The sequence below is a fragment of the Mus caroli genome, unplaced genomic scaffold (genome assembly GCF_978045245.1).
Source record: "Mus caroli unplaced genomic scaffold, Mus_caroli_1 scaffold_9, whole genome shotgun sequence".
Taxonomy (NCBI): domain Eukaryota; kingdom Metazoa; phylum Chordata; class Mammalia; order Rodentia; family Muridae; genus Mus; species Mus caroli.
The window spans coordinates 45,674,406-45,962,763 of NW_028227264.1; the positions used below are offsets into that span (position 1 = coordinate 45,674,406).

At 37.0% G+C, this 288,358-nt stretch overlaps 1 protein-coding gene across 1 annotated transcript; it reads right to left on the reverse strand.

The window, feature by feature from the left end:
- Positions 1 to 51,523: 51,523 nt before the first annotated feature.
- On the reverse strand, positions 51,524 to 52,273 carry LOC110302791 (pre-mRNA-splicing regulator WTAP-like). The gene is made up of 2 exons (XM_021173526.1): positions 51,822 to 52,273; positions 51,524 to 51,584 (listed from the first exon to the last, which is right to left on the reverse strand). Exons 1-2 carry the CDS (start codon positions 52,271 to 52,273, stop codon positions 51,524 to 51,526), a joined length of 513 nt encoding a protein of 170 aa, XP_021029185.1.
- Between the last annotated feature and the right edge of the window lie 236,085 nt (positions 52,274 to 288,358).

Sequence of the window (288,358 nt, forward strand, 5' to 3'; positions counted from 1 at the left end):
TCAGCGTTTGGAAGCTGATTATGGGATGGATCCCTGGATATGGCAGTCTTTAGATGGTCCATCCTTTCTTCACAGCTCCAAACTTTATCTCTGTAACTCTTTCAATGGGTGTTTTGTTTCCAATTCCAAGAAGGGGCACAGTGTCCACACTTTGGTCTTTGTTCTTCTTGAGTTTCATGCGTTTAACAAATTGAATCTTGTATCTTGGGTATCCTAAGTTTTTGGGCTAATATCCACTTATCAGTGAGTACATATTGTGTGAGTTCCTTTGTGAATATGTTACCTCACTCAGAATGATGCCCTCCAGATCCATCCATTTGCCTAGAAATTTCATAAATTCATTCCTTTTCATAGCTGAGTAGTACTCCATTGTGTAAATGTATCACAATTTCTGTATCCATTCCTCTGTTGAGGGGCATCTGGGTTCTTTCCAGCTTCTGGCTATTATAAATAAGGCTGCTATAAACATAGTGGAGCATGTGTCCTTCTTACCGGTTGGGACATTTTCCGGATATATGCCCAGGAGAGGTATTGCTGGATCCTCTGGTATTATTATGTCCAATTTTCTGAGGAACCGCCAAACTGATTTCCAGAGTGGTTGTACCAGCTTGCAATCCCACCAACAATGAAGGAGTGTTCCTCTTTCTCCACATCCTCGCCAGCATCTGCTGTCACCTGCACTTTTGATCTTAGCCATTCTGACTGGTGTGAGGTGGAATCTCAGGGTTGTTTTAATTTGCATTTCCCTGATGATTAAGGATGTTGAACATTTTTTCAGGTGCTTCTCTGCCATTCGGTATTCCTCAGGTGAGAATTCTTTGTTCAGTTCTGAGCCCCATTTTTTAACGGGGTTATTTGATTTTCTGGAGTCCACCTTCTTGAGTTCCTTATATATATTGGATATTAGTCCCCTATCTGATTTAGGATAGATAAAGATCCTTTCCCAATCTGTTGGTGGTCTTTTTGTCTTATTGACGGTGTCTTTTGCCTTGCAGAAGCTTTGCAACTTTATGAGGTCCCATTTATCGATTCTCAATCTTACAGCACAAGCCTTTGATGTTCTATTCAGGAATTTGTCCCCTGTACCCATATCTTCGAGGCTTTTCCCTACTTTCTCCTCTATAAGTTTCAGTGTCTCTGGTTTTATGTGGAGTTCCTTAATCCACTTAGATTTGACCTTGGTACAAGGAGATAGGAATGGATCCATTCCAATTTTTCTACATGATAACCGCCAGTTGTGCCAGCACCATTTGTTGAAAATGCTGTCTTTTTTCCACTGGATGGTTTTTGCTCCCTTTTCAAAGATCAAGTGACCATAGGTATGTGGGTTGATCTCAGGGTCTTCAATTCTGTTCCATTGGTCTACTTGTCTGTCGTTATACCAGTACCATGCAGTTTTTATCACAATTGCTCTGTAGTACAGCTTTAGGTCAGGCATGGTGATTCCTCCAGAGGTTCTTTTATCCTTGAGAAGAGTTTTTGCTATCCTAGGTTTTTTGTTGTTCCAGATGAATTTGCAGATCACCCTTTCCAATTCGTTGAAGAATTGAGTTGGAATTTTGATGGGGATTGCATTGAATCTGTAGATTGCTTTTGGCAAGATAGCCATTTTTACAATGTTGATCCTGCCAATCCATGAGCATGGGAGGTTTTTCCATCTTCTGAGATCTTCTTTAATTTCTTTCTTCAGGGACTTGAAGTTCTTGTCATACAGATATTTCACTTCCTTAGTTATAGTCACGCCAAGGTATTTTATATTGTTTGTGACTATTGAGAAGGGTGTTGTTTCCCTAATTTCCTTCTCTGCTTGTTTATCCTTTGTGTACAGAAAGGCCATTGACTTGCTTGAGTTAATTTTATATCCAGCTACTTCACCGAAGCTATTTATCAGGCTTAGGAGTTCTCTGGTGGAATTTTTAGGGTCACTTATGTATACTATCATATCATCTGCAAAAAGCGATATTTGACTTCTTCTTTTCCGATTTGTATCCCCTTGATCTCCTTTTGTTGTCTAATTGCTCTGGCTAGGACTTCAAGTACAATGTTGAATAGGTAGGGAGAGAGTGGGCAGCCTTGTCTAGTCCCTGATTTTAGTGGGATTGCTTCCAGCTTCTCACCATTTACATTGATGTTGGCTACTGGTTTGCTGTATATTGCTTTTATCATGGTTAGGTATGGGCCTTGAATTCCTGATCTTTCCAAGAATTTTATCATAAATGGGTGTTGGATTTTGTCAAATGCTTTTTCAGCATCTAACGAGATGATCATGTGGTTGTTCTCTTTGAGTTTGTTTATATAATGGATTACATTGATGGATTTTCGTATATTGAACCATCCTTGCATCACTGGGATGAATCCTACTTGGTCAGGATAGATGATTGTTTTGATGTGTTCTTGAATTCGGTTAGCTAGAACTTTATTGAGGATTTTTGCATCAAAATTCAGAAGGGAAATTGGTCTGAAGTTCTCTATTTTTGTTGGGTCTTTATGTGGTTTAGGTATTAGAGTAATTGTGGCTTCATAGAATGAGTTGGGTAGAGTACCTTCTGATTGTATTTTGTGGAATAGTTTGTGAAGAACTGGGATTAGTTCTTCTTTGAAGGTTTGATAGAACTCTGCACTAAACCCATCTGGTCCTGGGCTTTTCTTGGTTGGGAGACTATTAATGACTGCTTCTATTTCTTTAGGGGATATGGGACTGTTTAGATCATTAACCTGATCTTGATTTAACTTTGGTACCTGGTATCTGTCTAGAAACTTGTCCATTTTCTCCAGGATGTCCAATTTTGTTGAGTATAGCCTTTTGTAGAATGATCTGATGGTGTTTTAGATTTCTTCAGGGTCTGTTGTTATGTCTCCCTTTTCATTTCTGATTTTGTTAATTAGAGTACTTTCCCTATGCTCTCTAGTGAGTCTGGCTAAGGGTTTATCTATCTTGTTGATTTTCTCAAAGAACCAGCTCCTCGATTGGTTGATTCTTTGAATTGTTCTTCTTGTTTCCACTTGGTTGATTTCACCCTTGAGTTTGATTATTTCTTGCCATCTACTCCTCTTGGGTGAATTTACTTCCTTTCGTTCTAGAGCTTTTAGGTGTGTTGTCAAGCTGCTACTGTGTGCTCTCTCTAGTTTCTTTTTGGAGGCACTCAGAGCTATGAGTTTTCCTCTTAGAAATGCTTTCAGTGTGTCCCATAAGTTTGGGTATGTTGTGGCTTCATTTTCATTAAACTCCAGAAAGTCCTTAATTTCTTTCTTGATTCCTTTCTAGACCAAGGTATCATTGAGAAGAGTGTTGTTTAGTTTCCACGTGTGTGTTGGCTTTCTATTATTTATTTTGTTATTGAAGATCAGTCTTAGTCCATGGTGATCTGATAGGGTGCATGGGACAATTTCAATATTTTTGTATATATTGAGGCTTGTTTTGTGACCAATTATGTGGTCAATTTTGGAGAAGTTACCGTGAGGTGCTGAGAAGAAGGTATATCCTTTCGTTTTAGGATAAAATGTTTTGTAGATATCTGTCAGATCCATTTGTTTCATAACCTCTGTTAGTTTCACTGTGTCCCTGTTTAGTTTCTTTTTCCATGATCTGTCCATTGGTGAAAGTGGTGTGTTGAAGTCTCCCACTATTATTGTGTGAGGTGCAATGTGTGCTTTGAGCTTTACTAAAGTATCTTTAATGAATGAGGCTGCCCTTGTATTTGTCACATAGATATTCAGAATTGATAGTTCCTCTTGGTGGATTTTACCTTTGATGAGAATGAACTGCCCTTCCTTGTCTTTTTTGATGACTTTGGGTTGGAAGTCAATCTTATCAGATATTATAATGGCTACTCCAGCTTGTTTCTTCCTACCATTTGCTTGGAAAATTGTTTTCCAGCCTTTCATTCTGAGGTAGTGTCTATCTTTTTCTCTGAGATGAGTTTCCTGTAAGCAGCAAAATGTTGGGTCCTGTTTCTATAGCCAGCATGTTAGTCTATGTCTTTTTATTGGGGAGTTGAGTCCATTGATATTAAGAGATATTAGGGAGAAGTAATTGTTGCTTCCTTTTATTTTTGTTGTTAGAGTTGGTGTTCTGTTTTTGTGGCTGTCTTCTTTTAGGTTTGTTGAGGGATTACCTTCTTGCTTTTTCTATGACGTGGTTTCCGTCCTTGTATTGGTTTTTTTCTGTTATTATCCTTTGAAGTGCTGAATTCATGTAAAGATAATGTGTGAATTTGGTTTTATCGTGGAATACTTTGGTTTCTCCATCTATGGTAATTGAGAGTTTGGCTGGGTATAGTAGCCTGAGCTGGAAATTGTGTTCTCTTAGTTTCTGTATAACATCTGTCCAGGCCCTTCTGGCTTTCATAGTCTCTGGTGAAAAATCTGGTGTAATTCTGATAGGCTTGCCTTTATATGTTACTTGACCTTTTTCCCTTACTGCTTTTAGTATTCTATCTTTATTTAGTGCATTTGTTGTTCTGATTATTATGTGTCGGAAGGAATTGCTTTTCTGGTCCAGTTTATTTGGAGTTCTGTAAGCTTCTTGTATGTTCATGGGCATCTCTTTCTTTAGGTTTGGGAAGTTTTCTTCTATAATTTTGTTGAATATATTTGCTGGTCCTTTGAGTTGAAAATCTTCATTCTCATCTACTCCTATTATCCGTAGGTTTGATCTTCTCATTGTGTCCTGGATTTCCTGGATATTTTGAGTTAGGATCTTTTTGGATTTTGGATTTTCTTTGATTGTCGTGCCTATGTTCTCTATGGAGTCTTCTGCACCTGAGATTCTCTCTTCCATCTCTTGTATTCTGTTGCTGATGCTCGTATCTATGGTTCCAGATTTCTTTCCTAGTGTTTCTATCTCCAGTGTTGCCTCAATTTGGGTTTTCTTCATTGTTTCAACTTCCCTTTTTAGCTCTTGGATTGTTTTATTCAATTCCATCACCTGTTTGGTCTGGTTTTCCTGCAATTCTTTAATGGATTTTTGTGCTTCCTCTTTAATGTCTTCTACCTGTTTAGCAGTGTTCTCCTGCAATTCTTTAAGGGATTTTTGTGCTTCCTCTTTAATGTCTTCTACCTGTTTAGCAGTGTTCTCCTGCAATTCTTTAAGGGATTTTTGTGCTTCCTCTTTAATGTCTTCTACCTGTTTACCAGTGTTCTTTTGTATTTCTTTAAGTGTGTTATTAAAGTCCTTCTTGATGTCCTCTACCATCATCATGAGATATGCTTTTAGAACCGGGTCTAGCTTTTCCGGTGTGTTTGGGTGCCCTGGACTGGGCGAAGTTGGAGTGCTGGGTTCTGATGATGGTGAGTGGTCTTGGTTTCTGTTAGTAAGATTCTTACGTTTACCTTTCGCCATCTGGTAATCTCTGGGATTAGTTTTTATTGTTGTCACTGTTTAAAGATTGGAGCAGATTCTGTGTTCCACTCACCAGAAGTCCCAAAATCCTGTGGCGGGTGTCCTGGGTAGCCGGCGGGTGTCAGCAGACCCTGTGCTCTAGCTACCCTGGTGCTGTTCAGACCGGAAGAGGCTTGTGGCCCTACTCAGGCAGGATTTCTGCCTCCCCAACCAAAGCAGTCTCAGGTCCCGAGGGATTGGACTGGAGCAGAAGCTGTGTTCCACTCACCAGAAGTCTTAAGATCCTGTGGTGGGAATTTTTGAGATAGTCCCATCCCCTGTTCCAGTTGTTCAGGACCCACATGAGGACCAAGCTGCACATCTTCTATATATGTCCGGGAAGGCTTAGGTCCGGGCCCTGTATGTTATTTTGTTGGCAGTTCAGTCTCTCAGAGCCCCAAGGGTCCAGGATAGTTGACTATTGATCTTCCTGTGGAGTTCCTGTCTCCTTTGGGGCCCACAATCCTTCCTCCTATTCTTCCATGAAAGTCCCCTAGCTTCATCCACTGTTCAGTTGTGGCTGTCTATGTCTGTCTGAGTCAGTTGCTGGGTGGAGCCTCTCAGAGGACAGTTATGCTAGGCTCCTTTCTGCAAGCATAACAAAGTATCATTAATAGTGTTAGGGTTTGGTGAGCTGTGTGTCCCCAGGATTGGAACAGCAAATTGGAGCCTGCTGGGCTCACAACTGGGTACACAACTGATGAAAATCAGTATGTTTTCTCGAGAATTTATCTGGAGGAAATCTTCGATGATGGAAAGGCTCCATAAATATTTCCCTAATCCATGATTAACTGTTGATAGGCAAGGTATATGCAGGCCCAGTACAGGTAATCTCAGCAGCTGTGAGATAATGGTTGGAGTGTCTATGTCATGCTCGCAGCTCTTACATTCTTTCCACTCCCTTTTGCATAACATTTGCTTAATATTACAGGATGTGGAATAAATGACTAATTTAGTGCAGAACACTCATCCTTCACTGATTTCCAGCTACTTGAATAGCCATGAGTGTCTGCACTTGACAATGTTCTCTTCAAGGATAAGTTTTTTTTTTTCTGATTAACAGTGACAGTAGCATTTGTTTATGGATATAAACATAACTATTTAGAAGACATCCTGATGCTAATTAACAAAATAACAGTAGTGCATTACCTCTGCGGCTGTCTTATTCATGGTTTCTATTCCTGCACAAACATCATGACCAAGAAGCACTTGGGGAGGAAAGGGTTTATTCAGCTTACACTTCCATACTGCTGTTCATCACCAAGGAAGTCAGGACTGGAACTCAAGCAGGTCTGAAAGCAGGAGCTGATGCAGAGGCCATGGAGGGATGTTCTTCCCCTGGCTTGCTCAGCCTGCTCTCTTGTAGAACCAAGACTACCAGCACAGAGATGGCACCACCCACAAGGGGAACTCCCCCCTTGATCACTAATTGAGAAAATGCCTTACAGCTGGATCTCATGGAGGCATTTCCTCAACTGAAGCTCCTTTCTTTGTGATAACTCCGACCTGTGTCAAGTTGACACACAAAACTAGTCAGTACAATGGCCTTTGTCTTTCCAAGCTACAAGTTCTTCATAGAATTACAGTAGCAGTTTCATGTATCACTGTCCAGGTACAGAGGGTATGCATACCCTATGGGTCAGGATTTTACTCTAGCCTTGCCCCCTAGAATCTCTGCCTTTGAACACTCATAAATGTGGGGATATTTACAAAGGTTTGGTGTTTCTGGAAAAAGTTTGTCAGTGGGGATAGGTTTTTAGAGTTGAGAAATTTAAATTATTTCATTCACTCTCTGTTTTGTGCTTGCAGTTCAAGATGTATACTCTAATCTTGCTTCTTGAGGTGCCATGTCTACCACTATGTTTTCTGCTTCTCTGACATGATGCACTTACCCCTATGAAAACGTAAGCACAGATAAAGTTTTAAAGAAAGATACATAAATTGCCTTGGTTGTGGATTTTTTTTATCACTGTTATAGAGAAGTAATTAAGCATGTGGGTTGCAGGTATCTTGGCTTCCCTAAACAACGAGCATATACAAGTATAAGAATGCATGCTCCAGGTGAGAAATCTGGCTGCATACTTTTGGCTTAAATAACTAAGATGTATACATTGTAGAGCTTCAGAGGAGAGAGGCTCAGAGACGTCTCTCATGCTCATCCATGGTTAGCATGCTGAACATTAGGAGTGAGCTACAGAGGCATAAAGATCAGGAAGCTCTAACTTGTCCACACAATGTGTGCAAGAGTAAAGGAAGTGTGTGCAGGACATAGAAAGTCCAGGAATATTTAACCTGTCTCACTGGGATTCCGGTACAAAGCAGAATTATGTGTGAGAAGGACAGAGTTCTATCCTGATTTGGCCAGGTATGAGGAAGTAGATAGAAGTATAGTTGGGACGAGGCAGGTTCAGGATTGTAACCTTTCCTGGTGGAAAGCAAGTAGAGTAGGACAACTGTAGACTGAATATGGAAATTTTGAAGACCCCTGTGAAGGATGCACACAGGGTAGGTGAAGTGTTTTCAGTAATTTCTAAAGGCCACAAATGGGAGTGTTAGAGAAAAACTGTATAATTAGTTTATATTTTAAAACTGTGGTTCTTACGTACACGGTTCACAGGAAAGAGAAAAAGATGGATTTGAACAATTACTGACTTCTTTCTTTAGAGAATGAGCATATGGTTTTCTATAGACCTTTACAATAGTTAGGTTTCCATTTAATCTCTTTGTATTACAGTCTTTGATACAGTGTCCTCTAAGATTTGAAGCATCCAGAAAGCAAGAAAAATAAAGAAAAAAAAAGGAAGAAAGAAACTAAGAGGAGGCAGGGAGGAAGGAATAAAGACAGAAGAGAAAGAAGGAAGTATTGTTGAAAAGAAAGATATAAAAGGGGGTAAGAGAAAGAAACAGAGGAAGAAAGGAGAACATAACAAATTACAGACAAACACAACTACACAAAGTAGAGTTTAAGTAGAAAACTATGAAGAGAAAACAAATTCTCACCTTTCATATCTGATACCGACAGTTAGAACATTAAAATGGTCATAAAATTAGAAACAGTTGTTTCTTTCCTCCCTGTGATTGAAAATGACACCATATCATAATGTACCCAGGCAAGGGCTCAACTACTTAGATAAAAACCCATCCTTGTCATTCAGTAATATTATAAATTCAAAGTTATGAAATTGATTACTGATTGGTGCTGTTTGTTGTCTTCATTTATAAGATTTGGAATGACAGAGTCATTCCAGTTTTCTGAACTCTTGAGCAGGAACAAAAAAAAATTTAATAGGGAAATATTGTAGAAAAAAGTATTTTCATTACAAATATAATTTCAAAGTTTTGTTGCAAATTTTTAGATTTCTGTGTGTTATGTAAGATTTCTGGAATGTATATCTGTGTAGCTGATGCATTCCTAGTGCCCACATTGTCAGGAAAGTGTGTGCAAACTCCTGGAATGATGTTACAGTTATAAGGATGAGGATGCTGGGAATCAAACCTGGGTCTGCTATTGGAACAACAAGAATTCTTAACCACTGACCTATCTTGTGATCTATCTTATATTCTCATTTATGATCTCAGGTATATTGTAAACTTTTTAAACATTATTGTTAATTTTTGTTTTCAACCTCACACTTGTAATTTTATCTCATCTTTCATAAAACATGTTTTCTTTTCATTTTCTTTTCTATAGTAATTGATCCTAACAGTGTTTGATTGTCCATATAAAGTATACAGTGTATATTCACTGTATAATACAAGTTATATACACATATAATACATAGGCCAACATGGAAATATTGTTTTTAATATAAATTCAAATAATTCTTGAACCTGTCTTGTATACACCAAATAAACATATTTCCTTAGCTGGCTATTTTAGGTAGAGTAAAAAATAAGATAAGTACAATACTGTAAAAACAAAAGTTGACTACTTTATTTTAAATTGTACTTGGCTGTATGTCAACTTCAGGTGAATGATAATCATGTGTTGAAAATGTAAAGAAGAAAACAGTCCATAAGGACATTTGCAGGATAATTAACTAAGATTTTTTTTGAATTTATATTAGCTCATATAATTTGTCTTATATCTCATGAATATACAGAATATTGAACTCTATTCTTAGACCAGCACTTACTTTGATTTTATATTTTCAGGCTCTAGATGCATTGATTTTATAGTTCTAAAAAATGATAACAAGGATGTGCCAAAACAATACTTAGGAAGCTTTTGGCTATTGCTGCAAAAATTGAAACATTATTTTATTTTATATTCTTATTAGATTTTCTAATGCCCAAGGGAAAAAATGTTTCAACTTCCAGACTATCTAGGTCAAGGTCATAGCAGTTTCAGAGACTTTTCTGCTTATATCAACATTTTTAAATTTCCAAATTCAACAACAGATTTCCCTCATTACAGGAAAAAATATATCTTGCTCTTCCCTTCACATTTACATGATGACAGAATTTAATATAACCTATCTGCAGGGTTGTCATATTTCCTATAAGATCTCTTTGATTTTTTCATGCCAGAATGTCAGTTGGTGATTCCCAACTGCTACTCTTGGCTTACAGTTTTTAAAATATCACTTGATTGTAGAGTTCTTTTTAACTCACTACCGTCAGTCTTCATGAAAATTTTAAATGAAATACTGACAGTTTTCATATTCATTTAGAATATATGCACCCTCTGCAGTTCTTCATATTTCTGCATGAAATAGTTTTTAAGCATGGGGATACAAACTGTTGCAGATAATTCTGATGAGTATTAACTATCCCTATCAACCTATTAATTTTTGAAATATTTTATTCAATACTATGATATACTATCATAGAAGAAATGGAATTTCAATTTATTAGGGCCAAAATAGAGCATTATCATATTAAAATACTCAAGTTGTTCACAAATACTGCCCAGGTGAACTCCAGTTGGGTCATCACAAAAAAATTAACCCCTAGAGTATCCAAGGCTCTGAATCCATTCATCAGACTTAGGTAGAGATCAATATATTGTTCCAGCTTCATGTTAGCAATTATATGCATCAAAACTTTACCTACTTAAGTCTTTAAAAATTGTTTTACAAAGAAGTACAGAAATATTGACAAGTTAAATGTGTAGCTATGGCATTATTTATGGATACTTTAAGTATATAATGCATTAAAAATGATTTAATTATTTTGTCCATAATTTTAATTTCATTGAGAATATCTATAAGTTGATTGATGCATTGTTGAATTGCATGAATATAATAGGAACATTTTAATTTGTTTCTCTTTTATACTCCAAGCACAGAGAATGGTTTATATGGAAGAACAATACATACATAGTCAGTAAAATTTTGACTACATGCAATTGTTTCATCTTAATTACAATGTTTTGACCAAATTTTCAAATATTTTGTTCCATGATATTCATAGATAATCAAGCTTTTCCTGGACTTTAATGTCCCTTATCACAGTAACTAGAATGACTTTTATATAAGTTTCCATGACATCACATAAAGTATTCATTCATTTGATAATGAATAGATTCTATCAAGATTAATACTAATAATCTTAATTTCAACTATAACTTATTTTTTCTTTCTATGATTTTTTTAAATCTTACTCCCTTATTCATTTAAGCAAAAGTTTAGTAATAGAACTCTATTTTTTGTTTGTTTGTTTGTTTTGAATAAATTTTCAAACAGTAGTTGTGGACATATGCCTATCTATTCATTCCTGAGCACTGAATGATACAATTAACAGATAAACTTATGTATGAACAAAACAGAGAAATTAGATGACCAAAGCATATAGTAGGGATAGACAAAATAGAGAGCTCTTAATACAGAGGGTAAATTTAGAAGCCTTTGAAATAAAATTTCACATCATGACTTCAGGAACAAACCTTAAAGTTCAAGTGACAAAACAAAAATGGACAGTTGGGATTATACCAACTCAAAGTATTTCTCTGTGGGAAAGAATATAATCAAAATAAAAATAGCTTAAAGAATAAAAAGAAAGTATTTCCAGCTATACATCTAATAGGAGAGCAATTGAGCAAATATGTGAGGAAATGAAATAGTCAAATAACATTAAAAAATTAGTAAAAGAGCAAAGTCATATGACTTTTATACTTATTAGATATAATGATGGTCAACAGATTTTTAAAAAGAAAATGATCAAAATCACTCTGTAAACAAATGCATGTTACTCTGCAATGAATATCTCTTTACATGTGTTAAAACCTCTGTTATCCAAAGGATGAACAATAAAATTGAAAGAGTCATAGTTGGATTAGTCCCTGGGAGCTGTAGGGGTACTGGTTGGTTCATATTGTTGATTCACTCTATGGGGTTTCAAACCCCTTCAGATCCTTGTGGCCTTCCTGTAAGTCCTCCATTGGGGACCCTGTGCTCAGTCTATTGATTGGCTGTGAGCATCCATTTCTGTATTTGTCAGGCACTGGCAGAGGGTCTCAGGAGACAGCTATATCAGGTCCCTATCAGGAAGCACTTTTTGGCATCCACAATAGTGTCTGGGTTTGGTAACTGTATATGGGATGGATCCCCAGGTAGCGCAGTCTCTAAATGGCCTTTCCTTCAGCCTCTGCTCCACACTTTGTCTCTGCATATCCTCCCATGGGGATTTTGATACCCTTTTTAGAAGAACTGAAGTATCCACACTTTGGTCTTCCTTCTTCTTGAGTTTCACGTGGTCTGTGAATTGTATCTTGAGTATTCTGAGCTTCTGGGCTAATATCCACTTATGAGTGAGTGCATACCATGTGTGTTTTTTTGTGATTGGGTTACCTCGCTCAGGATGATATTTTCTAGTTCCATCCATTTGCCTAAGAATTTCATGAATTCATTGGTTTTATTAGATGAGTAGTACTCCATTGTGTAAATCTATCACATTTTCTGTATCCATTCTTCTATTGAAGGACATCTGGATTCTTTTCAGCTTCTGGTTATTATAAATAAGGCTGCTATGAACATAGTGGGGCATGTGTCATTATTACATGTTGGTGCGTCTCCTGAATATATGTCCAGGAATCTTATAGCTGGATCCTCAGGTAGTACTATGTCCAATTTTCTGAGGAACCGCCAAACTGATTTGGTAGAGTGGTTGTACCAGCTTGCAATCCCAACAGCAATGAATGAGTGTTCTTTTTTGTTGTTGTAATATATGTAAAAAATGTGATGAAGTGCTATTTAACTATAAAACAGAGAGAAACTTGGCAACTCAAGGAAAAAAATAATACTAATGAATTTTTTTGAAATACATGAATAAATCCAAAACACAGAAAGTACTACCATATATCAAATGTACATGGAAACTAAAAGGACATTCTTACATGTGTCTTAGAACTATAATGTTAAGAGATTGGGAAAATGATTAGAGAGATGTTCAACAAAGATTTGTGACAAATGAATAAGTTCAACTGATATATATCATGATGACTGTGTTATTGAAAAGTTTGAAGATAATGTATGTTCTTACATTAAAATGGTAACTGTCTAGTGTTATGTGTGAGTTAGCAGGATGTAAGAATTTTACAGGATTAATATTCTTTTGAAGAAACATATTATACATTTTATGAGCACCAAATTTTGTTTGTTGGTTTAAAAATAATAAGCAAGTTCAATGAGATGGCTTAGTATGTGCCATCTTGATGAAAAAGATTACTACTATGAATTTACCCCTAGACTAATTTTAAATTGGAAGGAACTAGTGAGTCCACAACCCTGACCTTTAATCTACAGATATGCCCCATAGCATGTATACTCATACAGTTGATTAAATTATAATATAATATATTAATATAATTAGATGAAACACAATATAGTTTAATAAGCTTTGGTAAATGTTTTCAGTAGCTATTAAAAGTTAAATGCATGTAATACTAAATCTTAAAGAACTAAATGATATGGTCTATATTTATTTTCTTACTCTACTAACATTAATATGTTAAGTTTAACAATTTTCACATTTAAAAATTAAAATATAATAACACTATTCTTTTCCTTTTCACTCTTCATTACATCCTATGTACTACTCCTTTCTCTCTCTCAAATTTTCCCTCCCCCTTTTTATTTTTATTTTCCATATGCACTCACCCAGTGGCTAAATAACTTTTTAAAATTGCTTACTTTATTTTCTGAATATGTGTGAATATGTATGTCCACCTTGTGCATGAATGTCCGAAGAAATATTGGATCATCCTGAGCTAGAATATATTGCATATGTTCCTGAGCCCCTACGTGGGTGAAGGAACAGAACCCACATCCTCTGGATGAGTAGTCAGTTCTCTAAATGCCTAGCTGTCACACTAAACCCACTGGCTTTAACTTTTATTTAAAAGTACAAACACAAAATAATCATTAAATGTGAGCCCATTTCTTTTTTATACTAAAATTCATTTATTTTAAGAGGTTATTAGTTGGATGTGCTTACTTTATGATTTATCAGAGTTATACATATACTTAAAACATGTAAAAGGTAGAAAAATAAGCCTTTACATGTATACTTAGTTATTAGTGTATATGTTCACACAGAAATATGAGAACTAGGCTAAACTTATTATACTTATTCCCTCTCCTAACACAATATTTCTATTCATTCATTTAATTAGTTCTTTGATAATTTCATACATGTATCTAGTGTATTCTGAATATGTTCATTCATCTCTTATTTGTTCTCATACATACCACCCATTTCCTATCTCTAAAAGTCTAATAGTTTGATTTCAAGATTCTTGTCTTTCGTTTTGTTTTTTGATCCATTTAGATTAACTGGGACCATCTATATTGCCATTGTGCTGGGAATACCCATTAGAACCTGGTGGGATTAGCAGTGGATATCAAATTGAAGACTATGATTCTCACCTCCACAAATTCATTAATAGCAATAGTTCTGTATTGGTGTTGGAGCTTTTGAGCCATTCCTCCACCTATATATGCTTGTTTGCTTGCTGATGATCCCATTCTTGCAAAGATCCAGTCTAAGAATTCACAATATCTATGAGTTTCTGATTGCAATAACATTGCTTGTCTAGGAAGATTGTATTTTACAGTCCTCCCTATCTTCTACTTCTCACATTCTTTCTTTCCCACGTCAGTCAATCTTCCCTGATTCTTGGAAGTAATGGTATAAGTTACCTATTTAGAGCAGAACACTTACTCTAAAGTTATCACTTATTCTCAACAGGTTGAATATCAATGCATCTCTGTGTTCAGTGGAGAGAGTTTTCTCTAATTTGAGTAGCATTTGTCCATTAGTATAAACAAACATTGTTAGAAGAAAGTTTGATGGTATGTCAATTTAGACAAATAATAGTAGTAATTTCATAGCTAGAGCCAATCTTTCCCCCAAGTCATGTGCTTTTTAACAGTTTACAATTTTGGGTCTTTTCTTGAACCAGGACACACTATCAATGTGATAGTTGTTAGTTAAACCCTTAACTGTTGCATCAGTATTCCACAGTGAGACTATCTTGTCTGGCAAGCTTAGGGTCAGTGTTACATATAACTATTTATGACTTTTTTTCCCCCAGTAGCCTGAAATAGACATTCTGTTAATGAATGAAATCACATATGTATACATACCACATTTTCATTATCCATTCATGATTGATGGACATATAGGGTAATTCCATTTCTTTCCTAATTAAATGGAATGCCAAAATTACATGGATTGGTAGCAAGAATTCAATAATTGAATTATTTCTGTTCTCTTTAAGTTCATTCTAATGTTTATTTATGGTTTTTGGAGAAATGTTTTTGTTATTATTCATTGAAATTATTGTACATATTTATAATTGTTCTTTTCAATTCTTGGAAACCATTTCTATGAGATTGGTGACTTTGGGGATGGGAGTCAGGCATATGTTTTCTCGAAGTTTTGGTCTTGCTTGGTAATGAGACCAGGGCATTTATAGTTAGATTGTTAGTTCCTTGTTTTTCAGTTTTGTTTTGATTTGTTTTTCTTTGCTCATTTGTTTATAACAAATTCTACCAGTAATACTATCTGGCCTGGAATTTTCTCTTCAGAACAGGCTGTACTCAAGTTCACAGAGATCAATCTGTCTCAACCTCCCAAGTACTGAGATTATAAGCATGCCTGGATCTGTTTTGTCTTTTGATCACTTTTAATGCATAGTGCCAGAACCCTGGAGAGCTGGCATGTTGAAAAGCTTGATAAGTACCTATGGAATGCCAATGTTATGTTCTAGTCTCTTACTAGATCCATTTGTGCCACTAATGTATCCTAAGCCATAATGATGTACTAATGAGGCTATAACTTTTATAATCTCTAGCAGGTACAGCTAGGTAAACCTTTCTCTTGTTACTGCCATATTATTTCAATAATTGTAGAAAAGTTAGGGTCCAGGAAGTACCAGACTGAAATTCAAGACACAGGCAAGGGATGGATACACTACAAGATATAAGGAAGAGGAGGATACAGATGAATAAGCTTTCTGGGTAATAACTTCATGGGCTGAGTTTCTATAGGATATATTGAAGTCTGGCTCTAGTATATGATATGTGGCCTCATTATCTAGGAAGGGTCCTAGGGCTGAGGAGTAAGTCAAGAGAGAGGAAATGGTCACTGCAGTATAAAAACTCTTCATGAACTATATGCATAGAGAGGGTCAGATTTATATTCTTTGTTAAAAATAGCATAAGCAATGATACATTAGGATCTTTTAAATTAATTGAAAACCTTAATAATGATTTGATTTTATAAAAGAACATGTTAAGCTAAATGTATTTCATAATTTTTGATGAAATTACAAAATAAGATGGAAATATTTATCTTTAATAAACTTTACTAATTTATAACAATTAAAATTATCTTTCAAAGAAATTGACTTTCACAGACTTCAAATTAAGAGAAACTTCATTTAAAACTATTATTAAATGCATAAACTGTCGTGATTATAGGTTTTTAAAATGACATACCTAAGCACAAACAGTTAGGTACTACATTTAGCCATTGATTATATATTCTGGTAATGTCCTTTAGATTGTACACTTTTAAAAAGTTAATAGCCATTGACTTTTTATATTCCTCACTGGTAGAACATTTGTCTACATTATATACAGCATTGTGTTACAACAAACAAGAAACATTAGAATAACCTGTAGTCATGACAATAGTCTGTGTTGTTTGGGAATTCTTTTCAGGGTTTTTTGAACAGCAACAAAACTGTAACCCCAAACCAGAACTGCATGTTTTGTTTGGTGACAAGAGATATCCAGTTGAGTCTCTTTATCCTTTTTATTTGGAAGTTTCGTTCAGATTAGGAAATTTCTATGGTATTAGGTTTCCATGCTACCCTCTCAAATGCTCTTTGGTTTTAGCTGTCTCTTTTCATATACCCTCCTAGTAAGCCTTTCCCTTTTCTGTGCCTACTTAAACCTATATGTCCTACTTAAACCACCAGGGGGCATTAGAAGGGGAAGATCTATGGAATCAGCTGAATATAGAGAGCAACAGGGCAGGTTGTGTAGTAGGTGTTCTCTTACAGAACTGGATGTAAATGACTGATTTTATTTGGAGAAGCAGAAGAGGTGAAGGTTTGAAATCAGCCTACCTGTTTCCACTGCCAGGGTGGCCCAAGTGTTCACAGGCAATTCTATCATCTTTTCTTAAAATTCTCATAACTATTCTTCATTTATTAAAAGCAATTCAAATAGATTTATAAGACTACTTTGCTGTATCATCTTTAGCATTTCATTATTGGAAGTGTTACTTTTTTATGTGTGTTGCAGTCATTTATCTTTAGAAACTTCCCTGTTCAGATTCTTTCCCATTCTATTTGGATTATTTGTCCACATGATATTCGTATTACCATAACATAACTTGAATTGTGATAACAATTACAATAATTCTATACATACTTCGGAACTTATAATAATATCTTCGGTTTAGTGCTGGACAGATGGCTCAGTGGTTAATTGTACTTTCAGAGTACCTGAGTTCTTTCAGGATGTTCTTTCAGAGAACCTGAGTTCAATTCCCAGCACCCACATTGCCCCTTATAATTATCTACAGCTATAGTCTCATAGGCTCAGATGAGCTTTTCAGGTGTGCAGACAAGATATATCCATATAAAATAAATAAACATTGAAAATAAAAGTTACAAAGTTTAGTTTCTGTAGTCATAACAACAGGATAATTTCATTTAGCTTTTCATTTAGCTTTGTTCTGCCTCTATTTCTTTTTTATAGGTTTTATAGGGTTTTTTTTTTTTGGTATAAGTGACCTAATTAACTTCATTCATAATTACTTTGTTTCTAGCATAATCAGTATTATCTTAAATATTTGATAGCATATTTTGGTATATTGAAATAATTCTTATGTTTAGATTCTAAAATATTTCTATGTTGCTGGTAGATTTTGTTCTTAAATTATATAAGATTGTATTGTTAGTATTTTGCCCTTTTTCCAACATGAAGCCTTGGCTAACAGTATTGGTCTGCAAATGAGGCCATTGGTAGCCAGCTTTGTACAAGAGCAATTCTGAAAACTGTAACTGTTGAATGGTAACACTAAAGACCAAATGATTCAGACAACTGGATGCAATTTGTTAGGAGTCTGTGACCATGGTGTCCTGCCTGGTTTATATATATAGTGATGCATGTTAGAGATGATCATTTCCTATCTTTCACCTAAGTAGATACTATATTTGTCTAAAATATACAGCCCAGGTTTGGATGATAATGTCAGTGTACATATATCTTTTCTACATTTGTCAACCTTTTTTGTCTCAACTCTGTACTATACACATATGCTATAACTGTTATGTGGATTATTTAGTGCTTGGGATAGTGTTTTCATGTTTACATTGTTACTTGTCTTCTTTCTGTAAAAGAACAAGCTGCTGAGATTCCCAGTCTCCATCATTCTGTAGTAACTCTGTTTTCCACATAAATTTTTAAATATTATTTTCTTTAACTTTGATGTGACTTTTCCTCAAAATTTATCTGTACTTTAGCATAAAAGTTAAATATTTAACTTTATAATCATATAGCTTCAACATAAGAAAAAATACAACCAGAAAAGATAACTAAAAACATCAGAAGAATACATGTACTAACAGTATATTAATATTTATCCACATTTTTTATTATGACAATGTACATCATACAAAGCAAGAATATTTTAAAATATCAACATATACACATTAAAATAATCTTAAGTATATGTGCCAATATGAGTGATTATGTCAGTTTTGTAAAAATAAATTTATCAACAGTGTACAAATGATGGGTAAAACTGTTTAATGAATATGTTAGTAGCCAGTAGATGTCTTGTAGAGAAGGAAGCACATCGTGTATTCAGTGAAGATTTGTCAGGAAGAAACAGAAAGTTGGTGAAACATGACAATCATTTTGTGATGAGCCTGATTAATTTAAAAGGTAATAATTTTCAGTTAGCACACACAAATCTGAGTTTTAGCTATCTTATATGAGGTGGACATGAATCAAGTAAATTTTTAGATATTGAAAGCAAAAGAATGAATTAAACTGAAAGAAATCAATAAATAAATGAAACTTATGAGGGCTCAGATCACCATAGGATATAAGGCTTATTTTATATACCTAAAAACATGCCAAAAACTACTAGAAAACAAGCACAACAGATTTTCTGGAATGCACAGAGACACAATGAAAATATGATGATTTAATATTCATCTGTTGGGTTCCATAGCTGAATTTTGAATTATGTATAATGATAATATTAAATGCCCTTTTCCAGTGCCAATGACATAAAAATGCATAATATGTCTAATGATTTAAAAATTGTATCTTTTTGAAACAAAAATGTAAAGAGCTCTTATATTAGTGTGATAGAGTGAATGACTACAAGAAAAACAAAAAGCAGAATTATTAATTTTTAATATTTTCAGTAGAAATAGAATTCAGGAAATATGTACACATGAATGTATGCATGCACAAAGGATATTCTTATGTTACTGCTTTTTAAGTTTGTGTCACAAAGACAAAGGTGACATATCAAAAGAGACAGACAATAAAAAAGAGATTTATTTATAAACCTTTACATAGAACACTTTGTTTCTTTGCTTGAGAATTAAATATGTAGTAAGCATTTTCTCCTTTTATCTTGACAATATGGTTCTCAAGTGTGTACAATTCACCTTCCTTTAAACAAACAAAATGAAAGAAAGTCACTTTATCTGAAAAAATATAAAATAAATGTATTTTCTATCTCTATTTTACATTTGAATATCTTGCTCTTTTGCACAGTGAGATTATTCCAGTAGTGTGAATATCACTAGACTAGTTCTGGCATTTGGTTGATAAGATTTGCATTAAAATATATTTACAGAACTACTGTGTAGCAAGAATATAGATCTTCACAACCTTTAGTATTTTAAAACACAGTTGCTTCATAAATAAATCTTGTTGAAATGCCTGCCAAAAGAAGCAACTCTAAATAGGAGGAAAAATCAGTAAGGAATACTGTAAATAACTGATTTCATAGAGCTGAGATAAAACAAAGAATCAGAGATGTCATAAAAATTCATGTTTTTAACATATTTACTTTGCATGAAGTGTCATATGCAAATATCAGCCATTAATATCATCTTATTTGATAACTATTGTTTTTGTATTTTGCAGACAAATAAGTCATTGATTTTCCATAATTTTAACATGTAAGTTCACAAGAACTGGCTATAAGAGCATTTCCCCCCTCTGAGTTGTACTACATCTTAATTTTGAAAAGTGGTGAGGCACACAGAAATCATTTATTATGACAGTGTGTTCTTTCATCTGTTGACACTTCTGAAATACGATATTTCATGCTAAAAACGAATCAAGTTCTAGCTTATTTGAAAGGGTTAAATGAGAAATCAGATGACATCCATTACACTCCTACGCATTAATATTTTATAAGATTTGGCTTCAAGGTAAGCTGTAAGACAACTTTTAGGAGTTGAGCTGATGGTTTTGTTACTTTTGCAGGACTGGGAATTTAATACCTCAGTAAATCCTGTTAGGCAGTGCCTCCACATATATACTGTGTCCTCTGCCCTATGATTGCTTTATTTTGATACTGAATTAATTGTCCATAATGTCTTTCAAATCACTATTTAGCCCATGTTTTCCATTCATCCAATGTATTTATGATCTTCTTGTCACATCTTTCCAGGATACCACCAATTCTAGCTTATAGTTTGAAATAACAATTAACCATTTCTACTAATAAATATGTTCATATTTCAACATTTGAATTATATTATATTAATAGGAAAATTTGTTATGAAATGTTTAAATAAGTCCAACTAATTTAAATTGATTTTGCAATGAAGGCTTGTGTTAATAGAAACAGTGAACCTTAACTTGTCAATATTGTGTTGTACTTACTAAAACTTTGAAGTTAAGTGGAAAAATAAATGAACTCCTTTTTTAAAAGAAATATACTTTGATGATAGAACTATTTTCTATGTGTGAAAACATATTTTTGCCAATAGCAAGTTTCAGCATTTAACACATGAAATTCACAAAGTTAAAAACTCTGGGAGTAGAGCAAGGTATATGAGTGTAATCCTGTACCAATAATCTCCATAGATGCATGCATTTAAATACCATTTTACACAGCATTAAATTTACTTCATAAAAGCCTAAGAAGAAGGAAGACAGACTACCGTGTCAGCATAATATGATAAAAGACAGATTGCAGAAGACAGGGAAAGAATGAATTAACCTTTACTCCACTTTTTCCATTCAAGAAAGTTTGTAATTACTCCATTGTGGAACAAAATCCAGACCTTAGCCTTGTAATCATGTTCAGAAAATTTGCCTTTCAGGTAGAAAGCTGCAGGGTGAGCCACTGATGCAGCTATGAGGCAATTGTTCTTTCTTCAACTATGATTAGGAGAACAGAAATGCATATTCTTCTCACTGGGAAGCATAAGATAAAGGCTGTACAATACCATCTCAGACCTCAGCATGTGCCAGCACTTGATTCATAATCAGAGAAAATTACATCAATACCAACACCAAACTCAGAGAGAAAACCTCTAACTTCTGTGAGGGAGGGACAAACAAGTTATAACCTGAGTCATTGCCACCCTCTGTTTAAGCCTAGATTATCACTCCAGTCAAAATTACACAGGTCCTTGCAAATGTGAAATGAAGATACATGACATGTTGTTACTTTGTACATGTTTATGTTTTTAAAGACTTAAGAAAATGCATGAAAACCAAAAGTAATAATAAAAGAAAGTACACTGAATAGTGAAAGTTTGAGACAGGAAGCAATTCTTTATATCTATATACTTCAAAATCAGCGCATTAAAATATACAAAGATATGAGTAAAATACCTAAAGAGAGATATAAGTTACAATCATTTTAAACAAATTTGAAGTGTCACTTTTCCAAAATGATGTTTTATTTAAATACAAAATCAAAGTAAGAGTGTTAAATCACACTTTGGACCTGATATAGCTAAGAAAAACATAGAAAATAATGAAGAGCTATGGGAAACACATTGTGTTCAAAACACTTGGAATGAATGCTAGTTTGTGTCATTTGCTAGTCCATGAAACAGGCCACCAAAAATTTAGGTATTAAAATTACCATGTATTGTTTTCAACCGATGTTCAATAAAAGAAGAAATCAATGGCAGCAGGAGAAAACTCAACAACCCAGAAAGTCATACATATGCAAATCAAACAATTTGCTCTGGAACTACCAAAAAAATTAAGATGTGTTTAAGTGTATTGAACTGGGATATAGCTGTTTAATCCCACATTCATCCCCTGACAGCATATCTGTAACCATTTTGTTCCAGGCTTTCCAACTATTTCATATTGTTGCTACCTGTCAGTCATTGACACAAAAAAATAACTTGATTCAGATATTTTCTTTATTTACGTTTTCCTCCCTATCAGAAACATTCTGTCACATCCTTCCTTCCTCTGCTTCCATGAAGGTGTTCCTTAAACTACCCACCCACTTCCACCTCCCCACCCTCGATTCCCCTACAAATGAGGAATCCATCAAGCCTTCAAAGGACCAAGGACCTCTCCTACCATTGATGCATGACAAGGCTATCCTCTGCTATATATGCAGCTGGAACCATGTGTACTCTCCTTTGTTGATGGCTTAGTCCCTGGGAGTTCTGGGAGTCTGATTTGTTGATATTGTTGTTCTTACCTTGGGTTTTCAAACCCCTTCAACTCCTTCAGACCTTTCTCTAACTCCTCTATTGGAGACCATGCACTCAGTTCAATGATTGACTGGGAACATCTGCCTCTGTATTTCTAAGTCTCTAGAAGGGCCTCTCAGGAGACACCCATGTCAGGCTCCTTTCAGCATGCACTTCTTGGCATCCACAATAATGTCTGGTTCTGGAAACTGTATATGGGATGAATGCCCACATTGGACAGTCTCTTGGTAGCCTTTCCTTCAGTCCCTGCTCAACACTTTATCTACATATTTTCTCCAGTGCATATGTTGTTCTTCTAAGGACTGAAGCACCCACACTTCGGTCTTCCTTCTTCTTGAGCTTCATGTTGTCTGTGAATTGAATCTTGGGTATTCCGAACTTCTGGGCTAATATCCACTTATCAGTGAGTGCATACCATGTGTTTTCCTTTGCGATTGTTTAACCTCACTCAGGATGATACTTTCTAGTTCTATCCATTTGCCTAAGAATTTCATGAATTAATTTTTTAAGAGCTGAATAGTACTCCATTGTGAAAATGTATCATATTTTCTGTATCCATTCCTCTGTTGAAAGACATCTGGGATATTTCCAGTTCTGGCAATTGTAAATAGGGCTGCTGTGAACATAGTGGAACATGTGTCCTTATTACATGATGGAACATCTTCTGGGTATATGCCCAGTTTTGTCTAATGTTAGGGTGCCATATGTAGCAAAAAATATTTTAAAAATCCTGATGGAGAATTACTAACTGCCTTTGACAATTTATATTCCCTGGTGAAAGACACACAGACAGCTTTTATATTTAAATATGCTTTAAGTAGCACAATAGTTGAATAAGTGCCCATCAATGCTGATGGAATACACTTTCCTACTGATAACTCTGAGTTACTACTTACTATTCTCTGTGTTCCATTTGGGCTGTTCTTAACTCAAATGGGACAGCCCTTTGGGTCATGTTCTCTTGGCTCTTAGCCCAGAATGACTCTCCTTTTCCCTCCTGTACATTCTTCCCTATCCCATGGCAGCTTCCCCTCTGCCCCCCTCCCCTCCCCTCCTCTCCCCTCTCTCCCTCCCCTCTCTCTTTTTCTTCTCCTTGTGGTCCAAAGCCCAGAAAACCTAAACCCCACTTATGTCTCTTTTCCTCAGTCCTTGACTACTATCATCTTTATTTACCAATCTGAATTAACTGGGACAAGGTCCTTCAATATTTTATTGTGCACTCCCTCATCTCTGGGAAAGTTCTTGGAAACCCAATTCACATTGCAATATAATATAATATAATATAATATAATATAATATAATATAATATAATATAAAGGTCAACCCACTAAAGCTAGTGATCAGACAGTCCTTCCTGCCCCTGAATATGGGCACGTTGTGGGTTTTGTCATCATTGTCAGCCATTATAAGCTGACAGAGAAAGATGTTAAGGATTGGAGCCTCAGGTAATGAATTCTGAACTACAGGCACAATCAATTATACTTAGGGTGTGTAGTAAATGGACCATCCTTATTTGACTGAGATGGTGTTGTGTGGTCTGTGGGGCAACTCCTGGACCCCAATAATAGCAAAATCAGAAGTATTCTTGATGTTTGACTGTAAATGACACTTTTACTTCCTCAGATGATAGGATGAGATGAAAGCTGTATCCAAGATATACAAATACACGGCTTATACTGAGCCCAGGAAGTCACTATCTCTAGACCAAGACCTGGAAACTTCTAGCCTCCATACAATCTAATATTCCAAGGTGATGATTCAGTCTGGCTTCTGACTAAATTGCTCTGGTTGGTATAACACTAACTTTGGTGATATGTTATAATCTTTTGGCTTCTTATTCTCTGGCTTATTCTTTCATTATCTGTCTCTAGCTTGTTCTCTCTGCAACATGTCTCTTTAAAACTGTCCTCATTAAAACTGCCATAGACACATACCACATAACATTTTCTCTCTCTTTTGCTTCATTTTTAAAAGTATAGAATAGAGTTTATCTAGGGCATGAGGAGGGGTGTCAAGAGGGTAGTAGAGGCAGAGAAAGAGAGAGAGAGAAAGAGAGAGAGAGAGAGAGAGAGAGAGAGAGAGAGAGAGAGAGAGAGAGAGAGAGAGATATGCTGGCCATTTACACATGGGGGAAAATGTAGGAGGGAAATGGGGAGAGATCAGGAGCAGGAAGGCAAGAGCAAAATAGGATCAAGAGCCCCTTTGCTGCTCTTAAATAATCTCTTTCTTCTGCTGTTCTTGGGTGAATTGAGCATATCCTATCTCTGCCTCATTCTGTCAAATCATTCTCTGATTCACCACTTTGTCTGTACCTTAGATGTCACTTTAAAACATTGCTGCTTCCTTTTACAATCTAATCATACCTTCATTTTTAGGGATTAATGTTATACACTAAGAATGTATCTGTATGCCATCCAGATCATACTATAATCCAGAGCGAGTCCGCATTCCATCTAGATGATATAGAAGGTCTTCAGAAATATCCTTTGCCAGAACTGTCATGTTACTTGATTAAAATTCAGTGTTTGATGCCTAACATAACAAAGCAGAAAGACCAGGATCAACACATATTTTACTGTCAGAGAGGCAGACCAAATTGAGTGGTAGAAAAAGATAAAGATGTGAGCAGAAGTAAATTAAATGAAGATAAAATACAAAGAAATCTATGCAATAAAACATTTGTTTTTCAAAATGAGAAGCATTCTACTTCTACCCATTGGCAGACTAAAATTAGAAAAAAAGAAAGAGAGAGAGAGAGAGAGAGAGAGAGAGAGAGAGAGAGAGAGAGAGAGAGAGAGATGATCCAAATAAACAGAATTGGAAATAATCACACTGAAATGAAAGGAGGCATGAGAGATTGTTATGAACAGCTGCACATTAATAAAATTGATATTTTAGAAAATATGGAAAATACATGTATGCAAATAATTTAGAAAATGAATCATAGAAAAATGTAAAGGAGGAAAAAGACTAATAATGAGTAAATTGGCTAAAGAAGTAGAGAGACTCTCATTGCTGCAAGATCTACTATCAGGTTGATATGCAGCTGAACTCTACAAATGATTGAAAGATATTTTACTAAGTTTTATATTATTTAAATACCTTGAAAAAAAGAATTATTTTGAACTCCTTCTTTGAAGCCAGGGATATCTCAGTACAAATCAAAGTCCTTAATCAATACTGATCCTGAACTTGTCAATTGAATATGAACAAACAAAATCCAACATCATAATAAGAGTTTTCCCTATAGCTGTTGTAAGCAATTTGATATAATTCTACTAATTAAATTAAGTCAGTCTTCATTTGTGGGAACTAAAAGGGGGTCCAGGGGAAAGAGTGGGGAGGGAGGACACCTCATTTCAGGCCAGAGTTCCACTTATGCTCTGGGCAGGCAGATGTGGGAGGGCTGCCAGACACTTTCCACTTGGCCCCGGGTGGGCATCTAAGACTCTGACCCCATTCGACTTGGGGGTGAACAAGCGGCAGCCCCCGACCAGAGGCCCAGGGCAACACCCTGTCACCCAGAATTATGGAAAAGAGGGCTAAGGGAGAGAGGTTCTCACACAATGAGAGTCTGCGCAGTGAGCTGTGATGAGCAGAGACTGTCTATGGTTTTAGAGCTTTATTATAGAAAGGAAGGGGGAAAGAGGGAAGTTAGAAGAGAGAGAGAGAGAAAGAGAGAGAGAGAGAGAGAGAGAGAGACTGGCCATGGCCAAGAGGAAAGAAGGGAGAAAGGAGAGAGAGAGAAGATAGGCTTGAGAGTAAGAGGGAGGGAGAGGAAGAGAGAGGAGAGGAGAAGACAAAGAGAGAGGAGTAAGAGCAAGAGTGTGAGGTGGGACCAAGTAGCCCTTCTTATGGTCTTTACTGTTGCTAGGTAACTGGGGAGGACTTTAGTCTGAAGATCAGAAGTTTGAGGCATTGCCTACAGGACTACTAACCATGCTTCTCTTTTGGGGGCTGTAGGGGGGTGGTAACTTTGACAGGAGCATGAGGCAACACCTACTGTGTTATGTAGGTGAATTATCATCACTCCGGGGGGTTCAGACCTCAGATCCACTGGCAACCAGACTGTCTGTGTATAGCCCAATGCCCTAAATCAATCTGTTATTTTTAGGTTTTATAGAGCCATAAATCCCTAAGGACATATCACATGAACATAGAAGTAACACAGCCTGGGGAACAAGTTCTCTAATAGAAAAGAAGAGAGTGGATGGAGTGTGGGAGGGATACACTCAAAGTGGGTCACTTCTGGGAGATATAAGAAAGTTTGAAACTGAGCCTGTAAAGCAAGCCAGTAAGCAGGATTCCTCATGACCTGTTTCAGTTCTGGCCTCTAGGTACCTGCGTTGAATTCCTGCCCTCACTTCCTTTCTTGTTGGTCTATAAATCATAAAATGAAATAAATCCCTTTTTTCTCTACCTGGATGTTGTTCATGGTGACAGCAACAGACAGGAAACTAGAAGATCAATGTTGTATTTTTACTATTATTAATGTTTAAGATAATTTAAAATATAAAAGAGGAAAAAATTGAGATAGTTATTCAATGTTTTGACACATTCAGGAGCTGGCATTAGTTAGAACACTTGAAACTCTTAGTAGGGACCAGTGTTTTACCTACAGTACCCATATGGTGGCTTATAAACACTCAAAACTGCTGTTCCAGGGAGTCTAATGCCCTCTTCTGGTCTCTGCACTGCACTGCACTGCCCTGAACTGCACTGCACTGCACTGAACTGCACTGCACAGTTGTTTTACAAAGACCTTACAGCAGGCAAAATACCCTTACATATGAAATCAACTCTGAAGTTCTTCTATTAATTTACTAGCTGGATAAAATGTCTATGAAATGGCTTCCTGCCATATATATATATAGAAATTGAATTCCAGAGAGACGAAAAGTATATTGAAGGATGCAGAACATGGAATTTTAATGAATTGTAATTTGGAATTAATAAAATCTAGTTTTGAGCTCTGCTCTTAAAAGTACTAAATTTGTAGTTAGTTAACAGTTTAGTTAGCCTATTTTAATCTCAACCTCATTGTCTACAAAGTGTATGATATCTTTTGATAACCTGCTTTAAGATGCAGTCTCACCAGGAGGTAGTGACACATGACTTTATTCTCTGAACTCAGGAAACAGAAGCAGGTGAATCTCTGTGAGTTTGAGGCCAACCTGAACTACAAAAGTTACCATCCAGGCACCAAGTACTACAGGAAGAAATCCTATCTCAAAAATGACAATACAACAACAACATGGGCAACATGTGATATGTAGTTGACATGTTTAGGTGAGGAGACATTCATGAAATTCCTGAATGCACATATGACCCAGAAACTCAAATTCCTAATGCACCAGTTTCACAAAGTATTTTTGACAATATCTGTTCCTCAAACTGATTTTCATTTCATAATAGATGTTATTATGAAGGTATATAAACATGCTTGGGTATATCAAATACAAAGCTAGTCACAAAATAGTTATTGGTGAGATGCCTGGTGTCAGGCCTTACTGAGGGTATCATGAACATATCTGTATATATTCTGTTATTTCATATTAGGTGTCTTAATCTGCCCATTAATGTTTGGCTGAAGTGCTCACACTGATGTTAACACTGAGCGATCAATACACATGACAATACATATTGCAATCCTCTCCTGGAAAAGTACTGAGATTTATTAAAAGGGGAAACTGTCATCCCTGCTTTGCAGCTTCTCCAATAGTCTTGAAATGCCAACTTTTAGTCATAACTCATGGCGACAGTGGTAACTTTTAAGAAAGACACAAAACCTAATTTCTATGTTAGGAAGATTTATTATAATCCCAATTAACTATTTTTTCTGAATTTTTAAGAATGAGTTCTCCTTTTCTGTACTTTCTTATATTCAGATTATAGTTCAGGAACAATTTTCGTTTCATATTCACTGTCATACAAAAACTAAAAATTTTTCCTACTTTCTTAAAGCACAGAAATTCTTACTGACAGATTCTTCTGGGAATTTCCCTGGAAATGGGTTGCCTGACACATCTCTGTAGATTGGATTAGACCACCAAATGCTACTAATTTTTTTCTTGCAAAGTTTTGAAAGATTCTCTTTTAAATATTTTATGTTTCCCTGATGTACCATGCCAAATAAATGGCAATAATGTTAATGTACTAACCTCTTAATTTACCAAATATTTATAGAGAAAACCCTATGAAGTCAGATAATATAAAATGTAATGCTTTTAAATACTTAAATGATTTTCCCCGGAAGCCTGCAACACTATTTTGTGAAATGGTGTTTCTTTCAAATTTGTCAGCTATTAGAGTGCAGGACTTCATAGTTTATTAGTAATACAAATGTTATGACTGAATTAGAGAAGCTTCTAATCACTGAAAGGTCTTTGAAAGCTCCAAAGTAATTATACCTTGTAATTATCAGAAAGTAAAGTTCTCCAATCATTTCCACAGTCAAGCATTTACTGGTTCTCAGCCTGCAGCTATGTGTGGATAAGATTAGCTTCTAATTATAGGAAAGAAAAATAATTAAGGTGAAATAAAATTTTCATTTTAACTTTCATATGCTATTTGAAACAAGGAACTTTTCTGCTTTTATGAAATGTTTCAGAAGTCTTGAAGATCAAATTGTTATTGTAATTAAATAACCAATGGAAAGAGATGTGAATAGCTTTATTTCATTTATTTTGCAAAACAAGTAAACATGCAGAATAGTTATACTCTAATGAGTGGTTTAGTTTTATTACACTAATTTGAGTTCATTGAATTAAAAAAGTGCATAGAAAACTGTCAAATAAACAAATGCTTAGTTTTAATGAATAATTTTTAAATGAAGGCTGACTTATATAATATTTTTTATTTTGAATTATCCACTTGTATATTCTAATATCAAGAAAGCAATAATCCACACAAAGGTTTGCAAAAATACCTTTAATGAAATACAAGCTGAACTAATAAAATTCAATATTGCATCTCTTTAAAGTATGTGTATTTTGAAAACACCATCACAATTACCAAACTATGACTTAAAATATATCTTGTCTGCAAGATATAATATCACAGTGATGGCACAGAAGTTGTTGGAGTACCAAATGCATGATTTGACTAAAGGCCCATTCCATGAAACAGAACCTACACCTGACTCTATTTGGGTGATAAAGAAACAGAGACCTCCCAGGGACTAAACCACCAACCAAAGAGTGTACATTGAAGGACCCATGGCTCCACTGCATATGTAGCAGAGGATGGTCTTAACTGGCATCAATGGGAGGAGAGGCCTTTGGTGCTGTGAAGGCTCGATGTCTCAGTGTAGCAGAATGCCAGGGTGGTGAAGCAGAAGCAGGGGGATGGGATAGGGGGTTTGCAGAGGGTACCTTGGAAAAGGAATAACATTTGAAATGTAAATAAATAAAATATTCAATAAAAAGTAAGAAACTGGAAAGAAAGAAAGGAAGGAAGGAAGGAAGGAAGGAAGGAAGAAAGAAAGAAAGAAAGAAAGAAAGAAAGAAAGAAAGAAAGAAAGAAAGAAAGAAAGAAAGAAAGAAAGAAAGAAAGAAAGAGACTAGAAAACCCAAACACCTCAGTTACAACCAAACACAACTGGTCTTTAAAAAAAATCTTTCAATAAGACAACTCCTACAGATAATCTACTATACTTATAAATAAGTGGCTTATCCAGTTATCATCAGAGAACCCTCCTCCTGCAGCAGATGGGAACTGATGTAGAGACCCACCGCTGTTCATTACACAGAGAGAGTCCTTTGAACACACAGCTCTAAATGGAATAGCTCCATCAAATCCCACCCTCAGAAGCTCTGAGAAACTAACAGAAGAGAGGGCAAAAAGAGTGTAAAAATTTGAGTGAAGATAGAATATCAAGAGAATGAGGCCCACTGAATCAGCCAACCCAGGCTCATACAAACTCACAGACACCGAAGAAGCAAGTGCAGGGCATAGATATACAGGGTCTGCATTAGAGCCTCTGAGTATTTACTATAGCTTAAAGTACAGTATATTTATGGGACACCTGAGTGAGAAAACAAGCAGCCCTCTGAATCTTATGCATGTTATTGGGACATATTTTCTTCTGTTGGGATATCTTGTTCAGCCTTGATGTGATAACTTTTACTTTATATTATTATATTGTATTTTTTTAATGTTTGGTTGTTATCTCTTACAAAGCTGTTCTTTTTAAATGAGAGAAAGAAATGGGTTGAATTTACTAGGGATATGAGGTGAAGATGAACAGGGAAGAGTAGAGGAAGTGTTAACTCTAATCAGAATATATTGCATGAGAATATTTCTGTTAATGAAAATAAATAAAAGATAAATGCTCTATAAAAAAGCAAAAGAGTTGGCTACAGAAATTTATATTTATTAATGGAAAAATCTGTCATAAAGGAACAATCTTTCATATCATTATGTGTTTTAACTCTTGTGGTTTTGTTGTTATACATTACAGAATTTCATGTTTATTTGTTCAGAAAACTAGGATTTTCTTGGGAACATTTTAAATCAGTTAGGTGCTTTTTTGGTTAAGCAAACATAATTCAGTTTTTTAAAATTTCATACCCATTCAAGGTAAGGCATATTCAAATTTTTATTTGTGTTCTTCACAGCAGTATTTCTCAATTAAGACAGGTGGTTTTTCTTTACCTCTCTACATAAAAAAGTATCTTATTTTTTTTTAAACAGCCTTGTTTAAGAATAAAAACAAATAAAAACAAAACAACAAATTGACAATATACTGTAATTATTCCTAATGTCAGATGTGGGCAGGGATTTTCAAACCTTTATACACAGAAGAAGAAAGAAGGAACAAGAAAGAAATCAGTAGATATTGGCATAGGCAGTGAGGTTAGACAAGGATAGTCAGTGCTGCTGAGGAAGCTATTTTGAAGTTATACAGAAGACACTGTTCAGCATGAGCTTTCTCTCATCTACTTCTGTTATGTGAGATGCTTCATTACCCTCAAGCAGAGACATCTTGTCAGAGATAGCTGTACTGTACTCTTCCAATGTCACTTTATAATAGATGTAAAGGCCTAGAGTAGAGTGGATATAGGGATTGTCAACTGAGAGGACTAAAAAGAGTAGAGCAATTTCAAATATTGCTACCAGGGCCTTGTCAACTTTTCACTTTCAACCAATTCAGACTTTTTTTGCATAGTCTCCACAGTGGGCTAGTCTGTGTTATTCTTCAACTGTTTTGTGGCTACTGTAGAGTCTGTAGCAAAGTTGTTTCAAAGTACCTTGCTCTCCATGATCTACCCTAATGTTCACTGTCCATCTTTAGGTACTTATAAAAATTCAATCAGGCCAAGACACACTCAACTAGGATTAGATATATTCAATTTCCCAATTTCTTATTTTTTTCAATACCTCAATGATTTCTAGCACTCTGCCTGCTCTTCTCCATTTTCTTGTGCTCCTTATTATTGGGTATAATTTAAAATGGGTACTTCATCTTCTCAGAACCATGCTTTCAGCTTGGTTCTGAGAATAAGCCTCCACTGATACTGTTTCTATCCCACCCATTCCTCCTGGCTGAATGTCTGTAACTGTCATCTAACCCTATTTCTCATGTCTGGCTTGCTAAGCTGCCCAAACTTGTCCTTCCATTGAACACCTGGAGTTACGACTCCAATTCCACAGGCCATCCACCCCCATGGCTGGATTTCAGAGCATCAATGCCTGCCTAAATTATTCCAAATGGAAAACACCAGACAGCCTTAATATTTAATAACTGCTAGATTTGTGTTGGTAAATCTCCAACCCTAATATGCCCTGCAAAGAACATACAACTCGGTTAAAATATTTATAAGCTGCACATCTGGATTGGGCAGATATACCACTATACTACTCTATTTCCTAGCTATGATATCCCATGCTACTTGCAGCTCTTCCAGGCCATATGGTTCTGCTCCATCATCCACCTCCTCTTCCTCCATCTTCTTATCTCTGTCCCTCTGTCTCACTTACTCTCATTTTCTTCCTCTGTCTCCATCCCTAAAACTTCCAGCCCCATGTTTCTCATCTACTGACCAATCACAGGCTCTAGCCTTTATTTGACCAGTTGAAATGGAGAGCAGGTTCCTACGGAATTGCCTGAGTATGTGATCCACTCTTCATCGGAGGTTTATCATCAAAATACAAAGAACACCAAGGCAATCCATAACACCTCACCTTTTGAGAGCTCCAGCCTTTGTCAGTCTTGTGACCAGGCTTTTCTCATTAAAGCCCTTGAGCTGCTAGTTCCAGTAATTGCCAGTAGACTCAGTCATAGAAATGAGCATAAAGTCCTGAATATGCATACACTCCAAAAATTTTTGACCGCCTGCCTTGTGCTCTCAGTAATAAAGTGATGATAAACTCCTTCATAATATAGTGCATATCTCTTTTCTGCCAAATACAAACGTGGACAGAGAAAAGATCTCATCTCCAGACTGACAGGTGTGGCTTCACAGCAGTTCACAGAAACATCACTAGATAGTAGACTCTTCCAAGCTTTAGATTTATAGAGAATTATGAATAAAACTTTATCAGTTTATTTTGTCTAATGCCAGCACAAAGACCCTAATGTATTCCCTTATGCTTCTGTGTATGACTTCCAAAGTTTTGCTTCCTGGAGCATTTAATTACTCAGGAAATATTTAAGAGCAGAAATTTAGAGTTAACGATATCAGAGATTATACTGAATTAGTGGGGGAGCAAGTCTGTCACATCTGCCAGTGATGAACAGGTAACAGACAAAAATGGATATTTTTCCTCCTGTTGTCAAAGAAGCCAAAGAGAGCTTGCTGAGGATTGTTTTTATCATGTTTAGTTATGAGCATGAATTCCTGATCTTTCCAAGACTTTTATCATCAATGGGTGTTGGATTTTGTCAAATGCTTTCTCCGCATCTAAAGAGTATGATCATGTGGTTTTTGTCTTTGAGTTTGTTTATATAGTGGATTACATTGATGAATTTCCATATATTAAAACCATCCCTGCATCCCTGGAATGAAATGTACTAGGTCAGAATGGATGATTGTTTTGATATGTTCTTGGATTCGGATAGCGAGAAATTTATTGACTATTTTTGCATAGATATTCATAAGGGAAATTGGTCTGAAGATCTCTATCTTTGTTGGATCTTTCTGTGGTTTAGGTATCAGAGTAATTGTGGCTTCATAGAATGAGTTGGGTAGAGTACCTTCTACTTCTATTTTGTGGAATCATTTGTGCAGAACTGGAATTAGATCTTCTTTGAAGGTCTGATAGAACTCTGCACTTAACCCATCTGGTCCTGGGCTTTTTTTGGTTGGAAGAATATTAATGACTGCTTCTATTTCTTTAGGGGATATAGAACTGTTTAGATCATTTACCTGATCCTGATTTAACTTTGGTGCCTGGTATCGGTCTAGAAATGTGTCCATTTCATCCAGGTTTTCCAGTTTTGTTGAGTATATACTTTTGTAGAAGGATCTGATTGGGTTTCTTCAGGATCTGTTGTTATGTCTCCCTTTTCATTTCTGATTTTGTTAATTCGGATGCTGTCTCTGTGCTCTCTAGTGAGTCTGGCTAAGGATTTAGCTATCTTGTTGATTTTCTCAAAGAACTATTTCCTCATTTGGTTGATTCTTTGAATGGTTCTTTTTTCCACTTGGTTGATTTCACCCGAGTTTGATTATTTCCTGCCACCTACTACTTGGGTGAATTTTCTTCCTTTTGTTCTAGAGCTTTTAGGTGTGCTGTCAAACAGGTAGTGTGTGCTCTCCCTAGTTTCTTTTTAGAGGCACTCAGGGTTATGAGATTTCCTCTTAGAAATGCTTTCATTGTGTCCGATAAGTTTGGGTATGTAGTGGCTTCATTTTCATTAAACTCTAAAAAGTCTTTAATTTCTTTCTTTATTCCTTCCTTGACCAAGGTATCATTGAGAAGACTGTTGTTCAGTTTCCACATGAATGTTGGCTTTCTGTTATTTATGTTGTTATTGAATATCACCCTTAGTCCATGGTGATCTGATAGGATACATGGGACAATTTCAATATTTTTTTATCTGCTGTGGCTTGTTTTGTGACAGTAGCCAACATCACTTTAACTGGTGAGAAGCTGGAAGGATTTCCACTAAAATCAGGGACTAGACAAGGCTGCCCACTTTCTCCCTACCTATTCCACATTGTATTTGAAGTCCTAGTCAGAGCAATTAGACAACAAAAGGAGATCAAGGGGATACAAATTGGAAAGGAAGAAGTCAAAATATCACTTTTTGCAGATGATAGGATAGTATATATAAGTGACCCTAAAAATTCAACTAGAGAACTCCTAAACATGATAAACAGCTTCAGTGCAGTAGCTAGATATAAAACTAACTCAAACAAATCAATGGCCTTTCTCTACACAAAGGATAAACAGGCTGAGAAAGAAATTAGTGAAACAACACCCCTCTCAATAGTCACAAATAATATAAAATAACTTGGCCTGACTATAAATAACCAAGGAAGTGAAAGAACTGTATGATAGGAACTTCAAGTCTCTGAAGAAAGAAATTAAAGAAGATCTCAGAAGATGGAAAGATCTCCCATGCTCATGGATTTGAAGGAACAATACAGTAAAGATGGCTGTCTTGCCAAAAGCAATCTACAGATTCAAGGCAATTCCCATCAAAATTACAACTCAATTCTTCAAGGAATTAGAAAGGGCAATCTGCAAATTCATCTGGAATAACAAAAAACCTAGGATACCAAAAACTCTTCTTAAGGATGAAAGAACCTCTGGTGGAATCACCATGCCTGACCTAAAGAAATTGTGATAAAAACTGCATGGTACAGGTATAGCGACAGACAAGTAGACCAATGGAATAGAATTGAAGACCCATAAATGAACCCACACACCTATGATCACTTGATCTTTGACAAGGGAGCTAAAACCATCCAGTGGAAAAAAGACAGCATTTTCAACAAATGGTGCTGGCACAACTGGTGATTAACATGTAGAAGAATACGAATTGATCCATCCCTATCTCCTTGTACTAAGGTCAAATCTAAGTGCATCAAGGAACTCCACATAAAACCAGAGACTGTGAAACTTATAGAGGAGCAAGTGGGGAAAAGCCTCAAAGATATGGGCAGAGGGGAAAAATTCCTGAATAGAACAGCAATGGCTTGTGCTGTCAAATCGAGAATTGACAAATTGCACCTCATAAAATTGCAAAGCTTCTGTAAGACAAAAGACACTGTTAATAAGACAAAAAGGTCATCAACAGATTAGGAAAGGATCTTTACCTATCCTAAATCAGATAGGGGACTAATATCCAATATATATAAAGAACTCAAGAAGGTGGACTCCAGAAAATCAAATAACCCCATTAAAAAATGTGGCTCAGAGCTAAACAAAGAATTGTCATCAGAGGAATACCAAATGGCTGAGAAGCACCTGCAAAAATGTTCAGCATCCTTAATCATCAGGGAAATGCAAATCAAAACAACCCTGAGATTCTACCTCACACCAGTCAGAATGGCTAAGTTTAAAAATTCAGGTGACAGTAGATGCTGGTGAAGATGTGGAGAAAGGGGAACAATCCTCCATTTTTGGATGGGATTGCAAGCTTGCACAACCACTCTGGAAATCAGCCTGGCGATTCCTCAGAAAATTGGACATAGTACCACCAGAGGATCCGGCCAATACCTATCCTAGGCATATATCCAGAAGATGTTCCAAACTGTAAGAAGGACACATGCTCCATTATGTTCATAGCAGCCTTATTTATAATAGCCAGAAGCTGGAAAGCACCCAGATGCCCCTCAACAGAAAAATGGATACAGAAATTGTGGTACATTTACACAACAGAGTACTACTCAGCTACTAAAAAGAATGAATTTATTAAATTCCTAGGTAAATGGATGGATCTGGAGGGCATCATCCTGAGTGAGATAACCCAATCACAAAAGAACTCACACAATATGTACTCACTGATAAGTGGATATTAGCCCAGAAACTTAGAATACCCAAGATAAAAGATACAATTTATGAAACTCAAGAAGAACGAAGACCATAGTATTGAAACTTTGCACCTTCTTAGAATTGGGAACAAAACACCCATGGAAGAAATTACAGAGACAAATTTTCCAGCTGAGATGAAAGGATGGACCATCTAGAGATGGCCATATTCAGGAATCCATCCCACAGTCAGCCTCCAAACGCTGACACCATTGCATACACTAGCAAGATTTTGCTGAAAGAACCCTGATATAGCTGTCTCTTGTGAGACTATGCCGGGACCTAGCAAACACAGAAGTGGATGCTCACAGTCAGCTATTGGATGGATCACAGGGCCCCCAATGGAGGAGCTAGAGAAAGTACCCAAGGAGCTAAAGGAATCTGCAGCCCTATAGGTGGAACAACAATATGATTTACCTAGTACCCCCCGGGAGCTTGTGTCTCTAGCTGCATATGTATCAGATGTCCTAGTTGGACATCAGTGGAAAGAGAGGCCCATTGTTTGTGCAAACTTTATATGCCTCGTACAGGGGAACACCAGGGCCAAGAAGTGGGAGTGGGTGGGTAGAGGAGTGTGTGGGGGGTTTGGGGGACTTGAAATGTAAATGAAGAAAATACATAATTTAAAAAAGAGAGAGAGAGAGAGAGAGAGAGCTTGCTGAGGTATGAGGATCAATACCCTGAGTTTTGAGAAGTGCTTGATTGCCAATTTATTTTCTCCTAAATCCTGAGCCTATTCCAAATTCTCCATACATTTCTTCAATGATTTCATTGGGTTTCCTAGTCCAAATTGCCATAATGTTGTCTAATTTTTCTATTCACTGTATTACTTTCTTCTCTTATTTTTCTTTTTTATCAATTTTTTTCTTTGTATTTCTTTTTTTAGATTAGATTTTTCTGTATTTACATTTCAAATGTTATCCACTTTCCTGGTTCCCCTCTGAAAACTCTCTATTCCTTCCTTACTCCCCCTGCTTTCTAACCCACCCACTCGTGCTTCCTGGCTCTGGCACTCCCCTACCCTGGGGCATAGAGCCTTCCAAGGACCAAGAGCCTCTCCTTTTATTGACGACCAACTAGGCCGTCCTCTGCTACATATGCATCTGGAAACATGAGTCTCAATCCCTGTAGTCTTTTGTTGGTGGTTTAGTCCCTGGGAACTCTAGGAGTACTTGTTACTTCATATTGTTATTCCTCCTCTGGAGATGCAAACATCTTCAGCTCATTGGGTCTTTTCTCTAGTTCCTTCATTGCATACTCTATACTCAGTCCAATGGATGGCTGTGAGCATCTACTTCTGTATTTGTCAGGTACTGTCAGAGCCTGTATGTCATCAATAATGTCATTCAGAATTCTAACAAATATGTCAGATAGTTTGGAGTAATCAGCAAACACTTGGACTCACATATTATGGTAGGGCTTCATTGTGAATATGTTGGTGTCTCTAGCAGACTCAGAGCTGAGATATTACCAGCATTTAGAAGTTGGAAATTTGTATCTTTCCATTTTGCAGTCAAGAACATCATTTCCCAACTGTTATTTGTTGGGGGGGGAGATGGTTTGTGAAAATAACTTCATTAATATCTAGAGATATCAGACCGATTTAAAAATATATTTTTGGGATCAATTCCCAACTTAGTGAGGACACAATAATGTATTCAAGTAAATGTGTTAATTATCTATGCAGTCTTAGTTCTACCTCCTAAAGAACCTATGTTTTTGTTTTCATCAGGAATGTGAATTATTACCTATTTTTTCAGGTACATATTCATGACAGCAGCACTGGGATTTGCTATTCAACAGACAGTTGAAATTATGTAATTCAATTTAGTTACACTATCAGATCATTTTTTTTAAGGAATAGGAAATTTCCTATGAACAAACCACATTTTTTCAGAATGGTATGAAGATGCATATTTGCTGATCAAGAATACATTAAAACTCTTTTAAAACTAATGAAGATCTGTGTCTAGAACTGACCACACTTCTGTGCCACACTTTTCCATACATGTGTTCTGCCAGGAGAGAGCTGGCCACACAGGAGTGCTGACACACATGTGAGCACAGGTAGGACCATCACTTCTGCTCTGAGGGACCCTCCCAGAGCCCTCAAAACACAGGAACTAAGGAGCATCCTGGGACAGGATTCTTCTGATTTCCATCTGTGCCTGCAGCAAGCCCTGTACTAAAGCTCTCCTTACCCAGATCTGACCAGAAAAGAACTGGTCTGCCAAGAGTGCTGACACACACTGGAGAGCATAGGGGAGACCGCCACTTGTGCTCAAATTTCTGGCCAATAGAGACCATGCAAGAACCATCAGGACACAAGAACCAAGGAATGGACAGGGACAGGATCCTGCTGGTTTCCATCTGCACCCCAGAGCTGACCCTGTTGTGCCAGAGCTCTCCATACCCCAATTCCTCTCCAAGAGAACTGGTCTTCCAGGAATGCTGACACACAAGCTTCTAGGAGGTACAAGCCACAATCAGAGACAATAACAACAGCTAATACCAAAGATAACCAGATGGTGAGATTCAAGGGCAAAAACATAAACAGCAGAAATGAAGCAATTTGGCACCATCAGAAACCAGTTCCCCACCAAAGCAAGCCTAGTACACCCCAAGACACTGGAAAAGCAAGACTCATTTAAAATAGCATCTCATGATGATGATGTTAGGGGATTTAAAGAATCACATAAATACCTCCCTTTAAGAAACACAGGAGAACACAGGCAAATAGGTAGAAGTGCTTATGGGGAAACACAAAAGTCCCTTAAAGAATTACATGAAAACACAATCAAACAGGGGGAGGAATTGAACTAAACCATGCAAGATCTAAAGATGGAAATAGAAACAATAAAGAAATCACAAAGGGAGACAACCCTGGAGATAGAAAACCTAGGAGCAATCAGGAGTCATAGATGGAAGCATCACCAACAGAATACAAGAGATAGAAGAGAGAATCTGCAGAAGATACCATAAAAAACATTGACACAACTGTGAGTGAAAATGCATAATGCAAAATGAACCTAACATAAAACATCCAGAAAATACATGACACAATGAGAAAATCAAACCTAAGGATAATAGGTATAGAAAAGAGTGAAGATTTCCAACTTAAGGAGCCAGAAATCTTCAACAAAATTATGGGAAAAAAATTTCCTAACCTAAAGAAAGAGATGCCCACAAACATACAAGAAGGCTACAGAACTCCAAATAGATTAGACCAGAAAAGAAATTCCTCCAGTCACATAATAGTCAAAACACCAAATTCACAAAACAAAAAAGAATATTAAAAGCAGTAAGGGGAAAAGGTCAAGTAACATATAAAGGTAGACCTATGAGAATTACACCAGACTTCTCCCTAGAGACTATGACAACTAGAGGATTGTGGGATGATGTCATAAAAAAACCTAAGGGAACACAAATGCTATCCCAGGCTATTATACACAGCAAAAAAAATCTCAGTTACCATAGATGTAGAAACCAGAATATTTCAGGAAAAAACAAAATTCACACAGTACCTTTCCACATATCCATCCCTACAAAGGGTAATAGATGGAAAACTTCAATACCAGAGGATAGCCACAAAAACATAATTCCACCTCTAACAGCAAAAATCACTAGTCATTAATAAATCTTAACATCAGTGGACTTGAATCCCTGATAAAAATCATAAACTAACAGACTGGATAAGTAAACAGGACCAAACATTTTGCTGCATACAGGAAACACACTTCTTTGACAAAAACAGAAACTTCCTCATATTAAAAAGCTAGAAATTGTTTTCTAAGTAAGTGGTCCCAGGAAATAAGCTAGAGTAGTAATTCTATTATTGAATAAAATCGATCTTCCAGCAACAGTTATCAAAAAAGATGAGGAAGGACAGGCACTTCATACTCATCAAAGGACAAATCTACCAAGAAGAAGTCTCAATCCTGTACATCTATGCTCCAAATGCAAGGGCATCCACATACATAAAAGAAACTTTACTAAAGCTCAAAGTACATATTGCAACTCATACAGTAATAGTGGAAGATTTCAACACCCCACTGTCAGCAATTGACAGATCATTGTAACAGAAATTAAACAGGGACACAGTAAAGCTTATAGAAGTTTTGAAACACATAACTACAGAACATTTCATCCTAAAACAAAATAATATACCATCTTGTCAGAACCTCATGGTACCTTCTCCAAAACTGACCATAAAATCAGTCACAAAACAAGACTCAAGAAGGTTTAAATAATCCCATGCATCCTAGCAGATCTCCACTGACTAAGGCTGGTCTTCAATAACAGTAGGAACAATAAAAAGCCCACATACACATGGAAACAGAACAATACTCTATGCAATGATAACTTGTTCAAGAAAGAAAGAAAGAAAGAAAGAAAGAAAGAAAGAAAGAAAGAAAGAAAGAAAGAAAGAAAGGAAGGAAGGAAGGAAGGAAGGAAGGAAGGAAGGAAGGAAGGAAGGAAGAAATTAAAGATGTTTTAGAATTCAATGAAAATGAAGGCATAACATACCAAACCTTATGGGACTCAGTAAAAGCAGTGCTAAAAGGAAAACTCTTGACTGAGTGCCTTCAAAAAGAATCTGGAGAGAGCACACACTAACAGCTTAACAGCACACCTGAAAGCTCTAGAACAAAAAAAAAAAAAAAAAAAAAAACAAAGAACAAAAAACAAAAAAAAAACAAATAAAGCCAAGAGGAGTAGATGGTAGGAAATAATCAATCTTGGGTCTAAAATTAACCACATAGAAACAAAAAGAACTATACAAAGAATCAAGAAAACGAGGAGCTGATTCTTTGGGCAAAATCAACAAGTTAGATAACCTCTCAGCCAGACTAACCAGAGGGCACAGAGACCATATCCAAATTAACAAAATCAAAAAGGAAAAGGGAGATATAACAACAGAAACCGAGGAAATTAAAAACAAATCATCAGATCCTACTACAAAACCTGGAAACAAAAACTGGAAAATCAGGAAGAAATGGACAATTTTCTAGACAGACACCAGATACCAAAGCCAAATAAAAATCAGTTAATCCACATTAACAGTCCCATAACCCCGAAAGAAATAGAAGTAGTCATTAAAAGTCTCAACCAAAACCAGACCAGAACCAGACGAGTTTAGTGCAGAATTCTATCATACCTTCAAAGAAGAACTAATAGCAACACTTTTCAAAGTATTCACAAATTAGAAACAGAAGGAAGACTACCCAATTCAATCTATGAAGCCACAGTCATGCTGATACCAAAACCACACAAAGACCCAATAAAGATCAAGAACTTCAGACCAATTACCCTTATGATTATCAATCCAACAATACTCAATGTAATTCTTTCAAACTGATCCATGAACACACCAAAATGATCTTTATCAAGATCAACAATGTTTCATTCCAGGGATGCAGGGAAGGTTCAATATATGGAAATCCATCAACATAATCTACTTCATTAATAAACTCAAAGCAAAAACCACTTGAACATTTCATTAGATGCTGAAAAATTATTTGACGAAATCCAACTACCCTTCATGATCAAATTCAAGGAAAGATCAGGAATCAAGGCCCATACCTAAGCACTGAAAAAGTAATATACAACAAATGAGTAGCCAACATCAAACTAAATGGAGAGAAACTTGAAGCAATCAAACTAAAATCAGGGAGAAGACAAGGCTGCCCACTCTCTCCTAATCTATTCAATATAGTACTTGAAGCTCTAGCTAGAGCAATTAGATAACTAAAGGAGGGAAAAGGAATAAAAATTGGAAAGGAAGAAGTCAAAATATCACTATTTTCGGATGATATGATAGTATACTTAAGTGACCCCAAAAATTCCACTGGAGAACTCCTAAACCTGGTAAACAACTTTAGCTAAGTGGCTGGATATAAAATAAACTCAAACAAATCAGTAGCAATCCTATACTCAAAGGATGAATGAGCTCAGAATGAAATTAAGGAAATGACACCCTTCACAATAGTCACAAACAATATAAAATATCTTGGTGTGACTTTAATCAAATGAGTGAAAGATCTGTACAAGAAGGTCAAGTCTCTGAAGAAAGAAATCAAAAAGACCTCAGCTATTCCACTTCTGGGCACATACCCAGAAGATGCTCCAACATGAAATAAGGACACATGCTCCACTATGTTCATAGCAGCCATATTTATAATAGCCAGAGGCTAGAAAGAACCCAGATGTCCCTCAATAGAGGAATGGATACAGAAATTGTGTAACATTTACACAATGGAACACTACTCAGCTATTAAAAACAATGAATTCATGAAATTTGTCAGCAAGTAATTGGATCTAGAAAATATCATCCTGAGTGAGATAACTTAGTCACAAAAGATCACAGGTAATATGTACTTACTTTTAAGTGGCTATTAGGCAAAGAGCTCGGAATACCCAAGATACAACTTGTGGATCACATGAAGATCAAGAGGAAGGAAGACCAAAGTTTGGATGCTTGAGTCCTACATAGAAAGGGAAATGAAATAATCAAGGGAAATAGAGGGTAAGAGGGAGAAAGAGAAGAGTGGAAGGGGAGAAAGAGGTGAAGAATCACGTATGTGATGAGATTGAAGAGATGTACAAAGCCTCAGGAAAATAAACATAGGTGTGTACTAATGGGTGTTGGGCAAGTGGGTTTAGAAACCAGAAAGTGTCAGATGCCAGGAAAGCAAGAGCCTCCCAGGACTCCATGGGCATGACATTAGCTTAAATATCCCACAGAGGGGAGGGAATACCTGCCGAGACCATATCCAGAAGTTAGGCATAGTTCCCTGGTTGAGAGATGGGGCCACTCACCCATCTTCAAAATTTGACCCGAATTGTTCTTGTCTAAGGAAAATACAGGGAGAAATTGTGGAACGGAGACTGAAGGAAAGGCCATCTAGAGACTGCGCCACCTCCGGATCCATCCCACATGCAGACAACTAACCCAGACACTATTGCTAATACCAAGAAGTGCTTGCTGACAGGAGCCTGAGAGGCTTTGCCAGATCCTGATGAATGAAGATGCAGAATCTCATAGCCAGCCATCTGACTGAGCACAGGAACCTCTTTGGAGGAGTTAAGGGAAGGACTGAAGGAGCTGAAAGGGCCTTCCTTACATCAACCTGAGGGGAGGCCCTTAGTCCTGTGAAGGCTTGATGCTCCAGAGTAGAAGAATGTTAAGGAGTGGATAGGTGGGTTGGGGAGCACCCTCGTAGATATGGGGAGATGGGATAGGGTGCTTGCAGAGGGTCAAACAGGAAAGAGGATAATTTTTGAAATGTAAATTTTGAAAAAATAACTACTGAAGAACAAGTGCACTGTACGTTCACACATTTTAAAAACTATGTACAAGTATTTTAATTCATATAAAGTTTTATCATGTGCAAATTATTTTGCTGTAACACACACACTTGAAGCATAATCAGAAATATGTATTCCAGTTATGATAAGATCTATAATATAATCAATACCTGCTAAAATTGTTATTTTTAATATGCATTAGAGTGTGTTTTTTAATCAGCTAGCTTTTTTCCATGTAAATTAATTAAATGAGTGAAACAGAATATTAAATATTTAGAAACAGAAGGAATGGCATGTTAGTGGATGGTATGATGTCCAGAGTGATTTATTAATTTTGACATACACTGTGAGAGAGTCACTCCTGATGAAATTTTAGACAAAAGTAATTCCTCTTTTTCCAATCATAATGATTTTCAGTAAACTTATGTGTGGTTTTTATAATTACAAATCCAATTGTGACTTCTTTCAGTTTTTCCTGTCATGTTTTAACAATGTTCAGGAATAAATTTTGTTTATTTCTCCAAATTATCTATCTTTACTAATTTATTTTATAAAATACTTTGAGAATGCTATTTTTAATAGCTCTTTAATTTCTCAGATACTTTGTTTTGCAAACAAAATAGAAGTAGGCCACAATTATAGTTCAAATTGTCAATGCTTGCCTAATAAAGAGAAGCTCAATCCCTATCACAGAAATAAGGAAAGGAGGACAACATTATACTTCAAAACTGCAAGGAGAAAGAAAACTAAAACCAAAATTGTCTAATTTCTGCAAGCTTTATTATGAGATGCACCCAGAACTGGCTAGCCAGCTCTCTTACACTGAGTCAGGATTTTAGAACACAGCCCAGAATATGTGGAAGGTAGGTTTTCATGTAGCATAGGAGTAGGGGTTTTCCAAATGGGGAAATTGTCACGCAAAATAGTTGGGAGTACAGGAGCAGAACATACTTAAGGAGTTAATTGTAACAACTCCTGAAACAAACATATAAATACATTCCTGGAACAGGCAGTGCAGAACCATTTGCATTTAAGGTGATAGGTGGGCATAGTACCATCTTTCAGGTACAGAAGTTCAATCATAAACAGAAATGAACCTAGTTTGTCTTTACTATACTATGACTCTCAAACCAAAGATGAAGGCGGGCTACTTCTTTAACAGAAATTCACAGACAGATGAGTGGGTGATTTCCTGGTTTTATGTTTCTATGTTGATACCACATAACAATGGAGAGAGTTTTCATTTTGAATTATCATATTTTACTTTGGATACCAAAGTTTCTGCATTTTCTGAAGTGATGCTGTATTTCTTGGATTATGTTTTCAGCCACTCCCATACTTTTTCTTCATTGAATTTTCAAATAATAATGGTGGCACCAGCCTCTGTTTTTTTCCTTGCTATTCCCATGTTTTTGACAGAATTTTCCTGAAGAGATGCAAAACTCAAACATATTCCCTACCCAACCCACCCCTACACATCTATTTAGTACCCACACAGAGCAAAGTAACAATTGTACCAATGGTAAACTTTGGTGAACCAAGGGGGTTTATTGAAATTTCTAGCTGGAGTATAAGTGAAGGATTACTTACAAGAACAGAGGTAATTCAAAGAAGCAGCTGCATCATGAGAAAGTCTACTACAACATGGTGACAACTCATGAAAGCTGCGCCCTAACATTTCTGAACAGAACTGATAAAGCATCAGATTCTCTGCTGCTTGGCTTGGTGGATTCTCTTCACCAGCAGCTGTTTGCTCCTTTTAACCTGCTGTAAGAGGTCCTAGAAAATCATCCAAGTTTCTCTTCTCCTAGACCTGTAACCTTAATTCTTGAGTCACAAGAGTCTCCTCCTCCATACCAGAGAAGTTACTTCAACTGTCATGAAACAACTCCAGAACTATTATGTTTATTTTTCTCATCTGATCTTACCTCAACAGAATTCATTATGAGTTATTGTTTTGTCAAGGACATCTGCTGGGTACAGTTCAGGGGAAAGTAGTGTATGGAGAAGAGGGGACTGGGGGAAGGGAACAAGATAAGCAGAGAGACAGCAAGAGAAATTGGAGTCTTCATTTCTTCTTGAATTTCTGGAACAATCTGCGTGTCTGGGTCCCTGGGTATATACTAATGGACCCTGTTGTATTACTTCTACCCACAGAAAGCTTCCCTGATGTTTTCCTAATGTTTTTCTCTGCTCCCTAGGTTGCCACCTGCTTTCTGACAAAAATAGCACTTGAATGTTTTGTTCTCCCTTTCATTTTAGATGTACAACTCTCACAGAGTAGAGCTTTCCACCTTGTCTGCAGCTTCATGTTCTGAGATTTCAGCTAACGATGTTCAACTGCAACCAGAAAATAGTTTACAGAAAATTCCAGAAATACATTTTGCATTTGAATATCATTTCTCATAAAATGTGACGATGTTCAGTAGTTGTCTTCAGTAGCAAATCATCTATTGCATACTGACAATGAAGAGTTCAAGTAACATCTATTTTTCTTCAGAGTGGATCCTGAACACAAGAATATTAACTTTGGCAACTTGACTGGGCCAAGGAGAATCCAAAATACTTTCTTTAAGTGAAAGTTACTGAAATAATCAAAAAAGGGAAAGAGTATGTTAAAGTTGCTAAGAATTAGCTTAAGAACACATTTTGTAACATAAAATGTGGGGAAAAAAGAACTGCTAATTAGCAATCAAACTAAACTGTGGCTATGCCTTTTTTATGCTTATAGCCACAGTACAAAATTAGTATTCATTGAAATAAAAAAGACATCTATGAGATACAAAAAGAGAACAGAATGTCAATGTTTCACATCGGAGAGTGTATAAAAATCTATGCAAAAATTTTAGAATGGTACATTTGTTGCTTTTTCCATAACTGCAACAAAATACCATGTAAAAGCTGTGTTTTCCAAAGATGGGAGGAAAAAGACTACTGACCCAAAGCATCATGGCCAAATTATTTAAAACAGACAATTAATGAATGCAAGCATGTCATTCATTTTCAAATGTGTTGGGGCCAAAAAGCCTGTAGAATCTCAGTCTCCATCCTGTCCCTCGGCCATCATCTATTAACTAACATTCTTTGTTTCTTCTATCTTATTCCTGTACACTCAGGACACTTTATGGTAGGGAACTCTCCGGACATTTTACAATGGGGATTTTCCTTTGGCCTGTGCACCTGAGCAAATATGGTTTTCAGCTTTATAAACCCTCCATTTCCCAAGAGTAAATGAGACTTGAACAGGATTTTGTCTTGTCTCCCTCCTTCTCGTTCCCTGACCCCAAATATGTAGTTGCAACTCCCTTTTCTCGTGAACCCTGTTGTTTAAGTCCTGCAGGTCAGGGCACAAAGTCTACATCCTCCCTAAGGTGGAGTTTATGAGGTCTATGGGTTAAGAAAGATCAAGAGTAGGAAGTTTGCTAATGAGGGAAGTAGATGGAGTTACAGCAGTGACCATTACAGGTGATTAAAATGAAGTAATAATCACAATAGGTAGTTATGTGGTAGGCATAGGTAATCATATGTCTTTTTGAAACACTGACTAGAGTTGCAAGATGACTATAAACAATTCTTTGAGACAAGGCATGGCTGTTATTCATGGAACAGGCTGTACAAAATCATTTGTAGTTATGGTTCCAGGTGGGGGTTAGCCCTCTTCTTGAGAAACAGATTTAATCATAAACAAAATAAACCTTGTCTTACCTCTACTATGAAATTCTTTTTTAACCCTAAGGAGGAGTCAGTCCATTTCTTTATTCCTCCCCTGTCTTAAGTGTCCCCATCAAGTCCTTGATAGTATTCTTTATCTGGGGAAAAACAAAACTTGTTATGTGTCAAAAGTTGCACGGTTCATTTATAAATGATACCTGATTGGATAGAATGGATAGAACAAAACTTTTTCTTGGCATGCCAATAGGTACTATAGGCATCCAGTTTGTACTCTTTGACAGGAAGTTTTCTTGGACCTTGGACATAATACTGTAGCCCTTTGCTGAGGACAAGGGGCTAGATATTCTCCTCTGCAACTACTTCCTGTTGCTTTTAGGAAAGTTTGTCAGGGCCCAGGGTTACCTGGGCTTGGATGAAAGGATAACCATGAGGAGAAGAAGAAGATATAGATGGAGAAAGGAGAAGCAGCCATGTTTTAGGTGATCCATAAAAACATGTCCTTAAGGATTGGCCAATGGGAAGTAAGAGCAGCTCATATATATGAAATTTTTTTACATATAATTTCTCAAATATAAATCAATTTATTCAATAATAAACATGATTTTCTTCTTAAGAAACATTAATATTCTTATTTATGAAGATAGTATTTAATTTTACCTGTATATTTTTACTTTTTAACTGCCAGTGGAATAGAGTATGTTCATCATCAGTTATTGTTGCACAGTAACAATGAATTCCTAATTATGCTTAAAAATAAATGACATTGTGTTTACTCACCTTTGGCTTGTGTACAGAATGGAATCATGTTACTATCTTAGGTTTCCTAAATACATTATAAAATAATAATAACGATTTTTCTCACATAATTATGGAACTGGAAAGTCTAAATCAAGTTATCAGCAAAGACGCTCACCTTCAAAGTGATCCCAGAAATTCTGGTTCCTCTGGCCTCTCTCTGAGTCTTCAATTCTCTTTAATCCATGACTCCGGACTCTAATTTCTTCCTATCATCATATGGCTATATGTATATGTATAATACCATTGTCTGTTTTTCTTAAAATAAGCCCTTTGATTTAGGTACCAGCTTAAATGTGACACGATCTTTCATTTAATTGTAACTTTAAAGATCTGTTTATCATAGATCACCCAAGTCCAGTGTTTGGGCATACATAACCTCTTTGGAAGATATCATTTCATTATGGAAATGTCTGTGCTCCCAATACAAATAAATAAGTGTGTTTTGTGTCTATGTCTTGGTAGGCTCGGGCATGGTATGAAAGGCCCCCCAGTTTTTACAGTAAAAGAACTGCATGTCAGCTATGAGAGTTTCTAGAACAGGCATCTTAGTTTCTTCATTTTCTTCTGGTACAATAGAAGTTGCCTTGCTTTACATGCATTCTTCCCAATATTGAAGCTTCTCATTATGTATTCCTTGCAAAGGAACTTGCTATCATTTTGCTTCTTTAACTTAAGAAATTTCGGATTTTGACTGCAATAAATATCATCAAAATGCAGGTGTTTTATCTTGAAGTTACAAATTTTCCTTTCTCACTTCTCTATTCAAATATATAATGGAGAAGATAAACCATCATATTCCAGATTGTTCCCTTCACAACTCCTCAATCTTTTGTCATGCATGTTTCATGAAATAGTTTTTTACAACTTGGAGCTTTTTGAAAGAAAAGTCAAAATTCATAACAATTTATGCTTTGTTTTATATAAGAATTCTATGAAAGACTAGAAAAATGTTCTCCAAAGAACTTAATTTGAAAATTAAATTGGTGGGTTTTTTTTCAAGTTGTTTCATTCTTTGAATATACAATTCAAAATAGTTCCCAAAATGCTTTCATATATCTTTACAATTTTTTCAATCCTGCTTCATATGAATTGATCAATCACTTGATTTTAAAATGCAATTGTTATTTATCAGTTACTAGTTCTAAATGAAGAAGTATGTTTTATTATCTATATTTACATCTTGTTTTCATTTGTACCAAAAACTCTTTATACAACAACCATTTTTTGCAATGCACACCATCATTGTTTAAAGTTCAGTAGATGTCTTTGATGCCTCCCTAGTTTCTTGACTTTAAAATCTTCTTATCATTTCACTATTTCTTTAATTTTGAAGTATTTTTATCATTCTTTTTCTATTCTTCTAAAATTTTGTAAGAGCTATTACTTTCTCTTATGTGAAAGTATATTTATTCTTCCCAAGGAATTAAAAATGAAAAGTAGAATTATTCAAATGTAAGCATGGTGCTTTAAAACTCAAATTTGGGATTGTTTTCTCGTTATTCATTGTTATAAAGGACAGCGATTCATAAGAAAAATGAAGAAACATATCAAATTAAAATTATTCAAAATTTATTTTCCATTGTTATTGATGTTTAAATTGCATTTATATCTAAAATTCAGAGCTGTGCCCAGTAATAGTAATCAGATGAATTTCCTATGCCATGTCTATGATACATTAGTTACAGGAATAAAGCTAGACATCAGCAAAGCTTTCATACTGTGGGCCATCTCTTTGTTTACAGAAAATGTAACAAGAAGAAAGCAAGCTATCATGAGCAATTAAATAGAGAGAGAATTAAAAAACGTTTGCCTATATATGTGTGTACTTGTATAACACCACATGTATGACCATAGTAGCTTTATATATGCAATCCAATCAGATTTACAAGCTGTGAATAAATTCTATAATAAAGGAGATTTGTGAGCAATAAAATATATTCATTGAGAAAAAAAAAAACACAAAATCCGGTCGTGGTGGCGAACGCCTTTAATTTCAGCACTCGGGAGGCAGAGGCAGGTAGATTTCTGAGTTCGAGGCCAGCCTGGTCTACAGAGTGAGTTCCAGGACAACCAGAGCTATACAGAGAAACCCTGTCTAGAAAAACCATTAAAAAACACACATATATATATATATATATATTGATATATTAAATATAAATTATAAATATAATATACTAAAACTTTTATTTACTGAGTGGTTATTCTATATTTATCTAGAAACTTTGAGTGAACATTTCATTGAGATAAAGGAGAAAAAGGAGATTGACATTGTGGCTTCTAGATTATTTTATCTTAGAAAAATACAAATCGTAATATATTGATTTAAGAAATTATATGAGACACAATTATGTTAAAATATGATATTTATAATAGATTGGTCTATTATGTTCTGTTCCAAATTATTTTTTCTACCTTACCAAATATGCTAAGACCTTGTACTGATTATATTTATACTTCCTTTTTTTTCAATGCACATTTAATTTAATATTAAGAATTTGATACAAAAGGCCCAATACAATGAAGGAACACATTCCTCCATTTCATACCAACGACAATGCTGTTTAATATGTGCCTACTGAATGAGATGAGGGTTTACTGAATAATGGGAGTCTCATCATAACCAAAAACCATATACAATGCAGTTATGAAATGAATGCTTATAGTGCTTCAAACAGTTTAAACCTGAAGTGTGAGACCACACCTTCACATTTGTACAGTCCTCGGTTAAGGTTATGTACAGTTTCCACAACCATTCAAAAAACAAACCATTGATAAAAACCACATAGATTTGAGGCTCCATTATATAATATAGAGCTCAGATCTAAGTGGATAAATAGATGCTCTACTTGTACTGGTAGCTATGAAGTGATTGTCTCATGGCTATTAGTTGGTTCTTAGCAAGTAAATCCTTTAAAGGCAAATTCACCTCATTTGAGTTTTGACCCAGTACTTCAACAATCATGAAGTCGACAGCCTTATTGGCATTACTGATGTACAGTGTCTCTAAGTCACTTTGCTCGTGGTTAAGAGCAATGCATATTCCATTTTTACATTTTACATGTTCAGTTCATGATTTAAAACCTCTAGGATTTTAGTCCTCCAAACTGTCTGAAGACACAGTATTCCACAGACTTAAGACTTCTGTTTTTCCCTCTATTTTCTTCCAAAAGAAACACTTCTCTAAGTGTCTACATGGCCTAGAAGGGGAATTTTTCGGAGTTGGCCTCGTCTTCAGAATAGTCCAACGGCATCAGGCCTCTGATACAAGTGGAAGGGAAAGAGAAAGAAGCTGAAACACAAGGTTCATCCTGTAAGCATTACATTAACCATTACAAGCTGGACAGTATAAGAATGTGGCTTTTTTTTTTTTTTTTTTTTTTTTTTGCTCAAAAAGTCTGAGTCTTGGTGTACAAACGAGTAGTGGGCTGTCCCACAACAGCTTTCTTGAGCTGGGACTCTCAGAGAAGTCATGACTGGGGAATATGATTTGTTTACCTATCAGGCGTAAACTTCCAGGCACTCAGTTCATTTTGGGCTTGTTCCAGTTTGTCTTTAGTCTGTTCCAGTTCAGCTTTCATGTTTAGGAAAAACAAGTTGATCGCTGGGTCTACCATTGTTGGTCTCAGTTGGGCCACACTCGGCTGCTGAACTTGCTTGAGGTACTGGATTTGAGTAGTGCACTCTTGCATCTTCTGCTCCTTGGTTGCTAGCCACATGACAAGAATGTTCCCCCTGCGTGCAGACTCCTGCTGTTGCTGCTTTAGTTTTGCTTCAGATTCTCTTAAACCAGACACATCGTTTGAATTAAGATCTGTGTACTTTCCCTCCAAAGCTTGAACATAAGCTTCATATTGTTTCCATCTGAGAATTAACTCATCCAGTGCCATAATGTTGAAATCTGTTTCACTCAGTCGGACCTTTTTAGGAAGAGGTTCTTCGTTGGTCATCTTCCACCCTGAGACTTCTGACGCCTCCTTGGTCACCACGCTGGGTACCTCCGGAGAGAAAAGGCAAGGGCAGGCCGGCTTGTCCCACTGGGGACCTCGGGACTCGTAGAGAGAGTGGCATACCACTCCTGCCGCACCGAGACAGTCTGTGGAAGCCCGCACCTGCCCCATCAGGGCTCCTATATTTATATTTTCAATATCATTTTATGTTACATGCCTAAAAGTCAATTATAGCAATATACTAACTATTGCTTTGTAATGAAAAAATAAATACAATTCTAGTAAAAAGTGATATGATAATCTGTTAGCATATAAATTATGTAGAAATTAGTGAAGCAGCTAAGAATAAAATAATTACCACTGGCTTGAGTTGGGAGTGAAGACAAAGACCTAGAAGGTATCTAATTCAACAAACTTCAACTCTGTCACTTTCTGGTAGATAATATCAGTGGAACAGCTGAATATTACCTGCAGGGATTTTCAAAATTAAACCAAAACTCTTAACTACTTGAATGTGGGTTAAAAATACAATACATTAATAATTAATGTAAGGCTTGAACTGAGGACATTAAATATTTGACAGTCATCACATGAGCATAGTAAGGATACTTCTTTTTTCAATTTGATATGTTATTTTCCTCTTTGTTAATTCTTTCCTCTTATATTATATCCTGACTGCAGTTTCTCCTCTTTCACCTGTTATTTCTTAAGTACACAATATTTTCCAGTTTTCAACATGTCTTGTTAAGTAAATATATCCCAATTTCTGACATAAGGTACTTAACGGATCCATGTTAAAATAAAGAAAAAAATTAAAATGAATTAAGACATTCTTATTTTGTGTGCTTAGTTATATTTACTTGTCCTGTTAAAATTTGTACCTTATTTATTAAGATTACTTTAGCTTTCACAGAGAGGTAAAATAAATAAATGTTTCTGGTTTGAAGGAATGGTTATTATAGTATGAGATGAACTATCATTGATATTATGGTATAGAGCTGAAATGAAAAAAAATAACAAAATATTGATGATGACAATCTTTACTGGACCGAAAAGTAAAAAATAGTTATAAGAACACACACCTAGTTCTTATGTACAATTCTCATGTTCCTATAAAATATATAATACTCCTAATGTCAAAATTCAAGAGGTCTTTGATGCTGTGTAGGCTTATTTTTTTTAAACCCTAACTTCAATAAGGTTTCTTAAATACTTTAACCTCTTTTCTAGCCCACCACCCTCCAGAAGTAATATAAAAGAAAAGCTATTAGGATAGTGGGGAAATAGGGCTGCTTAGAAATAGTTCTTTGGAGCAAATCAAACCTGCTTAGTCAGGATATCAGCAGTTCAGTCTCCACGAATCAGCAGTGGCAGCTCAATCTCCTCACAAGCACCATTCATGAATCAGCAATGGAGGTCAATCGAGAAGAAGCCATGAGGGTCTGCTGTATGATGTTTAGAAGGAGCTCCTTGGGGCAATTTCAATCTGCAATTGACAGGATACCAACAATAGTGTAAGAATAGCAAACACAAATCAGCAGCAGTGGCACAACCCAGTAGAAACATCCAGGCCTCTGCTGAATTGGTACAATTCAGCAGGAGCAACCACAGTTCTCTGCTATATCTCTTTCAACAAAGTGAAGATCAACAAAGGTGCAAGACCGAAGAATACTTGCAAAGCTAGCTATGCCAGCTAGTCGTCACTGTCCACTGAGTACTATTTATACTCCCTCTAAAGATCTGTTGGCCCATGAGCCATGCCTCAGCAAAGTCCACATGAGTCTGTATCAACTGATATATCCAGAGTCTTTGACTTCACTGTGCTAATTGGCCCAAGTATGAAGAAGCAGTAAGAAGCCACCAGAACACCATCAGAAGTTCTTTTTTGGTGCATTGCCTTTTATGAGGTCATGATCAACAATGACCAGCAAGGAATGATAGGGCATACCAAGACTATCCAGTGTCTACTGGGTTATATTTGTATTCCTTCTTAACATCATGCATTCTTTCACATGTTCGCTTTAGGGAAACATTTTTTTTTCATGTACATTTGTTTCAGGAGACCATGTCTTCATATGGGACAGTGGACTGTGCCACCAGATAGAAAACTTGGTAAGGTCTAGCAGATTCAGAAACCCTGGCATTTCTCATAATTGAGAACGGTATGTATTTAAATCTACTCTCAACCAGATTACTGTCCTCTGACACTTTACCAGGACACCCCATGGAGATGATTGTAACAATCAGTTATGTATGGTCATCACCTCCACATGTAGATGAGGCATTCCTAACATCTCAGGCTAAGCCAAGAGAAAACATTTGCCTTTAGACCTGAAGCATCCCAAAATGTATATATCTACAAGGAATAAAGTTAATGAGTTATTTCACCAAAGAATGTCTGAGAGTACCTGTTTTATGGAGCTGTAACACTCTTAGGAAAAAGTATTCTCTCAAGATTTAGTCTCTGAATTTTTCTTGAGCCTACCACAGCCACTTCCAGCTCAATGGCTCAGACATTGGCTACTAGGTGCCCACAGCATCCCTCCTCCTACCACTGACTCCAGGGCAGTGACTTTAACACCTTGCCTCCTTCTGCATCCTGCTGCCTGCCACAGACTCTACGTAGTGGAAGCCACACAAGCTTTACTCCAGCTCTGAATTGGAGAGGTGCAACTCTTTGGCCACTCCACCTGGGCCAGATCTCCACAGAACACTCTGGATAGTGTCCAGTACACAGACTGGCACCTACATGTGTCTGCTTTAGCAAAACATCCTTTCACATGTCTGCTTTAGAAAAACATCCTGCCACCTGTGTGCCCACAAAATATTTTTTGACATAAGTGACTTTCCAAAGAAACCAGAAGCATCCACTTCAATTATGTTTTCACTTGATAAAAATTTAGATAAAGAATAATTTGCATATAAAAGTGATTTTGGAATTAGGGATTTATTAGGAAATATTAAAGAATTGTTTTATTGTGATACTTGCAATAATATAAAGACAAGAAATGGTATTTATAAAATGTTAAATTAAAATCAGAATCACAAATATTCTGATAGGGGATGAGGTGGAGTGGGGCATCCTTGTGGAGACAACAGGGCCGGGAGAAGGTATAGGATGTGAAACAGTCAGAGGATGGATCAGAAAGGGAAAAAAAATCTGGCATTTAAAATAAATAAATAAATAATAAAAAAGGAAATGGACTGATTTCTCTAGTGGATTCTGATTAGTGGATGAGTTTTCATCCCTTACAAGTATAATGCATGGGAGACTGAATCCTTTTAATCCTTCTTGATTTCAATTTGATAGATGTATTACCAACATACCTTCCTTTTGTCACAATATGTGTTAGGACTTGTTTAATCTTTTTTTTTTTTTAGTTCAATTATTTTTCACTGAAATATTGGTTTTATTCCGTCCTCTTTTTAATGGGGAAAATATTCTCATGTAATTGGCAATGAAACTGAAAAAGAAAGTATGTTAAATTTCTCAACTTCAAAAATATGTATGCATATTTTTTACACAATGAATTAATTAGGACAAAAGAGTTTTACTGTCTAAAATGCTTTTTTTAAAAAATATTTTCTTTTTATTATGTATTTTCCTCAATTACATTTCCAATGCTATCCCAAAAGTCCCCCATACCCTCCCCCCACTTTCCTACCCACCCATTACCACTTTTTGGCCCTGGCGTTCCCCTGCACTGGGGCATATAAAGTTTGCATGTCCAATGGGCCTCTCTTTCCAGTGATGTCAGACTAGGCCATCTTTTGATACATATGCAGGTAGAGTCAAGAGCTCCTGGGTAGTGATTAGTTCATAATGTTGTTGCACCTACAGGGTTGCAGATCTCTTTAGCTCCTTGGATACTTTCTCTAGCTCCTCCATTGGGGGCCCTATGATCCATCCAATAGCTGACTGTGAGCATCCACTTCTCTGTTTGCTAGGCCCCAGCCTAGACTCACAAGAGACAGCTGTATCAGGGTCCTTTCAGCAAATGCTTGCTAGTGTATGCAATGGTGTCATCGTTTGGAGGCAAATTGTGGGATGGATCCCTGGATATGGCAGTCTCTAGATAGTCCATCCTTTTGTCTCAGCTCCAAACTTTGTCTCTGTAACTCCTTCCATGGGTGATTGTTTCCAATTCTAAGAAGGGGCAAAGTGTCCACACTTTGGTCTTCGTTCTTCTTCAGTATCATGTGTTTTACAAATTGTATCTTATATCTCCAGTATACTAAGTTTCTGGGCTAATATCCACTTATAAGTGAATATATATCATTTGAGTTCTTTTCTGATTGTGTTACCTCACTCAGGTTGATGCCCTCCAGGTCCAATCATTTGACTAGGAATTTTATAAATTCATTCCTTTAAATAGCTGAGTGGTACTCCATTGTGTAAATGTACCACATTTTTTGTATCCATTCCTCTGTTGAGGGGCATCTGGGTTATTTCCAGCTTCTGGCTATTATAAATAAGGCTGCTATGAACATAGTGGAGCATATGTCCTTATTACCGGTTGGGACATCTTCTGGATATATACCTAGGAGAGGTATTGTGTGATTCTCCAGTAGTACTATGTCCAATTTTCTGAGGAACCTCCAGACTGATTTCTAGAGATGTTGTACAATCTTGCAATTCCCCACCAACATTGAAGGAGTTTTCCTCTTTCTCCACATCCTTGCCAGCATCTGTTGTCAATGGAATTTTTGATCTTAGACATTCTGACTGGTGTGAGATGGAATCTCAGAGTTGTTTAGATTTGCAATTCTCTGATGATTAAGGATGTTGAACATTTTTTCAGGTGCTTCTCAGCCATTCTGTATTCCTCAGGTGAGAAATCTTTGTTTAGCTCTGAGCCCGATTTTTTAATGGGGTTATTTGATTTTCTGGAGTCCACTCTCTTGAGTTCTTTATATATATTGGATATTAGACCCCTTTCTGATTTAGGATGGGTAAAGATCCTTTCACAATCTGTTGGTGGTCTCTTTTTTTCTTATTGATGGTGTCTTCTATCTTGCAGAAGCTTTGCAGTTTCATGAGGTCCCATTTGTCAATTCTCGATCTTACAGCACAAGCCATTGCTGTTCTATTCAAGAATTTTTCCCCTGTGCCCACCATATCTTCGAGGCTTTTCCCCACTTTCTCCTCTATAAGTTTCAGTGTCTCTGGTTTTATGTGGAGTTCCTTGATCCACTTAGATTTGACCTTAGTACAAGGAGATAGGAATGGATCGATTCACATTCTTCTACATGATAAACACCAGTTGTGCCAGCATCATTTGTTGAAAATGCTGTCTCTCTTCCACTGGATGGTTTTATCTCCCTTGTCCAACAACAAGTGGTCATAGGTGTGTGAGTTCATTTCTAGGTCTTCAATTCTATTCCATTGGTCTACTTGTCTGTCACTATACAAGTACCATGCAGTTTTTATCACATTTGCTCTGTAATAAAGCTTTAGGTCAGGCATGGTGATTCCACCAGAGGTTCTTTTATCCTTGAGAAGAGTTATTGCTATCCTAGATTTTTTGTTATTCCCGATGAATTTGCAGATTGCTCTTTCTAATTCGTTGAAGAATTGAGTTGGAATTTTGATGGGGATTGCATTGAATCTGTAGATTGCTTTTGGCAAGATAGCCATTTTTACAAGGTTGATCCTGCCAATTCATGAGCATGGGAGATTTTTCCATCTTCTGAGATCTTCTTGAATAGGTATGGGGAGAGTGGACAGCCTTGTCTAGTCCCTGATTTTAGTGGGATTGCTTCCAGCTTATCACCATTTACTTTGATGTTGGCTACTGGTTTGCTGTAGATTGCTTTTATCATGTTTAGGTATGGGCCTTGAATTTCTGACTTTTCCAAGACTTTTATCATGAATGGGTGTTGAATCTTGTAGAAGGATCTGATGGTGTTTTGGATTTCTTCAGGATCTGTTGTTATGTCTCCCTTTTCATTTCTTATTTTGTTAATTAGGATGCTGTCCCTGTGCCCTCTAGTGAATCTAGTAAGGGTTTATCTATCTTGTTGATTTTCTCAAAGAACCAACTCCTTGTTTGGTTAATTCTTTGAGTAGTTCTTGTTTCCACTTGGTTGATTTCACCCTTGAGTTTGATTATTTCCTGCCGTCTACTCCTCTTGGGTGAATTATCTTAATTTTTTTCTAGAGCTTTTAGATGTGTTGTCAAGCTGCTAGTGTGTGCTCTCTCTAGTTTCTTTTTGGAGGCACTCAGAGCTATGAGTTTTCCTCTTACAAATGTTTTCATTGTGTCCCATAGGTTTGGGTATGTTGTGGCTTCATTTTCATTAAACTCTAAAAAGTCCTTAATTTCTTTCTTTATTCCTTCCTTGACCAAGGTATCATTAAGAAGAGTGTTTTTCAGTTTCCACGTGAATGTTGGCTTTCCATTATTTATGTTGTTATTGAAGATCAGCCTTAGTCCATGGTGGTCTGATAGGATGCATGGGACAATTTCAAAATTTTTGTATCTGTTGAGGCCTGTTTTGTGACCAATTATATGGTCAGTTTTGGAGAAGGTCCCATGAGGTGCTCAGAAGAAGGTATATCCTTTTGTTTTAGGATAAAATATTCTGTAGATATCTGTTAAGTCCATTTGTTTCAAAACTAACTTCTGTTAGTTTCACTGTGTTCCTGTTTAGTTTCTGTTTCCACGATCTGTCCATTGATGAAAGTGGTGTGTTGAATTCTCCCACTATTATTGTGTGAGATGCAATGTGTGCTTTGAGCTTTACTAAAATGTCTTTAATGAATGTGGCTGCCCTTGCATTTGGAGCATAGATATTCAGAATTGAGAGTACCTCTTGGAGGATCTTACCTTTGATGAGTATGAAGTGTCCCTGCATGTCTTTTTTGATAACTTTGGGTTGGAAGTCGATTTTATTCTATATTAGAATGGCTACTCCAACTTGTTTCTTCAGACCATTTACTTGGAAAATTGTTTTCCAGCCTTTCACTCTGAGGTAGTGTTTGTCTTTTTCCCTGAGATGGGTTTCTTGTAGGAAGCAGAATGTTGGGTCCTGTTTGTTTAGCCAGTCTGTTAGTCTATGTCGTTTTAGTCCATTGATATTAAGAGATATTAAGGAAAAGTAATTGTTGCTTCCTTTTATTTTTGTTGTTAGAGTTGTCATTTTGTTCTTGTGGCTGTCTTCTTTTTGGTTTGTTTAGGGATTACTTTCTTGCTTTTTCAATGGCATGGTTTCTGTCCTTATATATATTTTCTTTTTCTGGTATTCTTTGAAGGGCTGGATTCCTGAAAAGATAATGTGTGAATTTGGTTTTGTCGTGGAATACTTTGGTTTCTCCTTCTATGGTAATTGAGAGTTTGACTGGGTATAGTAGCCTGGGCTGGCATTTGTGTTCTCTTAGTGTCTGTATAATATCTGTCCAGGCTCTTCTGGCTTTCATAGTCTCTGGTGAAAAGTCTGGTGTAATTCTGATAGGCCTTCCTTTATATGTTACTTGAACTTTATCTCTTACTGCTTTTAGTATTCTCTCTTTGTTTAGTGAATTTGTTGTTCTGATTATTATGTATTATGTGTCGGAAGGAATTTCTTTTCTGGTCCAGTCTATTTGGAGTTCTGTAGGCTTCTTGTATGTTCAAGGGCATGTCATTCTTTAGGTTTTGGATGTTTTCTTCTATAATTTTGTTGAAGATATTTGCTGGCCCTTTAAGTTGAAAATCTTCATTCTCATCAACTCCTATTATCCATAGGTTTGGTCTTCTCATTGTACCTTGGATTTCCTGGATGTTTTGAGTTAGGATCCTTTTGTGTTTTGTATTTTCTTTGATTGTTGTACAGATGTTCTCTATGGAATCTTCTGCACCTGAGATTCTCTCTTCCATGTCTTGTATTCTGTTGCTGATGCTCACATCTATGGTTCCAGATTTCTTTCCTAGGGTTTCTATCTCTAGTGTTGTCTCACTTTGGGTTTTCTTTATTTTGTCTACTTCCCTTTTTAGGTCTTAGATGGTTTTATTCAATTCCATCACCTGTTTGGTCATGTTTTCCTGCAATTCTTTAAGGTATTTTTGTGTTTACTCTTTAAGGTCTTCTAACTGTTCAACTGTTTCCTCCTGTATTTCTTTAAGTGAGTTATTAAAGTCCTTCTTGATGTCCTCTACCATCATCATGAGATATGCTTTTAAATCCGGGTCTAGCTTTTCGGGTATGTTGGGGTGCCCAGGACTAGGTGGGGATGGAATGCTGTATTCTGATTATGGTGAGTGGTCTTGATTTCTGTTAGTAGGATTCTTACTTTTGCCTTTCGCCATCTGGTAATCTCTGGAGCTAGTTGTTATAGTTGTCTCTGGTTAGACCTTGTTCCTCAGGTGATTGTGTTAGCCTCTATCAGCAGACATGGGAGAATAGTCTCTCCTTAGTTTCAGTGGTCAGAGTACTCTCTGCAGGCAAGCTCTCCTCTTGCAGGGAAGGTGCCCAGATATTTGGTGTTCGAACCTACCTCCTGGCAGAAGTTGTGTTCAACTCACCAGAGATCTTAAGATCCTGTGGATGGTCCTGTGAGGACCTTGGGGGTTTCCAGAAACTCCATGCACAAGGAACCCCGGTGCTGGAGTGGACAGGTACTTGTGCCCCTGATCAGGCCGGGTTATCTGCTTCCCTAGTCAATGCAGTCTCAGGTCCCGTGCGATTGGATTGGAGCAGATGCTGTGTTCCACTCAACAGATGTCTTAAGATCCCGTGGGGGATCCTGAGTGGGTCCTTGTGGGTGTCCAGAGACTCTGTGGGCAAGGAACCTGGTGCTGGAGTGGACCAGAAGGGACTTGTGCCGACTTGTTTAACTTTAAGCTCAATAAATATAAATTGAAAAATATATGTAGGTCACTAACTTCAGATGTAAAAATACATATAATTTTTTCATAGAATTATACATAAACAACGTTGTTATAATACGTTTTTTTCTATAATTGTTACTTTTAATCTACTTTTCTTTTTCCCATCATCATTCTCTCACTAAACATTTAAAACATGTGATCTGCCTTAAGGAATGTTCTCTTATTTGGAACCTCTCTTCTACTAGTGATTTTAGGATTCTACTCCTAATTTGGTAGAACATTATTCCTCTTTCTCTAGCCCACTTGGACCTCATTTTTTAAATTATATTTATGAATATTTTTGCAAGGAAGGGATTTCAAGTTCTTACACATACCATCTGAGCCACACACACAAACTTCAATTTTACATTTTGACAAATTTCTAACAAATGAGAGAGAGGAGATAGGCTTAATGGCTTCTAAAAAAATGTGTTGCTAAATTATGGAATATTAATGCAAATTAAGAGCCTCTATGGCTAATCTTTCTAGTTACATTTTTATTGTAAAGTTTTGATGCCTAAGGCTTTCACATAATATAAAACCTAAAAGTCATAATTTGAAAATATTAACTTATGAAATCAGAAAGCACTAAGGTATTTAAAATCATTTCTGGTTGAGGTTAGGTAGCCTCTTTTTGCATTTGTGTTTATGAAATTTGTTAGTGCGTCTAGTTTAAGCCACTATATTCCAGTATTCTTTTAGTTGTAATTGATAGGATTCCCAGTGTATTAAATATTGGTTTTTGTGAGTAGTATATATCTGTATATTTATCCATAGTTCTTTTGAGACACTGAAATTTATAGTCAGACCACAGGGTTGGTGTAGTAACTTGCAGTGTATCATGAGGGTATAAGAGTTACCATTTTATATTTTATATCATTGTAAGTGTTTCATTCAAATATGTGTGTGTGTGTGTGTGTGTATGTGTGTGTATGTGTGTGTGTCTGCTTCCCTGCTTCTCCCTCTCCCTCTCCCTCTCCCTCTCCCTCTCCCTCTCCCTCTCCCTCTCCCTCTCTCTCTCTCTCACTCATCTGTCATCTATCACCTATCTCTTTATCCATCATCTAGCTGGCTGTATGAAAATCAGCAATTATTCCTCATCAACCATTAATAGATTTCTCCCTTTATTGTAATGCACAACTGTTTCTTAATAAAAATCAGATTGTACAGTAATAGCTGTGTGATTTGTGCAAGCATCAGTGTAGAACAAACTTAGAAAAACTAAAAAACAGGGAAAGAAAAACAAAACAAAAAAACTTTTACTGGCAAGATTGACATTGCCAAAATGGAGGGGTTACTAAAATCCCTAGAATGAAAAATAAATAATCACTTTCTAACTAGATATTCCCTGATAGTCATTATTACTAAATATATTTCAGAAGATGGAAAGCATATATGACACCTGTTTCCTTTAGACGAAGAGAAAGTCTCTAATAGTAAGAGGTAAGGTATAAACTAATATCAAAGCAACTGTAGTACAATCTAATCATGATAGAGTCTTGGCATCACTTTTGTCATATTTTGATCAAAGAAATCAGCCATCATGTCAATGGCAAATAAAGTCATGAGCCTGACAGGTCTGGGCACTGGGAGCCATTGGAGAAACTGCTAGGTACAATTTTAATGTTACCATGACTAATTTTACAAATGGAAACATGATCATTACAGAAGATCCTGGCAGGGTATTTTTGGCTAGTGGGTAATTAATAAATGGGTACATATAATAAAAAGTAAAAGATTATATGAGGAAAGTTTGATCTTGGAGTCAAATATTTGACTTAGAAATCACTGAAATTTTTCTATATAGCATGCTATCTCTAACCACAGTCTATTAAAGCATCTTAATTATTGTCATCAAAAATATCTATTTTATACATTAAAAATATATTTTCATATAAAATGGGTGCTAAGAGGCAAAAGTAAAAATGAAGTCAGTTTAGGATGGTTATTTAATGAACTCCTATTAGACAAACTTGCTGGGTATACTATAATGATCATAAATAGGATAAACGGGTAGATTTAAATAGACATTTTATACAGACAGATTTTTCTGGATAAACATTTAGTATAGAAGAATAAGACAAAACAAAATAAATCAGTACTACCCCCATAGCGTTGGTCAAAGTACATAGGTGGAATTAATAGGCTATTTGGTTAAACAAGGAAGGCAGGAATGAGAAGATATTTGCTCTAAGCCCTTTTCCTGTCAATGGTTTTCAGTGTGATAAATTATAAGGCATTGATTCGAGCTATGGAGTTAGCTGGAAGATTTCTGTTTAATAGCATTCATGTGAAGTACAGATGACCACAAAAGATTGGGGGAGGGGAGATGACTAAATTGTAGCAGTGCAAATACATCTTGTAAAAATCAAAACAAAACAAAAAACAAAACAAAACAAAACAAAACAAAACAAAACAACAAAAAAAAAACTATCAGGGAAACTATAGAGACTGTTACCAGCTATAATTGACTGCCCACACCCTTCTGTTGCCAACTGGAAAACTTGTTCTTTCTAAACATCTTCTTTCAGGTTTAAGTGACTTCAACACTGGCTTGGCATTCTCTTTAAGTGTGAGTAAATAAATGATTACTTCAAATGACTTGATAATCCAAAGAAGACATCTACATCAAGAACAAATTAGTTTTCCTCTTCTTTTGTGACAATATTGTTGGTTCCATTGATGTGAAAATTTGTAGTTTCTAGAGGTTAACTTACAGAAATATGCTTATTTAATTTTAATTTAGAATAGCTTATTGAATTTAGGAATACACATTGTTACTTGACATTAGATTGTGATTTTTAAACAACAAATTGTAAGCCATAAATATATGAGAACAAAGTTTGTACAATGTAATTTTAATAACAGTATAGGCCAGAAAGTAGTAATTAAAAATTGTATATAATAAAATATAAAAGAAAACTCACACTGATGCCATAGGGTTAAAATTCCATGTACAGGAGAGGCTAAGACAAGAAAATCATGAATTCTAGGTCAGCATGAGATTCATAGTATATTCAAAGCCACTCTGGGAAGTTTACTTGAGCCCTATCCCATAATTTTATTTTAAAGGAGGGACTTGGCTGTAAATGCAGTTCAATGGTAAAACAGAGCATTTGCTTACATAAATATAATCCTAGTGAGGATAAAACCATAAAAACAATTTTACAAAATATTAGTAGAAAGGAGATCATATTTCAAATAGTGAACAATTCTATCTAGACCTAAATAGCAGTCAAATTACTAAATTACTTTTAATCAATGAGTAATTATTTAAGTATTTACTCAATGTAAAATGATAACTAAACTCCGCTGAGCCCCAAGGAACAACAGCAAAAGTAGCAGCAAAGAGTTGTGCTTCAAGATGTGTCTATACAATATGAAGCCATGTACTACTCTTAGTGTTGATTTTCAAAATAACAGGATCCAGAATAACCTTAATGAAATGTCATAGTTTTAGGAGATAAGGAACACATTTATTTTTCCACAATCCCAGGTCCTGAAAGAATATGATGAATGCACCAACAGATTTGGTTTCTAGATGTACCCTCTAGCTTGCAGACTCACACCTCTGGCTATGGGTTCAGATGAGCTTTTCCTTTTCCTGATGTGGTAAAGTAATAATTTGTTATTGCTCTTCATCTTTCACTTGTGTATTGGTCCTACACATAGAGCTGGAGTTCGGTTAAATATATGTGGCTCCTGAAACTTCACATGTTGAAACCTAATTACCAATCTGATTGATAACAGAATAGAGGAGAGCTTTTAAAAGTGATTAGGTCATACGAGCAGAGACTTCGTGCGTGGGATTAGCACCCTTACTACAAGGTGCTTAAAAATTCTGGCTTGTCCTTTACTTGCAAGTGTTGATAACCAGGAAGCATCATTCCTAAAGCAGAAGACATTTCTTCATTTGAAACTTGAGTCTATCTTTGGTCTATTATGGATTTTCAAATTCCCAAACAAATGTACATATTATGTCCATGTTATACAGTCTATGCTGATTTTTACAACAGCACCCACAATGTAAGGCAATCCATATCCTTATGATCACACCTAACATAAAAATGGATAGAAATGCCATTTTTAAATACAGTCACATCATGGTAGATTCTCAGATATGGAGCTGTATGATGTTCAATAATTTAGTCCATGGCAGCAAATGAAATAATCCACCAGAAAATGAAAAAAGGCAAAACAAAACAAAAACAAACAAATAAACAAAATAACAAACATGTGGTATAGTTCTCAGTTTAAAAATTGCACTGAGTAGAGCCAAAATTACATTAAAATTGCCTACAAGTTTCTAAATATTTACTTTACATTTCTTTATGTGGTATTGGCCTCATAACAGTTTTAGATCATTATTAATTCAGATAATATATTTTGGAAATATATTTTATGGTTTAATCTACTTGTGGTTATATAGATTTAAAAAAGTAAAAAACTGCATCCATCTGGTGTGATGGGAGAAAATGGGCCCTGGGGTGTTTTGTCAAATCTGCACAAGCAGGAGTGTCTCCATATGTGCACATCTGTGTAAAGAGGGAGAGAATATTGGAGAATATTGACATGGGTTATATGAGCATTATATTGTATAAACAGCGACAATTTAGAAGTAGTTGTTGATAAAGATATCAGACTTTAGCATACATATTTTAATTAAAAACAGTCTACTACAGGTCTGATTTTGTTTGTCTATTGACAGTGATATTTTTATTTTTTTTTAGTCATAATATAGGCACTTCAAAATGTATAATGTAAAGATTTATCACTAAATGGAATTTTTTTTCTTGTTATCACTTCTTACAAGAATGAAAGGCAAAATTAGTAAGGGTACAACGTAAGGAAAATGAGAATTGCTGCTATCAATAGTCTTTGAGAAGTATGAATTATCCTCAGACCTGATGAATGGCTATTTGATATATCCGTAGAGACTCATACTATATGAATGGCTACTTTTTTCATTTATTTCCTCCAGCACCAATTAGATTTGATAAAGCATAAAAAACTGAATGTCACATTTGGTATATTTCTGGATGACTGCATTGATTTTTTGGCTTGTGGATAAATTCAATTACATGCAGCATTTAGAGATTCCTGTAATTGTAATTTTGTTGGATCTCTTCACTCAATAACTTCCCAATTTCCTAATCTCCTGTAAGGTCAAAGGTGTTAGAATGTAGAGTAATTTTTTAAAGCTGTACATGAGGAAAATCCAATATCTAATAACAGGCAAAGCAAATGCCATTATGCACACAGCATCCGTCCTTTAAAACTCACATTAAATGCAATGTACCATCTGCTCATGTTCCATGGCTCAGTGGTACCTGAAACACTGGGCTTGTCATCTAGGAAATCAAAGCTACAAGTTTACCCAGATGAATGATTTGAAATTTATTACACTAAAACATTCAGTAGATTATTATTAATTCTTATAAGTTAAGTTTAAATGATCAAATTTAGAAGTATTATGATGATATATAATTTAGAACATTCCAGATATCATATATACACTCAAAGTTGAGCAATAAAGGTGTTCATTCTGGTTTTGGGGTTGGGCAGGAAGGAGAAAAGAAGACAGTAACAAAAGAATATTAAGATCTAGAGATTGGGGAAGAGAGAAGAAGAGGAGAGGAGAGGAGAGGAGAGAAGGAGAGGAGAGGAGAGGAGAGGAGAGGAGAGGAGAGGAGAGGAGAGGAGAGGAGAGGAGAGGAGAGGAGAGAAGGAGAGGAGAGGAGAGGAGAGGAGAGGAGAGAAGGAGAGGAGAGGAGAGGAGAGGAGAGGAGAGGAGAGGAGAGGAGAGGAGAGGAGAGGAGAGGAGAGGAGAGGAGAGGAGGAGAGGAGAGGAGAGAAATAGAAATAGACAGACAGTGACAGAGATATAGAAGAGGCAGAAAGAGGTTATCAGGAATAGACACATACATATCCCTATTATTTAAGGTTCTATAACTGCTTAACTAATGTGCCCTTATTAACTGTAATATATTGCAATGCTGAGATTTTATGCTTAGTTGTCATTTCATATCTGTGTCAATAATACTATTCTTTTGAATATATTAATAAGAACATAATTTTCAGCTTGTTAATGTGTGGGATAAAAGAGGCAGAAGAAAGATCACATTCATTAAAAGCAGGCACAGATATTTATAGAACACATTACAGCTATGTAAGAATTGAGCCAGAACAACATACAGGGATCAAGAATATGTACAGGTGGTAGACTTCAATTAGAAGGCATTATGTTACAATGTCCTAGAGGAGATGGAGACTACCAAAAAAGCCTTAGAATTGACATTCATTCTCTTTTAATTGGTTTTGTAATGTAGCATCCATTTGCTTGTTACAAGCATTATAACTACATTGCTGACATGGTCTGGGAAAGGTAATAACAGAAGCCTTGGCAATGACAGTGAAAATACTGGCTTGTGTAATGAGACAAAAGACTAGGTCCCTCTGATGATGGGGTCTAGAAACTACACAGTGCTGAGGGGATGTTCATAATGATACTCAACAAAACAGTAATTTCAGGAGTCAATGAATAGCAAAAAGCAGCAGTGTTGTTATGGAGATCTTGGTGTGTAGTTCACACACATTTTTTTCAGGTCAGGTACACATCCATTTCTGATATGGGCCCTTTGTATATTCTTGAGGACTCACTTGTTATGTTTCATACATTTCCACAGTTCATATCCAAGGTTGTATGTCTTCAGCATGCAATTCCTAATTGTCAAAGACTAGTAATGTGAATCAACATTTAATGGTTTATCAGATTTCAAAGACTTGGAGAGATGTTGCTTGTTGTGGGGCAATTGGACAGTGCATCCAAAAGGGAGAACTGGTAAGGTTGAATGAGCTCTGACCCTGTGAATCTCAAATGTAAGAAAAGTAGTGTAGCCATGTCCTGCCTACCTTGTCCTGCTCTAGATCACTGTAACCATTACACCTCACTGACAGGGGAACATGATAATCAGTCTTGTATTGAAAACACCTGAAGTCTTTCCCTATTCAAATAGAGAATCACTAACAACTCAAACTGAGCCAAGAGGAAGCATCTAACCCTAAATCCCACCCTACTTCTCAATATTTGTATAGTCACTGCTCACATGAAATATAGTGCACAATTTATTTCACCAAGGATAGTCTTAGAGTTGCTGTTTTTACTGAGCAGAATACTTGGGGAAGTACTTTTCCTCCTGAAGCATTCATGGGTGAACATTGGACTCACCTGGCAAGCCAAGCTCATGCCACTGCTACTCCCACTACCATCGCTGGCACTGGCACTGATGCTGGAACTGCCCTGGTAGTGGGACCTTGGCTGTAGAAGTCTTCTCATTTCTCTTCTGTAGCTGTAGTAGTTCTGCCTTAGTCACCTCACTAGACCCATGGAACCTATTAATCCCAGTTCTCCTTCACCCTTTAGGTGGATAGAGGATGACTGCTAGTAAGTGTTTAGACATTTCTGTGATGATCAATGAATGAATTAATACATAAGTTCCTGGGGGGGGGAGCTGAGGCTTGTATGATTAGAATAGCTAATGTTAAGGAAATGCTTTGGTTCTCTTGTGTTTTGTAATAGTTTGCTCCTATGAACTTGAACGTCTCCTGGTGATCTTGTGTAATGTAAGTGTCCAAAAACAAGATGGTGAGCTCCAATTGTCCTCCAGGAAACTCTTCTCAAACTTTTTGTGTGCTGGATGTTTAGTATCATTAACTGTTCAATGCAGAATAAATTTTATGTAAGTATTAAAGTCTGTAAAAGAGTGCTCGCTTCGGCAGCACATATACTAAAGTCTGTAAAAGAGTAAAACTAAACAAATTTCAAAACTTACTTGAAAAGTGATTCAAAAATAAAAAAATTCTATTAGAAGTTGTGAAAATTTTATAAATATACATATTTCAAAACTGAAAAGAAAATTGGTATTATATCAGTTTTTAAGTACTAGTGTATTCAACTTAATATAAATGATATATATTTATTTTGCCTCTTCATTTATCTGATGAATTTTATGTGAAGTAAATAATCTGACTCATCAATTTGTTAATTTACAAGTAGTAGCAAATATGGCATGTATTCTAGAGGAAATTCCATAATACATGCATAAAAGGACAAAAATAGGTAAGACAAATACATCAGTAATAGGTAAGACAAGGCTAACATCAGTGTTAGCCTTCTGGTCTTTTCTTAAGCAATTCTGTAAAATCCCCTTTGTATTGAGTAACTTTAATACACATGCATGTACATGTACAAATACTCATACTCATATACATCATGGATATAACAATGAGATATTAAATAGTTTAGCAGAGGAGGACATGACCGATTAGAACCTCACATTACATTTATAGAGTTGGCTTAAGATGCTAGTAAGAAGTATATTTAGTATATTTGTTAGAACATGTGAAGGTTGTAGATGAATAAATGTTCAAATGTTATGAATGTGCACATTCAGAGTTCAAAAATATCCAGCTGGGTGTGGTGGTGCACGCCTTTAATCCCAGCACTCGGGAGGCAGAGGCAGGCGGATTTCTGTGTTCGAGGCCAGCCTGGTCTACAAAGTGAGTTCCAGGACAGCCAGGGCCATACAGAGAAATCCTGTCTCCAAAAAACAAAACAAAACAAAACAAAACAAAACAAAACAAAACAAAACAAAACAAATCCAACCCAAGTAATTGATTGTTTTCTACAAGATAGTCTCCACATTAAGAATAGCATAAATTCTGAGAGCAATAATCAGAAGACTTGCCTACACAGTTGTTCTTTTCCACCTACCTTTCTTTTGGCATGATCATTATAGCCTGTATATTTCTATCATCCTTACCAGTCAATCATTCTTGCTAACTACATATTTGGATATCCCATCTACATATCTGGATAGAGCAGAATTATCACACTAAGGTACACTCAACTTGGCTTCAATGTTTTCTTATGAAACATGATCTTCCCAAATAGGAAAGAAAAAACAAACTCCTCCATAATGATAGGAAAAACTCTTTGTTTGTTTGTTTGTTTGTTTTGAGACAAGGTTTCTCTGTGTAGCCCTGGCTGTCCTGGAACTCACTATGTAGACCAGGCTGGCCTTGAACTCAGAAATTCTCCTGTCTCTGCCTCCCAAGTGCTGGGATTAAAGACATGCACCACCATGCTGTACAAAACTCTTTATATGAATAAGTTTTGACTTAGATTACAGGTAAAAACTGAAATATATGCATAAATTCTTCACAGGCTTTTAACCTAATTTGCCTCCTCGCGTATAGGAATGAACTCTGATGAGGAACAGTTTCAGAGGGGAGTACATGAGAGAGGGAGTAAGGCAGCTTCTTAACCTCAAAAATCTCAAGAACATAAATAGGTGGGTACTATTATACATATATTGATGATTTGTTTGGCATTATTAAGTAACTTGTGAAAACTCTGTTACCTGATGAGACCACAGACCTTTTTGAGGCCAGCACACACATTTTTTTCTATCCTAATTTCCTTTCTCAAAAGTAATAAATTAAAAAAATCCTTTGTCTGTTTGCTAACATATGAGTATTGTTTCTGAAAACAGTATTGTACCTTCATTATCAGCAATTTTGATTTAAAAGTAAAGGTTGACCCTACATGAGCAAAACAGGATTAATATCAGTGGAGTTGGCAGACTATGAGTTCTGGGTCTGATCAAAGTTCAGCATATTTCTGCTGACAACTTATTTTGCCTAATCAACATCTTAATAACAGGTGAATAGATTAAGAGCAATAAGTAGGCTAAGTTTCTTATTGCTGATTGCTGTGATATTTAAAAGATTTGAATCAATAATTAAGATAATTAAGTCATTCAATGTCATCCACCTAAGCAGACATTTGAAACTATTTTAAAAATAACTGGCATGCATTCATGTGACATTTAGGTTATGCTTACAGTCTTTGCCTTAAACATGAACAGTGGCAAAGACGATGAGAAGGAACATTTACAAATGCACTGAGGTCAAAATAATGCTCAGTAGAAGTTATCAGAGTTAACCTCTAAAGAGATGAAAATGTGTTGTTTCATGTGGCTGCACACAGCTTCAATGCTGCCATTTTCCCAAAGCATTTTCACCCATATTACCTTCTTCCGTATCCACCATCATTCAGAGAATTGTACATAGCTGATAGGACACCCAGTGGGCTACTAGGTCCATCTGTTCATTCATCAACCTTATGGTAAATGTGCAAAATGAGATGTTAGCCTAGGTCACAAACCATAGGCAAAATTTAGTTATGATAGTTTTTCATTAAAACAAAACATTCTTTTCTTGGGGGCAGAATTACATGATGTTGCCTGTGTGTTTTATAAAAAATAATAATCATATAAATATCTTATAAATATATCATATAAATAACAGAACTGCATGAAACATTGTTTGATAGTTTATTTAATTCACATGAAACTTCAACCCACAAGAAAATGTATATGTTTTCTTGTATGATACAAATGTGAATGAAAAACATACTAATATCTTTTAATTATGCCTAATTCATAATGTAAGTATTACTCACACCATAAGATTTAGATATACATTTGGTGTGTATACTGTATGGCTATTTAAGTCAACCAGGCAGAATACACCTGGTACTTCCTTACAACAGTGAACATCATTATCATGTTCCTTTTCAGCATTTAGCATCATATATTATAAATAAATTTGCAGTTTACTTCCTATCTAATTTTGTAATAAAATCTATTAGTTATTACATTCATTTTGTAAAAGTTATGTGTATATCAGCATAGATAAATAGATAGATAGATAGATAGATAGATAGATAGATAGATAGATAGATAGATAGATAGATAGATAATAGGTACAGTGAGGGAGGGAGGGAAAGGGAATGAGAGAGGAGAGAAATGAAGATAGGGTGATAGAGGGGGAGAGAGAGTAAAAGAGAAATAGAGTATGGTAATGAAGAAGTAGGAAAGGAGACAGAGAGAGAGAGAGAGAGAGAGAGAGAGAGAGAGAGAGAGAGAGAGAGAGAGAAGGGAGATGAGAGAGACAGAGTTAGAGTGAGTTGTGTTTTGTAGTCTAGGACACAAGGCAGGATTCTTCTATTGGCTTCAGCTTCTGAGATCATGGACCTGTGACAGGATCCCTATCTGCAAGGATTACTTTTTAACATTGATAATTCTACAATAAATAAGATAGCTTGGGGTAGCTATTTTCCATGGTATCTTATTTGTATATATACAAAATTGGAAAATCTCATTATAGACAGAAAAGTTTAACCTAAATGTAGAGAATGCAGAGATATTGCCAATGCCTCATCACACAACAGAAATTTTCTATGATTGTAGATGAAGAAGAGCTTCTGAAAACAAGGAAGCCAGATCCAGTTATAATCTAGTTATCTACCAAACTTTATGAAAAATTAAATTGAAGGAGCACATTGAGCTGGTGAGGTAACTGTACAAATTATTGGGTATATTACCAAAACTGAAGACTGTTTCTCCTTCCCTCAAGTAAGCTCCATAATGCAAAGCAGGTCTTCAGTTTTGGTAACATACTCAATAATTTGTACAGCTACCTCACCAGCTCAATGTGCTCCTTCAATTTAATTTTTCATAAAGTTTGGTTGATAACTAGATTATAACTGGATCTGGCTTCCTTGTTTTCAAGATCTGCTTTCTATTATTGGAGTTCACTTGAGATAAGGAGAGACAGACTTCTGCCAAGTTGTCCTCTGACCTGTACATATATATGTCCCAGTCATCTGGGTGGTAACACATGTGAACATAAAATAAAGAAAACATTTAAAGCTGTTTTAAATATGTGTTTTGTCAATTATTCATTAATAAACTACCAATAGTGAGGGTGGGTGTATGTTGAGGAATGAGTGACATAAAATCTACAACACAATGAAGTTCTCAGAGAAAGAGAAAATCTCATAGACAAAATATTTAGGATATCTATCCAGACAAATGTTTGGTCGATGCTTCTGCCTGAGTCTGTGTTGTGTTCTCACAAGTGTGGGCAATTGAAGAAGAGATAGCTCCCAAGAAAGAAAGTAAGGAGCTGCCTTCATGCTCTATTATCCAAGGAACTGAGAGATTGAATCTGTTTGTTCAGTGAGATGATATTTTCAATTCTCTGTTAAGGAACTGGAAGAGCTGGCAGCTGTAGAGCGAAGAAACACTTTGTGAACTATTTAAGAAACAGATCCTTTGTTCACAGAAAATTTCAAAACCTGGTATGACATGAGAAAATAATTGTTGTGCACACCAGTGACCAGGCAGTTCAAAAAGGGACTATGAGAAAGACATTTTAACATCTAATAACTTGAGTGAACCCAGTAAAAATGGGAGGAAACAAAATATTTGTTATTATATATCTGCTGAAGTAGGGTAACTCATGCTCCTCTTTGAAAAAGAAGAATGAGAAATTAATGTATATAATATATGATGTTTTGTTTATATTTTTTTCTAATGTATTGTTTAAGGAATAAATGACATGAATAAAAAAAGAATGATTTTAAGTTTTTGTTTGGTTTCGTTTTTTTTTTTGTTTTTTTTTGTTTTTGTTTTTGTTTGTTTTTGATAGCATGACCTCAGTTAATTCTGAGGCTGTAGGCAGGTTTATTTTTCCCAATTCACTTTTACACCATTTAAATTACATGCACATATTAAGGGCACACAGTACAATAGGGAACTAGCAGGCAGTAAGCAAAGTCCTGTGATTTCTCCTGTGACAGTTATTTCCAAGGGCTTGTCAGAATGACCAAATTACCTGAGCCTACGTTCTTGTTCAAGCCCAAAATCTTGCATGAAGCTTACTTCTTTGTTTCACCCTAATATTAAAATACCTGCCTTAACCTACATAAACTTAACCTACATAACTTTATAGCATAAAGTTAGATTTTTGCCTGAACTTCCTTATCATGACCTGATGTCAGATTCTTACCTGAGATTACTTCCTTATCATGGCCAATATTAGATTCCTGCCAGAAGTCCATTTCCTTGTCCTTGGCCAGTGTCAGATTCCTGCCAAGTGGAATCTCCAAAATGCTCTCCACATCTCCTCTTTTAAATCAATAAACAAGGCTGAGCCTATCTGAGGTTGTTCTGACAAGAATGCCTTGCTTACCCGTCTTCAAGACATACGCAGATTGTTTATGTTATATGAACAAACACCCCCTTTTAGTGTTTGTTATAACCAAACATGACCTTTCTTAGGTTGGTAAGGTTCTGTGCAGAATCTTACCCGTCCCTGACTTGCGAGCCTGTTAATTAATAACACTGTTTGGTGGTTCATTTTTTGTCTCAAGCCATGTACTTAGGCTACCAACATGTTGATGTTGTTAAAGGCAAGCTTTAACACGATGGGCGGGAATAAACGTATTTCCAGGACAAGAAGGGCTAGCATAATCCAGCTATATATGCCATTCTTGAAGCTTAACCAAGATGGAAATACTGACTTCATAACATAGATAATTTTACCAGCAATAACAGAAGCATCAAGGCTCAGCAGATCAGCAATTTTAAAATTCATAGTGTCACTATGCGAAGTTAAAACATGCAGAGAGGTGTTGAAATTATGCCAAATACACTGCAAGTGTCTTTGAACCTTTTCTAAATTATAGTGACTATCATTGTAAATTTTAGTAGTAACACAAATCCATTGGTATCTTAGCATGACACTGGAGATGGCTTCTGACTCTTAAACTCTAAACTTCTTCTCTAATAATTTGAACATCAATAAAGAGCAATTCATTGTTTCAAATATCTAAATCCTCTTGAATACTCAAAATATTAGTAACATTTTTTCTAAGTGATTAACAGAAGTAGATCTCTTAACTTCTATTTTTTGTGAAATCTATTATTTTTTATTTAAACAATTTTTATTAGATATTTTCTTTATTTACAATTCAAATGCTATCCCAAAAGTCCCTTATACCCTCCCCCCGCCCTACCCCCCAACCCACCCACTCCTGCTTCCTGGCCCTGACATTCCCCTGTATTGGGGCATATAATCTTTGCAAGACCAAGGGCCTCTCCTCCCAATGTCCTGTTGTACTTGTTTAACAAGAGTAGGTTGGTACCCATGAAGTGCCCTCCCCTTCTCTGAGGAAAGGGTATGGGAAAATTGTGGAAAGAATTTCTAAGTGTGGGACTGGGAGGAGTGGAGAGAAGGGGACTGTGTTCAATCTGAAAAGACAAATCTAAGTAAAATAAATCCTTGGAATTTGTACAATAAATTAGAGAGAAAATAATACCACATGACTTTCTGCTTTGACATTACTAGAATGAGTCCCATCCTATTGAAAAAACTAGTCAGGGGTTAGCTTTACCTTGGATAAAGTTCATGTACTGTTTGACATAGGAGATATATAAGTGTTTCTGAGCTTTATCACAATATTGCATTAATCTATAATTTCTAATTGTTGAGTTTAATTGTTCTAGCTTATGAGTATGGGAAACTTTCCTCACTATTTATTATTGTTGAGTGCTAGTATTCTTTTCAATATTTGATACTTTTGATACCCATCCATAATTGTACCATTTTGGTCTGACATTTATAATTATGTGACTGTTCTTTCTAACTGGTCCATTTCCTCACAGTTTGATTTTATATTTTGAAGAACTTATTTCACTGAGCCTTACTATAACATTGCAAGTTTTTAAAGACAGGATTATCACTATATTTTCATTTTTGAAATTTTTTTGTCCTAATTGACATATTAAATCTAAAAGTTTTAAGTATAAATTTAATTAAATTTTTAGTTATTTTATTTTTGTTTTAGCTTTTCCAGACTGGGTTTCTCTATGTGGGCCTACCTGTGCTGAAATTTGCTCTTTGGAACAGGCTGGCCTTGATCTGTTTCCAAATCCTTGTATTCAATCTGTGTGCCACCACTGCCCAGATAAGTATAATTTTGATACTGGAATTGGAATAAAGACAATGAGCATATCCATTTCTACAGTGTTTTTTTCCCTATTTATAATTTCTCACTAAGTCCTAGCCTGCATATTCTAAAGCAGTCACCAATCAAAATGAGTTTAATCATCCACAATTCTATTCCAATAAAAATCATTTCGTTTTTGAGTTATTTTTCTCATGTTTTTTAACTTTCGTCTGTGGTATTGTGATCATTAATGGCTCATTTGTTTTCATTATTGACAGCTTTCCATTGTATGAATGCATCACTTTATTCCAGGTTCTACAATCATTACAACATAATTTGCTGGTTTATGGCATTTCATGTCTATATCAATGTATTTTTAACTATATGTACCACAGTCACATTAATCATGACTTTTTCTACTAATTTAAAAGTCACTTGAATTTAACTTATATGTTCTGTTTATCTCCTTTATGTGACAGGGTTCTCCTTAATTTCACACTTGCAGTGCAGATGAATATAGTCCTGTAAACATCCTTGATCTGTGTTCAAAGGTTCTCTATAGTTAAATATATATATATATATATATATATATATATATATATATATATGTGTGTGTGTGTGTGTATATATATATACATATATATATACTTATATATATATATACTTATATATATATATATATATATATATATATATATATATATATATAATTTGCTTTGCTGCAATTAGATAGCACCTATAGAGGAATCATTCCTGGAGAAACCTGAATATCCCTTTTTAAGTAGTCACTAACTCTTCTTTAGATATGTATACACACATATATAATAATAATTGAATGAGGGTTAATAAATTTGAGAGTGACTAAAGGACACAGGAGTAGTAAATGGGAGAAGGGGTGAGAAAATGTTGTAATTTTTGTAATGATATAAGAATTTTCAAAAAAATTAAAAAAAAAACAGTTACTTAGATATATTATCTTCAGGTAGATTTTTTTCCCCAGGACTACTGCTGAGATATGTTTAGCTCCAGTTCTTGAAATAGGAACTTCTAATTCTTCAGATATGGAACACAGTGTCTTATAAACAGTGAAGTTTTATAGAGTTGGTGGTGGAAATAAATATTCCTGCTGATCTTAAGTGGATGTTGAATAATTTTAAGGTCCTTCTTGTGACAACCTTCGGTGTCACTGTCATGCGCTCACTCCTTCCTTTATGGCAGTGTGTCTTATAAAAGCTGTTCATCTTTTATTTCTTGAGTCCTCATCTCTATCTGCTGAATTTAGAGGATTATTGCTCTTCTCATGGCTTCAAGTGAGTTGGTTTGTAAACTTCTCCAGGAAATAAATGGGTTTATCTAATTTGTTCGCTGGTGTCTTAGGAATTGTGTTTTATTTCACATTAGTAGTTTCATAAGATTATTTTCTTTCAAGGAAACCTTCTAAGCATTAATCAGTTCAATCCTCATGCATCAGAATATTGGTTAAAGATTTCTGGGGATAGGAGTACCATTTTCCTTAGTGTTGTGGCCATTGATTGACAGCCTTTATTTAAAAGAAACCTATTCCAACAGTGCTCAGACAGAGAACTCTAATGGAACTCTGAGTTGCACAAAAAATGAATATCAAAAGTGAAAGTTACTGAAAGAAAGGGCCTTCTGCAAGTGTGAGGGATGAGAAAGCAGAAGTTGTGTGTGTGTGTGTGTCTTTTTATCTGTGTGTCTAAGTGTGTGTCTGTGTGTGTCTGTGTGTGTGTGTCTAACTGTAATTAAAAAAAAATGATTATTTAAAAAAAAAACAAAACCTCATTCCTTGATACTGACTCTCAAATACTAGGCAAATCATGAATTCATTTTGTCTGTTTAAAATTGTTTATTTATTGGCATTGAGTTTGATAAACTGTTTTATACTTAAGTGGCTTCTCACTTAGCATAAAGTTAGAAAATTTCATCACTATTCATGGCCATTGTCAGGTAATATTTCATTGTGTTGGTACACACCCCATTTATTGATAGTATGTTCCTCAGCTGATACCGTTTGGATTGTTTCCACTCCTAAGAGTATGACTAATACTTTTTAAAAACATTTGTGTACATCTGGTGCTCCTTGTTGGTTGAGAAAACATTTAGAAAATATTACTAATAGTTTCTTTATTTTGATTAGAATATACCAGTGATGCTTCTGCATCTCAACATTTTCTTGTGGGAAGTTTTCAAAAAATTAAATCAATCCTTAAAGTTACTAACACATATATGGACTAGCTATTGGTCCTGTTGCATTCAAAAGATCCTTGTCCTTCTTGACTTCTGGCTCTAGACAGTTTCTCTCTACTATCCTTCTTATTTTTATGTAACACTCTATCATAATTAAGATTTTATTGCTGTGAAGAGACACTGTGATCACAGGAACTCATGAAGGAAAACATCTAAATGGATTCAGTTAGCTACATTTCACATGATAAATCCATTATTATCATGTGAAAAAGCATGGCAGCATGCAGGCAGGCATGTTGCTGGAGGAGTCAAGAATTTTATGACTTGATCCCAAGGCAGACAACTGTCCCACTGGGCATCGCTTGAGCATAGGTGAGACATCAAACTGCCTCCACAGTGATATACCTCCTCAAACAAAGCCTCACCTTTGAATAATGCCACTCTCTATGACCAAGCATTCAAATGCATGAGTCTATGAAAGCCATTCCTATCCAACCACCACATTCCACTCTCTTGCCCCCATTGCATTGTAGATATATTGGAGAAATGGATTCAGTTTGATGTCAAATGTCGCCATAGTCTATAACAGTCTCAAACTTATTTAACTTCCAAAGTTCAAAGTCTCTTTTGGGAAACATATAATCTCTTAACTGTAACATCCTATACAATCAAAATTAAAAATCAGAATACAGATACTTCCAACCTATAATGACACAGAATATACATTGCTCTTTCAAAATGGAGGTAAGGGATGATAGTGAGAAAATACTGGACCAAAACAAGACCTTTTTAGTAGAAATTAATATATATTGGACAGTCTCTTACTACTTTTCCTCTTTCTCCAGTCTGTCCTTGTCATTTTTAAACTTTAATGACATCAACTTTCTTAGCTTTGGGATAAATATGAAACCATATGATACTTGTTAGAGACTGACATAATCTTTTAAGGGCAATCTCCAGTTCTATTCCTATTGTTCCAATGTCAATTTCATTAATTTTATGAATGGATTGCCTTATGATGAGCCTACATACTCTCCTAGATTGGTATTTTGTGTTCCTCCCACCCCAATTTCTTGCTGTCTGGATAGGGCTTCATTGTAGATTCCATCAAATGAAAATTTTCTGTTTAACAAAGGAAGCAATCATCAGAGAGCTTAAGCAACTTAAAAATTTGTAAAAGTATGGATTATATATTTAATGAAAAGTTAGGAATCAGAAAACTGAGGATCTCCAGAAGCTCAATAGTAAATGCACTTTTAAAACAGAGCTGTAGACATTAGTCAGACATGATGACACATACCTATATACCAAGAATTCAGGAGACAGAGGGAAACAGGGAACAAGATCTGGGCTAGAAAGCAAATCTCATTAAAACTAGAAAAAGACATCCAGGTGTGGTGGTGCACGCCTTTATTCCCAGAACTTGGGAGGCAGAGGCAGGCAGATTTCTGAGTTCGAGGCCAGCCTGGTCTACAAAGTGAGTTCTAGGACAGCCAGGGCTATACAGAGAAACCCTGTCTCCAAAAACAAACAAAAAAACCTAGAAAAACAAAACAAAAGACTAAAACATTTTATAGTGTTCCCGACTATTTATCTTCTCAAAAAAACTCACAAAAATTGGCATAACTGAATATTATACTCCCAGATGGAGCCCAGAAACAACAAATATAAATTTGCTTAGATATACCATTTGTTATCATTTATATGCTTCAGACTCTTTATAAATTTACTGAAAAGAACCTCTGATTAGATAACATTTGAGTAAAGTTCTCAGCTCAGAGCTCAACTCAGACACCTCTTATATTGTTACTTATAGTAAGAAAGTTGCTTTCATACAATTTAGCTTTTCTAATTGTGAAAGGTGGTAGAAGGGCTAAAGTTAACATGGAAACCACACTTACCCAAGGATAAATATGTCCTGAAATGTTAGATGCTTTTGTTTATGGGAAATAACAAGATACATGCTTCCTCTCCCGTGAACTATTGTGTTTTTACTGGATGTGCTTGACAGAATGTGGGCAGGAAATACAACAGGAACGTATGTTTTCTCCTGACTGGACTTCATGGGAAATTTGGTGGTCTTGTGGTTTTGCCTTTTTTAAGCCTCCCAAAATATGGTTTGTGGCCAATTTCTGGGGACTCAGGAATGGATCATACTGGCCAGTATTTAATTTAAGCTTGCTTCAATTTTGTCATTTTGTATCAAAATTCTAGAACTGTATTTTTCTCCTATGCTTCTCAGGTTTAATATTTGGAGCTCATCAGTGAGGGGAAATGATATATATAACTTTTAAACAATGTTGAGTGTGTGAAGGACTATGAAGTCTTTTCAGGTTAGATTGAATGCACTTTGCATTATGATATGGTTACAAGTCCATGGTGTGGTCAGAGTACAATGTGGTGGATATATATATATATATATATATATATATATATATATATATACACATATATATTGTAGTATATTTAATATTTAATATAATGTAATATATTATATTGTAATATATTTTAATAATTTAAAATTCCAAACTCCACCTCCAAAATTCTCTTGAAGCTAGGCTTTTCATTTCCAGACCCTTGAGAGGCCATTAAGCCACCCCAAAATATAGGATAGGTAACCACTCTATGAATGGTAGACACAAATTGCTATACTTAAAATAAAAACGGCAAACAGTATTTCTTTCATTCTTTAGAGGTTTCTAGATTTCAAATGGGGAAATCCTGATCTGGGGATATAGAGAGCTTGATGATGTTCAGGGGAAAGGAAAACTTCCCAAAACTCAAACAAAGCAATTAGTTAAACAACTGATTACTTTTTTCTATCCATTCTGGCTTACCTTGGCTTCTCTCGGAATTTGTGACATCCAAGGCTAGGTCTCTACAAAACTTTCAGTTGGCTTCTAGTATTGTATGACATCTGCCTTCCTCACATTTGTTGTACAGGTTAGGGATTGAAGCCCTGTTGATGGACATCCAGGTTCCAGGCCTCTTTGATTTTCATGACCCCTGTTGTCACCAGAGTCTAGGCACATATTTACAGGCCATCTCCAAATTCTTCAGTCCCTGGTGTCAAGAAGGATTCCTCAGCACTTGTAGGAAACTCTGTGTTGTGAGATTCAAGGATAAACTCTTTGAAAAATTAAAAAGCTAATTATGTATTTCTAACATACAATAGCACAAAATATACAGTATCTTTCAAAAGTGAAGAATAGAGACGTAGAGAGGAAATTCTGAACCAAAGAAAGACTGAAACCCACCAGTGCAAACTCCAAATGCTGTAAATTCCTGTCTCCTGTCAAACAGTTTAGACAGCCCTTCAGATCACTTGCTGCTTAAAGCTTTACTGTCTGCAGTACACTTGTCTTGCTTGGATTGTTTCTACTTCATGTTTACAGGTCTTCTAGGCACACATTACACGGTTCTGCCATCTCCAACATTTTGGAGTCACAAACCAACAAACAAACAGAAAAAAAAAACAAAAAACATTTAACACCTACAAACTATGTCCTCATCTTCATTAATAACCTCATGAGTACTCCACTCAGGTACTCCTTTGCCACATGCCTGGCCTCAGGGCTTTTCCTTATTTAAGAAGGATGATTTCACAGTTCCTTATTTCCTGTGTTGTTCTTGATCAAACCAGAACTAAATGGCCAAAGCTGCCAAGTTCTTCTGCCTGCTATGGATTGAATTGGCCCTACTCCTTGAATTACATTTGCATATTCTTTTCCTTGTTAATGTTAATGCTTTTCAGGATGAAGAAATCCCCTAGGCCTGTTGTGCTTTCACCACTTGCCTGAATGGCTGGGCCAAGTTTAGCACTGAAGGCACCAAAGGCACCATGTCCTTTATGCCATTTAGCCTCAGGCTTTTCTTTAAAATTTTCATCTCCTGAGCACAAGACTTGGCCCCATTGTTACATTTCCTGATGCCCCTCTTCTACTCAAACTGTTCATTTGTATTTCTTTTTTGCCCCACTTGCTTGTCTTCATTATAGATTTTCATTAATAGTAATAAATGATGTAAAATAGTCTAATTTAGGTTAACTTTAAATCACTTCTGCTAATGAAATTAGCAAAAAAAAAAAAAAAAACCTCTTCAATTTATATGCTAGGGTTTGGAGGAAATGAATGGAAGAAAAAAAATAAATGATGCAATTATAATATCATCTAGAAAATACAAGGAAACTACACACACACACACACACAATTAAAATTGTGAAAGAAATAAACCACTAAGGCAAAATTATAGAAAGAAATTATAGCAAATAATAATAATAATAATACAAATGTGCAAAAGGAAAAGAAAAGAAAAAAAGAAGAGAAGAGAAGAGAAGAGAAGAGAAGAGAAGAGAAGAGAAGAGAAGAGAAGAGAAGAGAAGAGAAGAGAAGAGAAGAGAAGAGAAGAGAAGAGAAGAGAAAATAGAAGAAGAAAATGAAGTTTGTTTGTGTTGGCATAGTACTCCTGGGGATGGAGCCTTCCTTGGTTTGTGGTTAATATACTCAAGTGATACTTCATAGAAAAATAACCTAACAAATGGATTTTCTGGTTTAATCAGGCATCAGCTGTAAGTAGCTTCTACCTAAGAATGGTATCTTATGTTTACTTCTACTTCTCAATACTCAATACTACAATAAGATGACTTACAGTCATCTACTCCCTTGACTCATCACTTTTCTGTTTCCTCTTCTTTACAGATCACTACACCTTGAGGAGAGGAGTTTGATGCTACCACATATAGGGCTGAGTGAGTGCTCCCACCTCATTTTTTCTAACCACTCTGTTCAAACAGTATATCTTCTGACTCCTTACTTTAACAGCACCTATTTTTCTTCTCTTTGTTACTATGATTCTCAGAGGCTACTTTTACTTACAAATTTATTTACATGACTTTTTAACATTGTTAAATTTATAATGTTCAATTGTTTTTGAATATTTTAATGAAAACTGGAATCTAGTTTTAAGTAGTAGTATTTATTTTTTATAACATCATTTATTTTGCATGCTGTAACTTGATGCTTTTTCTGTTCCAAACAACTTGGTTGTTACTAGTAGCCACTCCAGGTTTTAATTCCTGTTCTGATGACACTGTTCATGGATCTGTTTCAAATGCCTGGGCTCTGGGAGCTCCATTCTCAGAGCCTTCTATTTTAAATAACTTGTATTTGTAAATCCTTTCTCTATTTCTTTGAGATGTAAATCTTTCTAATAGCCTTTTGTCAGTTTTACAATCCACAAACATTCCTTTTCAAGATCCAGCAGACTATTATCTTTAAAATGTAATAATGAAAGAGGATAAAGTCCTATTTCCTAGCTTGGGTGAAAATGTAAGAACTTAAGATCTGCTAAAACTTTATTTCACATTGTAAAATTGCCAATAAAATGTTTATTTTTCCACTGAGCATGGTGATTAGTAAACACCTGGGAAACTGAACTTCTCCAGCCCAGGATTTCCCTAACATTTTCCCTGGGCGCCTATTGCCCAGTATGGCAGGTACAATAGACTCTGGTTAGTCCTTCTTGTATCAAATGTATTTTTTTTTGAACTAGTTTGATTTTTTCCCAGTGTTTTAAAATCCTAAATTCAGAGATTGAAACAACTATACTTTGAAATGTCCACATAAATGCAAACAGGTAGGCTTTGATTTGGTCATTAATTTTTTTTTTTTTTTTGAGACACAGTTTCTCTATATATCCCCAGCTGTCCTGGAATTACTCTGTAGACCAGGCTGGTCTCGAAGTCAGAGATCCACCTGCCTGTGCCTCCCAAGTGCTGAGATTAAAGGCATGCACCACCACTGCCCAGCACGGTCATCAATTTTTAATATCTGTATTCCAATAGTTCCGTGTAGCAAGCATATCTTTCAGTTCTCATAAGTAACCTAGAGAGAATTTACTTTGTTTTTGAGGATCTTGTGTTGTATGGAAAGACTATAATACACATGGGACTTCAGTATACATGCAACTTGAAATCTGTAAGTAATCCTGAAACCAGTGCACTAAAGATATATCAGGTAAGATCTACATAAAAGACTGAACCCACAATCAAACGATGCAGCAAATTGCTACAGTAGACAGCTGTATTTTCAAATGAATTTGGTGTATTGAAGAGCATTTTAACACTAAGAATATACTTAAATATTGTCTTAGAGTCAAGATGCTGAGAAGTTGTAGATTATACTACAATAAAATTCTGATATAAAACATTTATATTAGAATTATCTTGGCCTCCTAAGCACCTCAGTATTCTGACCTTTAGATACTTCACAAAGAACTGGTATAAGACTCTGGCAAGACTTAGCTTACTTACTTAGTTTACTCCCCGAGTAAACAATACAGAGCCTAGAAATGATGAAAAGTATAAGAGGAATTTACTGGGGTCATCCTACAACTGAAAGAGAAGTGCTACCATCCTAGCAGCTCATTTGGCAAGTATTTATACCATTTTCAGAGCAGTAGTCATTAGGCACAATGTGATTGGCAGAACAGTGTGACTTTTAAACTGGTTGGTCTTTAGGGAATGAGTTGGCAAGGACTTCCCTTGTCTCTAGGTGGCCAATGTTCTGGATGCTCTGAGCCTTCCCCACCAGTAGGTGGTCAATGGTTGGTCCAACCCTCAGTAATCTGAGGAATGTAAATAAGCCTCTCCCTTTTGGAGGGAAGGGGTGCTAAAGGGCTTCATGACCTTTCTCTTCCAGGACTGGAGGGGTTTGGTGGAACTTTCCAAATGCCCTGAGCTGACCTCTTCACTGGGACCATATGGACTTAAACTTAACCAAAGGCTATTTGGTTCAATGCTTTTATTTTTGAGATTTTTCTATTTAGATAGTGTATTTGAACATATTGTACCTGTTTCATAGTTTATATACATCAAAACTTTTAAAATGATTTTTAAAACTTATTTATTTTATGTACATATCCATTTTGTTTCCATTTACATCTGTGTACCATGTGTGTGTTTGGTACTACAAAAGGCCAGAAGAGGATATAGGATCCCATAAAATAGGAGTTATAGACTTTTTTTTTTGAATTGGGTATTTATTTCATTTACATTTTCAATGCTATCCCAAAAGTCCCCCACCCAATCCCCCACCAACCCACTCCCACTTCTTGGCACTGGCTTTCCCCTGTACTGAGGCATATAAAGTTTGCACTACCAATGGGCCTCTCTTTCCACTGATGGCCGACTAGGCCATCTTCTGATTCATATGCAGCTAGAGACAAGAGCTCTGACTGTACTGGTTAGTTCATATTGTTCCACCTATAGGATTACAGATCCCTTTAACTCCTTGGGTACTTTCTCTAGCTCCTCCAATGGGGGCCCTATGATCCATCCAATAGCTGTCTGTGAGCATCCACTTTTGTGTTTGCTAGGCCCCTGCATAGTCTCACAAGAGACAGCTATATCTGGGTCCATTCAGCAAAATCTGGCTAGTATATGCAATGGTGTCAGCGTTTGGAGGCTGATTATGGGATGGATCCCCGGATATGGCAGTCTCTAGATGGTCCATCCTTTCATCTCAGCTCCAAACTGTGTCTCTGAAACTCCTTCCATGGGAGTTTTGTTCCCAATTCTAAGAAGGGGCAAAGTGTCCACACTTTGGTCTTCGTTCTTCTTCAGTTTCATGTGTTTAGCAAATTGTATCTTATATCTTGGGTATTCTAAGTTTCTGGGCTAATATCCACTTATCAGTGAGTACATATTGTGTGAGTTATTTTGTGATTGGGTTACTTCACTCAGGATGATGCCCTCCAGGTCCATCCATTTCCTAGAAATTTCATAAATTCATTCTTTTTAATAGCTGAGTAGTACTCCATTATGGAAATTTACAACAATTTCTGTCTCCATTCCTCTGTTGAGGAGTACCTGGGTTCTTTCCAGCTTCTGGCTATTATAAATAAGGCTGCTATGAACATACAAGGGCATGTGTCCTTCTTACCGGTTGGAACATCTTCTAGATATATGCCTAGGAGAGGTATTGCAGGACCCTCCAGTATTACAATGTCCAATTTTCTGAGGGACTGATTTCCAGAGTGGCTGTACAAGCTTGCAATTGCACCACAATGGAGGAGTGTTCCTCTTTCTCCACATTCTGGCCAGCATTTGCTATCACCTAAACTTTTGACCTTAGTCATTGTGACTGGTGTGAGGTGGAATCTCAGGGTTGTTTTGATTTGCATTTCCCTGATGATTAAGGATGTTGAACATTTTTTCAGGTGCTTCTCAGCCATTGAGTATTCCTCAGGTGATAATTCTTTGTTTAGCTCTGAGCCCCATTTTAATGGGGCTATTTGATTTTCTGGAGTCCACCTTCTTGAGTTCTTTGTATATATTGGATATTAGTCCCCTATCTGATTATAGGATAGGTAAAGATCCTTTCCCAATCTGTTGGTGGCCTTTTTGTCTTGTTGACAGTGTCTTTTGCCTTGCAGAAACTTTGCAGTTTTATGAGGTCCCATTTGTTGATTCTTGATCTTGCAGGACAAGCCATTGCTGTTCTATTTAGGAATTTTTCCCCTGTTACCATATCTTCAAGGCTTTTCCCTACTTTCTCCTCTATAAGTTTCAGTGTTTCTGGTTTAATGTAGAGTTCCTTAATCCACTTAGATTTGACCTCAGTACAAGGAGATAGGAATGGATCAATTTGCATTCTTCTACATGATAACCACCAGTTGTGCCAGCACCATTTGTTGAAAATGCTGTCTTTTTTCCACTGTATGTTTTTTACTCCCTTGTAAAGATCAAGTGATCATAGGTGTGTGGGTTCATTTCTGGATCTTCAATTCTATTCCATTGGTTTACTTGTCTGTTGCTATACCAGTACCATGCAGTTTTTATCACAATTGCTCTGTAGTAAAGCTTTAGTTCAGGCATGGTGATTGCACCAGAGGTTCTTTTATCCTTGAGAAGAGTTTTTGCTATCCTAGGTTTTTTTTTTTTTTTTTATTCCAGATGAATTTGCAGATTGCTCTTTCTAATTCAATGAAGAATTGAGTTTGAATTTTGATGGGGATTGCATTGAATCAGTAGATTGCTTTTGGCAAGATAGCTATTTTTACTATATTGATCCTGCCAATCCATGAGCATGGGAGATCTTTCCATCTTCTGAGATCTTCTTGAATTTCTTTCTTCAGAGACTTGAAGTTCTTATCATAAAGATCTTTCACTTCCTTAGAGTCACGCCAAGGTATTTTATATTATTTGTGACTATTGAGAAGGGTGTTGTTTTCTTAATTTCTTTCTCAGCCTGTTTATCTTTTATGTACAGAAAGGTCATTGACTTGTTTGAGTTAATTTTATATCCAGCTACTTCATTGAAGCTGTTTATCAGGCTTAGGAGTTCTCCGGTGGAAGTTTTAGTGTCACTTATATATACTATCATATCATCTGCAAAAAGTGATATTTTGACTTTTTCCTTTTCAATTTGTATCCCCTTGATCTCCTTTTGTTGTTGAATTGCTCTGGCTAGGACTTCAAGAACGATGTTGAATAGGTAGGGAGAAAGTTGGCAGCCTTGTCTAGTCCCTGATTTTAGTGGGATTGCTTACAGCTTTTCACCATTTACTTTGATGTTGGCTACTGGTTTGCTGTAGATTGCTTTTATCATGTTTAGGTATGGACTTTGAATTCCTGATCTTTCCAAGACCTTTATCATCCATGGGTGTTGGATTTTGTCAAATGCTTTCTCCGCTTCTAAGGAGATGATCATGTGGTTTTTGTCTTTGAGTTTGTTCATATAATGGATTACATTGATGGATTTCTGTATATTGAAACATCCCTGCATCACTGGGATGAAACTTATTTGGTCAGGATGGATGATTGTTTTGATGTGATCTTGGATTCGGTTAGCGAGAGCTTTATTGAGTATTTTTGCATCGATATTCATGGGAAATTGGTCTGAAGCTCTCTATCTTTGTTGGGTCTTTTTTCTGGTTTAGGTATCAGAGTAATTGTGGCTTCATAGAATGAGTGGGGTAGAGTACCTTAGGTTTCTATTTTGTGGAATAGTTTGTGAAGAACTGGGATTAGATCTTCTTTGAAGGACTGATAGAACTCTGCACTAAACCCATCTGGTCTTGGGCTTTTTTTGGTTGGGAGACTATTAATGACTGCTTCTATTTCTTTAGGGGATATAGGACTGTTTAGGTCATTAACCTGATCTTGATTTAACTTTGGTACCTGTTATCTGTCTAGAAACTTGTCCATTTCATCCAGGTTCTCCAGTTTATTTGAGTATAGCCTTTTGTAGAAGGATTTGATTGTTTTTTGGATTTCTTCAGGATCTGTTGTTATGTCTCCCTTTTCATTTCTGATTTTGTTAATTAGGATGCTTTCCCTGTGCCCTCTACTGAGTCTGGCTAAGTGTTTATCTATCTTGTTGATTTTCTCAAAGAACCAGCTCCTTGTTTGTTCGATTCTTTGAATAGTTCTTCTTGTTTCCACTTGGTTGATTTCGCTCCTGTGTTTGATTATTTTCTGCCGTCCACTCTTCTTGGGTGAATTTGCTTCCTTTTTTTCTAGAGCTTTTAGGTGTGTTGTCAAGCTGCTAGTGTGTGCTCTGTCTAGTTTCTTTTTGGAGCACTCAGAGCTATGAGTTTTCCTCTTAGAAATGCTCTCATTGTGTCCCATAAGTTTAGGTATGTTGTGGCTTCATTTTCATTAAACTCCAAAAAGTCTTTAATTTCTTTCTTTATTCCTTCCTTGACCAAGGTATCATTGAGAAGAGTGTTGTTTAGTTTCCACGTGAATGTTGGCTTTCTCTTATTTATGTTGTTATTGAAGATCAGCCTTAGTCCATGTTGATCTGATAGGATGCATGGGACAATTTAAATATTTTTGTATTTGTTGAGGCCTGTTTTGTTTCCAATTATATGGTCAATTTTGGAGAAGGTACCATGAGGTGAGAGAAGAAGATATATCCTTTTGTTTTAGGATAAAATGTTCTGTAGATATCTGTTAGATCCATTTGTTTCATAACTTCTGTTAGTTTCACTGTGTCTCTGTTTGGTTTCTGTTTCCATGATCTGTCCATTGGTAAAAGTGGTGTGTTAAAGTCTCCCACTATTATTATGTGAGGTACAATGTGTGCTTTGAGCTTTACTAAAGTTTCTTTAATGAATGTGGCTGCCCTTGTATTTGGAGCATAGATATTCAGTATTAAGAGTTCCTCTTGAAAGATTTTACCTTTGATGAGTATGAAGTGCCCCTCCTTGTCTTTTTTGATGACCTTGGGTTGGAAGTCAATTTTATTAGATATTAGAATGGCTATTCCAGCTTGTTTCTTCAGACCATTTGCTTGGAAAATTGTTTTCCAGCCTTTCATTCTGAGATTGTGTCTATCTTTTTCCCTGAGATGAGTTTCCTGTAAGCAGCAAAACGTTGGGTCCTGTTTGTTTTGCCAGTCTGTTAGTCTATGTCATTTTATTGGGGTGTATAGACTGTTTTAAATTGACATAGATGTGTGAGAAACTAAACATGAATCCTCAGGAAAAGCAGTATAGGCTCTTAACCACTGAGCCATCTTCAAGCCCACATCACTGCTTTTAAATTAAAAATTAATAATGACATTAAATGGGTGAAAAAATAATGTTGATGATAATCACTAATCCACTTTTTCCTCCTTATTTTATAATGTAATGTCACTTATTTATTTGTTTGTTTATTATTATTTTTAATTTTTTCAAAACCTCATTTAATTCTTTTTTCATGAATAAGCACAAGTTCCTCTTTTAATAATAACAATTTAAGTCCAAATACGTGCTGATCATTTCTAAAGGTCAGGCTTACAGTATGAATTAGCCAAAGTTCTATGCAAAGTTAAAAGTTGGGGTCCTTTGTTGGTCCCTGCGTAAATTGTTTTATATTCCCTTTAATCAAACAGGAAGCCTGACTTTGTTTCCCTGTTCCTACTGTTACATTCATACCTCTATACTTTCACATAATTATCCTATATTTTTTCCTTTTACTATTTTATATTATTTTACATCCCAAATCCTGTCTTCCCTCTCAGTCTCTCTATCTCACAGTCCCTCCCCCTCTCCCTCCTCCTCTTCTCCTCTGAGAGTATGGAGGCATACTTGGATATCCTCCAACCCTAGCACATCAAGTCTCGGCCTGCATGGCTAGATAATTCTCCCACTGAAGCCAAAAAAGGCTGCAGGGTTAGGGGAGTGGATTCCATATACAAGCCTCATCTTTAGGGATAGTCCTCCACTCCAGTTATTTGGGACCTACTTAAAGAATCAGCTGTACATCTACTACATATGTGTATTCAGGCCTAGTTCCATCCCAGGTATACTCTTTGGTTGGTGGTTCAGTCACTTAGAGTACTGAGGGATGCCAGTTAGTTGACTGTGGAGTTCTTCCTGTGGAGTTTCTATCTTCTTCAGGGACTTTAGTCTTACCCCAACTGCTCCCACATTTATTCTTAAAGTATTTTACAAAACCAAAAGCCATATCAACAATAAAACTTGAGCAATGAAATGAACAACTCAGGACAATTCAGTAGTTGGCTGCTAGTAACATTCTCCACAATTTTGGCATATTGTGCCTCAGAAAACTATCACTGAGTATTGGCATTGATTATTAAAGTTTAATAGAAAAATTTGATTGGTTTTACTACATTGCCATGAACAAATATAGAAGATTTGACCTGAGACTCACTTGTAGTGCAAAACCAAGGATGAGTAAGATGTCATTGGAAGATATATTTTATCTGTCTGTTTGATCTGTCTTTCTTTCTGTGTATTTGATTGTCTACCTCTCTCTCTCAGCCTCTATATGTCTTTTTGACTATCTATTCCTTTTTGTTTCTGTCAGCATGTCTCAGAATCTGTGTCTCTTTCTGTTTCTATGTTTGTGTATGTGTGTGTGTGTGGATGTGTTGGATATTGAATCCAGATCATTAAATATATCAAATTTCTCCCAAACTTCTGACTTTGTCTATCAATTCTAACAGGTTTTTTTGATGAAGTAGGTATGCATTTGTATGTATAAAGCTATGTCATCTGGGAGTACAAATAAGCTGACATGTTCCTTTCCAATTTGGATACCTTTCATTCATTTTCTTGCCTAATTATTTCTGTTCATGTCAAATATGATATTAGATATGTATGCTGATGGACATTCTTGTCTTGTTTAAGGTATTTAAGGAAACACAACTAGCATTTCCTTCTTATAAATGTTATTGGACATGAAAATTTTAGGATATCATTTTGAAGAATGTTCTTTCCATGACTAAAATTCTTTATTATTGGTTGTTTTATTTATTTATATTTCAAATGTTATTCTACTTCCATATTACCCTCCAAAAACCCCTTTCCCATTCCCCTTTCCCCTGCTTCTATGAGGGTGCTTTCCCACCCACCTACCCATTCCCACCAGATCTCTTTAACATTCCCCTATGCTGGGGCATCAAGTCTTCACAGGACCAAAGGCCTTCCCTCCCATTGATGCCAGACAAGGCAGTCCTCTTCTATGTATGCAGATGGAGCCATGGGTCTCTCCATGTGTACACTTTGATGGGTGGTTTAGTCCCTATAAGCTCTGGAGGAGTCTGGAGAGTTGATACTGTTATTCTTCCTATGTGATTGCAATTCACTTCAGCTCTTTCAATCCTTCCCCTAACTCTTCCATTGGTGTTCCATGGTTCAATGCAAAGGTTAGCTGGGGGCATCCACATCTATATTGGTCAGGCTCTAGCAGAGCATCTCAGGGAATAGCTATACCAGGCTCCTGTCAGAAAGATCTTCTTGGCATCAGCAATATTGTCTGGGTTTGGTGTCTACATATGGGTTGGATTTCCAGGTAGGGCAGTCTCTGGATGGCCTTTCCTTCAGTCTCTGCTCTACTCATTGTCCCTGCATTTCCCTTAGACAGGGACAATTCTGGGTTAAACTTTTTAAGTTGGGTGGGTGGCCTCATCTTTTAATAATTTTTAATTCTAAAGGTATGTTGAATTGAATGATTGTGAAGATTATAATTTTGAATTTTTTATATTTATATGAGTAATTATAATTTGAACCAACTTTGTTCCCATAGGATGAGTTACATTGCATCATAATTATATTTATATATCTGAATCAGTTTTACTGATAATGTCTAGGTCTATTTTTATTAGTATGGTGGGATAAATTTGTATTTTTATTATATTTCTTTGTTGGATCGAGATAATTCTTGCCTCATAATCATTGGCAGAATTTCTTCTTTCAAATCTACTGGTGTGGGAGAAAATTATTTGTAAGAATTTGGATTCTGTATGGTTGTGTGTCCAATGTCCTCTCAGCCACAGGGCACAGCCACTCTGCATGAAGTTGACTGTACTTACACCACACTGTCACAAGTAGGTGTTGGGCTGTACAGAAGCTCTGGGACACTGCTCTGTGGGTGACAAAGCATAGTTTTAGCTACATGACAGCTGGAGCTAGTTTGAGTGTCCCCAGGTCTGGGATGAAGCTGAGGCCATGTGTTTCTGAGGCTCTTGGACATTCAGGCACTGTTTGGAGCCACGGAAGAGTTGAGAATGGAGTGGGGGCCCTCAGGATGGATATAGCCCAGGCCCTGGCTGTGAGTGTAGACAGACCTTCTATGGGTTACTATACATTGTCTCTGTAAGCAAAGGCTTTCTCCATGGCTCCTCACAGTGGATCCTGATGAAAAGAGGCAGTCCATAGTTTTAAGGCATTCATTGTCATGATGGAAAGTGGATGTGTAAAAACATACCCCACTTCTCAGAATGGCCATGAGGTTATATACCTTTTGCAAAAAGGAATGTCTGGGAAGGAAAGCTTATTGGCTAAACCCTCCTGACATCTATGTACCTCATTAGTACAGAGATCTGTCTTGAGGCTGCATGACCACAGGTCATATCCTTTACATGTGGAGGGGTTGGGGTGTTTCCCTAATGTAACTGATGGCTACAAATCTATGGGGGGGGGGGATGATACGGCTAGTGACAGGGGCTTGATACTCAGGTATAGGCAAAGCTCCTACCATCCCTCCAGGGTCTCTGGGTCTTCTAGCTGTAGCTCAATGGGGGGACCATACTATCTTTCATAGTCCTACAGAATTAGTTCAAATACATATGGATAATTCAGTTATGAAGTCATCAATTCACTGACTTTTTATAAATATAGTATAAAGGTTAATAAATAACAAAAGATTTCATTTTTAAATATTTGCAAGATTCCATCTTAGAATATTTTATGTATCTAGAAACTTATCTAAATTTGCATATGTCCATTTTTAGAAGTTAATAGTTAATAATAATTTAATGTGATTGTTTGTTTTCCTGCAATACCAATTGTAATTTTTTTCACTCTTTAAACATTTTTTTCTGAGTTCTGTTTATCTTGGTTATTCAAGCTAATTTTTTTCTATGTTATCACTTCAAGTATCACACAACAAAGAACATTTCCTGCCAAAACAAAACAAAACAAAACAAACTAATATGCCTTCTTCTCAATACCTCATGGACATTTCTCCCAAACTAACCACATACTAAGACATAAAACAAATCTTGATAGAGGTAAGAAAGTTGAAGTAACACTATTACTGAAGTAACAGTAAATTATATATGGCCACTACCAAGTAAAACTTGATATCAATGACCAAAAAAACAAGAAAGTCTAAAAACTCATGAGAACAGGACAACAAACTAAGTAAAAATATAAATCAAGGCATAAATTTAAAAATTAAAAACTTTCTATAGTTGAACAAAAATGGTTACACAACCTAATAACTCTAATGAGACACAAGGAAATTGGTTCTAAGGGGCAAGTTCAAGTTCATAGCATTAAATGCCTACTGTGTGTGTGTGTGTGTGTGTGTGTGTGTGTGTGTGTGTGTGTGAGAGAGAGAGAGAGAGAGAGAGAGAGAGAGAGAGAGAGAGAGAGAGAGATTTCATTCTACTAACAATACCTTTTATATAGGCTAGCTAAAATAAATAATTCATCTACAGATGTGATCCACCACTGGGCACATAATCCATGATTAGGACACTAGATTTAGTCTTTCAGGACAAGAGATCTGGACCTTAAATTTTGGTATGGCTTCTTTGAGAACTGTGGTGATGGCAGGCTGTGCACTTGAGCAGAGGCCTATAAGCAGTGGGTAGAATGGGGAAGTGGATCTAAATTCCTTCTAGTAGGAGCTAGGATGCTCATGGGAAGGCAGCACACCAATTCTGGTCAATGCTGCAGAGCATGTAGTCATGGAGACCAAGTTAACTGCCATAGACTCATCCTGGTCTGAGGAACTACAGGCAAAAGGAACTTTTTCCTTTGCAATGGGATGAAAAAGCCCCCAAACATCTATCTAGTTAGGGATTAAGTTTTAAAGCAATAAAAGATAAAAGAAAAGAGAATAAGTATAAAACATCACAGATGCCGGTAGTTTATAATAATATGTTAAAAATAGAAAAACAAAAACAAACAAGCAACAAAACCAAACCTCCTGAGTTAAACCAGTCTCTTATTTAAAGGATGGTCTAGCTTTAGAATAGAAGACAGGAAATGTGTTACTCTGGGGAAGAGGTTATATCTACATCTACACAAGAAAACAGAAAAGAGAAGGAATGAATTCCATCCATGTTGTTTATAAAAATCAGATATTACTGAGGGGGACCCTCTAAACATTCATTACATGCAGGAAGACAGAAACAAAAGATCCAGACAGGTAATTTATGAGCTAATTCCTCTATATGATAACAGCTCTGAAACTGGCTGGGACATGAATATCAATATTGACTACAAAAGCCTTAGGATTTGTCATGCCATTCTTTTGAATGGGGTAGATAAAAATTCATAATATAGTTTGGTTAGAGTCCATGCTAACTTATCAGAAACACAGATGTCTTTCATTTGTTCAAAGAGGGAAGAATCTTCATTAACTGATCTATCACATCCCATACATATGTTAATGCAGAACTGTATATGACTTGTGAGACCTTATGTTCACAGGAAATAACAACCAGACAAACAGCCCTAACAAAAGCAACCCAGCAGATGCTGAGATGCTGCTGTTTCCTCCAAAGATTAGCTTCCAGGACAGCTTCAGAGAAAGCTGCTGATCCCAGATAACTTAATCCACCTACCTTTACAGACTGATCAAGTCAGGTCTTCATCTAAGCCTAAATTTTCTCAGTATACAGAGACATGGCCAAAGATTAACCATTATCCAATTTGGGGAGAGGGGGAGGCAAAATGAAATATTATGACTCAAAACAGCAGGAAGAAATTTTAAGAGAATGACATCCCATTCCCATGAGGTAGGGTGGGTAAGTTTTAAATGAAGGATGCTTGTAATTATAAAAAGATGGCTGACGAGTTATTAAACTGTCTTGATCTTGGAAAAAATGAGGTGTAGGAGGTTAGACTCAGGGATTTCTTGTTTTCTCTTCCTCTTTTTTCTCTCTCTCTTTCTCTCTCTCTTCCTCTCTTCCTCTCTTTCTTTCTTTCTTTCTTTCTTTCTTTCTTTCTTTCTTTCTTTCTTTCTTTCTTTCTTTCTTTCTTTCCTTCTTTCTTTCTTTCTTTCTTTCTTTCTTTTTTCTTTCTTTCTTTCTTTCTTTCTTTCTTTCTTTCTTTCTTCCTTTTCTCTGTCTCTCTGTCTCTTTCTGTCTCTCTGTCTCTGTCTCTGTCTCTGTCTCTGTCTCTCTCTCTCTCTCTTCCGTAATAAAAGAGAGGTTGAAAAGAAAAAGAGGGGCCTGGAGCCAATCGTCTGCCATAGGGTCCATACCTAAATAATCCTGGGAGAGAGCAAGCCTAGCAGGAATGCAAGCAGACCTGTGAGCACAGGTAGGACCACCACTGCTGCTCAGAGGAACACACCTGGAACTCTCAGGACACAGAAACTGAGGAGCTGACTTGGACAGGGAGCTTCCAGTTTCCATTTGCTCCCAAACCTGATTCTGTGCCATAGAACTACATACAAAAAAAAAAAAAAAAAAAACACCTGGAGAGAGCTGGTCTCCCAGGGGTGCCTACACACCTATAAGCACAGGTAGGACCACCACTTCTCTTCAAATTCATGGCCCAAGAGGGACCCTCCCAGATCCATAAGGACACAGTAACTAAGGATCAGTTGGGGACAGGATCCTTCTGGTTTCTTGTTGGGGACCAGAAGCCCCAAGCATTCCAGTCTTGTCCTTAGGCCATCACCTAAGACTCATTTGCTTCTTCCACTATTTTGCTTACATTTTGTAATTGAGCTGAGGAATTTTACAATTAAGGCATTCCTTTTCCTTTACAATGAGGGCACTTATTTCCAGATCTTTCACAATGAGAATATTCCTTTCCAGACATTTTTACAATGGGGACATTCTTTTGACATTAATGTGTTATCTAGCCCCACAGATTTGTCCTGTGTACCTGAGCAAATACCTTTTGCAGTTTTCATCCTTAAAAGCCATCCATTTTCCAAGAATAAACAAGGCTTGAACAGGATTGTCTTGTCTCTTTCCTTCGTGTCTTCTGATCACAAAATTTGTCATTGCAGCTCCCTTCTCTCCAGAACCCTGTTGATTAGGCCCTGCAGGTTGGGGCAGTTTCTGTCTACACCCCAGAGCTGACACTGTACCAAAGATCTCCATACCTAAATTTCTCCTGGAGAGAATGGTCTCCCAGGAGTACTGAAAAACAGGCTTGCAGAATGGACCAGCCACAGTCAGAGACAGAAAGAACAGCTAGCACCAGATATAACCAGATGGTGAAAGGCAAGCAGAACATGAGGAACAGAAACTAATACTACTTGGCATCATCAGAACCCAGTTCTCCCACCACAGTGAACCCTGGTTACTCAAACACACCAGAAAAGCAAGACTCTCACTTAAAATCACACCTCATGATGATGATAGAGGAATGTAAGAGGGACATAAGAACTCCTTTAAAGACATACCAGAGAAAACACAGGTAAAAAGGTAAAAGACCTTAAAGAGGAAACACAAAAAAATCCCTTAAAGAATTACAGGAAAACACCACAAAATGGGTGAAGGAATGGAACAAAATCATCCAGGATCTAAAAATGGAAATATAAACAATGAAGAAATAACAAAGAGGGACAGCATTGGAGATAGAAAACATAGGAAAGAGATCAGGAATTATAGAAGCAAGCATCACCAACGGAATACCAGAGAAAGAAGAGACAATTTCAGATGCAGAAGATACCATAGAAAACATTGACTCAATAGTCAAAGAAAATGGAAAATGCAAAAAGATCCTAACACAAAGCATCCAGGAAATCCAGGAAACAATGAGAAGGCCAAACCTAAGGTTAATATGTATAGAAGAGAGTGAACAAACCAAATTAAAGGGCCAGTAAATATCTTCAACAAAATTATCGAAGAAAACTTTCCTAACCTAAAGAAAGAAATGTGCATGAACATACAAGAAGCTTACAGAACTCCAAATAAATTTGCCCAGAAAAGAAATTCTTCCTGTCACATTATAATCAAAACACCAAATGCATTAAACAAAGAATATTAAAAACAGTAACAAAGAAGTCAAGTAACATGTAAAGGAAGACCTATAAGAGTTATACCAGATTTCTCACCAGAGACTATGAAAGCCAGAAGATGGGAAGATCTCATACAGACCCTAAGAGAACACAAATGCCAGCCCAAATTACTATACCCAACAAAATTCTCAATTAGCATAGATGGAGAAACCAAGTTACTCCATGACAAAACCAAATTTACACAATTATCTTTCCACAAATCCAGCCCTACAAAGGAAAATAGATAGAAAACTCCAAAACAAGGAGGTAAAGTACACCCTAGAAAAAGCAAGAAAGTTATCTTCTTTCAACAAACCCAAAAGAAGATAACCACACAAATATATAAATAACATCAAAAATAACAGAAAGAAACAATCACTATTCCTTAATGTCTCTTAACATCAGTGGACTTATTTCCCCTTTAAAAAGATAGATAACAGACTGGATACATAAATAGGAGCAAGCATTTTGCTGCATACAGGAAATACACCTCAGGGTCATAAACAAACTTTACCTCAGAATAAAGGACTGAAAAACAATTTTCCAAGCAAATGGTCCCAAGAAACAAGCTAGATTAGCCATTCTAATACCAGATAAAATAGACTTCTAATCAAAAGTCATCAAAAAAGATAAGAAAGGACACTTCATAGGAAAAATCTACCATGAAAAATTATCAATTCTGAACAATGCCCTCCAAGGGCACCCACATTCTAAAGGGAAATTTAGTAAAGCTAAAACCACACATTGTATCTCACACAAAGATTGTGGGGAACTTGAATACCCCACTCTCATCAATGGACAGATCTAAACTGCACACAAATAAAAGAAGACACAGTGAAACTAATAGAAATTATGGACCAAGTTGATGTAAAAGATATCTGTAGAACATATCACCCTAAATTGAAAGAATATACCTTCTTCTCAGTACCTCATGGTACCTTCTCCAAAATTGACCATATAATTGGACACAAAATAGATGCCAACATACATATAAGAAGATTGAAATAACCCCATGCCTTCTATCAGATCACTACAAATTAAGGCTGATCTCCAATAGCAAGAAATCAATAACAACTGAAAGTCCACATACATATGGAAGCTGAACAATGCTCTCCTCAATGATAACTTGGTCAAGGAAGAAATAGACAAAGAAATTAAAGACTTTGTAGAATTCAATGAAAATGAAGGTACAACATAACCAAACTTATGGGACACAATGAAAGCAGTGCTGAGAGGAAAACTCATAGCTCTGAATGCCTCCAAAAGAAACTGGAGAGAACATACACTAGCAGATTAACAGCACTCCAGAAAACTTTAGAACAAAATGAAGCAAATACATACACTCAAGAGGAGTAGACTGCAGGAAATGACCAAACTCAGGCCTGAAATCAACCAAGTAGAAACAAAAAGAACTACACAGAGAATCAAGAAAACCAGGAGCTTGTAGTTCTTGAGAATCAGCAATATAGATAAACACTTAGCCAGACTAACTAGAGGGCACAGAAACAGTATTCAAATTAAGAAAATCAGAAATGTAAAGGGAGATATAACAACAGAAACAGAAGAAATTTAAAAAATCATCAGATGCTCCTCCAAGAGCCTATACTCAAGACAACAGAAAAATCTGGATAAAATGGATAATTTTCTAGACAGATACAAAACACCAAAGTTAAATCTGAATCACATAAACCATCTAAACAGTCTTATAACCCTAAAGAAATAGAAGAAGTCATTAAAATTCTCCCAACGGAAAAAAAAAAAAAAAAGCCTAGGACCGGATGGTTTTTAAGCAGAATTCTATCAGACCTTCAAAGAAGACTTAATACCAATACTCTTCAAACTATTCCGCAAAATGGAAACAGTAGGAACACTACCAAATTCATTCTATGAAACCACAATTATGCCGATACCAAAGCCACACAAAGACCCAACAAAGAAAGAGAACTTCAGACCAGTTTCCCTTAGGAATATTGGTGCAATATTACTCAATAAAATTCTTGGCAACTGAATCCAAGAACACATCAACATGATCATTCACCAAGATCAAGTAGGCTTCATCCGAGGGATGCAGGGATAGTTCAATATATAGAAATCCATCAGTGTAATCCACTATATAATTTAAATCAAAGGAAAAAACACACACATACACATGATCATTTCTTTAGATGCTACAGAAGTATTTGACAAAATTCAACATCCCTTCATGTTAAAAGTCTTAAAAAAATCCAGAATTCAACATTGTATAGGCAATATATAAAGCAAAACAGTAGCCAATATGTACATAAATCAAGAGAAACTTGAAGCAATCCCATTAAAATTAGGGACTAGACAAGTCTGCCGTCTCTCTCCCTATCAATAGTCTTCCTATACTCAAAGGATAAACAGCCTGAGAAATAAATTAGGGAAACAACACCCTTCACAAAAAATATAAAGTATCTTGATTTGACTCTAATCAAACAAGTGAATAATCTGTATGACAAGAACGTCAAATCACTGAAGAAGGAAATCGAAGAAGACTTCAAAAAATAGATCTCACATGCTCATGGATTGGCAGGATTAATATATTAAAAACACCTATCTTGCTAAAAGCAATCTACAGATTCAATGCAATTCCCATCAAAGTTCTAATCATTTCTTTATAGAGTTGAAAGAGCAATTCTCAAATTCATCTAGAATAACAAAATATAATATAAACAAAAAACAAAACAAAACAAAAAACCCAGCATAGGGAAAACTGTTCTCAACAAGAAAAGAACTTCTAGGGGAATTAACATCTCTGACCTCAAGCTGTACTACAGAGAAATTGTGATAAAAACTACATGGTATTTGTACAGTGACATGCAGGGAAATCAACAGAGTAGTATTGAAGACCTAAAAATGAACCCACATACCTATGGTCACTTGATCTTTGACAAAGGAGTGAAAACCATCCAGTGGAAAAAAAGACAGCAATTTCAACAACTGGTTCTGTTCCAACTGGTGGTTAGCATGTAGAAGAATGCAAATTGATCCATTCTTATTTCCTTGTACAAAGCTCAAGTCCAAGTGGATCAAAGAACTCCACCTAAAACCATATACACTAAAACTAATAGAAAAGAAAGTGGGGAATAGTCTTGAGCACATGGGCACATAGGAAATTTTCCTGAACAGAATACCAATAGCTTATTCTCTAAGATCAAGAATTGACAATTGGAACGTCATAAAATAACAAAGCTTTTGTAAGGCAAAGGGCACTGTCAGTAGGAAAAGACAGCAACCAGCAGATTGGGAAAAGATCATTGCCTACATCCAATAGATCATTGCTAATGTCCAATATATACAAAGAAATCAAGAAGTTATACTCCAGAGAACCAAATAATCGTATTTAAAATGGGGAACAGCGACAAACAGAATTCTCAAGTGAAGAATTCCAAATAGCTGAGAAGCACCTGAAGAAATGTTTGACATCCTTTGTGGTGCGGTGAGCTGTGCACAGACAGCCAGGTCCCAGGTCAAGCACAGGCCTTGGACCCCAGTGACCTTGTAGGTAGTGACTTTTGCCTGCATGGACAGCAGCTCTTCAGCCATGCCCCCTGTGTTCCTGGCTCCCCTGCAGAGAGGTATGTGGCCGACCATCTGTTATGTAGGCAGTGCCCCAAGCTTCTGGTATTCTGTCTGGACTCCTCCCCAAAAGTTATCTGGAAACAGCCAGGCATTCTCCTCCCCACAGTTACCTGGCAACACCTTCTATTAAAGGTTCTTCTTGCCTCCTCCTCATTCTCTTACCCTCTTATTATCTTGCTCTTACTCTTGCTGCCCCTTTCTCAGTCTTCCCTTCCCTCCTCTCTCCATCTGACCACAGAGGTCCTCTACTTCCCCACTCTCTCCCTCTCTTTGCCTTTCTACAATAAATGCCTTAAAAACATGGACTGCCACTTCTAATCGGGATCCACCAGGGTGGAGCATTGAGCAGGTCTTCCCCTAATAAGCCATGTGTCTAAGCTCTCTCAGGAAGGCCTCCATGTACTCCAGCCATGGCTACCAACCAACACAAGCCACCTGGCCAAACAAGCTAAGAACTCTCCTCACCGTGGTAACCAGCTTGAGTTTTCTCCTCTTGCCCTTTTCCCTTCGGCCCCAGGCCAGAATACGCCTGCAGGCCTCCACCCATTCTCAGTTCTTCCTCAACATTCAGCAGCATCTATGGTGTCAAAGACTGAGAACCTGAGCCCAGGGACCCCAGACAGGCTCTTCTGTGGTACCCACTGGTGCCTGACTCCGGCAAGTCTGTTGGAACCTCAGACTGCACTTTCCCCACCTCTGTAGCTGGGTCCTGCAACTCACAGCCCAAAGTTTTCCCAGTGATAGCTTGGGGATGCACACAACCAAATTCCCTGTGTCTGCTTCACCCAGTAGCTGGAGCCCTAGCCTGGAGACTGGACACCATTTTGACCTACAATCGTTAGTCATCAGGAAAATACAAATTAAAACAACCTTGATATTCCACATAACAATAATCAGAATGGCTAAGATCAAAAACTCAGGTGAAAGCGGATGCTGGTGAGGATTTGGAAAAATATGAACACTCCTCTGTAGCTAGAGTGATTGCAAGCTGATACAATAACTCTGGAAATCAATTTGATGGTTCCACAGAAAATTGAACATAGTACTACTGTAGGACTCAGCTATACCACTCCCGGGAATATACCCAGAAGATGCTCCAACATGTAATTAGGTAACATGCTCCACTATGTACATAGAAGCCGTCTTTATAATAGCCAGAAGCTGGAAAGAACCCAGATATCCCTCAACAGAGGAATGGATACAGAAAATATGGTACATTTACACAATGGAATACTGCTCAGCTATTAAAAATGAATTAATTAAATTCTTGGTAAATGGATTGATCTAGAAAATATCATCCTAAGTGAGGTAACCCAATCACAAAAGAACACACATGGTATGCACTCACTGATAAGTGGATATCAGCCCAGAAGCTCAGAATCCCCAAGGTACAATTCACAGACCACACGGAGGGACCCATGACTCCAGTTGCATATGTAGCAGAGGATGGCCTTGTTGGACATCAATGGGAGGAAAGGTCCTTTGTAACAAGGCTCAATGACCCAGTGTAGGGGAATGCTAGGATAGGGAAACAGAAGTGGAAGGGTTGGGGATGAGGAAGAGGTGGGATGGGAGAGGAAACTAGAAAGGGCATAACATAAAATGTAAATAAAGAAAACATCTAATTGAATAAAAGAAAGGAACAAAAAGGAGGGAATGTTGGAACATTATCTGAATACTAGAAAAGAGAGGTAGATTATTGAATCTACTCTTAAACCACAGTACATTTTACTGCTAATAATTCTACATTAATTTAGTGCTTTACACAGTAATATATATTAAGCTTATATTTATAACACTGGTAGAGATCTTTGTTTATTGATGCAAAAATTAAAGGCTATTTTTGGTACAATACACTATGTATATTAGTCTTCATTTTCACTTGAAGTATTGCTCCTAAATGATTCTTAATAACTTAATATGAATTTCTAGTTCTTTTAAAAGCTGCTATTACAGATTGTTGAGGATAATTAAGCAATATGAATTAATACTTAGCCAATGAAACTCATGATCATATTAGATACTAGAGTTTTGTTTTGTTTTTAACAAAATAATTGCCAAGGTTAAGAGGATAGCAACAAGCTAAAAACAAAACAACAAAACAAAACAAAAATGCCGGTTGGGATAAACTATACACAGATTGATGTGTCTCAGAAACTACACAGACTTATAGAATATGGCATCTATGGATGCTTTCATCATTTTATTCCTTGTTTAGACAGTGATACAGGTCTGCTCCTGGCACTATACCCATTTCTACTTCAAGGAATATGATGAGCATCAGCAAACCTCTTATGTAGTTTGATTTAAATGTGGCAAGTTGCTACTGGGCAAAAAATGCCTTTGCTTCAATTCTAGCTAAAATGTTGTCTGAAATGGAAAAAACAGACTGCAGTGAAGTCAACTGCTAAACATTTCAAGAATTGTAATTGCAAGCACTATTTGACAATTTCTTCCTAATTTCTGCTTCACAAAACATCTATCAAATATTCTTTTCCAGAAGGCTAAAAAAAGATGTTCCAAATATTTAGAGAAACTCTGGAGGACTGTTTCAGGCAAATAACTGTCTCTGGCATTTCTAAAGTTTTACAGGCTACCTGTTTTTCCCTCCTGAATAATTAGGTAATATTTATTCCTTCTTAAGTCTCTGATAGATTTGAAGATTATGTTTTTAAGTCTAAGAAGATGATTTTATATTGGTAATGCAAATTATGAAAGAAAATAATTTATGAAAAAATAATTTGAATTAATCAAGATAGGATAGATAATAGAATACTTTCTTCTACATTGCCAAATACATATGGACTGGACATTATGAGTGTAAATCTTACCTAATAGTTTTCATCATTACTTCATAATTCTTATTATTGGAAGAAATAAGAGCCTTTAATTACAAAAAAAAGAGGAAAATGTTGGAGATTGATCTGGTACTATGTATACAAATGCTCAATTCTGTACCCAAAGATCTAGTTATGTGCAGAAGAGCATTCTCAAGTACACTGGCCTTTGTTGCATAAACCTTGCTCCCCAACTTAAAGTTAATTGGTTAAAAAAGGCTAGAGTCTTTGATTGGGCAGTAGATGGAGAATGGGGAAACTTGAAGGTGAAATGAGGGTAGAACATGGAGAGAAGGAGAAAGGAGACAGAGAGAGGAGCAGGCCATAATGAAAAGGATAATCAGCCCAATCTATGCCTATGGCTTATGAATAAAGTATCAGGATTTTGTGTCTCTTATATGGATTAGCTAGAAAAAATAATTTACTTACAATATCTGATACAATAAAACTGAAAATTAACAGAGCAGACTGTTCACCTTAACTGAACTTTTATGTCAGGCAATTAAACATTCAGTAGCAGGATCAGCTTACATTTAATTGAATTATTGTCAAAAGGGTTCATTGAAACCCCCAACACCCCAGACTATTACAAACACCACAGTTTGCACTCTACAAAATGATAGCAAGGCCACAGTGGTGAAAACAGAATCTACATAACTCACTCTACATTGGGAAATCGAGGTGGTGCCTACATAAACCCTTTACCCTGCATGTAGTGTCTTTGGTACAGGAAGGTACTTTTCCCCCTACCAAAGGAGAACTGTAAATATGAACCCAGCTACAAACCATTTGATTCACAATGATGTCCCATCTTCAAGTTATGCTAGTGTAATAATGTCACAGAATTTGTAAATATCCAACAAATATCTAATATGACCGAAGGTTCACATTGCTTGGCATGACCAAAAGCCTGAGACTAGATAAGCCAAGGAAGTAGGACAAAACTAAATACTATTGTTACTTTTTTAAAGCCATAATCAAATAACTCTTAATGACATTCTACCTCTGATATATTCATACATCATTGCCTTGCTTAGACATCATCAGAGAAGCTTCCTTCTGCAACAAATAGGAACACATTTAGAGAATCACACTAGACAATGTAAAGAGTAAGAGACTGTGGAACACTAAGCCTTAAATGAGTTATATCCATCAAATCCTTACCCTCAGAGTTCAGAGACAGCTGCAAAAGGGGTGACATAAGAAGTCTAAAAGCCAGAATCGATGGAGTGCAACTAAAAAATAAGGCCCTCTAAGTCACCAGGGTCATCACATATATAACCTCATAGAGACAGTGGCATCATGCATAGATCCTGCACATATCTTCACCAGATGGGGTCCTACAGGAGAAAAGAATAGTGGACACATGCAGTGCAGTGGACCATGAGAAAAAGTATGGTAAGGTTAAGCTAAGGCTAGAAGCCCTGGAGACCCTGAAGGGATGGTAGGAGCTTTGCCTGCTCCCTGCACCAGGCCAGTGTCACATAGCTACACCTCCCACCCTGTATCTCAGTAGAGAGATTTGTCGCCATCAGTCATGTAGTGGTAACACTCCAAACCCTTCCACATGTAAATTAGGCATCCCTAACCTCTCAGATCAAGCCAATAGGAAGCACCTGCCATCAGACCCCAACCCACCCCAAGACTGTATATAAAGGTCCTATCCAGAAGGAATAGATCTCATAAGAGCTATAACATCGTCACCAGGGAAGAGAACTGCTTTCTCAAAAGACCACCAGGAGCTCCTCTGCACCCTCTCCCTGGCTTCTCACCCTCCCTGCTAGAGGGTCAGCACAGCACAGCCACAGTGGCATCTCAGAGCAACAGCAGCAAGTGCAGCAATGGATGCTGCACCAGCAGTGGAAGCAGCAGGGGCTATTCCCCCTCTCTGTTGGTGTCCTCTCACCTTAGCTTGAACCCTCCCACCTGGCCTGACCAGAGATCTCCATGGAAAGCCTCTGGTACACAGGCCCATGGACACATGTCCTCATCTTCATGATAGTAGGTATTTCTTATTAATATCCACTTGAAAATGAAAAACATGCAATTTACCCTTAAGAATAGTTTCTCCAGAGAGAAGGATATGGAAATTTCAGTTGCAAATAGATCTCAATTTTACCATTGTCTTTTAGTAGCCCAGTTCATTTCTAATGAGAGAGACAGAAGTTATAGATCTGGCTGGGAAGCGATGGGGGAAGAAACTAGGACAACTTGAAGGAAGAGGTTCATAATCAGGATTTATTATGTGAGAGAGAAAAAAGTTATTTTCAGTAAAAGAAAAATAAACAAAAATGTTGCTAAATTCTGTTAACTTCAGCTCATTAAATGAGATGGTATGAATTTGAAAGAGACTAAAGACAGATATATGGACAGATTTTGAGAGAGGAAAGAGACATAGAAATGATTTACTTGTATTTTAGACTCAAAATCCAAGGTAAGTAAATAGTTCTTTTAGCTTTTACTTTAGATGCTAATTTAATTCAAGAATATGAAAAGATTTGAGAGTTTTTATATTTCTTATTCATGTGATGATTCCTTCAAATCAAACTATTAATACAGTATTTTCAATATTCTACATATTTCACTAAGGTTTATTTTACTTCCATATGATTCTACTAATGTCAATATGTCTTTTAGTATATCCAATTCTAGGCTGATCATGCTGAAGCATCTTGTTTATGTACTCATGGATTTTTTTCTTGATTTCTAATTTAAATCTTTTGTGTTCTGAGAAGATATTTGTCATTATTGGAATTATTTAAAATTTAGTCAGTGTTTATTCATGTCTCATATATTTGCTCCATACAGTAATGAAAAAACTGTATTTTAGAGCTGCTGAATGAAATATGCTATAATTATGTGTTACATTCATCACATCAGTGTGGATTTGCAGATTAGATGTATTTTCATTGATTCATGTGGTCGGTTTGCAGTTCAATTATTTAATTAGATTCACAGTCATGGATATATTCAATAATATTTACTTTATACATTTGTTTATTCTAATTTTAGGGGCACATTTCATTAAAATTTTATATTATCTCCACGAACTTATGTGTTTTCCCTCTGTCTATCTTAGCATCAATTTCCCTCATTTCAGTGTTTTATTTAGTCTCATTTTTGTGAAGTGAAAAAATATTTGTGCTCAAATATTTTTTCCCAATGACTTGGAACATCCTTTTAAGCCTTTCATTATTATTTCTTTCATATTTCAAAATATTTTTTAAAAAAGTTAAACAATTTGTGTTTGTACAAGGTTATTGTGATATGGTGGTAAGAAGTTTATTATTGAGTTGTTAAAAGTTCAGATTTAGCTTGTCTTGAGTGTACCGGAAAGGAAGAAACAAAAAGCAAGGTCCAAAAATATTAGTTGGGATTATCATTTTAAAATGAAATAGGAGCCTTCCAGTTGGAGCCAGCTCTGGGCCACCTTCGGCCGAACTCAGAAGTCAGTTTTAAGGTCATCAGAGAACTTTCGGTAACCCGGGTGCCCTAGCATGCCCAGGATCTTAGGATCACTGGTGAGTGGATCACAACATCTGTTCCAAAACAATTGTGAGGGGCTGGACCCAGTGAGAGCAGGGACACAGGAAACCTTCCCTATCAGATGCTCAGGTTCCTTGATTTTGAACACAGTGGACAGTGCCACAGTCCCCAGTAGAGGTACCACTTTCAGGCACTTTAACACACCTAGGATCTTAGGATTCCAGGATCCCAGGATTTTGGACACACCAGGATCTCAGGGTCTCAGAGGAAGCTTGACTGCCAAGGACTCTGATACTTCCAGAATCTCAAGGTCACAGAGAATGCTGGACACTGAGGAGTTCTGACTCAACTGGGATTATAGGAAGGACAGGCTTCAATCAGATATATTGAGAGCAGAGAGCACTTGAGATAATCAGATGACAGAAGGCAAGCATAAGAACAGAAGCAACAGATACTGAGGTTAATTGACATCATCAGAACCAAACTCTCCCACCATAGCAATTCCTTGATACACCACCACATCAGAAAAGCAAGATATGGATCTAAACAAACTTCTCATGATGATGATGGAGGACTATAAGAAGTAAATAATTGCTTTAAAGAATTACAGGAGAACACATCCAAACAGTGAAAGAATTGAAGACCATCCTGGACCTAAAAATGGAAATAGAAATAATAAAGAAATCACAAAAGGATACCACTCTGGAAATAAAAAACTAGGAAAGAAGACAGGAGCCTTTGATGCAAGGATAACCAACAGAATATCAGAGAGAAGAGTCTCAGGTACAAAAGATACCATAGAAAACATTGACACCCCAATCAAAGAAAGTGTGAAATGCAAAAAGACCCTAACCTAAAATATCTAAGAAATCCAGGGCACATTAAGAAGACCAAACCTAAGGATAATTGATATAGATGAGAAGGAAGATTTCCAACTTAAAGGACGATTAAATATATTCAACAAAATTATAGATGAAAACTTCCCTAACCTAAAGAAAGAGATGCCCATGAACAAACAAGGAGCCTACAGAACTCCAAATAGACTGGACCAGAAAAGAAATTCCTCCTGACACATAATAATCAGATCAGCAAATGCACTAAATAAAGGAAGAATATTAAAAGCAGTAAGGGAAAAAGGTCAAGTAACATATAAAGGCAGACCTATTAGAATTATACCTGACTTCTTCCCGGAGACTATGAAAGCCAGAAGATCCTGGGCAGATGTCATACAGACCCTAAGAAAACACAAATGCCAGCCCAGGCTACTATACCGAACAAAACTCCCAATTACCTTAGATGGAGAAACCAAGGTAATCTAAGACAAAACCAAATTTACACAATATCTTTCCACAAATCCAACCCTTAAAAGGATAATAAAGGGAAAACTCTAATAAAAAGGAGGAAACTAAGAAAGAGAAAAAGCAAGAAAGTAATCTTTCAACAAACCTAAAGAAGATAGCCACATGAACAGAATTCCAACACTAATAAAAAAAAATATCAGGAGGTAACAATTACTTTTCCTTAATAACTCTTAATATCAATGGACTCAATTCCCTAATAAAGAGACATAGATTAACAGACTGGTTAAATAAACAGGACCTAATTTTGCTACATACAGGAAACCCTCCTCAGGGAAAAAGACAGACACTACCTTAGAGTAAAAATATGGAAAACAACTTTCCAAGCAAATGGTCCCCAAAAAACAAGCTGGAGTAGTGATTCTAATATCGAATAAAATCGAAGTTCAACTTAAGTTCTGAAAAAAAAAATAGGGGGGGGGCACTTCTTATTGATCAAATGTAAAATTTACCAAGATGAACTCTCAATTCTAAACATCTCTGCTCTAAATGCAAGGGCATCCACATTAATGAAAGAAACTTTGCTAAAACACAAAACATATATTACACCTCACAAAATAATAGTGGGAGACTTCAAAACCCCACTCTCATCAATGGACTGATGCTGGAAACAGAAACTAAACAGAGACACATTGAAACTCACAGAAGTTATGAAACAAATGGATTTAACAGAAATCTATAGAACATTTCATCTTAAAAAAAAGGACATACATTCTTCTCAGCACCTCATGGTACCTTAACAAAATTGACCATATAATTGATCACCAAACAGGCTTCAACAAATACAAAAATATTGAAATTGTCCAATGCACCCTATCAGATCACCTAGGACTAAGGCTGATTTTCAATAACAACATAAATAACAGAGAGCCCACATACACATGGAAGCTGAACAACACTCTACTCAATCATAACTTGGTCAAGGATGAAATAAATAAATAAATTACTTTTTAGAGTTTAATGAAAATGAAGCCATAACATATCCAAACTTATGCAACACAATGAAAGCAATCCTAAGAGGAAAACTCATAGGTCTGAGTGCCTCCAAAAATAAACTGGAGAGAGAATACAATAGCAGCTTGACCATACTCCTAAAATTTCTAGAACAAAAGGAAGCAAATTCACCAAAGAGGAATAGAGGGCTGGAAATAATTAAACACAGGGCCAATATCAACGGAGTGGAAACAAAAAGAACTATACTAAGAACCAACCAAACCAGGAGCTGGTTCTTTGAGAAAATCAACACAAGATAAACCTTTGACCAGACTAACTAGGGGGCACAAGGACAGTATCCTAATTAACAAAATCAGAAATGAAAAGGGAGATATAACAACAGAATCTGAGGAAATCCAAAAAAATCATCAGATCCTACTACAAAAGGCTATACTCAACAAAACTGGAAAACCTGGATGAAAAGTTCAATTTTCTAGACAGATACCAGGTACCAAAGTTATACCAGGATCAGATTAATGATCTAAACAGTCCCATAGCCTCCAAAGAAATAGAAACACTCATTAATAGTCTCCCAACCAAAAAAAGTCCAGGACAGGTGGGTTTAGTACAGAGTATGATCAGACTTTCAAAAAATACCAAATTCCAATACTCCTCAAACTATTCCACAAAGTAGAAACAGAAGACACTCTACCCAATTTGTTTTATAAAGCCACAATTACTCTGATACCTAAACCACACAAAGACCCAGGAAAGAAAGAGAACTTCAGCCCAGTTTCCCTTATATGTATCGATGCAAAAATACTCAATGAAATTTTCACAAACCAAATCCAAGAACACATCAAAATGATCATCTATCATTATCAAGTAGGCTTCATCTCAGTGAGGCAAGGATGGTTCAATATATGGAAATCCATCAACTTAATCTACTATATAAACAAAGTCAAAGACAAAAAACTCATGATCATGATGGAAAGATCTCTCATTTGATGCTAAGAAAGCATTGGACAAAGTCCAACACCCATTCATAATAAAAGTCTTCGAAAGATCAGGAATTCAGTGCCCATATATAAACAAAATAAAAGCAATATACAGCAAACCAGTAGCCAACATCAAACTAAATGGACAGAAACTTGAAGCAATCCAACTAAAATCAGGGACTAGACAAGTCTGCCCACTCTCTCCCTAGCTATTCAAAATAGAACTTGAAGTCTTAGCCAGAGGAATTAGACAACAAAAGGAGATCAAAGGAATACAAATTGGAAAGGAAGTAGTCAAAATATCACTATTTGCAGATGATAGCATAGTATATATAAGTGACCACAAAAATTTTACCAGAGAACTCCTAAACCTGATAAACAACTTCAGTGAAACAGTTATATCTAAAATCAACTCAAACAAGTCAATGGCCTTTCTCTACAAAAAGGATAAACAGGATGAGAAGGAAATTAGTGGAATAATAACCACCAAAATAGTCACAAATAATATAAAATACCTTGGTGTGACTCTAACTAAGGAAGTGATAGATCTGTATTATAAGAACTTCAAGTCTCTGAAGAAAGAAATCAAAGAAGATCTCAGAAGATGGAAAGATCTCTCATGCTCATGGATTGGCAGGATTAATGAAGTCAAAATGGCAATCTTGCTGAAAGCAATCCACAGATTCGATGCATTTCCCATCAAATTTTCAACTTAATTCTTCACAAAAATAGAAAGGGCAATTTGCAAATTCCTCTGGAATAACAAAAATCCTAGGATAGCAAAAACTATTCTCAACAATAAAAGAACCTCTGGTAGAATTAGCATCCCTGACCTCAAGCTGTTATACAGAGCAATTGTGATAAAAAATGAATGATACTGGTATAGTGACAGACAGGAGGATCATTGGAATAGAAATGAAGACCCAAAAATGAACCCATATACCTACAGTCACTTGATCTTTTACAAAGGAGCTAAAACCATCCATTGGAAAGAAGACAGCATATTCAAAAAAAGGTGCTGCCTCAATGGGCAATTAGCATGTAGAAGAATGTGAATAGATATATTCTTATTTCCTTATACTATGCTCAAGTTTAGGTGGATCAAGGAACTCCACATAAAACCAGAAACACTGAACCTGATGTAGGAGGAAGTGGGGAAGACCCTGGAAGATATAGGCACATGGAAAGATTCTTGAACAGAACACCAATGGCTTGTGTGGCTTGTGCTGTAAGATAAAGAATCGACAAATGGGACATTATAAAATTGCAAAGCTTCTGTAAGGGAAAGGACACTGTCAATAAGACAAAAAAGCAACCAACACATTGGAAGCGATCTTTACCAATCCTAAATCTGATAGGGGTCTAAATAACCCTGAGATTCTACCTCACACCATTCAGAATGTCTAAGATCAAAAACTCAAGTGACAGCAAATGTTGGTGAGGTCGTGGAGAAAGAGGAACACTCCTCCATTGCTGTTGGTACTGCAAACTGGCATAACCACTCTGCAAATCAGTTTTGCCGTTCCTCAGGAAATTGGACAAGTTCTATCCAGATGATCCAACAATACCACTCCTGGGAACATCCAGAAGATATTCCAACATGTAAAAACAATGCATATTCCACTATTTTCATAGCAGCCTTATTTATAATAGCCAGAAGCTGGAAAGAACCCAGATGTCTCTCAACAGAGGAAGGGATACAGAAAATGTGGTATATTTACACAATGGAGTTCTACACAGCTATTACGAACAATGAATTTATGAAATTCTTAGACAAATGCAGGGATCTGGAGGATATCATTCTAAGTGTGGTAACCCAATCACAGAAGAACACACATGATACGCATTCACCGATAAGTGGATATTAGCCCAGAAGCTCAGAATCCTTTTTAATAGGGGAAGAAAATACACATGGAAGGAATTACAGAGTCAAAGTTTGGAGCAGAGACTGAAGGAACAACAATTCGGATACTGCCCCACTTGTGGATACATCCCATAAACAACCACCAAACCCAGACACTATGGCAGATGTCTGTAGGCAGCTGATGCCTAAAAGATGGCGCCAGTTTCTGGTACACCATGACCTTAAACAACACCACTGCGCTGGCGCTAGCTGGAATCTGACGCCAACCCCTCCTGAGCAGGTGCATGCTAATGAAGTGTCCACAGGCCTACCAATCTCAGGAGGACACATAGCCCTCCCCAGTGCTGGGGTGTATATAAGCAGTCTTCTCTGGGTGCCCGTGGTTCCCGTAGCAGCTGTTCCTGCAATAAAGGCTGTTGAGAAGAATCCGACCGTGTTATGTCTTCCTTGCTGGACGAGGTGGGCGCAACACCCAAGGATTGCGTGGATTCAGAACTCTTCAGCTGAGGAAAGGCAGTATCAGTAAGTCTCCCAAATTGATCCCCTGTTAAAAAGGGGGATATGTTTTTCTCACCCGTGGACCCAGTGTGAGTAGTTCTTATCCTTGTTGTTTCTTTTTTGTTGTTTTGTTTTTTGTTTTTTTGTTTTTTGTTTTTTTGTAATTTCTGGCCTCTGCTTTTGTTTGATAGAAGCAGTTAAGGCAGGTGAGAAAATTCTCACAAACAACAAGAAAGTATGTCAGAGGAAGATAGGAAATGCATAAGCAAAAGAAAGAAAAGGGGCGAAAAAGAGAGAGAAAAGGAGAAGGGAGAAAAGGCAAATTCAAAAGGAAAAGGAAATAATGAGAAAGAAAAGGAAATAACAAAAATATATCCCTCATTAAAAGACTTAACAATAAGTTCAGCAAGTTCTGACTCCAGTTACTCAGAGCTTGATAAAGATGAGGAAGTTGACCTAGAAGAAGAGGCAGCTCGGTATGAGAGGGATAGGTATGATCGGGATTGGCCATATAGAACCAACCCAGTGAAAAAGGGAGTGTTGGTTAACAAAAGGTCGAAATCGAAAGTACCAACAGCTCCACCTTTTAATCCTGATTACACTGGAAAAGAGGAGTCCGCTAGGGCTGTTAGACCAGGTACCTCCTTCTGCCCAGAGGTGTGGAAAGAAATAGGATTAACCTTTCCAGTTTTTGGTGATGGACAAGGGCAGCGGTATCAGGAGCCAGTGGATTTTAAAACTATTAAGCAACTGGCTGAGTCAGTCCGTACCTATGGGGTGAGTGCAGCCTTTGTAGTTGCACAGGTCGAGCCGCTTGCTAGTTATTGCCTCAACCCAGGGGACTGGAATAATATTACTTGGGCTTGTTTGTCGTCCAGACAGTATTTAGACTGGATGTCCTTGTCCTATGAATATGCAAACAGTCAGGCAGCAGCAAATTTAGCTACAGGACAAGATCCTCAGAGACATTGGGATGCAGACATGCTTCTGGGTTTAGGACATTTTGCTTTAGATCAAACAAATTATCCTGAAGCAGTCTGTGCCCAAATAAATGAGGTAGCTACCAAAGCCTGGAAGGCATTGCCGAACAAAGGCGCAGTCTCAGGCAATCTTACGAAAATTTTGCAGGACTCCACAGAACCATTTTCAGATTTTGTAGCACGCCTCGTTGAAGCAGCCACTCGAATTTTTGAAGACCCTGATACACCTATGACTTTGGTGAAGCAGCTAGTATATGAGCAATGTACTAAAGAATGCAAGCAATGTACTAAAGAATGCAGTGCGTGCATTAGAAATTGCAGGACCCATTAGACCCACCAGCCCTGTGTGCACCATCTTTTTAGAGTTACAAAAATTGATTTGGAAAAGAACACATACATTCTTTATTCAACATATTCGAGCTCACTCTACCTTGCCAGGCCCTGTGGCTGAAAGAAATGCCTTAGTGGACGCTAGTACTTGTATAGAATTTATTTTCCATGCCACCCCACTTGAGCTTGCAAAAGATTTTCATCAATTGTATCATGTTCCTGCTGCCACACTTCAGCAGAAATTTGATATCTCTTGAGCCTCAGCACGAGATGTGAGATGTGGTGTTACAATGCCCACAGTGTGTGCAATTTCACCACCCTCCTCATGTTTGTATTAACCCTCGTGGATTGCTTCCTCTAAAACTGCCAAATGGATGTTACTCATGTCTCAGCATTTGGAAAATTAAAATATGTTCATGTTTCAATTGATACCTGTTCAGGTGTCATTTTTGCCTCCCCCATGTCTGGTGAGAAATCCTGCAACGTGGTTGGCCATTGCCTAGAAGCCTGCACAGCTTGGGGAAAGCCAGATAGTTTAAAAATTGATAATCATTATATAAAAATATATAATGATGTATATACATCAAAATCATCCTAAACCTTTTGTGAAATAATGCAGGTTAGTCACTCTACTGGCCTTCCCTACAATCCACAGGGCCAAGGCATTGTGGAAAGAGCACGTCGAACCTTAAAAGAACTCTTATAAAAACAAAAGGGGGAATCACCGATGACCAGCCACCCAAAGAACAATTATCTTTAGCCCTCTTTACTTTAATTTTTTTAATTCTAGATGAACATGGCCATTCAGCTGCAGATAGGCATGCCATGACCTCCCCTATCCTTAAACAGGATGTCAAATGGAAAGATGTCTTAACTGGAAAATGGTATGGCCCAGATCCCATTATTTCGAGATCCAGGGGAGCTGTTTGTGTTTTTCCAATGGGTCAAGAACACCCGATTCGGGTACCAGAGAGGCTAACACGAAAATTGCTCCCCCCGACAGAGATATAGATTGTAATAGTTCCAGAAGGACATGTTTTTTAGCAGAGTGTTGGCAGGGTATACTGCTGTGGTTGTGAAACTTCCCACCTTTGTGCCTATAGTAGATTTTGAAATATTTGCCACCTATGCCCATTGGTGCTAATCACTGAGTGGTCCAATTTGAACCTCTTTTCCTCAAATATTTGCTTCTGTTTGAGAATGAGTTCATTCACCAAGAAATTAGGATGGAGATGGTCGATATTGTCCATAACATAATTCCACTTGGGACATCTATTATTGTCCTCCAAACTCTGATGAATACACTTGTAGCAAAAGCTGTGGCCACATTTTGTCCTGTATGCCTCTTCAATCATATCAAAGCAGATGGGACTTTCTCTTATTTCTCATTGCAACCTTGAGGAATTCCATAGGAATAGACTTAGTTCAAGAACAGGTTGAAGAATTGTATAAAGTTGTCCAAATGTCCTGTGTCTTGTCTACCCCTCTACAAGCTAATTTCTCTCAGTCTCTTGAACAGAGTCACCTCTTATCTGAGTACCTTAAAGGAAATTGGTCAGCTAAAGTGGAGCAGTTGTCCAGGAAGCTCCTCCTCCAGGTTGCCAAACTCAACAGCACTTGACTGGACCCCGTCACCGTGGGGGACTTCACCTCCTGGATCACCAATGCCCTCTCATTCTTTAAGGAATAGGCAGGAATGTTGGCCTGGGGGGCAGTGGTCCTCCTGGGTTATGTCTTTTGTATCTGGCTATTGTGTCGACTCAAGCGAGAGCACGCTCAGTATATGGCAGTGGTGTACCAAGCATTGATGGCGATTAAAGATGGCGCATCTCCCAATGTTTGGCTGGCCTCTTTAAAAAATTAAGAGTTTGCCCTAGGTCATCTGGCAGTTGTCGTCACACAGATCCACGGTATCCAGTGACGGGCAACTTTCCTTATGCATAGACGAACCTAAGACACGGGGCCTGGAGGCAATAGGGTAACCCTATGACGGGTAAGGCTGTGACATGAAAGGATGGACCTAAGACAGGAGCCATGGCCGATGGACAGACTTGCACAGACCTAGTTCAGCATCATATTATTAAACAAAAAAGGGGGAGATATAGGCAGCTGACGCCTAAAAGATGGCGCCAGTTTCTGGTACACCGTGGCCGTAAACAACACCACTGCACAGGTGCTAGCCTGAATCTGATGCCAACCCCTCCCGAGCGGGTGCATACTAATGAAGTGTCGACAGGCTGACCAATCCCAGGAGGACACATAGCCCTCCCCAGTGCTAGGGTGTATATAAGCAGTCCTCCCTGGGTTCCTGGAGTTCCTGTAGCAGCATCGAGACATTCCTGCAATAAAGGCTGTTGAGAAGAATCCGACCGTGTTGTGTCTTCCTTGCTGGACGAGGTGGGCACAATAGATGCCAACAAAATCTTGCTGACAGTAGCTTGATATAGCTGTCTCCTTTGAGGGTTGCCCAGTGCCTGGGAAATACAGAAGTGGATGCACACAATCATACACTGGATGGAGCACAAGGTCCAATGTTTAGAGAAAGTACCCAAGGAGTTGAAGTGATTTTAAGCCCCATAGGAAGAACATCAATATGAACCCATAGAGCTCCTTGGAACTAAACCACCAACCAACAAAACACATGATGGAACTTGTGGCTCTAGCTATATATGTAGAAAAGGAATGGGAGTAGGTGTGTTGGGAAGCAGGAGGAGGAGGATAGGGGACTTTTGAATGGGAAACTAAGAAAGGGGATAACATTTGACATGTAAATAAAGAAAATAACTAATAAAAAAGAAATGGGAGTAAAAGCAATTAAAGGAAGAAAAACATGCTCTATTTTATAGTGTTTGGCATATTTAGATACCATATAAATGATACATGATATGCTATGTGACTTTGTCACATGAACTGAATTTGTGGTTACAAAAGTAGTCCAACCTTCTTCTATTCTACTGGAATTCTTATTTTATTGATGGTTCATTTAGTGGTATAGGAAAATTCATTGTCATATGTTCATCAATTTATTAATGCTTCTTTTTCCTCAGCTCAATATGCAGATTCATCTATTATGGTTATAATGGGACAGCTGGCTCTTGCTCTACGTCTCCTCTGACTTCAGTTGAGATGAGGACAGAGAATCCCAGGTCTATGTCCTTGCAGCCACCCTGACCTGAGGGACAGTCATGCAGACTTCTCTTCCTTGTCTTCAGGGACTATACACCACTGTTAGTTTTCATTATGTTCTGAATGCCAACTCCAGACAATCCTTACTTGCCAAATGGCTTACCCTTCAAATATAGGTCAAGTTCAGATGGGTTCAGAAGGCTTATAAATCATGTATAATTGTTCCATCTTAAAAATGGAATTCACAGCCAGGTGTGGTGGCCCATGCTTTTAATCCCAGCACTCGGGAGGCAGAGGCAGGCAGATTTCTGAGTACGAGGCCAGCCTGGTCTACAATGTGAGTTCCAGGACAGCCAGGGCTATACAAAGAAACTCTGTCTGAAAAACAAACAAACAAACAAACAAACAAACAAGCAAACAAACAAACAAAAAATGGGATTCACATATTACTTCATCTTACTGTTCTCTGATTCAAGTTGATAAATTTAAGATGCTTCTATATATAAGTTGATGTGTTTGATATGCTTAGAAGTATTTTCTCAACAAACCAATCATATTTATTAAACATTTACAAGGTTGTCTCCAAAAAACATGCACAAACAACTCCATTTTTAATATTTTTAAAATATATTTTTTAGGTGACAATACTAATTTCACCCCTTACTAAATTTCATATTTACTGTCCTTATTAAATGATTTTGCCCATCTAGTTTATTGTATTGGAAGATTGATTAATATACTTCAGTGACTTAAGAGCAATTTTTGACAACTAATTCATGAGAAAGTTCAGAAAGCATAAATGGCATAATATCCTCTTGGTTAAAGTGTTCTAAACTGAAAGGAAAGTGATTATAGGTATGGCTTATTCTAAACAACAGAAGAAGCACTGAGAGAGCATAAGTGTTAGGTGAAATGAACCTTCAGAGACTAAAATATGATTATAGTTAAAGTTCATCTTCATACATACGGCCTGAACACAATGATTATGGTTCAAAAGATTACAACAGGAAATTTCATTAGGGATTCTTTTAATTTAAGTTCAATCTCAGGGAAAAGATTAGAGAAAGCAATGGGAAACTATTGATTTGTTGACTGAATGCTTTTTGGTGATGGTTGCTGAGAAAGGGGGCTGTGTAATAACTACTTGAACAACACTATAGAAAGATCCTCCTTGAACTTCTAGGCCAGTATATGGAAGGACTTACCTCCAAATCCTAGGCAGAATATCAAGTTTAAAATAATAAAATGGGCCAAGGTCCCCAGAGGACTCTCCACTCTGCAGGCACCCTAGCATACCTGCGATCTTGAGATCACTGGTGAGTGGAACTCAACATCAATTCCAAAAAACCCAGAGGGTCTTGTGCTAACAGGGACAGGGACAAAGGATATCTGCCCGACCAGTGGCTGGGGTACATTCTTGTCGGTGCCACCCCAGTGCCATCTTCGGCACAATCTTGGTGGAGGGTCCCAAGGTCCCTAGAGGACTCTCCACACTGCAGCTACACTAGCACACCTGCGATCTTGAGATTGCTGATGAGTGGAACACAACATGAGTTCCAAAAAACCCGGAGGATCTTGTGCTAGCAGCAACAGGCTCAAAGGACAAAATGAGGAGTAGAAGGCAGGAAATAATCAAACTCAGGGCTGAAATTAACAAAGTGGAATCAAAAAGAACTATTCAAAGAATCAACCAAACCAGGAGCTGGTTCTTTGAGAAAATGAACAAGATAGATAAACCCTTAGCCAGACTCACTAGTGGGCACAGGAACAGTATCCTAATTAACAGATTCAGAAATGAAAAGGGAGACATAACAACAGAGCCTGAGGAAATCTGAAACACCATCAGATCCTACAACAAAAGGCTATACTCAACAAAACTGGAAAACTTGTATGAAATGGACAAATTTCTAGACAGTTACCAGGTACCAAATATAAATCAGGATCAGATTAATGACCTAAACACTCTCATATCCCCTAAAGAAATAGTAGCAGTCTTTAATAGTCTCCCAACCTGAAAAAAGTCCAAGACCAGATGGGTTTAGTGCAGAATTCTATCAGACCTTCAACGAAGACCGAATTCCAGTTCTCCTCAAACTATTCGACAAAATGGTAACAGAAGGTACTCTACCCAATTCATTCTATGAAGCCACAATTACTCTGATACCTAAAACCACATAAAGAACCAACAAAGATAGAGAACTTCAGAACAATATCCCTTAAGAATATTAATGCAAAAATACTGAATAAAAGTCTTATTGTATGCCAGCCTGCGGCCTACATGAACTGGGTACACCTGGGAGGCAGGCTGGGCCTGAAAGAGACTAGACTGTGAGAAAAGATAATGAAGCCAAGACAAAAATTTCTCTGATCAAGGCCTGAGAGTTTACTAAGAGAGTGTGCTTATAAGAGTTTACTAAGAGAGTGTGCTTATAAGAGGGAAGGCCCATCCCCCCTCCCCAGTCCATTCTTGGTGTCTGGAGCCAGCCTGTAGGTGACATGCAGAATAGGATGTGCCTCCCAAATATCTCAGGGGCCTCTCAGCAGGTACTAGTGTCTTGGCAGTAGCAGGTGACAGAACAATAGAGCCATCTAGGTCGGAAGGCTCCACCCTAGGTAATCTCCTCCTTAGTGGCAGCAAGGTCAAAGTCTGGATCATCCTGCTTCAAGGCTGAGGGAGGCTACAAAGTCTCACTAACCGAATCCACGAACACATCAAAATGATCATCCATCATGATCAAGAAGGTTTCATTCCAGGAGTGCAAGGATGGTTTAATATATGAAAACCCTTCAACATAATCCACTATATAAACAAACGCAAAGAAAGAAACTACATGATCATTTCATTAGATGCTGAGAAAGCATTTGACAAAAATCAACACCCATTCATGATAAAAGTCGTGGAAAGATCAGGTATTCAAAGGTCACACCCAAGTATAATAAAAACAATATACAACAAACCAGTAGACAGCATCAAACTAAATGGAGAGAAGGTAGAAGCAATCCCATTATAATCAGGGACTAGACAAGGCTGCCCACTTTCTCCCTACTTATTCAGTATAGTACTTGAAGTCCTAGCCAGAGGAATTAGACAACAAAAGGAGGTCAAGGGGATACAAACTGGAAAGGAAGAAGTCAAAATATCACTATTTGCAGATGATATGAGAGTATATATAAGTGATCTTAAAAATACCACCAGAAAACTCTTAAACCTTATAAACAGCTTCAGTGAAGTAGCTGTATATAAAATCAACTCAAACAAATCAATGGCCTTTGTCTACACAAAGGATGAACAGGATAAGAAAAAAATTAGGGAAACAACACCCTTCACAATAGTCACAAATAATATAAAATACCTTTGTGTGACTCTAACTAAGGAAGTGAAAGATCTGTATGGAAAAGAGCTTCAAGTCTCTGAAGAAAGAAATCAAAGAAGATCTCAGAAGATGGAAAGATCTCCCATGCTCATGGATTGGCAGAATCAATATAGGAAAAATGGCTATTTTGCTGAAAGCAATCTACAGATTCAATGCAATCCCCATCAAAATCTAACTCAATTCTTCAACGAATTAGAAAGGGCAATTTGCAAATTCATCTGGAATAACAAAAAAGCTAGGATAGCAAAAATCTATTCTTAATGATAAAAGAACCTCTTGTGGAATCACCATGCCAGACTTAAAGCTGTCTAACAGAGCAATTGTGAAAAAAAAAACTAGATTGCACTGGTACAGTGACAGACAGATAGATCAATGTAATAGAATTGAAGACCCAGAAATGAACCCACACATCTCTGGTCACTTGATCTTTGACAAGGGAGCTAAAACCATCTAGTGGAAAAAAACATTTTCAACAAATGGTGCTGGCACAACTGGCACTTATCATGTAGAAGAATGCGAATTGATCCATTCTAATCTCCTTGTATTAAGCTCAAGTCTGAGTGGATCAAGAAAATCCACATAAAACCAAAGACAATGAAACTTATAGAGGAGAAAGTGGGGAAAAGCCTTGAAGATATGGGCACAAGGGAAATATTCCTGGATAGAACAGCAATGGATTGTGATGTAAGATCAAGAATTAAAAAATGGGACATCATAAAATTGCAAAGCTTCTGTAAAGCAAAAGTCACTGTCAATAAGACAAAAAGGCCATCAACAGGTTGGGAAAGGATCTTTACCAATTTTAAATCAGGTAGCGGACTAATATCCAATATATAAAATGAACTCAAGAAGATGGACTCCAGAAAAGCAAATAACCCTATTAAAAATGGGGAACAGAGCTAAACAAAAAAATCTCTACTGAGGAATACCAGATGGCTGAGAATCACCTGAAAAAAATGTTCAACACCCTTAATCATCAGGGAAATGCAAATAAAAACCACCCTGAGATTCCACCTCACACCAATCAGAATGGCTAAGATCAAAATTCAGGTGACAGCAGATGCTGGCAAGGATGTGGAGAAAGAGGGACACTCCTCCATTTTTGTTGGGATGGTAAGCTGGTAAAACCACTCTGGAAATCAGTCTGGCTCTTCCTCAGAAAACTGAACATAATACTACTCGAAGATCCAGCAATTCCTCTCCTGGGCATATTTTATTATGTTCAAACATGTAATAAGGACATATGCTCCACTATGTTCATAGCAGCCTTATTTATAATAGCTAGAAGTTAGAAAGAACACAGATGTCCCTCAACAGAAGAATGGATGTAGAAAATGTGGTACATTTACACAATAAAGTACTAGTCAGCAATTAAAACCATGAATTCATGAAATTCTTAGGAAAATGGATGGATTTGGACGATAGTATCCTGAGTGAGGTAACTGCATCACAAAAAAACACACATGGTATGTACTCACTGATAAGAGGATATTGGCCCAGAAATTGAGAATATCCAAGATACAATTTGCAAAACACATGAAACTCGAGAAGGAGGAAGATCAATGTGTGGATAGTTCGCTCCTTCTTAGAATGGGGAACAAATACTTATGGAAGGAGTTACAGAGTCAAAATTCCAGAGATAAGATGGAATGAAAGACCATCCAGAGACAGCCCCAACCAGGAATCCATCCTATATACAACCACCACTCCCAGACACTATTGCATATGCCATCAAGATTTTGCTGGTAGGACCTGACATAGCTCTCTCTTGTGAGTCTATGCCAATGCCTGGCAAATACAGAAGTGGATGCTCACAGTCAACTACTGGCCACAGGGCACCTAATCAAGGAGTTAGAGAAAGTACCCAAGGAGCTAAAGGGGTCTGCAACCCTATAGAAGGAAGAATGATATGAACTAACCAGTAACACCCCAACCCTCCCAGAGCTGTGTTTCTAGTTGCATATGTAGCAAAGGATGGCCTAGTCGGCCATCAATGGGAGGAGAAGCCCTTGGTCTTGTGAAGATCATATGCCCCAGTACAGGGGAATGCTAGGGCCTGGAAACAAGTGTGGGTGGATTGGGGAGCAGGGCAGGGGGAGGGTATAGGGTGCTTTGGGAATAGCATTTGAAATGTAAATGAAGAAAATATCTAATAAAAAATAATAAAATGGTAAAGAAGGAAAAACATTAGTATTCATAGAAAACATTAAACATAAAATTTGAATGGAAATTTATGGCCTGGAAATGGAAAGCTCATTCTATTTCTTAGATAACTTTTGGTTTAGACACTAGCAATAAGGAATCATCAAAGCTTTGTTAAAATGACCTATTTTGGGGGGAGACTCGGAAATGAGTAATTAAGAAAACCTGTCATTAGGTATAGTAAAAATGAGCACTATGTGTAGAAATACATGCTTTTATTTAAAAAGATAACTATTCACTCAATCCCAATTAAATACTGAATAATTTTCAGGATGACTACCGCCAGGCTTTTATAGTATGTAGAAAAATTTGTATAGAAAAGGAAAGATTCATAAAGACTTTTCAGAAAACTGTAATTTCGAAAAACTAAAAAATAATACTTCGTTCGGGTAATGTGGCTTAGTATTAAGCTGTATTACTCAAACGATTTGACATTGGCATAGGAATATATCAATGAATCAATAAAATATTGGCCAGAAACTGTACATAATAAAGTGTTCTGGGCAGTTTAGTGACTCAAGGTCAGGTAATTGCAAATGTTAGTACGAGCTACTTGTACAGAAATAATAAAGTAACACACCAGCCCGTGGAACTCACAAACATTGCATCTTGAATACATAATATAATGATGTAAAAATATTTTGTTTTGATCACCTGCTCCTAGCTTTGGCTTGCATGCTGGACTATATGAGTCAATTGAGATTTCTTTGTGGTGAGTGAACTTTGAGGCTGGTCTGATGACAAAGGTGAACCTTTTCAATGGACATTAGGAGCAAAGGCTGAAAGCAGAGTCACACAGCTGGAATTTCAAAACTGAAGAGGCAGAAGGTAGAAGGATATTAAGTTAAAGATCAGTATGTGCTAGAGTATCAGCAAAGTCTGTGTACTCATGTAAGTATGCTCATTTGCAAGTGTTGTCTAGATTTCTTTTTCTTTTCATGAGCATGTTTTCTTATTGATAATAATATTTAAATTTAATACATTTGAAATAAAGCATATCAATTTAATGGTTTTCATTGAAACTAATTCAGAAATATTGGTATAGATTTCACAAAGGCATTTTCATGATAATTATTTTTAATTACAATAAAACCATATCAATACAAATAATATGTCTTTTAAATATATATTCTAAATGAGTTATTGGATTGAAGATGTAACTTAGATTTTCATTTACTATATATTCTCATTGTTTCATGGGATAATTATTTCATTTATAATTTTATTTCTAAATTACCTTAGTGATTCATCATTAAATCATAATAAAGTCTAAATTTATGGAAATAACCAAACTAATATGTGACTTATAGTTTATTTTCCTAAACCTTATCTAAAGGAATATGCTGAAAGTTAAGTGCTAAAATAAAGAAAAAAATTATTTAGATAAAATGCTAATTACATTAAAATATTGACAAATATTGACTAAATTTGTAGGAACAAATAAGAAAGTGGCAATATAGTTTCACTTAAATATTCTCTTAGAACTACAGCAAAATAATAGATGTGCTCAATTTGATTTTTCTACTTCCATAATTTTGCTTTAATTATGAATTATTTTTCACAGTAATAATAGTGAATTTTATTTTTACTTGGAAATATCCTTAATCAATTAATATAGTTCAACAACTGTTTATGTAGCATTCTGCTAAATCCTAAAGACAATGAGCTGCATATAGTAACAAAGAAGGAAGAAATACTATATTTTGAATACTAATCAGAAAACAGATCAGTGGAGAGGAGAAAATAAAGTTGTTACCAAAATCTGACAAGTGTACTGTGTATATCATTAGGAAATCCTCAAGGCAAAAGACAGATTCAAAGACTCTGAGTGGAAGATAAGTAGAGCTAGCTGAGGATGAAAAATAGTGGCCAGATTAGAACCCTGCAAACCTGAGATACTTCACCACACTTTATATTCATTAATTAAAGACATAATTGTGGAGAAACATTGGACAATTAGAAATCAGAGACAAAGGAAGGAGAAAGAGAAGAGACAGAGGGGAAGGAAGAAAAGGAAGTTGCAGAAGAAGAAGGAAAGGAGGTAGTAAGAGGAAAAGAAGAAACTAAGGAACTTCTGCATTTTGGAAACTGACTTGTTTTTTAAATGTTTTCATTCCTTATCACCACGTGTTTACACATGATCATCATCATGTGTGCCCATGATCATTATTATGTATACAGACATTATTCTCTGTGTACATATGATGATCATTATATGTGTACACTGCCATTATTATGTGTGTACAAATGATCATTCTTATATGGGCACAAAATTATTTACATGTGTGCACACATGGCAGTGAGCATTCATGCTACTGTGCACAAGGAGAAATCAGAGAACAGCTTTTGGGAATTGTTTCTCTGGATGGCATCCAGTAATTGAATTCAGGTTGCCAAGCTCACACATGTCTTCTGATCTGCTGCACTATACCCCGGCCCTGCCTTGATATTACTCTAATGAAGATAATCAACATTAAAAATACAACCCTAAATGAGTAATGCTTATTTTTTCTCCAGAAAAAGCCATAAACAAAATGGGGGAAAAAAAAGGAATTAGAAGTAAATTTCCTCTTTTCCGCCCAAGCTATTTTGCTAATTTTATGGTGGCTTCACATCATCTTCAAACATTTGTTGTATCTGCAGTCTTTCATATTCTCCGGCATTCATTGCTTTCAATTTGTTCATTGTTTTCATATATTACTAGACATGAAGCTATTCATATAAAAATGGAAGTGTGTTTACTAGAGTTGAGATATTTATAGATGAAATTGTGTTACAACACACATGTGACAATGATTCCACAAGGAGCGATGGACTATAAAAATATCTGAGTCAGACTTTGGATTATTCCCCTTTGAGTCAGTTATAGGTGTCCAATCAACTCCTCATATACTATATAGAGTGTTGCTATTGCTCTTGGTTGTCTCTCAGAACATGAAAGTAAAACCTGTTTTGCTGCATACATCACAAGTAGACAAGTGACCTGGAAGCCTCCTCTCTCAGAACTGGCTGCCAAAGTATATGAAGGTATTATGCAAGATGCCAGAGAAGAAAGGGACCAAAAATGTATCCAGCTGTAAAGGCTAGAAAATACAGCACTAACAAAAGTTCTCCAAGTTTGAATAGTGTTATACATTTGACTAATCAACAGCTCTCAGAGTTGGACTTAAGGCTAACTCAATAGGCAGGAACTCATGCTTCATAGTGTCTCCTCAGCCAAGAGCCCATTTCGGAAGAGGTCACAGAATTTATATAGAAGAACCTACTACTGTCACATTCCTAAACCAATATAATTCCTAACTATGTCTTGTTGTTCTTATTATTCATTACATTTCAACTTTTAGCATTCATTAAATAATATTTTCCTGAATTACAATTGATGCTAAAGATTATTACCTATCTAGAATAAACGACATGAATTAAGAAACCAAGAGCAACAGTATATAAAGAAAATTGTGCTTTCATTTAACTCCACTTTCTTTCAATGTCAAGGGAAAAGGTTTTAGTTAAGCTTCAATTTTCTTTAGTTTCTGCAAAATGTTGTCTTAGAACACTTAAATTTTAAATAAATTTATATATTTAATAGATATGTTGCTCCTTTAGACTCTAGTAGATAAAATGGGTTGAATAAAATGTATAAATACTGGCTCTTCTGTTGTTGTTTTTACTGCTATGGCTTTCTCTTAATATCAGATTTTATTGTAAAGTTTTACATGTCACAATTAACAGAGAATATTTTTCATTTCCACTCCATGATGCTGGTTGGAATAGCCCTCCTAATCAGTCAGCAAATATGAGCAGGTCCAGTCATGCTCTACTCCCAAGCATTCTCTGCTTAACTCCTTTTTTCTTTACAATACTCATGTCTCCTCACATTGGTCACATTAGTGCAGGTTTCATCTGCTTCTCTCTTAATAACATATGTTCTGTTTGTAAATTCATTTCTTTTATTAAGAGAGTCAATTTATTATCACTAATGTGAATAATCACTTCAATAATGTGGCATAATTGTTTTTTAAAAAGTGTCAAATAATTTGAAAAGCTACAATTATATTTCTTGTTTAATTCAAGCAGGCACTACAATATATGCACAAGTAGTTTAAACATCCTCAAGTATACTGAGTACCAGGTACACACTTGAGTAATCCTCTGTCTTTTCTATGTACGTGCACCTGCCACATCCCTACAGTTCTCCCTTTCCACACCTCTCAGGACTCATGGATTAGATAAATTAGCCAAGGTCACCTTATAAGCAGTACTTATTATTTTTTAGTCTTTCACATTATGATAGTACGGTACTGTATTATTTCTGTAAATGTGAATGATATAATATCTATTAAATTATTGGAATAAATGTTGGGTATATTATTCTATCCATTTTAGAAGTATGCTATGCTTCATAATATGAAAAGCTCCTTTTCTTTCTTTCCATTATTACCCTCAACAACAGGATTAAAAATTATAAACATATTTTTGATGTGTGTTAGTTGTCTATTGAGGTGATAAAATACTTCTGAAAAAGCACTTATTTAGATTTATAGTCCACAGGTCATAATATAATATGGCATAATGTACACATGGCAATAGTAACAGCTGAAAGTTCACATGTTGGTTAATATTTAGAAGGCAGAGAGTATCCTGAGAATAGCATCCGTCTTTTGAAAACTCACAGCCTTGACCCTAGTGATATACTTCCTTGAGGGAGGCCACACTGATTAATCCTTCCCAAACATACACCAAATGCGGATGAAGTAGTCAAAGCCTTAAGATTTTGGTGGAACATATCATTCAAAGCACCACATTCAGCTTTAAATTTAAGCTTTGAAATTAAATACTTATTTCTAAAGTGTTGATGTTAATTTGGAAGCTTTTTTTTTTCTCCTCTTTTAGGAAAAGGTCTCAGAGTCTTTATCTTGCTATTATTTATTTATTTATTGAAAATTGATTCTTCCCTCATACAAAATACTCCAACCACAATTTCCTTGATACTGATTGCTACTTCCCCTCTCCCCAGATTTATACCTATTCCATTTCCTATTCAGAAAGGGGCAGGCCTCCAAGAGACAACAGAGACGAATATACAATATGACAAAGCAAAATCTTTCTTATTGAGGCTATACAAAGCAACTCAATGAGAAAAAAGTCTTAAGAGCAGGGAAAGAGGCAATTACACACCTGATCACTCTATTAAAAGTCTTACAAGTCTTAAAAGACTTCCATGCTAACAGCCATTATATATTCACAGAAGGCCTGGTGTAGACCTATGCAAGTTTCATGCTTGCTGTTTTGATTTTTATGAGCTTAAGTGAGTCCTGCTTAGTTCATTTGGTGGGCCATGTTTTTCTGGTGTCCTTCACCCTCTCTGACTCTAAATCTTTTCTCTCCACTTTTACAGCCTTCTCCAAACTCCAAGAGGACAGACCTAATGGAGAAGGCTCTCCAACCACAACTGGACAAGGCACAAAATATTAGTATAGTAGAATATCATTGGGAATCATTTCTTGACTTTTTTGTGCCAGTTGTGTTTGGTTCTACTGTAGATCTTGGCCATCCAATTAGTAGAAGGCATGTAGTTACCTGATTTAGGCCTCAAGTTAAACAAAATGTGGGTTGATAACTCCCACATGTTCTGTGACACCATTGCCCCAGCACATCTTTTATGAAGGATATGTTGTAGATAGAGATTTTTGTGTTTGTTTTCATGTTTAGGTTTTTCATTTCATAGCCTGCAGAATACATTCTTGTCCCTAATTAACATATAATATATACATGAAGCCTCCATGCCCACAACAATTTGACCTCTATATGTTCAATGAGTTAAGTGGAAATTGTCCTTAGCAATGGGGGCCCATTGCCAGTTTTCAGAGTCAAGCAACCCTCTTGGATCAGTCTTGGTTGTTGAGGACCTCCACAGGATGTCCTTCACCAACAACTCAATCAAATGTTACCCAGCTCCACCACTAGATCCCTTTCCTGACTACAAAACATGATCAGTTAAGATCTTATATTATCCATTACTAAGAGTCCACATAGAGTCATCCTCATAGATTCCAGAAAATGTCCCACTGCACTAGGTTTCTACAGGGTTCCCTAATTCCTCCCCAAATCCAGCTATCTTCTCTTCCTATAGAATTCTCCCTATAGTCTCTTCCTCCATACCACCTGCTGCTGCCTGGTCCTGTTCCATCCTGTCTTTAGTCTACCCACAGAAACTACTCAATTTCTTTCTCCTTTCCAGAGAGATCCATGTCCCCCAACCCCATAGCCTCCATTCTTTACCTCAACTCTTTGAGACTGAAAGAAGGTAACTTGATTATCATTTGCTTAACAGCTAGATCTTTAGATCCTATGGCCTTTTGATTATTTGTTTATTTTTTTAAAGGTTCATTCAGGTATTTTATGTATAAATTATCAACTTCTCCATTCTCTAAGAGGACAGACCTAATGGAGAAGGCTCTCCAACCACAACTGGACAAGGCACAAAATATTAGTATAGTAGAATACCATTGGGAATCATTTCTTGACTTTTTTGTGCCAGTTGTATTTGGTTCTACTGTAGATCTTGGCCATCCTATGGCCTTTTGATTATTTGTTTATTTTTTAAAAGGTTCATTCAGGTATTTTATGTGTAAATTATCAACACTAGGAATGCTAAGGATTTCTCAAACTTGCATTTCAAAACTGAAATCATGAATGTTTATTAAAATTCATTTTCTTGACTCATGTCTGCAATCCATTCCCTGGACAGGATAAGGCAGAGTTGACTTAATGGCAGTGTTCATGGCAAAAGCCAGGCAACAAACTATCCAAACAAATGAGCAACCAAAACCAACCATCCCAATAAAGACAGACAAAAACAATAATAACAAGAAAAATATGAAAATTCCAAAGAAGCAACATAAATTTTTTAAATTAAAAAATAATCCCACACAGTAGACAGACAGACAGACAGACAGACAGACAGACAGACAGACACACACACACACACACACACACACACAAGTATATTTGAGACACAAGAAAACAATGAAAAACTTTCAATATTTGTTTTAAGACTCTGTTTTTGATCTGGAATTTAACTGCTATGAACTATTTCAGACAGAGCAGAGATTGATGGATCTGCAAAAAGTTCTCACTGTCTACACTTATTTGTAGTTATGTAAAAACCAATATCTGAAGTATTCATGCAATGTTTCCATAACACCATCTTTTAAATGACAAGCCTACACTGATGAGAAAATTGACCAATGACAGATATATGTGGAATCCCTACAGCAGATGATAAAGTGTTAGAAAAACCAGTCATAAATTAGCTAGATAAATTATATAATTATGTATATTAGATTAATCACAAATGCAAGCCTTTCAATATAATGCAGATTTATAGTTAGGGTATATATTATCCTAACACCAGTGACATGTTTTATTTATTTTACTTTATTGGGGGTTATTCAGAGAGAGTCAGAAGATGTACAGTGCTCATGGACAAGAAAGAAAAATTTAACATACAGTGAAACATGAATATTTAATAATAATAGCATGTCTTGACAATTTAATGTAAGTAGATTGTCTCAGTTTTTCAAAATGTACGTCTATTAACTGTCATTATTGTTTTCCATTGTTTGATATATGAAGAGCAACTGTTAGATGTCTTTATTCTTTAATATCAGAACTCCATATTGTTTATTATTAATTTTATTGAGAGAGGATTTCTACAAATGAGACATGTTAGCTGCATGTATTTAGCCTTGGGTTAATAGATCTGGTGATATTTAAGACAAAAAGAAACTTCATCTAGAGAATATCTTTCCATACTTAAATAAAATGGCATAAGATTAGCTCTGTTCACTATAAGTGCTGATGTTTCCAAAGGCACAATTGCTCTAAATTTCATAAATTCTACTTGAGACTTTCTAATACAAATAATAATGGTATTGTACACATAAAGCTTATTAAAGTATGTCTTGTATTATTTTTCTTCCCCAAGAATGTCAGCACACATACATTATTCACAGGAAGCACAGTGAACTTTAGGGAGATTATAGTAGAGGGAAACAAGAAAGCCTCATTCTCCATTCTAACCTATGCTGTTATTAAAGGCTATTGTGAACACTTTCTATACTTTCTCCTTAAAGTTTTTTTCCTTTTTATTCCTTCTATCTTATTCCTTTTCAACTCAAAAATATTCATCGAATTCTATTTGTTTTCTATAGGATGTGAAGACACCGGCTGAGTTACTGTAAATGATTTGCCATCTTCATATTGTGAGCAGGACCTTTAAATAACTTATGATGAAAAAAAGGCATTGTTTGCCAAATCAGTTCCTATTTCTCATTGTCTAGAATATTACTGGGGTGAATTTAACTCAGTAAATAGGACTACATTTGCCGAAGAATTCAAACCTAAAGAAGCATGCCAGTGTAAATTAGTTCATTAAATAATGCCAATTATACTGAAAAGGTTAGCAGAGTTTAAAAGTCAATCACAAAATTTCACACACATATGTATTTGTTACCAGCATGTTTCTGACTGTACATATACAAGAGAGGACTGTATCTCACTACCCACAAATGGAAGCTATAAAATTATTCTTATTTAAACATTAGTTATTACTTGTGAGGAAATTATGGAAATGAGTTTTTAAAATTACAATAATGTGGGAAATTGCTGCTTTAAATTTGGGCAATAAGCATAAAAGGTTTCAATGTAATCAAGAACCATTATTAATTGTTCACATACATTAAGCAATCAATATTATTAGTGATTTCTACATTTATTTGTCCTTGACAATATTTATTATTTTTCTCATAGCTGGACACAGAGAAAAATAAGGAAAAAGGTTTGCAAAGTCAATTGCTGCAGTATGTTTTTTTTTTTGAAACTTAATGTTGAAGAAGGCAGTATGTGTTAGAAAATGGAATAAAAGTTATTGCATAGTTTCTTCCCTCTGTGTTAGCTGAGCAAGTTGTTCACCCCAAAGTTCAGCTTTATTATTAATATAACAAAAAATAACAACTTGTCTTTTTCTCTGACAAAGGAATAAGAGTGGAAACGTAAATTTTTATCCCTGAATCTCACAACTTTCCTAGGAAATTTTCTCAATACAACTACTTATGTTCTTCCTAGTCCTAACATGACATTTTGAATTAATTTCATATAGAATGACTTTGCTAAAGTTGTTTATCAGCTGTCAGAGTTCTCTGGTGGAATTTTTGAGGTCACTTAATTACAATCTCATCTTCAAATAGTGATATTTTGACTTATTCTTTTCCAATTTGTATTCCTTTGACCTCCTTTTGTTGTCTAATTGCTCTGGCTAAGACTTTGAGTACTACATTGATTAGGTAGGGAGACAGTGGGTAGCCTTGTCTAGTCCCTGATTTAAGTGGGATTGCTTCAAGTTTCTCTCTATTTACTTTGATGTTGGCTACTGGTTTGCTGTATATTGCTTTTACTATGTTTAAGTATGGGCTTGGAATTACTGATTTCATCAAGACTTTTAACACGAGGGGCTGTTGAATATTGTCAAATGATTTTTCAGCATCTAATGAAATATGTGGGTTTTTTTCCCTTTGAGTTTGTTTATGTAGCAGATTACGTTGATGGATTTCCATATATTGAATCATTCCTGCATCCCAGGGATAAAGCCTACTTGATAGTGGTGAATGATCATTTCGATGTGTTCTTGGATTTGGATGGCAAAATTTTTATTGAATATTTTTGAATGGATATTCATAAGGTAATATGGTTTGAAGTTCTCTTTCTTTGTTGAGTCTTTGTGTGGTTTAGATATCAGTGTAATTATGGCTTCATAGAACAAATTGGGTAGTGTTCCCTCTGATTCCATTTTGTGGAATAATTTGAGGAGTATTGGAATTAGGTCATCTTTGTAGGACAGATAGAACTCTAAACACATCTGGTCCTGTTTTGTTTTTTTGTTTTTGTTCTTGTTTTTGTTTTGTTTTTTTTAGGGGGGGGTTGTTGTTGTTGTTTTTGGTAGGGAAATAATTAATGACTAATTAATGACTGCTTCCATTTCTTTAGGGGTTTATTTAGATGGATTATCTGTTCCTGACTTAACTTTGGTGTTTGGTATCTGTCTAGAAAATTATCCATTTCATCCAGATTTTCCAGTTTTATTGATTATAGGCTTGTGTAGTAGGGCCTGATGGTTTTTTAAATTTTCTCAGTTTCTGTTGTTATGTCTCCATTTTCACTTCTGATTTTATTACTTTGGATACTGTCTCTCTGCCCTCTTGTTAATCTGGCTAAGGGTATATCAATCTTGTTGACTTTCTCAAAGAACCAGCTTTTTTGTTGTTGTTGACTCTTTGTATAGTTCTTTTTGTTTCTACTTGGTTGATTTCAGCCCTGAGTTTGACTATTACATGTGGTCTATTCCTCTTAGCAGTGTTTTTTTGTTTTTGTTTTTGTTTTTTGTTTTTTTTTCATTTTGTTTCAGAGATGTGCTGTTAAACTGCTAGTGTAAGCTCTCTCCAGCTTCTTTTTGGAATACTCAGTGCTATGAATTTTGCCCATGGCACTGCTTTCATTGTGTCCTATAAGTTTGGGTATGTTGTGCCTTTATTTTCATTGAATCCTAAAGTCTTTAACTTTCTTCTTTCTTTCTTTCTTTCTTTCTTTCTTTCTTTCTTTCTTTCTTTCTTTCTTTCTTTCTTTCTTTCTTTCTTTCTTCCTTCCTTCCTTCCTTCCTTCCTTCCTTCCTTCCTTCCTTCCTTCCTTCCTTTCTTCCTTTCTTTCTTTCTTTCTTTCTTTCTTTTTCTTCCTTTCTTTCTTCTTTCTTCCTTCCTTCCTTCCTTCCATTCTTCCTTTCTTCCTTCCTTTCTTTCTTCCTTCCTTCCTTTCTTTCTTTCTTTCTTTCTTTCTTTCTTTCTTTCTTTCTTTCTTTCTTTCTTTCTTTTTCTTTCTTTCTCTCTCTCTCTCTCTCTCTCTCTCTCTCTCTCTCTCTCTCTCTCTCTCTCTCTTTCTTTCTTTCTTTTCTTTCTTTCTTCCTTTCCTATCAAAGTTACCAGTGAGTAGAGCATTGTTTAGGTTCCAAATGTGTGTGGTCTTTCTATTTTTTTTTTTTTTTGGTTGTTATTGAAGACCAGCCTTAGTCCATGGTAATCTGATAGGATGCATGGGATTATTTCTGTCTTCATGTATCTATTGAGGCCTATTTTGTGTCTGATTATATGGTCAATTTTGGAGAAGGTGCCATGAGGTGCTGAGAAGAACATATATTCTTTTGTTTAATGATGAAATATTCTTTAGATATCTGTTAAATCCATTTGTTCCATAACTTCTGCTAGTTTCACTCTATCTCTCTTAGTTTCTATTTCCTTAATCTGTCCATTAATGAGAATGGGGTATTGAAATCTCCCACCATTGTTGTGTGATGTACAGTGTGTGCTTTGAGCTTTAGTAAAGTTTCTCTTATGAATGTGGGTGCCCTTGCACTTGAGGCATAGATGCTCAGAATTGAGAATAAATCTTGGTAGATTTTTCAATTGATGAGTGTAAAATGTCCTTATCTTTTTTGATAACTTTTGGTTGAAGTAGATTTTATTCTATATTAGAATAGCTACTCCAGCATGTTTATTGGGATAATTTGATTGGAAATGTTTTCCCAGTCTTTAACTCTGAGGTAGTATATGTTTTTGTCACTGAGGTATGTTTCCTGTATGTAGAAAAAGGTTGGGTCCTGTTTACATATCCAGTCTGTTAGTGTATATCTTTTACTTGGGAGTTGAGTCCATTTATATTGATATATTAATGAAAAGTAATTGTTGCTTCTTGTTATTTTTGTTGTTTGAGGTAGAATTATATTTATGTGGCTATCTTCTTTTTGGTTTGTTAAAAGAACATTATTTTCTTGATTTTTCTAGGGTGTAGTTTCCTTCCTTGTGTTGGAGTTTTCTGTATTTTATCCTTGGTTGTCCTGGATTTGTGGGAAGATAATGTATAAATTTAGTTTTGTCATGGAATATCTTGGTTTCTCAATCTATAGTAATTGAGAGTTTTGCTGGGTATAGTAGCCCGTGCTAGCTTTTATATTCTCTTAGGGTCTGTATGATATCTGCCCAGGATCTTCTGGCTTTGATAGTCTCTGGTGAGAAGTCACGTATTATTCTTGTAGGTCTGCCTTTATATGTTACTTTACATTTTCCCCTTACTGCTTTTAATATTCTTTCTTTATTTTGTGCATTTGATATTTTTACTGTTATGTGACTGGAGGAAATCCTTTTCTGGTCCAATATATTTGTAGTTCTGTAGGTTTATTTTATTTTATGTTCCTTGGTATCTTTCTTAGGTTAGGGAAATTTTCTTCTATAATTTTGTTGAAGATATTTACTGGCCCTTTAAGTTGGGAATCTTCACTCTCATTTGTTCTTCTCTTTGTGTCTTGGATTTCCTGGATGTTTGAGATTAGATTTTTTAATTTTTTAATTTTTTTTTTTTGGCATTTTGCATTTTGCATTTTCTTTGACTGTTGTGTCAATGTTTTCTATGGTATCTTCTGCACCGGAGATTCTCTCTTTTATCTCTCTTATTCTGTTGGTGATGCTCGCATCTATGACTCCTGGTCTCTTTCCTAGGTTTACTACCTCCAGGGTTGTCTCCCTTTGAGATTTCTTTATTTGTTTGCATTTCCATTCTTAGATCCTGGATCATTTTGTTGAATTCCTTCAGTTGTTTGTTTGTATTTTCCTGTCACTCTTTAAGGGATTTTTGTGTGTCCTCTTTAAGGGCTTTTTCCTTTTTACCTGTGTTCTTCTGTATTTCTTTAAGGGAGTTATTTATGTTGTTCTTAATGCCCTCTATCATCATCATGAGATAGTATTTTAAATGAGAGTGTTGCTTTTCTCATGTGTTGTTGTATTTTGGACTTGCTGTTGTGGGAGGACTAGCTTCTGATGATGCCAAGTAGCTTTGGTTTCTTGGTCAGGTCCTAGAGCTTGCCTCTTGCCATCTAGCTATCTCTGGTGTTAGTTGTCCTTTTTGTCTCTGACTGGAGCTGTAAGCCTGTGTTAGCACTCCTGAGGAGGCCACCTCTTTCCTGGGCAGGGTTTGGGTATGGAGTGCTGTGGGACAGCCTTAGCTCACAGGTGCAGAAGGAGACTGGAAGGATTCTGCCCCTAGCTTTTCCACTGTCCCTGCGTCCTATGTACTTCAGGCTGGTCCCACTTTGGACAGTTATTGGATTAAAAGTCATGATCTTACCTCTGGGCTTAAGAGCGTAAGTACTCCTTGGAGACCTGCCTTCTCTTGGGGTGATTTGTGTGCAGGTATGGAGTCCAAGGGGAGAACTTTGTGACAGGCTTAGCTCCTGGGTGCAGATGGAGACTGGAAGGATTCTGCCCCCAGTTGCTCCACTACTACTGTGTCCTGTGCGCTCATGGCTGGTCTCACTTTGGACAGTTATTGGAGTCTAAGTGGTGAATGTACCTCTGAGCTTAGGAGTGAGAGCACTCCTAGGAGACTACCTTTCTCCTGTCAGGATTTGTGTGGGGAGGACTGTGAAACCACCTTAGATCCTTGGTGCATATGGAGACAGGAAGGCGAAATCATGCTGTCTTATAGGCGGTAAAGAACTATAATCCTTCACAACCAGGGCAGTGGAAATGAAGACTTCTTTACAAATCACGCTGTATGTGGAGAAATGTGATGAATATACTAAGGACAAATAATAGCATTCCTGTAAACTAATGACTTGGTTAATAGTTTATCCTCTTGATTCTGTGTGATGTAAGATCCTGTTACTCAGTAATCTCTCCAAAATACACTCCTCTAGTCTAATTATAAAGAAAATGTAAGCAAACACAGTCTTATATAAAGGTATTCTATAAACTATCAAGGTGGCCAAGGAAGGAAAGACTTCAAATCTTCCCAAACCAGAAGTTCTTGTAAGACATGATGACTAATTGTTATCTTAGGAAGATTTTGGGAAAGAGAAAAGAGACATCAACTAATCACTAACTCTGCTCCTTACTTAGTTCTTATTGCTATGGAAAACAAGTGTCATAAAACATTATATCCAAGTACAATGTTTTTATCCAATAGCTCATTTGAGCTTGTATTTTGTTGCTGATTTTGCAGTCAGCATTTGTAACGTTTTGTTTATTTATTTGTGTCCATACTATATTTGTGGGTGAGGAGAATTTGGCATTTATTTGACTTATTACCCTAGGATATTGTTCTTGTCAATATAACTAGACTGCTATACTCTAGAGATATTTAATGTATTTGAATTTTTTTTCATTTAAAATAATTGCTTGGAATTTTCACTGTTTATGTACAGAAAGAATATTTTAAAATACTAGTCATATGATCATAAGTTAAACTTTTCTAAAATTGTAATAGTTATTCCATCTATTAAACATGTAAAACTCTCTGGGAGGTTACATCTGGTGCCGTAGGCTGGCCTTTCAACCCACAGGAGAAATCAGGGTCCTGGCACTCTGGTGGGCAAGGAGTCAGTGAGTGACAAACAGACACAAGCACCAAAGTGTTTGATCTGAGTATAATTTCTCAAAGAAAGCATCAGACTTATAGAAAAACAAACAAACAAACACAACAAAACAAAACAAAACAAAACAAAACAAACAAGGAAGTTAGGTGACACATCAGTCAAGGTACAATGAGGTTACCCAATGCATACACAAAACAGAAAAAATGCATACATAAAGACTAGCAGGAATCAGGCAGTGTAACAACTTAGACAAAGTCAGCCCTATCTAAGGTCAGCTTATTCTTAGAAGCCAGGTGTGAGGTCTTTATGCCCCAGGAGCAAAGGCTTTCACATCCAAACCATAGTTCTATTCTAATTTATTGTTAACCCCCCACCATCCAGCTCTTAGTAAACACTTAACTATGCTATTCTTCTGGGCTAGTGAAAGTATTACTAGGGAGGGTCCCTAATTGCTGACCTGTCCATGAGCAACACAATGCTCTAATTCCTTCTTAAATCACAGCCAAATCTTCTTCCTAAACCATTGTAAATTCCTGTATATGTGAGTGACTCGGCTGTTATTCAGTATTTTGTGGGGAGCCTCCATTTACCAGAGGAGACCACAAACTTTCCTCTATTAGGTAATGTAGTCTGCCATACATGACTATAATAAGAATTATAAACTTACTTTGTTAAACTTGTCCTGAAATTTCCAACTCTATCTAACAGATTGTAGTGCCTGATTTCTTTCACCATCTCTCTTTCAATACTGGAGACACTTTGTCAGAATAAGTAATATTCTTACTAAATTTCAAGCCCAGGGTCAGTTCAAGGACTGCTAAGGACATTGGGACACTGGTGATGGTGAGGAAGCAATGTTCAATCAACTAGCTATTTGTCAAATCATTCCTTGGAGATACCTATAAGAAAACAATACTGAAGGAAAGCACACAGAACCTTTCACCAACTATAGCAAGGACAAATCTGGAGCATCTGAGCTATGGGATACCAAAGACTCTCCAGGAGACCAGTTTCCTTGAGGCTTTTGCCTCAAGACTTCGGCCAAGCTTTTGGTCTTGTCACACAGACTCCACTGGAGTAGGTGTGGCAATCTGGGACACTGATTCTCAGCCTGTTTTCCTCTCTACCTTGGCTTCATTGCTGTGTTTATATTCTCTGAACACACAAGGATCAAGAACCCATTAGAACTATATTTACCTGATTTAAATAGTGATCTTAGCCAAATGTTTGTATATATAGAGAAGGAGAAGAGAAAGACTTGAAGGCAAGTTTTGGGGTCAAGCTGTAATATAGACTGAAAAATTGTAGTGCTCAGACTTCTCCTGAGCACTTGTGAATAAACAACTGCTCACTTCAGGAAAGAAAGGAAGGACACATAGACAAACAAACAAACAAAACCAAAGCAAAACCAAACAAAACTGAAGAAAAAGAAAGATATTCCAATAATGTCTTATAAAATGCCTACCTATATTGGTGGCCTAAAAGATTCTTGAACTTTCTGCTCCCCGTAAGCTAGCTTGTTTCCTGAGACTCATATTCCTCTGGTATATCTACATTACACAAGCTTCAAGTCAAAAAATATTACTCAAAATGTGAAAAAATTAAATACATTTCTATTACTGATTTTCTCCAGAAGTTATAGAATATGTTGGGAATATATAGATGTTTTATCAATTATGATTCTGATGTTTGCAAACAAGAACAGAAATGAAAAGATGAATAGCTAATTTAGCTCCAGAAGAAGGGATAAGTCTTATGAAATATGACTTATGTAATATAGCTGAATATAGAGAATCTTATATTAGAAAATACTACAAATACTGTAATAATTTCTTTTCTTGTGCACTGATAAAACACCCTTGCAAAAGACAACATCTAGAAGGAAGAGTCATTTTGGTTTGTAATTACAGAGAAAGTAATCATATGCTAGGGCAGTCATGGCTTCAGGCAGCCAGAAAAAATAAGTGATCATATCCTCAAGCAAGCACAAACCAGACAGAATGTACTAGAAGTAGGCTGATGCTATGAACTCTCAAACCCACCCCAGTGACTAACGTCCTCTATAAAGGCTACCTTTTCCTTCCAATCATTCACTAACCAGAAACCAAGTTTTTAAATAACCAAGCCTACTGAGACCATTGCTCATGTTAAACTACTACAAGTCTGTACACATTTGTCATATATTTTGGCTTAGAAAATATAAAACTTTGCATACTACCTATTATTAAGTCAGAAATAAAAAGCAAATTATAAATTATAAAAATTCTGTTTCTTTACTTATTGTGTGATAAAGTTAGATACTATAAATAACTGTATGATCCCTGTTATTAAATTTGTGTGGAACTTCTTTTGGCACTTTTTAAATGTTGGATTGTGTGTCATTTATTGCCATTATTACAATGGAATGCCAAGCATTTTTGCCATGTTCTCAACTTAGTTATAAATGTTTTTCAAAGTGATGGTCAGACATTAAAAGATGACCTTATTAATTACAATGAAGATTATATTCCATATTTTATGTCTGAGTTTTATAGTCCATTACAGAGAGCATGTGTTTGCTTGTATTTGCTGTAAAAGTTTGCAAAGAAATTAGTATTCTTCCATTTGGAACTTTTTTCTACCCTAATTTATTTCTAAAGTTTTGAACATCCACTGGATTAATTTTGTCATTATGTTACATTAGCACTAATTGAGCAAACTCAGATTTAGAGCCTTGTTGTTCTAAATGGAACATATTTTAAGTTCCAAGAAACACAGACTGTCATTGCTCCTTGTGTTAAATAAAATTGCTTAGAACTTGTATTGCTATGTCTAAAAGTAACTGGAATTTATAGCTAAAACTTTTCTGAAACTTTTAAAAGAAATTACAATTATAAACAAAATATTAAGTGCCTGATGCACTTGAAATTGCTCTTGGGCACAAAAGAGAATACTAGTATAATAATTAGGCTTCCAGATAAATTGTACTTTAGACTTAAACTCTGAGATTATGAAATTGAAGGATACCTGAGTAGCTTAAATGTAACTAGCAACCTCTAAAAAAAACAAAACCTTGAGACTGTAAAGATGGTTGTGCAATTAAGAGTGCCATTCCTTCTGAAGAACATATATATGAATTATCGGGATCTATTTTGGGTGGCTTGTAACCATATATAACTTCAGCTTCAAAGAACACTATGACCTATGGAAAGCACATTAAGGTGCACAAACACATATTCACTCACAAACACATTCACATAGTAAAACTAACCTTGTTAACATTATTTTATAAATTGAAATAATTTCTCACCATGTAATCCCAGCTGGTTTCTCTAGATTGACCAGATTGGCCTCCAACTGGCAGATATCTGCATGCTTCTATCCCTTAAGCATTGGAATTAAAGACATGTACCACCTCACAGGAAAAAGAGTTTTTTTTAAAAATAGAATATGGAATCCATGGTATACATATATCATTTGCTAAAGTGTTCTTTAATCTGATTTTTTTTTAAAGATTTATTTATTATTATATCTAAGTACACTGTAGCTGTCTTCAGATGCACCAGAAGAGGGCATCAGATCTCATTACAGATGGCTGTGAGCCACCATGTGGTTGCTGGGATTTGAACTCTGGACCTTCGGAAGAACAGTCGGGTGCTCTTACCCACTGAGCCATCTCACCAGCCCTAATCTGATTATTTTTAACATTTCAATAAATTGTTTTAGGAAAATGTAGGTATGCCTGAAGGAACCATTAGAGAATTCAACTTTACTGATGCTGTATTTATGAACTAGATTACCTCAAAGAGTGTTATCTAGGGTTGTGGGCATGTTTACATATCAATTACTATCACATAATATTTACTCTTAAATATAACTAGATACAAGAACCAGTAATTACAAGAAACATTGCAGATGACATAATAATATCTGAGAATTTAAACACCTTTATATTCAACTAATATATGATGAAAATGTCTTAAAAAAACTAAGCTTATTCTCTATTTTGTTGTTGTTGTTGTTATTGTTGCTACCCAGGTATAGATTATTATCAACAGATCAGTGATGTACTGAACTTATGGTCAAACAAATATTACATTTTTACTACTCATGGCTTATAGCATGTGTGTTAGCAGAAATATTAGATGCAGCAGTAATTACTGGGATTTGGTTTACCATTATGTTAAAAGCATAAGAAAGCTAAAACAGTTTTGCTTAAAATTTTTATAACATTAAAATTTTTTTTTCATCCCAACATTGATGACTTTATTAACCTGGTTTTAAAAGCATTTACATAACAGATTTATTTACCAGAACACAAAATAGCATTATATATTAAATTTTATTGGATTTGAAAGAATTAGCATTTTTGTATTGCTATAATAAGACCATTGTTGATAATATTATAAAGTCAGCATCATTTGAAATTTACTTAAAATTATAATCCACAGAACTCCATGAACTTGATTTATTTCATGTTCTCCTAAGGTTTTTTTAAACTGCAAGCATATTGTCATTATTTTAGAAAAATATGTAAATGATTTAATTTTCTGAGAATTAAAAATACTTTGTTAAAATAAGTAGTAATTTGCAATTTTAACTATACAGTGTTAAGACTTTCAGTTATTCTATCTAACCAAGGGTAAAAAGGAACTCACACAATATGTACTCACTGATAAGTGGATATTAGCCCAGAAACTTAGGATACCCAAGATATAAGATACAATTTGCTAAATGCATGAAACTCAAGAAGAACGAAGACCAAAGTGTGGACACTTTGCCCCTTCTTAGAATTGGGAACAAAAGACCCATAGAAGGAGTTACAGAGACAAAGTTTGGAGCTGAGACAAGAGGATGGACCATCTAGAGACTTCCATATCCGGGGATCCATCCCATAATCAGCTTCCAAATGCTGACACCATTGCATACACTAGCAAGATTTTGCTGAAAGGACCCAGATATAGCTGTCTCTTGTGAGACTATGCCGGGGCCTAGCAAACACTTAAGTGGATGCTCACAGTCAGCTATTGGATGGATCACAGGGTCCCCAATGGAGGTGTTAGAGAAAGTACCCAAGGAGCTAAAGGGATTTGCAACCCTATAGGTGGAACAACATTATGAACTAACCAATACCCCAGAGCTCTTGACTCCAGCTGCATATGTATCAAAAGATGGCCTAATAGGCCATCACTGGAAAGAGAGGTCCATTGGACTTGCAACGTTTATATGCCCCAGTACAGGCGAACACCAGGGCCAAAAAGTGGGAGTGGGTGGGTAGGGGAGTTGTGGGGAGGGTATGGGGGACTTTTGGAATAACATTGGAAATGTAAATGAGGAAAATACCTAATAAAAATATTTAAAAAAATTCTGAGAAGGAAGAGCATGAAAAACAAAACAAAACAAAAACACCAGAATTTAGTAAATTGGGACAGTTATGGATTCTCAAAACATAAGAATGGAAATTTTGAGTTTGAGTTAAGCTTTTGTGAAGGTAAAATGAATTGGTGACATGGGCATGAAAATTTTGATGTTAATATTTCACAAGAAAGGAATTTGAAATGTGAGCAAATGTGAGGAACAAAATAACCAATAATATCTGTGATCCTTCTTAATTTCTAAGAATATTGAAGATAGATCATGTTTCATACCCTAAATAATTTTCTGAAGAGGTAAAACTGTTTTACTTTCTACAACCTTGAACATGCTGCCCAAAGCAGCTTTGTGTTGTACTGTAAACTTTTACTGTGTTGTCAAAGGTGTTGTGATAATGAAATTGGTATTGTTGTGCAAAAGTAATTCATGTGTGTGGCTACACTTGAAGTCCCCTGGTTTCCTACTTTAGTTCTGACATTAATTAGGAGAGGCTACTCAGCCAAACCCTCACAGAATTAATGTGAAGTATAGTAATTTTACTATTATGTATAGATAGGAAATTAGTGTTTCTAAAAAGTAAGTTCTCGACAACCCACCTACAAAATTTTTGAGCCAAAATTTCTCATCTAAAATATATACAGGGACAAAACTGGATCAGAAACTGAATGACTGGCTGACCCGTGACAGACCATATTTGGGATATATCCCATGGGCTGGCACCAATCCTTGAAACTATTACTGATACTATGTTGTACTTACAGTCAGGAGCCTAGCATGGCTATCCTTAGATAGGCTCTTATAGTAGCTAACTAAAACAGATGCAGACATTTATAGCCAAACGTTGGACTGAAATTGAGGGCCCCTAGGACAGAGTTAGAGGATTGAAGGAACTAAAGTAAATGGAAACCCCACGGGTGCCACACCCACTCCAGTGAAGACTGTGTGGCAGGCCTAAAAGCTTGGACACATTCCGGAGGCAAAAATGTTTTACGGAAACTTAGCCTGTTGGAGCCCTGGCATTCCCATAGCACAAATCCTCCAAATTTGTCCCTGTAGTAGTGTGGAGGGTCTTGCATGCTTTCTTGCAGTATTTTACTGAATAGGAGCTAGAAATCTCAGAACAAGCTTAGCAAAGTATACTTAGAGTTAACATTACAGACATGAATGGCAGCCTACATTTTAGGAGGAACTGAAGTATTGTATTATTCATGAAAGGGTTAGTATTATGAATCTCCCCTGGTACATGGTTTTCACTAGGCCCAGTGGAATAGCATAAGTAGGTACTTATGAAGGGACCCTGGTGGTGAGTTTAACAATAGACTAGCATTGCATCAGACCTTTCACCTGGCTCCTATGAATACCTGATTTTAGATAGGGTGTTTCCTATCTGAATTGGAAACTTTGCCTGGTTCCTGCCAGTCTTTTTGTATGCGTGTTTTGTTTTGTGTCAGATAACTTCAATGTACCTTGACTGATGTGTCACCTGAGGTCTTTGTTTTCTTCTGTAATATATATAACTCTGATGCTTACTTTGAGAAATTACATTCACATACAACACTCCCTTTTGTTCGCATCTGTTTGTCACTTTTCGCTGACTCCTTGCCCACCCGTACCCGGGACCCTGATTCTCCCACAGGTTGAGGGGCCGACTGAGGCCAGTCCGTGGCACATAGTGCTGAAAGACTCTAAGACTCCCAAAGGGAGACACCCACTCAAGCCTCGGGACAGCCGCGCACCCAAGAAGACACTGAGACCGAACTTAAGATGTATAGAGAGTAAGATTTAATACAGCAACGACAAGAAAGCACATAAAAAAGCACATATACCAGATATCTGGGGTCAAAACTCATGCAGCCAGCAAGGTGCAGAGGAGATTCGACAATTAGCCCAAATTTTCACAGGCTTTTATAGGAAATAGCCAGGGGAAAAGTACAAGTTTTACGTCACCAAGGGGCTTTGCCAAGGGGCTTTACATAACCAAGGGGTCGTCGTGTCCTATATTTTGGCAATGTACTCGATCTATTGGAACATTCTGGGGTAGTACCAGGAGGCCCCTATCTCAAAAATGTTCTTGGAACAGTCTTCAGTTAGGAGGGGTAGGACTAGGTTTGTTCCAGGAGACCCCTTATCTAAAAAATGTTCCCGGAGCAGTTTCCAATTGGGAGGGGGTACCTTGGGGTAAAAAGTTCAGGTGTGTTCCGGGAACAATCTCCAGATGGGAGGGGTAAAAGAGGACCCTGAGCTGAAGAGTTCATGGAGAGTTCAGCTTTTCTTCTTTCATTCCCCCCTTCTTTTAGTAAATAATTCTAATCTTAGAATTTCAGAAGTCTATATTTTTATGCGGAGAATACTGCATTTACCCTATTTTAACATGGGAACAAAAACAGAACAAGAAGCATTAGTAAACAGAACTAGGCAGGGGCCCTTTTAGCGAGGCTTGAGGGTCTGGGCATGATGCAGGTGCACGTAGATCAGATCTCTGGCTGGAACTGGTGAGATGTCCTTGGGGCACCCAGCTCATTCACTGTCTCGGCTGTTGGGATCCCTGGCGCGATGTCGTCCGTGTACTCAGTCCAATCCTTTTCAGTTGTGACCAGACCACCTGCAAGCCTTTTAACTTAACATACAGAGCATTATTATCACAACATAGGTTTAAACACATCATTTGAGACTATGATGGGCATAGGAGTCTCATAAAAGATCTTAAAAAGAGTAAAACTGAATCAAGAAATAGGGCATAGGGAAGGAACACTAAGTCCATGCCAGTCTCCACGATTAATTTTGTCAAGGTCTGTCTTAGAGTTTTAAACTAATTTTTATTTATCCTGAGCTCTGAGGTCTATACACACAATGTAATTTTTGACCTCTGAATACTTGGCCACACCCTGACTTACCTGGGCAACTATTGCTTTTGGCACTCTGAACCTTGGAAAAATTTTCTTTAATAATCTTCTTGATGACTATGTGAGCAGTCTCATTTATCCATTTTGAGAACGTCTTTTTCTGCAGATGTCAACAGCTTTCTTTGTTTGTATTGTTCCATACAGTGGCAAAAGCATACCTGCTGTCAGTGTAGACTTTTCTTGTTGTCAACTTTCTGGGCTGAAGTCCCTTTAGGGAGGCTGCTGGCCTAGATCACTTGCTTTTTGTCCACTGCTGCACTGCTGTCCCCGCCTTCCGCTTACCTTTAACCATGAGGCTACTGCCATCCGTGTACCAGTTCGAACTTTCAAAACCCCACGGGCTACTCCAGCCCGCTCATCAGCATATAGGGTAAAAGGCTTAGTCAGATCTGGCAAAGCCAGAGCGGGGGCTGCAAGCAAGGCTGCCTTTATGCTGTCAAAGGCTTTTTGGTGTTCCTCAGTCCAGGTGAATGGGACTTTTTCTTTAGTCCAGAGTCTGCAAAAGCCCACCGTTCCCAGAAACTTACGTACTTGGTGCGGGGTGGTGGGGGTTGGGGTCAGCATCACAGTCTTTTTCTTGGCTTCGGTGAGCCACCGCTTTCCTTTCCGGAGGGTGTACCCTAGGTAGGTCACCTCGGTGCGACATAGCTGAGCTTTCTTAGCCGATACCCGGTACCCCAACTCACCCGGCTCATTCAGGAGCTTCTAGGAGGGCCAGAATTCTTTCTTTGTTTTAATGTCTCTGCCTTCAGCCAACCGCAGGGCTTGGGTTAGCGCCAAGAGTTCAGCCTTCTGAGCCAAAGTTTCTTCTGCCAGAATGTCAGAGCAGTGATGAGTAGGTGAAGACTCAGCAGGTTAGCAGGGGAAGCGAAGGTCACTTGTTCTGTCAACAAAAAGCTCTAATAATGTGTCCATCAGTCAGGGAAACAATTGGATCATGTGTCCTTGACCAAAAGCCATTATGTGCAGACAAGCAGGCCATCCCTCAGTCACCAGGTCTAATTTTTCAAGTGCCACTGGTCTTTTAGGGTCCCAATTTCTGAGTAAGAACCTCTTTGGCAATACTTTTGTTCTCAGTCACATTTAGGAGTCCCAAAGTTGGGGACAACATTAGGGCAGTCTCAATAGCATCTAAGGCCATCCAAGGTTGTTCTTTATTTCTTATACGAAGGGCTGTTTATCTTTTTAATTCAGCAAAACCTGGAATCCACAGTTTGCAAAGACCTGTAGTGTCCAGGGACCTTTTAAACTTGCTTTGCATTGGTCAGTGGAGGAATATGAAAACACAGTCTCTTTTTAGCTGCTTCAACAGGTAGGCTACCGGTCTCTTTTAAGGACTCAGCTTCTGTGTTAGCACCCCTTCTGCTATTTTTTTACTTTTAGCCACGAGCAGGTGAAGGGTTTGGTCATGAGGGGGGGGGCTCCTCTTCTTTTTGTTAGGACAGTAAACACTTTGATCTTTAGCCAAAGGCTTGCTTTTGTTGCCAGGTACTAAGTTTTCTAGTCTCCCTGACGTTTGTGACCAGCATTTTATTTCTTAACTGCAATGGAGATCTCATATAATGTCTCTCTTTCTATCTATATATATCTCTTTCTTGTCTTTGCTTACTTTGAATGTTATCTAATTATTACATCTATATTCTGTCACTTAACTTTTTTCATAGTTTACCTCTTTTTACTGTTAACCTATTTCTTTTGAGTCTGCTGAAGCTTTGCTCTCAGTTCTTCTTTGCAGACCTCTATCCTTCATCAGAGCCTGGCAGTTAGACTCGCAGGTGTTCCCTACCTTGGACAGAAGAAGCCCCAAGTGAGTGGTCTCCCTCACCGGAGCTTAGAACAAACTCACGCAGCTCAGGGCGGTGCCTGAGAAGAGAAAACACATGGGGCAGAGAAGGGAGTGCAGCTCTCACATCTGGCTGCACCAGACCACTGATATCTCAAAATGAACACAATTTTTTTGTTAGCAAAAGACAGGATACAGGGGACAGGAGAATGAGCCTTTCTCCCACCCAGGAGGCAGGCAAAGGCTGAAAACAGATCCTTTGATGTGAAGAGCCCAGCGCGCAGCAGCAGCAGCAGCGCGGGGGGGGGGGGGGAATGTGGCGTAAACTCCTGGGAGTGGCAAACAAACACTGGCAGGCAGAGGCAGCAATTTAACTATTTAACTACCTGATAGACACCCGGTGCTCTCTGCACTGTCTTTGGGGAGGAAGCACGCAGCCAGGCAGGCACAAGGGAGTGCGGGTAGACTCTGGGGGGGGGGCAAAGGAGGGACGGCGGCTGTAGTCGGCCCCTCCCCAGCTGTGGCAGGCTTCACGGCCACTCCGGGACTGGCAGGCGGGGCCGGCAGGCCGCCGCACTCACCACCAGCTTCTCACAACTCGCTCGCAGGGCACAGACAGCCTCTGCTGCTGAATTTTTAGCCCCGCTCTGCAATCTCAGAGCTCTTCTGAGCAGCCTGGGGAGGACCGGCCTGGTGGTTTTTTTTTTTCTCTTTTTTTTTTCCTTTTTTAAAACCATTGCTGACAAATTCTGTCCTGACGTCAGTCCAAGTCTACAGTCGACAAAGGGTTAACACACACACACACACACACACACACACACACACAGTCTTGTCACGTGACCAAAACACAACCAGCCAAACGCCACTTTCTGACGGGATCGGATTCCACATTGACTCTTTTTCCTGATAGGGGTGGGATTCCACATCCACTCCCGCTCTGGCAGAGAGAACACTCTCTCTCTCTTTCACTCTGCCAGGCAACAGCCAGGTCTTTTTGACTGTTCTGTACCCTGGGCACTCCTTCCAGGGTCTCCCTTGGAACATCTTTTTGGGGTGCAGACTGTGAGGCCATAGACAGTCGTCCTCTCACAGCCACTAGGGTCCTTACGGTCCACAGTGGCAGCTGCCAGAATAAACCCACAATCTCAGAATACACAAATGCAGCAGTTCCACACCTACACACCCAGCAGATTGTCCCATTTCTAGAATAATAGCAGACACAACAAGAGCAGACACGAGACTGAGACACCACAGGCAACTTACAGAATCAGATGGCCTCTCCAAGGCCGACAGATTGAGACCTTCCTGGTCTCCAGGGGGGTCCACCAAGCGTCCTTGGTCCTCCCCTATCTCACCTGGGACGTCTCCCAGGGGCAGATCGGACGGTGGACACCTGAGCACGTCTGCTCTTATCCACTCCGCACTCCCTCCCGGAGTGCGGTCTCTGGTGCTCTTACTGAGCACAGAGCGTCACGCAAAACCAGAACTGCGATCGCACCAGATACAGATTCAGATGGCCTCTCCAAGGCCCACAGATTGAGACCTTCCTGGTCTCCAGAAACAGAACACAGACACTAGACCAAGGCAGAACAGAAAATCCTACCTCTGAGTGGGTCCAGGACTTCTGGGTAGATGAGCTGATTCCCGGCCAATGCACCAAATGAAAGACTCTAAGACTCCCAAAGGAAGACACCCACTCAAGCCTCGGGACAGCCGCGCACCCAAGAAGACACTGAGACCGAACTTAAGATGTATAGAGAGTAAGATTTAATACAGCAACGACAAGAAAGCACATAAAAAATCACATATACCAGATATCTGGGGTCAAAACTCATGCAGCCAGCAAGGTGCAGAGGAGATTCGACAATTAGCCCAAATTTTCACAGGCTTTTATAGGAAATAGCCAGGGGAAAAGTACAAGTTTTACGTCACCAAGGGGCTTTGCCAAGGGGCTTTACATAACCAAGGGGTCATCGTGTCCTATATTTTGGCAATGTACTCGATCTATTGGAACATTCTGGGGTAGTACCAGGAGGCCCCTATCTCAAAAATGTTCTTGGAACAGTCTTCAGTTAGGAGGGGTAGGACTAGGTTTGTTCCAGGAGACCCCTTATCTAAAAAATGTTCCCGGAGCAGTTTCCAATTGGGAGGGGGTACCTTGGGGTAAAAAGTTCAGGTGTGTTCCGGGAACAATCTCCAGATGGGAGGGGTAAGAGGACCCTGAGCTGAAGAGTTCATGGAGAGTTCAGCTTTTCTTCTTTCAGTGCCAACAGTATCAGCTAACCTGAACTCTTGAGAGCTCCCATAGACTAAATCACCAACCAAAGACCATACAGGGTGTGCTCCAAGTCCCTTGCCTCATAAGTAGCAGAGGGTTGCCTTGTCTGGCCTCAGTGGGCAAGGATGTTTTTAATCCTATAGAGACTTGATTGCCCAGGATTGGAGGATAGGGAGGGGCAAAGGGAAGGGAGAGAAGAACTCTCCAAGGGGGAAACATTTGGGATATAAATAAATAAAATAATAAAAAAGTAATCTGTACTCTTATTTCACACTAATTAGTTGGTGTAAATGTCAATGGGAAAATGTAAAAAGAACATGGTTGCGTGTGTGTGTGTGTGTTTGTAAATAAATAGAAAATTATGTCATAAAATTTAAAAAAAAAAAACCCTCCGGTCATCTCTGTTAGAACGGATGAGTTTGGAGTTTATTTTAAGTGAAATATACCATAGGCAGAAAGCTAGACACCACAGTATCTCGGGATGATAAATATAAGACAGTTGATGTCTTGCTATTGAAAGTAGAATACTGTTAACAAGAGTTAAATAGTTAAATATGATTAGTGTTCCTTTTCTTAAAAGCATGGATGTTGTTCAAAATAAAACATTTTCTAACAAGTTGTGAAAGAGTACCTTATGTGAGCCCCATAAAAAAAAAAAAAAATGATAAAAGTTCAAGGTAAAGATCTGATCGTTGTCTGACAAATGAAAAATTTCACACCCTACTCCCTAAGTTTCCTCCTGTTCAATCTTCATGTTTTATTTTATGTAATTCTTTTCCTACTTTTGCCACCACACCCTCAATTTAATAGCCATTTCTGTTATCCAGAATTTTACTATGCTATCTACTCAATTCTGTTCAGGGGTCCTTAATCTTGTCCTGTCTCAGGCAATTTTTCATTTTGTTTCATTTTCCCACAGGTGCTGAGAATTCAACCTAGGTCTTACCCAAAGGAGGTGAGTGTTCCATCACTGAATTACAAATGAGACTGTACCATTCTGTTCTCCAAAATCATTTTGCTTTCCAGGAACTAAGACACAGTTTAAATCATATTATTCTAACACATGAAATACCGGCCATCATCATCTTCTGCTCTGTCTTCCCACAAGTCACTGTCAGGTGCCTCAGAATTGTGTTGCCTCCCTGTGGGTGCCAGAGGTCACCCCAATCTTAAATTAACCTGCCTCATTTTAATTTCTTATGGTTCAGTAATAACTCAATGAAATACAATAATTCAAGGATACAATTGTCTATAGAATACATTTACAGAAAATCAGTTGATAAATGAGTAATCCAAAGCCTGGCAGTGTTGGTATACTCTTTTAATCCCAGTACTCAGAGGCAAAGGCAGGTGTATCTTAGTTCGAGGCCAGCCTTGTCTGTTAGGATTCTGTCTAAGCTTCACCCCACAGTTACCTGGCAATAGCCAGGCATGCCCCACCCCACAGTTACCTAGCAACAGCCAGGTAGTCCTGGTCCACTATAAGAGGAGTTGTTTGTCCCCTCCTCTCTCTCTTGTTCTCTTAACCTCTTGCTTCTTGGCACTTGTTCTTTCTTTCTCTCCATCCCCCTTTCCCTTCTCTATGTAGGTATGGCTAGCTTCCACTTCTCTACTCTCTCCTTCTCTCTGCCTTTCTCTGCCTCTACTACCCTTTTAACTCCCCTCAACATCCCCAAAATAAACTCTATTTACTATATCATCATGTGGCTGGTCTGTCAGGGGGAAGAGATGACTTGGCATGTGCCTGCTGAAACATCCTCTTTCTCCATACCTCACCACACCCTCCTAGAACATATCGTAATATTCCTTTATCTTTTCATAATCACAGAATTGTCTACAGAATGAGGTTCCAGATTCCAAAGCAATAATGTTTGTCTCACTTAAAGATGCTTTAAAAAATTGCCTTACACAGAGTAAGAGGAAGTCAGATGGACAGATAAAGAGACACATAGGAAGTAGAACAAGGGATATTCAAGTGGAGTGGTTTTTGGAGCAAGAAGGAGAACTTACTTTTGAAATGTAGACTGAAAAGTAAAGTAAGCTGGATGCTTTCTCTACCTTTCTGAGGTAGCAGACTTTCACCCAAGCATCTGGCTCCCAACTCTTTATTAATAAAAACAAATGTTTGAGATATTGTTTAAAAAACAACAACAGCAACAATAACAACAGATTGCTGTGGTCTGTGGTCCATAACTGTACTTGGAAAACATATAAAACTCCATGGTCAAAACAAAACAAATCAAAGAAAAAAAAAAAACAACAAAAAAGAGAAGATCAAAAGACAGGTAGAAAGGAGAGAGAGAGAGAGAGAGAGAGAGAGAGAGAGAGAGAGAGAGAGAGAGAGAGAGAGAGAGAGAGAGGAAGAAAGGAAGGAAGGAAGGAAGAAAGAAAGAAAGAAAGAAAGAGAAAGAAAGAAAGAAAGAAAGAAAGAAAGAAAGAAAGAAAGAAAGAAAGAAAGAAAGAAAGAAAAAGAAAAGAAAGAAAGGAAGGAAGAAAGAAGAAAAAGAAACAGTCCAGACAGGAGTCTATAAGACAGTCCTATTCACAGACTACATGAAGCTCAAGAAAAAGGAAGACCAAAGTGTAGGTGCTTCAGTCCTTCTTAGAAAGAGGAGCAAAATACTCTTGGGAAATATGGAGACAAAATGTGGAATAGACACTGAAGGTAAGGTCACCCAGAGACTGCCTCACTTGAAGATCCATCCCATATACAGTCACCAAACCCAGACATTATTGTGGATGCCTATGTTCCTCCCCACAGCCACTCTGCAAGATAGCCCAGTTTACTACAAAAGGGGCTGCTTGGCCCCTCCTCTCTCCTTTAAGCTCTCACATTTCTTACTCTCATTTCTAGCCCTGCTTCTCTCTCTCTCCCCTCCCCCCTCTCTCCACATGGCCATGGCTGGCCTCTCTCTTTCTTTTACATTCTCTCTTTCCCCCTGCCTTTGTACAATAAAGCTCTAAAACCATAGACTCTCTGTGCACCAAGGCCCACTTTGCTTAAAAGATGGAATAGGCTTTCCCCTAAAGAGGTAAATCTAACCTCTCGCTGGAAGGCCTTCCTGCACTCCAGTCGTGGAAGGAACCAAAGATTCTTGCCCACGAGGGAACCACCCAGCACCCCTCTCTCTCTGCCCTCTACTCTCTTAGGCCTGGGGATGACCGAGCCACTCTGTTCTCAGCTCTTCTGTGGTGTCCAGTAGTGTTTGGGATGCCCGAGACTGAGAACCTGTTATCTCTGGCCTCCATGAGGCCCAGAAACCTCAGACTGCCTCTTGTCCACCCCCCATGGGCTGGGTTCATAGCTTCCGACAGCCAGACACCCACCCAGGGCCATGAGGAAAGCTTGTGGCACTCCTCTCCATCTGCCACCCAGAGCACCTAGACTCTGGCTGAATGCGTTTTGTTTTGTTTTGTTTTGTTTTGTTTTGTTTTGTTTTGTTTTGTTTTGTTTTGTTTTGTTTTGTTTTTTCCCACTACCTTTATTCTCCCATACCTGCTGCCAAGAATTACTAGCTGACAGGAACCTGATATAGCTGTCTCCTGAGAGGCTCTGCTAGAGCCTGACAAGTGTAGAGGCAGATACTTGCAGTCAACCATTGGACTGGGCACTGGGTTCCCAATGGAGGAGTTAGAGAATAGATTGAAGGAGCTGAAGGGGTTTGCAACCCCATAGGAAGAACAACAATGTTAACCAACCCAAACCCCCAGAACTCCCAGGGACTAAACCCCTAACCAAAGAGTACATATGGAGGGACCCATGGCTCCAGCCACATATGTAGCAGAGAATGGTCTTGTTGGGCATCAATGGGAGAAAAGGCCCTTGGTCCTGTGCTGGCTCAATGTAACAATGTAGGTAAATGTGAAGGAGGGGAGGCAGGAGTGGGTGGGTGGGTGTGGTTATACCCTCATAAAAGCAGTGGGAGGAGGATGTAATAGGGGGTGTGTGGGGATGGGGCAGAAAGGATAGCATATGAAATGTAAACAAAGAAAATATCCGATTAAAAAAATTAACTCAAAATGGATCATTGTCTTAGATGTAAAACTATTTTATGAACTCTGAAATATCCAGAATAAAACTTAAAAATCTTGCTAGTGTATGCAATGGTGTTAGCGTTTGGAAGCTGATCATGGGATGGATCCCTGGATATGGCAATCACTAGATGGTCCTTCCTTTCGTCACAGCTCCAAATTTTGTCTCTGTAACTCCTTCCATGGGTGTTTTGTTCCCAATTCTAAGATGGGGCAAAGTGTCCACACTTTGGTCTTCGTCCTTCTTGAGTTTCATGCGTTTAGCAAATTGTATCTTATAACTTGGGTATCCTAAGTTTCTGGGCTAATATCCACTTATCAGTGAGTACATATTGTGTGAGTTCCTTTGTGATTGTGTTACCTCACTCAGGATGATGCCCTCCAGGTCCATCCATTTGTCTAGGAATTTCATAAATTCATTCTTTTTAATAGCTGAGTAGTACTCCATTGTGTAAATGTACCACATTTTCTGTATCCATTCCTCTGTTGAGGGGCATCTGGGCTCTTTCCAGCTTCTGGCTATTATAAATAAGGCTGCTATGAACATAGTGGAGCATGTGTCCTTCTTACTGGTTGGGACATCTTCTGGATATATGCCCAGGAGAGGTGTTGCTGGATCCTCCGGTAGTACTATGTCCAATTTTCTGAGAAACCGCCAGACTGATTTCCAGAGTGGTTGTACAAGCTTGCAATCCCACCAACAATGGAGGGCCTAGCAAACACAGAAGTGGATGCTCACAGTCAGCTATTGGATGGATCACAGGGCCCCCAATGGAGGAGCTAGAGAAAGCACTCAAGGAACTAAAGGGATCTGAAACCCTATAGGTGGAACAACAATATGAACTAACCAGTATCCCGGAGCTCTTGTCTCTAGCTGCATATGTATCAAAAGATGGCCTAGTAGGCCATCACTGGAAAGAGAGGCCCATTGGACTTGCAAACTTTATATTCCCCAGTACAGGGGAACGCCAGGGCCAAAAAGGGGAGTGTGTGGGTAGGGGAGTGGGGGGGGGTGGGTATGCGGGACTTTTGGGATAGCATTGGAAATGTAAATGAGGAAAATACCTAATAAAAAATGTAAAAAAAAAAGAATAAAATTTAAAGTAAAAAGATAAAAAGAATTGTGACAGAGAAGCTGAGGTATGGGTTTTCCAGATTGAAGGCTTCTGAAAAGGGATTGGGTGGGACTGAGTTATTGTCATTGGTTTGGTTATTTGGAGTTTGGCTATTTTGCAGTAAGTGTATGGGTATAAGAAATTGGTCATGGTGTATTTTTACTTTCTTTTTAGGAGAAGGATACAAGAGTTGCTGTGGACCTGAGAGGGATGAGAAGTATCTATGATCATGATGTATGGTATAAAATTCCAAATAAACAATAAAAATATGTTGGGAAAAGAGAAATAAAAATGAATAAAATTTGTATTCATCAATATTTTTATTCATCAATTTTAACATAATGAATACCTGTAGAATCCTTAATTAAACAGATAATTAAGATTTTTCTATGCTACCCACATATCCTGTGCCTCTCAATCACCCGCCTTTCCCACATCCCATGTTTCCAATGATGTTTCTTCCGATATTTAGAATAAATATAAAATATCCTCATATTTGTGGATGTGTTTTATTAGTTTTGAGGTTATTTGTACATATTCATGAATGTACACACCTAAACATACATATTTATAATTACTTTCTTTTTTTTTGTTTGGCTATCTATCTCACTCTCTTAAAAATGTTTAGAGAAAGGATGGACCATTTAGAGACTGCCGTATCCAGGGATCCATCCCATAATCAGCTTCTAAACGCTGACACCATTGCATACACTAGCAAGATTTTGCTGAAAGGACCAAAATATAGCTGTCTCTTGTGAGACGATGCCGGGGCCTAGCAAACACAGGAGTGGATGTTCACAGTCAGCTATTGGATGTATCACAGGGCTCCCAATCGAGAAGCTAGAGAAAGTACCCAAGGAGCTAAAGGGATCTGCAACCCTATTGTTGGAACTACATGATGTACTAACCAGAACCCCGGAGCTCTTGTCTCTAGCTGCATATGTATCGAAAGATGGCCTAGTTGGCCATCAATGGAAAGAGAGGCCCATTGGACTTGCAAACTTTATATGCCCCAATATAGGGGAATGCCAGGGCCAAAAGAATGGGAATGGGTGGGTAGGGAAGTGGGGGGCGCTATGGGGGACTTTTGGGATAGCATTGGAAATGTAATTGAGGAAAATATGTAATAAAAATATTAAAAATCAAAAAAAAATGTTTAGAGTTTCATCATTTAGTTCTTGCTGGCCTTGATCATCATGTGATAATACTGAGTTAGCTACCCAAGTACTGGGAAGACAGCTGTGTACTGCTATGTTTGGCTTATAGAGTACATTACCATCTTTTAAAAAATCTCTTCTGATTGATTTAAGCATGAAATTTATTTTGTCATTTATTAGGATTACAATATTTTCTTGCTTCTTTGACAGAGTTGATCTGAGTGTTTCTTTTCCATTTTTTCACTATAAAGTATTTCCTAACTTCAAAGCTGAGTTTCATGTATTTAACATATTTCGTGTCTTAAAACATTCAGTTATCATATGTCTTTTGAGTGGAGTATTGGAGGACATTAATATTTAAAGATGCTATTGGAAGGTGTACATTGATTGCAATCATTATTATTAGCTTTGTTGTTTATATTCTCAGTCATATTTTGTGTGTTGGTAATTACATCTTTATTTCCTCTTTTTCTATAGTTCCTTGGCTATGCTAATTTCTCTCTTCTTTCTAAGGCATTGCTTTCTGAATTCTTTTTAGTGGTGGTATGCTGTAGATGAGTTCTTTTAATTTTTTTTGAATTATGGGAAATTTTCTTTCTCTTTCAATTCTGTCAGATTATTTTGTTAGGCATAGTTGTCTAGGTTGTTAGTCATTGAATTCAAACAATGACCCAGGGACACTTTATTATTTATTAAAGATTAAGCCTAATGACTTAGGCTTGTTTTCAACTATTTCCTATAATTTAATAACTCGTTTATACTAATCCATATTTGCCATATGGCCTGTTATCTCTCTGTCAATTCCCATATACTCAACTTCCTCCATGTAGGTGGGCAGGGAGGAATTCTAGTGCCTGATCATTTTCCAGAGTTCCTATCTCTTCTGGGAAGTTTTGCCACTCTTCTCCAGTCATATTTTATCCTTCAATCCTGTCAGATTATTTTGCTAGGCATAGTAGTCTAGGTTGGTAGTTATTGCATTTTAAAGTGGATTTCTCTAGGCATTTCTGAAGGTCTATGTTTTCACTGTTCTTTATTAAACCAATGAAAAGATGATGGAGAAGAATGTTTATAAAATACTTAGGCAAGTGATGATCCAATGAAAATAATACCAAGATCTGGTCTAAACTAAACTCTGTGCTAGTACATAAGTCAATGTTTGAATAATACAAAGACAACCTTTACTAACAGAAAAAAAAATGATCCCAATGTTTTCCCAGACTTAACATTTGGGATTGTGTTCTTTCTATATCTATATCAGTATGTCTTTTCTTAGTTAGGGGAAGTTTAATCCAATGATCTTATTAGAAATCCTGTCTCTTCCATTTATGTTCTTTTAGTTCAAAGTTTATTTCAGTCTGAGTTCTCTTTAATATTTCTCTTTCTTTATTGAACATTTAGAAAGGGGTGACTTAATTATTTACTATAATAAATAAAAAACTATGGAATTAAATACCTCTCAGACTTTTTCTTTAACTCCATTTAGTCAAATTTCCTTTAAAAATGCCATAAACAATGTGATTATCACAACTCTGTTTTAATCATTTAAAGGAGAAAAGGAAAAGAACTGGAAGCAAGAAGGCAATTTTTGCTTAATCTTAGTATTTATGTGTAACCACACTGTGGGCTGAAGGGATGAAGACTCCAAAGTTGTTTACTTTATTCATTTGTAAAATGAAGTAAAGTTAATTTCCAAGATATCTCTTTTAGAATCTCCTCAAACAATTGTAAATATACCAAATCCATTTTCAAAGCTTCTGGGTGTGATATATAGACTTTACCTGGGGATTCTGTGATAATGTTCGGTGACGATTTCTAGAACATTACTAATTCCGCCAAAAACATTTCTTCACTTGACACATTACTTTAGAGTAACAAAACTTATGTAACAAATCTCTATCTGTGTATATTTATTTCTATATAAATATTTCATATCGCTCTCTATATAGTCAAATTTCTATATATTTCTACAAATATTTTAATAAATGCCATACACACACATACATATACATACACATATACATACATATATATATATATATATATATATATATATATATATATATATAAAATGACTTTTAGGCTGTGTTCCAGCTAATCAAACAATGACTACCTCTGAACAGTAGGTCCAAGAATCTAGTATTGTTTATTGCTTATAACCGAAGGTCTCAACTGGCCTTCAATATATGCTATAATTCCAAAGAAGTAGACTCTAATGCTAGCTAGGGAATGGACTTACTGTTGAAGGCAAGAAGGCAAAGAGAAAGTCTTCCTACTTCCATGCTTGCAGAACATGTGGCCAAGATTAGGCACATACCTTCCCACCTTAAAAGTCCAGATTAGAAGTAAACCTCCCACCCCTAGTCATTTAATTTAGCAAATAATCCCTCATGGTGTTACCTACCTATTCTGGGGCTTTAGTTAATTCCAGATGTAATCAATTTAGTTATCACCAAATTATTTAGAACCCTGATCTTCTGAAAGCAAGTATTATGTTTTAGAAATATGTAACAAAACATCTTTCACATAAAGCAATTTTGGGATATTTTAATGAGTTGAATTTTTATGCATTACATTCATCATTCTGAAAACTCCTTACTACAGTATTATAACTTTAAAAAATATTTATATTTCTTCTGTTCCTTATTTTTTAAAAAACACGTTTTGAGCTCATCCGGCCAGATCAGCGCCGGGGTAGCTGGAGCGCAGGGTTGCCTGACACCCGCCAGCTACCCACGACCCCCGCTACAGGATTTTGGGACTGCTGGTGAGTGGAACACAGCTTCTGCTCCAGTCCAATCACGCGGGACCTGAGACTGCTCTGGTTGGGGAGAGAGAAATCTGGCCTACATAGGGCCACAAGCTTCTTCCGGTCAGAAAAGCACCGGGGCAACTGGGGCGCAGGGTCAGCTGACACTTGCCAGCTACCCACAACACCCACCACAAGATCTTAAGACTTCTGGTAAGTGGAACACAGCTTCTGCTCCAATCCAATTGCACGCGGGACCAGAGACTGCATTAGTTATGGAAGCAGAAAACCGGCCTGAGTAGGACCACAGGCCTCTTCCAGCTGGACCAGCACTGGGGTACAGTCAGCTACCCACGACCCCCGCCTCAGGATTTTGAGACTGCTGGTGAGTGGAACACAGCTTCTGCTCCAATCTTTAAACAGTGACAACGATAACAACTAACCCCAGAGATTACCAGATGGCGAAAGGTAAACGTAATAATCTTACTAACAGAAACCAAGACCACTCACCATCATCAGAACCCAGCACCCCCACTTCGCCCAATCCAGGGCACCCCAACACACCGGAAATGCTAGACACGGATCTAAAAGCATATCTCCTGATGATGGTAGAGGAGTTCAAGAAGGACTTTAATAACACACTTAAAGAAATACAGGAGAACAATGCTAAACAGGCAGAAGACACTAAAGAGGAAGCACAAAAATCCCTTAAAGAATTGCAGGAGAACACTGCTAAAGAGTTACAAATCCTTAAATAAAAACAGGATAACATAATCAAACAGGTAGAAGTCCGTACAGAAAAACAGGAAAACACATCCAAACAGATGATGGAAATGAACAAAACCATACTAGACCTAAAAAGGGAAGTAGACACAATAAAGAAAACCCAAAATGAGGCAACACTGGAGATAGAAACCCTAGGAAAGAAATCTGGAACCATAGATACGAGCATCAGCAACAGAATACAAGAGATGGAAGAGAGAATCTCAGGTGCAGAAGATTCCATAGAGAACATCGACACAATAATCAAGGAAAATGGAAAATGCAAAAAGATCCTAACTCAAAACATCCAAGAAATACAGGACACAATGAGAAGACCAAACCTACGGATAATAGGAGTGGATGAGAATGAAGATTTTCAACTCAAAGGACCAGCAAACATCTTCAACAAAATTATAGAAGAAAACTTCCCAAATCTAAAGAAAGAGATGCCCATGAACATACAAGAAGCCTACAGAACTCCAAATAGACTGGACCAGAAAAGAAATACCCCCCGACACATAATAATCAGAACAACAAATGCTCTAAATAAAGATAGAATACTAAAAACAGTAAGAGAAAAAGGCCAAGTAACATATAAATGCAAGCCTATCAGAATTACACCAGATTTTTCACCAGAGACTATGAAAGCCAGAAGATCCTGGACGGATGTTATACAGACACTAAAAGAACACGAATTCCAGCCCAGGCTACTATACCCAGCCAAACTCTCAATTATCATAGATGGAGAAACCAAAGTATTCCACGACAAAACCAAATTCACACATTATCTCTCCACGAATCCAGCCCTTCAAAGGATAATAACAGAAAAAAACCAATACAAGGACAGGAACCACACCCTAGAAACAACAAGAAAGTAATCCCTCAACAAACCTAAAAGAAGACAGCCACAAGAACAGAATGCCAACTTTAACAACAAAAATAACAGGAAACAACAATTACTTTTCCTTAATATCTCTTAATATCAATGGACTCAACTCCCCGATAAAAAGACATAGACTAACAAACTGGCTACACAAACAAGACCCAACATTTTGCTGCTTACAGGAAACTCATCTCAGAGAAAAGGATAAACACTACCTCAGAATGAAAGGCTGGAAAACAATTTTCCAAGCAAATGGCATGAAGAAACAAGCTGGAGTAGCCATTCTAATATCTGATAAGATTGACTTCCAACCCAAAGTCATTAAAAAAGACAGGGAGGGACACTTCATACTCATCAAAGGTAAAATCCTCCAAGAGGAACTATCAATCCTGAATATCTATGCTCCAAATACAAAGGCAGCCACATTCATTAAGGAAACTTTAGTAAATCTCAAAGCACACATTGTACCTCATACAATAATAGTGGGAGACTTCAACACACCACTTTCACCAATGGACAGATCATGGAAACAGAAACTAAACAGGGACACAGAGAAACTAAGAGAAATTATGAATCAAATGGATCTGGCAGATATCTACAGAACATTCTATCCTAAAACAAAAGGATATACCTTCTTCTCAGCACCTCATGGTACCTTCTCCAAAATTGACCACATAATTGGTCACAAAACAGGCCTCAACAGATACAAAAATATTGAAATTGTCCCATGCATCCTATCAGATCACCATGGACTAAGGCTGATCTTCAATAAAAAAATAAATAATAGAAAGCCAACCTTCACGTGGAAACTGAACAACACTCTTCTCAATGATACCTTGGTCAAGGAAGGAATAAAGAAAGAAATTAAGGACTTTTTAGAGTTCAATGAAAATGAAGCCACAACATACCCAAACTTATGGGATGCAATGAAAGCATTTCTAAGAGGAAAACTCATAGCTCTGAGTGCCTCCAAAAGGAAACTAGAGAGAGCACACATTAGCAGCTTGACAACACACCTAAAAGCACTAGAACAAAAGGAAGCAAATTCACCCAAGAGGAGTAGACAGCAGGAAATAACCAAACTCAGAGGTGAAATCAACCAAGTGGAAACAAGAAAAACCAATCATATTCAAAGAATCAACCAATCAAGGAGCTGGTTCTTTGAGAAAATCAACAAGATAGATAAACCCTTAGCCAGACTCACTAGAGGGCACAGGGAAAGCATCCTAATTAACAAAATCAGAAATGAAAAAGGAGACATAACAACAGATCCTGAAGACATCCAAAACACCATCAGATCCTTCTACCAAAGGCTATACTCAACAAAACTGGAGAACCTGGATGAAATGGAGAAGTTCCTAGACAGATACCAGGTACCAAAGTTGAATCAAGATCAGGTTAATGATTTAAACAGCCCTATATCCTCCAAAGAAATAGAAGCAGTCATTAATAGTCTCTCAACTAAAAAAAGCCCAGGACCAGATGGGTTTAGTGCAGAGTTCTATCAGACCTTCAAAGAAGATCTAATCCCAGTTCTTCACAAACTATTCCACAAAATAGAAACAGAAGGTACTCTACCCAACTCATTCTATGAAGCCACAATTACTCTGATACCTAAACCACAAAAAGACCCAACAAAGATAGAAAACTTCAGACCAATATCCCTTATGAATATTGATGCAAAAATCCTCAATAAAGTTCTTGCTAACCGAATCCAAGAACACATCAAAACAATCATCCATCCTGACCAAGTAGGTTTCATCCCAGGGATGCAGGGATGGTTATATATATGGAAATCAATCAACGTAATCCAGTATATAAACAAACTCAAAGACAAAAACCACATGGTCATCTCGTTAGATGTGGAAAAAGCATTTGACAAGATCCAACACCCATTCATGATAAAAGTCTTGGAAAGATCAGGAATTCAAGGCCCATACCTAAACATGATAAAAGCAATCTACAGCAAACCAGTAGCCAACATCAAAGTAAATGGTGAGAAGCTTGAAGCAATCCCTCTAAAATCAGGGACTAGACAAGGCTGTCCACTTTCTTCATACCTATTCAACATTGTACTTGAAGTCCTAGCCAGAGCAATTCCACAACAAAAGGAGATCAAAGGGATACAAATTGGAAAAGATGAAGTCAAAATATCACTTTTTGCAGATGATATGATAGTATATATAAGTGACCCTAAAAATTCCACCAGAGAACTCCTAAGCCTGATAAACAGCTTCGGTGAAGTAGCTGGATATAAAATTAACTCAAACAAATCAATGGCCTTTCTCTACACAAAGAATAAACAGGCTGAGAAAGAAATTAGGGAAACAACACCTTTCTCAATAGTCACAAATAATATAAAATATCTTGGCGTGACTCTAACTAAGGAAGTGAAAGATCTGTATAATAAAAACTTCAAGTCTCTGAAGAAAGAAATTATAGAAGATCTCAGAAGATGGAAAGATCTCCCATGCTCATGGATTGGCAGGATCAACATTGTAAAAATGGCTATCTTGCCAAAAGCAATCTACAGATTCAATGCAATCCCCATCAAAATTCCAAATCAATTCTTCAACGAATTAGAAAGTGCAATCTGCAAATTCATCTGGAATAACAAAAAACCTAGGATAGCAAAAACTCTTCTCAAGGATAAAAGAACCTCTGGTGGAATCACCATGCCGGACCTAAAGCTCTACTACAGAGCAATTGTGATAAAAACTGCATGGTACTGGTATAGTGACAGACAAATAGACCAATGGAATAGAATTGAAGACCCAGAAATGAACCCACACACCTATGGTCACTTGATCTTCGACAAGGGAGCTAAAACCATCCAGTGGAAGAAAGACAGCATTTTCAACAAATGGTGCTGGTACAACTGGTTGTTAACATGTAGAAGAATGCGAATCGATCCATTCCTATCTCCTTGTACTAAGGTCAAGTCTAAGTGGATCAAGGAACTTCACATAAAACCAGAGACACTGAAACTTATAGAGGAGAAAGTGGGGAAAAGCCTTGAAGATATGGGCACAGGGGAAAAATTCCTGAATAGAACAGTAATGGCTTGTGCTGTAAGATCGAGAATTGACAAGTGGGACCCCATGAAACTACAAAGCTTCTGCAAGGCTAAAGACACCATCAATAAGACAAAAAAAACCACCAACAGATTGGGAAAGGATCTTCACCTATCCTAAATCAGATAAGGGACTAATATCCAATATATATAAAGAGCTCAAGAAGGTGGACTCCAGAAAGTCAAATAACCCCATTAAAAAAATGGGGCTCAGAACTGAACAAAGAATTCTCACCTGAGGAATACCGAATTGCAGAGAAACACCTGAAAAAATGTTCAACATCCTTAATCATCAGGGAAATGCAAATCAAAACAACCCTGAGATTCCACCTCACACCAGTCAGAATGGCTAAGATCAAAAATTCAGGTGACAGCAGATGCTGGCGAGGATGTGGAGAAAGAGGAACACTCCTCCATTGTTGGTGGGATTGCAAGCTTGTACAACCACTCTGGAAATCAGTTTGGCGGTTCCTCAGAAAATTGGACATAGTACTACCGGTGGATCCAGCAATACCTCTCCTGGGCATATATCCAGAAGATGTCCCAACCGGTAAAAAGGACACATGCTCCACTATGTTCATAGCAGCCCTATTTATAATAGCCAGAAGCTGGAAAGAACCCAGATGTCCCTCAACAGAGGAATGGATAAAGAAATTATGGTACATTTACACAATGGAGTACTACTCAGCTATTAAAAAGAATGAATTTATGAAATTCCTAGCCAAATGGATGGACCTGGAGGGCATCATCTTGAGTGAAATAACACAATCACAAAAGAACTCACACAATATGTATTCACTGATAAGTGGATATTAGCCCAAAACTTAGGATACCCAAGATATAAGATACAATTTGATAAACGCATGAAACTCAAGAAGAATGAAGACCAAAGTGTGGACACTGTGCACCTTCTTAGAATTGGGAACAAAACACCCAGGGAAGGAGTTACAGAGACAAAGTTCGTAGCTGTGATGAAAGGATGGACCATTTAGAGACTGCCGTATCCAGGGATCCATCCCATAATCAGCTTCTAAACGCTGACACCATTGCATACACTAGCAAGATTTTGCTGAAAGGACCAAAATATAGCTGTCTCTTGTGAGACGATGCCGGGGCCTAGCAAACACAGGAGTGGATGTTCACAGTCAGCTATTGGATGTATCACAGGGCTCCCAATCGAGAAGCTAGAGAAAGTACCCAAGGAGCTAAAGGGATCTGCAACCCTATTGTTGGAACTACATGATGTACTAACCAGAACCCCGGAGCTCTTGTCTCTAGCTGCATATGTATCGAAAGATGGCCTAGTTGGCCATCAATGGAAAGAGAGGCCCATTGGACTTGCAAACTTTATATGCCCCAATATAGGGGAATGCCAGGGCCAAAAGAATGGGAATGGGTGGGTAGGGAAGTGGGGGGCGCTATGGGGGACTTTTGGGATAGCATTGGAAATGTAATTGAGGAAAATATGTAATAAAAATATTAAAAATAAAAAAAACACGTTTTGAAAAATAAATGACTGTAAATGTTGTCCTATTTACTTCTTTTGTCTATCTAACTTGAAATTTTTGAAAGACATGCTACTAGATTTTTTTCCCAAGAATTATTTTCAAGTGTGCCATTTATAGTGGCTGAATTTTCTATAATTTCTGGTAAATGGCTACAAAGATTTCACAGGAACAGTCCTGAAAGCCATATCTCCAGACTTTTAAGCAAAAATATTTTGTTGGTGTGTTATATCTCTGTATTTTAAGAACAGAATAAAGCAGACTTTGAACTTTGTATCTCATGAAACTGTATTTCACTTGTGAAATCTCAATAGACTAGATTCTTTATTGATCCAAACAAACCTAAATGAAACATAAGAAGCCTGCTAAATTTGTAGAATGTCTAGAGATTCTGACTACATATTATTTAATAATTTTATCCTTCTAATTACAGTCAGTCAGTTTTGTGGACAATTTCTATTTCTTCTATGTTTAGTTAGTTCATGCAGTTTTTTCTAAGTTTCTTTAAACACATTCAAGATGCAGTGAGTGCTTACTTGTGAGATGGTTACTAGGCTTGTGTATAATAAAATTAGCAATTATGTTATTTGCCATTGTGAAAGTTCTTGTTAAATAAGTGGCATACAACACATGCTTTATAAATATCCTAATTAGTGAGAGTATTCAGAATATATGAAATGAAAGTTTCACCCTCACTTAAAGAAAAAGTTAGATAAAAAGAAAATTCTTGTTGTCCTTGAGACCTCTACTAATATGTTATACATTAACTTCTTTTAAATTAATGTATAATCATTTTTAATATTTGATTGAAATATTTTACTTTAGCTATGTTTATTTTAGTCCTCATAAGTTGAAATGAAAGATCCTAAAATGAATAGATAATATTTGAGTATTAACTATGTTTCATGGATTTTTGAATGAGAGACATTGTACTAAATCATCAAAATGTATACCATAATAAATAATATCTCACGTACTATATTGAGTAGATAGGGAAAGATTGGGCAGCCTTGTGTAGTCCCTGGTTTTAGTGGGATTGCTTCAAGTTTCTCTCCATTTAGTTTGATATTGCCTACTGGTATGCTTTTATTATGTCTAAGTATGGGCCTTGAACTCCTGATCTTTCCAAGATTTTTAACATGAAAGGTTGTTGCATTTTGTCAATGCCTTTTCAGCATCTGGCATCAAGGGGAGATGATATCCTGGGCCCTGAGGAGGCTTAATACCCCAGTGTAGAGGAATGCTAGAGCTATGTATAAGGCAGGAATGGATGGGTGGAAGGGGGAGCACCCTTAAAGAAGCAGGGGCAGGGAGATGGGATAAGGGGTTTGCAGAAAGAAAACTGGGAAGGGGGATATCATTTGTATAGTAATAAAAAAACAAAATAAAAAAAAAGTTCTCACTTGTGACAGCAAAAAACAAATTTCTTGTGTGGTATTCTTTCTTAAAATAGATATTAGATCAGTTTCTTCTGAGTTTGTGGTAATGTTTTTCCCTTCCAAGTGTAACTCAGAAAAATCTTATAGTGTTTGCAGAATTAACATCTAGTATACGTCACAAAGGCTGTTTATGATTTCAGGATTGTCTCTCAGCATGCTAATGATTCCTCTAAGAAATGCAAAGCAATTTAAATATAATAAAGAAAATGCTTATCATAGAAACAGCAGTGAAAACCCACAGTTTAATCCTTCTGCAATTTTATGTTTTATGTTGTAATTTTAAAGAGACTTGATTGGATTCAAGTGGGGACAGTCTTACTGAAATGAAGATAACGACTCATGTGGAATAATTTGCTTTCCTCCAAATAAGCCAGAGTAATTGAAAATTGTGGCTTTAGGGGTTAAGTTTAACTGCCTTTAAAATTATCCTTTCATTGTTGACTAACTATTCAAATGAGTTCTGACTTAAAGCAGTCACCCTTTACAAAGGCTTTTGACCAATGTCACCAGATGCCAGGTGTTCTCATCTATGTTTGTGCCCAGCATCTGATTGATTGAATGACATGAACACATTATGAGTGGATCAAGAAGTTATTATCAAATCCCTTTGAATCTGACTTACACATGTAATGTCCCTGACCTTTGAAAAATATCTTACTATTCCAAATATCAGAAACAAATCTGACACTATCAACTTTTCTCACTAAACAACATTCATATATATTTAATATTAAAGGATCTAATGAAGATTAAGAATATGAATCTCAAAATAATGGCTAGTTTCTGGGAACCTGTTATGGCAGAAAGCACTCATTAACCCCAAAAGACAAACAAGGAACAGATTCTGATGAAATTGCATTAGGGTCTTTATTTAGAAACTGGAGCTTGGGTCAAACTGCTATCTCTGACAGCTGAATGAGAGGGTGCATCTCTGATCTCTTAGGGTTTATAAAAAATAATGAGCCAGTGAGGGAAGTTTAGCCTGGCAAGTATCTAATTGAATAACTATTGTATGCTCACAGGTTGGTGCTCTGAAATAAGACTGTATACAGTCATAAAATGTCTGAAAGTACAACTGAAACAAGCAGACTAATATTCAATTAACTGTTGCTGGGAAGTAGCTAGAGGGTAACCCTGACTAGGGTCAAGCTTTGGAGTCCTTTCTGGTACATGGGTATAGCTTGGGTTCTGCTACAGGTCAAGTTCTCTCTCTCTCTCTCTCTCTCTCTCTCTCTCTCTCTCTCTCTCTCTCTCTCTCTCTCTCTCTCTCCTCTCTTTCTTTTCTTTAAGATGGAAGCTGTTTCCAAGATGGAGTAGGTTTGGCCTCAGAGCTAGAGAAGACCTACATTGCTGAAAGCCTGTGTTCCTTTCAGGATGATGTTCTTCTGAGAAAGAGGTCCAAGACCATCAGCACCGTGCAGCTTTATTACATTTACATTTTTAGATCCTGTATGGTTTTGTTCAATTCCTTCAACTCTTTGGTTGTGGTTTGTTTATAATTCTTTAAGAGTTTTGTGTGTGTTTGTATGTTTCCTCTTTAAGTGCTTTTACCTGTTTACCTGTGTTCTCCTGTATTTCTTTAAGGAAGCTATTTATGTGATTTAAATTAGAGTTTTGCTTTTCTGGTGAGTTGGGGTATCCAGGGCTCACTGTGGTGGGAGAACTGGGTTCTGATGATGCCAAGTATCCTTTGTTTATTTTGCTTACGTTCTTGCCTTAGCCTCTTGCCATCTGTTTATCTCTGGTTTTAGCTGATCTTGCTGACTCTGACTGTGGCTTTTACCTCCTATAAGCTTCTGTGTCTGCACTCCGTGGAGGCCATTTTTTTTTCTGAGAGTAATTTGGTTATGGAGAGCTGTTGCACAGGATCAGCTCTGGGATTCAGACAGAACCTGGAAGAATCCTGGTCCCGGCTGTCCCTTGGTTTCTGTGTTCTGAGGAATATGGGCAGTTTTCTCTCTCTTTTTTTTTTAATATTTTTATTACATATTTTCCTCAATTACATTTCCAATGCTATCCCAAGGCAGTTTTCTCTTGGGCCAGGAATTTGAGCAGAAGTGGTGGTCTTTGCTGTGCTCTCAGATGTGTCAGTGCTCTGGGGAGAGCAGGTCTCTCCTGGCAGGAGTTGGGTATGGAGATGTGGCACACCGGGTCAGCTCCAGGGTGTAGACAGAAATTAGAAAGATTGAGATGATCTTTTAATTGGAATTGTAATCAATAATGATTTCATGATTGTGACAAGATTTAGTTTCTTATTTTTTTTCTGGGGATTAACATAGGGATATGGGCAAATAGAAAAGTGTAGTGGGAAGGTTGATTCACATCAAGGATACATGACAATGTCTTCTGAAAACACATTATTTACAAACCAATTCATGATACAATTTTAAAAAATGATTTGAAAACAGATACCCCACATGAGTGGTCAATGCTGATTAAAGGCAATGATTACCTTTCTTTAAGTTATCATTCATGAAGAACTCAGAGGCACACAAGGTGGTACAAGCTCTTACTGTTCTCTATGTTACCCAAAATCCAGGGATGGTACCTACTGTTGAAGATAACAAACAACTTGGTTCCACATATAAATAAATGAATCTTAAGTTGGAAAGAAGAATTTCTTTCATGCTAATTTTTATATAATGTGTTACTCGGGCTAACCAAGCATGACCAAATAAAGTATAAGAGGATAAAGCAAAAACCATCATGTTGAAATGAGACTAGGAAGGCCATAAAAGGAAATGATTCTGAAGTTCAGGCATAAGAATCAGAGATCACCTTGTTCTCACACAGGGGAGTCCCATGAAAATACTAAACTATGCTACACAGCAAAACATGTGGAGACTCATGCAGGCACAATACTTGCTGCTTCAGTCTCTGTGAAGTCACATGTGCCTTGATTAGTTAACTCATAGTGTCTTGCTTTGCTGATGTCAACCATATCCTTTGACTCTTACTTTCATCTTCCTCTTGTGTTGGGTTTCCTGATCTCTAAGGGGCACTATTTTATGGAGATGTCCCATTTAGAGATTTTTGTTCTAAGGACTCTGTTTTGGTGGAGTGTCTGGCTGTGGCTCTCTGTATTTTTCCCCATCTGCTACTGGAGGAAGCTTCACTGTTGATGACTATATAAGGTACTGACCTATTCAGTAGGGTTTAGTTGTACCCAGAACTGCTGTGTTATTTAATCTCTGGTCCTTGTTTATACAAAGGCTTTTACTTATGGAGTGGACCTTACTTCACATCGGACATTGGTTTGCTACTCCCACAAACTTAACAACACCATTGCCTTGGTATATCTTGCAGGCAGCACATATTGTAGGTCAAAGTTTCTTAGGTGGAGTTTGTAGGTGGAGTGGGGTTTATGTTTCATTTTTGGTAGCCTGCAGTGTAAATTTCTGAACCAAGGACACTAGAACATAGATATGCATACTCCATGTAGGTGCCAGTAGAACTTCTTCATGTTCAATAATTTGTGCAAGTGCTGTCCTCAGAAGTAGGCCCCTATACTTCAGTTTGTAGAGAGGAAAAAGTATCTGAACAACATCATAGGTTGTTTGGGCATTTTTCATGTGGCATACTTGGGAAATAACTCAGTTAAATATAACCCAGTGCTGCTACTGAAAGCCTCATTTGGTACCAAGAGATAACCAGTTAAGACACCAAATCCCCCGTTATTAGAAGATCTCATTAGAATTACCTTAGTATATTTTATCAAGTTTCCTCTGCAGATTTATGTATCATTCATCCCTCAAGTATTTAACTCCAGTTGTCTTTCCTCTCTACTCTATTTCCTGTTCCAATCCCCACCTGACCCTCCTGTTCCAGTAATCAGTAGGATTAGGGAGATCTTTCCTTCTTTCAACATTTTCTAAGATCAATAGTGCAAGTGATAGGACATGCTGGCAATGATGTGGAATAACATGAACACTCATTCATTGCCTGCCTGTAAGGAGCCGCCCTCACATTGGCCATTACAAGATGGCGCTGATGGCACTGGCACCTGTGTAAACAAACCATCTGCACATGTGCTGGGGTAGTTTCCCACCCCATGTGCTCTGCCTTCCCCGTGACGACAACTCCGGCCGATGGGCTGCAGCCAATCAGGGAGCGACACGTCCGAGGCGGAGGACAGTCCTCCATAAAAGGGACGGGTTTTCACCATTCAGAGGATCTCTCTATCAATCTCTCTCTCTCTCTGGCCAGCTCTCTCTCTCTCTGGCTCCCTCTCCGGCTCTCTTCGCCACTGGCTCCTGATGGGGTAAGCAATAAAGCTTGTGCTGCAGAAGATTCCGGTTGCCCTGAGCATGTTCTTACCAGGGGGACACAAAAGCGCGGGCAATACCTGCCTTCAGATTATCTATAAAATCTGTTTTTCCCCTTGAGGAAAATCCATATGTCCATGTTAGACATTCCTCTATACACAGCCTCTTTGAGTTTATAGACAGTAGCTTGTTTATCATTTATTTAATGTCTAATATAAAATCCACATAGAAGTGAACATAAAACATATTTGGGGGTTCTTAATTATTTCATTAGAAATAATATTTTGTAATTCTATCCCTTTGTAGTAAATTTCCTAATGTCTTTAATGTCTTTTTTTTTAATCACTGAACAATTACTTCATTGTTATCTTCATCCATTCTTCTGATCTACATTGTATCCAGTTTCCAGATATTGTGAACCATGCAGCACATACATCAATCAACATAGATGAGCCACTGATTTTGTGGCAGGATGGAACATCCTTTGACTATCTGCACAGGAGAGGTATAGTGAGATTTTTAGGTATAATGATTACTGAACTTCTGGTAAAACACTGCATTGATTTCTATAGTGGTAGTACAAGTTAACACTTCCATCAGCAATGGATGGATGTTCACCTTATTCCACATCATTGCTGGCATGTCCAATTACTTGTGCTATTGATCTAAGCAAATGTTAGAAGAAGGAAATATTTCACCTGCTCATGGATCAGTAGGATTCACAGTAATAATGGCTATATTATCAAAATCAATCTGCATATTCAATGCATTCCTCCCTCAGTATTCCAACATGATAATTTACAGACACTGAAAGAAAAAAATTCAATGTCATATAAAACAACAAACATATAAAACCCAGGATAGCTAAAATAATCCTGAACAATAAAGAACAGCTAGAGCTTTCTTCATTCTTTATTTCATAATTTACTACAGAAACATAGTAATAAAAATCACAGGTATTGGCATAAAATTAGAAATATTGAGCAATAAAATTGTATTGAAGATTTAGACAAAAATTTATATATCTACAAACATGTGACTTTGTTCCAGAAGCTAGAAAAACATGATGAAGGAAAAAGCAATTTTAATAAATCTGTTGGCCATACTAGTTTTCTGAATGGAGAAGAATGTCAATAAATTCATAATCACCACCCTTTACAAAACTTAAGTCCAAGTAGATCAAATACCGCAAAACAAACCAAAGGAAATGAAACCAATCCATACCAAATGAAACCAAACAAAATTAAAACAGATGCATTGAACCTGATATATAAGGAAGTGGTGAATAGCCTTGAACTTCTTGGCACAGAAGACTTTCTGAACAGAATACCAATAGTACAGGCCTTAAGATCAACAATTAATAAATGAGATCTCCTGAAATCAAAAAGCTTTTATAGGGCAAAGATCATCATCAGTTAGACAAAATGGAAGACTACACAATAGGAAAAGATTTTTTTAAAAACTCCATAACTAATAGAGGACTAACACACAAAATATAAAAAGAACTCAAAAATTAGATATAAAAAACTCAAGTAATAACTCGCGCTCACTGACAAGCAGATATTAGCCCAGAAACTTAGAATACCCAAGATACAATTTCCAAAACACACGAAACTTAAGAAGAACTCAAGATACTTCATTCCTTCTTAGAATGGGGAACAAAATACACATGTAAGGAGTTACAGAGACAAAGTTCAGAGCTGAGACAGAAGGAAGGACCATCCAGAGATTGCCCTACTTGGGGATCCATCACATATACAACCACCAAATCTAAACACTATTACACATGCCAGCAAGATTTTGCTGACAGGACCCTGATATAGCTCTTTCTTATGAGGCTATGCCAGTGCCTGGCAAATACAGAAGTGGATGCTCACAGTCATCTATTGGATGGAACACACAGATCCCCCAATGAAGGAGCTAAAGAAAGTACCCAAGGAGCTAAAGGGGTCTGCAACCCTATAGGAGGAACAACATTATGAACTAACCAGTACACCCCCCACCCCCCTAGCTGTGCCTCTAGTTGAGTATGTAGCAGAGGGTGGCCTAGTCAGCCATCAATGGAAGGAGAGGCCCTTGTTCTTGCGAAGATCATATGCCCCAGTACAGGAGAATGCTAGGGCCAGGAAGCAGGAGTGGGTGGGTTGGGGAGCAGGGTAGGGGGAGTTTATAGAGGACTTTGGGGATAGCATTTAAAAATGTAAATGAAGAAAATATCTAATAAAAATAGTTTACAAATCTAAACAAAATTCTCAACAGAGCAAATTCAAATGACAGACAAACAGTAAAAGAAATGTTCAATATTTGTATCCCTCAGGGAAATGCAAATTAAAATTATTTTGAAATATCTTCCTATGTTTATTATGAATTTACTTTAAATATACACCAAGTCAGAATTCTAACAGGCAATTACTTTAGTTAGGTTTAAAATGTTAATGTATAGCCAAGTGTCCTAGTTAGGGTTTTATTGCTATGAACAGACACCATGACCAGTGCATGTCTTATTAAAGTCAAAATTTAATTGGTGCTAGCTTACAGGTTCAGAGGTTCAGAATATTATTATCAAGGCAATTACATGGTGGCATCCAGCAAGGCATGGTGTAGGAGAAACTGAGAGATCTACATAATCATCTGAAAGCTGCTAGCAGAATACTGGCTTCCAGGCAGCTAGGATGAGGGTCTTAAACCCCATGCCAACAGTGATACACCATCTATAACAAGGGCATACCTTTTAACAGTGCCATTCTCTGGGTCAAGCATAAACAAACCATCACACCCAGTCTGGTATTAAATTTGTGAAACTCTTGCTTCTGATTTTTTGTTTGTTTGTTTGTTTGTTTTTTGGCCTAGTCATGTATGTCATCACAACCTACACTGGGAAGAAAATAAGATAACAATAGGGATGCTTGAAATGGCATGATATTAACTATCTATCTTTTAACATGTATACTATGTGTAATGCTAAATATAAATGTAGGCATACAATTTTAATGTTCTATTCTTGTTTGGACTATTAATGCTCTCTCTAAGAGCCAAAAACTCCAACAAATCCCCAATATCATACATGAGACATCTTCTTTTGAGTTTGTGACCAGAATTGTCTAAGAGATTTCCAAAACATAGAGCCTATAGCAGTTGCCCTCAGAGTAAGTTCCCGTTGCTAAAGACACTGTACCTCAGAAACACAGCTAAGAGACTCCTGAAATAGAATTGATGATGTCTCATTCAGGATTTATTTTCCCACACAAAACATGACGACCAAGAATCAAGTTGGGTAGGAAAAGGTTTATTCAGCTTAAAATTATACATTGGTGTGCATCACCAAAGGAAATCAGGACAGGTAGTTACACAGGGCAGGGACTTGGAGGAAGGAGCTGATGAAGAGGCCATGAAGGGGTGCTGTTTACTGGATTGCTTCCACTGGCTTACTCAGCTGGCTTTCTTCTAGAACACAGGTCTACCAGCCCAGGGATGGCACTACCTACAATGAGCTAGACCTTCCCACCCTTTATCACTAATTGAGAAAATGCCTTTCTGCTGGTTCTCATGGAGGCAATTCATCAAGGGAGGCTCCTTTCTCTGTGATAACTCCAGCTTGTGTTACATTGACATACAAAACCGTCCAGTAAACATACAAAACACCAAAAAGATTAGACCATAAAGGAAAGTCTTCTTCTACATAACAATTAAAACACTAAATACAGAGAACAAGCAGTAATATTGAAAGCTGCAAGAAAAGAAGGCCATGATACATATAAATGTATATTAGAATTATACCTGATTTCTCAATGGAGACTCTAAAATCTAAAATGTCCTAGACAGATGTCCTGCAGACTCTAAGAAACCATAAATGTCAGTGCAGATTAATAAATACTACAAATCTTTCAATTAGAATAGATGGAGAAAACAACATATACCATGATAATATCAAATTTAAAAGCTTCTATCTACAAATACTGCCATACAGAAGGTGGTAGAAGGAAAACTCTAAGGATGTTAAATACACCCATCGAAATATAAAAAAATAAATAATTTCTCTCCAGAAAACTAAAAAAAAGGACACTACACACACACACACACACACACACACACACACACACACACACCAGAGAGAGAGAGCAAGAGTGAGAGAGTGATAGGGACAGAGACAGAGAGAGAGAGACAGAGAGAGACAGTGACAGAGAGAAAGACAGAGAGAGACAGAGACAGAAAGAGAGAAAAAAAGAGGGAGATGGAAACCACACCAACACCAACATCAATAAAGTAATAAGAATCAAAAATTATTGGTCATTGATATCAATCAAATCAATGTAATGAAGATCACACTAAAAGACACAGACTAAAGAATGGAAGCAAAAACAGAATCTATCCTTATGAGGCATACATGAACTAAACTTCAACATCAAAGATAGTCATTTTCTCAGAGTAAAAGATTGGAAAAAGTTTTTCCAAGCAAATTGTCGTAAGTAGCAAGGTGGTGTAGCCATTCTAATATCCAACAAAATGTACTTCAAACTAAAATTAATCAAGGGAATGACACTTCATTTTTATTGAGGAAAAAGTCAACCAAGATGAGTTTTCAGATTTTAAAATTATGCCTTAATTACAAGACCATCCACATTTGCAAAGAAAAACGATATGAAAGCTCAGGTTACTGGTGGACCCTCACACATTGGAAGTGGTAGATTTCAATACCCTATTCTCACCATCAGATAGGTTATTCAAACAAAAACTAAACAGAGAAATACTGGATAGAAATACTGGAGCTAACAGAAACTATAAAGTAACTGGACATAACAGATATCCACAGAACATTTAACCCAAACACAAGTAACATGCTTCCTTCTCAGCACCTCACAGGATGTTTTCCAAAATTGACCACATACTCAGCCACAAAGCAACTCTCAACAGATTCAAGAAAACAGAAATACCCTGGGCATCCTTCCAGATCACCCCAGATTAAAGCTAGATTCCAACAACAACAGCAATCTTACACAGTCAAGGAAGATTAACAACTCTCTACTGAATTATAAATGGGCCAAGACAGAAAAAGTAAAGAAAGAAATTAAAGAATTTCTATTATTTGAGAGGGAATACACAATATACCCAAACATATGAAGCACAATGAAAGTGGTAGTAAGAGGAAATTTCATAGCACTAAGTACATACATTAATTTAACAAAACAAAACAAAACAAAACACAAACAACTCCTCTCAGCAAATTAACAGCACACCTTAAAGCTTTAGAACAAAAAGCACAAGTAGACCCAAGAGGAGTAGAGGACAGTTAATCAAAAGGAGTAGTGAAATGAATAAAATAGCAATAATGAGAACAATTCAAAGAATTAGTGAAGTCAGGAGGGTTTTCTTTGTTTGTTTTTACATCAACTAAAGGAAAAATCTAATTGCACCTAACTAAAAGATGTGGAAAGAATATCCAATTTAACAATATCAGATACAAAATGGGAACACAACAAGGACAACAAAGAAAGCAAAAAAAATCATAATCTTATACTTAAAGGAAAAAATGAAAAATCTGAAGAAATGAAAATGTCTTGGGATTTCTCTAACCAATCAAGTGAAAGACTTAAATGACAGAAACTTCAAGTCTGTAAAGAAAGACATTTAAGAAGATATTTGAAGATGGAACAATCTTACATGCTCATGGTTCAGTAGGATTAACATAGTAAACATGGCTTCAAATGGCCAAATTCAAAACTCAGGATAGCTAAAATAAACTGAATAATAACCAAACTTCCAGAGGTATCACCGTCCCTGATTTCAAGTTGTATGACTGAACAATATTAGTAGTAGTAGTAATAGTAGTAGTAGTAGTAGCCACATGACATTATAATAAATCAAGCAGGTTGTTTAAAAGAATAAAACTAAAGACTGAGACTTCAATCTACAAACTTATGGACAGCTGATTATACACAATAGAGAAAAGAAAGCATCTTCAACAATGTTTCTGGGTCTAACTGTATGTCTGCATATAGAAGAATGAAATAAATCTATATATGTCATCCTGCTCAAAGTACAAGTCCAAATGGATTAATGAACTCAAAATAAAGTTAGATATACTAAATATGTTAGAAGAGTGGAATATTCCTGAACACATTAGCATGTGACAAATGTCCCTCAACAGAACACTGATAGCCCAAATACTAAGATCAACAATAAATGAGAATGCAGAAACTGAAAAGCTTCTCTAAGCAAAGGACCCTGCCAATAGTACAAAATAACAGCCTACAGAATGGGAATAGTTATTTACAAAAATATCTATAGAGGAATAATATCAAAAATATTCAAAACTTGAACTGGATACTATAAACCAAATAATATAATTAAAAACTGGAATATAGTTCTAAACAGAGTTCTCAACAAAGTAATCTGAAATGACTGAGAAATACTTAAAGAAATTTTCAACATCCTTAACAAGCAGGGAAATGTAAATCATAGTGACTGTGGGATTTCATCTTACACCTATTAGAATAGCTAAGACCAAAATCACAAGTGACAGCTCCTGTTGGCAAGGATGTGGGACAAGGGAAACATTCCTTCCTCCATGGCTGGTAAGAAAACAAATTTGGTACTGATACTATGGAAACCAATGTAACACTTCTTTAAAAAAATTGGGAATGAATCTACCTCAAGATACAGCTATGACACTCCTGGTCATATACCCAAAGAATGCTTCCTCCTACTATAAGAACACTTGTTCAACTATGTCCACAACATCTTTGTTCATAATAGTCACACAACTTAAGAAACTTTGATGTTACTCAACAGAAGTATGGATAAAGAAAATATGGTACATTCATACAATGGAGTATTACTCAGTCTTTTAATAAAATATCATAGCATGAAATTTTCAGGCAATTGGAAAGAACTAGAAAAAATGCTTTTGAGTAAAGTAAGCAAAATCCATAAAGACAACCATTAGTGGAGATGAAAACTCCTGGAAAGTTTCACCCCTAAATGAAGAGCTAGAATTATGATTTTCTGATTTTTGAAATGATACTATACATTCTGTTCATTTGAGAGGAAGCTGGACATAAGATGTTAAAGAGAGGAGAGAAAGGATAAATTATATAAATACAGCAAATATATATGAAATTTAATTTAAAATCTTTAGAAAAGTCAGGAGACAATTTATCTTATTTTTTTCAAAGTAGTAAGTAACATATCTCAAGTTTATATTTGAAAAAAATATTATATGCAATTCTTTATAATGCACACAGTAATTTATCCCCCAATACACAATATCATGTGTTCTAATGTAGTATTAATAATAATAATAATAACTAATACATGTTCTGAAAACATTAAAATTCAGAAACATATGATTGACACCTAAGAGCAACATGAATGGGAAGAGGGAACTTTGCTGAGGGAAACCATCAGGAGGTGAACTACAAGGTCTATATAGGAGGCTAACAGAAGCACAATAAAGACAGGAATCAAAACCAGTAGAGAAGTAAAATAAATCCACATGGAACTTACAGAAGTATTAATGCTAAATACTAAGTCAAATAAATTGCAATTTAGTTAACTAAATGTTCATGCTCATTCAAATTTTAACACATAGAAAAGAATCTTAGAAATATAGATAAAACATTTCACATAAAAAACTTTAATTTCCTCCAGTCATGACAGGTGCTTTTGTTTTTGTTTTTGCTTGTTTTGTTTTTGGTTTTGTTTTTATGATAAAAACTATTAATCAAATACACACAAAGCTAATGCTGTGAACTGTAGAAAAGAAAAACCCAACACTGTAAATATCAGAAAACAAGTTTAAAAAACGAATCCATTCTTTAGAGTATTTAATAGAAATAGTCTGGGAAAGAGTTCAAGTCATAATTCAAGAGGGTATTCAAAAAGACATGTGCAGAGTAGAGAATAAAATGGGATATGGTTGAAGCATTCGAATTGTGAAAATAATGGGGGAAAAAAGCCCAAATGAAAGGAAATGTAAATACAGTATATTTTCTCATGTGCACATTCTTACAAATCCTTATAAATAAAATAGATCTCGAGGTCAGATATACAGCTCAGTGACAGAGGACATGCTTGCCTGGGTAGAATCATGAAAGAATTTCATACACACAAACACACACATACACACACACACACACACACACACACACACACACACACACACATGCAAATGCACACACACACACACACAATGGTTGCACTCTAAGACCAATATGGCCAAAAGCTTTACTAGAAACTTACCATTTTATTTTTCCATCATCAGTACATAAGATTTTGATACCACTTATATTTAATTGGAGGTATATTTGCTTTAATTAATAGATTATTGATATTTTTATTCATTAGACTGTATTCATATTTCCATTTTACCTACTTTTTAAAACCTTCCTAACTTTTAAAATTATCCTTAATCTTTTTTAACAGTCCAGACATTATCCCCCTACAGATCATCATCCCATTCTACCTCCCTCCACCCTTTCCAAGAGAATGTCTCTCCCCAACCCTCACCATGCCAAGTTTCCTCACTCCCTGGGGCTTCAAGTCTCTCCAGGGTTAGGTGTGTCATCTCTCACTGAGTCCAAACCAGGCAGTACTCTGCTGTATATGTGTCAGGGGCCTCAAAACAGCTAGTGTATGCTGCCTGGTTGGTGATCAGTGTCTGTGAGATTTCTTGAGTCCAGGTTAGTTGAGACTGGTGGTCTTCCTATGGAGTTGCCCCCTCGTCAACTTCTTCCAATCCTTTCCCTAATTCAAGCACAAGTGTCTAACTTCAGTCCATTGGTTGAGTGTAAGTTTCTTCATCTGTCTCAGTCAGCTGCTTGTTGGGCCTCTCAGAGGACAGCCATGCTAGGCTCATGTCTGGAAGCAAACCACAGCATCAGTAGTAGTGTCAGGCCTTGGAGGCTCCCTTTGAGCTGGAACCCAATATGAGCAGGTCACCCGACCTCCTTTTTTTCAGTCTCTTCTCCATTTTTGTCCCTGTAGTTCTCTAGGCAGGAACAATTCTTAGTCATAGTTTTTGATTGTGGATGGCAACCCTATCCCTACACCTGATGTCCTGTCTTCAACTGGAGGTGGACTCTACAAGTTCCATCTTCCCATTGTTAGGCACTTCATCTAAGGTCCCTCCCTTTGAGTCCTGAGAGTATTTCACCGCCCAGGTTTCTGGTATATTCTAGAGTATTCTCCCCAACCCCCAAGGTAGCATATTTCCATTCATTCAGCTAGCCCACGAGGCTTCTCTCCTGTTTCCTACCCTCTAATACCTGATTATGTTCCCCTTTTCTCCTGCTCCTCTTCTCTCCCACCCAGGTCCCTCCCTCCCTCTGGTCCCTCCCCCCACTCTTTGTTATTGCTTTCTTCTCCCTCCCAAGTGAGATTGAAGCATTCACATTTGGGCCCTTCAGCTTGTTAAATTTAAGTTCTGTAGAATGTATCCTAGGTATTCTATACTGTTTTGGCTAATAACCTCTTATTAATGAATACATACTATGCATTTTCAGGCAATTGGATGGAACTAGAAAATATTATCCTGATTGAGGAAAACCTTTCTGGTTTTTATCCTCTGCATCACACAGTGATTTTTCTCATCCAGCCTCCTTGCCAGTTCTTGGTTTGCAATAGGTTCTAAGATGTTGAAGTTTTTGACAAATTTGAGAAATAATGAATGGGCAAGTATTTTGTAGATTGATCTGTAAAGAACGACTCATTTTTTTCCAAGTTAAACGAATACCATCAAATTTTGGAAGTTGAACAAGGACATGAGAATTTTTACCTTATCATTTCAAAAGTTTCTACTGTCACCATGATTCTCCAACTTTGAACACACATTGGTCAACAGGCTGTGTAATTTCTTTTCAGGTTTAAAATTACTCTTTTGACCTTTCCTTTTCATGATTTGAGCTTTGGGGAAAATCCTAATACATGAGAAATCATAAGAGGTGGGAAGTTGTGTTTCCCTCCTGTCAAGGTCAAACTAAAGAACTAACTTTCAGCTGTTCTGAAATACAGGAATGTCTTCCATGGGCTTGTCCAATCAGTGACAACATAATTAATTTTTATCTTACCAGACATTAATTTTAATATAAAATATTTCTCTACTCTATAGCAGTCCATTCATTTTCTACTTATCTCCTTCCTCCTATATTTAATTAGAAGCAACTAAAATGAACTAGTAAGCACTTTGATAATCTGTCCAGTGATCCTAGATCTCAAGTCTACATGTTTATTTAGTACACTTGCTTGTGTTATCCCAGAGAAGATATTGCCAATACAATATCCAACCTTCCTTTTGTCTGGTCTCTGGTAAATTCATTGCTGCTTCCTAGTATTCACTAATAGTCCAATTTTAAAACCTTTTCTCTATTCTACTCTCCCTGATCTCAAAGGGCCATTTTCTATGGGAGTCCTTTGGTTTTGATGGCAATTTTAAATTTGTTAAATATTAATTTCTAACAAATTAAAAAAAAACTTGTTGCCTTTATCAAAGTGATCTTTCTGTGTTTCTCTGGAGTTTCTGGTTCTCTCTGTGCTCAACACTAGTTCATATGTTTTACTCATGGTTATGCAAATAGATGTATTTAGATGGGGAACTGTCCATAATCTTGGTTCAGTTGGTACTGGAAGGCTACTACATTGCTTGGTTTTTGTTGTTATTGTTGTTGTTGTTTTTGTTTGTTTGTTTGTCCCCCCCCCCCTTCAAGTGGTTTTGATGTTACCACCACCTTCACTTTGTACTCAGGAAATCTGTAAGGACAGCTTACCTTGTTAGCATATAGGCAAGGTATTAACACAAAAATGTCATATATAAAAGTTTTGGGGGTGAAGAAAACAGAGGGATTTGAGGGTGTGTATTTCACTGTAGGTAACAACTGTGGTAGACTTAAATGGCACCATAAGAGCCACTAATGGTAAAGTCTAGAGTAGACTTACAATGACATCTGAAAACAATCAAATATTTTTTTTGGTATTTAGATTGTGATAGTATTTGGTACACATGTAGTAATTATATACCACAAGTTATGCACAAGTTAAAGTGTTTTTGCTGCACATCACATAATTTTTTACTAAAGTGTTTTAAATAATAAGACTTCTGCATTTACCTCTACAAATCACTTGTAAGATTTGGCAGTTACTTTCACAACACAACTACATTAGATGACAAACAATAATTTAGTGTTGGTTTTGTTTTTCTTATATTGCTCTAATTTGAACAGTTGTGAACTAAAAGAGAGAGAGAGAGAGAAGAAAACAAATTAAAATGGATTAGTAAATATAACTGAGATAATTCACTGAGTAAATCCACAAGAAATAATCAAGTCATGAATTTGACCTTGAAGATGTCAGAAGAAGAAATGCAATCAAAACAAGCCGTGAACATGTTAAATAAACACATTAGTGGCTTGCCTTAGAATCAATAGGAGCAGGAAAAATGAATGGTGCCACCTGATTATGCAGTTAAAATAGAACCATCCTGTAGTGGTATTTAAAGGAGTGAATTATTCCCATTTCACAATGTTTTCAAAGGACTCACACTGAGTATAAAATAATTTCATAATTTTCCATCCTGATTGCATGCTGTGACAAACATGTAGGATAATGGAAATTAGGGGAGACAACACCCCATAAAAACCAAAATACATGAATAAAATTACATAACGTTCCTAGTTATCTTTTTAAGGTATCAAAGTTTCATTTTTTTGTATCAGATTGGGTTGTCAGACACACATCATGTGGATATTTCACTCAGCTTTTTTTTTTTAAATGATCACAATTACAATATTCAAATACATTGACTCCAAAAACTATGGAATAATTTTCATATAGCCATTTTAGCATTTACCTATGTTATATGTCCTAAAATGAATTTAATTGTAGTGAATATCATGACAAATAATCAACTAATATCTATTTGAGCAAAATGGAAATTTTACTTAAAAATAAGACAATAATACTTAAAGTTAAATTCTTACTCCCTTTTGAAAGGAAAAATATTTTCTCATTTATATTTTAAGGTCAAAATAAAACATCCCTAATATATATGCTTGATAAGAAATATCTGAAAGTTATGAAATAAGTATTTCTGCTTAGTAGAGGGATGGGAAATTCTAAGGATTGAATTGGGCTGGTTTTGAATCACATTTAAATACAACATTTACATCATACACATAAAACTAAAAGCAGAAAGATAAAATTAGCTGATAATAGTTTAAGCATATCCATGATTAATGGCTTTTTTCTCAGGTACCTCCTGTTATCTCCTGAGCAGGGTTAAGCACTCTTCACTCCATGAAATTTCTGTAATTTCATATAAAATAAATAAGCTTGACATAGTCCTCCTAAATCTTCTTCTTAATGTCAAACACCATCTTCCCACTATGTTTCTCACCATTCTGATGTGATGTGAATATACCTGCTTATATATAATCACACCAAACTCACAAAGTTGCAACCTAATTAGGAAGAACCCAAGTTTTGGGATGAAATACATTCTACTGAAGTTCATCTTCTACTTCTGTAGTTAATATTACTGACCTGATTCTGGTATCTTCATACTTCTTCAGAAAATCACTTTAATTTTAGGTCCAAAGTGGTGTAAATTTCTATATTTTACATGTGATTTGACACACATTAAGTTCATTAATTCTTCTGTGAAAAGATAAACTAATGTTTATACATGCCACTCTCAGGATGACATCCAAACAAGATAAAAAAAAATTTGTTCTGTGATTGTCCACCTAAAACTTTCCTGGGATGTTAATGTGGTGCCTTGTGTTGAAAAAAGTCATTCTAGAATGAAGTGGATATATAAAGAGAAAAAAAAACTGGGAAAAGCTGATTAAGCTATCATTATTCCATCCAATCTGGTTATAACATGAATAATTATGTATCAATGAATATAAAGACATAAACATGCCATAAAATAACTTGAGTTTTACTGTTTTCAGGATGGGAATAAAGGACAATATTACAGATAATCAAAATGAGACTGTCAGTCATTGACCCAAAGGAATGCTGGGAAGAACAAGAGCAAGGTCTTCTAACCCTCAATGTTAATATTACCACTTTAGACCTAGAAGTTAACATTCATCAAAGATTGTGTGGTACATGGCTGTGAGAAGGGACAGCATCCACCAAAATTAGATAGACATGTATTAAAATAATAATCACAAGAGATTATGAAATAAATATGTTACCTAAGTTATCATACAAATTATATCTTCTTGGTGTAACAAGATATCTCACTGGATGAAAGTGCTTGTGGCATAAGCCAGGTGACTAGGATTTGATTCCGGAAACTCACAGTGAAAACAATCACTTTCAGCAATTGTTTTCTGAAAGTCACGCTTACACTGTTGCACTTGTGTATACCCATACACACATATCATAAACACTAATGACTTAAACAAATATATATACATGTATACATATATGCATATACATATATATGTATATGTACATGTATATGTATGGGTCATGTATATATATATGTGTGTGTGTGTATATATATATATATGTGTGTGTGTATTTAGATCATCATCGTGGGGCCAAGATCCATTATATACTGAGCCATCAAACCAACTTCAGCTTATATCTTTGCAAATATTCTTTGAACTGATTTCGTCTCATATGCATTGTGGCCTATTATGTGACCCCAATTTTTATGACTGACAAAGTAGGAAATACTACCGTACAAAATAGACTCCTTAAAATATCCTTATTATTGGTGTTTTCTTGCTTTTTATACATTTCACACACCAAATGTAAATTGAATCAGAATTTTTAAAGTTAAAAAAATGTAGTCAAGGCTCATAAAGTATGACTATTTCAGATAGTTTTATTAAATCACTTGAGGGAAAATCAAATAGGATAAAAATCTGTATCAAATAATTTGCTGTTGCAATTCAAATACCTTACTGATATTGTTAGTGAACAACTGTTTGTGCTGACATTTCATTACATTTTCATATGACTGTGAAAGTAAACATGACAGGAATTTCTTTTCAGTTTGTTTTTCACATCCAAGGTCAGATAAAGAATACAGAATCTTTATAATATGGATACATATTATTAAATAAAATCTTGTAGAATAGCTGTTTATTAATAATACTCTCTATATAATTTTATCATATTCAATACTTAAACAATATGAATTATAGATTTAAGGGAAAATATGCTTATAGAAAATATCATGTGTAATAAGACAATAGATTATGTATTAATAAGTGTTGTGATAAATAATATCATTTAGAATTTATTTATGCATTGGTATACATATTAATAGGCATTTACTTTAAGTAATACCTACAACTCTCATACTTAATTTGACAAAAGAGATAGCATATAGTATTTCTAGAAGAAAAGGTAATTAGATACAGTACAATTATCCTCAAAAATATATGAAAATTATTGATGGTTCAAAATGGCAGTTTTTCTTTTATTCATATTTACATTCTGATTCTCATTGAAATAACCATGGTTAATATCAGGGAGTTGGAGTGGTAATACCATGTGCAAAGTATGTCAACAAACAAAAATTAAATGAAAATGTGTTAAAAATAAACATTTACAACATATTGATGATCTAGTTTTCTTTCTGTTGCTGCAATAAAACAATGATCAAAACTAACTTGAAGATGAAACAGTTTTTTTGGCTTATAATTTTATCATATCCTTGCTAGGAATCATCCTCATGATAGGAATTCCATCATCAAAGTGAATAAGTGTAGGAACCTGGAGTGAGGAAGTGATGCAGACTGGACATGAATACTACTTGCTGGCCTGCTTTCCATGGCCTGCTCAGATAACTTTTTCATACTATTCAGGCTAGATGCTCAGGGATGCTACTTCATGTCATGGGCTGGAGTTTCCTACATTACAAAACAAGAAAAGGTCTTAGAGATATGCTCACAAGTCAATCTGTTAGCTTCACTTAGGGTTTGGTCTTCCTAGACGACTTTAGTTAATGCCAAGTTGTCAAGACTAACTTGTAAAATAATGCTGTATAATTACTTTGGGAAAAAATGGTCATGCTAATATTTCTGATCATGAAGTTACTCAAGTGTTTGCATGCACTATATTTTATTTTGCATGTATTTACTATAAGTATTTTCTTCTCATTATTATTTGTATAGTATAGCCATATTATTATATGTAAGATCAAATGATGTTCTTTACAGAAGAAAAATTGAAGAAGCACTATCAAATCTTTCATGAGTGTCAAGAAGCGCTGTTGAGATACTTTTGGTTCCTATAGTCTCCCACCCTTCCTGTCAAAAAGATACAGAGATAAACAACTACAAAAAGCATAGACAATATAGTCAAATTTGGCTTATAGTAATTACTACATTAACTGAAAACACCAACTTGGTCGTTTCCCAAATACAATAATTTAGGAACTATTATTTATTTTATTTTGAGAGCTGGCATGACTGGATAATGAGTGGAATTCAAGATCACACAGGAACTACATATCACAACAGAAATACAACAGGGATAAACAAAAGATATGTGTACTACTCCCTGACTAGATGAAGCAATGCCAGAAAGTAACTGGTTGACTGTTTGAATATATTTTTCCAAGATAAGCTTGTTAGCTAAAATTTTTGTATTGGATTCCTATTTACAGGCTTGTCCAGTCAACTTTTAACAAGATGATTTTGGAACCCACATTTAATATTTGTTCTACTTAATCTCATTCTTAGTCACAACAATTTTCTAGAAGGGGGTGGTCATGTTTCCAAGTCTCAGAATTTTACTCAGTATCATCAACTGAAAGTAAATCTACAAATACATTTATCCTACCAAGATAAGATGGTTTCTTACCTAGGTACATAAGGCAACTAATGAAGTGTTCAGGAGGATATGATGAAGGAGTGAGTTGCAAGGAGGTTGTTCCTAGACTATTTGCACATGTCCACTTAATTTTGACTTTCTTCTGTCTTGATATTGCTTGTGTAAACATTGACAAACAAAGGCATTTTTAGCAAATTTAGTTTTACCTTTGTGTCCATAAAAAAATCTTTTCATCAACTCATTTAAATATTTTGCTCTCTCATTTCTTTCCTTTTTTGGTATTGTTTTGCTTCTTTTCATTTGATGTCTGTTAATATTTAACCCTCAAACACACAGCTTTTCTAAGTTCTGCCTTTGATGCAAACCCCTTATCATTTTCTGTCTGTTCCTCAAGTGACTGACTCCACAGAAGACAATGACAGTGAAGCTGGTTTTAAAGTCAGTGATGCCTTCGTAATAGAAATGGCAAAGTGCATCATGATGGTCAGTGATAATTTATCAGAGATGAACTTTATATTGATAGCATCTGACAGGTTACTAGAACTTTTCACTCATTTTATCTATAAGACTATAGGCTACTCACATGAAGGGTAGTGCCTTGTCCTCCATTTTCTATGATTTCAATTACATCAGTATTGGCTTTTACCATGTGAAATATGAGGCAATCATCAAGGTTTCAGTACGGAGAACAGCAAAAGGGGAGAGTTAGGTCGCAACCCATCATTGCACGTAGGTGGTAACTACTTCCAGCCACAATAGCAAAAGGCAGCTCTAGCATCTTAAGTTTAGTTTTGCTGTACTGTCTCTCCTGAAGTGGAATAAGGTTGTTTGAATGAAAGTAGCCCTCATAGCCATATACTCCAATGCTTGATCCTCTGATGCCCCAACTGTTCGGGAAATATTAGGAGATATGGCCTTGCATCTGGAGTTGCCTTTGAGATTCTAAAACTCCATGCCATTCTCAGGTAGGGCTCTCCCTGTCTGTCTCTGTCTCTGTCTCTGTCTCTCTCTCTCTGTCTCTCTGTCTCTGTCTCTCTCTGTCTGTGTCTCTGTCTGTGTCTCTGTCTCTCTCTCTCAGATACTACTACTCCAGCACCATGCCTGCCTATCTGCTGCATGAACTGTACTATGCTCTGCACCCTCTGAATTAAATGCTTAATTTGTAAATTTTCTTGGTTATAGTGCTTTTTCATCGTAGGAAAAATAGTAACTAAGACTGTCTTACTTATCATTCAGTCTATTACAGTCTATTAAATAGAACAAACTGTGTAACAGTGTATCTACTCATCAAGTTGAGAGGTTTCCTACAAAAAAAAAAAGAAATTGTAGCTTGAACAAACCAATTAGAAGAACTATGGGTGCTGAGTGTGACTAGGAAGCAAAGAGAGCTTACCCAGAGATGAGTTTGTGTTTTCCCAAAACACTGTACATCCCCTAACCTGGTAAGCTTTCTATCTCAAATTCAGATATAGCCAATTTGACTCACATTTATTGCTGTTCCCATTATCTCTGCTTTAATCCTAACATTGATTTTATCCTTGTCTTTGGCTTCCAAGAACAATGTTGTACATTTATAGTTTATAGACATATCCTTGGCTGTTCATGTTTGCAATAATATTGTTTTGGGGATGACTTGCCAATATGTTATTTGGCATAATTTCCTGTATGATTTAATTACATGATTACTGGAATGAAATATTTACATATTTTCCAAAATTAGAAAAGTCACAAATGAGTTCTATTTTCCTATGTACTAGAAAGTCAAAAAAAGTGATAGATCCTAAGTACCCTGGCCTTATAAAATATAGTTAACTGCCATTTTATTTAAAAAATCCCAATAATAGAAGAAAGGTTTAGCCATGATTAGGCCAACATGCACAGAGATAAGGAAGGAAGATCCTAGTAAAAATTATGATATTTCTTCCAGTTTATTTATTTAATTAATTTGTATTCATTTTTTTCTTCCAATATGAATTCTTTATTTTGAATTGCATACTTTTTTTCCAATTTCATTTTAGGAAAGCTTTAGATTTATATAAAATTAGATAAAGGGCATACCAATTTCCCATGTATATCTTGCCTTCTCTAAAGCCTTCCCAATTATCAACATGCCAAGCACAAATAGACACTCATTACACTTAATAAAGCTACTTTACCACACCACTCTCACTCAATGTTCATAGCTGCCCTTAGGGTTTACTCTTGGTACTGGACAGTCTATGAGATTGAATAAATCTACAGTGGCAAGCACTTGTCATTCTAGCAGCACACACAATTGTTTCACCATCCTGAAATCTAGTGAGGATTTATTTGCCTTTCTGTTCTCTACCTTTTGGCAATAAATAAAATTTCTAGTCTGTTCTTAGTTTCTCTTTTTCCAGAATGTCACCCGTTCAAACCACACAACATAAAGCTTATTCTGATTTTCCACTTTCACTCTATGATACACATTTTTTTCATCATTTCTTAGAGTTTTTCAACCACTACTAACACACAACCGTTCTGCTCATCAGTAGTTTTCCTTTGCATTGATTCAATTACTATTGAAGACTTGATAACAAAAATGTTAAAGTAAGATATATGTGTATATATATATATATTTTTTTCAAATTGTGTGTGTGGCATAATTGTAGATGCTCACAAATTCCAGAGGAGGCAATAGATCCAGTAAAGCTGGTGTTCCAAGTGCTTGTGACCTCCTCAATGATCAAACTCAGGTGCTGTATAGCACCAGGAAATGTTCTTAAAATCTCAGCACCTACTGCAATTTTTCCATCAGTTACTTCTGTTAATTTCTTTTTTGTAATTTCTTTTCTGACTTCTGTTATGCCTTGTGATTTATTCTTCTTATGAACTTCAAAACTAGCACATGCCCTGTGGGAACATTTTTGAAAAGGTATGGGGGGCAGGGGAGAGAAACATGCTTTCTTCCAGTGATTTTTAGGCAGTCTGTCTCTGTACTGTGAATGCCACAAGTGACTGCATTTTTTTTAGCGTTGGGTGATACAAGCTAGGTATAGAAGATTTGCCCTTCTCCAGTTCAGGCGGGCCATAATAATACCAGATAAGTTTCACCTGCAGGAAAGTTTACAGAAAAGATCTGAATCATATGTCATATTTCAGAATACCCATTTCTTTGCATGCCAGGCAATGCTTGAAAGAATTATTTTCTAATATTTCCTATGAAACCTTTCTTGAATGTCTACAGAGGAAATTTGCAACAATGTGTGTGCCTTCCCATATGGAGTTCTCGTTTCTCTATGTGCCATCTCTGCTAGAGTTCCTATTTCTCAGATATGTCCACACAGAACCTGCAACAGATTAGGATTCTCTACCTGGTCTTCAGTTCACAGAAGGCTTCTCTTCATAGGATTGTGCATGATTAAATTATTATTCTCTATATTCATCTATCTCTTCCAGATAAGGAGGAGCAGCTTTCTTTGTTTCTAAGATGGATATCAGAATAGTTTATTTCAGTTCAGATTTTAAATTTTGGTAGTCATGAAGCTCATTAATTTGTTACAGTTACAACATGAAATTGTAAGTATGTGTTCTATTTGTATAAACATCTAGTATGTTATAAAATTCTAAGGAATACTATAAACACGCAAACATGAATATAAGCATGTGTGCAGGTATGCACATGCGCATGGGAGATCTTTCCATCTTATAATATTTTCTTCCATTTCTTATTTCAAAAGTTGAAGATCTTGTTATAAACATATTTCTATTGCTTATTTAGAGTTAACCCAGTATATTTTATATTATTTTTGTCTATTGAAACAGTTATTTTGCTGTTTGGTTTTTTGTTTGTTTGTTTGTTTGTTTTTCTCTTTGCTTTCTTTAATGGATTTATTGATTTTTCTTCCATCATTTGTGTTTTATGAATTCGTTTAAGGGATTTTAAAATTTCCTCTTCAAGAGTCTCTCTAATCTTTGTAAAATTGACTTTAGGGTCATTTCTTGTACTTCAGCTATGTTGGAATATCAAAAACATGCTGTAGAATTTTAGTGCAGCTCTGGTAGTAGCATGTTGCCTTAACTTTCATTGATTGTCTTCTCATGCTAGGCCTCTGCATTTCACATAAGTATAAGATTAATTGCTGATTTCTAAGTTTGTTTTTGTTTGATGGATGGTTTTTCCTCTAGTATCTTTTGTTTCTGGTCTTCTGGCCTGAGGTGCCTGTGATCCTGGTGATCCAAACGTACTCAAGTGCAGTAGAATATCTCTGCTGAGATTTAATGGCTTGTGTGAACTCTGAGGCTTTGGATGTAGCACAGCCTCTGGAGTTCTGGATTTCTGTGCCTTATCATGAACTTTTGGGTTCTGGAAATGGTCATGACCTCTGATACAACCAGAGGTCTCTGGAGTTCTGAGTACTGGATGGCTTCTGGGGTTCGAGGTACTGACCTGAATTCATCTGTCAGGGGGCTTTTGAAGTTCTGGTTATCAGCATGTTTTTTTTTTTTTTTTTTTTTTTTTTTTTTAGGAGATCTGTGGACTTCTACAGGGGTTGTGGGATATAATAGAGATGAAAAGATGGAGTGCTAGTGGGGAAACTGGGCAAGCTATAAGGAGTGTTGGTGGGTTATGGATAGGGACTTACCTAGGTTTCCAAATACTGGCATGCCTTCTGTTAGAACAATGGGGGTTAGCTTGAGTTTAGTGGCAGTATATGGAGATTGAATATCTGTAATTTTTTAATCAACTTAGCTTTGATTTCTGAATGGCAGATGACTGATATTTTACACACCAAAGAGCTACCATTTATATAAGAGCAATCCTTCAATGTTGTGCTGAGACAAAGGCTACTATGACATTCTTTGAAAGCATTTATTTTTTTGTGACCATATCTACAAAAGAGAGTTCAGGTTTTTATCCATGCCTTCTATATCTTTTCTTTTCTGAGACAGGGTTTTTCTGTATAGCCCTGGTTGTCCTTGGAACTCACTTTGTAGACTAGGCTGGCCTTGAACTCAGAAATCCACCTGCTTCTGCCTCCCGAGTGCTGGAACTAAAGGCGTGTGCCACCACGCCTGGCTTTTTTTTTCTTTCCTTTTCGTTTCTTTCTTACTTACTTTTTTTTTTTTTGCCTTCTATATCTTTAAGTACACATTTTATTTGTCTACTTATATATTTTCATGTGTGCATAAGAGATCTAATATTATCTTGGGAAAGTTTTTTGTAGTGAAGTTTACTTATCTTGTACACATTAAAGATGGTATAGAGTATATGAGAGAAGAATGGATTTTTATGAATATGAATGCATTAAATTGTATGGAATTAACTGCCAGGCATGGTGGTGCACGCCTTTAATCCCAGCACTCGGGAGGCAGAGGCAGGCGGATTTCTGAGTTCAAGGCCAGCCTGGTCTACAGAGTGAGTTCTAGGACAGCCAGGGCTACACAGAGAAACCCTGTCTTGAAAAACCAAAAAAAAAAAAAAAAAAAAATGTATGGAATTAGATGAAATACGACTTAGGGGAAATCTGTCTTGCCTCATAGAAATACTAAGTAGAACAGAAATATAATAGATCTTGATTCCTGTTTCAGGAGCAGGCTGATTTTATACTGACTACTGCATTCACTGTTATGGTATACCAGATCAGATACACAATCCATTACTAACTGAATGACAATAACTAAACTATGACAAGCCTGAGTGTCTTGATAAATATTCTTTAATATAATATCAAATGTAAGTGTTAATCTGTTTTCTAACAGTAAATAAAATGAGACTGTGGGTAAGGTTACACCAACTTACATCTTCAGACAAAGTTAAACAAAGCAAAACAAAACAAAACAAACAGGGAGTATTGTATCCCATCAGGAAATTACCCTAGGGACCAGAACACTGACCTTGAATGACTACTTTGAAGGCAGTCTTTAGAAGCTTTTAGCATGTGATCTTTGCATCGGTAGATGTGATACAGCAATTTCTGAGCATAGTGAAGCCATGTGAACTACAGTGAGTAATCATATATAGTCCTCAATTAGTTTGACTTCACAGTACCACTGTAGGAAAGAATCAAGTCTTTTCTTCACATGTTACTTTCTCTTAGAACCTTTGTGCTTGCTGCTTGCTGCTTGCTGTTTGCTGCTTGCTGCTTGCTGCTTGCTCCTTGCTGCTTGCTGCTTGAGAAACTTGATTGGTAGTCACCTGGAAATAAACAAATGTATTCTAACAGGTGTGTAGAGACAAAGGCTTCCAAGACATCCTTGTATGCAATCATTTCTTTTCCTGACCATAGCTTCAAAAGAGAGCTCAGCTTTCTACTAGGACCCATGTTAATATAAATGTAAGATCTGGACTTCATTTAATATATATTTAACTAAAACCACAGGTGTCTGAGCAGGTGTTTTTCAATTCTTACATGATGTCCACATTCAAAGAATAAGCTAAAGAAAGTTCCTAAGTCACAGTTGCTAGGTTGGCTTAAGCAAAACTGAAAGGTACAGTTTATTAGATGTCCTTGCCATTAATAAGAAAATGTCTCTATTTATGACAAAAGAAATAAGAATTTGTAGATGGAAAACTGGCCACAAGCCAGAGTGAAAAATTGCAGGGTATTAAGGGTGGTCTCTCTGTATTCTGTCTACATACACCGTTACTGGTTCTTAGTCTTAAATGGGTACAATGGGCCCAAAATATTACATAATACATTTTAAATTTCTCAACAATTTTAAGTTGCAGATTATAAATATATCGTTTTCCTTCTAATTTTTCCACTCCCAAACCTCCTACCCCCATTGTTCTCTTTCAAATTCATATATATTCTTTTTGTTTGTTTGTTTGTTTGTTTGTTTGTTGTTTTGCTTTGTGTTTTTGTTTTTCGAGACAGAGTTTCTCTGTATAGCCCTGGCTGTCCTGGAACTCTGGAACTTACTTTGTAGACCAGGCTGGCCTTGAACTCAGAAATCCACCTGCCTCTGCCTTCCAAGTGCTAGGATTAAAGGTGTGCGCCACCACCGCCTGGCATTTCATATATATTCTTAATTATGACATACATTGTATAATATTAATTGTATAAATGTGTTTGAGGGATGATCATGTTGTACTGAACAACCAACCAGTATGCCTCTTTTTGGAGAAAAACATTTCTCCCACTTCTAGCTATACTCAATTGCCTGTAGTTCTTTGTGTAGAGCTGAGCATTTTCCTCTATCTACTTTGTCATATTTATGGTTCACTGCCCTTGCACAGCTCATATTTGATTAGTCATGTTGGTCAGAATTTATGGGTGTAGCTTCTAATCTTATTAAGAGACAAAATCTCATAGAAAACTTGATTCTCTGGCTTGTAAAGCCTTTCTCCTTGTTTCATACCATGCACCAAGCTTTAAATGTTGAAATATTTTGTAGATATGTAGACTGGGACTGGGCTTCACAATTCTGCATTTGATTTGTTGTGGTTTTCTGTAATGATTTGGTAGGTATGAGGACACATATTTAGGTTGTTGTTAGAGAATATGCAGATTTAGTAAAGTAATGGTTAAAAGTTCTCTTATAATAAACATGACTTCACTATACCTTGCTAGGTTTCCAAAACCAAGTACAATTTTTCTCTAGTAGAGTAAGTATAAAGTCCAATAGGAAAGATTTTGTTTTCTGCAAAGGTATGTATGCTACTACTATCATACCTGTGGGGTTATTGTGCCATGCTATTTGCGGTTATGGTTCAAAGACATCATGACTTGGTAGAACTGTTGTTTCCCTCCTTCCTTTGAAAGTGTTCATGGTACTTCCTGGTTCCATAAAAGGTAATAATAATTTTTAAAAAGGATATTAAAGACTGTACTGGCTTGAGTTATCACAGAGAAAGGAGCCTCCCTTGAGGAAATGCCTACATGAGAGTCACCTGTAAGGTACTTTCTCAATTAGTGATCATGTGTGGAAGGGCCCATTGTGGCTGGTGCCATCTCAGGTCTAATAGTCCTGGGTTCTATAGGAAAACAATCTGAACAAGCCAGAGGAAACAAGCCAGTAGGCAGCACTTCTCCATGACCTCTGCATTAGCTCCTGCCTCCACGTGCCTGCCCTGTGTAAGTTCATGTCCTGAATTCCTTTGTTGATGAACAGCAATGTGGAAGTGTAAGCTGAATAAATATCTTCCTCCCCAACTTGCTTCTAGGTCAAGATGCTTTGTCCAGGAATACAAACCCCAACTAAGACAAACCGGTACTGTGACAGCCTGATGATGTTATTGGGAGGACTGTGAAAGGACTTTGGAAATTTGAGCTAGAAGAGCCATTGGGATGTTAATAACTCTGTGGGATGTTTTATAAGAGCTTGGAAGATAATGCTGAGAACAGTACATATGATGGAGGCCTGGCTTGAGAAATTTCAGAAGGAAGATTAAAGTGTCAGGGCCGCTGCTGTTTTGATTGTGAAGATTCTTTGGTGTTGGTTAGCTGGGGCTGAAGAATCAGCTGTGATTAACAAGGTAACAGAACAACTAAAGCAAAACCTTTGCATTACTGGGAGGATTGATCCTTTTTAGCTGTAGCTAAGAAATTAGCAGTAGCCAACATCAAAGTAAATGGTGAGAAGCTTGAAGCAATCCCTCTAAAATCAGGGACTAGACAAGGCTGTCCACTTTCTCCATACCTATTCAACATTGTACTTGAAGTCCTAGCCAGAGCAATTCGACAAAAAAAGGAGATCAAAGGGATACAAATTGGAAAAGATGAAGTCAAAATATCACTTTTTGCAGATGATATGATAGTATATATAAGTGACCCTAAAAATTCCACCAGAGAACTCCTAAGCCTGATAAATAGCTTCGGTGAAGTAGCTGGATATAAAATTAACTCAAACAAATCAATGGCCTTTCTCTACACAAAGAATAAACAGGCTGAGAAAGAAATTAGGGAAACAACACCCTTCTCAATAGTCACAATTAATATAAAATATTTTGGCGTGACTCTAACTAAAGAAGTGAAAGATCTGTATAATAAAAACTTCAAGTCTCTGAAGAAAGAAATTATAGAAGATCTCAGAAGATGGAAAGATCTCCCATGCTCATGGATTGGCAGGATCAACATTGTAAAAATGGCTATCTTGCCAAAAGCAATCTACAGATTCAATGCAATCCCCATCAAAATTCCAACTCAATTCTTCAACGAATTAGAAAGTGCAATCTGGAAAATCATCTGGAATAACAAAAAACCTAGGATAGCAAAAACTCTTCTCAAGGATAAAAGAACCTCTGGTGGAATCACCATGCCGGACCTAAAGCTTTACTACAGAGCAATTGTGATAAAAACTGCATGGTACTGGTATTGTGACAGACAAATAGACCAATGGAATAGAATTGAAGACCCAGAAATGAACCCACACACCTACGGTCACTTGATCTTCGACAAGGGAGCTAAAAACATCCAGTGGAAGAAAGACAGCATTTTCAACAAATGGTGCTGGCACAACTGGTTGTTAACATGTAGAAGAATGCGAATCGATCCATTCCTATCTCCTTGTACTAAGGTCAAGTCTAAGTGGATCAAGGAACTTCACATAAAACCAGAGACACTGAAACTTATAGAGGAGAAAGTGGGGAAAAGCCTTGAAGATATGGGCACAGGGAAAAAATTCCTGAATTGAACAGTAATGGCTTGTGCTGTAAGATCGAGAATTGACAAGTGGGACCTCATGAAACTGCAAAGCTTCTGCAAGGCTAAAGACACCATCAATAAGACAAAAAAACCACCAACAGATTGGGAAAGGATCTTCACCTATCCTAAATCCTAAATTGGACTAATATCCAATATATATAAAGAACTCAAGAAGGTGGACTCCAGAAAGTCAAATAACCCCATTAAAAAATGGGGCTCAGAACAGAACAAAGAATTCTCACCTGAGGAATACAGAATGGCAGAGAAGCACCTGAAAAAATGTTCAACATCCTTAATCATCAGGGAAATGCAAATCAAAACAACCCTGAGATTCCACCTCACACCAGTCAGAATGGCTAAGATCAAAAATTCAGGTGACAGCAGATGCTGGCGAGGATGTGGAGAAAGAGGAACACTCCTCCATTGTTGGTGGGATTGCAAGCTTGTACAACCACTCTGGAAATCAGTCTGGCGGTTCCTCAGAAAATTGGACATAGTACTACTGGAGGATCCAGCAATACCTCTCCTGGGCATATATCCAGAAGATGTCCCAACCGGTAAAACGGACACATGCTCCACTATGTTCATAGCAGCCCTATTTATAATAGCCAGAAGCTGGAAAGAACCCAGATGTCCCTCAACAGAGGAATGGATACAGAAATTATGGTACATTTACACAATGGAGTACCACTCAGCTATTAAAAAGAATGAATTTATGAAATTCCTAGCCAAATGGATGGACCTGGAGGGCATCATCTTGAGTGAAGTAACACAATCACAAAAGAACTCACACAATATGTATTCACTGATAAGTGGATATTAGCCCAAAACTTAGGATACCCAAGATATAAGATACAATTTGCTAAACACATGAAATTCAAGAAGAATGAAGACCAAAGTGTGGACACTGTGCCCCTTCTTAGAATTGGGAACAAAACACCCATGGAAGGAGTTACAGAGACAAAGTTCATAGCTGTGATGAAAGGATGGACCATTTAGAGACTGCCGTATCCAGGGATCCATCCCATAATCAGCTTCTAAACGCTGACACCATTGCATACACTAGCAATATTTTGCCGAAAGGACCCAAATATAGCTGTCTCTTGTGAGACGATACCGGGGCCTAGCAAACACAGGAGTGGATGTTCACAGTCAGCTATTGGATGTATCACAGGGCTCCCAATGGAGAAGCTAGAGAAAGTACCCAAGGAGCTAAAGGGATCTGCAACCCTATTGTTGGAACAACATGATGTACCAACCAGAACCCCGGAGCTCTTGTCTCTAGCTGCATATGTATGGAAAGATGGCCTAGTCGGCCATCAATGGAAAGAGAGGCCCATTGGACTTGCAAACTTTATATGCCCCAATATAGGGGAATGCCAGGGCCAAAAGAATGGGAATGGGTGGGTAGGGAAGTGGGGGGCGCTATGGGGACTTTTGGGATAGCATTGGAAATGTAATTGAGGAAAATATGTAATAAAAATATTAAAAATTAAAAAAAAAAGAATACTAGCATCTCTAAAGTGAAATCTTCTGGGAAGTGTTTCCTGAGAGCACAGAGAAACTATGTTCCAGAGGCAGCTATGGCTGTACCTCCTGTTGGCAGCTAGACTTGGTAATGTATAAGAGTCACCAGGTGATACTGGTTTTGAAAAAAGAAGAGGTAGCAACTGATGCTTGGCAGTGTGAGAGACCAGGAGAGGCCACTGGGGAAGGTGCAGCCTCATTGGCATTTGAAAGCACAGGACTGAAGAGGTCATGGAGAGAAGATGAGGCTTAGCACCATCAAAAGAGCCTATGAGAGGCTATTTGTGAAAGTTCAGTCCAGTTGCAGCAGAAGGCACCAGTATATTGGAGATGCCAGTACCAAAAAATGTCCACCAAGAACAGCCAAGAACAGCAACAACAGTGGAGGGTAGACAGCTGGAGCCTAGAAGACAAGGTGTGTGCAACAAAGGTCAGAGATGAAGAAGAAAACCAAGCACTTGGAGGAGCCCAGAAGATAATGAGTAGGTCCCAGACAATGGACAGTTGGAGTTTGATTTTTGCCTTTGATTGTAACTGTGTCCGTCTTTTCTATTCTGTTGGAAATGCGTGTCTAGTCTTTTCTTTTAAAGAGTCCCTCTTTGTATTTTCTTTATTGCTTCTATTCCCATTTTCATATCTTAAACAGTTTTATTTATTTTCTACGTCTGTTTCTCTTTTTGTAGTTTTCTTTAAGGTATTTATTCACTTTCTTTAAAGGCTGCTATCATCTTCATAAACTTCATTTTAGGCTCTTTTTTTTGTATTTCAATTGTGTTGTAATAATCAGAGCATGCTATAGTAGGATAATTGGGCTCTGTTAGTGACATATTACCCTGACTTTTTGTAATGTAACTTTTATACATCTGTAGTAATTGTCATCCTGAGACATACTGCATTGGTCTGCTAACAAAGGTTTAGTCCTGAAAGACTCTAGCCTGCATACAATCAAATCTAGGTCTAGAATATATTCATCCCCTGATAATTACTGCTGCATAAGGTCACACTCTCATGTTTTTTATGATCTCTGGATAGCTAATTCAACTCAGCTGTTTTGGTTAGAACTCCTTTCCAAGCTGAATTATTCATTTTATCCTGTCTCAATATCTTACTTACTGAATTGCTATGCTTGGCCTAAATCTAAGTCTGGAATTCAGTTATGATCATATGGTTCCTTTTCATTCTCTGGCTCATTCTGTCTTTACTTGTGTTTAACTTATTCTCTCTGCAACCAATCTCTGTAGAACTCTTCCAATAAAATTGTATCCTTCTTTCTTACTTTGCTCTGTGCGTGTATCTTTTAGGTTGCTTACCTATCTTCCTGTGAGGGCTCGGCATATACTGTCAAATATTTAACCAACTTGTCATTTTTTTCTGCCACTTATTTAGACATCACTTTTATATATGGGTGCTTCTTCCACAAAATAAATTTACCTCAAGTCCTTGGGATTAAAAGTGTACAGTAAAGATGTGTCTGTTTTCAAACCAGAAGGATTATGTGTATACCAAGGACTGAGCCACAACACAACACAATCTCAGTGCTCACAGTGTTTTCAGTAACCCTAAAATAAAAGGTATGGATGATCCATGTTATTTAGCTTCTTTTAGTCTCTGGTTTAAGCATACTTTTCCTGTTCTTTATGACGAATATCCACTTGGAGGTGTGCATATATTATACTTATCTTTCTGAGCCTTGGTTACCCTATGTAGGATAATCTTTTCTATTTCCATAAATTTGCCTGCAAATTTCATGATGTCATTGTTTTAATGGCTGAGTAATGCTTTATTGTGTAAATGTACCCCATTTTATTTATCCATTCTTTAGTTGAAGGACATCTAGGTTGTTTCCAGTTCCTGTCTATTACAAATAAATGAGTGCCATTGTGGAATATTGGAGAATCTTTGGGGTAAATGTCCAGGAATGTTATAACTGGGTGTCAAGATAGAACTATTCCCAATTTTTTGAGAAACCACCATATTGATTTTAAATGGATCTACGAGTTTGCCCTACTACCAACAATAGGGGAATGTTCTCCTTGCTCCATATTCTCACCAGCATGAGCTATCATTTGAGGTTTTGATTTTAGCACTTCTGATAGGTAAAATATGTAACCTCACAGTTGTTTTGATTTGCATTTCCCTTACGATTAAGGACGTTGAACATTTCTTTAAACTGTTTCTCAGGCACTATAAATTCCACTATTGATAATTTTCTGTTTAGATCTGTACTCTAGTTTTAATTGGGTTATTTGGCTTGTTGATGTCTAGTTTCTGGGGTTCATTTTATATATTGCATGTTAGCCTTCTGCTAGATGTGGCATTGGTGAAAATCTTATTCCATTCTGTATGGTGCCATTTTGTTCTTTGATAGTGCCCTTTACCTTACAGAAGCTTTTTAGTTTTGTGGGGTCTTATGTATCAATTGTTAATTATAGAACCTGAGACATTGTGTTCTGTTCAGGAATTTGTATCCTGGGCCAATGGATTCAAGGTTTTTTCCACTTTCTCTTCTATTAGTTTTAGTGAATGATGTTGAGGTCTTTTCTTTTTTTATTAGATATTTTCTTCATTTACATTTCAAATGATATACTCTTTCCTAGTTTCCTCCCCAAAGTACCCTATAACCTTCCACCCCCCTGCTCTCCAACCCACCCACTCCCTCTTCCTGGCCCTGGCATTTCCCTGAACTGGGGCATATAATCTTCACAAGACCAAGGGCCTTTACTACAATTGATGGCCGACTAGGCTATCCTCTGCTACATATGCAACTAGAGATACAAACTCTGGAAGGTACTGGTTAGTTCATATTGTGGTTTCTCCTATAGGATTGCAGAAATCGTTAACACCTTGGGTACTTTTTCTAGCTCTTTCATTGGGGTGTCCTGTGTTCCATGCAACAGATGATGGAGAGCATCCACTTCTGTATTTGCCAGGCACTCACATAGCCTCAGAAGAGAGAGCTATAACAGGGTCCTCATATCTTGTTGGCATATGCACTAGTGTCTGGGTTTGGTTGTTTGTGGGTTGGATCCCTGGCCAGATGGTCTTTGGATTGTCCTTCCTTCCTTCTCAGCTCCAAACGTTGTTTCTGTAACTCCTTCCATGGGTCTTTTGTTCCCCAATCTAAGAAGAAAGGAAGTATCCACACTTTGATACTCCTTCTTTTTCAGTTTCATGAGTTATGCAAATTGTATCTTGGGAATTCTAAGTTTCTGGGCTAATATCCACTTACCAGTAAGTGCATATCATGTGTATTCTTTTGTGATTGGGTTACCTCACTCAGGATGATTTCCTCCAGATCCATTCATTTGCCTAAAAATTTCATAAATTCATTGTTTTAAATAACTGAGTAGTACTCCATTGTGTATATGTACCACAATTTCTATATACATTCCTCTGTTGAGTGACATTGGGGTTCTTTCTAGCTTCTGGCTATTGCAAATAAGACTACTGTGAACATAGTGGAGCATGTATCCTTATTACAACTTGAAACATCTTCTGAGTATATGCCCAGGAGTGTTATTGCTGGATCTTCTGGTAATACTATGTCCAATTTTCTGGGGAAGCACCAGACTTTTTTCCAGAGTGGTTGGGCCAGCTTGCAATCCCACCAGCAATGAAGGAGTGTTCCTCTTTTGCCACATCCTTGCCAGCATCTGCTGTCACCTAAATTTGTGATCTTAGCCATTCTGACTGGTGTGAGGTGGAATCTCAGGGTTCTTTTGATTTGCATTGTCCTGATGATTAAGGATGTTGAACATTTTTTCATGTGCTTCTCAGCCATTTGGTTTTCCTCAGTTGAGAATTCTTTGTTTCCTCTGTAGCCCATTTTTAATAGGGTTATTTGATTCTCTAAATTCCAAATTCTTGAGTTCCTGGCATATATTGAATATTATTCCCCTATCTGATTTAGGATTGGTAAAGATTCTTTCCCAATATGTTTGTGAACTTTTTGTTTTACTGACAGTGTCTTTTGCCTTACAGAAGCTTTGCAATTTTATGAGGTCCCATTTGATTATTCTTGATCTTACAGCACAAGTCATTGTTGTTCTGTTCAGGAATTTACCCCTGTGCCCACATCTTTGAAGCTTTTCCCCACTTTCTCTTCTATAAGTTTCAGTGTCTCTGGTTTTATGTGGAGTTCCTTGATCCACTTAGACTTGACATTAGTACAAGGAGATAAGAATGGATCAATTCACATTCTTCTACACGATAATGACCAGTTGAGCCAGGACCACTTGCTGACAAAAATGCTGTCTTTTTTCCACTTGATGGTTTTAACTCCTTTGTCAAAGATCAAGTGACCACATGTATATGGGTTCCTTTCTGGATCTTCAATTCTATTCCATTGATCTACCTGTCTGTAGATGTACCAATACCATACGGTTTTTAGCACAATTACTCTGTAGTACAACTGAGGTCAAGCATAGTGATTCCCCCAGAGGTTCTTTTATTGTTGAGAATAATTTTTCCTATCCTAGGTTTTTTGTTATTCCAGATCATTAGTTGGAATTTTCATGGGGACTGCATTGAATCTGTAGATTGCTATCAGCAAGATGGCCATTTTTACTGTATTAATCCTGCCAATCCATGAGCATGGGAGATCTTTCCATCTTCTGTGATCTTCTTTGTTTTCTTTCTTTAGAGACTTGAAGTTCTTATCATACAGATCTTTCAGCTCCTTAGTTAGAGTCACACCAAGGTATTTTATATTACTTGTGACTATTGTGAAGGTTGTTGTTTCCTTAATTTCTTTCTAATCCTGTTCACCCATTGTGTAGAGAAAGTCCACTGATTTGTTTGAGTTAATTTTATATCCAACTACTGCACTGAAGATGTTTATCAAGTTTAGGAGTTCTCTGGTGGAATTTTTAGGGTCACTATTATATCATCTGCAAATAGTGATATTTGACTACTTCTTTTCCAATTTGTATTCCTTTGATCTCATTTTGTTGTCTAATTGCTCTGGATACAACTTCAAGTCCTATACTGATTAGGTAGGGAGAGAGTGGACAGTCTTTTCTAGTCCCCGATTTTAGTGGCATTGCTTTAAGTTTCTGTCTATTTACTGTGATGTTGGCTACTGGTTTGCTGTATATTGCTTTTATTATGTTTAGGTATGGGCCTTGAATTCTTGATCTTTCCAAGACTTTTATTATATTATATTAAACCATCCTTGCATCCCTGGGATGAAGCCTATTTGATCATGATGGATGATCTTTTTACTATGCTCTTAGATTCAGTTTGTGAGAATTTTATTGAATATTTTTGCATCGATATTCATAAGGGAAATTGGTCTGAAGTTCTCTTTCATTGTTTGGTCTTTATTTAGTTCAGATATCAGCATAATTGTTGCTTCATAGAATGAATTGAATAGAGGACATTTTGTTTCATTTTATTTTATTTTATTTTATTTTATTTTTTTAATTTTTAATATTTTTTATTACATATTTTCCTCAATTACATTTCCAATGCTATCCCAAAAGTCCCCCATAGCGCCCCCCACTTCCCTACCCACCCATTCCCATTCTTTTGGCCCTGGCATTCCCCTATATTGGGGCATATAAAGTTTGCAAGTCCAGTGGGCCACTCTTTCCAGTGATGGCCGAATAGGCCATCTTTGGATACATATGCAGCTAGAGACAAGAGCTCCGGGGTTCTGGTTAGTACATCATGTTGTTCCAACTATAGGGTTGCAGATCCCTTTAGCTCCTTGGGTACTTTCTTTAGCTTCTCGATTGGGAGCCCTGTGATACATCCAATAGCTGACTGTGAGCATCCACTCCTGTGTTTGCTAGGCCCCTGCATAGTCTCACAAGAGACAGCTATCTTTGGGTCCTTTCAGCAAAATCTTGCTAGTGTATGCAATGGTGTCAGCGTTTAGAAGCTGATTATGGGATGGATCCCTGGATACGGCAGTCTCTAGATGGTCCATGCTTTCATCACAGCTCCAAGCTTTGTCTCTGTAACTCCTTCCATGGGTGTTTTGTTCCCAATTCTAAGAAGGGGCACAGTGTCCACATTTTGGTCTTCATTCTTCTTGAGTTTCATGCGTTTAGCAAATTGTATCTTATATCTTGGATATCCTAAGTTTTGGGCTAATATCCACTTATCAGTGAATACATATTGTGTGAGTTCCTTTGTGATTGTGTTACCTCACTCAAGATGATGCCCTCCAGGTCCATCCATTTGGCCAGGAATTTCATAAATTCATTCTTTTTAATAGGTGAGTAGTACTCCATTGTGAAGATGTACCATAATTTCTGTATCCATTCCTCTGTTGAGGGACATCTGGGTTCTTTCCAGTTTCTGGCTATTATAAATAGGGCTGCTATGAACATAGTTGAGCATGTGTCCTTTTTACCGGTTGGGACATCTTCTGGATATATGCCCAGGAGAGGTATTGCTGGATCCTCCGGTAGTACTATGTCCAATTTTCTGAGGAACCGCCAGACTGATTTCCAGAGTGGTTGTACAAGCTTGCAATCCCACCAACAATGGAGGAGTGTTCCTCTTTCTCCACATCCTCGCCAGCATCTGCTGTCACCTGAATTTTTGATCTTAGCCATTCTGACTGGTGTGAGGTGGAATCTCAGGGTTGTTTTGATTTGCATTTCCCTGATGATTAAGGATGTTGAACATTTTTTCAGGTGCTTCTCTGCCATTTGGTATTCTTCAGGTGAGAATTCTTTGTTCAGTTCTGAGGCCCATTTTTTAATGGGGTTATTTGACTTTCTGGAGTCCACCTTCTTGAGTTCCTTATATATATTGGATATTAGACCCTTATCTGATTTAGGAGAGGTAAAGATCCTTTCCCAATCTGTTGGTGGTTTTTTTGTCTTATTGATGGTGTCTTTTGCCTTGCAGAAGCTTTGCAGTTTATGAGGTCCCACTTGTCAATTCTCGATCTTACAGCACAAGCCATTGCTGTTCTATTCAAGAATTTTTCCCCTGTGCCCATATCTTCAAGGCTTTTCCCCACTTTCTCCTCTATAAGTTTCAGTGTCTCTGGTTTTATGTGAAGTTCCTTGATCCACTTAGACTTGACCTTATTACAAGTAGATAGGAATGGATCGATTCGCATTCTTCTACATGAAAACAACCAGTTGTGCTAGCACCATTTGTTGAAAATGCTGTCTTTCTTCCACTGGATGTTTTTAGCTCCCTTGTCGAAGATCAAGTGACCATAGGTGTGTGGGTTCATATCTGGGTCTTCAATTCTATTCCATTGGTCTATTTGTCTGTCACTATACCAGTACCACACCGTTTTTATCACAATTGCTCTGTAGTAAAGCTTTAGGTCCTGCATGGTGATTCCACCAGAGGTTCTTTTATCCTTGAGAAGAGTTTTTGCTATCCTAGGTTTTTTGTTATTCCAGATGATTTTGCAGATTGCACTTTCTTTTTTTTTTTCCTTTTTTTTGATTTTTAATATTTTTATTACATATTTTCCTCAATTACATTTCCAATGCTATCCCAAAAGTCCCCCATAGCGCCCCCCACTTCCCTACCCACCCATTCCCATTCTTTTGGCCCTGGCATTCCCCTATATTGGGGCATATAAAGTTTGCAAGTCCAATGGGTCTCTCTTTCCATTGATGGCCGACTAGGCCATCTTTCGATACATATGCAGCTAGAGACAAGAGCTCCGGGGTTCTGGTTAGTACATCATGTTGTTCCAACAATAGGGTTGCAGATTCCTTTAGCTCCTTGGGTACTTTCTCTAGCTTCTCCATTGGGAGCCCTGTGATACATCCAATAGCTGACTGTGAACATCCACTCCTGTGTTTGCTAGGCCCCGGCATCGTCTCACAAGAGACAGCTATATTTGGGTCCTTTCAGCAAAATCTTGCTAGTGTATGCAATGGTGTCAGCGTTTAGAAGCTGATTATGGGATGGATCCCTGGATACGGCAGTCTCTAAATGGTCCATCCTTTCATCACAGTTACGAACTTTGTCTCTGTAACTCCTTCCCTGGGTGTTTTGTTCCCAATTCTAAGAAGGTGCACAGTGTCCACACTTTGGTCTTCATTCTTCTTGAGTTTCATGCGTTTATCAAATTGTATCTTATATCTTGGGTATCCTAAGTTTTGGGCTAATATCCACTTATCAGTGAATACATATTGTGTGAGTTCTTTTGTGATTGTGTTATTTCACTCAAGATGATGCCCTCCAGGTCCATCCATTTGGCTAGGAATTTGAGAAGACCAAAGCTACGGATAATAGGAGTGGATGAGAATGAAGATTTTCAACTTAAAGGACCAGCAAACATCTTCAACAAAATTATAGAAGAAAACTTCCCAAATCTAAAGAAAGAGATTCCCATGAACATACAAGAAGCCTACAGAACTCCAAATAGACTGGACCAGAAAAGAAATACCTCCCGACACATAATAATCAGAACAACAAATGCTCTAAATAAAGATAGAATACTAAAAGCAGTAAGAGTAAAAGGCCAAGTAACATATAAAGGCAAGCCTATCAGAATTACACCAGATTTTTCACCAGAGACTATGAAGCCAGAAGATCCTGGACGGATGTTATACAGACACTAAAAGAACACAAATTCCAGCCCAGGCTACTATACCCAGCCAAACTCTCAATTAACATAGATGGAGAAACCAAAGTATTCCACGACAAAACCAAATTCACACATTATCTCTCCACGAATCCAGCCCTTCAAAGGATAATAACAGAAAAAAACCAATACAAGGACAGGAACCACGCCCTAGAAACAACAAGAAGGTAATCCCTCAACAAACCTAAAAGAAGACAGCAGATTGCACTTTCTAATTCGTTGAAGAATTGAGTTGGAATTTTGATGGGGATTGCATTGAATCTGTAGATTGCTTTTGGCAAGATAGCCATTTTTAAAATGTTGATCCTGCCAATCCATGAGCATGGGAGATCTTTCCATCTTCTGAGATCTTCTAGAATTTCTTTCTTCAGAGACTTGAAGTTTTTATTATACAGATCTTTCACTTCTTTAGTTAGAGTCACGCCAAAATATTTTATATTCATTGTGACTATTGAGAAGGGTGTTGTTTCCCTAATTTCTTTCTCAGCCTGTTTATTCTTTGTGTAGAGAAAGGCCATTGATTTGTTTGAGTTAATTTTATATCCAGCTACTTCACCGAAGCTGTTTATCAGGTTTAGGAGTTCTCTGGTGGAATTTTTAGGGTCACTTATATATACTATCATATCATCTGCAAAAAGTGATATTTTGACTTCATCTTTTCCAATTTGTATCCCTTTGATCTCCTTTTGTTGTCGAATTGCTCTGGCTAGGACTTCAAGTACAATGTTGAATAGGTATGGAGAAAGTGGACAGCCTTGTCTAGTCCCTGATTTTAGAGGGATTGCTTCAAGCTTCTCACCATTTACTTTGATGTTGGCTACTGGTTTGCTGTAGATTGCTTTTATCATGTTTAGGTATGGGCCTTGAATTCCTGATCTTTCCAAGACTTTTATCATGAATGGGTGTTGGATCTTGTCAAATGCTTTTTCCGCATCTAACGAGATGACCATGTGGTTTTTGTCTTTGAGTTTGTTTATATACTGGATTACGTTGATGGATTTCCGTATATTGAACCATCCCTGCATCCCTGGGATGAAACCTACTTGGTCAGAATGGATGATTGTTTTGATGTGTTCTTGGATTCGGTTAGCAAGAACTTTATTGAGGATTTTTGCATCAATATTCATATGGGATATTGGTCTGAAGTTTTCTATCTTTGTTGGGTCTTTTTGTGGTTTAGGTATCAGAGTAATTGTGGCTTCATAGAATGAGTTGGGTAGAGTACCTTCTGTTTCTATTTTGTGGAATAGTTTGTGAAGAACTGGGATTAGATCTTCTTTGAAGGTCTGATAGAACTCTGCACTAAACCCATCTGGTCCTGGGCTTTTTTTAGTTGGGAGACTATTAATGACTGCTTCTATTTCTTTGGGGGATATAGGGCTGTTTAGATCATTAACCTGATCTTGATTCAAATTTGGTACCTGGTATCTGTCTAGGAACTTCTCCATTTCATCCAGGTTCTCCAGTTTTGTTGAGTATAGCCTTTGGTAGAAGGATCTGATGGTGTTTTGGATGTCTTCAGGATCTGTTGTTATGTCTCCTTTTTCATTTCTGATTTTGTTAATTAGGATGCTTTCCCTGTGCCCTCTAGTGAGTCTGGCTAAGGGTTTATCTATCTTGTTGATTTTCTCAAAGAACCAGCTCCTTGATTGGTTGATTCTTTGAATAGTTTTTCTTGTTTCCACTTGGTTGATTTCACCCCTGAGTTTGATTATTTCCTGCTGTCTACTCCGCTTGGGTGAATTTGCTTCCTTTTGTTCTAGTGCTTTTAGGTGCGTTGTCAAGCTGCTAATGTGTGCTCTCTCTAGTTTCCTTTTGGAGGCACTCAGAGCTATGAGTTTTCCTCTTAGAAATGCTTTCATTGCGTCCCATAAGTTTGGGTATGTTGTGGCTTCATTTTCATTGAACTTTAAAAAGTCCTTAATTTCTTTCTTTATTCCTTCCTTGACCAAGGTATCATTGAGAAGAGTGTTGTTCAGTTTCCACGTGAATGTTGGCTTTCTATTATTTATTTTGTTATTTAAGATCAGCCTTAGTCCATGGTGATCTGATAGGATGCATGGGACAAGTTCAATATTTTTGTATCTGTTGAGGCCTGTTTTGTGACCAATTACGTGGTCAATTTTGGAGAAGGTACCATGAGGTGCTGAGAAGAAGGTATATCCTTTTGTTTTAGGGTAAAATGTTCTGTAGATATCTGCCAGATCCATTTGATCCATAACTTCTGTTAGTTTTACTGTGTCCCTGTTTAGTTTCTGTTTCCATGATCTGTCCATTGGTGAAAGTGGTGTGTTGAAGTCTCCCACTATTATTGTATGAGGTGCAATGTGTGCTTTGAGATTTACTAAAGTTTCTTTAATGAATGTGGCTGCCTTTGTATTTGGAGCATAGATATTCAGGATTGATAGTTCCTCTTGGAGGATTTTACCTTTGATGAGTATGAAGTGCCCCTCCCTGTCTTTTTTGATGACTTTGGGATGGAAGTCAATCTTATCAGATATTAGAATGGCTACTCCAGCTTGTTTCTTCATACCATTTGCTTGGAAAATTGTTTTCCAGCCTTTCATTCTGAGGTAGTGTCTATCTTTTTCTCTGAGATGAGTTTCCTGTAAGCAGCAAAATGTTGGGTTTTGTTTGTGTAGCCAGTTTGTTAGTCTATGTCTTTTCATCAGGGAGTTGAGTCCATTGATATTAAGAGATAATAAGGAAAAGTAATTGTTGTTTCTTGTTATTTTTGTTGTTAAAGTTGGCATTCTGTTCTTGTGGCTGTCTTCTTTTAGGTTTGTTGAGGGATTACCTTCTTGTTGTTTCTAGGGCGTGGTTCCCGTCCTTGTATTGGTTTTTTCCTGTTATTATCCTTTGAAGGGCTGGATTCGTGGAGAGATAATGTGTGAATTTGGTTTTGTCGTGGAATACTTTGGTTTCTCCATCTATGTTAATTGAGAGTTTGGCTGGGTATAGTAGCCTGGGCTGGAATTTGTGTTCTTTTAGTGTCTGTATAACATCTGTCCAGGATCTTCTGGCTTTCATAGTCTCTGGTGAAAAATCTGGTGTAATTCTGATAGGCTTGCCTTTATATGTTACTTGGCCTTTTTCTCTTACTGCTTTTAGTATTCTATCTTTATTTAGTGCATTTGTTATTCTGATTATTATGTGTCGGGAGGTATTTCTTTTCTTGTCCAGCCTATTTGGTGTTCTGTAGGCTTCTTGTATGTTCATGGGCATCTCTTTCTTTAGATTTGGGAATTTTTCTTCCATATTTTTGTTGAAGATGTTTACTGGTCCTTTGAGTTGAAAATCTTCATTCTCATCCACTCATATTATCCGTAGGTTTGGTCTTCTCATTGTGTCCTGTATTTCCTGGATGTTTTGAGTTAGGATCTTTTTGCATTTTCCATTTTCCTTGATTGTTGTGCCGATGTTCTCTATGGAATCTTCTGCACCTGAGATTCTCTCTTCCATCTCTTGTATTCTGTTGCTGATGCTCGCATCTATGGTCCCAGATTTCTTTCCTAGGGTTTCTATCTCCAGTGTTGCCTCATTTTGGGTTTTCTTTATTGTGTCTACTTCCCTTTTCAGGTCTAGTATGGTTTTGTTCATTTCCATCATCTGATTGGATGTGTTTTCCTGTTTCTCTTTAAGGACTTCTACCAGTTTGGTTGTGTTTTCCTGTTTTTCTTTAAGGACTTGTAACTCTTTAGCCATGTTCTCCTGTAGTTCTTTAAAGTCCTTCTTGATGTCCTCTATCATCATCATGAGATATGCTTTTAAATCCAGGTCTAGTTTTTCAGGTGTGTTGGGGTGCCCTGGACTGGGCGAAGTGGGAGTGCTGGGTCCTGATGTTGGTGAGTGGTCTTGGTTTCTGTTAGTAAGATTCTTACGTTTACCTCTCGCCATCTGGTAATCTCTGGAGTTGTTATAGTTGTCTCTGTTCAGAGGTCGTTCTTCTGGTGATTCTGAGTATAGTCTGTCAGCAGACCTGGGAGACAGGCTCTCTCCTCTGAGTTTCAGTGGTTAGAGCACTCCCTGCTGACAAGCTTTCCTCTTAAAGGGAAGGTGTACAGATATCTGGTGTTTCGACCTCCTCCTGGCCAAAGAAGAAGGCCGAAAACAGGACCTTTCCCAGATGCTGTGTTGCTTTGGCAGGTCACAGAAGCTGTCAGCTTCTGTGGTGCACACTCTCAGCTGTGCAGACTACATTCCTAAGTTCAGAGGAGTCCTGGATCCAAGATGTGCTCCCTGCTCCTGAGGCAGAGGGCTCCTGTGCAGGGCAGAATACAGTCTTCTAGCTGGGAGGGTGCCGGATGTCTGCAGCCCCAAAAGGGTGCTGCCTCAGCGGCTCTGTGGCTCCCGCCTGTCCCAGAAGCTGTCTGCCTCTGTGGTCCTCACTCTCACCTCTGCAGACTAAGTTCGGTGGAGCCCTGGAGCCAAGATGGCGCTCCCTGCAGGGCGGATCACTGTCCTCAGGCTGGGAGGGTGCTGGATGTCTGCAGCCCCAAAAGGGTGCTGCCTCAGCGGCTCTGTGGCTCCTGCCTGTCCCAGAAGCTGTCTGCCTCTGTGGTCCTCACTCTCACCGACATTCTGTTTCTATTTTGTGCAATAATTTGAGGAGAATTGGAATTAGGTTTTCTTGGAAGGTCTGATAGAACTGCACAAAACCCATCTATTTCTGGGCTTTTTTTTGTTTGGGAGACTATTAATGACTGCTTCTATTTCTTTAGGGGATATAGGACTGTTTAGATCATTAATATGATCCTGATTTAACTTTGATAACTCGTATCTGTCTAGAAAATTGTGCATTTCATCCAGGTTTTCCAATTTTATTGATTATAGCCTTTTATAGAAGGATCTAATGATGTTTGGGATTTCCTCAGATTCTATTTTTATGAATCCATGTTATTTAGGATATTCCCTGTGCCTTCTACTTAGTCCAGCAAAGGGTTTATTGATCTTGTTAATTTTCTAAAAAAACAAACAAACAAACAAAACAACAACAACAACAACACAACAACAAAACAACAAACAACAAACAACAAACGAAAACAAAACAACAACAACAACGACAACAAAAACCCAGCTCATGGTTTGGTCAATTCTGTGTATAGTTGTTTTTGTTTTCACGTGGTGGATTTCAGCCCTGTGTTTTATTATTTCCTGCCATCTACTCCTCTTGTGTGAATTTGCTTCCTTTTGTTCTAGAGCTTTTAGGTGTGCTGTCAAGCTGCTAATGTATGCTCTCTCTAGTTTCTTTTTGGTGGCACTCAGAGCTATGAGTTTTCCTCTTAAAACTGCTTTCATTGTGTCCCATAAGTTTGGTTATGTTGTGTCTTCATTTTTATTAAACTCTAAAAAGTCTTTAATTTCCTTCTTTATTTCTTCCTTGACCAAATTATTGATTAGTGTATTGTTCAGCTTCCATGTGAAAGTTGACTTTCTATTATTTATGATTTATTGAAGATCAGCCTTAGTACATGGTGATCTAATAGGGACCATTTCAATATTGTTGTATATGTTGAGCCCTGTTTTGTGACCAATTATACGGTCAGTTATAAGAAGGTACTATGAGGTGTTGAGGAGAAGGTTTATCCTTTTATTTTAGGGTAAATATTCTGTAGATATCTGTTAAATCCATTTGTTTCATAATTTCTGTTAGTTTCAATATGTCTCTGATTAGTTTCTCTTTCCAGAATCTATCCATTAATGAGAGTGAGGTGTTGAAGTCTCCCACTATTACTGTGTGAGGTGCAATGTGTGCTTTGAGCTTTAGTATTGCTTATTTAATGAATGTGGATGCCCTTTCATTTGGAACATAGATATTCAGAATTGAGAATATATCTTTGTAGATTTTAACTTTGATGAATATGAAGTGTTTTTCCTTGTCTTTTTTGATTACTTTGGTTTGGAAATTGATTTTGTTCAATATTTGAATGGCTATTCCAGCTTGTATCTTGGGACCATTTGCTTTGAAAATTGTATTCCAGCCTTTTACTCTGAGAAAGTGTCTGTCTTTGTCCCTCAGGTGGGTTTCCTGTATGTGCTGTGTCCAAGCAGTGGCTCACATGTCTGGGTTCTAGTCTGGAAAGGTATCTTGGAAACCTGGAAGAGAAGAGGGGGGCTAGGAGGCACAAAAGAGAGACAAAACCAAGACAATCAGTCTGAACAAGGTTCAATTTTACTATTTCCTACACTCAGTTATGAAGCAAGGGAAGGGGCCCTTTCCCGCCAAATCATCTTGGAGTAAAGTTGCAGGTGAACACGTGATAGCTCTGGAACAGCTAGTGGCAGGCAGCAGCAGTGGGAGTGGCAGGAACAGGAAGATAGGGCGGCAAGCTCTGCCCCGATGCTCTCTAACACTGAAACCTGAGCAAACAGGTTTCAGGCTGGGGAGGGGAGGTTACATGTATGCACCAAAATTTTGGGTCCTTTATATGTAGCCAGTCTGTTAGTCTATGTCTTTTCATTAAGGAATTGAGTCCATTGATATTAAGAGATATTAAGGAAAAGTAATTGTTGATTCTGTTATTTTTGGTGTTAGATTTGGGATTCTGTTCTTGTTGCTATCTTCTTTTTAGGTTTACTGAAGGATTGCTTTCTTGCTTTTTCTAGGGTGTAGTTTCCCTCCTTGTGTTGCAGTTTTCCTTTTATTATCCTTTGAAGGGCTGGATTCATGGAAGGATAGTGTGAATTTGCTTATGTCATGGAATACTTTGGTTTCACCCTCTATGGCAATTGGGAGTTTTGCTGGTATAGTAGCCTGGGCTGGCATTTTTGTTCTCTTAGTGTCTGTATAACATCTGTCCAGGCTCTTCTGGCTTTCATAGTCTTTGGTGAGACATCTGGTATAATTCTAATAGGTCTGCCTTTATATGTTACTTGACCTTTTTCCATTACTTCTTTTAATTTTCCATCTTTATTTAGTGCATTTTTTTGTTCTGATTATTATGTGTCTGAAGGTATTTCTTTTCTTGTCTAGTCTATTTGGAGTTCAGTAGGCTTCTTGTATGTTCATGGTCATGTATTTCTTTAGTTTAGTGAAGTTTACTTCTTTCATTTTGTTGAAGATATTTACTGGCCCTTTAAGTTGAAAATCTTCATTCTCATCTGTACCTATTAACCTTATGTGTTGAGGATAACCCTGTGGCTCATTTCATTTGATGGTAATTCAGTTCTTCTGTGAGTAGCTTCTAAAAAGAATGAGTCAGCACTCAAGTGATTTCCCATAAATCTGCTTCCCACCTTAATTTGTAAAATAAAGGAGAGCTGGTGATTGGGCAGATAAAAGTATGTAAAGCAGACAGTGGGCAGGTGAAGGAGACAATGGAAGAGGGAGAGGGTGCAAAGTAGGAGGAAGATGAAGAAAGGCAGAGCAGAAGCACATGGCCTGGAGAAACTACAAATTCTAAGGGTTTCATAGATGTGGAAGACTGTAGTGTAGTGGTAGATCTGTCCAATTTAGTCACACAGCATATAATCATAACTGAGTTGTGTTTTTATTGCCTGGGCATAATTAGGTTGGAGAGATTTACTGCAACAAAATGGTGCCCAACGTACTGATTTGTATTCAACTAACCTGAGAAAAATTCACTGCCTCCCTAGCACCCAACCCCTGAATGGGACTTGGGCAGTGACCTAGGCTGTAGCATTATGGATTCGAAGCTGACTGGGTTTGAGGCATCTATAGAGAATGGCAGAGAGGCATCTATGCCTGAGAGAGCCTTTCTCTGTTGGCTTCCCTTTATCCTTTTCTCCCTACCCTGCTTCCTCCATCTCCAAACAGGGACACTGACAACTCAGTTCTTTTTACACTCACCTTCTCCCTGTCAATAAAGAATTGGGAGCCGGGCGTGGTGGCGCACGCCTTTAATCCCAGCACTCGGGAGGCAGAGGCAGGCGGATTTCTGAGTTCGAGGCCAGCCTGGTCTACAAAGTGAGCTCCAGGACAGCCAGAGTTATAAAGAGAAACCCTGTCTCAAAAAACCAAAAAAAAAAAAAAAAAAAAAAAAAAAAAAAAAAAGAATTGGGAGAAAAGGGTACAAAAGGCTCAGGACCAGGTAATTCATTGATACTTAATGATTGAAAGACCCACAGCGTGAAGGCTTCCCCACGTTCCGACTCAGGAGAGGTGACACTCCAAATCTCTCATGAGAAACGATCTTGTTGCAAACTGCAAGAGGTTTATTCTGGAAAGACCAGTGCACTGGGGACAACTCATATCCCACACAGGGGTAGAGGAGTTGATGATGAGCTCAAGGTGTAAGGGATTTATAAAGACACAAAACCCGCAAACACTTGGCATCCTGGAACAATGAGGCTATTTTGAAACCAGGTCTAGGGGATTACTCTCTGTCAGGATCTTTTACATGATATAAAGGTATATTGCTCTAATAAGTCTCACAGGATACTCATATTCTTTCTAAATTGGGCTCCATGGAAATTTTGTGTTTAAATCCTGATTTGACAAGCTGCCTCTTATAAGCAGGTGTAATACTTAAAGATGGGAATTTCATCTGCTGTTCAGGACTACATAGGGAATATTAGTCACTGACTCCAAGTAGAGAGAGCAGTGATAATCACCTGCTATGAACAGGTATTAAATAATAGAAGTCTGTGGCTCTAGATAGAGAGCATAACAGATATTATAATAGGTATCGATTAAATAAATATCTGTGGCTCCTGGTAGAGAGCATAACAATCAGGATGGCTGCTCTAGGCAGAGAGTTTATTATGTCAAATTCCACCTGAAGTTTGAAACTAGATAGGCAATGTTAGTCACTGACTCCAAGTAGAGAGAGCAGTGATAATTGCCTGCTATGAATGGGTATTAATTACTAGAAGTCTGTGGCTCCAGGTAGAGAGCATTACCAATATATATTATAATGGGTATTAATTAAATAAATGTGTGTGGCTCCTGGTAGAGAGCACAACAGATAGATGGTATAATAAGTGTTAGTGGAAGTTTTAATTAATTGATTTAAAGATGGTATAAAGATATACTGCTCTAATAAGTTTCACAGGATACTCATATTCTGCCACATATGGGCTTAACAGGAATTTTGGGTTTAAATCATGACATGACAAATTAGTAAGGCCAAATAGGCTAAAATGTGTGTGATTTTGAGTATTGTGGTGGTTTTATTGTTCTTCTGGGACAGAGGGCAAGCTACAAGTTTTCCTGGTTACCAGCTGAAGGCTATGCTTATTTGGGGAAAGGTTTTGTCTTTGTGTTTTTGGAAAACGTGATTAAAGTATTTACACCTTCCAGATTTATATGGGTCAGATCTGATAGAGGGAGAACCCCTGGGAACTAGATTCCAGAGAATGAAACAGAAAGTTTATCTTGATGATGTTAAAATTTTGTTTTGGGATTTATATATTACAGAATATACAGCCTTGGTGGATTTCATCATCAGACATGCTGAACACCTGATGTCTTGGTTTTCCATCTGGATCCAGTCAAGACACAGGCATCAGAGACTAATACAGGCTTCATTGGTGTGGACTTTTTAAGGCCAACTAACTCCATTCCCCTACCATTCCCCCTCTCTTCAAAAATATCTCAATGCTTATATTCAGCTTGAAAAAGTTATGAAGAGTCTTCATCCCAGTTCCCTAATCTTTGGGGTGGGGATGGTTATTATAGGTTGTCTTTGGTACTAAAAATTTTGAAGTACAGGGCTTAGACCCAGTCCTTCTATTGCTGTTATTATAAACAAATCTGAGATGTTTAAGCCTGTGAGTTAACGGCCAAATAGGGAATTCATGACTATGAGTTTATTGTTAGGGTGTTTTCAGTTATTTTAATTAGAAATGGCTGAGAGTTAGTTAACAGACAACAGTCTAGATTACTTCACATAGATAGTTGGTTTTCAAAAACGTCAGAAGTCCACAGAATGCGATGTTTAATGTTATTTATTCATTTGTTGTTGAGACTAGTGTACTCCTGACATCTTTCCCTATCTTGGATTCAAAGAAGAAACTGAGCATCTTTGAGTTACTCCAGTTGTGGCAAAACAGCCACTAGTCAAGAATTGCCTCATTTCATCTACAGACATAATACTGTCCAAAGAAAGAACACAATTACAGGTTAGGACAGCTTGATTCTCCCAAGACAGAGTAGGCTAGTCCTTATTATTCTTGTTTCTCTAAGTATGTCAGATGACCCTGGCCAGTAGGTAGAAGGCTGTTGCTCCAACTTGTAAGGGATTTTCCATGTGATCAGTGGTTTCTCTGGATTGACTAAGTTTTGGAAGCTGTTTTAGGTTTCATATATATTTTCAGTTAATATCAGTTGTTCTTGGATTTCTGATGGTGTTGAAACCTACAGTCTCCTAGCCAACCCAGGCTTTTTATTTTGAGAAGATTGTTTTCAGATGGCATTCAATCTAAAGCCAAGATATAGTCAGATGTAGAATTATAAGACTTTTAAGTAAGGATAAATGTCAGAGGTTCTGTTTACTTAAAACAAAGATGATGTACTGGGTGTTAGGTCTCTTGTACTTTATAAATTACAAACTAGTAATAGTTATGTTCAATTATATCTGAGATAAAATAGTCTTTTAATTGCACAGAAAATGGGAAATGTTGTGGATAGCCCTGGGTCTAATTATATTTGATGTTAATTCAGTTTTCCTGTGATTGGTTTCAAACAAGGAATGAGTCAACACTCTGGTGATTTATTGTAAACCTGCTTCCCACTTTAATGTGTAAAATAAAGAGAGCTGATGAATGGGTACGTGGAGCAGATAGTGGGGGAGAGAAGAAGGAGAAAATGGAAGAGGGAGAGGATGCAGAGGAGGTAGTATAGTGGTAGATCTGCCCAAACTAGGCACACCACATATAATCATAATAACTGAGTTGTGTTTTCATTGCCTGGGCATAATTAGGTTGGATAGATTTACTGCAACACTTAGCTTTGGTCTTCTCATTATGTTCTGGATTTCCTGGATGTTTTGAATTAGGATCTTTTTGCATTTGCATTTCCTTTGATTGTTTTGTCCATGTTTGCTATGGAATCTTTTGCACCTGAAATTCTCTCTTCCATCTCTTTTATTCTGTTGCTGATGCTCTCATCTATGGTTCCTGATTTCTTTCCTAGGAATTCTATCTCCAGAGTTGTCTTCCTTCAGGTTTTGTTTATTGTTTCTACTTCCATTTTTAGATCTTGAATGGTTTTGTTCAATTCCATCACCTGTTTGGTTTTGTTTTCCTGTAATTCTTTAAGGGATTTTTGTGTTTCCTCTTTAAGGACTTACATACATGTGTTTAGCAGTGTTCTCCTGGGTATCATTAAGTGAGTTATTAATGCCCTTCTTAAAATCCTCTACCAGCATCATGAGATATGATTTTAAATCCAAATCTTGCTTTTCAGGTGTGTTAGGGTATCCAGGACACACTGTGGTGGGAGTACTGGGTTCTGATAATGCCAAGTGGTCTTGGTTTCTGTTAGTAAGATTCTTATACTTGCCTTTCACCTTCTGATAATCTCTGGTGTTAGATGTTCTAGCTGTCTCTGACTGGACCTTGTTTCTCCTGTGATTCAGTTAGCCTGTGTCAGCACATCTGGGAGTACAACTTTCTCATGAGTTCTAGTGATCAGAGCATTCTTTGCAGGCAAGCTCTCCTTTGGCAGCGAAGGTGAACAGAGGTCTGGAGCTGAGCTCTACCTCCTGGCTGAGGATGAAGGCCCAAAGAGATCCTGTCCAAGAACCTCTTGTTGCTTCTTTGGCTCTGCTCTCTGAGAGATGTGAGATACAAGTGATATTGAGGTCTCTGATTCACTAGTATTTCAATGTTGTACTGTGTTATAGGTATGGATCAATTTACATTACTCTACACGCATGCCTTCTGTTAGAACAGCACCATTTATTTAAGAAGCTTTCATTTTATACATTGAGTATTTCTTGCTTTATTGTTTTATATCAGAAATCAGTGTCCATTGGTGTGTGGATTTACTTCTGGTTCCTCAATTTTATTCCATTGATCAAGCTGACTGTATTGATGCCAGTCCCTTATAGTTTTTATAACTGATGTTAAGTAGTATAGCTTGAAATCAGGGATCATGATACCTTCAGAAGTTGTTTTATTCCTAAGCATTGTTTTAGTAACAGTGAGATTCTTTTTATTTTTCTATATGAAGTTGAGTATTATTCTTTCATTGTCTGTAAACAATTATATTGGCATTTTGATGTGAATTGTGTTGAATCCACAGATTGATTTCTATAGGAGGGCCACTTTTAGTATTTTAATCCTAGTAATTCATGGGCATGAGAGAGCCTTCCATTTTGTGATATCCTTTTCAATTTCTTTCTTCAAAAATTTGAAAATTTTGCCATACAGATTTTTTAATATCTAAAATTTATTATCAAATTTAATTACAAAATTTCTTTTTTTCATGTTTTTATTTATTTTTATTAGATATTTTCTTTATTTACATCTCACATGTTATCCCCTTTCTTAGTTTTCCCTCTGAAAATCTCCTATCCCCTCCACCCTTCCCCCTGCTCCCCAACCCACCCACTCCCGCTTCTTGGCCCTGGCATTCTCCTTACTGGGAAATAGAACCTTCAGATGACTAAGGGCCTCTCCCCCAATTAATAACCAACTCTGCTACATATGCAGCTAGGGCCATGGGTTCCACCATGTGTTTTCTTTGATTGGTGGTTTAGTCCCTGGGAGCTCTGGTGGTACTGGTTAGTTCATATTGTTGTTCCTCCTATGGGGCTGCAAACCCTGTCAGCTCCTTGGGTTCTTTCTCTAGCTCCTTCATTGGGAACCCTGTTTTCCAACTAATGGATGTTTGTGAGCATCCACTTCTCTATTTATCAGGTACTGGCAGAGCCTCTCAGGAGACATTTTTACCAGGCTCCTGTCAGCCTGCTCTTGTTGGCATCCACAATAGTGTCTGGGTTTGGTGGTGGTTTATGGGATGACTCCCCAGGTGTGGCAGTCTCTGTATGGTCATTCCTTCTGTCTCTGCTCTGAACTTTGTCTCTTTAACTTCTTCCATTGGTGTTTAATTCCCCCTTCTAAGAAGGATCAAAGTATTCACACTTTGGTCTTCTTTCGTCTTGAGTTTCATGTGTTTTGCAAATTGTATCTTGGATATTCTGAGCTTATGGGATAATAATCACTTATTAGTGAGTGCATATCGTATGTGCCATACAGATCTTTAACATGCTTGCTTAGAGTTAAACCAAGATAGTTTATATTGTTTTGGGCTGTTGTAAAGAAGTGTTGTTTTTTTTCCCAATATCTTTCTCAGTCATTTATCATTTGTATAAAGGAGGGCTTCTAATTTTTTTAAGTTACTTTTCTATCCAGCCACTTTACTGAGGTACTCTTTGCTGTAGGAAATCTCTGGTTTATTTTTTGGGGTCACTTATGTATACTAACATATTATCTGTGAATAGTTGTCACTTTTGTCTCCGACCAGCAGAAAAGAGCGATGACGCAGTGTTCTTCTCAAAGCAGTTTATTCAGGAATCTTTCAACATGCAAGCAGGAATCTCTCTCTAGCCTCCAATCCCAATCCCTTATATAACCCCTCAACCATGCCCCATCAGCCCAGTCTGAGTAATCTCAGTTCATTGGCCTTCATCAAATGGCCTGATCTCGCGTAATGGTGCACCTGCACAGCTCTCAAGATGGATGTGGCTTATTTTCAGGTGTATGAGGAAGTCAGGTGCAAGTCATAAGACTTGGCTGCAGACCCGGGCACCATCTTGGGACTACCGCCACACCCACTCCCCACAAATAGTGATACTTTGAAATCCTTTAAATCCTTTAAAATTTTTACCCCTTTGATCTTCTTAGTTGTCTTACTGCTTTGGCCAGAATTTCAAGTACTGTATTGAATAGACAAGGAGACAGTAGGCAGCCTTGTCTTGTCCCTGATTTTGGTGGGATTGCTTTATGTTTCTCTCCATTTAATTTGATTTTGTCTGTTCGCTTGCTCTATATTGCTTTTATTATATATATGTATGTGACTTGATTTGTTGATCCCTTCAAGACTTTTAACATGAAGGAGTATTGGATTTTGTCAAAGGTGTTTTCAGCATGTAATGAGATGATTGTGTGCTTTTTTACTTTGGGTTTGTTGGTTTAGTCATTTACATTGATGGATTTTTGTATATTGAACCATCCCTGCCTCCCTGGTTAGAAGTATTTGATTGCGATGAATGATGGTTTTGATATAGTTTTGTTTTTGATTTTCAAGAACTTTACTGAGTAGTTTTGCATCTATGTTCAGAAGTGAAAATGGTTTGTACTTCTCTCTCTCTCTCTCTCTCTCTCTCTCTCTCTCTCTCTCTCTCTCTCTCTCTTTCTTTCTCTTTGTGTGGATTAGGTATCAATGTAACCATGACCTTATGGAATGAATTTGGCAGTATTCCTTATGATTCTACTTTGTGGAACAATTTGAGGAGTTAATATTAGTTTGTTGTTGAATATCTGGTAAAATTCTACACTAAAGCCATCTGTTCCTGGGCTTTTATTGGTTGGGAGATATTTAATTAGTGCTTCTATTTCCTTAGGGGTGATGGGACTGTTTATATACTTTGTCTGATTTTGATTTAACTTTGTTATGTGATATCTCTCTAGAAATTCCCTCATTTCATTTCAAATTTCCAGGTTTATGGAGTACAATTTTTTTTAATATTTTTATTACATATTTTCCTCAATTACGTTTCCAATGCTATCCCAAAAGTCCCCCATAGCGCCCCCCACTTCCCTACCCACCCATTCCCATTCTTTTGGCCCTGGCATTCCCCTATATTGGGGCATATAAAGTTTGCGAGTCCAATGGGCCTCTCTTTCCATTGATGGCTGACTAGGCCATCTTTCGATACATATGCAGCTAGAGACAAGAGCTCCGGGGTTCTGGTTAGTACATCATGTTGTTCCAACAATAGGGTTGCAGATCCCTTTAGCTCCTTGGGTACTTTCTCTAGCTTCTCCATTGGGAGCCCTGTGATACATCCAATAGCTGACTGTGAACATCCACTCCTGTGTTTGCTAGGCCCCAGCATCGTCTCACAAGAGACAGTTATATTTGGGTCCTTTCAGCAAAATCTTGCTAGTGTATGCAATGGTGTCGGCGTTTAGAAGTTGATTATGGGATGGATCCCTGGATACGGCAGTCTCTAAATGGTCCATCCTTTCATCACCGCTACGAACTTTGTCTCTGTAACTCCTTCCCTGGGTGTTTTGTTCCCAATTCTAAGAAGGTGCACAGTGTCCACACTTTGGTCTTCATTCTTCTTGAGTTTCATGCGTTTAGCAAATTGTATCTTAAATCTTGGGTATCCTAAGTTTTGGGCTAATATCCACTTATCAGTGAATACATATTGTGTGAGTTCTTTTGTGATTGTGTTACTTCACTCAAGATGATGCCCTCCAGGTCCATCCATTTGGCTAGGAATTTCATAAATTCATTCTTTTTAATAGCTGAGTAGTACTCCATTGTGTAAATGTACCATAATTTCTGTATCCATTCCTCTGTTGAGGGACATCTGGGTTCTTTCCAGCTTCTGGCTATTATAAATAGGGCTGCTATGAACATAGTGGAACATGTGTCCTTTTTACCGGTTGGGACATCTTCTGGATATATGCCCAGGAGAGGTATTGCTGGATCCTCCGGTAGTACTATGTCCAATTTTCTGAGGAACCGCCAGACTGATTTCCAGAGTGGTTGTACAAGCTTGCAATCCCACCAACAATGGAGGAGTGTTCCTCTTTCTCCACATCCTCGCCAGCAACTTCTGTCACCTGAATTTTTGATCTTAGCCATTCTGACTGGTGTGAGGTGGAATCTCAGGGTTGTTTTGATTTGCATTTCCCTGATGATTAAGGATGTTGAACATTTTTTCAGGTGTTTCTCTGCCATTCGGTATTCCTCAGGTGAGAATTCTTTGTTCAGTTCTGAGCCCCATTTTTTAATGGGGTTATTTGACTTTCTGGAGTCCACCTTCTTGAGTTCTTTATATATATTGGATATTAGTCCCTTATCTGATTTAGAATAGGTGAAGATCCTTTCCCAATCTGTTGGTGGTTTTTTTGTCTTATTGATGGTGTCTTTAGCCTTGCAGAAGCTTTGTAGTTTCATGAGGTCCCACTTGTCAATTCTCGATCTTACAGCACAAGCCATTACTGTTCTATTCAGGAATTTTTCCCCTGTGCCCATATCTTCAAGGCTTTTCCCCACTTTCTCCTCTATAAGTTTCAGTGTCTCTGGTTTTATGTGAAGTTCCTTGATCCACTTAGACTTGACCTTAGTACAAGGAGATAGGAATGGATCGATTCGCATTCTTCTACATGTTAACAACCAGTTGTGCCAGCACCATTTGTTGAAAATGCTGTCTTTCTTCCACTGGATGTTTTTAGCTCCCTTGTCGAAGATCAAGTGACCATAGGTGTGTGGGTTCATTTCTGGGTCTTCAATTCTATTCCATTGGTCCATTTGTCTGTCACTATACCAGTACCATGCAGTTTTTATCACAATTGCTCTGTAGTAGAGCTTTAGGTCCGGCATGGTGATTCCACCAGAGGTTCTTTTATCCTTGAGAAGAGTTTTTGCTATCCTAGGTTTTTTGTTATTCCAGATGAATTTGCAGATTGCACTTTCTAATTCGTTGAAGAATTGATTTGGAATTTTGATGGGGATTGCATTGAATCTGTAGATTGCTTTTGGCAAGATAGCCATTTTTACAATGTTGATCCTGCCAATCCATGAGCATGGGAGATCTTTCCATCTTCTGAGATCTTCTATAATTTCTTTCTTCAGAGACTTGAAGTTTTTAATCATACAGATCTTTCACTTCCTTAGTTTGAGTCACGCCAAAATATTTTATATTATTTGTGACTATTGAGAAGGGTGTTGTTTCCCTAATTTCTTTCTCAGCCTGTTTATTCTTTGTGTAGAGAAAGGCCATTGATTTGTTTGAGTTAATTTTATATCCAGCTACTTCACCGAAGCTGTTTATCAGGCTTAGGAGTTCTCTGGTGGAATTTTTCGGGTCACTTATATATACTATCATATCATCTGCAAAGAGTGATATTTTGACTTCATCTTTTCCAATTTGTATCCCTTTGATCTCCTTTTGTTGTCGAATTGCTCTGGCTAGGACTTCAAGTACAATGTTGAATAGGTATGGAGAAAGTGGACAGCCTTGTCTAGTCCCTGATTTTAGAGGGATTGCTTCAAGCTTCTCACCATTTACTTTGATGTTGGCTACTGGTTTGCTGTAGATTGCTTTTATCATGTTTAGGTATGGGCCTTGAATTCCTGATCTTTCCAAGACTTTTATCATGAATGGGTGTTGGATCTTGTCAAATGCTTTTTCCGCATCTAAGGAGATGACCATGTGGTTTTTGTCTTTGAGTTTGTTTATATACTGGATTACGTTCATGGATTTCCGTATATTGAACCATCCCTGCATCCCTGGGATGAAACCTATTTGGTCAGGATGGATGATTGTTTTGATGTGTTCTTGGATTCGGTTAGCAAGAATTTTATTGAGGATTTTTGCATCAATATTCATAAGGGATATTGGTCTGAAGTTTTGTATCTTTGTTGGGTCTTTTTGTGGTTTAGGTATCAGAGTAATTGTGGCTTCATAGAATGAGTTGGGTAGAGTACCTTCTGTTTCTATTTTGTGGAATAGTTTGTGAAGAACTGGGATTAGATCTTCTTTGAAGGTCTGACAGAACTCTGCACTAAACCCATCTGGTCCTGGGCTTTTTTTGGTTGGGAGACTATTAATGACTGCTTCTATTTCTTTGGGGGATATAGGACTGTTTAGATCATTAACCTGATCTTGATTCAACTTTGGTACCTGGTATCTGTCTAGGAACTTCTCCATTTCATCCAGGTTCTCCAGTTTTGTTGAGTATAGCCTTTGGTAGAAGGATCTGATGGTGTTTTGGATGTCTTGAGGATCTGTTGTTATGTCTCCTTTTTCATTTCTGATTTTGTTAATTAGGATGCTTTCCCTGTGCCCTCTAGTGAGTCTGGCTAAGGGTTTATCTATCTTGTTGATTTTCTCAAAGAACCAGCTCCTTGATTGGTTGATTCTTTGAATAGTTTTTCTTGTTTCCACTTGGTTGATTTCACCCCTGAGTTTGATTATTTCCTGCCGTCTACTCCTCTTGGGTGAATTTGCTTCCTTTTGTTCTAGTGCTTTTAGGTGTGTTGTCAAGCTGCTAATGTGTGCTCTCTCTAGTTTCCTTTTGGAGGCACTCAGAGCTATTAGTTTTCCTCTTAGAAATGCTTTCATTGCGTCCCATAAGTTTGGGTATGTTGTGGCTTCATTTTCATTGAACTCTAAAAAGTCCTTAATTTCTTTCTTTATTCCTTCCTTGACCAAGGTATCATTGAGAAGAGTGTTGTTCAGTTTCCACGTGAAGGTTGGCTTTCTATTATTTATTTTGTTATTGAAGATCAGCTTTAGTCCATGGTGATCTGATAGGATGCATGGGAAAATTTCAATGTTTTTGTATCTGTTGAGTCCTGTTTTGTGCCCAATTACGTGGTCAATTTTGGAGAAGGTTCCATGAGGTGCTGAGAAGAAGGTGTATCCTTTTGTTTTAGGGTAAAATGTTCTGTAGATATCTGCCAGATCCATTTGATCCATAATTTCTGTTATTTTCACTGTGTCCCTGTTTAGTTTCTGTTTCCATGATCTGTCCATTGGTGAAAGTGGTGTGTTGAAGTCTCCCACTATTATTGTATGAGGTGCAATGTGTGCTTTGAGATTTACTAAAGTTTCTTTAATGAATGAGGCTGCCTTTGTATTTGGAGCATAGATATTCAGGATTGATAGTTCCTCTTGGAGGATTTTACCTTTGATGAGTATGAAGTGCCCCTCCCTGTCTTTTTTGATGACTTTGGGTTGGAAGTCAATCTTATCTGATATTAGAATGGCTACTCCAGCTTGTTTCTTCATACCATTTGCTTGGAAAATTGTTTTCCAGCCTTTCATTCTGAGGTAGTGTCTATCTTTTTCTCTGAGATGAGTTTCTTGTAAGCAGCAAAATGTTGGGTCTTGTTTGTGTAGCCAGTTTGTTAGTCTATGTCTTTTTATCGGGGAGTTGAGTCCATTGATATTAAGAGATATTAAGGAAAAGTAATTGTTGTTTCCTGTTATTTTTGTTGTTAAAGTTGGCATTCTGTTCTTGTGGCTGTCTTCTTTTAGGTTTGTTGAGGGATTACCTTCTTGTTGTTTCTAGGGCGTGGTTCCTGTCCTTGTATTGGTTTTTTTCTGTTATTATCCTTTGAAGGGTTGGATTCGTGGAGAGATAATGTGTGAATTTGGTTTTGTCGTGGAATACTTTGGTTTCTCCATCTATGTTAATTGAGAGTTTGGCTGGGTATAGTAGCCTGGGCTGGAATTTGTGTTCTTTTAGTGTCTGTATAACATCTGTCCAGGATCTTCTGGCTTTCATAGTCTCTGGTGAAAAATCTGGTGTAATTCTGATAGGCTTGCCTTTATATGTTACTTGGCCTTTTTCTCTTACTGCTTTTAGTATTCTATCTTTATTTAGTGCATTTGTTGTTCTGATTATTATGTGTCGGGAAGTATTTCTTTTCTGGTCCAGCCTATTTGGAGTTCTGTAGGCTTCTTGTATGTTCACGGGCATCTCTTTCTTTAGATTTGGGAAGTTTTCTTCTATAATTTTGTTGAAGATGTTTGCTGGTCCTTTGAGTTGAAAATCTTCATTCTCATCCACTCATATTATCCGTAGGTTTGGTCTTCTCATTGTGTCCTGTATTTCCTGGATGTTTTGAGTTAGGATCTTTTTGCATTTTCCATTTTCCTTGATTGTTGTGCCCATGTTCTCTATGGAATCTTCTGCACCTGAGATTCTCTCTTCCATCTCTTGTATTCTGTTGCTGATGCTTGCATCTATGGTTCCAGATTTCTTTCCTAGGGTTTCTATCTCCAGTGTTGCCTCATTTTGGGTTTTCTTTATTGTGTCTACTTCCCTTTTTAGGTCTAGTATGGTTTTGTTCATTTCCATCATCTGATTGGATGTGTTTTCCTGTTTCTCTTTAAGGACTTCTACCAGTTTGGTTGTGTTTTCCTGTTTTTCTTTAAGGACTTGTAACTCTTTAGCCATGTTCTCCTGTAGTTCTTTAAAGTCCTTCTTGATGTCCTCTACCATCATCATGAGATATGCTTTTAAATCCAGGTCTAGTTTTTCAGGTGTGTTGGGGTGCCCTGGACTGGGCGAAGTGGGAGTGCTGGGTCCTGATGATGGTGAGTGGTCTTGGTTTCTGTTAGTAAGATTCTTACCTTTACCTCTCGCCATCTGGTAATCTCTGGAGTTGTTATAGTTGTCTCTGTTCAGAGGTTGTTCTTCTGGGGATTCTGAGTATCCTCTGTCAGCAGACCTGGGAGACAGGCTCTCTCCTCTGAGTTTCAGTGGTTAGAGCACTCCCTGCTGACAAGCTTTCCTCTTAAAGGGAAGGTGTACAGATATCTGGGGTTTGGACCTCCTCCTGGCCGAAGAAGAAGGCGGAAAACAGGACCTTTCCCAGATGCTGTGTTGCTTTGGCAGGTCACAGAAGCTGTAGGCTTCTGTGGTACACACTCTCAGCTGTGCAGACTAAGTTCCTAAGTTCAGTGGAGTCCTGGATCCAAGATGTGCTCCCTGCTCCTGAGGCAGAGGGCTCCTGTGCAGGGCAGACCGCTGTCTTCCAGCTAGGAGGGTGCTGGATGTCTGTGGCCCCAAAAGGGTGCTGCCTCAGCAGCTCTGTGGCTCCCGCCTGTCCCAGAAGCTGTCTGCCTCTGTGGTCCTCACTCTAACCTGTACAGACTAAGTTCGGCGGAGTCCCGGAGCCAAGATGGCGCTCCCTGCAGGGCAGGTCACTGTTCTCCGGCTGGGAGGGTGTCGGATGTCTGCGGCCCCAAAAGGGTGCTGCCTCAGCTGCTCTGTGGCTCCCGCCTGTCCCAGAAGCTGTCTGCCTCTGTGGTCCTCACTCTGACCTGTACAGACTAAGTTCGGCGGAGTCCCGGAGCCAAGATGGCGCTCCCTGCAGGGCAGGTCACTGTCCTCCGACTGGGAGGGTGCCGGATGTCTGCGGCCCCTAAAGGGTGCTGCCTCAGCAGCTCTGTGGCTCCCGCCTGTCCCAGAAGCCATCTGCCCCCGTGGTCCTCACTCTGACCTGTACAGACTAAGCTCGGCGGAGTCCCGGAGCCAAGATGGTGCTCTCTGCAGGGCAGGTCACTGTCCTCCGACTGGGAGGGTGCTGGATGTCTGCGGCCCCAAAAGGGTGCTGCCTCAGCGGCTCTGTGGCTCCAGCCTGTCCCAGAAGCTGTCTGCCTCTGTGGTCCTCACTCTAACCTGTAGACTAAGTTCGGCGGAGTCCCGGAGCCAAGATGGTGCTCTCTGCAGGGCAGGTCTCTGTCCTCCGGCTGGGAGGGTGCCGGAAGTCTGGGGCCTCAAAAGGGTGCTGCCTCAGCGGCTCTGTGGCTCCCGCCTGTCCCAGAAGCTGTCTGCCTCTGTGGTCCCCACTCTGACCTGTACAGACTAAGTTCGGCGGAGTCCCGGAGCCAAGATGGCGCTCCCTGCAGGGCAGGTCACTGTCCTCCGACTGGGAGGGTGCCGGATGTCTGCGGCCCCTAAAGGGTGCTGCCTCAGCGGCTCTGTGGCTCCCGCCTGTCCCAGAAGCTGTCTGCCTCTGTGGTCCTCACTCTAACCTGTAGACTAAGTTCGGCGGAGTCCCGGAGCCAAGCGGAGTACAAATTTTTGAATTGAGATCTTACTTTTTTAAATTTTAATCAGTCTCCATTTTCATTTCTAATTTTGTTGAAACTTTATATTGTTCTCCTTGTTTCTGATTGATTGATTTCAGCCTTGAGTTTGACTGTTTCTTGCCATCTACTTCTCTTTGGGTGTGTTTGCTTCTTTTGTTCTAGAGATTTCTGGTGTGCTATTAAGTTGCTAGTATGTTATTTCTTCATTCTTTTTTCTAAATGAAGGCACTCAGTACTACAAATTTTCCCCTTAGTGCTGCTTTCATTGTGTCTAAAAAGTTGGGGTATAGTATACCTTCATTTTCATTTAGTTCTAGAAAATCTTTAATATTTTTCTTCATTTCTTCCCTGACCGAGATACCATTGAGTAGAACTGTTGAGTTGCCATGAGTATGTGGGCTTTCTGTTGTTTCTGTTGTTATTGAAGTCTAGCCCTACTCCATAGTGATCTGATAGAATGCAATGATTTATTTCAAACTTCTTTTATCCGTTGAATCTTGCTTTGTTTGTAATTTTTAATAATTTCTAGAAGCCTAACACTTTCTGAAAGTCGTTTATTTATTTTTGTCATGCGTCTATCCCATGAATATAGGGTACACTTTTAACTTATTATGTAGTTTGAAGGCCACCATTATTTGCCTAAATTGACTATTTATTATATATGTGCTTGAGTCATAAATACTGTATCAAAAATAAAGGAGATTGGACACTTTGCATATTAATACAGAATGGAGTTTGTATCACAAAGATGAAAAACATACCCTTTAGAACCAACTGTCCTAAAGGGCTGTGAGCAATGAGTTCTAATTAGTACATAGATCTGGAACTCTGATGTATAATGTTTGTGGGTGTCTGTATGTTTGTGTAGACATTCGCTAATGTATAAGGCTTCACACTTTTATTTTTTTTAAGCATACTTTCTTGATTTCATATCTTATTCTTTTGAAAAGATTTTCTAGAAATGTGTGAAGTAACTTGTTTTTGTCAACACTATAATTAGCCACTTATTTTTAGGGCTGAATCTTAATGAGTCATTTCATGTTCTTAATTAAAAGTGTCTGAGCATGGCACTGAGCTGTAGAACAAATAGACAAATTAAGTCCATTTTGCAAGATAGTTCATTTGCACTTTAAATACATAATTTAAACATTGAAATTAAGCCCCAAGATTAATACTATAAAAAAGAGAAACCTAATACTCAAGAATTTTTTATGTCAAGGAATCACTCTACATTCATAGTTTTTGACTAAGTACTAAAATTTTTGGAGCAATCTATCTCAATTATTATTCTCGTTCTTGTATTTACTTTTAAATCACCCATATCCTAAGCTGTTTGTCATTCTCATCCTACTCCATGCCACTTGCCACATTACTTTATTCATTCAATTATCTACTTTCCTATATTTTATCTTACACAATTAGGTTTTTTTTATATATCCAGTTATTTATCAAAAATGAAATAAAAAGCATTATATACTTATTACTGTGTTTTCTACTTTTTCAGTGTTTTGTTACATTTTAAAAGTCAACATACAATGATCTCAATGGAAAAGTATTAAGAAAAAGTTTAGACAGTCAATAGTGGTGCTAACTGCTTCAATCTCTGTGAGTTCATATGAGCTTTGCTTATATGTTTTAGAGGGCCTAGTTCTCTTGGTGTCCTCTGCTCTCTGTTTCATCTACTCTGCCTTTATGAGAGAGTTTTATTGAATATAGAATTATCTTGATAGGGTATTTAATATAATAGTAAAAACAGTTATCTTTATGTAGTCATCTGTCATTTGCACTCATTTTTCCACTCATTAGTATTATTTCTAATTTTTTCTCCCTCTCCTCACCATTACATGAGTCTCAGAAATTCTGTATGTTTTTCACTGAGGAGAGCACATTACATGGCTGCTTTCATACAGAGGACTGACACACAGATAAAACTCAGAGCTGTTCTGCTTATGTCCTAGGTATTACAACAACTAACAGGGATAGAAATATTGCAAAAATGTTTCTAGTCAACTATTTCTAAGTGGAAGAAGTAAGTGTTGTAGGATCCAATATAAAAGACCAGGGCTGGGGAACCTCACAAAATTTTCATTGATTATATCAGGTGGATTCTGAGTCAGTCAGAGAACTAACCTCCTGACGTTTTCATAATATACACATCTTGAATGCAGTTTATGCTCTCTCCTCTCATATCAATCCTAGTATTTCCTCATCCACTCAGTCTCCCCTACTCTTATTTTTCTTTCCAGAGAAAAGCTTCCCGTAGACATGAACCAGCCCTAGCATAATGAGTTGCATTTAGAATAGATACTTCCTCTCCATTTAAGACTAGACATGAACTGAGTTGGAGAAAAGGGCCCTAAGAGCAGGGAACAGAGATAGGTCTTGCTCTCTAAGTTAGGAGTCCCAGAAGAACACCAAGCTACACAAACATACCATATGTACAGAATACTAGGTCTGTCACGTGAAGGCTTGCTGCTTGGCAGTTCAGTCTCTTTGAGGTCCTATAAACCCAGGTTAGTTGATTATATTCGTGTGTGTGTGTGTGTGTGTGTGTGTGTGTGTGTGTGTGTGTTCTTGACCATCCTGTCTGATACAATCTTTTCTCCCTCTCTCCCTGAGCACCACCCAATGTTTGACCTGGGTCTCTGCATCTGTTTCTACTAGTTGCTTGATAAAGACTCTCTGAGGACAATTGGGCTCAGACCCAGTGTATCGGTATAGTAGAATATCATTAGGCATCATTTCATTAACATTTTTGCCTCTTCAGTCATGTTTGGTATGTTCCAATACCTTCCAACTTCCTCACCCATCCAACTCAATGCCTTCCTTTTCTTTCAAAAACTAACAGGCAAACACAAAATAATATTTTTTTAAAAAGTAAAAAACACAATAAACACACAAAATAATGAAAACACAAAAATAAGAAGCCATTATATATATATACATATATATATATATATATATATATATATATGTATATATATATATATGTGTGTGTGTGTGTGTGTGTGTGTGTGTATGTGTGTGTGTGTGTGTGTGAAAAACAAGTAAGATTTAAAAAATATTTAAACAGAGCTGAATTTTATAGAGATATTGTTTGAATTTAGATTTATCTTGAAATACCTTTTCCCCATCTATATTGATTGAGATTCATGTTGTGTATGGTATACTTGGTTAGTAACTGTGGGTTTTTAGTAGTTCTTAGATATCTGTCTAGACCCTTCTAGATTTTAAAGTATTTGATAAGAAATTGAGTGTATTTCTGATAGACCTGCCTTGTATATTTCCTATTCCTATTCCCTTGAAGCTTTTAATAGTTTCTTTGTTGTTAGTTTTGTGTTTTGAATATAATGTACCAGGAGCATTTTCTTTTCTGGTCTGGTCTAACTAATGTTTTATAAGCTTCATGTATATTTGTAGGCATCTCTTTCTTTAGATTGGGAAACTTTTCTTCTATGATTTTGTTGAAAGTATTTTCTTGGAGCTGGGACTCTTCAGCTTCTTCTATTACTACTATTTTTAATTTGGTCTTTTCATGGTGCCCCAGATACTGGATGATTTGTTTCAGAAATTTTTATAGATTTAACATTTTCTTTTATTGATATATTAATTCCTTTTACTGTGCTGTCTATGCCTTAGATTCTCTCTTTCACTTCCTGTATTCTCTTGGTGATACTTGTGTCATTTGTTCCTGTTCTGCTCCCTAGATTTTCCATTTCCAAGATACCCTCAGTGTGTTTTGCTTTTGTTTATGTTTTTATTAATTCTATTTAGACATCCAGGTTGTCCATGATCATTTCTTTCTTTCTTTCTTTCTTTCTTTCTTTCTTTCTTTCTTTCTTTCTTTCTTTCTTTCTTTCTTTCTTTCTTTCTCTCTTTCTTTCTTTCTTTCTTTCTTTCTTCATTGGCTTTTTGAGACAGGGTTTCTCTGTGTATCCCTGGCTGTCCAAGAACTCACTCTGTAGAACAGGCTGGCCACGAACTCTGAAATCTGCCTGCCTCTGACTCCCAAGTGCTGGGATTAAAGGAGTGCTCCACCACCACCCAGCCATGATTTAATTTATTTCCTTCCCTTCTTTAGTTGTATTTTCTGTATGGCTTTAAGGGATTTATTTTTTGTTCTTATTTAAAGGCCTCTATCTGATTGTCTTCTCCTGTGTTTATTCATTCCCTCTTTAAAGTTCTCTATCATCTAATAAGGTAAGGCAATTTTCTGTTTTTTTTTTAATGATAATATATTTTATTATATATATTCTTCATTTACATTTCGAATGCTACCCCCTTTCCTATTTTCCTCTCTGAAAATCCCCTATCCCAGCCCACCTCCCCCTGCTCTTCAACAAAACCACTCCTGCTTCCTGGCCCTGGCATTCCCCTATACTGGGGCATATAATCTTCACAAGACCAAGGGCTTCTCTTACCATTGATGGCCTACTAGGGCACCCTCTGCTACATATACAGTGAGAGACACTAGTCCCACCATGTGTTTTCTTTGATTGAAGGTTTAGTTCCAGTGAAATCTGGGGGTACTGGTTAGTTCACATTGTTGTTCCTACTATAGGGCTGCAGCCCCCTTCAGTTCCTTGGATAATTTCTCTAGATCCTTTATTAGAGAAACTGTGCTCCATCCAATAGATGATTGTGAGCATCCACTTCTGTATTTGCCAGGCACTGGCATAATCTCAGAGGAGACAGCTATATCAGGGTCCTGTCATCAAAACCTTGTTGGCATCTGCAATACTGTCTGGGTTTGGTGGTTGTTTATGTGAAGGATGCCCAGGAGGGGCAGTCTCTGGATGGTCCTTCCTTCTGTCTCACCTCCAAACTTTGTCTCTGTAACTCCTCCCACGGGTATTTTGTTCCCCCTTTTAAGAATGATCAAAGTATCGATACTTTGGTCTTCCTTTCTCTTGAGTTTCATGTGTTTTGCAAATTGTATCTTGGATGTTCTGAGTTGCTGGGCTAATATCCACTTGTCAGTGAGTGCATATCATGTGCGTTCTTTTGTGATTGGGTTACCTCACTCAGAATGATATCCTCCTGATCCATCCATCTGCCTAAATATTTCATAAATTCAGTGTTTGTAATAGGTAAGTAGTACTCCATTGTGTAAATGTTCCACATTTTTTGTATCCATTCCTCTGTTGAGGGACATCTAGATTCTTTCCAGGTTCTGGCTATTATAAGGCAGGCTGCTATGAACATATTGGAGTATGTATCCTAATTACAAGTTGGAATATTTTTCTGGGTATATGCCCAGGAGTGTTATTGCTGGATCTTCTGGTAGTACTATGTCCAATTTTCTAAGGAACTACAAAAATGATTTCTAGAGGGACCAGCTTGCAGTCTCAACAGCAATGGAGGAGTATTTCTCTTTCTCCACATCCTTACCAGCATCTGCTGTCACCTGAATTTTTTATCTTAGCCATTCCAACTAGTGTGAGGTGGAATCTCAGGGTTGTTTTGATTTGCATTTCCCTGATGATTAAGTATGTATAACATTTTTTTTCAAGTGCATGTGAGCCATTCTGTATTCCTCAGTTGAGAAATATTTCTTCAGCTCTGTACCCCATTTTTAAATAGTGCTGTTTGGTTTTCTGGAGTCCATCTTCTTGAGTTTTTTATATATGTTGGATGTTAGTCCCCTAAAGGATTTAGGATTGGAAAAGTCTGTTGGTGACCTTTTTGTCTTAATGACAGTGTCCTTTGCCTTACAGAAGCTTTGCAATTTTATGAGGTCCCATTTGACAGTTCTTGATATTACAGCACAAGCAGTTGCTGTTCTGTTCAGGAATTTTTCCCCTGTGACTATATCTTCAAGTTTTTTCCCCACTTTCTCCTCTGTAAATTTCATTGTCTCTGGTTTTATGTGAGTTCCTTGATACACTTAGACTTCAGCTTTGTACAAGGAGATAACAATGAATCAATTCACATTCTTCTAAATGATAACTGCCAGTTGAGCCAGCAGCATTTCTTGAAAATGCTGTGTTTTTTCCACTGGACAGTTTTAACTCATTTGTCAAAGATTAAGTGACCACATGTGTGTGGGTGGATTTCTGGGTCTTCAATTCTATTCCATTGATCTACCTGTCTGCTGCTGTACAAGTTCCATGCAGTTTTTATCACAACTGCTCTCTAGTACAGCTTGAGGTCAGGGATGCGGATTCCACCACAGGTTCTTTTAATGTTGAGAATAGTTTTTTGCTATCTAAGGAGATGATCATGTGACTTTGTCTTTGAGTTTGTTTATATACTGGATTACGTTGATGGTTTTCCATATACTAAACCATCCCTTTATCCCTGGGATGAAACCTACTTGATCATGATAGCTGATCGTTTTGATTGTTCTTGGATTCAGTTTGGGAGAATTTTATTGAGTATTTTGGCATCAGTATTCATAAGAGAATTTGGTTTAAAAATACTTTCTGTGTTCGGTCATTGTGTGGTTTACGTATCATAGGAATTGTGGCTTCATAGAATGTACTGGGTAGAGTACCTTCTGTTTCTATTTTTTGGAATAGTTTGAGGAGTTTTGTAATTAGGTCTTCTTTGAAGGCATGATTGACCTCTGCACTACACCCATTTGGTTCTGGGCTTCTTTTGGTTGAGAGACTATTAACAAGTTCTTCTATTATTTTTAGGGGATATAGGACTCTTTAGATCATTAATCTTATCCTAAATTAACTTTGGTACCAGGTTTTCCAGTTTTGTTGATTATAGCCTTTTGTAGTAGGATCTGATGAGGTTTTGGATTTCCTCAGGTTCTGTTGTTATGTCTCCCTTTTCATTTCAGATTTTGTTAATTAGGATATTGTCCATGTGGTGTGCCCTCTAGTGAGTCTGGCTAAGGGTTTATCTATCTTGTTGATGTTCTCAAAGAACCAGCTCCTGGTTTGGTTGGTTCTTTGAATAGTTCTTTTTGTTTCCAATTGTTTGATTTCAGCCCTGAGTTTGATTATTTCCAGCCATCTACTCCTCTTGGTTGAATTTGGTTCCTTTTGTGCTAGAGCTTTTAGGTGTGCTGTAAAGCTGCTAGTGCATGCTTTCTCTAGTTTCTTTTTGGAGGCATTCAGAGCTATGAGTTTTCCTCTTAAGCATGCTTTCATTGTGTCCCATAAGGTTGGGTATATTTTGGCTTCATTTTTATTATACTCTCAAAAGCCTTTTCTTTCTTTCTTTCTTTCTTTCTTTCTTCCTTGACCAAGTTATTACTGAGTACAGTATTTTTCAGCTTCCACATGTATGTGGTCTTTCTATTATTTATGTTTTTATTGAAGGTCATCCTTAGTCCCTGCTGATTTGATAGAATGCATGGGATTATTTAAATGTTTTTTATCTGTTGAGCCTGTTTTGTGACCAATTATATGGTCAGTTTTGGAGAAGGTTCCATGATGTGCTGAGAAGAAAGTATATCCTTTCATTTTAGGATAAAATGTTCTATAGATATCTGTTAACTCCATTTGATTCATAACTTCTGTTAGTTTTTACTGTGTGTCTATTTAGTTTATTTTTCCAGGATCTGTCCATTGATGAGAGTGGGGTGGTAAGTTTCCCACTTTAATTGTGTGGTGTGCATTTCCCACTTTAATTGTGTGGTGTGCAGTATGTGCTTAGAGCTTTACTAAAGTTTCTTTAATGAATGTGGATGTCTTTGCATTTTGAGCATAGATGTTCAGATTTGAGATTTTATTTTGGTAGCATTTACCTTTGATATGTATGAAGTGCCCCTTCTTGTCTTTTTTGATAACTTTGGGTTGAAAGTCGATTTTATTCGATATTTGAATGGCTACTCCAGCTTGTTTCTTGGGACCATTTACTTATAAAATTGTTTCCCAGCCTTTTCCTCAGAGGAAGTGTCTGTCTTTATCCCTGAGGTGGGTTTCCTATATACAGCAAAATGTTGGGTCCCGTTTATATGGCCAATCTGTTAGTCTATGTCTTTTTATTTGGAAATTGAGTCCATTTATGTGAAGAGATATTAAGGAAAAGTAATTGTGGTTCCTGTTATTTTTGTTTTTCATAATAGGGATTCTGTTCTTGTTGGTATTTTATTTTAGGTTTGTTGAAGGAATACTTTCTTGCTTTTTCTAGGGTGTAGTTTCTCTCCTTGTGTTGCAGTTTTTCTTTTATTATTCTTTGAAGGGCTGGATTCATGGAAAGATACTGTGTGAATTTGGTTTTGTCATGGAATACTTTGGTTTCTCCATCTATGCTAAATAAGTGTTTTGCTGGGTATAGTAGCCTGGGCCAGCATTTGTGTTCTCTTAAGGTCTGTATAACATCTGTCCAGGATCTTCTGGCTTTCATAGTCTCTGGTGAGAAGTCTGGTGTAAATCTAATAGGTCTGCCTTTATATGTTATTTGACATTTTTCCATTACTGCTTTTAATATTCTACCTTTATTTAGTGCATTTGTTTCTCTGATTATTATATGTGGGAAGAATTTCTTTTCTCATCCATTCTATCTGGATTATTGTAGGCTTCTTGTATTTTCTTGGACATCTCTTTCTTTAGGTTAGGGAATTTTTCTTCTATATTTTTTTGAAGATATTTACTTGCCCTTTAAGTTGAAAATCTTCATTCTCATGTATACCTATTATCCTTATGTTTTGTCTTCTCATTTTGTCCTGAATTTCCTGAATGTTTTGAGTTAGGATCTTTTCGCATTTTGAATTTTATTTGATTTTTGTGTCCATGTTTTCTATGGAATCTTCTGCACCTGAGAGTCTCTATTCCATTCTCCTATTCTGTTGGTGATGCTCGCATCTATGGCTCCTGATTCCTTTCCTAGGAATTCTATCTCCAGAGTTGTCTCCTTTTGTGATTTGTTTGTTTGTTAGTTTTTGTTTCTACTTCCATTTTTTTGATCTTGGATGGTTTTGTTCAATTCCTTCACCTGTTTGATTGTGTTTTCCTGTAATTCTTTAAGGGATTTTTGTGTTTCCTCCTTAAGGACTTCTACCTGTTTAGCTGTGTTCTCCCTGTATTTCTTAAGGGAGTTATTAATGTCCTTCTTAAAGTCATCTACCAGTATTATGAGATATGATTTTTAAATCTGAATCTTGCTTTTCTGGTATGTTGGATATCCAGGAACCACTGTGGTGAGAGTACTGTGTTCTGATGATGCAGAGTGGTCTTGGTTTCTGTTGGTAAGGTTCTTAATTTTGCCTTTTACCATCTGGTAATCTCTCTGTTGTTAGCTGTCTCTGGCTAGAGCTTGTTCCTCCTGTGAGTCTGTTAGCCTCTTTCAGCCTTCTTGGGAGACCAGCTCTCTCTTGAGACTGGGTGTAAGAGCACTCCCTGGAGGCCAACTCTCACCTGGCAGGAAAGGTGCACAGAGGACTGAGGATCAGCTTTATCTCCTGGCTGAGGATGAAGGCCAGTAGGGATCCTGTCCAAGAAACACTGTTGCTTCTTCCTCCAGCACACTTTCCTGTGTGGACCCACCTCAGAGAGACCCCATATAGAAAAATCAAGAGAATTTCCTTGTGTTTCAGTTTTCTTTAGACATTCAAGGCTTGCTATAATGGGAAAGCTGTTCTTTAGAGGTGTCATGGAGCTGTGGCTTTTGTTGATTTTGTTCTTTCTAGGGCCTTTAGTCACTTAGACAGTTTTGATCTCTGTATGTTCTTGTTGTAGGAGGTATTGGATGTGGGTTGAACCTTTATGGTCCTCTTGTAGCAGGCCTATGATGGTTATCCTTTGGTTGGATGTTTCTGAACCTGGAGGTTTGTATGGTTCAAGAGCTTCTAGTCTTATTAAGGTAGGCCGAGAGGTGTCAGGAGAATAAAGGTCTCCCTGGACTATCAGGGTGCTCAGCAAAGCTTGGGTTGGCCCATTGGGCCCAGACTGCAGGTAAGATGAGTGGAGGAAGGAAAGGTAACCTATATGATTCAAGAGTCTGATGTAGGTGGAGGAGAGGAGGAAGAAGAATGGAGATCTCTGTGTTATAGTAGGCTGCTCAGGGCAGCTTCTATTTGGTTTCATTTATAGACTTGACTAATTTATTGTAAAACTAATTTTAAAATTAAAAAGACTCTGGTAACCTTTAATTTCATAAAAACATTTTCCAATTAAGTGGTTTATTGATTATAAAAATCGACAAAAAGACAACTCAAGACAATTATTTTTTTCTCAAGTGCTAGTGGAACCACTAAAATGCAATGTGTGGGTAAAATTAAATGAAAATATACTATTTTCACTTCTATATTAAAAACCACTATTTCTTTATGAAATTTTTAAAAATTGAAATAATTAAAGGCATAATTTTGAAGTATTACATGATTTTCTTCAGTAAATAATAGGATGTTTGTCCATAAATATTTAATAATAGGAAAGTTCATATCCAAGCTGCAGTCTAGAAGAAAACAATTATTATGCATGTCATTGAGAAACACAATAAAAGATAAGTGCAAAATGATCCTTTAGTAATTATCAAAATATGACAAGGAAACCATTTGAAATGGAAAAACATTTCAAAGAACAGAAAAAAAAATCTGCACAAAATGTTTTTAGGGTTAGGAAGTATGCAACTTAGGGAAATATCCATGAAAATATCAGCTGTTCATCCTGACACAAAAGCCCATTTTAAAACATAAGATTAGATAAAAGAAAGATGATTAGTTTTTAAAAGAGCAAGTGTACTGTTCTTGCATTAGTAATATTGGTGTAATAACAAACAATGACTTTGAAAAAATATTTTAAAAACTAATGGTTATGATACAAGCCTATCAACAGATGCTGTATTCTCTCTCTCTCTTTCTCTATCTCTTTCTCTCTCTCTTTCTCTCTCTCTTTCTTTCTCTCTTTCTTTCTTTCTTTCTTTCTTTCTTTCTTTCTTTCTTTCTTTCTTTCTTTCTTCCTTTCTTTGTACAGGGTTTCTCTGTGTAGCCCTGGCTATCCTGGAACTCACTCTGTAGACCAGGCTGGCCTCAAACTCAGAAATCTGCCTGCCTCTGCCTCCCAAGTGCTGGGATTAAAGGCGTGCACCACCACTCCCATCTGATGCTGCATTTTCAATCACATAAAAAGCAAATGAAGGTATATGTAGATTAGCAGATGTATGCATGACTATTGTAATTTTATGATAACAGTAATGAGACAAACTTTCAAAATTTATCAAAAAAAGAATAGATAAGCTTATTATAATATGCACACATTCATATCATTAATTATACAACTTATGAAAATAATGAGTACATTATACACATCTGTAACATATTTAAATGTCAACTGTCATAACATTAATAAAGATAAAGTCTAAAGGAGGCAAAATTAAAACCCTTGGTACTTATATAATATTAACAAGCAGGCAAATTTAATCCAGAGAGACAAAATGCAGACAGTTGTTATATATGGTAAGTTAACATAGTATTAAAGGGAATAGCCAAAAAAGTGTCATGTAAAGTTATTAAATAACTATCAGCACTGCATTTAAAATGTTTTTGTCATGTACATTCCTATTCTCTCAATACATATGGCATTGAAACAAGGGACTCTCAAACAAAAACCTGGCTTGCTCTAAAAAGCTAAATTGTGTCTTAAAAAATAAAACAAGGTCCAACATAAAACAACAATTGCAATTTTTGACTAACTGCACTCATAATATGTAATTATTTGTACTAAGTTTGGAATTATTGTTCTTATTCTGTAAGTATTTAGCCTCAAACAAATAGTGTTTTTTGGAAAGATCTAATATTATAATTTAAAATAAATGTTAATATACAATATGGAGAGATGTCTTGATGGTAATGAGAGTATATCATTCTTGCAGAGAACCTGAATTCATCTTCTAGCACTGCATTGAAAAGATCAGATGACCTGTAACTCCAGCTAAATAAGGCCCAATACAGCCTTCAGAGGAGGCAACATAAACATGCATATAACTGCCCTCCTCCAACACATTACCTATACATACTTATTTTGATCTAATTTATGAACTATAGCTATTCTCAATATTTAGTGTTGTAAAATTGTAGAATAATATATTTATAAACATTACCAAACAATGCCATTTTCAAATAGAAATAGCATTCCTATCATACTTTTTAAAATCTAATTAATTAAAGCTAGTATTCTATTCCAAGGTTATAATTATACTAAACAAATTCATATGGATAACATTTCTATTAAATTTGAGATCACAGTTTTTCTTGGAAAACTATATGTATAAATTTATACAGAAGAATAATAATTTTAATAGGGTAAAATATTTTTATAAAAACGTAGCATTTAAATGACATATTTTATTATTCACTAAAATTGTACTTAAAAGTGTAAAGAATTTAGAACTGAAATACTTCAGGTTAAAAAAAAATCATGTCTTTTGCTTAGTGTGAGTTATGTAGGATTCATTTCTTATGCTCTTTCTCCTTTTTCTAAAAAGGAAATGTCATTTCAAATTAAGATAGAGGGGAACAATTTTCATGCCAGGCTTTCAGCACTGATAACCCTGCATTAGGAGATAAAAGGATGTTTTGTGAAGCTGTAAACATGCAAAGTCTTGATGTACATGGGAGATAAAAAGTTCTAGTTAAGGAAACTTTGAAAGTATTTGCCCTTAAATAAGCAAATGCATTTGCCATATAGAGTTGTAAAATGCACTCAGTCAGTCATGCGAGTTACAGATTCTTTTCAAATTTTTTCTTATACTCACATATTTTAACTTTGGCTTTGTTTTTAAGAAGAAGGCATAATACATTTTTGTAAGGATATGAAAAATTTTAAGTTTTATATATGTATACAACATAGTTTTTCCACTCCTACACCTCATCATCAGCTTCCAAATAACCTCAGGGCCTCTCAGCTCATCTTCCTGTAGATCTCCTGACTCTTTATTTCTTATCATTATGATTAGCTTCCTTGAGTCCACAGGCACATCAATGTGGGGCCACCAACTGGCATGCTATCTTTGGTAATTAGTATTTCAGATCTTGATGAAAAGCACAAATTTGCTTGCACACATTAATTAAAATATATTTCATTTGTTTTCATTCATTCATTCATTCATTCATTCATGCAGGTGGAGAAAAGAACATGCCATCTTGCATGTGTTGAAGGAAAGGACAAGTGAGAAGCTGCTTCTCTGCCTCAGTACAGGAAATCACAGATGGAACTCAAGAAATCAGACTTGGCAACAATCTCTCTTATCTGCCTAGTTGTTTGACTGAATCATGTCCTGGGGAGGGGGTAGGAGTAATATGCTATCTAAATTGGTTATTTCTGTATTATTTTGTTGAAGGATATCACAGGAACTTGAAGAATTAACAATCTGCTGGCGGTGTGCACCTTCCCTGCCAGAGAAGAGCTTGCCTCCAGGATTTGCTCTGACACTGAGACTCAGGTGAGATCACCATTTTCTCTCCTGTGTCTATCTAAGGAGGATCGACTCAGGATAACACAGGCTGCAGAAGGAGCAGACATTCTGGGACAGGGTCCTACAGGCCTACATCTGCAGCAAGGAGGTGGAGCTAATCCTCAGTCCTCTGTGGACATTCCCTGCCAGAGGAGAGCTTGGCTCCAGGGTTTGCTCTGACACTGGGATTCAGGTGAGATCCCCATTTTCTCTCTGGTGTCTCTCTAAGGCCTGTCCACTCAGGAGTTCACAGCCTGCAGAAGCAGCAGAACAGCTAGGACAGGGTTATACAGGCCTACATCTGCAGCCAGGAGGTAGGGCTGTCCTGCAATACTATGTGCACTGGTCTTGCCAGAAAAAGGCTGGTCTCCCAGGAGTGCTGACACAGGCTTACAGACACACAGAAGGAACAAGCTCCAGCCAGAAACAGCAATAATATCTAACACCAGAGATTACCAGATGGCAAAAGACAAATACAAGAATCTTATCAACAGAAACCAAGACTACCTGGCATCATCAGAACACAGTATTCCCACCATAGTGTGTCCTGTATACCCCAACACACCAGAAAAGCAAGACTAAGATTTAAAATCATCTCATGATGGTGGTAGATGAATTTAATAAGGACATTAATAACTCCCTTAAATAAATACAGGAGAAAACAGTTAAATAGGTTGAAGCCTTTAAAGAAGAAATAAAAAAATCCCTTAAAGAATTACAGGAAAATACAATCAAACAGGTGAAGGAATTAAACAAAACCATCCAGAATCTAAATATGAAAGTAGAAATACTTAAAAAAAATCACAAAGGGAGACAACTCTGGAGGTAAAATATTCTAGGAAAGGAATCAGGAGCCATAGATGTAAACATCACCTACAGAATATAAGGGATGGAAGAGAGAATCTCATGTGCAGGAGATTCCATAGAAATCATAGAGACAGAAATCAAAGAAAATGAAAAAAAAAATTCCTAACTAAGAATATCTAGAAAATCCAGGCCAAAATGAGAATAGCAAATCTAAGGACAGTAAGTATAGATGAGAATGAAGATTTTCAACTTAAAGGGCAAATAAATATCTTCAACAAAATTATAGAAGAAAACTTCCCTAACCTAAAGAAAGGGATGCCATGAACATACAAGAAGCCTACAGAACTCCAAATAGACTGGATGAGAAAAGAAATTCCTCACAACACATAATAATTAGAACAACAAATACAGTAAACAAAGATAGATTTAATAGAAGTAATGGAAAAAGGCCAGGTAACATATAATGGCAGACTTATCAGAATTCCACCAGACTTCTCACCAGAGACTAAAAAAGTCAGAAAATCCTGAACAGATATCATACAGACCCTAAGAGAACACAATTACCAGCCAGACTACTATACCCAGCAAAACTTTCAAATACCATAAATGGAGGAACCAATGTATTCAAAGACTATATCAAATTTACACAATATCTTTCCATGAATCCAACCCTTCAAATGATAATAAAGGGAAAAATCCAACACAAGGAGGCAAACTACACCCTAGAAAATGCAAGAACATAATCTTTCAACAAACCTAAAAGAAGATAGCCACATGAACATAATCCCAACTCTAACAACAGAAACTAAACAGAGACACAGGGAAACTTACAGAAGTTATGAAACAAATGGATTTAAGAGATATCTGTAGAACATTTCATCCTTCTCAGCACATCATGGCACCTTTCCATAGCTGATCATATAATCAGTAGCAAAACAGCCCTCAAGAGATAAAAAAATTATTAAAATAATCCCATGCATGCTATCAGATCACCAGGGACTAAAGCTGATCTTCAATATAAATATAAATAATAGAAAGTCCACATACATGTGGAAGCTGAAAAACACTGTACTCAATGATAACTTGGTCAAGGAAGAAATAAAGGAATAAAAGACTTGTGAGAGTTTAATAAAAATGAAGCCAAAACATATCCAACCTTATGGGACACAATGCAAGCAGTCCTAAGTGGAAAACTCATAGCTCTGAGTACCTCAAAAAAGAAACTAGAGAGAGCATACACTAGCAGCCTGACAGAACAACTCAAGGCTCTACAGCAAAAGGAAGCAAATTCACCCAGGATGAGTAGACAGCAAGAAATAATCAAACTCAGGGCTGAAATCAACCAAGTGGAAACAAAAAGAACTATAAAAAGAATCAACCAAACCAGGAGCTGGTTCTTTGAGAAAATCAACAGCCAGACTAACTAGAGGGCATAGGGACAGTATCCTAATTTAAAAAAGCAAAAGTGAAAAGGCAGACATAACAGAATCTGAGGAAAACCAAGAAATCATCAGATCATACTACAAAATCCTATACTCAAAAAAAATTGAAATTCTGGATGTAATGGACACTTTTCTAGACAGATACCAGGTACACATAAAAAAAAAAAAAAAAAAAAAAAAAAAAAGCCAAGACCAGATGGGTTTGTTGCAGTTTTATCAGACCTTCAAAGAAGACCTATTTCCAATACTCCTCAAACTATTCCACAAAATAGAAACATAAGGTACTCTATCCAATCCATTCTATGAAGCCACATTTACTCTGATACCTAAAACACACAAAGACCGAACAAAGAAAGAGAACTTCAAGCTAATTTCCCTTATAAATATTGATGCAAAAATACTCAATAAAATTCTCACAAACTGAATCCAAGAACACATCAAAGCAATCACCCATCATGTTCAAATAGGCTTCATCCCAAGGATGCAGGGAGGGTTCAACATATTGAATTCCATCAATCCATCAATATAATACACTATATAAACAAAGTCAAAGAAAAAAAAACACATGATCATCTCATTAGATGCTGAGAAAGCATTTGACAAAAGCCAACACCCGTTCTTGATAAAAGTCTTGGAAAGTTCAGGAAATTAAGGCCTATACCTAAACATAAGAAAAGACAGTGTATTATTCAGGGTTCTCTAAAGTCACAGAACTTATGGGTAGTGTCTGTATAGTAAAGGAATTTATTGATGACTTACAGTCTGCAGTCCAACTCCTAACAATTGTATGCAGCAGCTGTGAATATAAGTCCAAGGATCTAGCAGTTGCTCAGTCCCACAGGGCAAACATTCTAATGAGAGAGGGAGGCTTTCTTCTTCCAATGTCCTTAAGTAGTTCTCCAGCAACAGGTGTAGCCCATTTAAAAGGTGTGTGCTACCATACATTTAATCCCAGATGACCTTGAACTCAGAGATCTTCCTGTCTTAGTCTTCTGCGATTCATAGCCACTATGCCTCAAGATCTCTATACCAAGATCCAGGTCAGAAACTTCTATCTCCCAGACCCCAGATTAAGATCACTGATGAGCCTTCAAACTCTGGATTGTAGTTCATTTCAGATATAGTCAAGTTAACAACCAGGAATAGCCACTACAGACAGCATTTTCAACAAATGGTGCTGGCTCAACTGGAGGTTATCATGTAGAAGAATGTGAGTTGATCCATTCTTATCTCCTTGTACAAATATCCAGTCTAAGTGCAACAAGGAACTCCACATAAAGCCAGAGACACTGAAACTTATAGAGGAGAAATCGAGGACGAGCCTTAAAGATATGGGCACATGGGAAAATTTTCTGAACAGAAAATCAATGACTTGAACTGTAAGACCAAGAATTGACAAATGGGATCTCACAAAATTGCAAAGGACACACTGTCAATAAGACAAAAAGGCAACAAACAGATTGGGAAAAGATCCTAAATACGATAGGTGACTAATATTCAATATATACAAAAAAACTCACTAAGTTAGGCTCCAGACAACCAAATAACGCTATAAAAAAATGGGGGTACAGAGTTAAACAGTGAATTCTCAACTGAGTAATATCGAACAGCTGAGAAGCACCTAAAAATGTTCAACATCCTTAATCAGGGAAATGCAAATCATAACAACCTTGAGATTCCACCTCACAACAGTCAGAATGGCTAAGATAAAACAAAACAAAACAAAACAAAAACTCATATGATAGGAAATGCTGGCGAGGATGATGAGAAGGAGGAACACTCTTCCATCACTGGTGGGACTGGAAGGTGGTACAAACTCTCTAGAAATCAGTTTGGCAGTTCCTTAGAAAATTGGACATACTACCACCAGAAGATCCAGCAATACCACTTCTGAGAATATATCCAGAAGATGCTCCAACTTATAATAAGGACACATGCTCCACTATGTCATAGCAGCCTTATTAATAATAGCCAGAAGCTGGAAAATAACTCAGATATCCCTCAACAGAGGATTGGATACAGAAAATATGGTATATTTATACATTGGAGTACTATTTAGCTATTCAAATCAATGAATTTATGAAATTCTTACACACATGTATGGATTTGGAGGATATCATCCTAAATAAGGTAACCCAGTCACAAAAGAAGAAACATGATATGCACTCACAGACAAGTAGATATTAGCCCAGAACTTCAGAATATCCAAGATACAATTTGTAAATCAAATAAAACTCAAGAAGAAGGAAGACCAAAATGTGGATACTCGATCCTTCTTAGAAGGGGGAACAAAATACATATGGAAGGAGTTAAAGAGACAAAGTTCTAAGAAGATGTGGAAATTAAAAGGGGCAGGGGATAGAGGGGGGAAGGGAGGATAGCCCACATGTGGCCAGAGTTCCTCCTATGCTCTGGGCAGGCAGACATGGGAGGGCTGCTGGACAAGTTCCACTCAGCCCAAGGTGAGCATCTAAGACACTGACCCCACTCTGCAGGGGTGGACAAGGGGCAGCCCCCAACCAGAGCCCCAGGATGATACTCTGTAACCCCAGGGTTATGGGAGAAAGGGCTTAGGGAGAGAAGTTCCCACATAGGCGAGAATAAGTGCAGCTCGCCTTGACTGGAGCACAGGAAGGCCTTCTGTCAGGAAATTAGAAACAACTCACTAGAAGAAAGCCTATACCATCAACCAAGCACAGCAGGCTTTGATGAACAGAAACAGTCTATGGTTTTAGAGCTTTGTTGTAGAAAGTCAGGGGGAAAGAGAGAAGGTAGAAAGAGAGAGACTGGCAATGGCCAAGAGGAGAGAAAGGGGAAAAGGAGAGAAAGAAGGAAGGCTAGAGTAAGAGGGTGAGAGAGAGGTTAGGTCGGAAAGTAAGGGGAGTAAGGTGAGTAAGATCAAGATGAATGAGAGAGTGAGGAAGGGTCAAACAGTCCCTCTTAAAGTATGCTGATATCTTTTCTGTTGCTAGGTAACTGGGGAGGAGTCTAGCCTGAAAGTTAGAAGCTTGGGACATTGCCTACGTGACTGCTAGCCATGCTTCTACTTTAGGGGCTGTGGGGGCGGTAACTTCGACAGGATCCAGGGACCAGGAGACATGAGAGAACTCCTTCTGTCCCCTGTAGGTGAATTATCACCACTGGGTCCCAGTGTTCAACACTTCAGCTTCACTGGAGACCAGACTGTCTTTGCATAGCCCAATGAATTACAATAAGACACTGAAGGAATAACCATGCAGAGACTGCCACACCTGGATATAGATTCCATAAACAACCATCAAATCCAGACAATATTGTGGATGCCAACAAGAGCTAGCACACAGGAGCCTGATATAGCTGTCTCCTGAGAGGGTTTGCCAATGCCTAACAAATCCAGAAGTGGATGCTCACAGCCTTCCATTTGACAGAGTACAGGCTCCCTAATGAAGGAGCTAGAGAAAGTATTCAAGGAGCTGAAGGGGTTGGCACCTGCATAAGAGGAACAACACTATGAACTATGTCCCAGAGCTCCCTGCTACTAAACCACCAATGAAAGAAAACACATGCTGGGACTCATGGCTCTAGCTGTATACATAGCAGATGATGGTATAGTAATCAATTGGAGGAGAGGCCCTTTGTCCAGTGAAGGTTCTATGTATAGAGAAATGTCAGGGCCAGGAAGCAGAAGTAGGTATGCTAGGGAGCAGGACGATGGGGTAGTGGTATAAGGGACTTTCAGAGTTGAAACTAGGAAAGGGGATAACATTTGAAATGTAAATAAAGAAAATATCTAGACAAAGGACACCTGCCCGACCAGAGGCTGGGGTTCATTCTGGTTGGTACCACCCTTGGGCCATCTTCAGCACAATCTCAGCGGAGGGCCCCAGAGGACTATCCACAATGCAGGCACTCTAGAATACCTGGGATCTTGGGATCACTGCCAGGAGATAGAGCTCAGACCCAGACCCCTGGACCCCTTCCCTGCCAGAGGAGAGTCAGCCTCCAGGGAGGGCTATAACACAGGGCTCACCCATGCATAGCAACTAGTGTTTTTAACCCCTCTCGTGATTTTTGTCATGGTTCAACTATTTCCTTGTGTGTATTATCATTCTGCTTCCCACCTAGAGGATGAGTATACCAATAGGAGATTGAAAAGAGAGCCAGTATCCCTTACCCTAGCTATGTTGATGGGGGTAGGTCTTACAGTGGGAGTAGGAACAGAGTTATCGGTCTTAATTGAGGGTAGACAAGGAATCCAGTCTTTAAGAGAAGCTATAAATGAAGATCTAGGGATGTTGGAAAAATCTATAGATGCCTTAGAAAAATCTTTAACCTCTCTGTCAGAGGTAGTATTGCAAAATAGAAGAGGCCTAGATTTATTGTTTTTAAAAGGAGGACTTTGTGCGGCCCTAAAAGAAGAATGCTGTTTCTATGCAGACCACAAGGGAATAGTCAGAGATTCTATGCAGAAATTAAGGGAAAGATTGGAAAGGAGAAAGCAAGATCAAGCAGCTCAACAGGGATGGTTCGAGTCATGGTACTCTAAATCTCCGAGGATGACCACTTTACTTTCTGTTTTAGCCGGACCAATTCTTATTATATGCTTGGTTTTAATTTTTGACCCCTGCTTAATAAATAAGGGAATTGCTTTTGTTAAAGATAGAGTGAATGCAGTGCAGCTTATAACCCCCTAGCTTCTGAGCCTCGTAGTCGACCCCTCTGTCTCCTGTGTGAGATACGTGTTGGCCCGGAGCTCTGTCATTAAACTGCCTCCTGTGTTTGCATCAAGTCGGTCTCTCGTGATTCCTTGCGTGCACACGCCATCTTGGGACTTGAGTGGGGCGTCTCTCCACTAGGGTCTTTCAGTAGTAAGGGAAAAAGATCAAGTAACATATAAAAACAGACATATTAGAATTACACCTAACTTCTCACCAAAGACTATGAAAGCCAGAGGATCCTGGACAGATGTTATACAGACCCTAAGAGAACACAAATGCCATCCCAGGCTACTAAACCCAGCAAAACTCTCAATTACCATAGATGGAGAAACCAAAATATTCCATGACAAAACCAAATGTATGCAATATCTTTCCAGGAATCCAGCAATTCAAAGGATAATAATGGGAAAACACCAATACAAGAATGGAAAATATATGCTAGAAAAAGCAAGAAAATAATCCTTCAACAAACCTAAAAGAAGACAGCTTCAGGAACAGAATCCCAACCCTAAAAACAAAAATAACAGGAAGCAACAATTTTTTCCTTAATATCTCTTAATATCAGTGGACTGAATTCACAAATAAAAAGGCATAAAGTAACAAATTGGCTCCATAAACAGGACCCAACTTTTTGCTGTGTACAGAAAACTCACCTCAGGGAAAAAGACAGATGCTACCTCAGGGTAAAAGGATTAAAAACGATGTTCCAAGCAAATGGTCTGAAGAAACAAGCTGGAGTTGCCATTCTAATATAGAATAAAATCGATTTCCAATCTAAAGATATCAAAAAAGACAAGGAGGGACACTTCATACACATCAAAGGTAAACTCTTCTGAGATGAACTATCAATTCTGAATATCTATGCTCCAAATGCAAGGGCATCCACATTCATTAAAGAAACTATAGTAAAGCTCAAAGCACATATTGCACCTCACACAATAATAGTGGGAGACTTCAAAACCCCAATTTCATCATCAATGGGCAGATCCTGGAAACAGAAACTATACAAAGACACATTGAAACTAACAGATATTATAAAAGAATTGGATTTAACAGATACCTACAGTACATGTTGTCCTAAAACAAAAGGATATACCTTATTCTCAGCATGTCATCGTACCTTCTCCAAAATTGACCATATAATTCGTCAAAAAACAGGCCTCAAGATAAAAAAAATATTGAAATAATCCCATGCATTCAATCAAATCAGCAGGGACTAAGGTTGATCTTCAATAAAAATATAATAATAGAAAGACCACATACATGTAGAAGCTGAAAAATACTGTACTCAATGATAATTTGGTCAAGGAAGAAAGAAAGAAGTAAAAGACTTTTTAGAGTTTAATGAAAATGAAGCCACAACATACTCAAACTTACAGGACACAATGAAAGCAGTCCAAAGAGGAAAACTCATAGCTCTGAGTGCCTCTAAAAAGAAACTAGAGAAAGCATGCACTAGCAGCTTGACAGAACACCTAAAAACTCTAGCACAAAAGGAAGCAAATTCACCCAAGAGGAGTAGACAGCAGGAAATAATCAAACTCAGGGGTAAAATCAACCAAGTGGAAACAATAAGAACTATTCAAAGAATCAACCAAACCTGGAGCTGGTACTTTGAAAAAATCAACAAGATAGATAAACCTTTAACTAGACTCACTAGAGGGCACAGGGACAAATCCTAATTTTTAAAAAAAAAATCAGAAATGAAAAGGGAGACATAACAACAGTACCTGAGGAAATTCAAAACATCATCATATCCTACTACAAAAAGTTATCCTCAACAAAACTGGAAAACCTGGACGAAATGGACACATTTCTAGACAGATACCAGATACCAAAGTTAAATCAGGATCAGATTAATGACCTAAACAGTTCCATATCCCCTAAAGAAATAGAAGCAGTCATTAATAGTCTCCCAACCAAAACAAACAAACAAACAAAGCCCAGGACCAGATGGGTTTAGTGCAGAGTTCTACCAGACCTTCAAAGAAGACCGAATTCCAGTTCTCCCCAAACTATTCCACAACATAGAAACAGAAGTTACTCTACCCAATTCATTCTATGAAGCCACACTCTCATAACTAAACCATATAAAGACCAAACAAAGATAGAGAACTTCAGACCAATTCCCCTTATGAATATTGATGCAAAAATACTTGATACAATTCTTGCTAACTGAATCCAAGAACACATCAAAACAGTTATCCATCATGATCAAGTAGGCTTCATTCCAGGGAAGCAGGGATGATTTAAAACATGGAAATCCATCAACATAATCCACTTTATAAACAAACTCAAAGACAAAAACGACATGATCATCGCGTTAGATGATGGGAAAGCATTTGACAAAATCCAATACTCATTCATGGTAAAAGTTTTGGAAAAATCAGGAATTCAGGGCTCATAACTAAACATAATAAAAGCAATACACAGCAAACCAGTAGCCAACATCAAACTAAATGGATAGAACATGGAAGCAATCCCACTAAAATCAGGGACTAGACAAGGCTGTCCACTTTCTCCCTACCTATTCAATATAGTACTCGAAGTCCCAGGCAGAACAATTAGACAACAAGAATTCAAGGGGATACAAATTGGAAAGGAAGAAGTCAAAATATCACTTTTTGCAGATGATATGATAGTATATATAAGTGACCCTATAAATTCTACCAGAGAACTCCTAAACCTGATAAACAGCTTCAGTGAAGTAGCTGGATATATAATTAAGTCAAACAAATCAATAGCATTTCTTTACACAAAGGATAAACAGGCTGAGAAAGAAATTAGGGAAACAACAACCTTCACATTAGTCAGAAATAATATAAAATATCTTGGTGTGACTCTAACTAAGGAAGTGAAAGATCTGTATGATAAGAACTTCAAATCTCTGAAGAAAGAAATCAAAGATTTCAGATGGAAAGATCTCCCATATTCATGGATTGGCAGGATCAATATAGTAAAAATCGCTATCTTGCTGCAAGTAATCCATAGATTCAATGCAATCCCTATCAAAATTCCAACTAAATTCTTCAATGAATTAAAATGGACAATTTGCAAATTCATCTGTAATAATAATAAAAACAAAACAAAACAAAACAAAAAAAACAAGAATAGCAAAAACTCTTTTCAAAGATAAAACAAACTCTGGTGTAATCACAATACCTGACCTAAAGCTGTACTACAGAGCAATTGTGATAAAAACTGCATGGTACTGGTACAGCGACAGACAGGTAGATCAATGAATTGAAGACTCAAAAATGAACCCACACTCCTATGGTCACTTGATCTTTGACCAGGTAGGTAAAATCATCCATTGGAAAAAAGACATCATTTTCAAAAAATAGTGCTGGCTTAACTTTCGGTTATCCTGTATAAGAATGTGAATTGATTCATTCTGATCTCCTGTACTAAGGTCTAGTCTACTTGGATGATGGAACTCCACATAAAACCAGAGACACTGAATCTCATAGAGGAGAAACTGGGGAAAAGCCTCGAAGATATAGGCACAGGGGCATATTCTTGAACATAACATGAATGGCTTTTGCTGTAAGATTGAGAATTGACAAATGGGACCTCATAAAACTGCAAAGCTTCCTAAGGCAAAAGATACTGTCAATAGGACAAAAGGCCACCAACAGTTTGGGAAAGGATCTTTACCAATCTTAACTCAGATAGGAGACTAACATCCAATATACATAAAGAACCCAAGAAGATGGACTCCAGAAACTTAAATAACTCTATCTAAAAATGGGGTACAGAGCTAAAGAAAGAATTCTCAACTGAGGAATACCGAATGGCTAAGAAGCACATGAGAAAAATATTCCACATCCTTAATCATCAGTGAAATACCATTCAAAACAAAGATTCCACCTCATACCAGTCAGACTGGCTAAGATAAAAAAAAAAATGAGGTGACAGCAGATGCTAGCAAGGATGTGGAGTAAGAGGGACATTTCTCCATTGTTGGTGGGATTGTAAGATGATACAACCACTCTCGAAATCTGTCTGGCGGTTCCTCAGAAAATTAGACATAATTCTACCGGAAGATCCAACATTTCCTCTCCTTGGCGTATACCCAGAAGATGTTCCAACTTGTAATAAGTACACTTGTTCCACTATGTTCATAGCCCCCTTATTTATAATAGCCAGAAGCTGGAAATAACCCGGATGTCCCTCAACAGAGGAATGGACAGAAAATGTGGTACATTTAAACATTAGAGTAATACACAGCAATTAAAAACAATGAATTCATGAAATTCTTAGGCAAATGGATGGATCAGGATGATATCATCCTGAGTGAAGTAACCCAATCACAAAAGAACACACATGGTATGCACTCACTGATTAGCAGATATTAGCCCTGAAACTTAGAATATTTAAGACACAATTTGCAAAACACATGAAACTCAAGAATAAGGAAGACCAAAGTGTGGATACTTCATTCCTTCTTAGAATGTGGAACAAAGTACCCCTGGAAGGAGTTACAGAGACAAAGTGTGCAGCTAAGACATAAGGAAAGACTATCTAGAGACTGCCCCACCCTGGGATCCTTCCCATATACAATCACCAAACCCAGACACTATTTCATATGCCAGATAGATTTTACTGACAGGACCATGACATAGCTCTCTCCTGTGAGTCTATGCCAATGCCTGGCAAATACAGAAGTGGATGCTCACAGTCATCTATTGGATGGAACACAGGGCCCCTAATGAAGGATCTAGATAAATTACCCAAGGAGCTAAATGGGCCTGCAACCCTATAGGAGGAACAAATATATGAACTAAGCAGTACCTACCCCCACCTCCAGAACTGTGTTTCTTGTTGCATATGTAGAAGAGGATCGTCTAGTTGGCCATCAATGGGAGGAGAGGCCCTTGGTATTGTGAAGGTCATATTCCCCAGAACACGGGAATGACAGGGCCAGGAAGAAGGAGTGGTTGGATTGGGGAGCAGGGTGTGTGGAGGGTATAGGGTGCTTTGGGGATAGCATTTGAAATGTAAATGAAGAAAATATCTAATAAAAAATGTCAAAAAAGAAAATATCTAATTAAAAAAACAACAATCTGCTGGTATCAGAAAGAATGTAGTCTTAGACCTCAGTATTAATAGCTGTTGTTATTTCATTGTGCTGATATGTATTCATGAGTAGGCATTAATACCTCTGCCTGCAAATTTATTTTTATCTTCATGAGTGAGAGGAACTAATTTAAGGGACTACAGAAAACAATTGAAAGTTTGTGTGTGTGTGTCTATTTGTGTTTTACAAGATGATGTTAAGTTAACTTCAGTTCTTCTATCTAAACAAATTTTACCTAAATTAAATAACCTGCTTGTGTGAAACCAAAGTGGCACCATCCTATATCTTTATTTAGTGTCCTAGAGAGCATATGGTTGACAAATCAGAAACACATTTTTCACAGAAAGAACCATCTTCTATTGATTAGGAACAAATTTTTAGCTTTTCTTCACACAGATTGGAAAGACTATTGAATTTCTGTCTCTCTTACTGCCAATTTTCATCCTGTATATATTCTGTTCAGAGTCTACTCAGAGCAAATCAAAATAAACAAAACAAATATAAACAAAATGAAAATTATTTCATCAAAGTAAAACAAGCCCTAATATAACACTCCATAATGTACAGTGAAGTCACAATGAGTATGGTAACATTAACTTTTCTATTATTAATTTTTCAATGAAATGCTTTATATTTTCTTAAATAGGTTTATTCTTTCAGTTTTTGGAAAATGCACATAATGCACACTGATTACAATTATTACATATTTTGCTTAGGCCCTCTTCTGTATAAATTTATTTCTCACATTCTATTGATTTTGTTTTATGACCTACTAAGTTTAATTGGGGCTATTAATGTGAGCTTGTATTTCTAGCTATCCACTGGAGTCTTGTGCAGTCAACAGCAGGTGCACAACAGAACATACTAGTCCACACTTGCCTAGATTCTAATCTTCATATAGGCTACTAAGGGGTATATTAGCAGAACAATTGTTATCTTATTTCATTTTAAAATGAATGTCCAGCTTAAGTGTCATGAGCAATAAAAAATATGTTGACTTCTGAGTAGTCATTATTAGAGAGTGTGCTTATATCACAGTTCCAAGATCAAATGAGTTCCTTCTTTCAGAAATTGAGGATACAATGCAATATCAAGAATGCCTTGGTTATTCTGCAGGGGGCAGCAAAATATAAACGAATATTGGTGGTCTACTGACAGCAACTACTTAGCAGCTTGTTTCTTCTACAAGCAAGGGGTGGAATATACCTGAACTGCTGTAAAATTATTGTGGCAAATTAAAATTCTTTATGTTAGCATCAGTGCTTGCTTGTATTCCCTTTTATCTAATCTCTTTGTTATATACACAACCACTGAAGCTGAACAAAACCAGTAAGATAAAATTAACACACAAATTGTTTTTACTCCCTTTGGGCAGGAGAAATCCTGTTTACAAGGAAGATGATATTATACATAAATATTTATGAAAAACAACAAAGAGTCAAACAAAATCACTGAGTTTTTGTGTAAACTAGCAACTACAAAATGAGGTAGACAATTTGATACATATATGAACAGTTCCATGGTGTCTTGAAATAAAATCTTTGAAAAATAGAACAATTTTCCATCAATAATTAATTTTAAGTTGTGCCAAATGAGAGAAACTGAAAACTTAATCAATATTATATAGTTACTAAAACTTATTATCAAGTATGTATATGTGGTTAGATTATATATCTATCTTCTTCATATAAAAATACTTTTAGAAAGAAATTAGAAAAGAAATTGATTCCATTTTCATCAAGGGGGGACATTTCATCTCAGTTGAGGTGTAAGCTGTGCAAATTTAAGTGAAGGGCAGAATCCTTTATTTGCTGAGACACTTATATCAACGTTAAATTCTTTTCCAGGACTGCAGAATTCATTAACATTCTAAATTCATTTGCTAGTCTTATCTTAAGAAAGATAAAATACAATACTTAAATGGAAATCTTATGGATGATATCCTTGTCTCATTTTCTTTTGCTTTATATTTTAGTCATTAAATTTGCTATAGTCATCATAATTGTAGTAAAACAAAAAGCAATTCTTTTCACAAGTAGTGGATGTACTTGAAGCATATTTAGATAAAATTAAAATGCAGTTAGGCATGGTGGCACATACTTGTCTTCTCTGTCATGTGGGAGACTAAGGTAGGTGGGTCACTTGGACTCAAAAATCAGAGGTCATCTTGACAATATAGTCATTTATACTCTCAAGAGAGAAAAACAAAGGTAAATGAAAATGTTATCCTATTAAATTTTTAAAAATGTTAAACAATGTTGTATTAAATAGTCTTTTAATCTACAATGATTTATAATTATTATTATTTATAAAAAATTCTGAATCTTTACCCTAGTTAATTTCCTTTGTATTAGTTCCTACATTTTATAACATTATTTAGGATAGCATATGTAGGGTTTAATGTATTTATGGCATGGTTAATTTAAGGTAAATTGCCTTGCATTAATTTTATAAGAACTAAATGATCAAAATGTGGAGACTATTATTAAACAAGATTGATTCTTATTAATAATTTTTATATTATTTAAGATACCATTTAGGTTCAATTTTACTACTGTATTAATCATTATGTTTATTAAATTATTAGCTATCCTTTCAATTAGTTATTCAATAACAAATTAGTTACATTCAATTAGTTAGTCAATAACAAATTGAATGTAAGGCAAAGAAATGGAAGTAGATATTTCATTAATTTGAAATATTATGCAACTTCTTTCAAAGATATTGCCAAGTTCTTCCAGATTCTTCCTAATTCACTGCATTCTGATTTGTCAAACTTTCTCTTCCTCTTTTTATAACTAGAATACCAAGAAATCAAATGAAATCCAAGAAGAAAAATGCCAGTTAAATACTAATAAATCAACACACAATCAAATCAGAGGGGGTGGAGGGGGAGAAGAGAGGCTATACATACAAAAATATGGAGTCCATTTTGTGATAGTCAAGTACTTCTGAGCCATGAAGTATGGTTGATCTACCTAATTTCACTGCATTGGAAAAACTAACTTTCCTTCTCACAGCAGGTAATAACTGTCAATAGTTTCTTAGCTTGTGATAGGATTTTGTGCTTAATTCTTCTGTGTCCTGTATGGGATATTTCTCTTGATTGAATGTTTGCAGTTCTTGCATATGCTGTCACAGTCTCAGTGAGTTCATATGTGTATCAAGTCTGTGTTTTTGGAAAACTGTTTCTGTGCAGTCACCACTATCTTTTTTATTAATCTTTTCACTTCTTTCTCAGGACATCCGTCTTAACCTTGAAGGAAGGATTTGATGAAGACATTTCATTTAGGATGGAGTTTTTCACTGTGTCCCCACTTTCCATTTTGACTACGTTAATTATCATCTATTGCAAAATGCCTTCTTAGTCTATAGATATAGTAATGTCATAAAGAGTCATTTTAATGCTATGGTTATCTAGCCGAATTGTAGTACTATGAAGAAAGGAAATATTGTGTCATTAAAAAAAGTATAATTTTCCCAGATTATACTGAACTCCAAGATGCTGATGTAAAATAATGAGAGTTTCCTGAGTGTTTAATTTAGGAATGAACATGAATTAAGAAGAGCTATTTTAAACAAAAAGAAACAATAGACTTTGAAACTAGGTATAATTCTCTTTCTTAACGTTTCTTACTTACTTTCTTTTTCTTTTTTTTCCACCATTTTTTTAAGAGCAGAGGACAGAACCTAGGGCCTTGTGCTTGCTAGGCAAGTGCTCTAGCACTTAGCTAAATCCCCAGCTCCATTTCTCTCTCTCTCTCTCTCTCTCTCTCTCTCTCTCTCTCTCTCTCTCTCTCTCTCTCTCTCTCTCTTCTCTCTGTCTCTCTCTCTTTCTCTTTCTCTCTCCCTTTCCCTCTATTTCTTATTTTATTTACATTTCAAATGTCCCCTTTCCTGATTTCCCCTCTGCCACTCCCCACCTCCCAGTCCAACCTCCCCTTTCCTGTGCCACTCTAAGGGTGTTCCTCTGTAAATTGTTTTATTTCAAACTTGTTCTATGGTCTATTAGTATATTTAATTCAGCAAATTATTCAATATTTTCATTGGTGTATGTGATTAGCAATCATGAGCTCTTTGCTGGTAGTTACTTCTTAAGGAAATACTTCCTGTCCACTGCTTTTGTAACATGGAAATCAAACATATTGGAGTATTATGAAATAATTATTTAGCTCTAAAAATTTATTTTTCCTACATTTTTAACCTTAAATGTTTCCTTTTTATTTTTATTAAAGCATGAATGGCCATGTGTGTGTGTGTGCTCATGTTTATGTATCTATGTCTTTGTGTGTTTTTGTGCTGGGATTTTAATTCCTATCTCATAATCTTAATATCTACCCTCTTCTTCAGTTTACTAGGAGTCAGTGTACCATGTGATACTCAGCAAGCAGGTAACAGCAGAAGAAAAATATAGAACCCATAGTGAGACTTTGAGTTAAATCCTCATATTTCAAAGAGTGCCTATTAACATAATGCCAATTCTATATTTTGTAATTTCCTTTAAATTTCCCTGGGGGGTTAGAATGATTTCTACGTGTCAGACTTAGTTATTTTACTTCTTGGTTTCTTTTTTTTCTCAAATAAAATTTATACTACCTTTCTTCCTGACTGATATTACTGCTACTATGAAACAGATATTGTATAAGACTCTTCTTAGAGTGACATGACACACACACATTGTGGTAGAAAACCTATGATAGATCAAAATAATTATTCTCTCAAAGTTCACCTTGGTGAGTTAGTATGTTTTTATTGGGTTAGTAGCAGGAATAAGAGTGAAAGGTTACTGACTTGAGCAGAAACACTGAAATGCAGCTGTCCACCCCAAACGGACACAAGTCATAGGAGTTGGAGCCTTCTGAAGACATTCTTGTCAGGTACAATGAAACACTTCCTGGTTGGTCTCCTCCTTTAGCACTGGTGAATCATGCAAATTTCTACACGTTGTGGGGAAACACTGATGAAGTATGCCAGTTTCAGTTTTTCAAACTATGGGAAGTTTATCTCTTGAGTCTCAAACATCTTCTCTCCCTCCTAGAAGAAATGTTTCAATTTAGAGAAAAATGCTATATAATCACATATACATCTTTTTGTTTTAATTTTCAGAAGATTCTAGAAATGTTGGTATTCTCAAATGTATCTCTTAGTCTGAGATTATGTTTCATTCTCTTACAGGCAAAGTGACATTTTATAATGCATACACAATAATTCTTTGTTTCTATAAATACTAACAAGTAGGAGTCACTTAAGGGTTTTTGGTAGTAGCTCATAGTATTGTCCCAGGTTATATTAAACAACATTCATTCTTTTTATTTTCCCTTTCAAACGCATAACTTTTAACATCTAGTCAGTGGTACAAATAATCATATATATAATATTTTAATATATATTGAAAATACAGAATAGAATTTAATTTAACTGCTTCTAAAATATAGAAAATGATGAGCTGCTAGAGACAATGAATCACCATCAAATTAAGGCTCCATAGTCACAAGACTGGATAGATGGCTCAGAAGGTCATGTGGTTTTTCATACAACTGCCAGGATGTGTGCTTTTATACACAGCTTTCACTTAAACCTGGATGTGGTAGCATATCTTTATAACACAAAAGTTGGGTGATCAGAGACTGACACATACGTGACATTCATTGAGTGGAAAATTCAAGCAAATTGATGAGCTTGTGGTTCACCAAGAGACTCAGTTTGAAAATATAAGGTACAAAAATTGTAACAATTATTCGTATATAGTGTCAAACATCATAGAATTAGTCTAGAATCCAAGAGGCAGAAGCAGGTAGATCTCTGTGAATTAGAGCGCAACCTGGCCTGAACATCAAGTTCTAGGATACACAGACCTACATAGTGAGAATTGAGACTCTGTTTCTGAATGAATATAGACTGTGTCATAATGAGAGTTAATGCTCACTAGGGCAATATTTTTGTTCTTGTTTTTTAAATAAAAGTTGTGTGTTCCTTGTAAAAATAATTAGTAAGAAGGCTAATAAAAAGGTATTAGGCATTAGTCTCTAGGCTCTGTACATATATATGTATATGCACACAACCTCATGAACAAATGTATACATTACAACTTTCTCTCACACACACAACATCCATAAACAAGAGCTACAGAGATATCTCGTAGTTAGGAGCATTTGCCCCTGTTACAAAGGTTGTTTCACAAATATGTGTAACTCTATTTCCAGGTATTTGAAACAATCTTGGGCTTCCCATGGCACTAGCACCTAATGGTTTCATGTATATACATGTAAGCAACAACCCATACAAAATATACAATGGAAATTTTTAAAAATAAAAGCTCTTGCTGTCTTCACCTTGTGCTCTTGCTCCTCCTCTCTCCCCCATTCCCCTTCTCTCAACGTGCTTATGGCAAGCCTCTACTTCTCAACCTTTTCTTTCTCTGCCTTTCTCTGCCTCTGCTACCCTCTTAACTCCTCTCCCCAGGTCCTGAGTAAACTCTATACTTAAATAAATAAATAAATAAATAAATAAATAAATAAATAAATAAATAAATAAATAAATAAATAAAAAAAAAGCTGTTAAAATGCCTCCCATCTTCTTCAAATCCAGTCCAACATGATTGTTCCTGGCAGAGTTCACTGCAGTCACTAGAAAAATGTTAGATATTTTTGTGTTTATGTGAAATAAGCTACCATCAACACTTTTGCATTAAACTTGTTGTCAATGTTGTTTTGGTTTTTTTTTTTTTTCTGTTGACTGTAATTGCTTCAATTTTTTCTAGTGACACATGTTGTTCAGGTGCCCCGTGAGTTCCCATATAGAACATGGAATCAAGAGTTAGACCTATTGCCATGTAATACTGCTGCCTCAAATGTCAGTTGGCTGCAAAATGCTTTCCTAAACAGGGCTCCTCTTTATGGCAATGGTTTAGAAAGTTCTGTAAGAGGTCATATGATGTATAAATATCAGAGGTTAAAAAGTCACACAAATGTCATATTTTCTATTTCCAGTCTTCCTTCCGTCACTGGATTATCTTTCTTATTTTATTCTCTATGCCCCAGAGATCTGTGAGATCCCATATGAATTAGGTACTGTCAAATCATTAAATGTGTCAAGAATTCAAATTCCTTGCTTCGATATTAAGCTTTGCTCGTTATTTTGAAAACTTCCAAAGATCCATATGAACGGGGGTGGAAATGGCAAAAATCTCCCAGCTCTACAAGTTCAATATTAGAGTAATGAATGCCAATCATTAATCATAATCTGGTCATCTTTCTCCATGAAATGAAAAGTTAAAAAGAAGGATAATATACTGCAAGGTGTGAGTAATCATAAATATTTTCATGTTACAAAGGAAAAGGGTCTACAGGAGGACAGAGACAATATTTGGTACAAGAAAGCTTTGTAACAGCAACTTAAACATGCAATTTAAATAAAGGAGCATGCAATAATTTATCTAAGAAACATGTCTACCTTTTTTTAAAATTAGGTATTTTCTTCATTTACATTTCAAATGCTATCCCGAAAGTCCCCTATACCCTCCCCCCACCCTGTTCCCCTACCCACCCACTCCCATTTCTTGGCCCTGGCATACCCCTATATTGAGTCATATAAAGTTTGCAAGACCAAGGGACCTCTCTTCCCACTGATGACCGACTAGGCCATCTTCTGCTACATATGCAGCTAGAGACACTAGTTCCCGGGGTACTGGTTAGTTCATATTGTTGTTCCACCTATAGGGTTGCAGACCATTTTAGCTCCTTGAGTACTTTCTCTAGCTCCTCCATTGGGGACCTTGTGTTCCATCCAATAGCAGACTGTGAGCATTCACTTCTAGGTTTGCTAGGCACCGGCATAGCCTCACAAGAGACAGCTATATCTGGGTCCTTTCAGCAAAATCTTGCTGGCGTATGTAATGGTGTCAGCGTTTGGAGGCTGATTATGGGATGGATCCCTGGATATGGCAGTCTCTAGATGGTCCATCCTTTCGTCTCAGCTCCAAACTTTGTAACTCCTTCCATGGGTGTTTTGTTCCCAATTCTAAGAAGGGGTGATTTAAAATATAACAGGAAATTGAAACTTATATCCTTAGACTTAGAAATTTCACTTTTCTTTCAACCTGTCTACTCCTATTCTCCCATTACTTCTTGAATTTTATCCAGTCATAAGTAGACAAAATTGAAACTCTAACTTTATTAACTTCATACCTAGAGTATGAGGCCTTGTAAATATGTGTTTAGAAAGATGACATTGTGGCTGATCTGCTAGTGTTTAAGGTTATACACTTCCTCTCTTTTCTTGAATCATGTATCCTTTTAGCTTCTGTGAGATAATCTAGGTATTTTTTTTTTTAAATACGGTCTGGTATTTTTAAGAAATGTCTTTCTCCCTCCTACTGCGTCCTGTGTGTGTGTGTGGGGGGGGGGGGGCGCACGCGCATGAGCACGCCCATGCACACTCACAAATGTGAGTGTGCGTATGTGTCATGTCTGGGCCTTTTTTTGTGCCTTTTTGGTGTCAGCCAACAGATAACAGCTTGCAACTCTAGCTCCATGTGATATGCCACTCTGTTTTGGCCTCCATGGGCACACCACAAAACATGCAGGCTTAACCACTGAGACCTCTTTCCAGCTCCTAAGATTTGACATTAATGCTTCTCTAACTGGTTTGAAGACCAGAACATATGTCTGTAAACTTTTTGTGATCATTTCCCAAAAGGACTCCAATACACAGGAGCCCTTGGAAACTAATAAAGTTTATAGAATTATAAAACAATTTAAAATTGATTAAGTATAATGTTGTTTTGAATTTACTTTGAATTTTAAATACGTGCATTTTTTATTTCTTTAACATTTATTTCTCTTGTATTTTGTGTATCAGTTTGTTTAATGTTAGATGCTTTAAACATTGTGTACTCATATGTATGCAACTTATTCACTTTCACCCAAATCTCATGGATGATTTTTGAGCTAATTGTTTGATGTCATGAAAAAATGCCCCACTGAGATCAACTTAAAGGAAAAAAAAATTGATTCATAGTGCAAGGGTGTAATTCACTTTGGAGGGAAGTCATAGCAGCAGGCATAAAATAGAGGCTATGAATGTGCCTAGCTCACCTTCTCTTTACTCAGGGAATGGCATAACCCATTTTTATGATCTGTCTTCTGACCTCAGTTAACAGAACCACCACAACCCTTCACCCCTTCACAGGCATTCTCATAAGCTAGCTGTTACATCATTGCTTAGCCTGGGAGTTGCTATGTAGGAGATCCAGTCTTATACATTTGACAATTAATGCTAAATTTCATAAGTCTTTAAGAAAAAAAATCCATTGTGTGTGCAGCTATACATACAATTTCAAGAACAGCAAACAAACCTTTGTCTGCTTGGTTTTACTTTACAGTAAAAAAGATAGTCAAAATTACACAGGTGCATAGGAGTGGCCTGGGCTAGACTGCATTTTCCTAGCCTAGAGATCTTTATGGTAAATGTATTCATAATATATTGTTTATGGTCACATTTTCTGATTCCTACAAATACTGGCTCCAATAGTATGTCCCAGGTGTGGAGGAAAGAAGCTATAGAATATCAAGGTTGAGATAAACCTCATTTGTTCTTATACATAGGATAAAACCAGGCACAGTTTGGTGGTCCAAATTTTTGCTCTGATATAACGTTATCTTTTTTTGGAAAGGACAGAGTTTATCATACACCATTAAAATCATAGTTTTATAAAATATGAGGATTAATAGCCTGCCCATCAGCCAAGTTTAAGACTTAATTTCTGTAGCTAGTTTTCATTTCTACTTCCCATAACAAAAAGATCTTTAGGTCTAACCTTGTCTATAACTCCTGATTTCTCTTTTCTTGATGCCTTCCTTTAGAAGTTCAGACTCTCCAGTTTAAACTAGGACATTGTTTTATACCTCATTATCATCTCTACTTTCACTTTTTATACTTGCTCAAATAGAGTTATAGAATGCAGATCTTCACAATTCTCTACAGTTGTGGAATTACTACTTCTGTATCTCGAATGACCACCAAAATGATTTTTATCAAAAGTTAGAAAAGACAAAACAAGACAGCAGCATGATTTTGGAAGCTTCTAACAAGGAGTCTGGTGTCAATATGACATATTGTCATGGACTATAATAGTAGGACATCCACAACAGCTTTAAATCTCACTAAATTATAGACTAAGCAGTGCCAAATTCTCTGTGAACCTTCAATTTAGAGATCCTGAAGAAAGCAGAATTTACTGAACAGTTTGAGCTACAGTTACTTTTGGCAAGTAGTTTGGCTTCATAAAGGTTTCAATCTTTCTCTTAATAGTTGCTACAAGTATATACTAGATTGACTTCTCACAGCATAACCCTAGAAGAGTACATGTCTTTTTCATACATCATTTAATCTCATTTTAATTATATTTTTTCTTAAAAATTGAAATCATGTCATCTCCAAGAAAGAAGATAGAATTGCAAAATAAGCCAAATTTATACAGACTTATTTTATACATATTTTATGATTTCTTACATATGTGGAATATAAATCATACATATATACATGCATATTTGAGTCATGAAATATGAATTTATATATAATATGAAAGTAGAGGTGGGGGATTATAGGAGAGAAGAAATATACTAGTCAGAAGGGTAACCAGAAATATGTTATGGTACAGGGATGTAATATGAGCAAAGTACATATATATGCATATGTATGTATGTATATATATATATATATATACATATATATATATAAATTGAATAGCAAAATTACTTATTATGCATGATAAAAAGTAGTACCATACCAGTACATGTCTCTTCAGTTTTCTAGATTTTAAAATGCAAGGTTATATTAATAAACATGTATATCAACAGCATTTTAAAAACTAACATATAAAGTAATATAACATTGTATTACAAAGGATTGTTAAACATTATACCCAGCCCATTAATAGCAGGAGGAAGAAAATGATAAACATGAAGAATATATAAACTATAGACTAGAAAAACAACAGAAGATGCCAATGGAAAAGAGTTATAAATTTAATAGGAAAAAATAAACTGAAGCACTAGACAGAGCGTAAGTATGTGAAATCATGACTAAAACTGTAGGCATTACAACTAACACTAGAAAACACAAAGGATTAAGAAGTATTCTAAAATTAAGACCAAAAAAATTGGAAAACAAAATGTAGAAGTTAAGTTCCTTATGCATGGACTCTTTCATAATTGGTTTATAAAGAAAGAAATAATCTCATTGAATAAATAAAAAATTAAGTATATCAAATCAAGTGCAAAAGCTATCTATCATATAATTCTTAGGAGCCAATGATTATCTTTTGGATTTTATTCAATATTTAAGTAAGTATGAACAGTAATTCTCAAACAGTCAACAAGTAGAGTGGAATCATTTCAAACTAACTGAATGAATGCATTCTGAATTTGATAATATAAAAATGCAGGGATATTCTAAATAATAAAACATGAGGCCTTTATACCTGATACGTTCTCAACACTACACTAGCAAGTGAAATACAAAAAGTCAGTAAGGTATTTATCACACATAATTTCGTTGGATTAAACCAAGGATGTAGACATTATATAACCAAGAGAGATCACATTAAGAGAATCAGAAAGGAATAAAAGAATGGAAATGAGATAAAGAAAAATATTTTTAAAACTTTAACAAGCCGGGCATGGTGGCGCACGCCTTTAATCCCAGCACTCGGGAGGCAGAGGCAGGCGGATTTCTGAGTTCGAGGCCAGCCTGGTCTACAAAGTGAGTTCCAGGACAGCCAGGGCTATACAGAGAAACCCTGTCTCGAAAAACCAAAAAAAACAAAAAACAAAAAACTTTAACATTCTTTGATGAGAAGAAAAGGAACACTTCAAAAAATAAATATATCTACACAACAGAGACCGTATATGACAAACACATTTAACATAGTGGTTACAGGAGGAATATGAATATGTACATGTTTTCCCTAAGATGTGAATCAAGAAGATGAGTTCTCAATCACAACTTTTATCAAATCGAGGCTACTACTACATCCTAGTCAGAACAAAGAAGCAAAGGCAAAACATCTAAACTAGAAATGAAGGGGTTAAATTGTTTATATTTGTAAATGCATAGTTGTGAATAAACGTGAGGGGCCATATTTGTTGGAACCAATTTATCACAGGAGTAAAACATAAAATTATCATGTAAAATGTTTAATATACTCAATGGAATGTTAACTCGGTAAGAAGAAAAGGGTGCATATCACATTTCAATATCTGTAAAAATTAAAAGTTAAGTTAGGCAAATTGATAAAAATTTCATATCAATATTATAAAAATAATGAAGAAAATCTAAGATAAAATATATGAAAGTAAGAATCAATATCATCAAAATGTCATAACATGCAAGGCAATCTTCAAATTTAATATATGCCTTATCAAACTGCTGATTATATTTTCCACAAAATTAAAAAGAACAACTCTAAAATTTGTCTGAAATCACCAAAACCTATGTAAGAGCAAAAGCTTTTGAAAACAGATATGTTTAGGAGGCATATGCTACCTGACTCCATATGTGTAACTAAAAGACAATGATCAAATAAGGTACTAGTATGAAATAAACATATGGAAAAAAAAAAACAGAACAGAAAACTAAGAAATAGATCTATACAACTTTAACCAAGTAAGTTTCAGTAAAGATTACCCTTTCTTTTCAATGTATTGTGTAAAAAAAGGATGTATCTACATACAATACATATGGTTCCTAGCACTAGAGAAGCACAAGAGAAACACTGAAGAAAAAAGGCACAGAAAATAATTTCCAAAAAGACTATTGTACATGCAGAATAACACCAAAACCTGATAAATAAGACAGATGCATTAAAAAGACATGTGTACTATATGAAAACAATCAGGTGAAGAGACAGCCTAAAGACTGGAATCTAAATCCTTGCTAATTATATATCTGGAAGAGGACTAATATCTGAAATGTACAAGAACTGTAAAACAACAACACCCACTTAGTCAATAAAAACACTAGCAAAAAGAATAGCAACTTCTGAGAAATATAAAAATGTGCAACATGCTTAGACATTAGGGAAATGTAAATCAAAACTATACTGAAATTTCATCCAAAACTCATTTTAAAAATGACCACTAAACACAATAATAACCAAAACAAACAACAAAACCCCAAAAGCCTAGGTAGATCATTCTACAGCTAAAGTGCTTGCCAAGCAATCAAGAGGATCAGAGTTCAACTTCTAAGAATGCACATAATGTTGGATGAAAATTAAGGTCCAGTTGGTCTTTCAGACCCAGAAATCATAAAACAAGCTGGCTAGTGCTAGTGACCATATTGGTATACATTAGTTTTGATAGAGAGACCATGGTTCCATAAATGAGATAGAAGAACTATTAAATATGATTTTTGAAATTAACTTTAAGCTGGCACATATAAAACAAGATAGTAACACACGCATACACAGAGAGAGAGAGGAAGGGAGGGAGAGAGAGAAACTGTTGACAAAGATATAGTTATCTTGCAACCTTTGTAACCTGTCTTACTGTTCTATTATGTGAAGAGACATCATGTCCAAGGTAACTTTTATGAAAAAAAAAAAAAGACATTCTATTGGGGCCTTGGTTACAGTTTCACAGTCTTGTTTAATTATTATTGTGACAGGAAGTTTGATATCATTCAAGTAGGTACTGGAAGAGAACTGAGAAATACATGCTTATCTATAACCTATAATGGCAAGAGAGGGGGTGCTGGTGGTGGGGATCTGAGTTTAGCAGAGGCTTTTCAACACCTCAAAGCCTACTGCTATTGACACAGTTCCTTTAACAAGGCCACCTAATCCTTTTTAAATAGATCCACTTCTTGATGTCTAAGCATTCAAATAGAAGATGTAATGGACCCAATTTTCATTCAACCCCCTACAGACACTCTATACATTGGTACTGGGAAATCAAATAGGTGTAGCAACTATATCAACCAGTTTATGGACTCTTCAAAACACTAAACATAGATCTACGCTGTTACCTAGCTATACCACCCTTGATTATATATTTGAGGGACATATTTGTAGGTGTACTGTTTACATAATGCAATTTAGGAAAGCTTCCAATGTGCCCATTAATAGACAAATGGATTAAAAATGTGGTGTATACACAAAATGGAGTTTTTATCAGTCTTTGATTGTAGCATTTGAGAAGAATAGTTAAGCAGATCTCAGTGAGTTTTAGGCCAAGCTCTTTGATGAGTAAACTTCAGCCTGCCAGACTACATCATGAGATTATATTTCAACAACAAAAACAACACAAAACATTAAATCATTCATGTACAGAAAAATGGATACAACTACAAATTATCATATTAACAAAAAGATGTCAGATTTATAAAGAAAAATATTCATGTTTTACCCTATTTGTGGATTTGTAAAATTAATGTTGATCTGCAAAACTAATTTAAAAACAGAAAGAAGAGTGAGAGAGGAAAGGAGGCTAGAATCAGGCAGGACAGGGAAGGAAGAGGAATGAAAGAGATTAGATGAAGAGTAAATGTTGTGGAACAGGAGATATATTTTAAGTAAGTGGTCTTTGTGGAATTCGTCACTATGTGCAATGAATACATGCTAAAAAGTATTGCTTCCAACTCTTCTTTATTAACTCAAGAATGTGCCCTGAACTTCTACAATTGGAAGGATCTCTACTGCTTGTTTGTTTGTTTTTTCTTTGTATTGACAGCCAGAAAACAGAGGCTTATTTAATTAGAACAGATTCCTGAAATAAGCTATTGTAAGCTTTGTATGATCCCCCTGTTATAGTTCAAGTAACAATGAATTTGACTCCCAAATTTATGCACATTGAGACTTCATCTTAAAAACAACACAACAGTAATGAACACCAGGCACAACACACACACACACATACACACACTTCTCTTGTTCTCAAAATTCTTCCAGCTGAATGATAAATTATGAATCCACAGTCCCAAGTGTTCAGATGACTCTTAATTTAATTTAGGAAACTTTGTACTATCTTAAACCCTGTCTTCAGGAGAGAGCCAGTTTTAATTTAGCATGGGAATTTCTTGTTGGCTATGGATAATTGCTAATAAGATGTAGGCACAGACGTGAAAAAAAAACTATAGCAAGTATTCATTGCACATTATGTGTTGAGGCAATTGGTGTGTTTCACAGTTAATGACAGAGTAGACCTTATAACAACCTTCTCCCATCACTATTATTTATTCTGTACTGACAAAGACAGTGGCACAGTGGGGTGGTTTCTCAATGTTTCAGAAAAATAACAAGGTAGCATTGAGGCAGACAGGTGTTTTATGGTTTTTGTTTCCTGGTATTTTCTGTTACTAGGATCACAGTTACTGTTTTAATTATAAAACCTTCAATTATCTTCATATCTGTTATTTGACACCATTTACTAAGTATAAAAAATTTTTCCCTGTAATTCTTTTAAAATTATATGAGTATTAAAAAAACTCCGTGCTTTAAAAGATTTATACATATATATGTGCAAATTCAAGTGCAATGCATTTTTTTTGAGACAGGGTTTCTCTATATAGCTGTGGCTGTTCTGGGATTCACTCTGTAGACCAGGCTGGCCTCAAAATCAGAAATCCACCTGCCTCTGCCTCCCAAGTGCTGAGATTAAAGGCATATGCCAACACTGTATGGCACATTATACGATAAAATAATTGAATAGATTTGTGAAATTTATATGTGAAACAAAAATTACTTTAGTCACCAGGACAGTATCTGACAATTGTGATGAGAGAAAAGCCTCTTGTGAAAAAATGACCTACAGAGTTCTACATTTTACATAATTTTAAAAAAAGAAAGATGTAAGATAGAATTTGTGAAACACATGAAACTCTGGAAGAACGAAGACCAAGGTGTGGATACTTTGCCCCTTCTTGGAATTGGGAGCAAGGCACCCATGGAAGGAGCTACAAAGACACAGTTTGGAGCTGAGATGAAAGGATGGACCATTTAGAGACTGCCATTCCCAGGGATCAGCCTCCAAACGCTGATTATACCACCTGTTGTATATCAGGTGGTAGACAGAATGAACCAGAGAATAAGAAAGAGCCAAAATATTCATAAGGGATATTGGTCTGAAGTTTTCTATCTTTGTTGGGTCTTTTTGTGGTTTAGGTATCAGAGTAATTGTGGCTTCATAGAATGAGTTGGGTAGAGTACCTTCTGTTTCTATTTTGTGGAATAGTTTGTGAAGAACTGGGATTAGATCTTCTTTGAAGGTCTGATAGAACTCTGCACTAAACCCATCTGGTCCTGGGCTTTTTTTAGTTGGGAGACTATTAATGACTGCTTCTATTTCTTTGGGGGATATACGGCTGTTTAGATCATTAACCTGATCTTGATTCAACTTTGGTACCTGGTATCTGTCTAGGAACTTCTCCATTTCATCCAGGTTCTCCAGTTTTGTTGAGTATAGCCTTTGGTAGAAGGATCTGATGGTGTTTTGGATGTCTTCAGGATCTGTTGTTATGTCTCCTTTTTCATTTCTGATTTTGTTAATTAGGATGCTTTCCCTGTGCCCTCTAGTGAGTCTGGCTAAGGGTTTATCTATCTTGTTGATTTTCTCAAAGAACCAGCTCCTTGATTGGTTGATTCTTTGAATAGTTTTTCTTGTTTCCACTTGGTTGATTTCACCCCTGAGTTTGATTATTTCCTGCCGTCTACTGCTCTTGGGTGAATTTGCTTCCTTTTGTTCTAGTGCTTTTAGGTGTGTTGTCAAGCTGCTAATGTGTGCTCTCTCTAGGTTCCTTTTGGAGGCACTCAGAGCTATGAGTTTTCCTCTTAGAAATGCTTTCATTGCGTCCCATAAGTTTGGGTATGTTGTGGCTTCATTTTCATTGAACTCTAAAAAGTCCTTAATTTCTTTCTTTATTCCTTCCTTGACCAAGGTATCATTGAGAAGAGTGTTGTTCAGTGTCCACGTGAAGGTTGGCTTTCTATTATTTATTTTGTTATTGAAGATCAGCTTTAGTCCATGGTGATCTGATAGGATGCATGGGACAATTTCAATATTTTTGTATCTGTTGAGGCCTGTTTTGTGACCAATTATGTGGTCAATTTTGGAGAAGGTACAATGAGGTGCTGAGAAGAAGGTATATCCTTTTGTTTTAGGATAGAATGTTCTGTAGATATCTGCCAGATCCATTTGATTCATAATTTCTCTTAGTTTCTCTGTGTCCCTGTTTAGTTTCTGTTTCCATGATCTGTCCATTGGTGAAAGTGGTGTGTTGAAGTCTCCCACTATTATTGTATGAGGTGCAATGTGTGCTTTGAGATTTACTAAAGTTTCTTTAATGAAACTTTGTATTTGGAACATAGATATTCAGGATTGATAGTTCCTCTTGGAGGATTTTACCTTTGATGAGTATGAAGTGTCCTTCCCTGTCTTTTTTAATGACTTTGGGTTGGAAGTCAATCTTATCAGATATTAGAATGGCTACTCCAGCTTGTTTCTTCATACCATTTGCTTGGAAAATTGTTTTCCAGCCTTTCATTCTGAGTTAGTGTCTATCTTTTTCGTTGAGATGAGTTTCCTGTAAGCAGCAAAATGTTGGGTCTTGTTTGTGTAGCCAGTTTGTTAGTCTATGTCTTTTTATCGGGGAGTTGAGTCCATTGATATTAAGAGATATTAAGGAAAAGTAATTGTTGTTTCCTGTTATTTTTGTTGTTAAAGTTGGCATTCTGTTCTTGTGGATGTCTTCTTTTAGGTTTGTTGAGGGATTACCTTCTTGTTGTTTCTAGGGCGTGGTTCCTGTCCTTGTATTGGTTTTTTTCTGTTATTATCCTTTGAAGGGCTGGATTCGTGGAGAGATAATGTATGAATTTGGTTTTGTCGTGGAATACTTTGGTTTCTCCATCTATGTTAATTGAGAGTTTGCCTGGGTATAGTAGCCTGAGCTGGAATTTGTGTTCTTTTAGTGTCTGTATAACATCCGTCCAGGATCTTCTGGCTTTCATAGTCTCTGGTGAAAAATCTGGTGTAATTCTGATAGGCTTGCCTTTATATGTTACTTGGCCTTTTTCTCTTACTGCTTTTAGTATTCTATCTTTATTTAGAGCATTTGTTTTTCTGATTATTATGTGTCGGGAGGTATTTCTTTTCTGGTCCAGTCTATTTGGAGTTCTGTAGGCTTCTTGTATGTTCATGGGCATCTCTTTCTTTAGATTTAGGAAGTTTTCTTCTATAATTTTGTTGAAGATGTTTGCTGGTCCTTTGAGTTGAAAATCTTCATTCTCATCCACTCCTATTATCCGTAGGTTTGCTCTTCTCATTGTGTCCTGTATTTCTTGGATGTTTTGAGTTAGGATCTTTTTGCATTTTCCATTTTCCTTGATTGTTGTGCCGATGTTCTCTATGGAATCTTCTGCACCTGAGATTCTCTCTTCCATCTCTTGTATTCTGTTGCTGATGCTGGTATCTATGGTTCCAGATTTCTTTCCTAGGGTTTCTATCTCCAGTGTTGCCTCATTTTGGGTTTTCTTTATTGTGTCTACTTTCCTTTTTAGGTCTAGTATGGTTTTGTTCATTTCCATCATCTGTTTGGATGTGTTTTCCTGTTTTTCTGTAAGGACTTCTACCCGTTTGATTATGTTATCCTGTTTATCTTTAAGGATTTGTAACTCTTTAGCAGTGTTCTCCTGCAATTCTTTAAGGGATTTTTGTGCTTCCTCTTTACTGTCTTCTATCTGTTTACCAGTGTTCCTTTGTATTTCTTTAAGTGTGTTATTAAAGTCCTTCTTGAAGTCCTCTACCATCATCATGAGATATGCTTTTAGATCCGTGTCTAGCTTTTCCGGTGTGTTGGGGTGCCCTGGACTGGGCGAAGTGGGAGTGCTGGGTTCTGGAGGCTGATCCCTGGGAATGGCAGTCTCTCAATGGTCCATCTTGTGAGACGATGCCGGGGCCTAGCAAACACAGGAGTGGATGTTCACAGTCAGCTATTGGATGTATCACAGGGCTCCCAATGGAGAAGCTAGAGAAAGTACCCAAGGAGCTAAAGGGATCTGCAACCCTATTGTTGGAACAACATGATGTACTAACCAGAACCCCGGAGCTCTTGTCTCTAGCTGCATATGTATCGAAAGATGACCTAGTCGGCCATCAATGGAAAGAGAGGCCCATTGGACTTGCAAACTTTATATGCCCCAATATAGGGGAATGCCAGGGCCAATAGAATGGGAATGGGTGGGTAGGGAAGTGGGGGGCGCTATGGGGGACTTTTGGGATAGCATTGGAAATGTAATTGAGGAAAATATGTAATAAAAATATTAAAAATTTAAAAAAAGCCAAAATATTAAAACAAATTTTCAGAGTTAGCTTCAGGCAAAGCAGAGTAATTCAGTCAGAACTGAGAGAAATTGGTTTGAATGATTCAACTTGGAGGAAATTTTGAGCCAGAATGGCTGAGTTGAACCAGCCAGCTACCCTAAGTTCAGAAAAAGCAAGAAAGAATTTATTAAGTGTTTGAAATGACATTTATACCTGGAAAATAATGATATTTGCAGGAAATAATTTGATTTAATAAATGAATTTTAACTGCATGAAGCATATCCATGTTCAAGGAAAAGAATTAAAAAAAAAAAAAACTCTAGTAATCTTTTCAACACTGCAATGTAAATGGCCAAATTCAAAGTTGAGAAATTTGAATATTATATTATACAACTGTAAGTAGTATTTATGCAAGTTTTGTCCTGTTCAATATATGATAGATATGTGGCCAAAGATTAGAAAATAATGTGCATGTGTAGTATCAAAGTTTGATCTCTTAGAATTCACATTGGGGAGCGGAAGCACAGAGTCGTGACCTACTCCTATAATCCCAGCACTCTGGACAGAGAGACAGGTTCATTCTGGGCCTACTGCCTAAAATTGGTTTAGTGTCTTATGTAAGTTGCAAGTCAGTGAGGGATCTAGCCTCACAGGAAGATAATAACAGCAACATATAAAATAACCAAACATACATGAACAAACATGATAAGGAACAACTGTAAAATGATTTGAGATGCTGTCATCTGGCCTCTATATACCTATGTGCACATTTATACATTAAGGCAAACCTGCATATAAGACTATGAACACATACAAACATAATATTTGGGACAATATCTACAATCTTGATGTAATATCATTTAAATTGGCCAAACATCAAGAAATACTCTATTTCCAACTACAATTTCAAAATAAAATGAAATATTTAGAGATTTCAACCATTTGAAGAAATTAGAAGAACTAATTTGCAAAAATATGGAATATTTCAGTGGTACATACAGAAAATCAAGGATGAATTCAACAATAATTCTAAGTAATTTTAAATAAATCAATGTGAACATATTCCTTGGATTATTTCTAACTATTAAATAGCTTCCCAACAGTGCTAAACTTCAGTATAAAGATATAATACAAAAGAGAAGCAGTATTTGAATTGACAGCAGTTACCTTATGTAAAGGCCAATTTCTAATCTGTGAGTATTCTCATTACAGTAGCATAACAGCTATGGGGGTTATTTAAATCTAAAATTTAAATTTATTTATATCTAAAATTTAAGTGTAGCTTGTCTCAGATTCATTAAACACCATTTTACTGATAAAATTTAGAAAAAAAATTGCACATATAAAACTGTTACAAAATCTCTGCTTTTGAGTGAAAAGAGAGTTGGTCATAGTGGTACATTTCTTTAATCCCAATAATTAGAAAGCAAAGGAAAGGTAAGAGGATCACAAGGCCATTACCAACCTAAACTACATAATAAGAAACTGTGAGAGAGTTTAAAAAAAAAAAAAAAGGTAAGATTTAATCTATTCAAATGAAAGCAATGTTAAAATCATATCAGTTTTTACTGAGAGGCTCATGTATAAAATAATTGTAGATGCATATAATCATTAATGTAATTCACATCCAATTGACCATTTTCAGTTTGCTTTTAGTGATATATACAAGGGCATATCATATTTAAATTATGAGCCACATATTAAAATAAATATCTCAGTCACAGAAGAAAGGGCAAAATTAGGACAAGATGTACTAAAAATTCAAATTTTTCCATAGTTCACATAAAGTACACAAAAGGGATACATAACCAGAAAACTTAAATGCAGTTTCAATTACAAGGAAAAGTACTACAAACAATGTGAAAAATATGCAAGCAAAAACACAAGACAATGATTATCAAATATATAAATCTTATAAATACCTAGTATTTTAGACTTATGTGGATAGCAAAATACAATGAGCATTACCAATAAATACTGTAATGAGTACCATGTACTTTCAACATATTTCCTAGTTCATATATGACATTTTTTAGCTATTATATTGATGGGTAAATATACTAAATGATAGGATATAAAGTAATATCCATTTTAATGAGACTGTTACTGACCAACTGTGCCAAAGTAGTGGTATGAACCATAGTAAAATATAAAAGCCTTACATTTCTATTGATTTTGAGTTGGGGTAATTATTTCCCACTGTAGAAAGAGGTTTGTTGGACTGTGGTTGACAATGGAAGCAAACTATAAACATAATTGTAGCTACATAGAGTCCCATTTGACAGGCACATTATATTCATCTAACCAAAAAAGTTTTCTTGTTATGTATCACTTTTGTGTACTTTATGTGAACTAAGGAAAAATTTGAATTTTTAGTACATCTTGTCCTAATTAGTACCTTTCTTACTGGTGCCTAATATTTTTTCAATGGCATATTTTGCTAGGACATATACTACCAAACATTGGATTTATAGTGCCAAATAAATAGAAAAGTCATAAACAGATCAAAATATATTTTGTTGAAATAATGATAGTCATACTACTACTATTGGGAAAGTGGGAAAACTTAAGTTGACATACTGGTAGAATAATATACTATGTCAATATGCATACATTCTAGAGAAATGAATGACAGGTACTAGGAAGGAAGCATCTAATTTAGTTTCATCATGATTTGTCCATGCCCTTCTGACAAACTGTAGCTTTTTTCAGCATTAGGTACTTCATACTTAGATCCTATAATGTTGATAGACAAGATGTGTACTCATGGCAGATCTACCTCTGATATTAATGGGAGTAAAGGTATACAGTATATTTTAGTTGATCAAATATATTGTCATTCACAGGACAAACTTCAAGTTTATATGTCTTGGTTTATTGCCACATCCATTGACTGTTTCCCATTGCTCCTTTGTTTTGGTAACTTGGTATTAATTAAGGTACATATGACTCCAGTATCCATCAAAGACCACATTATATTGGAGGCCTTCTGTAGCTATAGCTTCAACAGGCTTGTTGTCAGGTGTCTTAGTCATTCTTACTAATGAAAATTGAAACATCAAAGTAATTTTGAATTCGATGTCTCTAATGGTTAAGGATGTTGAAAACCTCTTGAGTAATTTCTTAACCACATTCACTTCTTTTGAGAACTGTTTGGCAATAGAAATGATAAAAGAAGAAACATGAATAAAGAAAACCTTGGACACAATAAATACAAATATACACATACTTATATAAATATATATTTATTTATATAAATTATAAATTAACAAATGTACACTTTGTACCTATTTAAGAGCATGTCATAAGCTATGTTTCTTATTTTATATGAGAGTTTGTAGCCTGGAGTGAAGTACACATATAATCACATTTCAGGTCTATGGAGTGAAGCTTACTTTAAGAATAGAGTCAACCTTAGTTATTCAGTGAATTCCAAGTGGCCTGCTCTAATAATGAGACACTGTCATATAATAAACATTAACTAAGATTTTATGAGAAAAAAAAATGACTTAGGGTGGTAGTGACCTATACCTTTAATCCCAAAACTTGGTAGGCAGATGCACGTGGAACTCTGTGAGTTCAAGGCAGGCCTGTTCTACATGGAGAGTTCTAGGACAGCACAGAGAAACTATGTCTTGAACTACTCTCTGATAAAAGAAGAAAAAGAAAATTTACTCAATTTGAATTATGCATACCATATTGTTTTGAACAAATTGAGCAAAATGTTGTAGATAAGTATAATTTATGACATCTCTTTACAGGGAATTATATATGAAGGCAATCGTCTCATATTTTATATATAAAATGTTATTACATTAAACAATTCAGTAATAAATTAAGAATAAAAGTATGAAAGATTGTTATTTTGCTCATAAATATCTTAAATAAATGGATGAATGTTCATTTTCTTGCACCTTCCACAAAAAAATAATTATATTTTACAAAATGAGTATTACATGGTTGTACTTCTAATTGGAGGCTATAAACTTTTATGGAACTGTTTTTGATGACAGTTGATATCATATCTATTTATCCTAGGCATATAACATATTAAAATACTAAGAAATTGTTCTAGGCCAGTCATGTATAATGAGTTTGTGAGCTTAAAAGAATTATTACAGAAGGGTGAGTGACTCAAAGGCACTTGTATGAGCAAATAGTATACTGATGTTTTCAGTGTTTTTAAATGGCAACCAGAGTTCCCTAGGAATAGAGAAAAAGTGTTGGAAAACTACCACCTTCAGTTTGGCTTGGAGGCATGTCACTGTTCTCTTTATTTATGATGGATAAGGGAATGCACAGCCCATTATAAGTGGTGCCACTCATAAGTAGCTCTTCTGTTTTGTATAAGAAAGTAAGCTGAGCAAATCACAGAGAAGAAGCAAAGAAGCAACATCCCTCCATGGCTAATCTTCCAATGTCTACCTTGCATTCCTCCCGAGACTTTCCTTTATTGAGGGATTAAATAAATCCTTCCCTCGTTAATTTGCTTTGAGTTACAGTGTTTCTTACAGCAATAGAAAGAAAACTGGGACTGAAACTTGGAAATTTTTAAAGACATTTTGAACTTTTCATCTTTGAAAAACTTGAAAAATGATATATTTAGAACTTAGATTCTGATATTTACATGATTTTTTGGAGATAAACATTAAAGGACAGGTTATAATGGGATAGTCATGGATTGGTTATTTTGAGTTCACTATAGGTCAATTTTGCTTGATAGTTTTGTCAACTTGACTCAAATTAGAAACAACTTGGAAGAAGAATGGAACTCAGTTAAGGAATTGTTGCCATCAGATCATGTAGGTCTGTGGTTTGTTTCTTGAATCCTGGTTAATAAAGGATGGCTCAGCCTCAGTGATAGTGCCACATCTGGGATAGTGGTACTAGATTGTATAATAAAACAATATAAACAAACAAAAGTCAAAACCAACAACAACAAAAACCCGCCAACTAGAATGCCTATTCAGAGATAGGCGTAACCCTAGAAATCTGCATTCCTAAAGAAATTTGTAGGGAGTTCAGAGTTTCTTCTTCCTAATTTTTATAACTGCTTATATAAATTATGGGAAATTTTTGAGACTTGTAGAGACCTCCTGAATATTTTAAGTTCCATTTAATTCATGCTTTCATTTTTTATTTGTTCAAGAATTTTAGGATCTACCCTCCTCTCTGGACAAGATATTTTTCAAAACTGAAGATATAGCTAAATGACACCCTACTCCTTTCTTTTGATTTTTACCTTCTTTCAATCATATCTTCTATAATGTTCTCTGTTCCTTAAGGTGGGTGATTTTGATGGTTGTTCATTATACTCTACATACATCTAAACATCCTGACACTATACTACACAAATAGTCATATCTTCAAGTCTATGTAGTGAGTACAGTGATCAATGAAAACAAGAGTCTACCCTGTGACTGACCAAGGCTGAGAGCAGAAGTCAATTGTGATTGTAAAACACAAATGTTTATGAGGTAACTTTAAAGAGAATGCACATTCATTTTATAATGAAATAGCAGTGGCCTACTCATTAGGGTCAGTGAAGTCATATGTGTTTGTGCTATGATTTTTCAGTACTTGTTGTGAAGCCATTCCTGTGAAGCTGGCCATAAATTAACTAGAAAAAATGTTGCAAGCATAGTAATCATGCCAGTATTTCACCACTGGGTACATCTTGTCTGGCATGGTTTTATTATGATATGCATCATTCATAGCTGAAAATGACTTTTAATGTCTATTCTCCACATGCATTCCACATGACACCTTCAAGTACTGTGACCCTGAGTTAATGTTAGGGGTTAGTGTTTAGTGAGTGTTAGTATTAGTGTTTGTTATTGCTAATGTTGGTCTTTGTGTTGGTGTTGGTGCTAGGATCTTCCAGTACATTTCCAGCCTAATTTCTCAAGAATGTGAAGCCAGTGTTTTAGGAATAGACACTAAAAAGTTATAAAAAGCAACAAAAGTACTTTATGGTTTACATTAAAACAAGGGCATCATGGCCTAAAACTTTCTACTTGAAATAGAGGCAGCCTACTCTTTCTACTTTTATTTTTCCTCACAAACATTCTTTCTAAGATTTCCTTTTCTCTCTCTCTCTCATGTTGGGGGATGGATGTGTGCACTGCATATTTAGTTGTGGATTTATGTGTCACGAGGTCTGGTTATAGTATGGAACTAGCACTTTAGTGAGTATTGAAACATTTCCTGTATTAATGCTATGTCAAGAATGCTCCCCAATTATATGTAATTGGTTAATAAAGTGCTGATCAAATTATGGCTGGCGGAGAAGGGAGTACTTCAGATACCATGAAGACCATCCCAAAGAGGTAGAGGAATGATGAGAACAGGTGACCTAGAGGCAGAGTGTACAGGAGGATTTGTGATGAACAGGTTGCTTTGGGATTCACAATGAGTGCAGTACATTCATAGAGCAAAACAAAGCAGGATAAGTCTCAGACTGCACATATTATAGGACCTATGACAGACAAGTAGATAGCTCAGAGTGTTAGATGAATATCTGCTCAGTCACAGTGTGTAATGCTTGCTAATAAACTTATTAGGTGTCCTTATCTTTTTGATAATTTTTGGTTGAAATTAATGGCTACTCCAGATTGTTTCTTGGAACCATTTTCATGGAAAATTGTTTTCCAGCCTTTTTTTTTTTTTGATATTTTCTTTATTTACATTTGAAATGTTATTCCCTTTCTTAGTTTTCCCTCCAAAAATCCCCTATTCCTTCCCCCTTTCCCTGTTCCCCAACCCACCCACTCCCATTCCTGGTCCCAGCATTCTCCTATACTGGGGCATAGAGCCTTTACAGGACCAAGCGCCACTGATGATCGACTAGGCAATCCTCTGCTACATATGTAGCTAGAGCCACAAGTTCCATTATGTGATTTCCTTGATTTGTGGTATAGTTCCAAGGAGCTCAGGTGTACTGGCAGTTCATATTGATATTCCTCCTATGGGGCTTCAGACCCCTTCATAATCTCTGGGTACTTTCTCTAGCTCCTTCATAGGGGTCCTTGTGCTCCGTCCAATGGATAACTGTGAGCATCCACTTCTGTATTTGCCAGGCACTGGCAGAGCCCCATAGGAGACAGCTATATCAGGCTCCTGTCAGCAGGCTCTTGTTGGTATCTGCCTAGTAACTGGGTTTGATGGTGGTTTATGGGGTGGATCCCCAAGTAGGGCAGTCTCTGAATGGTCATTCCTTCAGGCTCTGCTCTGAAGATTGTCTTTGTAACTCCTTCCATGGGTATTTTATTCCCCATTCTAACTTTGACTCTGAGGTAGTGTCTGTCTTTGTCACCGAGGTGCTGTTTGTGTGTGCAACAAAATGTTGTTTCCTGCTATGTATCCACTCTGTTAGTCTATGTCTTTTTATTGGGGAACTGAGTCCATCAATGTTAAGAGATATTAAGGAATAGTGATTGCTGTTTCCTGCTACTTTTGTTGTTGGAGATGGAATAATGCTTTTGTGGCTATCTTCTTTTGGATTTGTTGAAAGATTACTTTCTTGCTTTTTTAGGGTGTATTTTCCTTCCTTGTGTTGGAGTTTTCTATCTGTTATCCTTTGTAGGACTGCATTTGTGGAAAAATATTGTGTAAATACTCATCAAAGGGAAATGTACCAAGATGTACTCTCAGATCTGAACATCTATGCTCTAAATGTGGGGGCATCAACATTCATAAAAGAAACCTTACTAAAGCTCAAAACACACATTGCACCTCACACAGTAACAGTTGGAGACTTCAACACTCCACTCTCATCAATGGACAGATCATGGAAACAGAAACTGAAAGGAGACACAGTGAAACTAACAGAAGTTATGGACCAAATGGTTTTAATAGATATCTATAGAATATATCATCCTAAAACAAGAACACATATGGTAAGTGGATTTTGGGCAAAGAGCATGGAATACCCTTGATACAACTCATAGACCACATGAAGCTGAAGAAGAAGGAACACCAGCGAGTGGATGCTTCAGTCCTACTTAGAAGGGGAAAAATTATCAAGGGACGTAGAGAGTGGGAGGAACTTGGGAAGAAGAGAAGAGGGGAACGGGAAAAGAGGGGAAGAATCACTTATGGGAGGAGATTGAGGAGATTTAAGAGGGTCAGGAAATTGAACAGAGGTATATAGCAACTTGGGGAGAAGAACTGGTAGGGTAGCAACCAGAAAGTCCCAGATGCCAGGAAAGCATGGGCCTCCCTTGACCCCATGGAGATGTCATTAGCTGAAATATCCCACAAAGGGAAGGCAGAACCTATCTAGACCATCTACAGAGGTTAAGCATGGCCTCCCTGGTTGAGGGATCCATAAACCCAGCCATATCCAAAAATTTTAACCCAAAATTGCTCCTGTTTAAAGGAAATACAGGGAAATAGTGTATCACAGAGACTAAAGAAAAAGCCATCCAGAGATTGCCTCACCTGGGGCTCCGTCCCACACACAGGCACCAAATCCAAACACTACTGAGGATGCCAAGAAGTGCTTCTTGACAGGAGCATGATAAAGTTGTCTCCTGAGAGGCTCTGGCAGATCTTGACCAATATGGATATGGATGCTCACACACATCCATTGGACAGAACACAGTCCTCAATGATGTGGATGTACACAGCCAAACATTGAACTGAATGTGGGACCCCAATGAGGAAGTTAGGACAAGGACTAAAGGAGTTGAAGGAGTTTGCAACCTCATTGGAAGAACAACAATATCAACATACCAGAAACCCCAAAGCTCCCAGGGACTAAACCACTAACCAAAGAGTACACAGGGGATGCCCATGGCTCCAGCTTGATATGTAGCAAAGGATTCCCTTATATGGCCTCACTTGGAAGGAAGCTCCTTCTTCCAGTGGAGGCTTGTTGACACAAGATAGGGGAATGCTAGGCCACTGAGGCAGGAATTAGTGTGTGGGTAGGCTAGGACCCTAATAGAGGCAGGGGGAGGGAGTCAGGAATAGGGGGCTTTTGGAGGTAAAACTGTGAAGGGGGATAACATTTGAAATGCAAGTAAATAAAATAACCAAGAAAAAATGAAGAAAAAATAAACTTAATAGGTCTTTTTGTCAACTGTTAGAATGTGATAAGAAAAGGCTATCATTCTTAAATTACAGCCTGCATTTTCATACTCCATATCTACATATAAACAGTTACCTGTTACCACTACTGTTTATTCAACAGGTTTTCAAATTTGTAAAAAAAAATAATTCATTAGTTATTATTTTGTAAGATCTATTCTACAGAGGGTTCTAATGCTCCATCATCATCACATGACAAGTGGCAGTTGGTCTTGAGGAGCTAAGGAGGTACTAAAGCAAAAATTATATCAATAGGCAAGAAAGTACAGAACTCCTCCATGACCTGTATAAATTGTTTCTTAGAGAAGCATTTTTAGGTAAAACCCCCATATATACTTTTATATTCCATGGCCTTTTTCTATGAACATCTGCCCTTATCATCTTTGTTTAATTTTGCTCTTACAAGGCCACTGTGTGTCTTTCCCTCACAGATGGTCTCTGTGTGAATTAGCCAGCCTTGTGGGCCTGGCCAAGTCCCACAGGAAAGTAGCAGTGTATTTCCCCACTGTGGTGTCTGCTATGGGAACTAGATGTCCGGTTCACATAATCACAGGAACAGCACTGTGTTCCTTGACTATCTATTGAAAATATTAATCTTCTAAAGCAGCTATTATAAATAAGGCTGTTATGAACATAGTGGAGCATATTTCAAAATCATCTGGAATAACAATAAACCTAGGATAGCAAAAAATTTTCTCAACAATAGAGAAACTTCTGGTGGAATCACCATGCCTGACCTCAACCTGTACTACAGAACAATTGTGATTCAAAACTGCATCGTACTGGTATAGAGACAGACAGGTAGATCAATGGAATAGAATTGACTACCTAGAAATGAACCAACATACCTATGGTCACTTGATCTTTGACAATGGAGCTAAAACCATCCAGTGGAAAGAGGAAAGCATTTTCGACTAATGCTGCTGGTTAAACTGTCAATTAGCATATAGTAGGAAGTGAATCAATCCATTATTTTTCTTTTTTTTTTTCTTTTTTTCTTTTTTTTTTGATATTATCTTTATTTACATTTCAAATGTTATCCACTTTCCTTTTTTTTATTATGCATTTTTCTCAATTACATTTCCAATGCTATCTCAAAAGTCCCCCATACCCCCCCCCCACTTCCCTACCCACCCATTCCCATTCTTTTGGCCCTGGCATTCCCCTGTATTGGGGCATATAAAGTTTGCAAGTCCAATGGGCCTCTCTTTCCAGTGATGGCCGACTAGGCCATCGATACTTATGCAGCTAGAGACAAGAGCTCCGGGGTACTGGTTAGCTCATCATGTTGTTCCAACTATAGGGTTGCAGATCCCTTTAGCTTCTTGGGTACTTTCTCTAGCTTCTCCATTGGGAGCCCTGTGATCCATCCAATAACTGACAGTGAGCATCCACTTCTGTGTTTGTTTGGCCCCGGCATAGTTTCACAAGAGAGAGCTATATCTGGGTCCTTTCAGCAAAATCTTGCTAGTGTATGCAATGGTGTCAGCGTTTGGAAGCTGATTATGTGATGGATCCCTGGATATGGCAGTCTCTAGATGGTCCATCCTTTCATCACAGCTCCAAACTTTGTCTCTGTAACTCCTTCCCTGGGTGTTTTGTTCCCACTTGTAAGAAGGGGCACAGTGTCCACACTTTGGTCTTCATTCTCCTTGAGTTTCATGCGTTTAGCAAATTGTATCTTATATCTTGGGTATCCTAAGTTTTGGGCTAATATCCACTTATCAGTGAATACATATTGTGTGAGTTCCTTTGTGATTGTGTTACCTCACTCAAGATGATGCCCTCCAGGTCCATCCATTTGGCTAGGAATTTCATAAATTCATTCTTTTTAATAGCTGAGTAGTACTCCATTGTGTAAATGTACCATAATTTCTGTATCCATTTCTCTGTTGAGGGACATGTGGGTTCTTTCCAGCTTCTGGCTATTATAAATAGGGCTGCTATGAACATAGTGGAGCATGTGTCCTTCTTACCGGTTGGGACATCTTCTGGATATATGCCCAGGAGAGGTATTGCTGGATCCTCCGGTAGTACTATGTCCAATTTTCTGAGGAACCGCCAGACTGATTTCCAGAGTGGTTGTACAAGCTTGCAATCCCACCAACAATGGAGGAGTGTTCCTCTTTCTCCACATCCTCACCAGCATCTGTCACCTGAATTTTTGATCTTAGCCATTCTGACTGGTGTGAGGTGGAATCTCAGGGTTGTTTTGATTTGCATTTCCCTGATGATTAAGGATGTTGAACATTCTTTCAGGTGCTTCCCTGCCATTTGGTATTCCTCAGGTGAGAATTCTTTGTTCAGTTCTGAGCCCCATTTTTTAATGGGGTTATTTGATTTTCTGGAGTCCACCTTCTTGAGTTCTTTATATATATTGGATATTAGTCCCTTATCTGATTTAGGATAGGTAAAGATCCTTTCCCAATCTGTTGGTGGTCTTTTTGTCTTATTGATGGTGTATTTTGCCTTGCAGAAGCTTTGCAGTTTCATGAGGTCCCACTTTTCAATTCTCGCTCTTACAGCACAAGCCATTGCTGTTCTATTCAAGAATTTTTCCCCTGTGCCCATATCTTCAAGGCTTTTCCCCACTTTCTCCTCTATAAGTTTCAGTGTCTCTGGTTTTAAAAAGTATTATACTGAATGGCAAATAAACTGAATTATATAAACAGATTATACAACGCAGTGAATTTTTTTGAGGTAAATTTATCACTACAGTTGATTCTTCAATTCAGTTTTCAACCTCAGTTTTTCTGAACTTCAATATTCAAATATGTAATGCACTATTAAATACATTTATAGATAACAGTATATTATGCCTACATAACTATATATTGATATATACTTTAATAAATACATACTTACACAGATGAAATATATATACATATATTAGTAAACACATATGTTTTTTCAGTTAATTTTAATTATATTACAATACTTATAAGTGTGACATCAGGGAAGTGTTTTAACTTGGTTTAAGTATGAGTTTAGAAGTTGTCTTAAAATAATATCTAGATTTCTATGCACCATAATTTGAGAGCTCCATCAGCGCTATTGTTCAGTAATAGATGACTAAATTTAGAGATGAGCCAGGGGCTTCCTCAATACAAATTGGCCCAGCTTCTGCCATGTCAATGTCAGTATGCTGAAATCCACATGTGTATATTTTCTGATTTTAGGCAGTAGTGAATGTCACATTCAGAGAGAAGGTCTTTTATTGCTTTATGATTGCATAATGTCCTGGATATATTTGATACGGATTACAGTTCCAGTACACCTGTCATTGCAACTCACTGTTAATATGATGACAGCTCAGTAGTCACATGTTATCAACCAATATAGTGCAATGCTGTCTTTCTCTAGTCATTTTGGCTTAATGTCAGCATTAAAAGCCATAGTCAGATTTATGCTTGATTAGTTTTCTCCACAGATGCTCTTCACTATGAAATTATAGTTTAAGAATTTGTGGTGAGTGCTAAATGAAAGTAGATGAGGGCATAGCTTTTAAATTTATGATTGCAACAAGACCATTGGTTTTTTTATATTATTTTATGTATTTAAACAGAAAAGTTAAGAGAACACATAATGGCTTGACTTGGTAATACTCAGTTTTCCCATTGTTACAATGATACAGAAAGTATTATTAATTTTGATATGTCAAAGTGCTTAAAAGAAAAGAAAATTAAAGTTATACAGATGTACAACATCATGGTTATGTGCTTCTGTGTTCATTTGGATAAATGCCAAACAGTTCTAAAAAAAATTTCCCTTTGACTTAGTAGAATGGATGCAGTAAAAGTGAATGTATTCTGTGCACCTTTCCTGTCAGAGGAGAGCTTGCCTCCAGGAAGTGTCTGATACTGGGACTCCCTAGAAATTCCCATTCTCTCTCTGGTGACTCTTTAAAGCAGATCCACTCAGGAGTGCACACCCTGCAGAAGCAGCAGAGCAGCTGGAACAGCTTATATAGGCCTATATCTACATCCAGGAGATGGGGTTGTTCCTCAGCCCACGGTAAACTGGTTTTTCCAGGAGAGAGCTGGTCTTCCAGGACTGCTGTCACAGGCTCACAGACTCAAGGATCAAGCTTCAGCCAGAGAAAGCAAGAATATCTAACACCAACAGAGTACAAGAAAAAGAAGAGAGAATCTCAGATGCAAAAGATTCCGTGAAAAACATTGACACAACAATCAAAGAAAATACAAATGCAAAAAGATCCTAACTCAAAACATCCAAGAAATTCAGGGCAATATGAGAAGACCAAACCTAAGGATAATAGGTATAGATGACATGGAAAATTTTCAACTTCATGGGCCAGTAAATATCTTCAACAAAACTATAGAAGAAAACTTCCCTAACCTATAGAAAGAGATGTCAATGAAAATACAAGAAGCCTACAGAACTCCAAATAGTTTGGACCAAAAATGAAATTCCTCCCATCACATAATAATCAAAACAACAAATACACAAAACAAACATAGAATATTAAAAGCAGTAATGGAAAAAGGTCAAGAAACATATAAAGGCAGACTTATTAGAATTGTACCAGACTTCTCTTGACTATGAAAGCCAGAAGATCCTGGACAGATGTCATATAGACACTAAGAGAACACAAATGCCATTCAAGGCTACTATACCCAGCAAAACTCTCAATTACCATAGACAGAAACCAAAGTATTCCGTGATAAAACCAAATTTACACAATATCTTCACACAAATCCAGCCCTTCAAAGGACAATAAGGGGAAAATTCCAACACAAGGAGGGAAACTACACCCTTGGAAAAGCAAGAAAGTAACTTTCAAAAAAAGTAACTAAAAAAAGATAGACACTTAAACAAAATCCCAACTCTAACAATAATAAATAACAGGAAGCAACAATTAGTTTTCCTTATTCATTCTTTTGTTTTGTTTTGTTTTGTTTTGTTTTTGTTGTTGTTTTTGTTTTTTGTTTTTTGTTTTTTGGTTTTTTTTTATTACATATTTTCCTCAATTACATTTCCAATGCTATCCCAAAAGTCCCCCATACCGCCCCCCACTTCCCTACCCTCCCATTCCCATTCTTTTGGCCCTGGCATTCCCCTATATTGGGGCATATAAAGTTTGCAAGTCCAATGGGCCTCTCTTTCCAGTGATGGCCAACTAGGCCATCTTTCGATACATATGCAGCTAGAGACAAGAGCTCCGGGGTACTGGTTAGTTCATCATGTTGTTCCAACTATAGGGTTGCAGATCCCTTTAGTTCCTTGGGTACTTTCTCTAGCTTCTCCATTGGGAGCCCTGTGATCCATCCAATAGCTGACTGTGAGCATCCACTCCTGTGTTTGCTAGGCCCCTGCATAGTTTCACAAGAGACAGCTATCTTTGGGTCCTTTCAGCAAAATCTTGCTAGTGTATGCAATGGTGTCAGCGTTTAGAAGCTGATTATGGGATGGATCCCTGGATACGGCAGTCTCTAGATGGTCCATCCTTTCATCACAGCTCCAAACTTTGTCTCTGTAATATCAATGGGTTAAATTCCCCAATAAAAAGACATAGATTAACAGACTGGTTGTATAAACAGGACCCAACATTTTGCTGCATATAGTAAACCCACCTCAGGGACAGAAACAGACACTACCTCAAAGTAAAAGGCTGGAAAACAATTTTCTAAGTAAATCATTCCAAGAAACAAGCTGGAGTAGCCATTCTAATATGGAATAAAATCGACTTTCAACAAAAAGTTATCCAAAAGGATAAGGAAGGATATTTTATACTCATCAAAGCTAAAATCTACCAAGATGAACTCTCAATTATAATCATGTATGCTCCAAATGCAAGGGTATTCACATTCATTAAGAAAGTTTATTATACCACAAAGCACACATTGCACTGCACACAATAAAAGTAGGAGACTTCAACATCATACTAACAGTGGAAAATCAATGGAAAATCCATGGAAACAGAAACTAAACAGAGACATAGTAAAAACTAACAAAAGTTATGAAACAAATGGATTTAACATATCTATAGAATATTTCATCCTAAAACGAAAGGATACACCTTCTTCTCAGCACATCATGGTACTTTCTCCAAAACTGATCCTATAATTGGTCATAAAACAGGCCTCAGCTGATACAAAAATATTGAAATAATTCCATCCATCATATCAGATCACAATGGATTAATGTTGATCTTCAATAACAACATAAAAAATAGAAAGCCCACATACACAAGAAGCTGAACAACACTCTATTCAATGATAACTTGGTCAAGGAAGAAATAAAGAAATAAAT

What these genes read in the sequence shown, in the direction of transcription:
- LOC110302791 (XM_021173526.1), bottom strand. Translation starts at nt 52,273, where the DNA reads ATGACCAACGAAGAACCTCTTCCTAAAAAGGTCCGACTGAGTGAAACA. An exon ending in TGGAAGTTTACGCCTGATAG is followed by an intron (nt 51,585 to 51,821) that starts GTAAACAAATCA and finishes CACTTGTATCAG; the next exon opens with AGGCCTGATGCCGTTGGACT.